This window comes from Brachycentrus maculatus, unplaced genomic scaffold (genome assembly GCF_059751285.1).
Source record: "Brachycentrus maculatus isolate JH-2025_06_01 unplaced genomic scaffold, ASM5975128v1 h1tg000038l, whole genome shotgun sequence".
In the NCBI taxonomy this organism is placed as follows: Eukaryota; Metazoa; Arthropoda; class Insecta; order Trichoptera; family Brachycentridae; genus Brachycentrus; species Brachycentrus maculatus.
Window position 1 is genome coordinate 887,501 of NW_028280792.1, and position 245,000 is coordinate 1,132,500.

Sequence of the window (245,000 nt, forward strand, 5' to 3'; positions counted from 1 at the left end):
TATTTCAACATTATGAATCTAAATATTTAAAAGAAATACTACTAAATGAGGGTAATCACTTTAAAAAGTTAAAAATCTTTGCAACCCATAGCATTCGTAAACCAGGATTCTACTTATTTATATTTCAACATTGTCAATTTAAAACCTTGGTAAGAATGAATGTCTCTTTTGACTATTTTATTAACTGGACAAGAAAAAAGAAGACGGGCAGTACAAAGAAATACATTAAAAATATAAAACAATTTTAACAATATAAAAGAGGTATTTTATTTACTACGGATGTTATTTAAAATTTATGCACAAGTAATAAATACACTGTTCATTTCGGAACCTCTCAATGAATAATTAAATTCATTCCAGCATCTTACTCAATAAGCGAAACATTTTTTTCCTATAGAATTCAATATAAAATACGATTAAATTAATTGAAGTTTAATTGTTAAAAAATAATAAAATGCGTTTCAGGCCGAAAGAAAACTCAATGTTTTATATATTTTTTTTAACATTTATTCAATAAAATTACTTATAAATTGTTAAGGAGTGTAAAAACATAATCAAGATTTGATAAAAACGTAAATAATAATATGAATTTATGACAAATAATAAATCCCTTTTAACTAGAAAATGGTTTTAAGACATTTGTTTTAGCCGAAGCTTCAAAATTTGACAAAAATGTGTCGCAGCATTATTATTTAATAAATTTGTAGCACGAATAGACACCTCCTTACTAGGGTGATGCTTCTTAATGTACGATGCAACAGTTTCCCATGCTTTCAGCATTTCTCTTATTGTGCTAGAAGATTGTTGCTCTGCTACTTCCTCCTCCTCCATTACATAACTGGTTCGCTGCAAGAGCGCTCCAATTCCGTGCTAGCCAGGCCGGCCATACAAAATGAGCTTGTCGCACGTTTGAGCAACTCGTTTGAGCTTATCGCACGCCAAATATCAAATCCAATCGCAATGTTTTTATAATTAAAAAAAATTGTTTTATTTAACATTTTATACATAAATTAAAATGGAGTTCTACAAATTAAACGCCAAATCTATAAATACAATAATTCAACCAATCATTTATATGTTTTATGAACATATTACGGATGTATGTATGTAAATATATATTTAAATAACTTTGTGCCTTCTTATATTAACTGGTCTTGGATGTACATTTTTATATATTTTATTTATAATTATTTTTTTAACAATAAATTTTGCAACATGAGAGAATAATTAGTTATTGACTAATTATACCCAGTTAATGAAAGAGTTGCTTATATATTAGTAATAAATGGAATGTTAGTGAATGTTTGTTCGATGAAAACATAACATTTATCGGTGAAGGGATGTCAGCATCACTGGAATTGATGGAATATACTAACTGTTCTCTTATATAGCACTGAATCTCAGTTATTTTCCTATCTCCGTCTGAACAATAGGCCAAGCATTTTATCGCCTGTATCACTTGATGGACGATCAGTAGAACTTCTTGACTCATCCCATTCTTCATTAAATTTAGCTTCGGTTGATGAAGAAAGATCGGCATCTCTTGTCAGGTTTGCTACTTTATCAGTTGCAGAAGTTGTCATCCTTTTCCCATCTATACTTGACATAAAATTTAAATCATTTAATGGATTATTAGTGGTACTTATAGAGTCATTCCATTTTTGATTAAATTCACTTTTCTCTGGCCAATTTGCTTTAGTTGAAAAAGAAATTATTCCATTATTTGTGTTACTTGATGGCTTATTAGTGGTACTTATTGACTCGTTCCATTTTTTAATTATTGTACTTTTTGCTGGCCAATTCACTTCAGTCGATGAAGAAAACATTGTATTTATTGAGGGATTATTGGTGGTACTTATCGATTCATTCCATTTTTCAATTATTGTACTCTTTATTGGCCAATTAACTTCAGTCGATGAAGAAAAAATTGTATTGATTGAGGGATTATTGGTAGTACTTATTGATTCATTCCATTTTTCAATTAATATGCTTTTCGTTGGCCAATTCATTTCAGTCGATGAAGAAAAATTAGCATTGTTTGTATTACTTAATGAATTATTAGTCAAACTTATTGATTCATTCCATTTTCCAATTGATGTACTTCTTGTTGACCAATGCGCTTCAGTCGATGAAAAGAAACGTGTGTCATTTAATCTAGTTGGTGGATCATCGGTGGAAATTCTTGATTCACCTATAATACTTAAAAGATCATCCACAGAAATAGTTGACTCATTTTTCACATCTTTGATGTCATTTGTTATTGACTGATTCCCTTTAATTAATGTAGCAATGTCACCACCACCTAATATGTTTAATAGATCATCTGTTGAAATAGTAGACTCATTATTTTTTTCATTGAATAGAGGTGTTATTCGCCAGTTTCCTTCAGTCGATGAAGAAGTGACAGGACCAACTATAATATTTAACAATTCATTCATGGAAATCGTTGAATTGTTTACACGACTCGTTGTAGTTTTTATTGTCGACTTTGGTTCGGGTGTCGAAGGAGGAATTGTTGACGCAGCTATATCGTTCACTGTATTTGTTGCTTGAATCAATTCAGTTGTTGAAGAAGAATCAGTTTTATTTGAAGAATTTGTTCTCAGTGGGGCATTGGTGGTTGTATATTTTATTGACTCAGTTACATCTTTTAATGTACTTGTTGCTTCATTTGATTCGATCGTTGATAAGATGTCAGTATCATCGGTAGTACTTGATGGAACATTTATGTTTGTTAAAATTGTTAATTCAATTACATCTTCTGATCTACCTGTTGGCTCATTTGATTTGGTTGTTGATGAGATGTCGGTATCATTAGTAGAACTCAATCGAACATTGGTAGAGGTAGAAATCGTTGACTTAGTTACATCTTCTAATGTACTTGTCGGTTCATTTGGTTCGGTTGTTGAAGAAGTATCAGTATCGTCGTGAGTACTAAATAGAAAATTAAAATTTGTTAAAATTGATGACTCAGTTTTTTCTTCATCGGAACTTTTTGGCTGATTCGATTCAGTTGTTAACGAGGTATCAGTACCATTTTTAGTACTCGATGACTCAGTTACATCATCTAATGTACTTGTTGGTTCATTCGATTCGGTTGTTGACAAGATGTCGGTATCATTAGGAGTACTTAATAAAACATTGATGTTTGTTAAAAATGATGAATTAGTAATATCTTCCAGTGTACTTGTTGGTTCATTTGATTCGGTTGTTGACGAGATGTCGGTATCATTAGGAGTACTTAATAGAAAATTGAAGTTTGTTAAAATTGATGAATCAGTTACATCTTCTAATGTACTTGTTGGTAAACTTGATTCGGTTGTTGACGAGACGTCGGTATCATAGGGAGTATTAAATAGAACATTGATATTTGTTAAAATTGATGAATCAGTTACATCATCTATTGTACTTGTCGGTTCATTCGATTCGGTTGTTGACAAGATGTCGGTATCATTGGTATTACTCAGTAGAACATTTTTGTTTGTTGAAATTGATGAATCAGTTACATCTTCTGATGTACTTGTTGGTAAATTTGATTCGGTTGTTGACGAGATGTCGGTATCATTAAGAGAACTTAATAGAAAATTGATGTTTGTTAAAATTGATGAATCAGTTACATCTTCTAATGTACTTGTTGTTAAATTTGATTCGGTTGTTGACGAGATGTCGGTATCATTAGGAGTACTTAATAGAAAATTGATGTTTGTTAAAATTGATAAATCAGTTACATCTTCTAATGTACTTGTTGGTAAATTTGATTCGGTTGTTGACGAGATGTCGGTATCTTTAGGAGTACTCAATGGTACATTATTGTTTGTTAAAAATGATGAATTAGTAATATCTTCCAATATACTTGTTGGTTCATTTGATTCGGTTGTTGATGAGATGTCGGTATCATTAGAATTACTCAATAGAACATTGGTGTTTGTTAAAATTGATGACTCAGTTACATCTTCTAATGTAATTGTCGGTTCACTTGATTCGGTTGTTGAGGAGATGTCGGTATCATTTGGAGTACTTAATAGAACATTGATGTTTGTTAAAATTGATGAATCAGTTACATCATCTAATGTACTTTGCGGTTCATTTGATTCGGTTGTTAACAAGATGTCGGTATCATTGGTATTACTCAGTAGAACATTATTGTTCATTAAAATTGATGAATCAGTTACATCTTCGAATGTACTTGTTGGTATATTTGATTTGGTTGTTGACGAGACGTCGGTATCATAGGGAGTATTAAATAGAACATTGATATTTGTTAAAATTAGTGAATCAGTTACATCATCTATTGTACTTGTCGACTCATTCGATTCGGTTGTTGACGAGATGTCGGTATCATTAGGAGTACTTAATAGAATATTGATGTTTGTTAAAATTGATGAATCAGTTAAATCTTCTGATGTACTTGTTGGTAAATTTGATTCGGTTGTTGATGAGATGTCGGTATCTTTAGGAGTACTCAATGGTACATTATTGTTTGTTAAAAATGATGAATTAGTAATATCTTCCAATGTACTTGGTTCATTTGATTCGGTTGTTGATGAGATGTCGGTATCTTTAGGAGTACTCAATGGTACATTATTGTTTGTTAAAAATGATGAATTAGTAATATCTTCCAATGTACTTGTTGGTTCATTTGATTCGGTTGTTGATGAGATGTCGGTATCTTTAGGAGTACTCAATGGTACATTATTATTTGTTAAAAATGATGAATTAGTAATATCTTCCAATGTACTTGTTGGTTCATTTGATTCGGTTGTTGATGAGATGTCGGTATCATTAGGATTACTCAATAGAACATTGATGTTTGTTAAAATTGATGACTCAGTGACATCTTCTAATGTAATTGTCGGTTCACTTGATTGGGTTGTTGAGGAGATGTCGGTATCTTTAGGAGTACTCAATGGTACATTATTATTTGTTAAAAATGATGAATTAGTAATATCTTCCAATGTACTTGTTGGTTCATTTGATTCGGTTGTTGATGAGATGTCGGTATCATTAGGATTACTCAATAGAACATTGATGTTTGTTAAAATTGATGACTCAGTTACATCTTCTAATGTAATTGTCGCTTCACTTGATTCGGTTGTTGAGGAGATGTCGGTATCTTTAGGAGTACTCAATGGTACATTATTATTTGTTAAAAATGATGAATTAGTAATATCTTCCAATGTACTTGTTGGTTCATTTGATTCGGTTGTTGATGAGATGTCGGTATCATTAGAATTACTCAATAGAACATTGATGTTTGTTAAAATTGATGACTCAGTTACATCTTCTAATGTAATCGTCGGTTCACTTGATTCGGTTGTTGATGAGATGTCGGTATCTTTAGGAGTACTCAATGGTACATTATTATTTGTTAAAAATGATGAATTAGTAATATCTTCCAATGTACTTGTTGGTTCATTTGATTCGGTTGTTGATGAGATGTCGGTATCATTAGGATTACTCAATAGAACATTGATGTTTGTTAAAATTGATGACTCAGTTACATCTTCTAATGTAATTGTCGGTTCACTTGATTCGGTTGTTGAGGAGATGTCGGTATCATTGGGAGTAAAAAGTAGAACATTATTGTTTGTTAAAATTGATGACTCTGTTACATCTTTTAATGTACTTGTTGGTTCATTTGATTCGGTTGTTGACGAGATGTCGGTATTATTGGTAGTACTTAATGGAACATCGGCAGGTGTAGAAATCGTTGATTGAGTTACATATTCTAATGTACTTGTTGGTTCAGTCGATTTGGTAATTGAAGAAAAATCGGTATCATTGGTAGCTCTTAAAGCAAAATTGATATTTGTTAAAATTAATGACTCTGTTACGTCTTCTAAAGTGCTTGATGGTAGATTCAATTCAGTTGTTGAAAAAGTTCCGGTATCATTTGTTATATTTAATGGAACATTGGTAGTTGTAGATATTGTTGACTCGGTTACATCTTTCAATGTACATGCTGGTAGATTGGATTCGGTTGTTAAAGGAAAATCACTCTTATATGTGTTACCTAATGGAACGTTGGTGTTTGTTAAATCATTGGCTGGATTAGTTTCAACGTTTAATGTACTTGATGGCATCCATGCAGGTGTTGAAAAGTTTGTATCATTTAGAGTACTCTCTGTATCAATAGTCCAATCAGAAATTTCTGACTCTGTTACGTCGGTGAATTTACTTGCTTGTTGAATTGGTTCAGTTGTTGAAGAAGAATCGAAGTTAGTAATTAATGGATCTTTGGTGGATGTAGAAATCTTTGACTCAACATCATTGACTATACTTGTTATTGGCTCATTAGAAGAAAAGTTTGCATCTCTCACAACATTCACTGGAAAATCGGTAGAACCTTTGAATTGATTCCTTATTTCTTTAAAAGTGTGTGCATACTTTCCTACAGTTTCCGAAAAAGATTCATCGGTACCATTAAAATTGTTATAATTAGACGCATATTCTTTATATTCTGCTGTTGATATTAAACCGTCATCTGTACTATTTTCATATATACCGTTTTCATTACCTGTAATGGTATTTTCTATTGTCACTGATTCATCAATCATTTTAATGAATGTCGAAATTTCATATTTGTCTGTTGTTTTAGATATACAATTTTCTGTGGTATTTTCATTACATGTGATTTTGTTTGGCATTGTTTCTAATTCTGTCATTCCTGTTGTTTTTATATTTTCATATTCTGTTGTTGAAATGATACCATCATCTCTTGACTTTCCGATGATATTGCTTTCATTACTTGCAATGGTATTTTCCGTTGTCACTAATTCCTCAGTTATCTCTGTAGTTGTGTTACCATATTCTTCTGTTGTTGAAATGATACCATCATCTCTTGACTTTCCGATGATATTGCTTTCATTACTTGTGATGGTATTTTCCGTTGTCACTAATTCCTCAGTTATCTCTGTAGTTGTGCTACCATATTCTTCTGTTGTTGAAATGATACCATCATCTCTTGACTTTCCGATGATATTGCTTTCATTACTTGTGATGGTATTTTCCGTTGTCACTAATTCCTCAGTTATCTCTGCAGTTGTGTTACCGTATTCTTCTGTTGTTGAAATGATACCATCATCTCTTGACTTTCCGATGATATCGCTTTCATTACTTGTGATGGTATTGTCCGTTGTCACTAAATCCTCAGTTATTTCTGTAGTTGCGTTACCATATTCTTCTGTTGTTGAAATGATACCATCATCTCTTGACTTTCCGATGATATTACTTTCATTACTTGCAATGGTATTTTCCGTTGTCACTAATTCTTCAGATATCTCTGTAGTTGTGTTACCATATTCTTCTGTTGTTGAAATGATACCATTATCTCTTGACTTTCCGATGATATTGCTTTCATTACTTGCGATGGTATTGTCCGTTGTCACTAAATCCTCAGTTATTTCTGTAGTTGTGTTACCATATTCTTCTGTTGTTGAAATGATACCATCATCTCTTGACTTTCCGATGATATCGCTTTCATTACTTGTGATGGTATTGTCCGTTGTCACTAAATCCTCAGTTATTTCTGTAGTTGCGTTACCATATTCTTCTGTTGTTGAAATGATACCATCATCTCTTGACTTTCCGATGATATTACTTTCATTACTTGCAATGGTATTTTCCGTTGTCACTAATTCTTCAGTTATCTCTGTAGTTGTGTTACCATATTCTTCTGTTGTTGAAATGATACCATTATCTCTTGACTTTCCGATGATATTGCTTTCATTACTTGCAATGGTATTTTCCGTTGTCACTAATTCCTCAGTTATCTCTGTAGTTGTGTTACCATATTCTTCTGTTGTTGAAATGATACCATCATCTCTTGACTTCCCGATGATATTGCTTTCATTACTTGTGATGGTATTTTCCGATGTCACTAATTCCTCACTTATTTCTGTAGTTGTGTTACCATATTCTTCTGTTGTTGAAATGATACCATCATCTCTTGACTTTCCGATGATATCGCTTTCATTACTTGTGATGGTATTGTCCGTTGTCACTAAATCCTCAGTTATTTCTGTAGTTGCGTTACCATATTCTTCTGTTGTTGAAATGATACCATCATCTCTTGACTTTCCGATGATATTACTTTCATTACTTGCAATGGTATTTTCCGTTGTCACTAATTCTTCAGTTATCTCTGTAGTTGTGTTACCATATTCTTCTGTTGTTGAAATGATACCATTATCTCTTGACTTTCCGATGATATTGCTTTCATTACTTGCAATGGTATTTTCCGTTGTCACTAATTCCTCAGTTATCTCTGTAGTTGTGTTACCATATTCTTCTGTTGTTGAAATGATACCATCATCTCTTGACTTCCCGATGATATTGCTTTCATTACTTGTGATGGTATTTTCCGATGTCACTAATTCCTCACTTATTTCTGTAGTTGTGTTACCATATTCCTCTGTTGTTGAAATGATACCATCTTCTCTTGACTTTCCGATGATATTGCTATCATTACTTGTGATGGTATTTTCCGTTGTCAGTAATTCCTCACTTATTTCTGTAGTTGTGTTATCATATTCTTCTGTTGTCGAAATAATCACGTCATCTGTTTTATTTTTGGTTTGAATACTTTTAATATTTCCCATGATACTCTCCGTTGCTACCAATTCTTCCGTCATTCCTGTTGTCAATGTGTATTTATATTCTGTAGTGCTTCCAGTTATATCATTTTGATAAGTTGTGATGTTATTTTCCACTGTTATAATTTTTTCAGTTATTCCGGTTGAAAGTATGTTTTCGTTTTCTGTTGTTGAAATAATACCATCCGTTTTATTTTTTAGTAAATTATTTTTAATAATTGTAGTGATATTTTTAGGGGTTACGAATTTTTCTGTTTTTCCTGTTGTTGTTCTGATTCCGTACTCTTCTGTTGTTTGAATAATACCATCATCTGCATTATATTTGACCGTATCGTTTTTATTTAATGTGGCGTTATTTTTTACTGTCACTGATTTTTCTGTTGTTAAATTTTCATATTTGTTAGTTGTTGAAATAGTATCACTTTCTGTATTGTATTCAGTTGTAGAAATCGATGTGGAATTCACCATGATGTTATTTCTTTCTCGTATTACTGTGAATTTATCAATTTGGCAGTCGACTGTAGAGGCCGGCTGGCATTGAAGAGTTTCTTCACAAAAATGGTAACCAGAAGGACAACAGAATCTATGCTGATAGAAACTGCCTTTAGGTCCTTTAGTGCACACATAGTATAAGGAACAGTTCCAATCAGTTCTGAACTTTCCTTCTACTTCGCAACCTGGATACGGATCACTATCTAAGAACCATCCAACGACCACACTTTTAGGAGTTGTAGTATCAGATGACACTGTAGTGTATGTAGTATTTTCTGATGAATTCATAACTATTTTGTTTGTTGTCTTCAAAATATCTAAGTCCTCAGTTGCTCCTTTTGGTGTTGAATTTTCATTTTCCATCGTTGTTGAATCGTCGCAGCACTCATCTTCAGTAATTTCTGTCTTATTTGTTTCTTCAGCTATTGTTGTTTGTTTACATTCAGCAGTTGTTGTCGTGAAATCGTCTATGGTATCAAGCAATGTAGCATTGTTTTCTGTGATCCCATTTTTAGTTCTTCCGAAAGCATCTAATACTGTAGTTATTTCAGTTGTTGTTCTTTTATATCCCTGAATTGTTGACAAATCAAAACTCTCGGTTGTTTCGAATGGCGTAGTACTACAATTATCCATGTGGCTGTGTTCTTCTGTTGTTTTAGGAGCATTTGAAATCATCGGATTGAGTTCAATACTGCAGTTAACTTCAGAGGCCGGCAGACACTGGAGAGTTTTGGTACAAAAGTGGTATCCCGACGGACAACAGAATCTGTGCTGGTAGAAACTGTTGTTAGGTGCTTTAGTACATATATAGTACAAGGAACAGTTCCAATCAGTTCTGAATCTTCCCTCTTCTTCGCAACAAGGATATTGATCGCTATCCAAGAACCATCCGCCAGAAGTTATTTTAGGGGTCTTAGGTTTAGATACGGAGCAACTTTGGATAAGCGGATCGTAACTTGTTCCCCTTGGGCACTTAAATATCGATCTGAAAAACTTATCTCCATCTTTGTTGCACGTGTAGAAATAGTCGTCATGATTTGGTATCGCGTATCTTCCTGGTCCTCTACAGTCGGGAGGTTCTACCTTGCCTTCGGACTCATCATGAACGGTGATAGTGTTAGTTGCTTTCGTATGGACACAACACTTGACTTTCGGATTGTAGATTTTCATACAAGGACATTTGACAACATAGACTGCGTGGTCTTTACAAACGTAATAAAATTGTTTTTCGGTTGGATGGACTAAGATCCCCTTGTAGTTGTCCTTGCATTGTCCTTCGTAGTCCACGTGGATGACCTGTCCTCCTCCAGGTACCGGGACACATTCCCGAAGTTGAGAGTCAAAGAATTGTCCACATGGACACAGGGGTCCCCTTGGGTTTAGTGTCCCGTTGACTTTGAGACTACTTTCGTAAGTTTTGAAGTCCTTACACAATCTCTTATTACTAGTGAAGGGAGTGGATGATAAGACATGATCATCTCTGGTACTTTGCTTGTTTCCTGAAATAAGATCCTGCAACGAAAATTATGTAATAAGTTATTTTTCAACATGAATTTTATTTGACCAGCAACCGGGCTTCGTCGTAACCAACATCATCAGACTGGTTAACATCTAGACAGCAGAAAAAAATAATGTGGAAAAAATTGCAAAGTTGTTATTTTATTCTATAAAATGCAGTTACACCAAGAAATGTCAGTACAAAACTTAAATTCTTATTAATACAACACTCTCCTTATCATCCATTGTTTACTTTGTGTAATACCACTTTTATAAACACATATTTGTGACTACCGGTTTCAGAAAATTATTCCATCATCAGGTAGTCACAAATATGTATGTGTTTATAAAAGTGGTATTACACAAAGTAAACAATGGATGATAAGGAGAATGTTTTACTACCATACCACCAAGTTACCAATTCTTTTAATATACAAAATATCTTATTAATATTTTGATGGGCGGGCATACAGACGTAATTGCAGTTTTGGTATTTTTTTTTTAATCAAAGAAAATACTTCTTTGAAGTGGTTCCATCAATATACAGTATGTCAAAATAATTTTATGTATGTGTGTAAAAAAAATATGTTCTTTGAAAATAGTATAAAAAAACACGTAAAAAGGACGTTCAGTATATTAAGAAATAAAATCAATTATTGCTTTTTGTATTTAAATTTTATTTTTAAAAATATCTTAGCCACCTTAGCCACCCTTCCGCATACCTTTTTGTGCATATTTTTTTTATTTATATCATAGATACATACATTTTTATTTTTATTGTAATATATGTATTACGGCTCTTTAGGCATGGCCTGTGTTGAGCCGAAATACTTACATGTTAATACTTTTTTTGTATTATTATTTTGTTTATTATTAGATTATATGCATTACATACGATAGATACAATAACAATTTACAGTATGAAGGTTTTAAAATAAAATAATTACATTTGGACTTTAATTAATTCACTTTCCACCTTGTCCCATCCAATGAGAAGCAACTATCGACAGACACTGTTCTTAAAGACATGATCACTACTGGAATTCTTAATGGTTACGGGCAGAAAATTAAATATCTTTGGGGCAAGGAATGAAAAGTTTTTTTGCGCAAAACTTGTTTTAACGGATGATTACTGAGTACATGTTTATAAGAACATGGTGGTGGATTATACACACTAGTTAGTATTAACAAACATGCCCCGCTGACAGTAATAGGGACTTTGAAAGCATTAGTAATATTTTTTATCATTGACCGCGAAAAACTTTACACTACTACTACTACTACCATCACGCCGTTTCCCCGCAGGGGTAGGCAGAGAGGATGGAACGCCACACTCTTCTGTCCTGACATACACTCCTCGCCTTCTTCACATCCATAAATCTAGTCATACATGCCCTCCGATTACGCAGACTTTTGACACCGTCAGATTTTAGGTTCTGATTGATCTGATCGTGCCAAGTCTTTTTCGGTCGTCCACGTTCTGTTTTTCCTCTCACATTTGCCACATATATTTTCGGAAAAACTTTAAACGATTGATTTAATACACATATTGCTCACTCCTTTCAACAACGTCATATATCAAAACACTTGATTCTTCAGGAGATCCTTTTTAAAATTAATAAATATAATGAGATGTATTAAAAATAAATACTAAGCCACTTATTGAACTTTTTAATGTGCAACAGATCTTTTTATGTAAAACCTGAATGTTTTTTCTCCATTAGAAAAATATTAAGTATATTTGAAAAAAATTTAAATATACCTTTTATTCAAAATGCAAGAACATCACTTTCTGCCCTGTAGCGGGTAAATGTTAAGTTTAAAAATATGCCGCTTTTGCTGGGATATAGTACATATAGGGCATTCCGAAAACATGCACAACTGAAAATTGACAATTTTTGATATATTTATGACGTTGTTGAAAGGAGTGAGCGATATAAGATTCAATTTTTTTTTTAATGTATGGCTGCGAATGGAAACCAAGGGTTTCTATACCGGACCTAAGAATGTGGCTGGAGCTTTTACAGTAGGTACATGCGAGGGATGTAGAAAATTCCAAATTACTGTATGCTTTGTTTGACAAATGTTTTTTCCTCTTTTTGCATGTCAAAAGAGATTCCAGAGTATATTTGATAATTGACATAAAAATTAAGCTGGAAAGAAATATAATCCGAGAACTAATAACGAATACCATGCCAATGCCCATTAATTATTGGCGACTCTATTTCGGCTGTCCAAACTTAAAACACAGTAAGGGACATTTTTTAGTAGTACGTTTTTTTTGCATTTTTGGACTAAGTAGAATCTACTTAGTCCAAAAATGCAAAAAAAAAACGTACTACAAAAAAAATGTCCCTTACTGTGTTTTGAGTTTGGACAGCCGATTTGTTGATGTCTATGGTCCACCCTCCCCTCATATTTGTACAACACAAAAAGTAGTGTGGTAAACAAACAATCCATACTACTACTAATACAGCTCTATAAACCATAGACAATATGACGTCATAAAACATTTGATGACGTATGCGAACGCACGTTTTTCGTTTTATTCCAAAATCTAAAGTTTTAACTTTAATATCTCCCTTGGTTCCCTACAGATTTCAATAGGAATGCCACCGAAAGTCTTGTGATTTTCTATATTAATTTATTAGCCAATAATCACACATCGTGATATTTATCCATTGGGAAAAAACGAAAAAGTAATTTATCACAACTCTAAATTTTACCTTTATAATAGTCACTCTCATTATCTACATATACTGTACAGGTTTTTCAGTCCAAATTGTTAAGAAGCTTTTTATTAAGCAGAAACTCTTATATTAGTATGTGAGATCCGAATCATGAATTACAGGATTCGTAACATCTCACCAATAGATGTCTCTAGTGAAGTTCTAGTGATTCAAGAACAAGTTTTCTAAATTGGTTCATATATACAGAACTTCCAAGAATTTTGATTAGTGTGGTTGTCAATAATGGGTAGAATTGGTGAATGTTACACATGTGTAAAGTGATCACTTAAACCAGCCTATGACGGTCGTCAGCCCCGTAAATGCCCAGACTTCCATATTCTTCTTCATCTTTGATGAGATGTCAAAAATAATACTCTAATGAGATTATTATTTTTTGACATTTCATCAAAGATGAAGAAGAATATGGAAGTCTGGGCATTTACGGGGCTGACGACCGTCATAGGCTGGTAAGTAAATACGTAAATGCCCAGACTTCCATATTCTTCTTCATCTTTGAGATGTCAAAAAATAATATGAAAATAACTCCTGTAATTGGAGATAATCCAGATTTTGTGAACAAGTATTTGGACACACTCAAAATCTTGTAAAAAGATTGTTTAAGTAAACAAAAATAACAAGTACTTACACTTTCCTGAGCTCCAATTTTTTCTATAGCAGCAAAAAATAAAAGCGCCATACACAAAATAGACCTCATGTTGACTGATCGACCACCATTTTCGAAATGCTGGACAAATCAAATATTCATTATCTTAGAATTTTTTATCTAATTGAACGATAATTTTTACTTTGAAAATTCACGTTTATTTGTATTTTTTTCGCATTTTATCTCCCTACGTGTTTGAAATATCTGTGCGTTTGTGATATATGCATGTCTCATAACTTTCTGCAGGTTTTTTTTTTTATCAGGCGTGTGCGTCTAGCTTTGTGGATATGCGTATTGTAAAAATGATGAATCTGCGTTATTTTTTCTTACAAATGCATTTTCTATTGTCACACAGAGAATGTTAAAAATAACTTAACTAACTTACTAACTGTCACGCCGCTTCCCCGTAAGAGTAGGTAGAGGGAATAAAACGCCACACCAATCAGTCTTTGCAGACAATCCTCGCGTCTTCCACGTTCCTGCTTCTCCTCATACATAGCCGCCGATTATTCCGACACTTGACTACTAACCTGACCACTTTTAAATAGTTGCAATACTTGATCATGCGAAGTTCCCCTCGGTCTTCCTTTACTTCTATTACCAACCATATTAGCCTCATAATTTGTGTTATTATTCTTTCTTTACGTTATTATTATTTCCGGGGTTCTACTGTATTTCTTTCAGTGGATATTTTTAGGTAATCATTCGTATTTTTAAAGACAGAATCCTATATTGACTATTTTCACCTATTTCTTAAAATTTCAAAAGGTTTCAAATAATTTTGCAGGGAAAATAAGGGACGTAGAACGTTTTTTTTAAATTATTATTTATTATTATCATATAATTATTTCATTATTGTAAAAATACACTTAAAACACCATTATGACAAGGCAGTATATAATATCATTAAAAAATTATTTTTTTCTTGTGATTATTTATCAAAGACATATTTTTTTATTATGATATAAGCCAATCAAATAAGTACTGTATTTAAGGACGTTAGTTTTTCTTAAAACAAAATAGTTCAAAATACAGGTTAAACACTGAAATATTATTTTATCGATGGAACAAAGTTTATTGCAAGAATGTCCCTTCAAAAATAGGGGGAGGAATACAAATATATTGCCCACTTCCCAGCCCTCCATTCTGTCTCCTAGGTACTCTGGTACTCCCTAGATGACCTCTCTTGCCTTTTGACAAATCCAACGTATATCATTCTGTTTACAGTATATGAGAATTATATTTTATTTATTGTTTCGCCATTAACTTTGTGGTAAGACATGTTACAATGATTAAAGAAAACACTTGTTTTTTACCGCTTGAGTTTTATTATTGACTACATGTTTCAGAAGTTAAACTTCCATCATTCAGGTCTGTATAATAACTATTATACAGACCTGAATGATGGAAGTTTAACTTCTGAAACATGTAGTCAATAATAAAACTCAAGTGGTAAAAAACAAGTGTTTTCTTTAATCATTATGAGAATTATTTTACAAACAAAAAAATTTCAATTAAAATTAATTTCGGAATAGCCAATTTTTAATATTCTGTTTAATTGTGTATTTGAAAATTATTATGGAGAAAAATCATGGAAAAAATATTTCGACAAAGCCAATTTGTGAGTATTTGGGAAGAATTATACAAAAAAATCCTGTAGTGTAAAATTAATTGTTAAGTAACATTATGTTTAAAGTTTTTAAGAATAATTATTAATATTATAAAAATATCGTTTACCTTAATATCTATAAAATTATATATCTTATCATTACCCGCTACCATAACCCCAAATAAAAATATATCATCCTTTAAGAAACTTATCTCATTAAATATCGGGAAAATACACAATTTTTATGAGATGTGAAATTAAAAGTTTTTTTTAATAGTGGATACTATCTTTTTAGATAAAGCTGTTAAATAAAATAATTTTATAACCGGGTATTTTCATAAATTAATGGGTATACGTTTCAAATGTTTTGAGAGTTAAAAGCGAATTTTTACGATTCTATAGATTTTATGACAAATCGCTTACTCCTTTCAAGAAGGTCATAAATCAAAAAACTTGATTTTTCAGGAGAACGTTTTTAAAGTTAAAAATATATAATACAATGTATTAAAAATAAATATCAAGCCACTTATTGAACTTTTTACTGTATATCTGATCTTTTTAGGTAAAACCTGAAGGTTATTTCTCCATTTGAAAAACATTTAGTTTATGTAAATAAAAAATTAAACAATGCATTTTATTCAAAATGCAAAAACAACACATTCTGCCCTGTAGCAGGTAAATATTAAGTTTAAAATATGCTGGTTTTGCTGTGATATAGTACATTTTCTGGGTATTCCGAAAACATGCACAACAAAAAATTGACGATTTTTGATTTATGACGTTGTTGAAAGGAGTGAGCGAAATGTTTAAATATTGTTTTCATTTAAAATTGAGGATTTTTGAAACCGTTTTGTTATTGGATAATGAGGTGAGGAGCAACGACTGTGTCTGTTTGACGAGTTTAGAATATTCATTTAACATCGCACATTTTTTTCAAAGACATTTTTTTTGTAAATATTCCAAACTCAAAGGCCAAAAGCCAAAAGGCATTTTTTCTTATTCTGGGCGAAAATACAACATTTTACGTTTTAATTACGAATTTCAGCAGTTTACAAAAATAACATCCTAATATATAATATTATAACATTATGTTGATATATGGTGCTTTTAATTCGACCATCGCATACACTTATCGTTTTGTTTGGTTAAGAATTTAATAACAAAATTGTTTATATATATATATATATATATATATATATATATATATATATATATATATATATATATATATATATATATATATATATATATATATATATATATATATATATATATACATATATATATATATATATATATATATATATATATATATATATATATATATATATATATATATATATATATATATATATATATATTTATATATATATATTTATATATATATATATATATATATATATATATATATATATATATATAAATATATATATATATATATATATATATATATATATATATATATATATATATATATATATATATATAATGTTCATTTTTCCCATTCCTAATGATCATTTTTTCTAAAAGGATGATAAATTTTATGTAAAAAAAGCATTGTTTAAATTATATAAAAACATAAAAGATAAGTGGATGCGAGGCGCGGAGATCATAGTGCTAAAATATAAGAATAAAAATATTATATTTATTTATTTATATTTTATAAACCTAATATACTTCTTAAAAATAAAAATTTATAATCAAATATTTAGAAGACATTTTATTTTCAAATAATTAATAACTAAGAAAAACTCATCATTCATATTTAAAAATAGATATTGTTCAAAAAAGTATAAAACATGACTTATTTTAATGTTTTTTTTATATCTAAAAACAGAACTAGGACGTTTTACTAACACAATGTTTATTTCATATGTTTTATTGAATTCATCAAGTATTCGTGTAAAATGATTAGAATTACCATTTAATATGGAGTAATATGTAATATCATTATTTATACTAACCGATTAATGTTGACACTTTACCATGATATGACATAGGATCAAAATTCATTGATTTTTAACAATGTTTTGTCGAAAGTTTCGACCTAGTTCTGTTCTTTTCTTATAAACGTAACTTTTACAGCCTAAGTAAATATCCATTACAGTGAAACCCTTTTTTACGTTTTTTAAGAGACAAAAAATAAATGGAGGGAAAATATAAATGCAGGGTATTGAAAAGATATTTTTTTGAGAAAATCATGTAGACAACTTTTTTTTACACAAAAACCTAAATGGAGGGAACGTATAAAATGAGGGTAATAAAAAAATTACATTTTAAAAAAATTTTAACCAATTAAACGAATGCAAATAACGTCAAAAAATAGAAGCGTTGCAGATCGATTCATTAATCGAATGACAGGATGGATATTTTCTGCGGGGAAAAAAACGTAAATGCCGGTAATAATTTAACGAACATATATCGGGACTGAAATAACTACACGCAATTGGCGGGAAAATGTTAAATCCGGGGACGTAAAATACGGGTTTCACGGTATTAAAAAATCAATTATCCAATAACTGCCTTTATACGTACGCGGTTTACCGCACTTTCAGACGAAAGACAGCGGACATGTTCGTACAACTTGTTAAAAAAATAACCACGTGTTTTTTCGCATGACACAGTGTGCAAGCCGCAATTCCCGTGTCACACGAACAACACTATTCGCACGGTAAAGAGCGTACGTGTAAAGGCATCTCCGACAGCTGGGCTCGACGAAGAGCAGGACCCTTCGAGTTTGGACCGGGCGTGGTTTAAGCATCTTCCTGCCTGTGATGGCGATGTCCCTGCTGCTTGAGGTCCAGCGATCTCAGTGACCTGGATCGCTCGAACAGCGAGGGATCCGTGTAGATGGGCTCGCTGGGATCTTCGAACGGACTCCTTGTCGGGATCCCGAAATCACATGCGCGTGCCAAATTTCTATAACAATAACGGTTGCGAACAATTTTAATGAAAAATAATGAAAGTAGATTCTCTTTCACCTCATTCCGCCGTACTCTTTGATATATATACTGTTATACATTATTCAAATTTTGTCTTTGGTCGACAATTATCCATTTACACGGGATATTCGATATCCCGCAACTTAATTTTCTTTCTTTTTCTTCTTCTTCTTCTTTTTGTAGATCCTAGGGATCCGTTTGTGCCTCCGCATGTCACTCGTGGGATTTTCTTTAAATCCATTTAATATTTAGCATAATTGAATTTTATTCTTAAAACACCGTTTTTAAATAAGTTTTCTTCGAAATATATATATAAATGGTTTTGAAAAGAAGAGTTAATTAAATGTAAGGAATGAAAAAAAAATTAAAAAATTTATCCAGATTCTAAAAAATAATCAAATTCCAATAAATGTTCTAAAAAAATGTGAGGAAACAACACACGCCTGGCTTCTCGCGCAGCCGTTTGCGTTCTGAATTTGTACGATTGAGATCTCAGCCTTTTGTCAAAATCGTAATTTTAGTTCTTCAAATATTTATCACCGGTCGTTTTATTATTCCCAATTTCTCAAGATTGCGCAACATTTTTTTATGACGCATATATTTCGCTGAAAATTTCTTTTAATCCAGGTTACATTTGACGTAATTGAATTTTTTCTTAACCTTACCGGGAGTATGGACGTAAATGAACGTCGGTGCGAATTTTCCTTAAAGGAGTATCGACGTTAATGAACTTCGAAATCCGTCTGTCAGTTGGTATGATGTAACTTGTATAGCAACGACATCGGTGGATGTTCGTGTGTAATTTTGTCAAAATTCAAAAATATTTCGAAAAGGTGCTTTTTTTAAAAGAATTTTAAATAATTTCTACCTTCATAATTAATACATAGAATTAATGGAAAAAAAATCATGTAAAAAGAACTCACTCCCCAGAGAAAGTCGGCCATCAATTTTTGTACTACCGCAAAGGTTAAAAAGTCGTTATTGTATTGAAAAATAAATAAGTTTTTTTTAGTTAGTGAGTTATTGACAGATTATTCAATAGGTTCGTGTGTGTGAATCTTACCCTGTAGCAAAAGGTTTGTGCAGTCCGGCTCCAAATAGTGATGCTCGTGATTGGGCGGGTCTAGATGACGGAGGGCGGTTTACTGAAGATGGAGGACGCTCTCTATCTGCAGACTGGTTCTTACGCATCACACCCCAGTAACGTCTGCCATAAAAATACACAAATATTATACTTAAAACGGACACGAATTCTACAAATAAAACAACGATAAGTATTTTACTTCACAAATCCTCTAGTATCAATTATTATTGAAAATAACATACAGTTTTGAGAATCTTTATCGAATTGAGACCGGAGAACAGAAAACCTTAATAACATCTACCAGAAAATCGGATGGACGATATTTGGAAGTTTGTCGGAGAAAAAATAATATCAAAAGTAATGGACGAGACAGGAGATATTAGTATTTCCTAAAGTAAACCAACGTGCATTGGTATGATGAAGATAAAACAGGGTGCTTTTCCCACAGAAGATCTCGAAGGTTTTTAAAATCCAGTTCAAAATATTGACTTACCTGTATGCAAACATGACTATGAGGATGACTGTGAACAGAAGACAGACCAACAGCACCACGGCTGTCAGAAGAGAGTGGTATTCTCCAGGAGTGAGGCAAACGGATGGAGTTACTGGACCAACATGACGCAGTCCTTGAATCATCTCATCGCGTGACTCGAAGACCTAAAGATTGAAAAAAACACCCATTTTAAAGTTAGTATACAAAATGTTGTTCATTCCAAACTTGCTTCAACTCAATGACAGATTACTTTACCTCAATCATCTCTCTAACATGTTCCGGGTATTCTGGCGGTCCTTCCGTTCCGGTTTCCGAATCATCATCTCCGTACGATCCTATTGCTCCCGGTGAATCGGTTCCGTTTACGGCCAACGCAGTGCCATTAACCGAGTCATCGTCTAAAGTCAATGTTCCGTTTACGTCTCTTCTTCTTCTCCTTCCAAACGACGGCTCTGACCTTCCCGTTCCACTTGAACAGAATGCCTGAAATAAAATTAAAATATTAGTCATACTGTCATTGCCATTGAATTATTATAGATATTACATGCGCATCAATTGCTAGGCATCAGCAGTTTTTTTTTAAATATTGCATCGTGATCGAAACTAGGGCAAATTTGTAATAAATACCGGTTGACAACCATCTCGACAAGTCCTGACAGTTGCTTCAAACACCAAGAAGTTGGATTCTGGAATCTTGAAAGCATTGAATCTTGCTTCTAAGCTGTCTCCGCTTCTGCCCTTGTCCAGCTCAGGGAACACGTAGCTGTCGACTGGGCATCTAAAAATAATAATAATAAGGTAAATCTAAATGAAAAATTACAGTAAATCCCCCTATAACGTTGATAAAGGTTATCAAGGGGAGAGTCATAGAGTTAATATTTTTAAACTGTATTTTTACATTTCAACTAACGGGAACGACTTGACCGAATATACGGACATACTGCGTTATACGGGGGACCACTATTATAGGGAAAAAAGACTTTTGCAAACGTTATAGGGGAAAAGTTTATACCAGTTTTCTTTATAGGGGGGTTTACTGTACTCTGTACTCGAATAATGGTCAAAGTCCAAGGCTTCAAATAAACCAGAACAATTCAAATGACTCTTATTGAAATTCTTGCAAGATAAAGTTTTTAAATTGTTGATATTAACAGCTCTTTACTGAGTCATTTCATTACTGGTATTTGCTTTACTGCAGCTGGTTGAATGGTCTTAGTTGCATTACTTTACTGGTCTTTCATAAGAGCATTCTATATATTTAGAACAAAAACTATTACGGATATTAAACTTTTTAATTAGGTGGATTTTTTTAAAGGTTTCTATTTTAGAACAGACAAGTCTGCAGGTAGGATAGTAAGGATAGGAAGGTACATGTGAAAAATACATCACAAACGCCCAGACCAATAATAAATAAATATTTCTTGAATTGATTTTGCAATCGGCGGGAATCGAACCCGCGACGCCAGTTTCGTAATTGAGCGTCTACCCAACTACACCAAAGCGCCTATCATAATTCTGAGCCATATTTTTGTATCTTTGTTTTACTGATTCGAATACAATTTTTACAAACTTGTATTTATTTAGATTGGCAGTGACAGGTATATTGAAAGCTTTAAAATAGAAATTCACAGTAAAATCGGGATACAATTTTGTTTTCTTTCACATTTAAAATGAATTTCACAACTTAGTTTTAAAAAATGCTTTGCAAGAAAAGGTTTGTCAGGAAGCCTAGATGCTTCTGGGCATGCGGTGGGACAGCTTTCCATGATACGAATACTAAAAAAAACTAACTAACCATCACGTCGCTTCCCCGCAGGGGTAGGCAGAGAGAATAGAACGCCACGCCACACTGTTCTTGCAAACATTCTTCGCCTCTTCCACGTTCATACATACCCGCCGATTGTTTCGACTCCTAACTTGACCACTTTTAAGTATTTGACATACTTGATCGTGCCAAGTTTTTCTCGGTTTTCCTCTGCTCCTTTTTCCAATTACATTCGCCTCATAAATTTGTTTTATCGTTCTTTCCTCACTCATTCGTTCGAATACAAGTCTTCTTTAACTTTGAATTCAATATTTTAGAGTTCTTACCCATATCTGTCGATGAGCTGCACGGACCGTCCGGAGTATGGATCTCTGGCTATGACGTTGGTCGCGAATATGTCCGTAACGTAGTTGTAGCCGTCCTGCGACTCCAGGCGGAAGGTGAGGGGGTCGCCCACGGCGATGGTGGTGGTCGGCCGGCCCTGGTACAGGATCATGAGCCGGACTCGGGAGCTGAGCGAGTTCTCGGCGGGCAGGTACTCGATGGGTATCGGACTGCCGGACCTGTCCATGGAATCGCCCCATTCCCAACTGGGATTTGAATCGCTAGGGAAGGACTCTCGCGCGGAACGATGGTACTTCAAATATCACCGTGACGGTTTTGGAAGCAAAATGAAATATCGCAGTCGTACAAGAGAAAGTGACCAACTAACAAAACGTACAATGTTCAGGAGGGCCATTTAAGTCACTTTTGCATGGCAAGAAAATAAACATCAATGCTGTTAGTCATTTTTAACTAGTCAATATATTATACTTACAAGTTTAAAATCCTTTGGGAATTTTTTCAGGGCAAGATTAAGCTAGTAAGATATCAAACAGTCAATGATCACGTTTTTGTAAAAAATACTCTTGGTCACTTTCTCCTGTATGACTACGATATAGTGACTAGAAAACGTCATCAAAAGAGAAATAAATATAAATACAATGCCAGGATATCAAAATCGAACAAGATAATCCAAATATACCTTGTACAATCTTGACCAAGTATCTAACTGAGGATATATCAACTGCAGAAAGCAAAAAAGGCCAAGACGTTTTGAGAATTTCACACCAAAATAATACAAAATTTATACTTGTTGAAGAAAAAAACTTTTCTTCTTTTAATCAAATAATGTTTCTGAATAACTCATCTTTATGTATTAAATGTTAAATCAAATACTGATTTTACGAGTGTACTAAGTTGTATTTTCTTGTCATTGTTATTGTTTCCCCTAGTTATTGCTTTTGTTTTTTTTTCAAACGAATGCGTTTGAAAATGCCATAACTAGGCGAAACAATTGTCATATCGATTTTTATGTGTTTTTTAACAATAAAATATAACTTAGTAGACTCAAAAAATCAGTGTTCGATTTCCTACATAATTTAAAATGGAGTTCTACAAATTAAACGCAAAATCTATAAATTAATAACTCATCTTTAATTATATTTCTTCCTCTAACCTTTGTTCGCTACAAATGGTACATAAGACACTACATAACATTGAGCCAGTGTTATCTTGTTCATTAATTTCGCGAATACAAGGCGAATACAGTCCTGTGCTTCATGTAATAGACGTTAAATAAATATTAAAGTGAAAAATAACTTCTTTTTATTTTGACTCTATTGGTAGTCAAACCTGGGACCTCCAGTACGTATGTCAAACGTTCTAACCAGTACACTACGAAAATAGATAATATTTATTTATTTCATAAATGATAAAGATGTAAGGGCCACTTCTCGCCAGATCAAATGAAACTGCGTAAAAAAATGTGACCAAAATTGTTTTGATGACTTCTTGCTTTCAGCGTGAAAATCCAGATGAAAATCACGATTTGTTTCTACGATTTTTTACAAAATATTCACGGTGATATTTGAAGTTGATCGTTAGTATACTCAATTAGTTCAACTCATGAAAAGAAGACCAGCAATTTTACTTTATATATACTTTTCACGAAAATAATAGTCGAAAATACTCAAATTCAAGCAAAATGCAACTTACAAATAATATATCAATACTAAATTACGTAATTTAAAGGCATTTACATTCGGAGCATGCTAAAACTAGCTCAATATCAAAACTATGCCAAAGAAAAGAAGACCAGCAATTTTACTTTATATATACTTTTCACGAAAATAATAGTCGAAAATACTCAAATTCAAGCAAAATGCAACTTACAAATAATATATCAATACTAAATTACGTAATTTAAAGGCATTTACATTCGGAGCATGCTAAAACTAGCTCAATATCAAAACGTCAAGTAATTTATACAGAAAATTCTATGACATGCACTAATAATAAAATCAAATTATATAACAAGTCACTTCATAATATAACATGTCACTAAAATAAACGTGCTTTATCTCAAATAATACAAGTTACGAAATACAAATAAGACAAGTACATGATTCATATTTTAGTGTTCTAGCTAACTAACTAACCATCACGCCGCTTCCCCGGAGGCATAGGCAGAGAGAATTGAACACCACACCAATCTGTCTTTGATAACAATCGTCGCCTCTTTCACATTCATACATATCCGCGAATTATTCTGACCTGCTAATCCCAAGATATTATATTTGAAATACTCGATCATGTCAAGTAGGTACTTGAAATTTTAGTATACTATTTTAAAATAATGTTAAAAATTAATGGAACTACCTCTACACTATGAGAGTAGAAAAAAACAAATCTGATACTATACAATCACTACTAGTACTATCACTGCGTTTCGCTGCAGGGGTAAGCAGGGGTAAGGATGGACCGCCATCCGTCTGTCCTTATTTACGCTCCTAACTTCCTTTACGTCCATTCATCTAGTCATACGTGTCCTTAGATTGCTCAAATTCTGGAAATGACATTTGCCAAATATCTCTCTCGTTATCGTTCTCTCGTCATCCATTCGCTCCACATGTCTAAACCACCACGACAAACCTATCTTAATTTTTTAATCGTCCCTAACTCAGTCTTGTATTCCTATCTTCACTAACCTTTGTAAAATACTAAATAAATTGATGATTTGTTCGCCTTTATTTTGATTGGACGATTTTCTTTATTCGAGACTTATCTAAATCGTTTTATAGCATCAATTTGTATAAATCCATTATTCATTGCTAGATATATTTCTTCTCCGTCTTATTCCTCATTACAGAGGGTTGTAACCCTTGTGGAAGCAATGACTCTTCTCCGGTTATCCCTTGCCTGCGCTGCACGTAGCGCTCCAACCACCGAGGTGCCTGCTTCTGCCTTAACTTAGATATACTAGTACAGTCGAAAATGAGATGCTATCTTACAACCGCCAGCATGCTTCTAACATGTATATATATATATATATATATATATATATATATATATATATATATATATATATATATATATATATATATATATATATATATATATATATATATATACACATATATACTTGGTCTGTTCAATTAATACGTAGACTGATGGCATAAAACAAAAAATATTTTATTTAGATGTTACATATTCGGATTCAAAGCATACACCTCCCCGACGCACACATTTATGCCAACGGGGTTTTCACTTTAAGAAACAGTCCTTGAACGTAATTTATATTTGAATCAGTAACTTTGTGATTCCCCATTTGCTAATAATAATTTTACTTTGTTTTAAAATCATTATAAATATTTTATTATAACTTAATTATCATGTCTACCGGTTTCGAAGCTAACCGGTAGACATTATAATGAAGTTATAATAAAATATTTCTAGTTATTTTAAAACAAAGTTACATTTTAATTATATATAGTCCTTGAACGCTTGTGTGAACCGTTGTCGTGAGCGTTGTTATTCCATCAGCTTTAATCCATTGAGGTTTTAGAACTCGTGAGTTTTTGCCAAACACTCGATCACTGTTCTACTGATCTCGCTCTTCCCGACTTATTCTTGCTCCCGAAACTCAAAAGACCGTTGAAAGGAAGAAGATTTGAGACGATTCCCAAGATTAAGGACATTGCGACAAACGAGCTGAAGGACATCACTAAAGAAGCGTTCCAGGACTGTTTCTAAAAGTGGTAACACCGTAAGGATCAGTGTTCGTGTCAGTTGGTGACTACTTTGATAGGGACCCAGACATCTACATAACTTCTAAACAAAGTACATTTTGTTTTACCACGTCAGTCCACGTATTCATTGAACAGCCCATGTATATACATATATTTCATATTGAATATAGTCGACCGCATGCTTCAAACGGTTAATATGTTATGATCTCTGCATTATCACCCATGAGAAATGGTTTGCCCTTCTTACCCTGCGCCAATGTAGTTGGATGTGACCACCGCCTCCCCGGGCCCACGGAACAGACAGGTCAGATTGAACCTTTTGTCTTTTCCGGTCTGAACATTGTCGCTGAACTGAACCACGACGATGTTGGTCATAGTGTCACCGTACTGCAAAAACAGAATCATGTCAACAAAAATATTTATTGATCTACGCTCGAAGCCAATTTTACAAAAAAGAATATATCGCTCACATTTTTTCAACAACGTCATTTCATTAAAAAAACTTGATTTTTCAGGAGATTGTTTTAAAAGTTTAAAAATATAATACAATGTATTAAAAGTAAATATCAAGCCTCTTATTGAACTTTTTACTGTGAAACAAATCTTTTTAGGTAAAACCTGAATGTTTTTTCTCCATTTGAAAAATATTAAGTTTATTTAAAAAAAATATTAAACAATACCTTTTCGTAAAAATGTAAAAACAACACTTTCTGCCCTGTAGCGGGTAAATATTGAGTTAAAAATATGCCGCTTTTGCTGGGATAAAGTACATTTTCTGGGCATTCTGAAAACATGTACAACTGAAAAATTATGAATTTTGATATATGTCGTTCTTGAAAGGAGTGAGCGATATACCATAGTTATTATATTTGTCGTAAAAAAATATAACATATGGGAAAGGAAGCCACAAGACAAATTGTACGAAACGAGGGACACACCACGATATCAATATCGACTTACAATGTTGAATGATCTCAGCGCTGACAATGTCGAGTTGAACATATCAAAATCTTCATATTCATCGTTAACCAATTTTGATGAACGATAAATATAGGAGATCGAAGATGAAGATGATGATCGAAGACCACCAAAGAGATGGATTGAAAGCTGGGAGACTAGTCCCTCTTAAAACAGGCCACAAAGCCTACGGCCATAGGGCACTGTATCAAATTGATACAATGTCAAGTTGAACGTAAATTATACAATATAAAGGCAAGGTGATCTGTCCAGGGCTTCAGTTCCCAGTCCAGGGTTATATTAAATGAGCATTATAATGATAAAACACTCGTGCGTATTTATTCTGACCACCCTGGGAATCGAACCCGGGACCTTCAGTTTATTAGCCAAATACATTCACTGCTACGGTATAGAGGCAAACACCCAGACTAAAAATAAATATTTCTTGAACTCGTTTTGTACTATTTGTATGGTAAACACACACATATGTATATATGTGATTGATTGCAGTGTGTGTCTGTGTCTACCAGCCGTTAAATGCTATTGGCAAACACATTTGAAGTGCACTTCCTGTCTTTTATTTGAAGTGACATGACAACTGTTATGTGGAGGTCCCCACCAAAACGTTACATTTCCATTATAAATGATTTTAAGTAATCAGGAATTCTAGCTTGTAAAATCGTTACGTTTTGGTACGATTTGATGATTTCATATTGGTTTAACAGAGGATTGATCACGTTTTGTCGCAACTTTAATAAAGATCTCGATATAATATAGTAAACAGAACAGATTTGCATTTAAGAGATTTTTAGCGTAATATTGGAAATGTAACTTTTTGGTGAGGACCTCTACGTATAATGGTAATCCCAATAGGATTATTGGGTAATATATCCAAAATAAAACAAGGTTTGTTGGATTGAATTCTACATTTATTTATGTTTATGTTAATACGTGACGCGTTTCGTCTTCTTAGGGCATGTAAAACATGTAAATATGTCTCATGTAAAACAGTGATTGATAATGTCCTAAGAAGACGAAACGTGCCACGTATTAACATATACATAAATAAATGTAGAATTCAATCCAACAAACCTTGTTTTATTTTGGATATATTACCCAACAATTCAATATGTTTAACAATAAATATCCCAATAGGATTTTTCAATAGACAAGGATATATTGTTGCCATGTTACCATAAACCGATGTAATGTCACCAATATTATTGATTGAACTCACTCTCTGTGTTCCGCACTCTGGGTACCCATGAGCTCCGCTAATCCTCAGCACGTTGACAGTCCCGCCGCTGCCTCGGAAGAAGCACCGGTCGTAGAATCCATAAGTATAGATTCTTCCTATGAACCCTTCCGGTGTCCTGAGAGTAAACTCCATCCCGTCCTCATTGCACACTTGGCTCACTAAAAATATATTTTATAGGTTTATAATACATTATTAAACACATTCTATTGATTTTTGAGGCTGTTCAAATCGTGATTTTTTTCGTGAGCAATTTTCTTGATTATTGTACAGGTAACCCACCTATAATGGTGAGATAGCAACCGCGTTATAGGTGGAAACCTTATAGGGGGGTTAATGTTTTTAAATTGTATTTTAATTTTAAATGACCCATTTCAGACTATTCCGCTGGTTAAAATGTAAAATATTTATTTAAAACATTAACCCTATATAAAGTTCACTCTGATAACGCGGTACCTATCTCAACGTTATGGGGGGGGGGGGTTACTGTATTACGATTTGGGTCATCATTTAATATCTAGTCTAATTTATCTGTCGCCTACTTTCAAAATCCGCCAGATCCATGTTAGTCGATTTTACAAAAAATGCAAAATCTCCGGGTAACATTTATGTTTCAAAGATTTGTCTATCATTAGATAAAATATTATGAAATCGAGAATTTTTCATTTTTTCGGATTTTTTTCAGTATTAAAAAAAACACTAGACACAAACCAATAATAACGTTTTGAAATTTTTGACCTATCCCCGCTCTCTGATTGGCCGATATGGGTCAGAAGGCAAGTTTCATGAATATAGCGGAATTTGAAATACAACGCTGTTTTTTAGTATTTTTTAGCAGGGTATTCAAGTATATAAATATTTTAAACAATAAAACCCACAATTGGCATTCCGATAGAGCATTTATTTTAAAATCGTATAAAATTGGATCTGGCGAATTTTGAAATTAGGCACATATCGCTCACTCCTTTCAAGAACGTCATAAATCAAAAATCGAAAATTTTCAGTTATGCATGTTTTCGGAATGCCAAGAAAATATACTATATCCCAGAAAAAGCGGCATATTTTTAACTTAATATTTACCCGCTACAGGGCAGAAAGTGTTGTTTTTGCATTTTGAAGAAGAGGTACCTATTGTTTAATTATTTTTTTAAATATACTTAATTTTTTTCATATGGAGAAATAACCTTCAGTTTTTACCTAAAAAGATCTGTTGCACAGTAAAAAGTCCAGTAAGTGGCTTGATATTTATTTTTAATACATTGTATTATATTTTTAAACATTAAAAACGCTCTCCTGAAAAATCAAGTTTTTTTTTATTTATGACGTTCTTGAAAGGAATGAGCGATATGTCCTTTATTCTTCTTTTTACTTCGCGTACCGTAACCACTTTTCAATTTTATTTTCAATTCCTATCTTTCTTTTACTATCGGATACCAAGATATTGGCTTTATGAAACGTCTCCCAACATTCATAAATGTATAATGTTCACCCGATAAAATGTGTCCTCAGAAAATACATTTCGTTTTTGCGTAGTGCTCAGTAAATGCCAATTTTTTCAGGCAACCGATTCTGCATGCATTTTTGTACTTCTCCCAAAACTGAAGATTGCGGTACGGTACAAATTAAACTTTGGATGATTTATGTACCCATGATCCAGAAAAACCCTATTAAAATCTTTTAAATATATTTGACTATTTATACAGTATGACATAAGTTACCATCGAGACAATCTTCTCCATTTCTTGCCGTAGACCTCTCATAGAAATCATAGTTCCCAGTTGTATCAAAATAGGCCGGGTCGGCTGAATCCATGTCCCTCGTGTCTCTATCGCTCAACTCGCAGTTGTCCCTGTCGCCATCTCCATATGGAACAGCATTATCCCTAAAAAATACACACATTTTCCCATAGATAAGCTAAATAGATTCATACGTAAACATTAATTGGATAACATTACTATTGAAATAATTACAATTTAAATTTTGAATTTCATTAATTGATTCGTCAGTCACTTAGTGGTGAAATCTAACTAACTAACTAACTAACTAACTAACCATCACGCCGCTTCCCCGCAGGGGTAGGCAGAGAGAATAGAGCGCCACACCACTCTGTCCTTGCAAACATTCTTCGCCTCTTCCACGTTCATGCATCTCCTCATACATACCCGCCGATTGTTACGACTCCTAACATGACCACTTTCAAGTATTTAGCATACCTGATCGTGCCATGTTTTTCTCGGTCTTCCTCTGCTTCTTTTCCCGCTAACATTCGCCTCATAAATTTGTTTTACCGTTCTTTCCTCACTCATTCGTTCTACATGTCCAAACCATCTCAACACACCTTTCTTAATTTTATCGATAATGCTTATCTCAGCTTTGCATTCCTTCCTTATTTCACTATTCGTACATCTATCATACATCGTTTTGTCGCACATTCTTCTGAGAGATCGCATTTCGACTGCATTCAGTCTACTCTCATCCTTGTGACATAACTGTGAAATCTATAAATTTTTAATTAATGTTTTACTTAGTATATACCGCTATTTCTTAAAATCTACTGTGTCATGTGTTTCGATGCATTCCGCGTCATTTTCAAACACCGTACTTCTTAAGTAAAACATTAATTAAAAATAAATTTTGAATGTAACAGTGTTTATAGAAAAAAATAACAGTGTTTTTCATTTTGAAAGTGTTAATATGAGAAGATATTAATTCTTAACACATTCTAGAATCTGCGTTCCAAAACACAAAATTGTTCAAAAGAGTAGTGAGAGCTTGTGAAGTCAAGTTCTCACTACTCTTGTGAATGCTCCCTTAAGATGTGGCTATTTTAAAAATTGATTAAATTGTCTTCGTGTATCGGCTTATGACGATTGAAAGCGCTCACAGTTTTTACAATACTCTCACGATAAATAACTGGCGTTATGTTAAACAAAAAACGAAATAATTCGCGGGTCTCGAAGAAACTTGGCTCAATTTTACAATAGTTACCGATAGTTAAAAGATCTGCAGATAAAGTCTCTGGCTTCTGCACACTCCCTTTGACACTGCACCAAGGACTGCGCTGTCGTAAAGCGTCGGATGTACTGCCTCCGCATACGTTGGCGAGATCCCACTTGTCTGTACGAGTCGGCGTTATCGCAGCGCGATATCCCGGGCCTCAGCGCGATACCTGGTCCTGAAGGGGGCCCCAAGGGCGCTCCTGGGCCCCCTGGGCCGATGGGAGCAATGGCACCATAGCCAGGGGATCCGATACCTCCGAAACTGGGGCCGGTTGGGTCATAACCTCCCGGGACACTTCCTAAAATGACAAAATTATAATATAGTCAATAATTTAAACTCATTAATGACTCATAACACAATGAAATTGGTTAAAGATATCAGATATCCTTGTTTAAGTGGAACTCGCAATCCTCAAATTCCGAACGCGGATGGCTGCGCTAGAGGAAAGACTTGTTTTCATGCGAATTTTGTTTTTCAGAATGTATATTGGAATTTGACTTTTTTTGTAATATATGTTGAAAAAAAATATTTTTATAATTTTTTTTAACAACTTTTTACTACCTACCTTTCAATAACTTTTCTTTTCAAAACCATATACCGTAGAACGGAGCTACTTGAACTTTGATGTGTTACTCGAGCCCGGTACAAAAAAAAATATTTAGATCGTGGTATCGATCGAAGTATCGTGACAATAAGTGTCACCTGTCAGGGAAACAATGAATCATGTCGATATGTTCATTATTGTAGACCAAATACAGATTTTTTTTGTTCTGGGTTCAAGTAATACATCAAAGTTCAAGTAGCCCCGTTCTATGGTATGTATTTTGAAGAAAAAAAGTTTTTTTCAATACAAAAACAGGATTTTCAGCAAAAAATTAATTACGTCAAATGTTGACGTTTAAAGAAAATTAAGTTATATCGGGCCATAAGACGTAAAACACGATTTTTCTCATACTATAGTAATTAACTATAGTTTATTTCAAGTCTATGTTTTTTTTTACCTGTTGGCCTATATCCTGGCCCAGCTCCTCCTCCATAAGTGCCTCTGTATCCCCCTGGTCTCCTGACGCTGTACCCTGGCCTGCCACCATATCCGTCATATCTGTCTCCTTCTGGTCTCTCTCCCCCGTAGCGATCTCCACCCGGTCTTCCACCAAACCGGTCTCCGCCAGGCCTATCTCCACCGTAACGGTCTCCTCCTGGCCTGTCTCCACCGTAGCGATCTCCTCCTGGCCTGTCACCGAACCGATCTCCACCGGGTGGACCATATCTGTCTCCTCCATATCTGCAATAATTTAGAGTGTGGTTGATGTATCATAAATATTTATTTTATGTATTAAATGTTAAATCAACACTGATTTTTTGAGTCTACTATGTTGTACTTTATTGTTTGAAAAAAAAACACAAAAAATCCATTTTGTGACACTTGTTTCGCCTAGTTATGGCATTTTCAAACGAATGTGAAGATTAAATGGACTGACGGTCCTTATATAGCCATATAAGGACTGTCAGTCTATTTAATCTTGACATTCGTTTGAAAATGCCATAACTAGGCAAAACCATTGCCAAATTGATTTTTATGTGTTTTTAACAATAAAATATAGCTTAGTAGAGTGGAAAAATCAGTATTTCACATTTAATACATAAATTTAAATGGAGTTCTACAAATTACAAATTAATCGCCAAATTTATAAATAAATAAATATTTCTACCCGTTTTCAAATTGAAGCCAGCACGAAGAAAGTAAATACTGTATAGTGAAACAGGGAACATTTCTTGTTTATATTATAACATCTTTAAGTAATTCAAATATACGGGTATCATGTAGACTCACCCTCCAATCCCAAAGCTATCTCTATCTCCAAAACGATCTCTGTCTCGATCATATTGACTGCCTCCACCGAATCTGTCTCCCCCGTAGCGATCTGTGCCCCAATAACTTCCTCCAGCTGATCCTGAAATACACACCATTGATGAAACATTTTTTTTCATTCTATTGTATTAAAATATATCAACAACACCAGGTACAATGAAAATCACACTTTTTTCCCAAAATACTTACCGATCCTATTCACCTTAAGTCGTATTTTTTTTAAACTATACAAATCAACATACCTGGTGGTCTATCGTATGGATATCTTCCGATCCCTCCGCTACCGATTTGACTTCTGTCGCCGTTTGGATATCTATCCCAACCAGGGTACCTGTCGATCGGGTATCTTTCCCTGTTCATTGGGTATCTATCTCTGTCAACGGGATACCGATCTCTATCGACAGGATATCTGTCAATCGGATATCTTTCTCTGTCGATAGGTAACCGGTCTCTGTTCGATGGATATCTGTCTCTGTCGATCGGTGGTCTGTCTCTATAAATTGGAATCCTGTCTCTATCGCCCGGAGGATATCTCCCATACGCCGGATATTTACCTCTGTCCGGTCCAATAGGATATCTGTCGATTTCGTTTCCGTATGGGTCGGGGTATGGATCCGGTCTGTCTACAGGGAACCGATCACCTCCTGGAGGGTATCTGTCAAAAGGTTTTAAAGGTCCTATTGGATAGCGATCATCAGGATATCTGTCACCTCCTGGATACCTGTCACCCCCAGGATACCTATCGCCTCCGGGATACCTGTCACCTCCGGGATATCTATCACCTCCTGGATATCTATCACCTCCTGGAAATCTGTCACCTCCAGGATACCTGTCACCTCCAGGGTATCTGTCACCTCCGGGGTATCTATCACTTGCAGGATATCTATCCCCTCCTGGATACCTATCGCCTGCGGGATATCGGTCACCTCCTGGGTATCTATCGCCAGCAGGGAGCCTATCGCTCGGGGGGTATCTATCGCCTCCTGGATATCTATCGCCTGAAGGGTATCGGTTACCTCCTGGATATCTATCTTCTGATGGATATCTGTCGTCTCCCCCTGGATACCGATCGCTTCCAGCGGGATATCTATCGCCATCGGGATATTTATCACCCCCGGGATACCTGTCCCCTCCAGGGTACCTATCTCCACTCGGAGGGTTCCTGTCGTCTGGGTATCTGTCATCTCCAGGATATCGATCTCCTCCCGAACTCGCAGGGTACCGGTCACCATTTCCTCCAGGATATCTATCGTCGTATCCTCCGCCGTTTCCTTTTGGGATATTGAAACAGTGCAATTAGATTTATTGGATTGTCAATTATCCAGTTAAGACATTGATAGTTTTATCAATATCAAAGTGCCAAATTAGAAAGTTTTTTTATAAAGATTTGTGCAAAATATAAATGTCATACTTAACCCTTTTCAAATGGCTTCGTTAAATTTGAATTCATTAATTTGAAGTTATTAATAAGCTAATGATTTTTAGGGTGATTGAGTTTTGTTATGATTAGTTTATTAGAACGATTCCTGACCAGATATCGTGTTAAGGTATGTAATGAATGGTTAGATGGATTTTCTGTACGATGAAGTGGCTTTACCTGGTCTGCCCCAGTCTCCGCTGCCTCCCATGTCCGGCCTCCCCCCTCCACTAGCCCCTCCCCCTCCTCCTGCCGCCTGCTCGCCATCCCCCCCCATCAGCATGTGATCTAGTAAAGGGGCATATTTGGCTATATGTGCTGGTACAAGTGATAAGCACCAGGTGCCACATTGTGGGCATAACGCCTCCAAATTGTCCATCATCAAAGTCCTGTCAATTATCTAAAGTCTTATAATTGATGCTCACATCTGGATTATGATTCTCTTTTGTTTCATTTCTGAAAATACTTTTTTCCTGTTTTGTCTTGATGATATCGACGTGCCCTACATAAAGTGCCCTAACTACATTTTTGTCGATTTTGAGATATTTGGTGTACGTTATCAATAGACCGTTATCTACAAATATAAATAAACAAAAAAAATACGCTTAGTTTTCAGGCGTATAAGACGCTATCTACATCGAATTTTCGAAATGAACTGAACTCCTAAAACGCTAACTACAATATTTAATTTTGACAAAGCAAAAAGTTTTAAAACGATTTAGTTTTTATCGTGTTTTTCAATGTATAATACTAGTTTAGAATTTCAGATAAAACCGTTAATTAATAAAAAAAATACTTTGAAAAAATCTTCTAAACTCTGTCCTGTAAAGTAACAGATTTGCAGAGGGGCACTTTACGTAGGGGCCGTCGATATTATACGAGTATTTTATCACATTTACATCAGTAGTCTGACGATTGATGGCAGCGATGAAACTCTGGTAATATTTACTTTGTTTATAGCTAACGCACAAACCGTCAAAGAAAGAATTAGTTTTTTAGCTCTCAATCTTCCGCCATCGTCTTCATCAGAGTTTGAATAAGCTTCGTTACTAAAACGTTGCTGTAATTGTTATCAAAACATTTTTGATGCTCAGAACTATCTGCAATTTGGACCCGCTATGGCACACAATCCTAAAGAAAGAATGAATTAGTATTAGGCACAGTAAGTTAATGAAAAAGCCGAGTTAGCACATCAGCGCAGAAAATGATAGCGAATTATTTAATAATGTTAGTATTTAGTTATCCTTGATGACAAATGCGATGATTTGTATTAGTCGAAATGTTTTTAGCCTTGGGTTATTATCATGCAAGTAATGATCCCGCCAACTTAGAACATCGTTCATAATGTTGATTACCTGAAGTTGTTTTCAAAAGTCTTTGCCAATCTTAGGAACTGACCAGAAAATGTGTTTTATTTAAAGTATTCATACCTTCATGGTCTCCAAGGCCTTCTCACATCGATGAAGTTTGTTTAGATTAATTATTTAGCAATACAGTGGAACCCCGAAAATCCAAACTAAGTGGAGTTGTCGCCTGTTTGGTTTGAAAAGTTCGGATTAGCCGAGAAATTTGTAATCCATATATACATAATACTTTACTCTACAGTTATTGTAGTGTAAAGTATTAAGTATATATGGATTACAAATTTCTGTAGTTACTGTAGTTACGTTCTTTTTTTGTTTTTTCTTGCTTATTCAGCTGTAATGTCAATGAAGTTGACGTTATGTTTTTTAAAGCATACATACATTATTTGAAACATTTTACATTTCAAACTAATATTACAGTACTTGAGTAGAAATTTAACTTCAATACTGTATACTTTATTGACTTTTCAATAATTTTATACAAAATTAGGATATTTACAATAATTTTATATAATAATATATCGTAGTCATACAGAAGAAAGTGACCAAGTGTATTTTTTTACAAAAACGTGATCATTGACTATTTGATATCTTACTAGCTTAATATTGCCCTGAAAAAATCCCAAAGGATTTTAAACTTGGAAGTTTAATATATTGACTTGTTGAAAATGACTAACTGCATTGATGTTTATTTTCCTGCCAAGCAAAAGTTACTTAAATGGCCCTCCTGAACATTTTACGTTTTGTTAGTTGGTCAGTTTCTCCTGTACGACTACGATATATTTTCTTCAGTCTTTGCGTGTTGTTAAATGTTTTTCTTCAAAATCTTGTTCGGAATTTCCAGAATTTCGAATTTCCGGGGTTCCACTATAATTTCAACATAAAATATGGGTCAAATAACATTTTTATGTTTTTTCATTACTTTTTGTGAATTCTGTTTTTGGCTTATCTATTTGATTGTTATAAAGCTGGGTATTCACTGCGTTAGCGAGCGTGCAGAGCTTCATTCATCTGTAATTTATGCTTTGCAACAACTCCAACAATAATCTTTATAAAATTAATAAAGTTTGTTTTCCGCACTTTTTTTTATTAATACAATTCAACCTACCGGTTTCAACAATACATTGTTATCATCAGGGTTTATTTTAAATGAAAAACATTACAAAACATTAAAATAATTTCACCAAAAACTTCCACACACTCCATAAAAATCCTTAAATTTTAGGATTATTATGGGGTGTGTGGAAGTTTTTGGTTAAATTATTTTAATGTTTTTAATGTTTTTGATTTAAAATAAACCCTGATGATGACAATGTATTGTTGAAACCGGTAGGTTGAATTGTATTAATAAAAAAGTGGTGAAAACAAAGTGTATTAATTTTATAAAGATTTTATAAAATATACCACAAAGTATCTGCGGAAAACATTCAAGAAACTTCAACAATCGCTGTTGTTGTACGATCGAATTTTATTTTGCGCAACGTTGATTTTTTTTAATGACATTAGGAATTATTTACCAGAGCACTAGACTTACGCATAAGATTCTCGTAGTAATCATAGTCCGCGTCGTATATGATTCTCATCCCGTCCCGCTGGTTGTATCTGCTGAGCCGACACGTCCTGAAGCGGTCGCTGTACACCGCCGACCTGCACTGGAAGCTGGTCTGCCGCAGGCACTCGTCCAGGCACTCGCTGAGCGAGCGGCCCGTGATCTCGGAGTGGAACTCCCCGCCGAGGCGGCTGTTGCGGTAGCGCTGGAAGGCCGTGTCGGGACGACGGCCGTTGGAGAACAGGTGCGACGTCACGGAGTTGTCAGGATATTCCGAACCCCGCGCTAGTAAATACAGGGAACGTTTGAGAAAGATGATGAGGATAAGGGAAAATATTAAGGTAACAGAGGAGCAGAATATACCGGAGTGGAGAATGAGGTGTCGTTTATTGCTGCAGACCAATCCACAGGATTGAGACTAAAGAAGAAGAATAGATTTGACTTAAAGAATCGCGGAACAAAAGTCGAACTGGGCAGGTCATGTGGCACATATCGCTCACTCCTTTCAAGAACGTCATAAATAAAAAAAATGATTTTTCAGGAGAACGTTTTTAAAGTTTAAAAATATAATACAATGTATCAAAAATAAATATCAAGCCACTTATTGAACTTTTTACTGTGCAACATATCTTTTTAGTAGATTTATATTATCCACTGACACTTCGTGATGGAATTGCATTTTTAATATATTATTAGATTAAAACCAATATTTTTAGCTTTTCCACTTTATTTTTATTTGACCAGCGACCGGGTTTCGTCGTTACCGACATCATCAGACTGGTCTGATGATGTCGGTAACGGTCTGACAGACTAGTCTGATGATGTCGGTAACGACGAAACCCGGTCGCTGGTCAAATAAAAATAAAGTGGAAAAGCTATAAATATTGGTTTTAATCTAATAATATATTAGATCTTTTTAGGTAAAACCTGAAGGTTTTTTTTCCATTTGGAAAATATTTAGTATATTTAAAAAAATAATTAAACAATACTTTTTCTTCAAAATGCAAAAACAACACTTTCTGTCCTGTAGCGGGTTAATATTAAGTTAAAATTATGCCTCTTTTGCTGGGATATAGTACATTTCCTGGGCATTCCGAAAACATGCACAACTGAAAATTGTCGATTTTTGATTTATGACGTTCTTGAAAGGAGTGAGCGATATGTCTGAGGATAGATGGATGAAAAACGTGCTTGACTGGAGAAGGCTTAGAACAGGAAGCAGGAGCGTGGGTAGGATCCAGACAAGATGATCCGATGACATTAATAAGTGGTGGGTTGGCACTGGAAGAGAGTCGTGTCCAACAGACAACTGTAGAAGTCCAAGAAGGAGGGCTTTGTTCAATACTGGGCTCAAGAAGAAGGCTGCAGTAGATGAAGAGATGAAGAGATGATGAGATGAAGAGATCATCATGTATATTGAGATGTCAAAATGTAAAAAAAATAATTTGTGAGAGAAGAAACCTAGATTTCTACCCAACATGTTACGAACAAAAATAATTTACTAATAATAGAGAAGTCGAACCCCCAAAGCTAGTCTTTTTTATCTTCTTCTGTGCGTGTCATGGCGGTCTCCCTAAAGTCGACTATCACTTATTTTGCGTGTTAAATGTTAAATCAAACACTGATTTTTTGATTCTACTAAGTTGTATGTATTTTATTTCATCTTCACATTTGTTTGAAAATGCCATAACTTGGCGAAATAACTGTCACAAAATTGATTTTTATGTGTTTTCTTTTAACAATAAAATACAACTTAGTAGACTCCGTAGTGTAATGGTCAGCACGCTCGGCTACCGTTCTGAAGGACCCGGGCTCGATTCCTAGGGGGGGTAAGAATAAATATGAGTGATTTTTTCACTGTAATATTTATTCAATATTACCCTGGACTGGTACTTGAAGCGGAGGGCTGATCACCTTTCCTTCATGTGTAAACGATCAAGATAACACTGCGTTTATATGACGCAGTGCCCTATGCACCATTGGGGCGCGGATAAGGGTTTATTAGTAGACTCAAGAAATCAGTGTTTGATTTAACATTTCATAAATTATTTTTTGACATATCAATAAAGATGAAGAAGAATATGGAAGTCTGGGCATTTACGGGGCTTACGACCGTCATAGGCTGATTTGTGAACGAGTATTTGGACACACTCAAAATGTTGTAACATTTAATACATAAATTAAAATGGAGCTCTACAAATTAAACGCCAAATCTATAAATAATTTGATGTTTTTCTTAAATTCGTTTCCTTACGGTTATCCAAGCAGACGAGATCGTAGAAGTGGTGAGTAGGGCTGTTGCTGACCGTGATGTCGTCCTTCTGGGAAACTGAATCCTCTTCAGAGAGAATGCACATTCGGCTCGTCTCGTCAAACTCCACAGACCGGCAGAAGTATCTGGCGAATCAAATGAAAACACGTGCTCAGATTTACATGTAACATGTAACCAGTGGCGTGCCTAGGGTTTACCAGCAAGGCAAGCCCATTATTTTTCACATTCGTGAATACATGATGTACCTATAATTTCTTCACCTCATATCATTCCCAGTATAGTAAGCACCCAGAAAGTATTATAAATATAAACAATGTATTGTAATCATTGTAAAAATATGCTAACATGTAACTTTTGTAAAGTATAGCCATCACCTTGAAATAAAGAAAATGTTCACCATAATAAAATATCTTCCTCAGATATTAACCATAACCAATAAATACCATCACCATGGCATGCATAGTGTTAAATAATCATGTAAGCGCGCGATAACACTTCCCAAGAGAGAACACTCTCCCAAGAGAGAAATTCCCAAGAGAGAACACTCTCCATTCCTTGCCACAACACAGCATTCCTCAGTAATTCCTTTATTGTCCAAGCGGCTGAACTCTGGAATGAACTACCTCTACATGTAAAAAATGCACCTTCTATCTTAACCTTCAAAAAACGCCTGAAACATCATTATCTTACCTTAGAACCCTAACTGTCCATCTCCTCCTCCCCTGACCCCTCCTCTCTTTCTTAAACTTGCTACCGAATTCTACCTATTTATCATTAGAATCCTAGAATACTTTTTTGTCTAATTGTTAATTAATTGTTTTTAGTTTTTTGATAAAATCTATTACATCAGACAATAATATGTATTAACTTTTAAAAACGTCCGAGACATTACTATCTGTCATTAGAATCCTAACTGTCGATCAAACCTCCTCCCTCTACCTCCTTCCCTAAACTCCCTTCTTCCTTTGCCCTCCTTATTATCGTCTTTTGTTAATTTATGTTTCTTTTTAAATGTCAATTTGTAATTTATGTTTTTTTAAATGTTCGAGTACTATCTGTCCACTGATTGCAAACGGCTATATATGGTATCAAACGTTTTGATCATTATCACTAGTCCGTCTTTGGTCGGTTGGAAGATATTGCTTTTTAGCAATAAGCCCGCCAATGTACTTTTTATTTTCTGTACATGAAGTTTAAATAAATAAATAAATAAATAAACATTTAACATGTAACAGTAAAATTAAGATCAGCTTTAACGTTAAGACTGAAAAAAACATAACTCATAACAATTGTTAGACGTGTCTCTACGTAGGTAGTACTGCGTATATATTAGAATTTGTTTTTTTTTTTAGAATATACTATAAATTTAAAAATATTTACAATTTTTCTTAACTCCTTACCTTTCTGTAACTCGTCTCTTTTCTTTTCTCTTTTTTTCAAAACCGTGTATTTATTTCAAAGAAAAACTTGTTTTTTCAGTACTAAAACTGTACTTTAAACAAAAAATATAATTTCGTTAAATGTTACCAGAGTTGAAAGAAAATTAAGCCTTAAGAAAATTAATTTAATATTTAATTAATTATCAATTTTTAAGTATTAAGAAAATTAAAATTATATTTAAAATTATCGATAATTCCGCCTTGACTCTAACGTCACCATCAATATCGCTATCAATATCAACATCAACGTCAACATTAACACAACTACTAAGTCCGTCCGCCTCCGTAGTGTAATGGTCAGCATGCTCGGCTACCGTTCTGGAGGTCCCGGGTTCGATTCCCAAGGGGGGTAAAATAAATATAAGTGATTTTTTCACTGTTATATTTATTCAATATAACCATGGACTGGTACCTGAAGCGGAGGGCTAATCACCCTTTCTTGATGTGTAAACGATCAAGATAACACTGCGTTTGACACAGTGCCCTATGCACCATTGGGGTGCGGATAAGGGTTTTATTATTACTATACTAAGTTAATGTCACTTGCTGTGTTTTGTAGATATTGAATATGAATTTATTTGTTGTATTTTGTGAAAACATAATTAGAGAGAAATTCATCTCAACAATATGAGCCCGTCGTGTTTTTTCCTCGGTCTTCCTTGTTCTCTATTTCCAAATACATTCACCACATAAATTTGTTTTACTGTTCTTCCTTCGCTCATCCGTTCCACATTACTAAATAATCATCCTTATACATATTTCTTAATTTTACCGAAATTTTACCGAAAAAAGTATTTTTATTTTTCGAAATAATATACTATATTGACAGTTTAGCTTTCACTGATAGGTTTTTATTTGTAATAACAGATTTCAGTGCACCATTCAAATTATCTTGATAATATTTCCATCCCTAGAAAACATACTTCCCAAATATGCGAAATCATTCATCTGTTCTAAAATCCCCATTTACTATTATTTTACACCCAGATCTACATTCATCTCTCAAAAACTATGATTTGAGATTTGCCGCACGTTTATCATCAAATCGCTTTCCTTGCACACATTACTCACCTTTGACACCAGCGCCTGCAAGTCTTCAAAATCATTATTTTTCTTCTAACCCTTATCCACACTCAATGGTGCATAGGGCACTGTATTGTATTGACACAGTGTTATCTTGATCCTCACTTACATGAAAGCCAGGTGAGATCACTCCTGCGCTTCAGGGACCAGTCCAGGGTAATATTAAATAAATATTAGGATGTAAAATCACCAAAATTTATTTTCACCCCCCCCCCCCCCCTGGGAATCGATCCCGGGACCACCATCCAGCATGTTTGCTAAACACACTTACCATTGCACCACGGAGACGGATAATAATAACAATTAATAAAATAATTAAAGAGTTAGAATTGGAATTATATTGGAAACTTACTTTTCTGCTCTCAAACACATATCTTGACATTCCTCAAGAGTCAGATTGGAGAAGATGTCGACTTCGAACGGTCCTCCGAGCCTCTTGTTCTCTTCCTTCACAAACACCGCCAGTCCGTCGCATCGCCTCTCCGCTAAAATGATAAAACGGACAGTCACCAACTTCATTGCACTAATCGGCCATGGTCTACAAAACGCGACAAATTATTTATTAGCAAATGTGATTCATGCACCGACAGCTCATCAGGTCGGATAACCTTCCAGCCAACAATGGCCGACCGAATCTGTATTGGATCAGCATACCCGAGCCGGATGTTGGTCGTCCTGGGTGAAAACTTGCCCGCGCAATATTACGTATGCACATCGTGGGAAAAATGTTTATTTTTAATTAATGTTTTGCTTGGTAAATACCAATATTTCTTAAAATCTACTGTGAAACGTGATTCGGTGCATTCCGCATCATTTTCAAACACCATAAATAATGCGGAATGCATCGAAACACGTGTCACAGTAGATTTTAAGAAAAAGTGGTATTTACTTAGTAAAACATTAATTAAAAATGGATAGATTTTACCACAAAGTGACTGGCGATCGATTGGGTTTCATTGTGACTGATATCATTAAAAAAATCCTTATCCGCACCCCAATGGTGCAAAGGGCACTGCGTCACATAAACTCAGTGTTATCTTGATCGTTTACACATGAAGGAAAGGGGTGATCAAACCTTCGCTTCAGGTACCAGTCCAGGGTAATATTAAATAAATATTAGAGTGAAAAAATCACTTTTGTTTATTTGACGCCCCCCCCCCCTGGGAATCGAACCCGGGACCTCCAGAACGGTATCCGAGCGTGCTGACCATTACTCTACGGAGGCGGACAATATATATGATATCAAAGTAGTCTGTTACAATAAAACCCGATATTTTTACAAACTAGATCATCAAGCATTTAAAAACTCACCAGTCAGACAAGTGTTTTCCAAGTAGTCTGAATTCGGATCGTCCATCAGCAGTTCAGGGTGAGTCCGTCTGGTGAACCTGCTCAGCGAACAGGATCGCAGGGAGGCGTCGTACGACGCAGATCTGCAGACGAAGCTGAACTCGTCCAGACACTTGTCCTGGCAGTCGCTGCGGTTGGCGGCCACCATCTCCTTCAGGTCTGCCGATGGTAGCTTCAGCTTCTTGCGAGGATGGCGCTCGAACACGTAACGTCTGCTGGGGCACTGCCTCTCTGGGCGATCGGCTACGTAAAATGAAATCAATCATAATGATTTGGCTATGAATTTTCGTAGTGCACTTTTTTGTTATTGCTTATTGGGTTTTGGGTTTGAAAAATACTTTGAAAAATTTAGGTTAAATAATTGATTCTCTGTCAGTCGTAACAAAATTTTCGTAATCCACTTTTGTTTATTTCCTTTGGAATTTTGGTTCGAAAAATACTTTAAAGATTGACGTTAAATTTATTAATTCGTTGTTAGGGATCGAAATATAAAAAATAATTTTTAAAAGCTAAAATTCAATTTTACAACATGTTTCAGCATTTTTATCCATCCTCACACATGATATTTTGAATCGGAACATAAACGTATAAGATTTATTTTTCAGTATCCTATGTACCTACATTTAAAATACTCTTAGCTTTTTCAAAGTGATTAAAGCATATTTTTTTCAAATCATTTATATCTATCAACATTTCATTAAATGATTTAACAATATTTGAGGTAATATCTTACCAATTTAAATATAACTATTATTTGTTATATACATTTTTTTATTAAAATCCATTGTGACGAGCGTTTCGAGGCATTCAGCATCATTAGCAATCACCTTGGCAAACTTGATGCTGATATCAAAACACGTGTCACAATAGATTTTAATAAATCATGGTATTTACCAACTAAAAGTTAGTAAAATATCAATATTTCACGAGGAAAAGTAATGAATTGTATGTAAAATAATAAATAAAAGAAAAACTTACATTGCAAGCAAATTTCCGAAAAGTGTACGCTGTTTGGTACAAGCATCAGGCTTCCGATTCCTTCAGGAGCCGCTTGTTCCCTCGTCAGGTAACACGTTGACTCTTCGTACTCTGGTGCTCCTGAGAAGGATGCTATCCTGGATCCTGGTTGGAAATCGAATGAGGAGCACGCCCTCACCAAGTTGTTAGTTGCAGTGCGATCTCTCAAACATAAATCCTGGCACTTTTCCAAAACCCGGAAAGGGGGTGCAGTATCTCTTACCTGCAAAATATCATTTGACTTAGAGAAACATATGGAGATAATTCGTTAAAATTATGTTTATATATGTTATTTTTGTGATTTCAAGTAAAATAATCAAACAATGTTGCCATATATACAGGTTTATCTGTATTGATACAGATTTTAGGCTGCCGTTACAGAAGAAATATTTTACTCTTAGGTAGTACTTTTAGTTTTATACAGATTTTTGGAATTGGACATGATAAAACAGAAGAATGAAAATATGTTTAGATTCGAGGATGATTAACATTTGATAATAAGTACTGAAACTTTGGAAGGATTATTACCATCAAAACAACTACAGTGATCCATGCTACAAACTAAAAATAGAAAAGGTTTTGATTTCTAAAATTAATAAAAATGTGTATGAAAATAAATTTTGGGTTATTGATTCTAAACAGATTTCTAGACTGTTTGATTCAGATTTTTAGGTTAGGCATATGGCACCACTGTAATCAAATGTGCTATTTCAAATGATAAAATAATATTTTAGGGAATTTGATTCGCGACTTTTTGGGACTCCTTTAGCATTCGATTTTAGATAAAATCAACCTTTTAATTCAGACAAAGATAAACAAATGGTATTTTCACCAAAAAAAACTTACCACATCATCATCGAATCCTTGTAATTGTTGATTAGGTAGTCTTTCATACATTACTCTCCCAGCTCCTTGATTGCATGTCGTTTGACCTGATTTAGGAAAAAAACGTTTAATGTCGAATTTAGATTTTCACAGAAGTTCATTTAATTTTATTTTTTGTATCAGACACTGAATTATTCACCCTACGGATGGGATATCATTATTTTAAGTGTCTTAACTTGATATGAAACATATGTCGTTCCTCTTTACATGAAAGAAGATGGAAAATATCAGTCGAGAAATTGGTAAAGTATTTAATTAATTTGTTTTGTTTGAACATATACTCATATGGGATGCTCAGACTCCTATCTTCTTTCATATACAGAGGAACGATATATTTTTGATGTTATGTTGAGACACCTATAATATAAATGAATTCTTGTGGATTACACTTTTTCTTATATCTTAAACATTGTATGCAATAATTTTTGTTGGTTATGCAGTTTTCTGGTGATCAAATACATTTTGAAAATAGAGGTAGATAAATGATATCTTTCACCTATATACGTATACCTGTCTTTTGTATTATCATTAATGGCGTCTGATAATAACTCGGTGAAAATACTATTTTGTAGGCACTGAATTGATATATGTATGTCAAACATTGAACTCAATTGATGACGAAGAAATTGAGAGATGCAAAGTTGTTGAACTTACCATTTACTATATTGAGGACTGTGAGGACACTGAAGGCCTGCATGGCAGTACACAGGCTCTGTCGTCTTCTTTTCATCTTCACTTGCTATATGGACAGCCTTCGTAATACTGGGTCAAGTGTTATGATGGCTGCACCATTTCCTAACTGGAAAATTAAAAAAAAAAACATAATTTGGTTTCCCAATTTCTCAGTTTATTGTGCTGTAATGGTGATTAAATATATTTATTAATTTGTAAGAATATATTGACTTTATTTTTAAATGAGTAATATCCACGCTAGTAATGTTCTCTGTACAGACAGCTCAAAAGATCGTCTTTAATTCTCTAATATTTTACTCTAAAATTTTATAATATATTCAACAGATTTAGGGGATATATTTCACTCCACACCATAAAAGCGCCATCATAACAATTAAACCCTTTTTTTCAAATTTTCGTTGAATCGTTGGAGAAATCTATCAACTTTATTACTGTTATATTGTCTTCGTTTATCATTTACGCATATTCCCATGAATATATTATTTATTTATTTGGCATTAGCTTACTGGAATAATACGATGAATTAACTATTTAAAAAAATGAAATGTATATGACAAGTTTTGAGTAAACTCAATTAAAGTAAATCATTGATAAATAAATGCAAACACAAGTAGTTTCGAAAACTACAGATCTTCTCATTAAGTGAAAATACAAACTGTTCGTATTTTCACCTGGCGATGAGAACATCTGTAATTCTCGAAACTAGTAATGTTTACATTCATACAGTCAAAAGCGGTCTTATAAAAGTGCTATTTCAATTTATTTCAATTTTCATACAGAATTGCAGAGATGCAGGAGACAGACAAAAATAGTTGTACAGTTGAACCTGGATATAAAACCTTTTTAAACGAGAGCCCAGTTTTAAAGTCCTAAATTTAAGGTCCCATCGTTTTACCAATCTATAAAATATAGCATGGATATAAGAAATACCTCTTTGTTAGAGGAAAATATCTCGCTCCCTTGGACTCTCTTATATCCAAGTTCGCCTGTAAATATAGCCTATATTATTTAGTCATCACATAAATTCTGCGCTTCATGATTTTTCGTTAGGGAAACGACGTTATTTTACGTTTCGTAGTAATCAATTTTTTTGTTAACCAATAAAAGCATTTACATGATTGATAACATCGAAAAAAAAGATTAATTAAAATTTTGAATTAGGGAAAAAAGCGAATTTAATTAGTGGTTTTGCATCGAGAATGATTTTAATTAGTTAGTTAATTTAGAGCAACAATAACATCGATCTGGTCCACTTCGTGCGAGTCCAAGCAGTCCGTATTTGCATTCGTATCTCGTTCCGAAGGTTACCATCTCAGTTCATCACGAATTCATATTGTTCACCATTTTGTCAAATATTATATAAGTACCAACGAAAAATGATCTAATACGCTTTTTCGTCGCGTGTTTCGACAAACACAGTAAACATGATTGTTATGGGTAGTGTTTAAGTCCTGAATATACAACTTTATTTTTTTTTTAAAGGATTCAGCATTGGCCCCAAAATACTTAATGAATTGTAGTCCATGCAAATGAAGCATATTTTATGTCGAACCTCAGAATATTGAAAGCTGTCACACCGCATGCCCAGATCTGACACAGAAGCATCTAGGCTTCCTGACAGATCTGCTCTTGCTAAGCAATTTTTTTAACTAAGTAGTGAGATTTATTGAAAATGTGAAACAATATAAAATTGTATCCCGATTTTACTGTGAATTTACATTTAAAAGCTTTCAATAAACCTGTCACTACCAATCTAAATAAATACAAGATTGTAAGTCCATCACCAAATTTTCTAGAAGTACCCCGGTGTAGGCAGTGAAAGGAATTAGTATTTAGTTCAATTAGTCAGCTAGATCCGATTCCGACTCGACGTTGGCTGGTACACAGACGCCCACAACCCCGACCAGCACAGCAGACAGACACGGAACAGTTCAAAGACATTTACAGAGAATGGCCAGTCATCGCATTTCCAGAACCTCAGAATAAAATGAAAACTTTGATTTTTGCCATAAGTATTCTCTCAAAAGTCCTCAACCCTTAAGTGCATAGGTCGGAAAAGTGTGGCTCGTAAGCCAGTCTTTGTGCCACTGTTTAAAGTGCCACACTTTGTGCACCTTTTAAGTGCGGCTTCAGCACAAATATCAGCGGTAAGGCTCTTCAACTCTGCTTATTCACGCGAACAATATTTTTCAAACATGAATCTTGTTTAAGACAAGCTGAGAAGTCGTCTGATTGATGAGAGCCCGAAAACAGGCTTAAAATAACGACTTGCAAACCTGATTTGATTAAACTTTCAAAGTAGATGCAATAAACCCTGTAAATATTCAGACTTCCATATTCTTCTTCATCTTTGATGAGATGTCATAAAATAATATGAAAAATAACTCATATAATTGGAGATAATCCAGATTTGTGAACGAATATTTCTTTTTTTTTCGCAAGTGGCGGGAATCGAAACCGCGGCGCCAGTTTCGCAGTCGAGCGTCTACCCAATAACGCCACGGCGCCTATCAATATGTAATTATTATATTGTCAAATGCACAATAGTTTTCCCTGTGCATCCGGCAATTAACGTGAAACTTCAACTCAGAAGAGTGGTTCAGCGATGACATTGAACCATTTGACGTTCTGAGGTCACTGTTGACGAGTCCTGCAGGTGACCAGACGTGAAACAATGGTCCGTGGAGCCACCAAACACGCATCAGCCTAATTAGAAACGGAATTTTCGGCTCCGCCAAAGGTCGTTAGTATTTTCATTTGGTTCAATACTAAAATGCGCTTTAGTGTACCGTTTGAATGGGAAGTTTCGTCATATGCACTTGAAAAATAAAACAATCCACGATGAATAATAAACTGCCTACAACAGCATTATTTTATATTTAAATATTCAGCGAAACTAAACGCATTTTAAATATTACTATGTTGCAGATAATTGATAGAAATATAATAATTTAATTTACTTTCAACAGAACGCTAAACGCCATCTTGTGTTTAAGGCCCAGTATTCGTTTAGTCGCTTTAGACTACATTTTCTCTACATCCAGGTAACATTTTACTTAATTGATTTTTTCTTAAAACACCGTTTTTACATTGAAAAAATAAGTTTTTCATCGAAATAATTGTATGGTTTTGAAAAGAAAAGAATTATTAAGTAAGGAGTAAAAAAAATCCATACAAATTCTAAAAATCAGAGAAATATCCAATATACATTTTTTTTAATCGGGCGTGAACAGACATAACCTTTTCGGCGGTCTCCGGTGAAATGAATTCTGTGTTTGCGAATATCCCCTTAAGTACTCACAACATTTTTGAACCCTTTTTCTGATCACAATAATATGGTAGGAAATTCATAACCGTAGATTGACAACACTAACTAACTAATTATCACGCCGCTACCCCGCAGGGGTAGGCAGAGAGAATCGAACGCCACACCACTCTGTCTTTGATATACAATATTGTGACGTATTTGACATGAATAAGTCAGAAACATTAATTTTTCAACAATAAAAATCCCACATCTTCACACCCCTACCTCATCCATTATCGTAATTATCAAGTCTATTTCCACCATTTATATGAAAAGTGAAACCAACGCCCTTAGATCAAGAAAATCAGACCATAGATTATAATACCCTATTATGCTATGTTTACTGTTTTTACCCTTCTACGTATATATTTTATACTGTAGAACGGGCCTTGAACTTTGACGTGTTACTTGAGACCAGAACAAAAAAAAATAGATCTGTATTTGGTCTACAATAATGAACGTATCGACATGATTCATTATTTCCCTAGCAGGTGACACTTATTTCACGATACGTTCATTATTGTGGACCAAATACGGATTTTATTTTTGTACTGGGCTCAAGTAACACATCAAAATTCAAGTAGCCCCGTTCTACGGTACCTATTCTGTCATGTACTTTAATATGTATACTTACGTTGCATTATATTGCTATAATAGTATTAAATTATTTCCTTATAAAAAAAGCATTTCAGGCGTATGTACCAATAAAGAAAATAAAATAAAATATCACAGTAGGTACTTAATTCTTCTTCATTTTTCTTCAAAGCCTTATCAGCATCCCAATAGTGCATAGAGCACTGCATCATATAAACGCAGTATTATCTTAATCGTCAACACTTGAAGGAAAGGTGATCAGCCCTCCGCATTAGGTATCAGTCCAGGGTAATATTGAATAAAAATTAGATTGAAAAAAAACCACTTATATTTATTTAACCCCCCCCCTGGGAATTGAACCCGGGACCTCTGGAACGGTAGCCGAGCGTGCTGACTATTACGATATAGATATCAAAATAGAGGAACAACCGAGAAATCATTTAAATCATAAATTGAACCCATTTATAAGCTTTTTGGTGATTGCTTTTTTCCGTAATAAATTCATCGTAATACAAAGTAATCCTTCGGCATTTTTTCTCAATTACAGTACAATTCCATTGTACGTCCCTACCTAACGGTCGGCCATTTAAAATTAATTTCATAAAATGTTGCAAGTTCAATAACCCGATCGATGAAATGAGCCCCGCGCATGCGCGAATCGCGCCGCTCCATAGACAATGAAATAGCGAAATACATAAATCGATTTCGTGTTCTAAAAATGATCTCCCGCGCGGTATTCCATTTATTTTGAAAAGCGACCTGAGCCATGAATAATTTGCGCGGGACAATGTGGCGGAAGTCGGACTTCCGGCGGCGGCCGACACTAGCGCCAAGCTGGGAACCGACCGAGAGAGATGGTTTTTTTCTGACTATTTAATCTATGAAATTATTGTTCACCATTTTGTCAAATATTATGTGAAAAAAACTAACTAAACTAGACATGTGTCTGAAGGAGTTTTCCGAAGCATAATTTCAATTTTTGTATGTATTTAATGTAACTAACCATCACGCCGCTTCCCCGCAGGGGTAGGCAGAGAGAATAGAACGCCACACCACTCTGTCTTTGCAAACATTCTTCGCCTCTTCCACGTTCATGCATCTCCTCATACATACCCGCCGATTGTTACGACTCCTAACCCGACCGCTTTCAAGTATTTGGCATACCTGATCGTGACATGTTTTTCTCGGTCTTCCTCTGCTTCAAGGAATGCAAAGCTGAGATAAGCATTATTGACAAAATTAAGAAAGGTGTGTTGAGATGGTTTGGACATGTAGAACGAATGAGTGAGGAAAGAGCGGTAAAACAAATTTATGAGGCGAATGTAATTGGAAATATTATATAAGTACCAACTAAAAATGATCTTATACGCTTATTCATCGCGTGTTTCGACAAGCACAGTAAACATGATTATTTCGGTAGTGTTTTAGTCCTTAATTAAGAACTTTGTTTTTTTAAAGCATTCAGCATTGGCCTCAAAATACAATGAGTTTTAGTCCAGGCAAATGAAGCATATTTTATGTCGAGCCTCAGAATAAAATTAAAAGTTTGATTTTTGCCATAAGTATTCTCTAGCGAATGTTTTGCCTAGAGTTTTCACTCATGAATTACATGAAATTATAGTTACTATAAACATAAAGAGTGAATCCACTCACGAGTAGACAGACATAGGCTATGAAACTTAAAAAGTTGAAGCCTGAGTAGGTTCATGAAATGCGATGTTGCATAAGCCGTAGCTAGATTTCAAAGTCACTTGGACGTTAGGTATTTAAAAAAATAACAATAATAAATAGGGAGGTACCTACAAAATAATTATATTATTTTATAATTAGTCAGCAAGGCACTCGAAAACATTTGCAGAGTCCAAGCTACAAAAGCTAAGATCTACTACTACTACCGTCACACCGTTTCTCCGCAGGGTTAGGCAGAGAGGATGGAACGCCACACGCTTCTGTCCTGTCATATACTCCTCGCTTCCTTCCCCTCCATACATCTAGTCACACGTGCCTTCCGATTACGCAGACTTTTGACACCACCAGATTTCAGGTTCTGATTGATCTGATTTTTTTCGGCCATCCTCGTTCCCTTATTCCGCTCACATTCGCCACATATACTTTTGTAGTCACTCTTTCGCTATCTATTCGCTAAGATAAGATAATTATAAATATGCAACTCCAAGTTAAATAACCGATGATACTTTTTTCCTATTTATCCATTTTCTTTTCCAAATATCACCTATTTCCTTCACCTTAGACTCCCTCACTTACATTGTCTGCTTCCATCAAACATATTCCACTGCTAAATACTGATGTCTCCACCTTTGTGCAATCGACGATCAAGTTTTGTTTTTGTTTTTGTGGGTCAATCTATGTAAAGTGGCAAGTCACTGATAGCTCTACTATTTTTATTTTTATTTTAAAGTATGTATTCAAATTTTCGTTTTGTACCTTTTATGTTGTTGCTTCTTAATCATCTTTGTTTTCAGTTTTTTTTTTCACTTTGTTTCTGACGTTTTTTTATAGAAATACGGTATTTTACTTACTATTCCTTACATATAAATCTCAATTTAAAAATATATATATATATATAAAATAGGTATCAATTGTTGGAAAAGATTGAAAAATAAACCTTGTAATATAATAAATTTTGTTGTTCTTATACATATTTCAACGTCATTTTCTCATAAACAACGTTTTTAAAAAGGAAAAAAAGTTTGACACGATAGGCATCTTTCGATCGCCCGATTCTAGTATGTAGAATGGGTAAATATTATACAGGTTATAAAGTATCACTTAAACCAGTCCATGACAGCTCCTTAGCTCTGTAAACTTTTTCATGTTTAGTGACAATCAAGAAACATCTTAATATGAACTCTTTTAAGTCGATTAAATCCAGCGTTTGTGAACTTCGTGAAGAATGTGTGGCAGAATAAAAATATTGCGAATAAATTATATAAATGATTAGATTAAAATTTAAAATGATATTTTCAGGTACTTATTGATGTATGAAATAATCCAGAAATAGAATATCACACGAACAATGAAGGATTCCTGCAACTTATGAACTTATTACAACCATAGACGTGACTGACAATGTTTATTTTTTTTAAAATACGAATGAAGTTTTCAATTGAAGCGAATATGTACAACATTCCGAAATTTTTATAATATAGTTGTCAATCAGGGATAGAATGGTGAATTTTACACATCGTAAAAAATTAATCACTTGAACGAGCCAATGACAGCACGTAAACCCTATCAATACTCAAACTTCGTTATTCCTATCTCATTAGATATTTTTATCTTTGTTAAAATATTACCCTGAAACGCAAGAGTGATCACCTTGCCTTCGTGTGAGTAAACGATTAAGATAACACTGTGTCAATACGATTCAATGCCCTATGCACCGCATATATCACATATTTATAGGAACGTTCATTTTATTCTTCTCTATATTTTGAAGACGCCACAATACGAGTATTCAACGCAAGACGTCACAAAATCATACCACATGTATCTACTAAATTAATTATTTATAGGAAATACTCGTAGATATCATAATCCAAGGCCGGCTTAAACGAACAATTAGCCATGTGTGTACTCATGTGTGTAACATTTAACATTAAAATATATTTTGGATTACACACGCTTCAAAATCAATTTACAACGGCTGTAGCTTTAATTTTTTAAGGCTTTTCGGTATATAGTATTTTCCAAACCAAAACTAATTACGAGTATGTCAAGTAAAATTACTTCGCATGTCAACTAAAAATATTCCATATCTAAGTATATATTTTTATTTTATTTCTTAAATCATATTACAACTAATATAAACTATTATTCACAGTTAATTTAATTTTCGTCTCTTTTCAGTAAACAAAACATTTATTTTTAAAATTCTTTCAGACTCTTTCCACTCTTCATACATTCAGGCATATCATCATATATTTTCAAACACTTATACATTGAACAATTTTGCGACTCGGTTTTTTCAATAATGGCAGTCTTATTTTATCCTTATTTCTAGTAATACGTTCATGACAATTGTTGTTCAAAACTATTTTATCCTTAAAATATTTTGGTAATTTATCGTTATAAAAATTATGTACAACATTTTGAGTGTGTCCAAATACTTGTTGACAAAATCTGGATTATCTCCAATTACAGGAGTTATTTTATATTATTTTTTGACATCTCATCAAAGATGAAGAAGAATATGGAAGTCTGGGCATTTACGGGGCTGACGACCGTCATCGGCTGGTTTAAGTGATCACTTTACACACGTGTAACATTCACCAATTCTACCCATTATTGACAACCACACTACTCAAATTCTTGGAAGTTCTTTATATATGAACCAATTTAGAAACCTTGTTCTTGAATCACTAGAACTTCACTAGAGACATCTATTGGTGAGATGTCAAGAAGCTTTTTATTAAACAGAAACTCTTATATTAGTATGTGAGGTCCAAATCCTGGATTATAATCACACACATGAGAAACGCCAGAAAATACCATTTTCATTTTAAATGCCCGGACTTCCATATTCTTCTTCATCTTTGATGAGATGTCAAAAAATAAAAAAAAAATATGTATGAAGATTAACATGTTAAATTTAAGTCTGTTTTTTATAGATAACCAGTTTAGTTCATCTCTATTTTTTCCATATTATTATAGCCATTTTTCTTAAGAATTATTCTCATCGCTTTATTTAGTATAATTTCTAATTTATTCAAATTTCCTTCATTTGCTGAAAATAATATTGTTGAGCAGTAATCTATATGTAGAATATTGATTGTTTTATAAATGAGTTCTGCAGTATTTTTATTCAATTTATTCCTAAGGAAAATATTTTTTATATTTTTTTTATAAACATGTATCATATATCGCTCACTCCTTTCAAGAACGTCATAAATAAAAAAAACTTGATTTTTCAGGTGATCGTTTTTAAAGTTTAAAAATACAATACAATGTATTAAAAATAAATATCAAGCCACTTATTGAACTTTTTACTGTGCAACAGATCTTTTTAGGTAAAACCTGAAGGTTTTTTTTCCATTAGAAAAATATTTAGTATTTTTTAAAAAATTATTAAACACTACCTTTTCTTCAAAATGCAAAAACAACCTTTCTGCCCTGTAGCGGGTAAATATTAAGTTAAAAATATGCCTCTTTTGCTGGGATATAGTACATTTTCTGGGAATTCCGAAAACATGCACAACTAAAAATTGACGATTTTTGATTTATGACGTTCTTGAAAGGAGTGAGCGATATCATGTCCATTTATCAATTTCAGTTGTATACTTCTTCTTTTTTAGACAATTTATTCAATTCATAATATCATAAGGGTTTACAAATCTTCGTTTGAAAGAAGATGAATAACTTCTTCATTTATGTTGAGATATTAATGAAAAATATTTATTTACATTTGTAAATACATATACTCTTAATTGGGTACAATTTGCGCACAAAAAATATTATAAATAAATAAAATAATGTCTTAATGCCTTACTCGCAATAATATAATTCATTAAGTGTCCGGCTGCGCTGAGAGCCGGTTGTCACATTCACGCCCTATTTTTTAGAGTATATATTTGATTTTTTTAAGAATATATAATGAAAAAAAATAAACTCCCTTTCCTTTCAGTAATTCTTTTCTTTTTGAAACTATATATTTATTTCGAAGAAAAACTTATTTTTTCACTACAAAAACGGTGCTCTTAGAGAAAAAAATCAATTCTGTCAACAAGTTGAAATTTAACTTATGTTAAGCCTTAATTCACACATACAAAGTAGAGCTGTAACATTTGTATGTGTGAATTAAGGCTTAACATAAGTTAAATTTCATATGGATACGAAAGAGATAGTTATAATTTCGCATGGAAAAAAACGCCTTTGTCTACGATTATTGCGTCAAAATAAGTACCTACGTATTAAATGTGCATTAATCAATTAACAATGGAAAACTATTGTAAAAGCGCAGGAGCAATGCCATCTGAACTATAATATTGTTGGGATAATATAAATACAAAAAACCCCAATGAATGCGCAGCGTGCATAATAATAATTATTAGTTACCGATAATAAACTGGACGTCAGGTGGCGTTACACGCAATTGGCCGCCATTTTGAATTTGTGACGGAAAAATTCTTTTCATGCGTGTGGGAAAATGCGCAGCCATGGCGGACAATCGGAAATAGCTGTAAAGCGAACCATCCCTAATAATTATTGTCGATTGATTCATCCTACTAATCGATTGTGTGAGTTCTCCGTTATGAGCTGAGGTCGTCGTCATTTTGGAAACCTATGACAGATAACAACTAGGAAAACAATGCCTGTGGCGAGAGTAGTCAAATATCACACGTTTTTTATAAACATATATTTTTTATATTCAGTTGCAAGAAAATTATCATTGCCTTTTATGTACAAGGATTTATGGCATATTCATTTTATATATCTTGGAAATGATAGTGAATGTGTATTGTAAATAATAAATCAATACGATTGATCCCTAGAAACAATACAATAGATACAATGGATTCGATATCTTATATCAATCAAGATTTATCACAAAGTTCATTTATTTGTCTTATTCGTCTTGTCATATTTTCCAAATAAGGCATCACTAAATCTTATAGATCTTTATGCCTAATTGCCTCATAATTTTTTGTTAAATACATACCTTCTTTCGCACATTCTGTTTCCAATTTAAAATATCACAAATTAAATTCTCTTCACAACATGTTAAGTCATTGGTTGAAAGAATAAGTTAAGAATAATAGTAAAGATGCTGGGAATAACAGAATAAATGAAAGTAACGTCGTTCGTACAAAAAAAATATCTAAATTATTTTACCGACGAAAATGATATTCAACGATTTTATTTTATTTTAAGACGAATATTATATTCATGGTAAATTATCAACTGATCTATTTTTTAATAAATGAAGATCTATTTGTATACGTCTTTTCTATAAAACTTGTGAATTGTCATTATTAACGTAATATTTTTTTTTTAAATGCTACCATGCCACAATCTATCATTGTACCTTCAATTTTTGCCATTGTTGCTAAAGGTATCGCGTGTGTTTTTCATTTTCTGGGTGTAAATTGATGTAAAATATTTATCAAATATTAGTCAAGTTTATAAAAATTAAATAAATATCAATTATTTGCACTAATAAGAAAATCGTGGCGAATGTGAGAGGAAAAACAGAACGTGGACGACCGAAAAAGACTTGGCACGATCAGATCAATCAGAACCTAAAATCTGGCGGTGTCAAAAGTCTGCGTAATCGGAGGGCATGTATGACTAGATGTATGGATGTGAAGGAGGCGAGGAGTGTATGTCAGGACAGAAGAGTGTGGCGTTCCATCCTCTCTGCCTACCCTTGCGGGGAAACGGCGTGATGGTAGTAGTAGTAGTAGTAGTAGTATAAGAAAATCGACGGTAAAACTAACATTTTTTGAAAGAACGAAAATATACAGAAAACTTAATCCGAAAAAAATTATCTTATTTCTTTATTGATTCAGCAGTCACTTTTTGTTAATATTTATTCTTTTTTAATTCAAGTTATAATTGGTTAACACCGCTTTATCTTAAAATCGAATATTATGTATAAAATCTATTTCTTATACGCTATGTGAAAATGATGCGGAATGCATCAAAATACGAGTCATAATAAATTTTAAGAAATAGGGGTATTTACCCCTATTTCTTAAAATCTATTATGACTTAATATTTAAGTCTAATAGATTTTAAGAAATATGACATCTAAAATGACTTGATTTTAAGAAATAGGGGTATTTTAAATTTAAAAAAATATATCTATGTTACGCAGATATCACGTTTGTAATTGAGGTCTAAATCATGTTTTTTTTATCACTTTTCTTTGACAGGTGACGTTTGCGTACGATTGAAAACAGTAAAAGATATTCTTTTTGTATAATTTTTTTTTGGAGACACATCGCTCACTCCTTTCAACAACGTCATATATCAAAAATCGTCAATTTTCAATTGGGCAGGATTCGGAATGCCCAGAAAATATACTATATCCCAGCAAAAGCGGAATATTTTTTACTTAATATTTAACCGCTACAGGGCAGAAAGTGTTGTTTTTGCATTTTGAAGAAAAGGTAGATATTGTTTTATTATTATTTTTTTTAATGTACTAAATATTTTTCTAATGGAGAAAAAACATTCAGGTTTTCCCTAAAAAGATCTGTTGCACGGTAAAAAGTTTGAAAAATGGCTTGATGTTTATTTTTAATACATTTCATCATATTTTTAAACTTTAAAAACGATCTCTTGAAAAATCAAGTTTTTTTTTATTTATGACGTTGTTGAAAGGAGTGAGCGACATGTGTCTAGATTAATACCTATTTTATTCAGTCCAAAATCATGATTTCAATTTGTCTCATCTCAAGGCACGCTGGAGTTTGGATGTAACACAAATAAGCGTTCGAAATGTTGAATTTGTAGCTATCCTGAATTAAATTGTAAAAGGAAATATACCCGTTTAAATTTTCCCACGAGAAAATATAGGAAAATATCCTATTTCTAGTTATCTTCGGATTTAACGACGCACGTGTTTACGTCGCATTGTCGTATGACAATGTGGTATAATTGAGTGTTTTGTTCCTGTAAATGCTATCAATTTACTAAATATTTCGGTGGTTTTAGTAAAGAAACAGAGATTTTTGTATCACACATGAATGCTCTCTCCGCTTGAGTGACTTCCTATACCTACCCACATACAGAACATTACGTAAAGTCGGAATGTCCCATGGTATTGTCAACCGACAGGAGCGGATTTGTGAATATGTATATACTTGTGTCACTATTTATTTATTTATACAGTCACACATATATTATTCTCGATGAGTAATTTCCATTACTCATATTTGGACATGGGATTAAGGTTAACAAGACTGTAAACTGATAAATAAGAAAGTAACAAATCGCTCACTCCTTTCAAGAACGTCATAAATCAAAAATCGTCAATTTTCAGTTGTGCATGTTTTCGGTATGCCCAGAAAATGTACTATATCCCAGCAAAAGAGGCATATTTTAACTTAATATTTACCCGCTACAGGGCAGAAAGTGTTGTATTTCATTTTGAAGAAAAGGTATTGTTTAATTATTTTTTTAAATACTTATATTAAATCTTTTTCAAATTGAGAAAAAACCTTAAGGTTTACCTAAAGAGATCTGTTGCACAGTAAAATGTTCAATAAGTGACTTGTTATTTTTTTTTTAATACATTTCATTTTATTCTTAAACATTAAAAACGATCTCCTGAAAAATCAAGTTTTTTGATTTATGACGTTGTTGAAAGGAGTGAGCAAAATATATAACACACGTCAAAAATTAAAATATAAAGCAATAAAAGTAGATAACATTTATATTTAATATAAACTAACTGTACCCGGTTAAGTATCGCTAAGGCTCAGTCTGATTAAACGGAAAAGAAAGTGAAAAACATATAACAACGCGTGCATTTCGAATGCATTTCGTGACAAAATTTTAATGTTTTAAATCAGTGGATAACTTAAGGAGATTTAGGATTTTAAACAAACGAACCTTGCATGTTTTATTTGAATGGATTTTAATTTTAAATTTTAAATTAAATTTTAAATTTTAAAATACCGCAAAAGACTCGGTCGTTAATTTCAGATATCAAACCTGGGTAGTATAAATTTGCTTTATAAATATTATACTGCTGGACCCTAATACATTTACTTTATTTATATATATATATATATATATATATATATATATATATATATATATATATATAGATATATATATATATATATATATATATATATATATATATATATATATATATATATATATATATATATATATATATATATATATATATATATATATATATATATATATATATATATATATATATATATATATATATATATATATATATATATATATATATATATATATATATATATATATATTTATATATATATATATATATATATATATATATATATATATATATATATATATATATATATATATACATAAATATATATAAATATATATATATATATATATATATATATATATATATATATATATATATATATATATATATATATATATATATATATATATATATATATATATATATATATATATATATATATATATATATATATATATATATATATATATATATATTGTTATTATTATTATTGTATTATGTGTATATTGATGTGTTCAAAAAAGTAAAACTCAATAAGTGGTATTATACTCGAGTTTAAATTTTAAAATAATGAAATAACTGTTGATTTTTGTGTGTTATAGTCAGTTTTTATTTTCTATGCCTAATCCGCCTCCGAGCTATAGTGTAGGTTCATGATGGCGATCTGTCATTAAACCACATTACTATATTGCATTTTAATTTGTGAGTATTGCGACAATCCATAATACATAATTCCGTTCCCATTTCGCATCCTCTAACTAATGCCATTAAATTGACAATACGTGGTCATGTCACTTTTCCTAAATCACACATCCAGCGGGAAAATTATGTACCTACATAATTAAAATACAATAATATTTCGGTCGCGTTGACAGTTGTATGAAAATATCTTCAAAATGAGTATATATTTTAGTATAAATATTTCATATTGAAATCGAAGCATCCTTAGTTTTTAAATGAAAGAAGATGGATGTCTGAGCATCCCAGGGCTTAAGACCTGACATTTTAGTGATCGTTTTAGTGATCACTTTATGCATTTATGTAACGTTTACCATTTTGCCCATTAAAGAACATCCATATTGCATTATTTTTTATATATATTATATGTAGGTACATTTATATTCACTGTGATTGGATTTCTCTGTTGGATCGTTTCGTATGTTAGTTATAATTTTGATAGATTTGAAATTTTTGGTTAACGATGGCGCCCTCAGTTTGAGAATTCGTAAAATATAAAGCTTACTCCAACTGATTTATATTTTATCCTTAGGGTTAACTAACAATTTAATGTATGATAATGAAAAATTATTCAGAACGTGTTGGCGAGAATTCATAGCTCATCAAATATGACGTAGCTTTACCTTTATTACATTACATATCTTACATAAATCTTTTTTTTCAAGCCAATAAATATTAAATATATGTATCTCTTAAAATGTTTTCTACGCAATAATTTACGTTCTTACATGAAAATGAAGATTTTAAAAAATATCCACTTTAAAAGCAAATGTAATCATCAAATTGTATTCTTGATCAACCTGAAAATGCTCAATATTTGATGAAAAAGCTTTGTAATTTTCCTTTTTTTGAGAAATATCTTTTCTATATCAAGATAAATTAGAAATCTCAAGTATTGCTGAGAAATCTAAATCAAACATGCGTTGAGTGGTGAATGTTTCACGTGTATAAAAGTGATCACTTAAACCAATCTATGTTTTTATTCCTACTCCTAATTCCTTATCCCAGACTTTCATATTCTCTTTTATATTTGTTGAGATGTCAAAATGTCTTTCTTTCAAATCCAACCCCTTGGAATCAGTGATCAAATGATTTTTTACGAAATACATAAAAACAATTCTCACCTACTTTGGGCAAATTGCTAAAATAAGTGAATATCGTGAAAGTCTCAGTAGTTACAGAGAAAGTGGTTAGGTTAGGCCATCAACATCCCAGGATCGGGAAGAATGGTCCCGAATCGGGCACCAAAAATCTGACATGCCAGGAGATCATGACATGAGACATTTGAGACTAGACTAGAAGGAATGTGTATTTGATTACGCATTTTTATCGATTGTTGCGCGGTATGATCGGAAATCCTGAAATTATCCAGAGCATTGGTCTGTATATTCCCGATAGTTACCTAAGACAGCGTTGGCATAAATTGTTTCGCATTCCTATATATAATATATAGGGCCAACCTGCCGATGGTTATGCCTGTAAGAAGAGCTACTACTATGCTGAACAATATGACGCCGGCTATAGATCTGTTGCATGTGTCTGAGGGGGTATTCCGAAGCGGGATTCTTCTACATCTTTAACAAGAGTCTTCTTGCTTACTTTTAATTTAATTTATGTATAAATCAATTTTTTTAAATAAATTGTATTGAATTTGAGTAAGGTGGTCAGAAAAAGCATAAAATACGCAACGTATTTCTATAAATAAAGTCAATAAATGTAATAATAAATAATCCAATGAAAAGTGGACGCCGCGACGCCACCTGTAGCCGTCTGCAGTCGCGCAGACGCGACCCCTTCACTATACAATGATGAGACGTTTCGTGATAAGTTTGTATTATTGCGATAATACAGTGATATAAGACATTATTGAATATTTTATTAACTTAACGTTTTTAACAACCACACCGCAGATATGAGTGCTTAAAAATATTAATAATGTAGGTACATATAATGATATGTACATATTGTATTAAAAAACTACACTTAAGGTTTATAAAACTTTTATCTCAAATTAACTAAACAATTATATTTATAATCAATTTACAATTTTTATTATTTTTAAATATATTTCATTATTTCATGTGTGACATTTTGTAGGACACGTGTTTCTATGTTTCATTACCATACTTACAATAAACATATTACTAAAAATTGTGGTATTTTACCACATTTATTCAAAAACACCAAAAACAATTTTCCATCTAAATTTTGTTTTCGTCAAATTGTCAATCATAATAATCGATAACTTACAATTTAAATGTAGTCAAAATATTATTAATTATTTCATTAACATACATAGTCAATCCTAACCTGTGTTTTTTAATAATAATAATAATAATAAAACCCTTATCCGCACCCCAATGGTGCATAGGGCACTGCGTCATATAAACGCAGTGTTATCTTGATCGTTTACACATGAAGGAAAGGTGATCAGCCCTCCGCTTCAGGTACCAGTCCAGGGTAATATTGAATAAATATGACAGTGAAAAAATCACTAGTATTTATTTTACCCCCCTTGGGAATCGAACCCGGGGCCTCCAGAACGGTAGCCGAGCGTGCTGACCATTACACTACGGAGGCGGACGTGTGTTTTTTTAGTATATTACAACTGATTTTTCTAGCCTTAATGTATTTTCGAGTGGATGAAAAAGAAGGAATATATTCATAAAAAAATATCATTTCAATAAAATCTGTGTTGGAATACAATATAATGTATCAATAAAAATATTTAATACCAAATTTTAAAAATTAAATAATTTTTTTAATAATGACAAAGTAGGAACTTACTCTAAGGCCTAATCCAATGCGATGGCAACACCGTTAGGAAAAGCGAACGGCCAACCGTTCCAATTTGAAACTCACAGAGGCGGGAAAACTAACAACTGTCACACGAGTGTATGGAAATATGGCAGCCAAAGCGACTCTCACATTCGAGCGGATACAGCAAACTGAATGCGTTTTGGTCATCTATTTCCCAACTCAGATTCGTCTATTGTCATGTAAACAATTAAAATATACCACGACAGAGTGACCACATATGACCCACGGTCAATAATTCACATTCCCATAAAAACTGTCGCCATAACCAATAATTAAATTGGCTGACAATAGTACCGTATTTTGAGCATTTTCATCCTGCCAATTTATTACATCATACAAGTTGGATTAAAAGATCAATTATTATTTGATAATTATCGTTGAATACTACGTAATTTAATGATTTTTAAAATCATAGGTTTTTTCCAAACCATTTAAATGTTCATAGCCATATATTGTTTTAATATGATACATCGAATGCTCAGCAAATGCCCAGACTTCCTTATTCTTCTTCACCTATGTAGAGATATATATATAAAAAAAAAAAAAAAAAGTCCGCCACATTAAAAAAAAAACGGGACGAAATTTTGAAAATCTTTCAGCGCTACTTGACAGAATAGACAATTTCATATAAAAAGCTTCCTATATTCTTCTAACCCTCATCCGCACCCAATGGTACATGTATTGACGCAGTGTTATCTTGATCGTAACATGAAGGCAAGGTGATCACTTTTGTGCTTCAGGGACCAGTGTAGGATAATATTAAATAAATATTAGAGTGTAAAATCACTAACATTCATTTTCACCCCCCCTGGGAATCGAACCCGGGACAAACAGCACATAGATAACTAAACACGCTAACCATTACACCACAGAGGATGACAAATGTATAATCAAAAATATATTACTTGTCAGTTAGGGGTAAAAAAATCCACACTTCAGTTAAAAATCGATCTTAAGACGATGTTCATAAAACAAGAATGCAATATATGACATAGAGCCCGTATGTTTTTTTTTATTTAGCAAGTGACAATTTTTTTATTGAGTCAATGACCGGTTTCGCCCTAGCGCATAAGCAGTCCCGCGGAAGTCCGGAAGCGTGGTCCCCGCCGGCCGGAAGTGGCGTGTCCCCCCTCGCGTCCTCTGCTGCGCGGACAGGAGCGCAGCAGGTACGTGGAGGTAGATACTCCAGAAGTACTATGCACTGCAGGTACAATGTGCCGCTGTGGACCCGTCAAGGGTCACTGGATAGCGTGTGCGGTGCGGAGCGAGCAAAACCCTGAAGAGTGTAATCAGAACCTAAATCATAAATAGTAAATTTATTCATTTTTTATATAAAAGGTTCATTGTGTGTCGATAAATTATATCAAAGTCAGCATTTGAGGATTATCCAGAATCCCAACCAGTTTCAATCACATCTAAAGACTCTTTTTCCAAATTTCATATCCTTCAAATTAAAATTTCAAAATCTTTTAAGTAACAAATACGATGGAACCTCTCAAAACGAGCATAATTCGTTCCAGAATCTTTCTCGTAAAGCGAAACACTCGTTGAGCGAATCATTTTTTGTTTTGAATGGCGCGGATATCCCGGCTCACAAGTGAATGTCGTGAAAAATGGACTTACCCTTTCTGTGTAACTCGTTATGCGAATTGTCGCTCGTTAAGGGAGCAACTTATTCACATTTTTTTCCCCGCTAAAAGAATGACTCGTTATGAGAGGCTCCACTGTATTTATTTTTAAGTCTATTGTGACACGTGTTTCGGTGTATTCCTTAAATGCGGTGTTTGAAAATAACGCTGAATGCATCAAAACACGTGTCACAGTGCATTTTAAGAAATAGTCGTATTTTCCAAGTAAAACTTGAATTAAATATGGACAGATTTTACCACAGAGTGACTGCCGAATCAGTTAATTTTCCTTCAAAGCATTTTTTTACCGTGGAGTGGAATAAATTTACCACACACTATAGATCCGCGAATGTATGTACTAAGTACGTGTTTCAATAAAGTAAAGTCAGTATGTACTGATTAAGAGTATATTACGCAGTACATATGTACAATATAAGATATTGAAAATAAGAAAAATAATTTTCAATCTTTAGACATTTTGAGATATTTATGAATAGACAATTATGAATATGTATATTCCAAATTTCATTTATTTTCTTTTGGAAAATTCTTTAAAAGCTACAGAGCGTGCGAGTTTTATTTTATGCATATGAGAAATCATGATTTTAACCGGATGAGGGTAGACCGCACAGTGGTAATGCAATATTTCTCTCTATTTTCTGTTCAAAAAATCTGATTCCTGTGCCAATAGAATGAACAGGACATCAATCTATCCACCTGAGTCTAGTTCCAGTGGGTGGGCAGACCGTGCTACTAGCTACAGCGGGGGTACAGCGCTGCTACATGCAGGCAGGTGTCGTATCGTGTCATGTGCCTTATCCTCTCACCATCTGCGATGGGCCTATCAAAGGGAGGGCAGGGGCGGCGCACACAATCATGGAATCATCGAAAAAATATCGCTCAATCCTTTCAACAACGTCATATATCAAAAATCGTCAATTTTCAGTTGTGCGTGTTTTCGGAATGCCCAGAAAATGTACTATATGCCAGCAAAAGCGGCATATTTTTAACTTAATATTTATAGGGCAGAAAATGTTGTTTTTTTGTGCATTTTGAAGAAAAGGTATTTTTTAATTTTTTTTTTTAATACACTAAATATTTTTCAAATGGAAAAAAACATTCAGGTTTAACCTAAAAAGATCTGTTGCACAGTTAAAAGTTCGATAAGTGGCTTGATATTTATTTTTAATACATTTTATTACATTTTTAAACTTTTAAAACGATCTCCTGAAAAATCAAGTTTTTGATAAATGACGTTGTTGAAAGGAGTGAGCGGTATGTAAAAACACTTTATAGGAGAGCTTTTTGAGACTTAGGCTGGCTGATAAAAGCCAATGAAAAATCAAACTTGATCATCGAACAGCTGGCGAGTTCGAATGGGAGCACATGTCACAATTAGTAGACAGTATTTAACAATTTCGTCCGCCTCCAAAGTGTAGAGGTTAGCGCGAAGGCTACCCATGCTAAAGGTCCCAGGTTCCGCTATTATTTTCTATGATTTTCGATGGCGGCAAAGTCCTATCATTACAATGAAGGAAAATGTAGTTATTATTTAAGCTTATAGGTCAGCGGATGTGTCCTAATAAATGCGTTTTTTTCTGGGCTGTAAATAAAAAACGAATTTATGAAATGTGAATATAAATTATCTATAAGAAATGCAAAAAACTTACACGCATATATACATATGTATAAATTGAAAATAAATAATTATTATTTAAACACTTACTCAAAATAAATAGTTATTACTTGACGTAACTCTATTATTGAAGATGTTGCATCATTATTATTATCCATTTTACTTTGCATTTTTTACGACAAAACGCATTACAATTGACGAGTACTTCTTATCGTTATTATGTATAACTGTAACAATTTATTAAGAACTCTGTTGACATTGTTTTTTAAATATAAACATATTTTATTATGTACGCCAATGTTCAGTGCCAACTATCCCCGAAAAGCCCCAAAAATTTCCATAACCTTCTCACGCCACTGGTTGATCACAAAACGAATAGATTTTTTTTATAATTAAAAGGGGGATTTTAGTTAAACTTATATTATACAACAACATAATTATAAAATTACCATAAAATTAACAATTATATGCTTTAACCAAATTTTATTTATTTAAAGAGAAAAAAACGTTGGATAGTATCGAGATTTAAAAAATTGAAATAAATATAATTGCTTTTATTTTTAGCGATTTAGCGATTTCAAACCAATGCCAACGGTCAGAAATTAAATCAAATAGTTGATAATACTGAAAATAAAGAATATTTATACTGAATTCAAGTAAACTTAAAGTTATCTACTTTACGTAGTCGCACGTTAATTACTACATGGAATCGATTCTCAGAGAAGTAGAAACCGAGGAAAGACATGACATAGTCAAGTACTCCAAATCTTTGGAATAGTGTAGAATAGAAGTCGGGTCAGTCTGTGCGCATGTCTGCAGAGACAACACGTTTTGCAATCTATCCTCATAGTCGATTTTTCTTGCGGGAATCTAACCAGCAATCGCTTGCATGGTACTCAGACGTTTTAATTAAAATGAGGGAGACAAAATGAACTTCAAATCGTGTACATGTAAAAATACATATTCAAGCAGACAATATGGGAGGATAATGACAGGAAAATATATGCATTTTATATAAATTTTCACACGAAAACCTGAGAAAGCTTTTATTCAATTTAGAATAAAATGCAAATGAGCTCTATTTAATTTGGTGTCATTCCCGAACTGATTGTGATGGAGTTCGTTCCACTTGCGCGTGGAGCCAGTCGGCGGTCAGCGGGAGTCAGGATGCTGCGGGCAGGAAGGAGGTCCATGGTCCGCTGGGTGAGATACTGCCTCTGCGGCGCCGCACACTGAGACAAAAGCGGCTTCAAACGGTCACTACTACTCTTCATTTTTTTAAACCGAAAAGCTTGTAGTACCTAATACTTAATTTTTGGATGCCAAAAGACTTGAAGTACCTAATACATAATTTTTGGATACCAAAAGACTTGTATATAGTACCTAAAACTTGGTTTTTGAATGCCAAAAGGCAAACAATTTTACTTTGCTCAATTTTTTCACAAATTGGTAGTCTACGGGGAAATAAAATTAACAAACGAAATATTTAGTTTTTGTGCAAAATGTTATTTTGAGTTCATAATTTATTCTGAATTTCTCGTAACAATATGTATTAATATATTTTTATATTGGTACTGTAGGGAAAATATGTATGCATGTCTAATTCACTGCACCCTGTGACTTTTGGTTTGTGCCTTTTTCTTCTTCTGTGCATGTCAAGTCCCAAAAAACCAGGCGATTCAGAAATACGCGATTTCCGTCAGAACTTAAATACAATATTTTTTAATGGATGGGTCCAAATGGAAGCCAGGAGTTTCTAACCGGACCTGTGAATGTAGTGGGAGCTTTCAGAGAACTTAAATAATTTTTATTTATTGATTTGGCGTTTAATTTGTAGAACTCCATTTTAATTTATGTATTGATTGTTAGTGTTTGAAAATACCATAACTAGGCGAAACAATTGTCATCATTTTAATTTTGATATGTTATTTAACAATAAAATACAACTTAGTAGACTCAAAAAATCTGCGTTTGATTTGACAATTAATACATAAAGAATGTCGTACAACTTAAAGATTTTTGGGTAGTAAAATCATTTCTGTATAATAAAAAAACTCCGTAAGTATGTGTATTGTACATTTTTGGCCACGGCGACAAACTGTCGGGCCACCGTGCGTGGAGGGTACACTGATGGCAGATCCGATATTAACGAAGCCCAAGGGCGTTCCCGCGAGGTTACATTCGAGGTCAAACTAGGCTCATCACTATTAATCACATATTACCATGTCATTTTCCTCAATCCTAATTTTCCCTATGCAGTCGACCAAAAAACCACATCAGTTTCATTTAACTCAGCGTAATTATTGAAATATTTTGAGTGTGTCCAAATACTTGTATCAAAAATCTGGAGTTATTTTTTATATATATTTTTGAGCATCTCAACATAGATGAAGAAGAATATGAAGGTCTGGGCATTTGCGAAGCTTACGACCGTCATAAGCTGGTTTAAGTGATCACTTTACGCACATGTAACATATTATGTTATACGTGAGTAAAGTGATCACTTAAACCTAGCTATGACGGTCATAAGCCCCGTAAATGCCCAGACTTCCATATTCTTCTTCATCTATGTTGAGATGTCAAAAAATAATGTAATTTTTAAAGTTTATCTTGTATTTTATTATCCAACCAACTAGACCAGTAGTTGACAAACTTATTAGTAAAAAAAGCCAAATATCCACAACAAAAAGATTGGTTTGGGGTGGGTATAAAGTATAGAGCGCGGGAAGTTGGTTTGTCGATGAGGGTGGTTTCCTAACGTGGCTGGGGTCCCCTAGTAAGGATACTAACCTTCCTGCCGCTGTTACCCTGGCTATTAGAACATAGTGGTGGATTATACACACTAGTTAATATTAACTTACATGCCCCGCTGACAGTTCTAGGGACTTTGACAGCATTAGATATATTTTATTTTGTCTTTGACCGCGAAAACTTTCCATGGTTGATTTAATACTCGTTAAGGATTTTTTTTAATCTTTTGATATCAAATCTCTTCTAAGAACTTCAGAAATGAGGATATTGAGATGCATAACCGGAAAACACGTTGAGACAGAATATGGAAGAGGAAATTTTGGAAAACCTGTAGTACGGAGGATATAGTCAGATAGGGAAGACAGCGAAGGCATTATAACCGATTCTGGTGCACCTATTTCAATAGAATGCAAGAAAATAGACTGGTTGAATTGCTCTTCATGAGAACCCACACGGAAGAAGACCACCTGGAAGATCTACACAGCGATGGCATGACAGCTGACAGTCCATATCACAAGAGACGGATAACGGAACAAAGAGATCCGAGGCTTTATAATAAGGAAGAAGAAAAATATGTAGTCAATTTGAAATTAACAACTGAAAGTATGTAATGTAATGAAAATAAACCGAAACATTTTTACTATATTAATCAGGTGAACGAAAAAGTAACAGTTACATATTAATTATATGTACATCTCTATTTTATATTTATAGTAAATTCCAACGAATTTCTCTTTCAAATGATCGACTAAAAAGATAGCAACGCTTCCGGTTTTATTCATTTTCAGAGTAACGAGTAAAACTACTAGTGACATCTATTTATTTGATTTTATAATTGTATTGTTTTTTTTAAGAGTAGTATATACTACACAATATTTTGTTAATGTGTATACATATTAATATAGTATTCCGAACTTCAGCTCTTGTAATCTACGATTACAATATTAAAACGTAGTTTCATAATTGGCCAACAGATGGACTACACTTCAATAGTTTGACTTAAATTTGGTGCATAAGTAAATATGTAGATAAGTATGTAGGTGCAAAGTTGTACGTAGAACTTTCTGACCAATGCGTAAAAAACTTATTCTTGACAAAAATTCTTGATGAAGCATAATTTATTTTTTCTTCATTTGTCTGTTAGAATTTCCCTACATTTATACTTAAGGCCCAGTATTAGATAAATCGCAACTTAATTTTCTTTTAACCCATGTAACATTTGACGTACTTAATTATTTTTTTTCATAAAACACCATTTTTGTATAGAAAAAATAAGTTTTTCCTCCAAATGGATATTATTCTTAAATAAAGAACTATGTATTTTTTTTTAATTAATGTTTTATTTGGTAAATACCACTATTTCTTAAAATCTATTGTGACACTTGTTTCGATGCATTCCGCATCATTTTCAAACACCGTATGAAAATGATGCGGAATGCATCGAAACACGTGTCACAGTAGATTTAAAGAAATAGTGGTATTTACTAAGTAAAACATCAATTAAAAATGGATAGATTTTACCACAAAGTGACTGCCGAATCAATTAATGAAACTATGTATTTCACTATAAATTCTTATGAGATTATATAATAGTAAAATATACCAATATGCTTCATTTCGTTCCCTAAATAAAGTAACTATAAGTGGTAAAACCCGGCAAATCTTGTTAGCATATGACACTATTTGTATTTCTATGTGCCACTTACACACAGGTTCTTAAACTTTTTTAGTCTGGCGCCCCCCTATCAAAATCTCTCGTCAAAGAGGAAAATAAAATCTCCAGATAGTCCCGTCATAAAAAGAGGGAAGGAATAAAAAAAATAAAAAATAAAAAAATAAATATATATATATATATATATATATATATATATATATATATATATATATATATATATATATATATATATATATATATATATATATATATATATATATATATATATATATATATATATATATATATATATATATATATATATATATATATATATATATATATATATATATATATATATATATTACTTCTTAGCACTTCTATCAGTCTCATTGGGCTTTTTATGCCCTGTAAAAGTCTTCTAGAATGCCCACAAGACTGCGTTATCGTCCACTTTGAGAAATACTGTTCTAACACCATTCTTGCGTTTATTTATACTATGGTATACGATATAACAATCGTTGGAAATTAAAATAAGTGAATATTTCTCAATTAAAGAAAAATGACGAAAAAACAACACTTGCATTCAAGTAGTTTTATAGATCGGAGCGAGTCAAAATAACTCATTATGGTTCTTAGTTTTAGGTCTCCATATTTATGTAAGTTCTTTAAGTATGTATGTACAGTACACACATTTAAAAATATCTCACTAAATCAACACATACTTTTCTGCACACTGAAAACGATACACACAGTAAGTAAATATTATTCGAAAATATGATTTGCGCTGTAAAATTGTTTAAACAGTGTCCAGCCCTCTTCTGGACATCACACAAAACAGTATTATTAACCCTTTGTAACCAGCTAACAATATTTGAAATTAAGAATATTTTTGTAGTGTTTAATGGTATTTAAAAAATCCTTACATTCTCCTTCGTTGACTTCGGGTCGACCAGCATGCGATTGATATTTTGTGTAGCTATACATACATGTGTAAAAAGTGCTATGGTAGTGACGTGTAGTATTGTTTACGTGATGAAGAGACGAGTACGTCTTGAAACCGGTTAAAATATTGATAAATGGTAATATACTAACAGTACTAACATTTTGTATATATTAATAATATATACAAAATGTTAGTAGTTATATTATACAATACAAAAATTAAATATTTACTGGATAGCATTAACATATTTTGTCGATCTGGCGTGAAGGGGTTATGTACGTCAGCGTGATAACTTACTTATCAACTCGTTTAACAAACTCTGTAAATATTTTGCAGAAATTTAGATATGTTTTGTAAATAAAACGGAAGATATACCCTCCTTGGATTTGCTTTCGTCATTAACGGGTCAAAATAGTTGCTGATGAAATTATGAGCTACTTATACGAGCATACAAATAATGTGATATTTATTTTTTGTATTATTTTTTTATTAATAAAACAGTTTATATAGTGAATATAACATATATCGCTCACTCCCTTCAACAACGTCAGAAGTATATCAAAAAACTTGATTTTTCAGGAGATCGTTTTTAAAGTTTAAAAAAAAAACAATGTATTAAAAATAAATATCAAGCCACTTTTTGAACTTTTTACTATGCAACAGATCTTTTTAGGTAAAACTTGAATGTTTTTTCTCCATTTGAAAAATATTTTGTTTTTTAATTTAACGGAACCGTATATATATATATATATACTGGTAGTAAAGTAAGGATTTTCTTCAAGCCCTTATCCGCACCCTAATGGTGCAAAGGGCACTGCATCATATCGCTAGTTTCGCAGTTGAACGTCTACCCAAATCCGCAACGGTGCTGATGAAGAAAAATATGGAAGCATGAAGGTTTCTGCTAATATGAACCTACTAATTTCAACCATATATGTCGCAAACGAAGTAGCATACATTAGATATTTTCAATTGAAGCATAAATGTAACTAAATTTGAGTAGTGTTATCAATAATGGGTAAAATGGTGAATGTTACGTAGTGTATAAAGTGATTGATCAATGCACCCAATGACAAATCGTAAGCCGTGCAAACATGAAAATTCCATATTCTTCATCTTTGTCATTCTGTAGTTTTAGATAAAATTATGCCTTTAATAGAATGTAATAAAAATAAAGAATAAAAAAATGCGAGGAATGAGAAAGTAATGAAAATTTGAACTCAAATAAATATGCTGATTTCCGTATTGCCGGTTCGATAATTAAGAGAATATACTCGTATGTATGGTAAAATTGGAGAAATCGTGTGATTACGAAATGATTTTCTTATATTTTTACAATTTCATCTGCTAACGATGATGATTAGTAATGATGTACCTATCATATATCGCTCACTCCTTTCAAGAACGTCATAAATCAAAAAACTTGATTTTTCAGGAGAACGTTTTTAAAGTTTAAAAATAAAATACAATGTATTAAAAATAAATATCAAGCCACTTATTGAACTTTTTACTGTGCAACAGATCTTTTTAGGTAAAACCTGAAGGTTCTTTCTCCATTTGAAAAATATTTCATATGGTTAAAAAAATAATTAAACAATACCTTTTCTTCAAAATGCAAAGACAACACTTTCTGCCCTGTAGCGGGTAAATATTAAGTTTAAAATATGCCGCTTTTGCTGGGATAAAGTACATTTTCTAGGCATTCCGAAAACATGCACAACTGAAAATTGACGATTTTTGATTTATGACGTTATTGAAAGGAGTGAGCGATATGTATTATATTTAGCTCTATTCTATCAAAGTTGTCAATGGTTGTTTGTGGCATAACGAAAAATAATAAGAAAAAACCACAACCCTTGTTTAACAAAAAAAATTAAAACAATTGTGACAAGATTGACAGCTGGTTTTGTAATAAGTGTAAATAATTGTAAATAATAATGAATTAGTGTTTATTAGCGGTATTACACAAAGTGAACGATGAATGATAAGAAGAGCGTAAATAGTTGTTTTTTAATTTATTTTCATTATTCCTGATTGATATTTTAACCATCACGCTGCTTCCCCACTGAGTTAGGCAGAGATATTAGAAAGCTACGCCATACTGTCTTTGCAAATATTCCACATTCGTACATCTACTCATACATATTCGCCGATTATTCCAGTATCGAACATAATAAGTTAACTTTATTTTAACCTTGTGGTAGCAGCAATCATTTTTTTTACTGAAGTTCGGGGTGCCTCTACTTTATACCAAAGGAAGCATTTGAATAACGATTCTCATTCGGGTTAATAATAAAGCTACCGCCTCTTTAGCGTAATGGTTTCCCTGTTTGGCTACTGTGCTGGATGTCCCGGGTTCACTTCCCGTTGAAAAAAAACAGTTATTTCTTACCTTAATATTTATTTAATTTCACCGAGGACTAGTACCTACCTACCTGGAGCGAATGACTGGTCATCTAGCGTCTACGTAATTAACGATTAAGATAACATTGCATCTATGCGATGCAATCCTTTGTGCACCATCGGGTAAGAAGAATAATAAATTCATTTGTTTAACACACGTTCTTTTGTAGTTATCGTTTGATTTCTTTGAAACGTGTCAATCCTAGAGGATAATAATTGATTGCAATTATCTATATACATGTATGTTGTTATCCACATGTGACGTAATTCATATTGTATTTCTATAAAACAATAGCTCCAATTATAATACAACCATCATCAATTGGTATAAAGCTTAGTGGAAGGAGCCGTCAACCAGCATTTCCTGATACCTCGTTACATAATTTAAATTCATTTACAAAAAATACAAATCTATTTTAACTTTATATAAAATCGTGCTTTCAATACAAAAAACCTTTATAAAAAAATATTTAAAATATCATACAATACTTAAATTCACTAAAATTAAATTAATTTCTCATAAAATTATATCAAATCATGGTTATCAACTCCTGCCTTCTTTTATATATAACATACAAATTTGTAAAGCCTCTCACCAGTCTGATGATGTCGGTAACGACGAAACCCGGTCGCTGGTCAAATAAAAAAGTGGAAAAGCTAAAAATATTGGTTTTAATCTAATAATAAATTAAAAATGCAATTCCATCACGAAGTGTCAGTGGATAATATAAATCTATTTAATTGGTATAAAAGTTTGCTGAGTAATTATTTAACGCTTCTTTATAAAAATGCACGTTGTGTTATATTTTAATACATATAATATTGCGGGTCCATTTTACGGACCACGAGTAACTAACTTTAAACACTAATAGGTCACTAAGACCTCACTTTGCGTCGTTGATATGTCCCAAAATATCGCGACGCAAATTGAAACAACGCAAAGTAAATTTCTACTTTCCATTGAAAATCATTTTAACGTCAAAGATAGCGAAAATAAGTCTTAATTCAGTAACGACGCAACTTCGAAAAAACGCAAAGTAAAACGACGCAAAGCTAGGTGTGAGTGTCTACCTACTTATGATTTTAAAATATACCTAATTTTTATATAACGAATTTCGCTAGTAGGTACCTACTAACACTTTAAAAATATACCCAATTTTAAATTACGATTTTCACTAGTCGGTACTTACTTACAATTTCAAAATTTATATCGCTCACTCCTTTCAACAACGTCATATATCAAAAACCTTAAATTTTCAATCGTGCATGTTTTCGGAATGCCCAGAAAATGTACTATATCCCAGCAAAAGCGGCATATTTTTAACTTAATGTTTACCCGCTACAGGGCAGAAAGTGTTGTTTTTACATTTTGAAGAGAAGGTATTGTTTAATTATTTTTTTTAAATATGCTAAATATTTTTCAAATGGAGAAAAAACATTCAGGTTTTACCTAAAAAGATCTGTTGCACGGTAAAAAGTTCAATAACTGGCTTGATATTTATTTTAAATACATTTTATTATATTTTTATACTTTAAAAACGATCTCCTGAAAAATCAAGTTTTTTGAAATATGACTTGTTGAAAGTAGTGAGCGATATATTTTCTGATATATTTTTTAGCTTTATATAGGTCAATGTAAAGTATTTTGTTATGTTATAACATTGATATGACTTCAATGTCATAATTCTTATCATATAGCATCGTCACCCGTGTGATATTATTTTTGCTGCCAATATTATTCAACATATTAACAATCTCAAAATAACGATAATGTGCCGTCACTCGATTTTTCCGTGCATAAGTACAATACTTATACATATTTTTTAAATTATTATTATCTAATTAAATAGCTCTTTAAAACTGTTTCGTTTTTTAATAATTTTTTCTGACGCGAAGGATCAAATTATAGCGCATCAAAATGTACATCGTTCAAAGTCAAACAAAGTTAACTAAAATCATATAATTTAGGCAGCGGTGGGCTGCAAGGGTCTCGGAGGGGCGCGCGCGAGCCCCTAGTTAAATTTGACTTGGGCCGGCGAGCCCCTTGTTAAATTAAGAGACATTAATATTCTCTGATAAAATCAGTACATAAATGCAATTTCAGTAGTTGATTTAAATGTATTATGAAACATAAAACTTTGTTGCCTACATAAAAGTATTTTTTATTATTTTTAATTATGATATATTTTGGATAGTTAAAACAAAATTATACACCTCCCCCTTCCCCACCACTTCCCCCTCCACCCTCGAGCCCCTTGTTAAAAAATTGGCGGTCCACCCCTAAATTTAAGTGATTTAGTTGGTTAGGCCATGTACTCCGCATGCCTCCCGAGAGCCGCCATCAAGCTTGCCTCTTTTACAAAGAATCAGGTTCGCGCCGCCCAGGACGACCACTGCTGACAGCAACTCTCGTCTGAACTTCGGGACACGGACCTGACTTGGGAGAACGCAAGGGAGTTGGCACCCGACAGAAAAGCCTCGAGACAGTTTGTGGACTCCATGTGCTCCAAGGTTTAAGAAAATTATCTAAAGTAATCAATCTAAAATCAAATAATGTAAACTAAATAAACTCGTTTGCATTTAGAAGCAATGTTTGTTATATGTGTGTATAATTTTTTTTACTTAGTTTGATCTTCGAGCAGGAAAATAATACTTTTTTATCATGTCCTGCTAAACTCTTGCGTATTTATTTATCAGTTCGTGATCAGCAAATCAAAAACAATACAACTATTCATTTTTTATTATCATTTTTATGTTTTTTCCGTCTCTTTCGCCAAACAGCAATACTACGACACAATATGAAAATTACTCATCAATAACAAGATTTTTTCTGTTACTGCATTTTTACATCTTTTTAAATTAATTTTATAATAAAGTTTACTTTACAAATTGATAACATTATTCATTTAATAAAGTAATAACATAACTTTACACATGGTTGTTTGACTCGTGTATGTATGTGAGCATATATCGTGGTATACCTGGAAAAAAACTTAAGCTCCTTTTTCTTGTAGTACATGCTTGCTAACTTTACTTTGTACTTTTTCATCTGTTTTCAAGTTTTAATTTTATTAAAAAAATGTTTTTTTTTATTATTTTATATTTACACTATTATTCTACCATTCTCTTTTTTTATTTTTTGTTTGTGTTTCAATAGTAAAAAATTCGCGAAACTAAATAAATAATTGATACGTACTTATAATAATAACAAAAAAATAAATACTGTCATTAACTTATTTACAACATAGACAATAATATGTTTTCACTACTAACATTACATTTACATAATTAAACCAAAAGTTTGTTTGATTCATTTGTTTCTCAAACTTTGTTTGATTCAGCACTCCATGGAGTGATGGTTTGTTTATCAGTATACCCTTAACCATTTCAAAATAGTATATAGAAATACAATACAGTATATAGAATATAGTATATAGAAATATAGAATATAGTATATAGAATATAGTATATAGTAATAGTATATAGAAATACAATAAAAACACTTGAATACAGATTAAAGATTTTTCACATTAAATTGGACCTTTTACAAATCAAATTGTACGTAATATTGTATTTTATATAAAAAAAATACAAATTATAAAAATATATAATATATATTTATGATTCAAAGTAGTTTTGAAAATTTTGTCTGAATACTTCATTGCACATCGCGCGCACAGACTATGACAGCGCGCCGCGCAGGCTTGCCAACTTGATGACTTAGAATTAAATATGTGGGCAGTTATTCACACTGACGGTATATGTAGCACTAATATAAATGTAGTACTAAGCCGTGTACTAAGCTTTGAGAATAGGTGTTTGCGGAGAATTTTAGGCGTGCGGTGGTTTGACTTTGTGAGGAATGAAGAGATAAGGCGTAGGACGCAGCAAATCTTGGTCACCACTGTCGTCAAGAAAAGGCGATTCAGTTGGCTTGGCCATGTACTCCGCATGCCTCCTGAGAGCCACCATCAAGCTTGCCTCTTTTACAAGGCATCAGGTTCGCGCCGCCCAGGACGACCACTGCTGACAATTCGTCGGCAGCTCTCGTCAGAACTTTGGGACGCGGATCTGACTTGGGAGGATGCAAGGGAGCTGGCAGCCGACAGAAAAGCCTAGAGACAGTTTGTGGACTCCATATGCTCCACCTAGGGAGCGGATATGGTTTATTATTATTATTAATATAAATGTATTTTTAAATATTGAAATTTTTATACTTTTTATTTATATTTCTTTCTAGTTCAAGTTTTTTTTACGTCAAATTGCCAAATATATTACGAGCTAGAAATAGGCAATACGCATCCGAAATAATGATCGAGTCCTTAAACCGATATTTTAAAGTGGGTAATTGTCATTTAATTCGGTTTTTAATTCGATTTCTATGTCTAGTTTATAGGCGCACAGCTGATTGGGAGGGCCTGCTCCACAATAACTCGATTACCTTGAACATGACTTTTTTCAACCTATTCGTATTCAGCCCCATGCAACTGGTGTCTAGTTAGCTACAACTCCTTACTTTACATCCTGTAATACCCTTCTCTATCATAACAAACAACAAACAACACATCAACCGATCTACCTGTTTACTATTCAATGCGTATATCAGCTATTTGCAAACATGCTCCATGACATCACGACGATGCTTGCATTCTTGAACAACAGATTTCAACGAAATTTTTCAAGTCATTTTATGTGTTGTACAGTGTATTTAAGAGTGTACTCTGAAATGTATAGAATCAGTACGCGAAACACGCGTTGTCTGCGCACAATTTTTTTTAGAATACATATTGGAATTAAATATTTTTTCAATTTTAATATTCTCTTCCCTTTCAATGATTCTTTTCTTTTCAAAACCATACACTTGTTTTGAAGAAAAATATATTCTGACACATGTGTTGTTTTGCGCACATTTTTTTAGAATGTACATAAGTATTTATATTGGAATAAGATTTTTTTATTTTATATTTTTTTAACTTCTTACCTTTCAATTATTCTTTCATTTTTAAAACCATATATTTATTCTGAAGCGGTACTCTTTTTTTCAATGCAAAAATGGTGTTTTAAACAAAAAATTCAATAACGTTTAATGTTAGCTGGATTTAAAGAAAATTTAGATACGAGCTATCGATTATCACGCCATAAATAAATAAATTAGTGGAAAATCTCTTTTATTTCATTTTTTACAATTTGACCTCCAGCGCGGTGGACAAAAATATTCTCATTGTTTACTCATCATCATTTAATTTGTGCTGTATCTATTTTTGTATTTTAGTTTTTTTTTTATAATATGAATAACGATGAGTATTCTGGGTGTGTTAGGTCATTAATGGAAATTTTATTTATTTTACAGCAATGATAAACAAACAAGTACTTAAAACCGGTTGACCAGTTAGTAATACCTTCGTGATAGTATAATTTCTGTGCAGTGGCGGATTATCAAACAGTCCCAATCAGTTCTCAAAATAACATAATATTTAATATAACAAAATGTTTATAATCGATTTAGCTGAATCCTTAAAATTATGAGTTTATAAGATGTACAATGCAGCAGCGTTTAAAAATCTATTTGTCATTTTTAGTGGATAATTACTGTGGAAAATGTGTGTATTTTAAGCAAAGTAAACTAAACTCTCACTTCTCTTTCTATTCAGCCTTCTTCTTGTATCCAGTATTGAACAAAGGCCTCCCTTTTGGACTTCCACAGTTTTCTATTAGACGTGACTCTTTTTCAGATCAACTCAATCAAATTGTATTAAAATACATTTGGCTTTACAACAAAAAATATACAGGTACAGGTATATAAGAAGCTTTTATATGAAATTGTCTATTCTATCATGTAGCGCTAGTATTTTTTTTTTAAATTTTGTCGAAAAATGGAATTGCTTGTTGATTCGTACCATTTATGTTGATGTTGCGGACCCAACTACGCTCGTCTGCGAAACTGGCGTTGCGGGTTCGATTCCAAAATTCAAAATAAATTCAAGAAAGATTTCTTTTCAATTGGTCTGGGTGTTTGTGATGTATTTTTGCACCTTCCCTATCCTTACTATCCTACCTGCAGACAAGCCTCTAATAAAGGCTTTGCTGGTTAATCAATTTTTAAGTTATTTTTTTGAAGGATGGGATATAAATATATTTATTCAAAATAAATTCAAGAAAGATTTCTTTTCAATTGGTCTGGGTGTTTGTGATGTATTTTTGCACCTTCCCTATCCTTACTATCCTACCTGCAGACAAGCCTCTAATAGAGGCTTTGCTGGTTAATCATTTTTTTAGTTATTTTTTTGAAGGATGGGATATGAATATTTTTTGAGGTGCCTTGAAATTGATTTGTGCCGAGGGGCTTATCAAATACTCAATCCGCCACTGCTTCTATGCATAATCAAATCACACAATTTATAGTCTATTATTGTCACATGTAAGCGTGATACCACAAAATGTACCTCTATTTATAGTTGATATTTTAAGGTAATGCACGGCATAAAAGTGTAGGTTTACGCCTTCAAAATGTTTATTCTATTCGTGTATTTATGTAGATAATTTTTACTACTCTTTTAAATCTCCATTTTATGTCCTTTGTTCTAGGGTCAGGACTCCATATTACGGAGTATAGAAATTTTCAAATTTACTTCTAGGCTTTTTTATATCTAATTTATGTATCATTTTAAATCAAACACATATTGTTTCTAATTATTGTTTTACTTACTAAATACCACTGCTAGTGGTATTTACTAGGTAAAACATTAATTAAAAATGGATAGATTTTACCACAAAGTGACTGTCGAATCAATTAATGAAAAGACAGATTGTTTCGCCCAGTTATGGCATTTTCATTTCAAAGTTGTATTTTTATTAACAAAAACACATACAAAATTAATTTTGTGACAATTGTTTTTTATTTTTATTTTTTATTTCTAACGATTTTAACATTTTTTAAACGATCGTCGATCAGTATTGTCAGGAAGTTAAAGATATTGAAAAAAAAATAATGAATTTGGATTTTTACCGAATTCATTTAAGTATGTAGTGTGGTTGTCAATCATGGGCAGAATGGCCAATGTTGCACGTATAAAGTAATCATTTAACCAGCCTATGACTGGTCATAATCCCCGTAAATTACCCAGACTTCCATATTCTTCATCATCTTTGTTGAGATATCAAAATATACCCAAATATTTCAAATACATACTTTTTTCGTAAACCAAAGCGTCTCATAGAATTGTGGTAGAGTGGGTTCGAACCCAGAAACTCTGAATCAGCGACACTAACCACGGGACCACAGCCCGTTAAAACCTTCATTTGTAGCCATATTATGAAATGTGTAACTAACCCCCTCAGATCAATCCCTGTGTCGGGTTGTGGTCCCGTGGTTAGTATCGCGGACTCTTAAGTCAGAGGTTCTCGGTTCGAACCCACTCTACCACAATTTGATACCTATTTCTAATAATGAACCGCTTAGACTCGCAGAAATAGTATGACATTGAAATATTTGTGTAAATAATAAAAACACAAATATTTCTCTTTTCAAAAAAATAAACAAAGAATCAGACTATATTTCAAAGGTGTCTCAACTTGATATGAAACATGTATAATTCTTCCCTTTTTTATAAAAAAATGAATACATACATCCATACTCTTCATTATATTAAGATGTCAAAAATGTTTTTTATTATCTCCAGAATTTTAAACGGACAAAAGTTTACGAAAAAGTGCGTATAATAATAGTGACAAAACGTGTTTGTTTGAACGTAAAACGGGCAAATAGATCGGCGAAAATACTTAAATAGATTCCTCACCGACTGATTTATTATGGCTGTTATCAAAACACGAAAAACTGATAAGAAATGGGAAAACACCAACCAAAGTACTACACGTCTCCATAACTACAACACATTCTGGCTTCGGCTTCTGTGTGCACACTAATCTACCTATCATTGATGTTTATTTATTATTATATATACTACCTGCACCCGGCCACGCGTTGCTGTGGCTCATTCTGGTCAAATGGAAAAGAAAATACACATTTCTTATATGTTTGATTTCACGAAAATGCTAAGTGATAGCAGTTGCCAATAAGCACGCTGTTTAGTATTGAATGAGTTGCTATTGCGTTCAACAGATGGCACTGCCAGTGCGGTAAAGAAATTAAGCAAATTTTTGTACCTGTCACAAGTAAAAACACATGTGACAGGTGTTTTTTTCTAATTATTTTCATTTATTGTAAATAACGTTCAACGTGTTACCAACGTTATACTAAAATTTCAAAATAACCAGTGAATAAGTTTAAAAGATTAATACTTTGAACAAACGAAGATTTCTATATTTTTAAAAACATTAACTCGGTAGTTAAAAAAAAAACAATACGCTGTACAGATAATTATTTTAGTTAATATTCTTGTTTTATAATATCGAACCGCGATTTTAACAAACATTTTACACAAGTCACAAGACTAGTTCAAAAGTGTAAAAGTAATATTTATTCAATATTCCCGGCATAAAATTAACCAATAGGAGATGAGCTATTACGCAACGCATGCGCATCACAAACAGGTTGGTGCTTACGTGACAGCAGAACATAGGTACCCCAAACTTAGTATAAAGTACAAGGGTTTACGGAATCCGTTTTATAAACATATCTATCTTTGTTTCTCAAATGCAAATTGAAGGAAAAAGAAAGAAACAAAGCTAAAAGTTACTGGTCCTCTAAAAAGAGAGAAGGCATATTTTGTAGCGCGCTATCTTGCTCTTCTGGAATAATAATGAAATTTATATAAGTGTTTTGCTCACTCTTCGCTTGCGAGCTAATCGAATCTGGCACAAAATGTACACTGAAATGAATTGATGGAATCAAAAAGAACGAGTTCACCGGCGCGGAGCGGTTGTGTCGAACGCGTCAGCTGGCTGTGATTGTGTTTACATTTTTAGAATATACTTTTCTTGTATGAAATCTTCTAAAAGAAGATTTAGAATAAGTCAAAAACACATGCAAAGCTCCGTATAATAGTTTTTATTAATCGTAGTGCGTCGTGTCAAAATGTTCGCTTCAAGATTTGTTTCGAGGGGCGTTCAAACATCATGGGGCGAGCTGAGAAGGCAAATAAGCAAAACGTGCGCGGTTTCCAATTCGGATTCCATGACCCCCTGGATGGATGGAAACAAAGGAACGACACAAAATCCCGAGGATAATTCAGGAAAGACATCCCCGTACGTGTTCAAGAACGAACACAGGTCAGTGGCGAGTTTCTCGATTTCTTTTCCGCTTGGTAATTTATTCGTAGAAAGTTTTCACTCGCGGTCAGCCGGTGATGAGCATATAGGTATATAATAATTTCACGCGTTGGTCATGACACGCTCGGAATGCGGTTTCTGTGGGCACGAAAACACCTGAGACGCCGGCCAAACAAAAGTATCGAAGTCAAATAACAAACGCCTCGCCTCGCGATACGGCCAGCCGGACGTAAACAAACAAACAAAACAGCCTCAAGGTCATAAGTTTGCAATTCAAAAACAATACGCCTTTTAAATATTTTATCAAACACGCAGTAACTCGTGGAACTCGTGTTGTCACGAACAAAACAACACTCGCTGATTCACATATTTTAAACAAATTAAACGAAACGTCGCTTCCTTTCGCCTTATTGTTTAAAATTTAGATATTGTGCATGAATGTTTTAAATATTGAGATTTTAATTATTTACCATATATGTATATGCCCAATAGGCTTTTTAGCATATCTACGCCCAGTTGTTTTTTTTAGCTCAGTTGTCATTTTAGCTAATGTATGCCCAGTGGGCTTTTTAGCAAAATTTTAAAAGAAAAAATACAAAGTTTTGAATCGAAAGTACACCGTTCGAAGTATGAAAATAAGGAAATCCTTATACCCTAAAAAATTAAAAATTATGTATGAATACTAAGGGAATTTATTAGTAAAAATGTGTCATTATCTTATTTTTGTATGATTTTCTAAAATGCAATACTCTATACTCCATTTTTCTTATCCATGGTGGTTGGACCATATATTCACATAATATCTGATGTATACAGATGCTATTCCAAAATCTATAGAGATAATTTAGTGTGTTCACAGTTATTTTACCTCTAGTTTTTTTTAAATTATTTATTTGGCAGTATAAATAATAAAAAAAAAACTAGAGGTAAAATAACTCTATTTGGCAGTAAAATATACTTGGCAGTATAAATAAAAAAAAATAGAGGTAAAATAACTGTGAACAGACCGTAGTTATGAAAACGTATACTGTAGTTAGTAAAAAGCAATGTTTTTAATAGTTTTTTTTTATATGTTCAGTTAGCTTATATTACATTTGATGCAAAACATTTATTTACACTTAATTTACATCATACATATACATATTTACATCTTACAGTATACAAAACATTTATTTTTAACAATTTCCATCATTGTCTAAAAATACATGCGGAATAATGATTTTTTTATATGACTTCTGCAGTATTTCTATCTAATTAATCCCTCATTTACTGAGAAATAATATTTTTGTAGATATATATATTTTTTAATGTTCAGTGTTTGTATTCAAAATTAATTGCAAATCTAATATTATACCCAAATACTTTTATACCCATATACATTACATCCAACATTTTTTTTATTTAAATTTTTTATAATATTTATTAGTTGCCTAAGAAAACTCTCTTTGCCTAATATGTACAAGGATTTATAGCATGTTCAGTTTATATATCTTAAAAATGAAGTGAATATGTTTAGTAAATAATGAATTTTTAAGGTTGAGACCTAAAAAAAGGTATTGTTATAATTTTTTAAAGAAAAATGTTTGTTTTTATTATTTACAAAAATACTTGAATTTCATACTATTTCTGTGAGCCTAAGCGGTTCATTATTAGAAATAGGTATCAAATTGTGGTAGAGTGGGTTCAAACTGACAAACTCTAACTCAAGAGTCGGCGACACTAACCACGGGACCACAACCCGACATACAATGAATTCAATATCTAATATCAATCAAGATTTGTCACATACTTCATTTATTTGTCTTTTTAGTCTTGTCATATTTTCTAAATAACACACCACTAAATTTAATCCGATATTGGTTTCAAATCATCCTGGACTGGTACTTACGATATGCTTCATATAATCCTATGTCCTTCATATAATCAACTTATCATATATCCTTTATCATCAATGTGTGGCAAAACGATGTATGATAGATGTTTTGAATCGTGAAATAAGGAAAGAATGCACAACTGAGATAAGCATTATCGATAAAATTATGAAAGGTGTGCTGAAATGGTTTGGACATGTTGAAGAAATGAGCGAGGAAAGAACAGTAACACAAATTTATTAGGTGAATTTAGTTGGAATGAGGAGCAGAAGAAGACTGAAGAAAAACTTGGCAGGGTCAGGTATGGTACTTGAAAGCGTTCAGGTTAGAAGTCGGAAATAATCGGCGGGGATGTATGAATGTGGAAAAGGCCAAGAATGTTTGCAAAGACATAATGGTGTGGCCTTCTATTCTCTCTGCCTACCCCTGTGGAGAAGCGGCGTGATGGTTAGTTATTAGTAAGTTTTATACCAATTTAAATTGGTGATAATTTTTCTGTTTTGCCCAAATGGAAATGGGAATGTACACAGTATTGTTAGAACAACATACCACAATTGGATTCAAGTACGTATTCCACCCAACTACCAATTGTGGCTAGTGTAAATTAAACTTGTAAATACCATTATTTCTCAAATTGTGGCTGTGCTATTTTCAACTTTGACATCATCCTTACAACTTTCAAATACGTTTTTGATGCAACGAGTGTAAAAACATTTTGCAATTTAGTCCATTTATGTGTATTTTAGATTGGACATTCTAAGCCTTTTTTGTGAGTAATAATGACAGACTGCATCACGAATACTGTAAGAAAATCTATCTGCTTTTTGCTCGTAAAAGCAAGCATTCTACTATATACAATCTTTTGTGTTATTGACTTTTTTTCCAGAGCATAATTGTGTGTTCCACATCCCACATAAAGATTTATGTTAATAAAAACAAATGTGTCAGAGATATAAAACATTGCTAAGACTAGAATGGTCACCTTTATAGAAAGAAAGGTGTTATTGCATTAATTCCAGGCATTATGCTAATATTGTCAAATCATGTTTAACAATAGATTTATAAGCATAGTGAAATTCTTTCAAATGCGTCCTCAAAATATTACTCTATAGTCAGCTGATAACACCAGCTGTAGAGCTGTCATTTTTCATGTGTTTTGTGGTTCCTGTCAATATTGGATATATTGAAAGTTTTTTATTATTTTTAAATCAAATATTGGTCAAGAATTAATTCTCCATTTTTAACTGACTTGAAATGAAAGAGTATCTTCAGTTTTTTTTTTTAAAGATTAAATTAGTGAAATTCCTTGATGTTTTTTTTTTCACAATTACCCGTTCCTTATTATATTTGTTTATTTATTTTTAATCATACACATATTTACAATAATGTGTCCTCACTGGGTTTTTCCGTGCCGAGAGCACATTTTAAAATATTTATTTATAAAATTATACAATTAGAAAATTGTTTACGATACACAATTTTTGTATAACGAAAAATAGTTTTTCATAATGTTTATCTTATACTGGACACATGAAAAATGAAAGTTAATTAATTATATCATAACAATACATCAATTTTACAGTGTAAATTAATTATTTTATCAACCCAACATTAAAAACAGTTACAATAATTAAAGAAAACACTTCGTTTTTTACCACTTGAGTTTTATTATAGACTACATGTTTCAGAAGTTAAACTTCCATCATTCAGGTCTGTATAATAACTGAATGTATAATGACCTGAATGATGGAAGTTTAACTTCTGAAACATGTAGTCTATAATAAAACTCAAGTGGTAAAAAACGAAGTGTTTTCTTTAATTATTGTAACATGTCTTACCACAAAGTTAATGCCGAAACAATAAATTAAAAACAGTTATTTGAAATATTTTTATTGAGTATAAATCTTAATAGTCACCTCAGTAATGGTTGATTGCAATAATCTATTTTTAAGAGGTTACAAAGGAAATCACTTATTTAAAAAAAAAAACTTTTAAAAAGGTACATTAGCATATTCTTTGAGAATGCTTGTTGTAACCATTCAGTTACATAGGGGGTCAATTGGGTAATGTATGTAAATGTGTTACAGGACAATGTATGGAGATAATACTTATTTTAAGATGAGGGTTAAAGAGCTGATTATTTAGTAGATTATTTATCCCTTTGTCCTACAAATACTAAATGGAATAAATATAAACCTTTACATATCGCTCACTCCTTTCAAGAACGTCATAAATCAAAAATTGTCAATTTTTAGTTGTGCATGTTTTCGGAATGCCCAGAAAATGTACTATATCCCAGCAAAAGAGCCATATTTAAAACTTAATATTTACCCGGTACAGGGCAGAAAGTGTTGTTTTTGCATATTAAAGAAAAGGTATTTTTTATAAAAAAAAAATTATATACTTAATATTTTTCAAATGGAGAAAAAATCTTCAGGTTTTACCTAAAAAGATCTGTTACACAGTAAAAAAGTTCAATAAGTGGCTTGATATTTATTTTTAATAAATGTATTATATTTTTAAACTTTAAAAACGTTCTCCTGAAAAATCATTTTTTTTGATATATGACGTTCTTGAAAGGAGTGAGCGATATATGTTTATTTTCGTGATTTAAAATAAGATAGTGAAATTAAGTCAAGTCATAAGAAATTTTTTTGAGCCGCTTAGGCTCACAGAAATAGTATGAAATTGAAATATTTGTGTAAATAATAAATGTCCACCTCCGTAGTGCAGTGGTCAGCGCGTTTGGCTACCGTGCTGGAGGTCCCGGGCTCGATTCCCAGGAGGGTCAAAATAAATATGGCCGATTTTCACTCTCATATTTATTTAATATCACCCTGGACTGGTACAAGAAGCGCAGGGCTGATCACCTTGCCTTCATGCAATTTACAATCAAGATAACACTGCGTCGCTACGATGCAGTGCCCTATGCACCATTGGGTGCGGATAAGGGTTAGAAGAAGAAGAAATAATAAAAACAAATATATTTCTCTTTAAAATAAAATAAAATTAATAAAAAACATTAAAAGTACAACATTTTGAGTATGTCCAAATACTTCACAAATCTGGATTATCTCCAGTTAGGAGTTATTTTTCTTTTTTTTTTGACCTCTCAACACAGATGAAGAATAAATTGTAGAATTGGCAAATGTTACATGTGTGTAAAGTGATAACTTAAATCAGCCTATGACGGTCGTAAGCCCCGTAAATTCCCAGACTTCCATATTCGTCTTAATCTATGTTGAGATGTCACTGAGAACAGGTTATTTCTCTAGCATGTTTCAAAACAACAGATCAAATGTATATTTTATTTTTGCATAATTAACTACACATTTCCTGTATAACTCTTGTTTTTAACTGATCAAATAACCTTCAGATCATTTGTAAATTCAAGTTACCTAATGTCTTCTCAATTCCATTTAGATTTCTTTGTTATTATTATATATAAGTTATATTTTTTTTAATGTATTAGACGAGAACATTTTGTTTAGGACCTGTTTCTTTATAATCCTGCAGTTTTTTGTTGAAACAAAGTATTATTTTAGTGGATAATTCATTAGCTAATCTGACCGGGTTGGGTTTTACTCGACCAAACATTAGTTTAATTTAAGTGTCGGGATTTTGTTCCGTGGTAAGTGTCGCGGAGTCAGAGTTTCTGAACCCACTCTACCACAATTTGATACCTATTTCTAATAATGAGCAGCTTAGGTTCACAGAAATAGCATGGAAATTGAAGTTAAGATTTTTTGTAAATAATAAAAACACAAATATTTCTCTTTTATTTTCAAAGTACAAAGTAACAGAGTTACAAAGTAAGATATATAATTAAAATTTATTCTCAAAAAGACTGCCCTTTTAATGTTTCTCAGAATATTTAAAACCCTAAATATTTTTATTTATTTTCCTCATACATACCCTATTTCGGCGGGTATGTATGAGGAGATGCATGAACGTGGAAGAGGCGAAGAATGTTTGCAAGGACAGAGTGGTGTGGCGCTCTATTCTCTCTGCCTACCCCTGCGGGGAAGCGGCGTGATGGTTAGTTAGTTTTTTTTTTTCTAAATGTATAAAAAGAGTACTTAAAAAAAATCTCTTGCTGAAACAACTAAATTCACAAATTAATGAACATCGACGAAGATCGCAAGGTACCATAATTCGTGTGCCGTGGCATAGTTTGGTTGATGCTCGACTGCGAAACTGCCGTTGCGGGTTCGATTCCTGTCAATTGCAAAATAAATTTCACAAAGATTTATTTTCAATTGGTCCGGGTGTTTGTGAGGTATTTTTCACATTTACCTTCCCTATCCTTACTATCCTATCTGCAGACAAACCTCTAAAAGTAGAGGATTATGATTTGTTTATAAAAAATAAAAATACAAAAGACAAGAATGAGGACAGTACAGCAATATAAGTTTGCGGGGAAATTTTATTTAATTCCTCACCACAAGATATGAGGAATCACTTATAAATTCATTTTAGAATTCTTTGAAAACAGTTAACACATTTTTTTTATGTAGCTTATAATATGAACACTTATTAACATTTTGAGTGTATCCAAATACTTGTTCACAAATCTGGATTATATCCGCTTAGGAGTTATTAATTCCTAATTAACTAAAATTATTATTTACAACATTTTGATTGTGTCCAAATACTTGTTCACAAAATCTGGATTATCTCCAACTACAGGAGTTATTTTCATTTTATTTTTTGACTTCTCATCGAAGATGAAGAAGAATATGAAATATAATAATATAAAATATAAAAGAATATATTTTCTGCACCAATAGATGTCTCTAGTGAAGTTCTAGTGATTCAAGAATAATATATATAAATATATATATATAGAACTTCCAAGAATTTGAGTAGTGTGGTTGTCAATAATGGGTAGAATTGGTGAATGTTACATGTGTGTAAAGTGATTACTTAAACCAGCCTATGACAGTCGTCAGCCCCGTAAATGCCCAGACTTGCATATTCTTCTTCGTCTTTGATGAGATGTCAAAAAATAATATGAAAATTATTATTTATGATAATCTTAATTTTTGTTTTTTTTTTTACTGTGATATGGCGTAAACTTTATTTCACATACGCTTGTTATTTTACCTAATTAATTACAATCTTATATTCAGTCTGCAAAATAGCTTGTATTACGAACTCCCACCCTGAACACGAATAGCACACTACTAGAGAGGTAACTGGATACTAAAAATATTATAACTAACTAACTAACTAACCATCACGCCGCTTGGAAAGCGAAACATGGAGTTGGCAAAAGAAGGATGAAAGTAGACTGAATGCAGTCGAAATGCGATCTCTCAGAAGAATGTGCGACAAAACGATGTATGATAGATGTGCGAATAGTGAAATAAGGAAGGAATGCAAAGCTGAGATAAGCATTATCGATAAAATTAAGAAAGGTGTGTTGAGATGGTTTGGACATGTGGAACGAATGAGTGACGAAAGAACGGTAAAACAAATTTATGAGGCGAATGTTAGTGAAAATATTATATCATCAAGTATTATTGTATTATGACATGTTACAATTTAAACATCATAAATAAATATATGAATATATTATAAAGTTCAGAAATACACTCAGTTTATAATTATAGTTTTTTTTTTCATCATTGATTGATTCTGTAATTATTTTGTGGTAATATCTAACCATTTTCAATTTAAATTTTGCTCGTTAAATACCACTATTTCTTAAAATATAGCGGACTGCTGGCGACGTGATTTGATAATTGTGTACATATAGTTTAGGCCTTAACAAAGAGATTCATCATATCAGCCCGTTGAGGTCCACTGCTGGACAAAGACCTCCCCCTTCCGCCTCCGCTCCTCCCGATCCTGCGCCATCCCCATCCACTGTCTTCCAGCAAACTTCCTGATGTCGTCCACCCATCTCATCGGTGGACGTCCTTGAGGCCTCTGGTTCCTCGGTCTCCACACCAGAACGCGTTTCCTCCATCTGTCATCGGTCATCTGGCTATGTGACCGGCCCATTTCCACTTCAGCCAAGCAATTCGCTCTACCACGTCACAGACCGGTGTCTAGCGTCGGATCCAATCGTTCCTTTTTTTTTCTCTTAATTTTATTTCAAGCTTAATTCGCTCCATGCTCCTCTGTGCAACTTGCAACTTATGGGAGGATTGCTTGGTTATTAAGGACAAAGAGATTATTACTATGTAATCATAAAAAAATATATCTCATTCCTTCTTTTCTGACTTTGAAATGAGGCCTGCGCAAAAGGTAAAAATACCCTTTCCATCTTTAAGCATCAATCAACTGGTAGAAACACCTTTCCCGTCCATAGTGTGTTCATTAAAATTTAAATAAACTCTATTTTTACGGATTCATAAATCAGGCTCGAACGTGTTAGAATATTTGAATTTTTTGTGCCCATTTCTTTAAAGAATCTAGTGTCAAAGATCACTCGTTGCGTATGTGGTATAATGTTATTCATTCTAGAAATACAATATTTATTACAGCCTGTACACTCTGATTTTACAGTGGCTTGACTTACGTTTTCTCATACTTACAACTCTTTTTTACTAATTTTTTCGTCACTCACCAAGAAGTCACTAAAGACTCCCATTATTCTTAATGACGGATTTATCTCCAAGATTTTTTAAACGCCTTAATTCTTTACCCGCAGTTGGCCATGGTCTGTGACGCCTTTGATAAATGCCAAATGCTCCTGCACACATTTTGTGACAGCAAGGTGCCGAAATTCGAAGCTGAATTTCTCTGACCCAACTGTTGACATCTTTTGACTTTAAACTTTTTTTCACACTTGCGATATTTTGAAGAAAAATAACTTTTTGTATAGTTACATGACTTTGGACATGAAGATTAGGCTTGATGTTGCTCTTGATGTCTGTCATAATTCATTCACTAACAAATGGTTTCATGTAATTACATATTACATTGAATATGTCACTCTTTAAAGCTTCTTCTTCTTCTTCATCTTGTAGGTCTTGTGGCCTGTTTTTTAAGAGGGATTAGCCTCCTGCAATGTCGATTCCCATCTATCGACCCATTTTTTTGGTGGTCTGCCCGAGAGTCGTCGACCATGAGGTTGGCCGTACAGTGCGATGTGGTGGAGTCTGGATGGTTCCATTCTCCCCACACGCGCATACCATTGTCTCCTTCGTTGCCTTCCCCACCTAACGACATCTTCGATCTCGCATATTTCTCTGATCCTGGCGTTTCTTATTATATCTTTAAAGCTTAAATGAACATTTTTTTATTTCAAACTTAATCCTACATAACTGTTATTATAGTTTAATTTTTTTATCCAAAAAAAACTACTTTAAAATTTGAAAATTGATGTCATAATTGCGCCACATGAAAATGTCACAACTGATTTAAAATGCTGTGATCGGGAAATAATAATATTTTTAAACATTTGAGTAAGGTTATGTGAACATTACATACATTTGCTCAGTCACTTTACGCAGTATGCTCACATACATAAAATCCCTCGATTTGTGAGTTTTTTAAAAAAGTAATGGCACCCCACTGTAACTGAAGGTGTCGTAAATAGAGGATGCTGCTGTATTTATTATGCTTAATATATGCTAATCAGAAGTACAAAAACCCATTCAGAGTAATATCTTTGATCAGCTATTCATATTTTTTGTTCACTCTTTTATTATTAGTATTACTGAATAACATAGAATATACTTTAAAAAGTTAAATCTGTAGCCATTGTTACCTATGCGTATAAAAGCTGCTTTCTCAATGAGGATACTTTAGTTATTATTGGCGGGTTGTTCCGGTCACAGTTTCTCACGTGAAATATTTGCTTCTAGTTCATTTTACAAAATGGCTCAGTCGCATTCTTCGATGGACGCAGACGAAGAGTAAATATCCATTTTCTTACATTTATGTATTTTTCATAAAAGTTTTGAAATATTTTGAAGATTTCTAAGATAATTTTATCAATTCATTTTGTAGTCCTTTTGTGGTAATAATATCTATCCGTTTTTAATTTAAGTTTTACTTGGTAAATACCATTATTTAAATAGTGGTATTTATCAAGTAAAATGTAAATTAAAAATTTAGATGCGATAAGCAGTAATGAATTTTATTTTTGATATGCTGTATGATATGAATTGATTTTTATACAAGAATCTATCATAATTTTCCAAATTTTAGTATCGCATGGAACGTATCCATCATGTAAATGGGGAGTTCAGTATATTTAAAAAATCTCGTCTTATGTTTTATGAAGGTAAAACCAAAATCTAACCAATAAATAAATGTTTAACAATGGCAAACGTCGCATGATTGTATCAAGTAATTGTAAATGCCCATATTTTCATATTTCCTCCACATAAAAAGTTGCACTAACCTTAGGGTGGTGACTGACCGGAGCCATTTTGTCGTAACTTAACACGTTACGATGCGAGCATTCCCATAATTAGTACAGCGAGGCGAGCGCTCCATCCATAGTTTCCGATGCTCGGTGATGCTCGCCGCGAGCGATGTTATGACGTTACGTTACGACAAAATGCTCCGGTCAGTCTCCACTATTAGAATTCACTTAGGGTAGGACATAATTAAATTAAAAATAAAATTCTTGTTTTTACCACTTGAGTATTATAGTGTTACAACTATTTTCGGAAGCTACAGATGCTTCCATCTAAGGGGTTGGAATATAAGTTGGTTTATATTCAATATAGTTTATATTCAATCCCATTGATGGAAGCATCTGTAGCTACCGAAACTAGTCGTAGCAATATAATACACAAGTAGTAAAAAAAAGTGTTTTATTTATATTAAACCTTGGAATTACTCTTAATCTAACTTCATTTCACTTTTAATCTATTTTTATTTCTGATATCTATTGTATTCTTGTCAGTGTCCTTTATTTTAACCTAAAATAAAATGACCCGCACACAGGCCATGCCTTTGTGGGATCTTTTGTTGCATTTATATCATATGTCTTTTTTTACTTGTAATTATGATATATTGTGTAATGCAAAAGAATTTAAAATAAAGAAAGTAATGGAATGTAATATTGTATCCTAACATATACATTCGAGTGAATCCCCTCTTGTCTGTGGAGAGTGAGTGTGTAACCGTGGGCTTTGTGTTCCTCCTCAGGTTCCTGTCCACCCTGAACTCCAAGTCGGTGCCGCTGGCCGCGGCCGGGTCGGCCACCAGCAAGGAGCAGGTGCGCGAGTTCTTGGCCGTATTCCCTGACATCGTGCGCGATCTCACCGGGGGCGACAAGCACACTGACGTACCCGAGGCGCCCAAGTGGCTCGCCAAGGTAACTCGACATAGCAACACACATTGTATATCTTTATTTCCAGTCACACTGATGGCTTTATTCTGGGTAATCTAGTAGCCAAAATTAGCTTGGAACGCTTTTATGCCGCTTATTGCACTATACTTCAGACCACATCGCAGAATCCATAATTTATCAATAATCCATAACTGTATAATGAAATAATGTGTCGGGTTGTGGCCCCGTGGTTAGTGTCGCAGACTCTTTAGTCAGAGTTTCTCGGTTCGAACCCACTCTACCACAATTTTATACCTGTTTCTAATACTGACCCGGTCAGGCTCACAGAAATAGTATGGAATTTAAGTATTTTTGTAAAGAATAAAAAACACAAATATTTCTCTTTTAAAAAAAATTTAATAAAAAAACTCATATTTGCATTTGGACTAATTTTACAACAGATATTTTTTTGCATTCAGTTTGAATACTAATAATTTCATCTTATATATAAAGTTATAAGGAAAGTTAAAAATGTAATTTTTTAATTTATCTTTTTTATCAATATGCGTATTTTTATGGAAAAATTCAGATTTGTAGATAAGTATTTGGACACACACAAAATGTTGTGAATAAAATAGTATTAAAATTAATCATGTTTTCATGCGTCTCCCAGTATGTTGAATAGTCCGGGGTTCGGTCCGGTATCTTGCATACATCTAAATAAAGCTAACTTATTTAGAGCAGGCAACCTCTGTTGGCTAGATGCATCTCCAACTCCCTGTTAAATACACCCCGGTGACTGGATTGGAATATCTCTCTCCAGGTACTGCAGTACAATGTCCCGAGCGGCAAGAAGAATCGAGGCCTGGCCCTGGTCATCTCCTACAAGCTGCTGGAGAATGCCTCCCGACAGACTCCCGAGAAGATCCGCCTCGCCAACATCATGGGCTGGTGCGTCGAAATGGTGAGAACATATTCATTTATCAGTATTTATATATCGTATATATCTTGTATCCAGTGTGTAAATGTGCACCAAAACGGTGTATGATAGATGTTTGAATGGTGGTATAAGGAATAGCAAGACTGAGAATTTAAAATACGTCAAATTAAAAATCTATTTTATCATCGTTCCTCTTCTGTTTTTAACTGTTTCTATCAAGGTTTTTTTTGGCTTTCACTCTTGTATTTTTTATTTAACACATTATTGTCCGGACACGCAAAATACTACATCACAACTAATGATTGATCGATAATCCTGAAATTATCCGGAACATCGGTCTGCATGTTTTTGATAGTTACCTAAGACAGCGTCGGCATAGATTGTTTCACATTCCTATACACAGGACCAACCTGCCGATGGTTATGCCTGTAAGAACAGCTACCACTATGTTGAACAATATCTCATTGGATATAGATCTGTTCCATGTGTCTGAAGGAGTTTTCCGAAGCGGGATTCTTCTACAACTTTAGCAATAATTCTTGCATATTTTAGATTTTTGTATTTATTTCATGTATACGCTTTAAATTTTTTAGTTTGTAATCTATATGTTAATTGAAAATAAATAAATAGAATTGAATTAAATTATTTAAGTGATAAATTCCAATGGAGTCACTACACCATGCAGGGTCAGGTATGTCATGTAATCAGACTGTCAACAGTATTATAAATATTGAAGCTCAATGGGGGTAATCCAACTGACAAATTTCATAAAAATATTATGCTTTCTGGGTTATTTTAGTCTGATGTCGGTCGTCTTGTGTGTTAGATTATTACTTTACACTGCTGATGCTATTTATCATACTATTTTAAAATAGTTCTAATTTGATAAACTATGAGTGTTATGAAACTATAAAATATTTTTGTATTTTATGAATAAATTTTCAAAAAATATATGTATTTAAAAATACTTCTTGTATACGCCACTAGGTATGGTAAATACCATACAGAAACTTTCATCACAAAATACTAAATATTTTCGGAGATACAACAATTTTTAACCAAATTTTAATTTTTGTAAAATTTAATTTCTTTTAAAACACCGGCTCCTGGTACTAAATTACCACAGAGATCCATCCGACAACAATGTGTTAAGATAGATTTCCATATAAATAAATGATAAATCTTTACCACTGTGTGACCAATGAATGTTTAATAATTAAGATCAATAGTTTTTATAGATATCTTTTTTTATTTAAAATGTATAATTTAACACCTTTCTCTCTCTCTGTCTCAGTTTAACTTTAAACACATGTTAATAATTTAAATGGAGAAAGTTAGAGAATGCACATCTTGCTATAATTTAACTATTTTTTTTTTTGTACATTTATAACATGTATGGAATGCAATCAACGTTCATCTAATATCAAAAGTCCAAGTTAAGATTACTATTACTTTTTGAAAATCTATTTTAATAATCTATTCTGATAACCACTTTAAATATAATATGCATATTTGGTAAACAATATTGCAATCTATAATTTATTTTAATCATTCTAGGAATGTAGGATTGAAATATTGTTTTCAACTTATGTTTATTTGTGAGTTGATTACGCATTATATACTTATCTTGATCAAGAGTTGTTATACAAGGTATATTATTATTTAATTTATTCCTTCTAATCATTTATGATCAGAAAATAATAAGATTGTAGATTGATATAATAATTGTTGATTAATGACAAATATTTTGTGTAATTTTTCAATTTGCTTTCTTGCATAGGGTGTCTCAAAACCAGCTTTCATTTTATTTTTATAATGAAATGTATATATTTTAATTGAAATACAAAAATGTTTTTTTCAATGGAAGTAAGGGTTATATGTGGATCATAAAATGCCCGCCTAGACTGTGTTGGCAAACGTTCATTCTTTTGACAAAATTCAGCTGCAATTATGCAAAAATTTGATTGAAAAATTCTAAAATGGTCTGAGGATTATTTGTGTATGCTCTTCCGTTGAAAATCCATAGTAAAAAAATGCGAAGTTAAAGTTGACAATGCAGTGCAATGTGGGGGAGTCCGGATGGTTCCATTCTTCCTCACATGCACATACCATTGTCTTCTTCGTTGCCTTCTGCACATAACGAGGTCTTTAATCGCGCATAATTATCTTACCCCGTTGTTCCTTATTCAATCTCATAGACTCTTGCCAGATGCGCTCCTTAGAGTCTGACACTCTTAGCGCGCTTTTTGTTACTGCAGTGTCCGGCCTGCATTCAATCGCATGTCATGTTAGGTCGCACATTAATAAGCCAAAGTCAATTAGTATCTTATAAATTAGTTTTCCCCTTCCCTTAGACTCAGCTGATTGATGACTTTTTTTAAATATATATTTTTTTCTATCATCATTTTCATATCATAATTCACATCTGTATAAGCGCCCTTGAGGTAGTCTTTTACGAAAATGGCGCCATATAAATTATCCAAAATTATTATTTGTGTTATTATTCTCTGATAACTGTATTGTTTGGCACAAGATTGACAAGGTGTGTGTATTGTCCAGTTCCAAGCGTACCTGCTGATGCTGGACGACATAATGGACCAGTCGGAGACGCGGCGCGGGTCGCCGTGCTGGTACCGGCAGGAGGGGGTGGGGCTGTCGGCCATCAACGACGCGGTGCTCGTGCACGCCACCATGTACAGCACCCTCAAGAAGTACTTCTCCAACGAGCCCTACTACAAGAACGTCATCGAAATGTTCAACGAGGTAACCCAGAACTCCCTTAACACATTATTGTCAAGCACATTTTTCGTCAACTCCGACTCTAATTATACTCATCCAGTCAGCTGTCCGACCCTCAGTATACTAATCACAAGTAACAGCAAACCCAATCTCCATCTTTACAATGTTTTTGGCTTCTCTTGCGCTCCACCAAAAGTATATAAAATAAAACCCTTATCCGCACCCCAGTGGTGCATAGGGCACTGCGTCATATAAACACAGTGTTATCTTGATTGTTTACACATGAAGGAAAGGTGATCAGCCCTCCGCTTCAGGTACCAGTCCAGGGTAATATTGAATAAATACAACAGTGAAAAAATCACTTATATTTATTTTACCCCCCTTGGGAATCGAACCCGGGACCTACAGAACGGTAGCAGAGCGTGCTGACCATTACACTACGGAGGCGGACGAAAAGTAAGCAAATAGAATGCTTAGAAGCATCTCCCGCTCTCTACCAACAGTATGTAAAATACTGTTTTGGGCGTTTCCAGCAAACTATGTGTTTATGAAGCCAATTTTACATTATTACTTTTATTTGGGAAAGAAATATGGTCATTTGATAAGCCAATGCAATTATCACACATTTCTTTTGGTGACATCGCAGTTGTAAAATGCCATTGTTTAACTGCATTTCAAATCAGTTGGGACATTTCAAATTAGTCTATCTTTTTTATGTGATTTTAATCACTTATTTTCTCGTGATCCATACAATGTTTTTTGGTTTCACTTGCGCTCTACCAAAAGTGAGCAAAGTTAAAAATTAAAATTTATATTGATGCTTATAAAAGAACATTTAAAAGCATCTCCCGTTTTCTACCAACAGTACGTAAAAGACGCTTTTAAGCGTTTCCCGCAAACAATGTTAAAATTGATTTCTCATCGAACTCTCTAAAAAATACACTTACAAAAGTGTAACCCCCTCTTTTCCAAGATTACATGAATAGGTAACTATCAGTTAGTAACAACTCTGTATTTACTTTTTTTTTTAAATATATATTTGTTTCAAGTTTACTGTCCTCAAAGGTGTCTCAGAAGTTTTAAATAGATTTTATTTTATCTGGCACACTAGGTAGTCTCACATTGCTTTTTATTTAATTTATCTCTGTGATTTTATCTTAATTGTTCCGCAGCACAATGGTAGTTTTGTTGTCAACAAACATTGCACTAATAAAATCGGAGCTAAAACTTATCAAAACGCTCTTCTGATAAGAGAACTCGGTAAACAAATACAATTTAATTTAATCTTCTTGTTTTGGACTTTTGCACTCTGATATTTTTTATTTGTAATATAAAAAATGTTTTTTTAAACTGTGTATCACCAATACTTTTGAAATATGAGTGCAATTCTCTGCACTCATATTTCATTACCCTGGACCTCCAGTACAGTAGCCCAGTGTGCTGACCATTACACTATGGAGGCGAATTATGAGTTGATATTAGTACGACTAAATTGTATCCCACGGGTTGTGGTCCCGTGGTTAGTGTCGCGGACTCTTGAGTCAGAGTTTCTCGGTTCGAACACACTCTACCACAATTTGATACCTATTTCTAATAATGAGCTGGTTAGGCTCACAGACACAGTATGAAATTGAACTATTTTTGTAAATAATAAAAACACAAATACTTTTTTTTTAATTGTAACATTTTATTAAAGTACATAACTAGTTATTATTTTTAATCTCTATTAACCTTGCCAAGTTATTGCCGATAGTTTTTGTCATTCACCCAATACCACGTTCAAAGAGTAAAGTTCTCGTGTTAATTTATTGTATGTTACTATCTTGAACAGGATAAAAAATACGCTTCTTTTTCAATGTAAAAAAAAACTAAATCTTAACCCCTTCATACCCAAAATTTTTAAGTAAAAAAAATTAAAAATGTTTGTTTTCACCCCTACCCACACCACGATGTTAACTCAGTTGTAAAGGTATAGGGTGATCAGTCCTGCGTTCCAGATTCATGGGTATAAGAGTAGAATATGTTTGATTTGCATGAGCAAATAATGCGAAAGTGAAGGTGATTACCGCTACATGGAAAAGGAAATGGGAGTAGAAAAAAATAAGTATTATTCCTCCTTTGTTCATCCACGTAGTGTAGTGGTTGGCGCATTTGTCTATCAAACAAAACTTTCCTCAAAGGTGTTTATTACTATTACTGGTACTAAAGCCCGGTGACATTTATTTATAAAATGGAACTTTTACTGCTATCAATAGTTGTAATTTAAAACTAAAACTACATTTATTGATTTGGCGTTTAATTTGTAGAACTCCATTTTAATTTATGTATTAATTTTTAAATCAAACACAGATTTTTTGAGTCTAAGTTGTATTATATAAACAAAAACAACATTTTGAGTGTGTCCAAATACTTGTTCACAAAATCTGGATTATCTCCAATTACAGGAGTTATTTTCACATTATTTTTGACATCTCATCAAAGATGAAGAAGAATATGGAAGTCTGGGCATTTACGGGGCTGACGACCGTCATAGGCTGGTTTAAGTGATCACTTTACACACGTGTAACATTCACCAATTCTACCCACTATTGAAGTATTTGGACACACTCAAAATGTTGTAAATAAATTGTCTGGTCAAATTATAAGCTTAAATAATAAAAATGAAAATGGTATTTTCTGGCGTTTTTCATGTGTGTGATTATAATCCAGGATTCGGATCTCACATACTAATATAAGAGTTTCTGCTTAATAAAAAGCTTCTTTACATCTCACCAATAGATGTCTCTAGTGAAGTTCTAGTGATTCAAGAACAAGGTTTCTAAATTGGTTCATATATACAGAACTTCCAAGAATTTGAGTAGTGTGGTTGTCAATAGTGGGTAGAATTGGTGAATGTTACACGTGTGTAAAGTGATCACTTAAACCAGCCTATGACGGTCGTCAGCCCCGTAAATGCCCAGACTTCCATATTCTTCTTCATCTTTGATGAGATGTCAAAAATAATGTTAACAAAAACACATAAAAAATTAATATTGTGACAATTGTTTCGCCTAGTTATGGCATTTTCAAACGAAAGTCATTCGCAGGCGAAACAATTGTCACAATATTAATTTTTAATGTGTTTTTGTTAATAAAATACAACTTAGTAGGCTCGAAAAATCTGTGTTTGATTTAAAAATTAATACATAAACTAAAACTACACCTAACGTTTGTGCGACATCATCATAATAACGCTGTCAATGAAAACCCATAAAAAACATTGATAATTTTGTTATAAAACATGGTGTAAATATTTTATTATTCATGAAAATATGTAGCATTAGCTGTACAAAAAAAATAATAAAAAGAAGAAAAAAAAATACAGTCCCTAGATACAGTTTTGTCTGCAGAAACTCACTCCCGGACAGGTTAATTAAGATATTGAAAATCATGTTTTGAGGCGTCTCCCAGTATCTAAAATAATTCAGTAAGGATGTTGCACTTTTAAATGGATGCATGATCCTTATCGAATTATTTTACATACTGGGAGACGCCCGATAGCATGATTTTGACATTTATAATTTGACCAGTTATTTTAATTTAACAGTTAACAACATTTTTAGAAACTCATATTTGTAAACAATTATTTGGACACGATGTTCGGAATTATTAGCTATGTTTGGTGACATAATACCGAGTATCGGATTTTTTTTATTTATTTAATATGGTTTTAAAAAAAATATACATTCCTACTTAATACAATCTTATTATTTTAGTTGCGCTGAGCCTCTCCAAAAAAGAGACTGAGCTCTTGTGCTTGGAGAGGAACTTTTTTCTTATTTTTTTTGTTTTTAGTAACATGTTATACACTTAAAAAATATATTACAGTAGAACATGTATTTTTATGCGGCACGAGGGAGTTATCTTGTTTAGTTTTGTATTGTATAGTCTGTATATGTGATTGTCTGCAGATGCTGCTGAAGACGTCCATCGGGCAGTACCTGGACACGCACTCCATGAAGGACGGCAAGCCGGACCTGTCGCAGTTCAGCATGAAGCGCTACAACTCCATCGTCAAGTACAAGACGTCCTACTACACGTTCCAGCTGCCCGTGGGGCTGGCCATGCTCATGAGCGGCATCGACGACCCGGAGATGCACCGACAGGCCAAGACCATCCTGCTGGAGATGGGCCAGTTCTTCCAGATACAGGTACACTAATCTGCTACTTACATTATTATTACTATTATTTCTATCGAGGATAGCAGCGGACAGCAGCATAAGTGGGATCAGACCCCCAGGAAGACCACCTAAACGATGGAAGGATAGCTGGTCTTCCACATCCCAGGAGCGGGCTGGAGAATGACAGGACTTAGTCCTAGAAAATGAAGAAGACATTATTATTATTTTTATTTTATACTAGAGGTCTTGCATCCGTTATGCCACTTCGACCATATCAAGTATATTGTGACTGTTCAAGACCTACGTGAGTCATGAGTAAAATTTAACTCCTGTCTGGGTGATGGGAGCTTCAGTAGAGACTTACTGGAGTCATTTCGTCGTAACGTAACACGTTACGATGCGAGCATTCGTATAGTCAGTACAGCAAGCCGAGCTCGTTCCGAGAACTTCATCCGATGTTCGGATGCTCGCCGCGAATGTTACGTTACGACGAAATGCTCCGGTTAGTCCCCACCTTTTGGGGGAAATGTTTTTTGCCAGTATAGTGTATCTCAAAAACCGTTTTTTATCGATTTTTAGGATGACTTCCTGGACTGCTTCGGGGACCCGGCGGTGACGGGCAAGGTGGGCACCGACATCCAGACAGGTAAGTGCTCGTGGCTGGCCGTGGTGGCCCTGCAGCGCGCCACGGCCGCGCAGCGCCTCCTCATGACCGAGTGCTACGGCAGCGCGCGGCCCGAGCATGTGGCGCGCGTCCGCCAGCTCTACGAGGAGCTCGGCCTGCCCAACACCTACGCCGTGTACGAGGAGACCAGCTACTCCCTCATCCGCACGCACATCCAGCAGATCTCCCGCGGCCTCCCCCACTCCCTCTTCTTCAACATCATGGAGAAGATCTACCGGCGGACCTACTAACTGCGCTCAGTCAAAATACTGCCTCTACAGCTTAGTGGTTGGGGCATTTGGCTACCAAATCTTTGTGCTCATTTCCCCCACACCATATTAAGAGTCATTCATATTAAGATTTGTAATATCTCATCAAGTTCATTGTGACGGGAATATGGAAGTCATTAAAGTGATCTCTTTATACACTGCAACATTTACTATTCTGTCTGTGATTAACAACCATATTACTGAAATTTTGAATAGTTTTTGTTCTCCATATTGCCGTCCAATTAAACATATTTATATATTATGAGATATCAATAAAAAATCTTGATAAAAATTTATATTCAGTATTTTAAGTAGCCAGTTTTGACTTATATGTAATAAGAATTGTCAATTCTTGATTGGTATTTTTTTGTAACGAATATTTATCTTGGTGAGTTATTTTTCCAAGCGTTAAAAATTTCCATAGATATTCACCATTGATTAAAAAATATATATTTTGTTATCCACTTCTATTTGTTACTTTATTTTGTAATGTGCGTTATTGATGCACATTCTAAAATAATTCCGAGATGCATTTTACGCAGTGTTACCATACAACCTAATTATATCTTGTGAATAGATGAATTTCATTTAAAAATCTTCCTGTTACACTCGCTATAGACGGGAATGTTAAAATGATATTATAATTTTTGAATTATATTTTTAATTAGCGAGAAAAATGGCAACATCAGGGTTCGTTAAAAGTAATGTGTTTTATTGTGAGTGTGTTCTAATCTAATCCTTTCCAAATTCCATTCCCATTCGAGTTCTATCGACTCTTGTCTTTGTGATTCTTCTTCAAATGCTATTATTTAAGTCAACGGATGATTTGGAATGATCATAACTACGCTAAATAATCAGAAAGGTTTGACTCATTTCAATTTTATTGTATTCTACAATATTTTTCTTGAAACCTTATGTGAAATAGATCTGTCCGAGAGTGAGTTTATTTTTAGTTTTTCAAGACTAAATTATTGAAATATGCAATTTAGGAAGAAAATCAAAATCAATCCTGCTGCACCATCATAGTCACACTCGGGACAGGTTATTATTGCGTGTGTGCGTGATTATTCCAGACATTTTATATTATAATTCCTTGTTATTAAGTTGTAAACTTTTGTATGTGTCTTTTCCATTAAATAAAGACGGTAACTTCATAATTTTAATTATGAAATTGATGGAAGATGTCTGTGCTCTTGTCAAAGCAGTATCTATGATAATTGTTAGTTAGAAATACCCAGTTATTATGCAACTGAATGATAAGTGTAATATTAATATGTAAGGATTTTGATATATTTTTGTTGTGTAACTGGTCTAGTTTTTTTTCATGTTCACTATGAACAATGCGTTATCGTACGTTTAATTCATCGAAAGCAATACTATTTGATATTGTGCTTAGTTTTTAATAATGGTAGCGAGTGTGTTAGTCTAACTAAGAAAGTGGGTTGTAGTTCATCATGGCTATTTTCCGATTCAATTCTGATTTTTTTACGAATGCATTTCCATTGACTCTGCCTTTAATTTCTATAATGTATTTCAATGATTTTAGCTGGATTCATTTTCTAACTATATTGACTTTAACTAGCCATAAAAAAGATAGTGTGATTCTTAAATCATGTATTTACTTCTTATATATACTTTATGATGTGAATTTTTTACAAAAATATATATTATGCAGTTAAAAATGTGTTTTTATTTACATATCATGTGAAAAACTTATTTGTGGACGGAACAAAGTGGAACTGAAAGAATGACATACAGTTTGTAAACATTTGTATGAAGTTTTTATTGATGTCATAACATTGAAGAAGTTTTTAGTTGCCCTCAAATATTGATCACATGATCATGCATGATTGACGTGTCAATCGCAACATGTCAATCGCCCAAAAATTATACATAAGTTTCTCATTTCTAGAGAACGAGATGATTTCAAATGGATGAGGGGTGTTCCTAAGGGTGAAGACTGACCGGAGCATTTCCTCGTAACGTAACATGTTCCGATGCGAGTATTCAGGCAGTCAGTACAGCGAGCCGAGCTACTTGCCCGCTGTTCCGAATGCTCCATCCGGAGTCGGATGCAATTTGGGTCAGTACCAGGGTTCATTAAAAACAAGGTCAACTTTAACAGGATCGCTAAAAACTGCCATAATTGTTTTTAAAGTTTATTTATATTTCCGCAAATAGTGACTAATCATTTACAACGTAATTATGTACAAAAAATAATATACATTTCGGGCACTTAAGCATAATATACAATGTACAGGTAATTTACATTTTTAGAAAGGGATATTTCACTACATACATAAAGAGCAATCTTATTTCAATACATACACTTCAAAATTACTCCATTTTAAGGCCATAGTGACTGTATGTATGTCACCTACTTCACATTACACATAAATGCATATATATATATATATATATATATATATATATATATATATATATATATATATATATATATATATATGTGTGTGTGTGTGTGTGTGTGTTCACATGCCAACACAAGGGTATTACAAAAAACAAAAAGAGAGTGCAAATGTTGCACCACTTCATCAGTCATATTCCATCTTTTAATACAAAATATCAAATAAGTCATACTTATTTTCCATATTACATTCCTATAAGTGTAAATAAAAAATAAAACATCAATTTATTTATTCTGATACTGACAAATTAAATTAGAAATTTTTAATATTTTATTCATAAACGCTTCAAACTAGGTTTACTACATATAAAAAATGTATTCACTACATAATTGAAAAAATCCAACTTTGTTCAACTGCTGAACAAATTTCATATTATGTGATTTTTTTTCGTTTGATGGCAAAATGGCTATCACAAAAATATATATAAATTTGAGAAAATTGGAAATCACATTTTGATTTACATTAAAAATAATAGATTATGCAACTACACAGAGCAAATGCTTCGGCATATTTGCAATACATGAATGCAATACATATTTATTTTTAAGCATTTGAAGTTTAAAAATTTTATATTAAAAAAGAAAAACTTTGATAATTAAAATGGTGACATAATAAATATTTTATTCTAATTTTAGATCTATGTAATAATATTAAGAGTAATTGAAAAAATAAATCTAAACAATTGATATATTTTTTGATGCAGTTTTTATGGTGTTGGTATCAATCTGTATCAATGTTTGTCTTATCACTAGACGACCTATGCGTGAATTTGAATAAGAATATGTATATGTACATAACTGTTTTCAAATACCGATATACTAAGTGTTGTATTTACTACTATGACCTTCAAAAATATTGTTTTACAACGTCTAACAGATTTGTATGAAATGCGAAAACAACAAGTGACATATTTTAAGCAAAATTTTTACAATTCAAGTGTATTACGGAATAAACAATTGTTTATGCAAATTCTTTGCTGCGTACTCATGAAATGTATATATTTTTATTATCTTAATACAACACTAATACTCATCAAAACCAAAAAACTTCATATACCTCTGTTTAAAATCACTATACAATACAACTTAGGGCGTTTGTCTACTACCCGGAATTCCGTGTAATTTTACCGTCCGGCACGTCAGTTAGCATTTTAAAACGACGATTGGCTTGTGCTTTTGCCCATCTTTCTTCAGATCCGAGCTCTTGATCGGTGCGTGAACACGTTGCGCGTAAATTCGATCACGCTAAACTGTCGTGGTCGTTTTCATTTTTCAAAACCGGACTGCCGGACGGTGAAATCCCGTGTAGTAGACAAACGCCCTTACTGTAAGTTAATTCCTACTATATAACTTGTACATTTCCATACTTAAGTGTGTGGTGTAGTGTTTGCCACACTTGGATACTGTGCTGAAGGCCTGAGTTTAATTCCTGAGGATTTTTAACTGTAATATTTATTTACTGACTCCCTGAACTGGTACTCAAAGCGCAACACTGACCACATCGCATCTATGAAATTAACAAATTAAGATAACACTACTTCGACACAATTTAGTTCTCTATGCACCATTAATTGTAGATAATGCTTAAAATAAGAAATAAGTTAATTATAACAAAAAAAAACTTAGATATATGTATGCATAGTGATTTTAAACAAAATTGTTTTTAAATTATGAAAAATCACCAAGTTAAGTGTTTCTAATAATGATTTTATGCAAAATACAAAATTTATGCATTAAACTAAAAATGCCAATAAAAAAAAGTATTACCAAAATAAAGAATTTAGTCCACTCCACAAAATATATATTTTCATAATGGCAACAATTTAATTAAAATTAAAATCTTGGCAGAAAATTAATACAGCCAAACACTACAAGTTATAAGAAAAAAAATTAATTCATTCTTATCTCAGCAAACTTTGAAGTATATACTATATAGAACTAGTACTGTTACTATCTAGTAATAAAACGATGTTTTTATATTTAATAAAATATACCTAGCACAACTGATACAACGTCATAAAAATTACATTTCCTCGAAGACTCGGAAATGGCTAAAATGTTTTTGTATACATTTTGTCATCAGTAGTGAATTAACAAGGAGCTGAAATTAAGTCTAAATAAAAAAGAATTACTTAAATACTTACCATAATGATTATATAATTCAGAAATATGTTATTTTAATGCTTTTACACCATAGTGAAAATTGTACAATGTCTACTCCAAACAAAAATAAATAAATTAATGACTAGAAGTTTGCATTTTCATCAAATTGGCTGTCTTACTTTGTGAAACATAAGCGGAAGCCTCTTTCAAATTTTCTAACAAAACTATAAATATGTATATCGTAATGTTAGATTCATATCGCTCACTCCTTTCAACAACGTCATATATCAAAAAACTTGTTTTTTCCAGAGATCGTTTTTAAGTTTAAAAATATAATGTAACTAACTAACTAACTAACCATCATGACCTGAATAATATAATGTTATGTATTAAAAATAAATACTAAGCCACTTATGAACTTTTTACTGTGCAACGGATCTTTTTAGGAAAAACCTGAATGTTTTCTCTCCATTTGAAAAATATTTAGTAGATTTAAAAAAATAATTAAGCAATACCTTTTCTTCAAAATGCAAAAACAAAACTTTGCCCTGTAGCGGGTAAATATTGAGTTAAAAATATGCCGCTTTTGCTGGGATATAGTACATTTTCTGGGCATTCCGAAAACATGCACAACTGAAAATTGTCTTTTTTTATATATGACGTTGTTGAAAGGAGTGAGCGATATGTCAAGTTTAGATTTTTCATATCGACATTAGTTTACAAACATTTTAAGCCTTAAATAAAAATATTAATGATATACAATTCCTTTAAAATACACCATTTTCTTTCAGATATTATATAAAACTCAATCATACACGATAAATCGAGAACTTTTAATACAACTAAAAATAAATAACATGGCAAAACAAATTAAATATATACTTAACAAATATACACATGTTGACAGGTTTATCAATTCTCAATATTTTAGATTGCACTGAAGAGTTAATCACCTCGTAAAAGCTAAAACGTGCTAATAGAGTTAGAAATCATGCCATTCCATTGCGAAAATATAAGAAATTTAAGTGACTTGTTTTATACATATGTATCATATCAATAATCACGAACAATATCAATTTGATTTCACCACCATTTTTGCAGTAGCCTGGAAATTACTGTGAATGCATCAGAAAGAATATAATTCATCTCATTTGTCGCTTTATTTATTATGAAATAATAAATGTTTAAGGTAACAAATAAAAACAAAAATTGTACTGTCACAAAATTGTGGGAAAAATAAAGTAATTTTAAATTAATGTTCTTATTCCTTTTAAAATTTTACAATACATAATATATCACACAATTGTATTATAAAAAAGTGATAAAATACAGTTTTCTTCACTTTATGAAGGTACATAATAGGATGAGGGCTACATTTTTTTACAAGGGATTAAATACTAAAATGCAGATTATTATAGATATTTTAATACAAAGTAAAAAATCATACGAAAATATATTTTAATGATTTTTAAATACATGTGTATGCATTGTATCATGATTCCATTATATATTATTTATTAAAAGCCATGAAGAGTAACATATGTAGTAATAACTCAGCTGACAAAAATTGGCTAAACTTTTTCTTAAAATTTTATATGTTTAATATATGTTTTGCTACTTGCTGTTTTTTTGCTATATGTTTCTTTTTAAATATATGTGTTGCTTTATTTTTTTACACTGTGACTTCCAAGAGACTATATCTTCTTATACTTAGGAAGAGGGACTTACATAAATTTAAACCACATATTCTCAAAGTGGTCTAAATGGATATACGTAATGTATTTGCATTTTTTTAAAGCTATTTTTAACGCCATTTATTAATTTTTGGGTCCTTTATAGTTTTCATTTAATTTATTTTTCTGTTGTTTTACATCTGTACAGATGGTACATTTCATTTATTCTCTTTGAATTTTGCGTGAAATCGTGATTTGGTTAGCCAAAAATTCATACCACGAATCGCTGCATTGACCAAATTAAATTAACTAGCTGAAATATTACTCTGCACATGGAAAAGTTCTTCCTTATGTAGAATTAGTCCTTGAGGGTCCAATTGTGTTTGAACATAATATGTAATAGTACAGAATGATCAATTATCAAATATGTATACATATGTAATCCTCGTATTTCTTAGTCAATGATAATTGATACGCCACGAAGAATACTTTCTTGCCAATATATTGGAAATAACAGTGTCGCATCCAATGGCAGCACATTTCTTAGACAGTGTATTTCGGTATTACAAGCGGGATAAGATAAATACTGAATAATATACAAGCAGTTCTCAATTCACCAACATGTGCTTATTAAATAGAGTAAAATGTCAATTCAACAATCTTGATTTTTATATTTTTCCCATTTTCAAGCCGAAATTTATATCCCCGTTTCATATAAATCAAAGCTGCCCGAGTTCCCGTTCCGTCTTTAAACTATTTTGAAATCTGAATTCTGATCTTGATATAAAGAAAAATAATTGCAAAAATGTTACCCTATTCACTTAAAATTATCACGTAAAAACAAACCCTTCTATACCCACTTAAGTGTGATGCGCGCGAATATAGAATGAATAAATAACATTTTTGAGGCTGCAAGTTTTAATTTCCTATGATCATAGCCAAATTAATTATTAACAGCGGTAGCATTACTAAAAAGGGTTTACAATCGCCTGTATCTAAATGGAAAATGCACCCGGTGGTGTTGACCTTTTCGATTTACACATTATTTTTACCAATCATAAAAGTTTTTTTGAAATTTTAAAAATTTTAATCAGTAATTTGTGCACCATGCATATTTTAGTAAAATGATTGTATGTATCTTACTTAAAAATAAGTATTTTACATTTACAACGTATTATTATTATGAAACGTAGGTACATATTCAATACCAAGATAAATAATAGATGTTTTAGAAGAAAAAAAAATTATATGAATTTGGGGCTTTTTACACTTAGTACACCATGTAATGTTCACCATCTCATAATTAAGTAATCGCTTTTGTATCTCAGATGAAGCTATCTATCATCAGTTGAGAACGTTGCAAAGTAAATAGCTTTCATATATTAAATTTCAAACACTAACTTTTAGAATAAATTCTTCTTCTTCTTCTTCTTTTTGTAGATCCTAGGGATCTGTTTGTGGCTGGGATGTTGACCCTCAGCTGTCTTTCCATCTTTTCGGAGGTCTGCCTGGAGGTCTGCGTCCTTCAGGGTTACCTTGAAGGGCGATACGTGGAAGTCTGTCCTCTGACATTCAGTTTACATACTCATTCCAGTATCGCCTTCGTTGTCGTCCCCACCTCACGATATCCTTACACATGCTACGGATAGAGTACATTGTATTTTGTTATTAAAAACACATAAAAATAAATTTTGTGACAGTCGTTTCGCCTTGTTATGGCATTTTCCAACTACTGACATTGACAGTAGTTTGAAAATGCTATTTTGAAACAAATGTCGTAAATTTTATTTTTTATGTTTTTAAATATGTTTTTAATAATAAAATACAATTTTGAAACCCTTATCCGCACCCAACCGCGCGTAGGGTACTACATCGTATTAATGCAGTGTTATCATGATTGTCACTTACATGAAGGCAAGGTGATCACTCCTGCGCTTCAGGCACCAGTCCAGGGTAATACTAAATATATATTAGTGTAAAATCAATAATATTTTTTTCACCCTCCCTTTGAATCGAACTCAGGACCTGCAGCACTGAATACGCTAACCATTACACCACAAAGGGGGATACAATTTAGTAGACTCTAAAAATCAGTGTTTGATTTTAATATGTTATATATAAATTAAAATGGAATTCTACAAATTAAACGACAAATCTATAAATAAATAGCATTCCCCTTCTCTTACCACAGGTGAGAATTCAATAAATTTTGAATAATTTTATATTCCGTGAAAAATGAGAATTCAGCACTAACATAAGAATTGTATCATACATATGCAAAAGGGACAAAAGTAGGGATAAAACTCGTTTGAAACTCGAGAACTGTCTGCACGTGCGGCCGCTACTTCACACAATTATAACTGCGCGTAATCTGTATTCCTGAGATGAGGTGAGGATGCTACTGATGCAGGAGCGGGAGTTCAGGAGCCTGCAGCAGGCGGCGGTGTGCCTCGGAGCCGAGCACGGCGGCGATGGTGATGCCCGCCTCGTAGCACGCCGGGATGCGCACGTGGCTAGTGCGGGTGGACCCGCTCGGCGTGTGCGACTCCCTTATCACATTGACTACTTGCCCTGAAATATTACCATCATTAAATCATGAACATAACTAACTAACTAACTAACCATCACGCCGCTTCCGCAGGGGTAGGCAGAGAGAATAGAACGCCACACCACTTTGTCATTGCAAACACTCCTCGCCTCTTCCACGTTCATGCATCTCCTCATACACACCCACCGATTGTTTCGACTCCTAACCTGACCGCTTTCAAGTATTTGGCATACCTGATCGTGCCAAATCATAAACATCTTACTCACAACTGATCTATTCTAATATGAATATGTTGCATGGTGTTAGCAAAATTTCCAATGACAAACTCAATACTTTATGCATTTAATTACATTTTCTCTATGGTTCCATTCGTTCACGAAACATCATTTTGACATTGGCTTTTATAAAATTGCTGAATCAATATTAGATGTAAAAATATCATGTCAAACACATGCCAAATACTGAAAAAAAATATGGAACGATGGCTTACATTCTTTAACTGTTCTTCTTTATGCTAAAAATTAGTTGCTAACCCATTAAATCAAAAAATTTCACACAATATTTAGGACTTATGAGCCTCTGATCATTTAGGTATAATATTTTACTTCAAAGCGTGGAAGTGTGGTAGGGTTCATACTCACCGAGAACATTCATAGTTCTCCACCGACTATCACCGGGAACATGGAGCAGGGGAGACAGGTCCGTGTCACAAGTCCATCGGCTCACTATGTCCTTTCTTCTAACTAACAATACCTGCAATTGTGTATTGACAAGGAATTAATCAATGATGTTTCCACCGATAAAAAATCTTCTTCTTCTTCTAACCCTTATCCACACCACAATGGTGCATAGGGCACTGCATCGTATAGAAGCAGTGTTATCTTGATCGTTAAATACACGAAGGAAATGTGATCAGCCTTCCGCTTCAGGTACCAGTCCAGGGTCATATTAAATAAATCACTAATAATCTGAGACTAATAATCTAAGACTGAAAAATCACTAATATTTATTTTGACCCTCTTGGGAATCGAACCCGGGAACTCCAGCAAGGTAGCTTCACATACGGTGTTTGAAAATGATGCGATACAATGTTATTGTGTAAATACTGGAGTCTGTTGGGATACTCACTGAATCGGAGCAGAGCTGATGCCACAGTGCTCCTTCCTCCACGCACTCCAGCGGGTTGGAGAGGTACACCCCCCGCGGGCCCACCCCGAACACCATCTGGTGGTGCCAGGAGTCGGGGGTCCGCGCCGCGTCCTGCACGCCCGCCTGCAGGTTCAAGGTCACTATCGGCACCGCGCCTGGACATGCAACATGAACGCACACGATAATACATGTATGCCCATAGATAAATAGTCACATCGGTTCAGATATTATTTTAAAGATTTTGTCATGTTTTTTGCAATATTTCGAGTTGTGATAGATAATGTCACATCTGTATAGATTCGACTATTTATCTGTGTATACAAATACAGTCTCTGAAGACTGCCGTAGTACATAGTGGCCAATCAGAGAATTAGCCTTGGCCAGGCAATTCTCTGGGTTAATTCTGCAGCATCAATATTTCTCGCTGATTATTCGGATCGAATAAACCCAGATGAAGGACACAGCAATGCATTCTAGATATATTTTTTTTTCATTTACGGGTGATTTAAGGTCTAACAAACAAAATACATTCTAATAACAACAAATAAAGGATATAAGATATAATAAATTATATTTTTTAGTTATCATCGTGTTATTTTCATAATTTTGAGTTGTTAGATACTTCAACAAACGTAAACATATAGCCCTGAGTCGTGAAGCTGGCAGTTATATTGGTCTGAGGTATAATAATTTGTAATGGATATAATCAATTCCTTCATTTAAAAAGTTGTTACATGCAAAAAACATCATGAGTTTCAACTGAAAAATAAGAAAATCTTATAGAAAATAAACTAGTAAAAATAGATAAATACATGTTAAAGGCGAAGATTATTCGCAAAGACAGATTGGTGTGGCATTCTATTTTCTTTATCTACCCCTGCGGAAAGCAGCATGACGGTTAGTTGGTTAGTTAGTTTTTAAATGAACGATTGGCCTTTGGTTAATACTCTCAGGTGGCATTCTAAGGACATGTCGCAACCGTGTCCACCTTCTCCTCTTCAGGACTTCCAGTATGAGGGGCTGTTGGCTCCTTCTCCTCACATCCTCATTCCCGACAAAATCATACAACTTTTCACCCAGTATTCGCCTCAGGAACTTCAAAAAGTGACGGGTTGTGGTCCAGTGGTTAGTGTCGCGGACTCTTGGATCATAGTTTCCGGGTTCGAACACACTACCACAATTTGATACCAATTTTTAATAATGAGCCGCTTAAGCTCACAGAAATAGTATCAAATTGAAGTATTTTTGAAAATAATAAAAACACAAATATTTATCTTTTTATTTAAAAAAAAAAAAAAAAGATAATCAAAGATTTTTTGACCAAAAGAGGTATGTGTTAGGTTTTGTTTGATAAGTTTCTGTGTTTTGGATCTAGTTCTATGTACGTTACCATAAATTGTGTTAAAACATTTTTCAAACAGGTAGGTAAACTACGCCTGTGGACCGCTAGCGACAATATATTCGATACATATAGTTATGTACATATCGCTCACTCCTTTCAACGTCTTATTTCAAAAGTCATCAATTTTCAATGTTTTTGGAATGCCCAGAAAATGTACTATATCTTATAGAAAAAAGAAATATTTCAAAAGTCGTAGCACCTCACTACACTACAGAGGCGGAGAAATAAGAATAGAAGCATACCGAGTCCTATCCAGTAGGCCAGCCAGTGGGACAGGGAGAGGGCGCGCTCGGGCCACGTGCTGAAGTGGCGGCAGTGCACGGGTGCGGTGCGCAGGCCCTGCGCCAGCGCGCGCGCCGCACACCCCGCCAGCGCGCGCGACACTAGGTAGCGCGGCAGCGGCGCGCACCCCGCCCGCACGCGCGTCTCCACCGCGCCCAGCACGCGCTCCACCTCCACCGGCTGGTTGAGCCCCAGCTGACAAGGGAAACCAAATAACACATTGTTAGCGGGAAACATATTATTTATTGATTTGGCGTTTAATTTGTAGAAGTCCATTTTAATTTATGTATTAATTTGAAATCAAACACAGATTTTTTGAGTCTACTAAGTTGTATTTTATTAACAAAAACACATAAAGAATTAATATTGTGACAATTGTTTCGCCTTGTTATCAAACAAATGTCGTCGAACAAGCCACATTCGTTTGAAAATGCCCTAACAAGGCGAAACAATTGTCACAATATTAATTTTTTATGTGTCAGCCCCGTAAATGCCCAGACTTCCATATTCTTCTTCATCTTTGATGAGATGTCAAAAAATTATATGAAAATAACTCCTGTAATTGGAGATAATCCAGATTTTGTGAACAAGTATTTGGACACACTCAAAATGTTGTACAACTTAGTAGACTCAAAAAATCTGTGTTTGATTTCAAATTAATACATAAAAGGGAAACATATTGTCGGTAGAGAGCGGGAGACAGTTCTGAGCATTCTATTTTATTACTTTTGGTAGAGCGTGAGACATTAAAAAACATTGTACAGGAGTTGTGTTTGCGGTTACTTGTGGTTAGTATATAACCCTAATTAGTATACTATAACAATGTGTTTCAATATTGATTAATCTCTTTGAATGGATAGACCAACAGTTTGTTGGAGCTCAACTTAAGAAAAATGTCACATCACCACAGATTCACGAATCTGCATTTTCCAGTTTTTATAAACAATGTTTTAACAAAGACAAAAATATGAAATATATAAATATTTTTTTTAAAGTAGACATCTTATATTAAAGATTTTATAGATACGGACACATTGGCCTGTTAAATGATCAGTTGACAAACAGTGTGACATTCTTAATACATGTAATAAATTTGGAAAAAGAATCTCAATAATAAAATAAAGATCTCTGCTTAACTTGCAAAATACATAAACGGATGTCGCATATGAAGTTTGTACTGAAAATGTGATGTTTTCTGTCACAATTTTAACTATATATAGGGTTATCCAATAAGAGGTTTCATTTTGATATTTGAAAAAAACTAGTATATTTTAAGATAAATCAATGAATATTTATTGCATTGTTAAGAGAAAAGTATGCGATTAACGATGGAAAACGATATCAGCTAAATGGCCGCCACGGCTACGGCTGAGCACCATAACCTTTTCATGAAATTTTCCATGACCAATTCACACATTTGCGGCTGTATGCCCTCGATAACTTCACAAATTCCATCTTTAAGGCATAGACCTTATCTTTCACGTGGCTCCAAAGAAAAAAGTCTCAAGGTGTTAAATCACAAGATCTCGGGGGCCAACTGTGATCACCTCTTCGAGAAATAACACGGCCAGGAAATTTTTGTTGCCAAATTGATTGTTTCGTTGCTTGTGTGGCACGTAGCGCCGTCTTGTTGAAAATAAACGTCATCCACATCAATATCTTCCAATTCCGGCCATAAAAAATCATTGATCATAGCTCGATAGCGCAATCCATTCACCGTAACAGTTGCACCAGCCTCATTTTCGAATAAGTAAGGTCCAATCACACCGCCAGCCCAAAAACCGCACCAAACAGTGACACGTTGAGGATGGAGAGGCTTTTCAACAAGCATTCTTGGATTTTCCGTTACCCAAATGCGGCAATTCTGCTTATTCACGTAGCCTCTGAGGTCAAAATGGGCCTCATCACTGAAGATGATTTTTCGATGAAAATCCGGATCATTTTGATGCATTTCAAGGACCCAATTTGCGAATATGTGACGTTGCTGGTGATCGACCGGCTTGACTTCTTGTGTTAAGTAAACTTTAAGAGCCTTAAAACCTAAGTCTTTATGCAAAATACGGTGAAATGCCTAATTCCAAAGATCGACGAGGAATCAACAAACCTGGGGTTTCGTCAACACTGCGGGCTACAGCAGCAATATTCTCAATTGTTCTTGAGCGATGCACACCGTTTCGATTCTTCACATCACTAAGTTGTCCCAACAGTTCAAATTTTTTAACAAGTTTCACTTTTGCTGGCCGAGAAGGCGTTTCACGACGACCAAAAAGTGCTTTAGTTTCGCGAACTGTGATTGCAAAATTTTCACCATTTCTGTAGTGAATTTTAACAATTTCAATGCGTTGTTGAAGCGTGTATCGTTGCATTTTTATTAATCGCGTAGTTTTTATGTAAGCGTAAATGTCAAAAGATGACAGCTTCAAAAGTTGCAGCTGCCTAGATAGCGGGCTATTCAAAATTAAACCTCTTATTGGAAAACCCTATAGTATATGAAAATCATGAGTACAATCCAGTGCATAAAATGATCACTTAAACTGTCCAATAAAAGGACTTAGCCTTGTAAACACTCCAATTTTAATAATCGGCTTCATATAGATGAACTAGCATAGGCTAACACTATCAATATGAATAGATCGTAAGTGAATAATTATTACTGTGAATTAATTTAAGTTACAAAATCAGCTATAAATCACATTCTTCATATGAAAAGATATGACGTAGTGATATGATGAAATACAAAATTAAAATTATTGCATGAAAACAAGACAAATACAACAACAACAAAAAAGTCATTTATCTTGAATAAACCATGAATTTTTCACATTTTCACACTGTTGCCATAGTCTGCCTTTTTTCAAAATGTCAGTTTCTAAGTAAATACTAAATATGTATAAAATTAGTAAGTAGGTACTTTGTAATTTTTAAATAGGAGAGCACTAAATGAATTTTTATTCCATTTTTTTTTAAATAAAGAATAGAAATCAGAATCATTACACCAGAGACATCTGTTGGTGCAAAAGAAAATATTTCGACTTTTGTAGTGTACTGATTTTGCTGTTTTTTGACATCCAAGAGTAAGGAGACTTTTGAAAATAATCTTACAATTTGGTTTGATTAGTTATAATGTACTTTAGTTGAATCAAGGTTACCAGAGCATTAATGACGGCCGTAGCTCCGCAAGCCGAGGTGCTGACCTGCGTGACCTGGCGCGAGCACGCCTCCTGCTCCGACCACACCATGACCTTGGCCACGCTCAGGGGCGGCTCTATTGAAACACCATCCTGATACCAACACAAAAACATGTATTTATTAAAATCCTATACAAATTTCATAATTATGCTAATTACATGCTGTTATATTAAACCGTCTTTTATATATCTAAGTTATAACTCTTGTGATGGAGATATCTTTACTAAGAGATTATGTATTTTTATATATAACAAAATTGCACAGTAAAAAACATAACATAAATACAAAATAAATATAATTAAAATGTAACTTTGTTTTAAAATCACTATAAATATTTTATTACAACTTAAGTATAATGTCTACCGATTTCGAAGCTAACCGCTTCTTTATCAAGACTGATTAATACTATTATTAAGTAGTATTAATCAGTCTTGATAAAGAAGCGGTTAGCTTCGAAACCGGTAGACATTATAATGAAGTTATAATAAAATATTTTTAGTGATTTTAAAACAAAGTTACATTTTAATTATAAAATGGAAAATCACAAAGTTAGTGCTTCAAATATAAATTATAAACAAAATAAATATTTTAAGGAAGCAGAAGACTTAATTCAATGTGGAGAAAATACTTAGGGATTAAAAAACCTAGCTAAGCAGTTTCCTGGTGCAAATTCGTATATTGGACATTGAAATTGAACTTCAAACATCCAAAGTGCAATATTGTAAAAAGAAAACTTAAGTCGGGACCGAAATTATATCCGTACCACATTGGAAGTATCCTCGTCTTGCAGGAAGTTGTCAGTCCGGTGCACCGTGAGCCTCTTGGCCATGGTGCAGTGGAACAGGGCAGAGGCGAGGTTGTGGCGCCCATTCTCCAGCAGGCCTGTCGGGGGCCGGGCGGGACCCTCCGGGTGCCCCGCGGGACCCTCCGGGGAAGGAGCCCACAACAGAGACTCCGGGAGATCACCTGAGAATGATTTTCAATTTATTTAGATGAATTTCTTTAAAGCAATCAGCTTAGGAGTAAACCTTCTAAGCCATGTTTTCCAACAACGTGATGTAAGAGATAGGTAAGGTTTAGGTAGACTTCAATTGTGTGAATATAGAGGTATAATATTAATAATATTAACAGAAAAAAAGTGATTTACGTAGATCTTTTATACACGTATGTTCTCTCAGATCTATGATAAACTAGGATTGGATTAATCTTTTTCTTCATCTTCAAACCTTTATCCCCATTCAATGATGCATAACGCATGAAGAAAAGGTGATCAGCGTGCTGACCGTTACACTACGGAGGCGAACATTTGGATTAATCAGGAGTGAATTATCCCGGTTCATTTATATGTTGATGATCACCTATTTTTCTTGCCATGTTTCAGTGAGTAAAAAATTGTAGTCTATAAGTATCTTTAGTTTAATCGCGTAATCCTAATGATCGGATAATTCTACAGATTTTATTCACCTTTCCACTCTGATAAATTACTGCGGTGATATACATTGTGATACACTCATGTCTAAGCAATAAATACTTCATGTCATAAAATTTTATAAAAGAGAAGTTTTCATGGTCAAATTAATTCTCTTTGATATTATTGAATGTATTTTATGATGTAACTCACTCGACTTAAAAACGCGGCTAGTACCAGTGTTCATTCAGAATCCCTATCAATTTTATGATGTTAAGAAACAATGTACCATCCAGAATACAAATACTGCAATACTCCGCAATGCTCACCGAACCCGACAAACCTAACTTTTATAATTTTTTAATCAAGTTAAAATGGCAGACTCACATTCCGTCGTGTCCCCTGGAGAGATGAGGTCTCCGCTGGAGCTGTGGTGCTGCGGCCCCTCTCGCGCCGGCCAGCTCCGCAGCGTGCGCCTCACCACCACCACCTGCCCGCTGGCCAGCGTGTGCGGGATCAGCGCGCCCACCGGCTCCTCCTCAGGCGCCGGCGTTTCTTCCCCGGACGCGCACGGCTCCGTCGCCGCGGCGCACGCCCGCTCTGCCTGGCACGCGCCGCTCGTGGAGGGCACGGGCGACCCCGGTGGGCTGGCGGCGCGCACCGTCGGCGCGGGAGCTTCCGCGACCTCCGGGATAACGTGGACGGGGACATTCGCGGGGACGTCTTCGTCGTCGGATGGAACGCGATCCGACTGCGCGGCGTCCAAGTCCAAATCTAAACTAGATTCTCTGTCGGAGTCGGCCTCGCACGACGGCCCCGGGTCGAAGTCCATCTCCAGGTAGTCCATGTCGGGACTGGAGTCTCGCGAGCGCGGCGCGCGCACGGGGAACACGGGCGGCGAGGGTAGCGCCGCGCCTTCCGCCAACCCCATATCTAGGGAGAAGAAGGAGCTCGGGAGATCCGCCAGATGCTCACCGCCGCGATACGTGTAGATGCAGCACTCGTCGGACCCGGCCGAGTAGTCGTCGTTGCCCGTGTCGCTGGACGAGTCGTCCGCGTAGGGCGGCGCGACTCGCGCCTTCCGCCCGCTGCGAGTGCTCCTCTTGCGAGAGACTCGCCCGTTGGAATTGCTCGTAGACGGAACATTTATGTTGAAATCGTTGCCGATCCCATTCTTGGGGTTCTCGGGCGATCGGGACTTCCCCGCGCCTCGGTATTGTAAGTCGAAGTTGTCGGCCTCGGACGAGCCGGCCGCCTCCCCGTCCGTGTTGTTGATCTTCACGTCCGGCTGCAGGATGCCCTCGAGGCTCCAGCCGCGGCAGGCGGGCGCGGGGTAGCCCTCGCAGCACTTGTCCACCGCCGAGTCCACGTTGCTCGCCACGCTGTACGGGTCCGCGGGGGGCGCGCCGTTGCCGACCTTGGGCTCTCCGCTGGAGGGACAGATTCCGTTGGTGTTCAGGTTCCCGGGGGCGCGCTGCTTGGGCCGCGTCACGGCCCCTCGGATGTGGATATCGTCCCCGCCGTTGTGTTTGTATTTTTTCCCTCTGTCCTCGTACGACGCGTGGTTCTCCGAAAGGCGATTATCGCTTCCTTCGCCGGGATCCATCGTGCGATTTCGGCGTTAAACTGGAGCGATTAATAGAGATCTCCAGGGTGAAAAGTATTTTTAAATCGCTCGATCATGACGATAGCGATGTCCCGTCATTTGTGAGAAAATAGGTTTTTCGAAAAAACTCGCGACGTAAATAATACGTACTCGCGACACTGTAGGCTTTATTTTGCAACCAAAAAAATTAATATTTCATAAAGAAACGCAATATTTACAACTCTACGCTGTCATACTGTCAATTCCACAGACTAACTATTTATATAAAGACCGCCAACTACCTCGATTTTTTATGGCTGGAAGTGATATTCGCTAGCGGCCGGAAGTGACGTAAACGGCTACTAGTACTAAACTCCCGGCTGGGCGTGACTTCGCCGCGGCTGGGCGTGACTTCGCCGCGGCTGAATGTCGAATCCACCCGCCGAAATATTTATCATTAATTTTTCAGGTTAAATGGTATTGATATTGAAATTTGTTGTATTACATATTTTCAAAATTATAATATTAATATTACAAAGAAGATATTTCACTATCTAAATTTATTTATTTCAGTGTAAACAAAAATAGAAAGGTCACGGCTAAAACGCGACATTTATAAAAAGAGTTTAGGCGTTTAGTTGAGTTCAAAAGTTCAGTTTAATAATGGTTACTCAACTCAGCCGTACAACGGTAAATGGTAATGGTAATTTTTTTGACTTACTATAATATATATAAAATTCCAGAAAACACAATATTTTAAAAGGACAGAAGGAGTGTCCACCACTTCCTGAAGTTATGTTTCTTATCGGGGGTGCCAGCGCCCCTTTCTGGACGTTTTGGAAGTCTGGCTAGGCGTTTTTAAAATTTTCGCATTTGGGGGGTGCTGCAGAAGGGAGCGGGAGGTTCAAGGGAACGTTGTGTCAATAAAGAAAAACTACACTTTCATACGCAAAATTTAACTTTAACTTTGGCATAATACTCAATATTATCAAGTTCTTCATATAAAACAAGGGCCCATTAAAAAAGACATATAGTATCATAGCCACATTAATGCCCTTATCGAAGATATGATAATACGGTTCAAAGACTAACAGGAACTTTTGATATCAGCTTGGTTAATCAATCCATTTTTATCAGACGTAGAAAGTGTTAGTCCAAATTTAAAAGAGTAATTTATTGATCTGCAAAATGACTGTGAAGCCAAAATAATATGTAATCAATGTGTTTATATTAATTTTTGGATACGTTTTCGTCATCAATACCTAATTCTGTGGGAAGAATTGAAATTACCCATAATAGCCTTTCTATCTTCATATTTAGAAGAGAAGGGTTTTAGTGCAGTAATGCATATATTTAAAAAAAAACGCGAAATTGATTACAAATAACCCGAAGAAGAGATAAACTTTAACCAAATAAAACGAAATTGGCGCAATCTCATGACGCTCAAGGATCTCTTTAATTTTTTTAAATAAGAAAAAAAATATTTTAAGTTACATGTTTTATTTAAAATTAAAAAAGGTGTTTTATTGTGTATTTCGCAATATTTTTTATTTGTAGAAGGAAATCCATCGCATAAATACTTACAGGTAAGTAGGTAGTGGGTACGTAAATACATACATAGAGAAAAGTGTAGTGTAGTGTTAAAAATTTATAAAAGCATATGCAGACACGGATCAATAATTTTATCTTTAAAAAATCCTAATGAATTCCGGCAGACCGAAAAAGATTAATAAAGATGTTTAAGGCATTGAAAATAAAAATAGACGTATAAAACATATAAAAATAGAAAATAAAAATTAATCAAAGCAGATGTATGTAGAGGAATAGAGCAAATCTCAAAGCGAAATCGATTTCCTAACAATATCATGGCAACTGTAAAAATATTGAAAAAATATTGCAAGCAACATAATAAAACCGTAATCGATGCTCCCGGCTGAAGGTACTTAGCTCCCGGCTGGGCGCGGCCGGATCCACCCGGCGAAATTTTTACCATTAATTTTTCAGGCCAAATGATATTTATATTAAAATTTGTTTTATTACATATTAACATAATTATAATATCAATATTAAAAAAAAGGAATTTTACAACCAACATTTATTTATTTCATTGTAAACAAAAATATAGAGGTCACGGCTAAAACGCGACATTTATGAAAAGAGTTCAGGCAATTAGTAGTTTCTAAACTCAGCCGCTGAATGATGAATTACATTCGAACCCTTTTTACTTATTCGTCACTCGCCGAATTGCAAAAATATTTTTCTTTTTTTTTATTCTACGGTCTTTCTTATTGAGGCTTCTGTTCAAATAATAAGACTTATTAACTTTTTTGAAAGTGAAATAATATATATATATATATATATATATATATATATATATATATATATATATATATATATATATATATATATATATATATATATATATATATATATATATATATATATATATATACATATGTATATATATATGTATATATATATATATATATATATATATATATATATATATATATATATATGTTTATATATATATATATATATATATATATATATATATATATATATATATATATATTAATATATATATATATATATATATATATATATATATATATATATATATATATATATATATATATATATATATATATTTGTATATATATGTATATATTAATATATATTTTATATAAACATATATACATTTATACATATTTTTTTATATATTCACTAAATATTACACACTCAAACTTGTGTGGATACATCACAATCGATACAATGCTTTTAAATAAAAACAAAAAAGAGAATTTTCAAATGACTATATTTCAGACAAAAATTCCAGAAAAACACACAATTTATTAAATGTTCCTTCTGCCCTTTTAAACAAAAAATATATAACAATTTACAAACAAGTATATTACAGATACAATTCTCTAAAAAACATTTTATAAAAGGGCAGAAGGAGTACCCACCACTTCCCGAAGCAAGTATACGAGCTGAAGGCTACCGTAACTACTTCACTCCCGCAAATTTGAATTTGAATTTGAATTTATTTAATGTTCCTTCTGCCCTTTTAAACACAAAATATGTAACAATTTACAAACAAGTATATTACAGATACAATTCTCTAAAAAACATTTTATAAAAGGGCAGAAGGAGTACCCACCACTTCCCGAAGCAAGTATACGAGCTGAAGGCTACGGTAACTACTTCACTCCCACAAATTTGAATTTGAATTTATTTAATGTTCCTTCTGCCCTTTTAAACACAAAATATGTAACAATTTACAAACAAGTATATTACAGATACAATTCTCTAAAAAACATTTTATAAAAGGGCAGAAGAAGTACCCACCACTTCCCAAGGCAAGTGTACGAGCTGAAGGCTACGGTAACTACTTGACTCCCACAAATTTGAATTTGAATTTATTTAATGTTCTTTCTGCCCTTTTAAACACAAAATATGTAACAATTTACAAAACAAGTATATTAGGGATACAATTCTAGAAAACACAATATGAATTATAAATAATATGCAACAATTTATAAACAACTACATTAGGGATACAATTCTAAAAAAAACAAATGAATTATAAATAACATGTAACAATTTATAAAAAATAATATTATAAAAAATTATGTAATAATTTTCAAACAAGTATATTATAACATATATAAGTATTATAAATGTCTAATTTTTACTACTAATATTTTTTTTCAAAAGTGTTTCCATTTCCGCTGTATTTACCCTTTTATCAATATTTTTCAATTTATTATTAAATATCCTACACCACTCATTTAATAATATTTTTGTAATATGATGACAAAATAAACTAATAAATGTTTCCTTATGAGTGGCACATGAAAACCAATTAAAATCGATACATAATTTTATCTGTCTAATTATTTTTTTACTAATTTTATCACTATAACATAGGTCAACAATAGCTTGGTAAACTAATTTATGTGTAATAAGAAAACTATTTAAAAAATCACTACTTGGATATAACAATCCCCCTGTTTCTGAATATTGTAGACTTTTTATTAAACTGTGCTCATCTAAATTAATATTTTCGCTTAGTAAATTTTCCTTACATAAATTACATACATTTAATTTTGTCAAGATTTGTCTACATATAAAGCCTGCAAAATAAGAACCTGTATTTTTTTCAAAAAAATCAACACTATTAATAGTAATATTTTGTAAATGCTCTGCGCTTGCAATTTCATTATTTAATTCTAGAGACAGATCCATAGAAGGCTCCATAGTAGACAAATCCTGTGATTTTTTATACATACTTTTTAAAAAACTATACATGTTCATCATATTGTCACTATCACTTTCACAATTCCCTATTGATTTACCTGTTGTCATGCTATTTAATAATAGAGTCTTAAACGCACTTATAAACTGGTAACACGATGGCCGCAAATTCTGTCCTCCATGTGCTCGAATTTGGCCGAAGAAATTTTCTAAGGGGTCTTGATTTAGCCTCCTTAAATTTATAAATCTGAAGAAAAAAAAATTCAGTACCAAAAATAATTTTAACTTTTTTATAAAAGTAAGTCAATATGGTTCACTTACTTAAATCCCATTTTATGCAGATCTTCCCAAATTGCTCTCATTGAATTGATGGTCACTTGAAAATTATGCATTGTTATCGGTCTGCGCTCTTTTACAGTATTGCCATCAAATTCCCATGATTGTAATATTTTTACAGCTTCTGTCCAGAAGGTGAGATGTTCAGAGTTACGAGATATAGCATTTTTTAATCCTTTATGTTTATATCCAAAAGAATTCAAACTATCAAATAAGGAATTCATGAAAAAAATTATTTCCATAGAAAATTGTGCAGTGTCGGGTAGAGGAAAATTATTATGCGAAGAGTTTTGTTCTAATCTTCTAGCATTTAATAAAAGCTGCAATGTAGATCCTACAGAACGGCTGAATACTTGTGCAGCATATTTCACCTGAAATTTTAAATGTTATTCATTAACGTAAACATTACCTGAAATCACTACTACATACATCATAAATAAAACTCACTATCATAAATACGCATCATTAAAAAAGTAGATATAATTTTTATAAAGTTGACTGCGGTATTTGAATAAAAAATTTCTTTCATTATAACATACTCTTTAAGAAAAACTAAACAATAAAAAGATAATTACAATCAGACATGAGAATATAATAAACAATAGCAATTAATGTTGGAAAAAAATCATAGATGTCAATAGATGCTAAAAAATATATTTTAAAAATACATGTGAATGGGCACTATTTTATTTATGAATTGTTCAATTTACATACATAATCTATAGTAATTTCATTCACAACTAAGATCAATTATATTATATTGAGTTTTTCATATTGAACTCTTAACACAATATTATGGATATTGAAGGCCACCATGTTAGCACTCATATCTCATTATTGAAAGAGGCTGGAAATAGCTGAAGAGGGAAAATACCGACATTTATATAAATAGACAAATTTTAGACCAGAGGCAGTAATAAACACATTGGGACATATAAAACTGTATTTTGCAAAATTCATAAAGGAAACTGTCTGCGGTGATCTCCTTTATTACCATTCTCATTATTGCAGCAGGAAATATTTGAATTTTTAGGTCTGTTTTTAAGTTTTATCCATAAGGGTTGAATAAAAATAATAATACTATTTATTATTTACTTTACCTTCATTTTTTCTTTCCCCTTTGGGTTTATATGGCGTTCTGTCAGTTTGGTGTGTCTCACAGTTCCCCCGGCTCCGTCAATCTTATATAGTGCATCAATATGCTTCCATTCAGCTCTCTTTCCATCGCATAGGATATTTTTGGCCAAAAAATTATTCCTGAAACATTTCAACAAGTGGGGTGGATCAAAAATATGATAAATATTTATACCACTTACACAATATTTATAATTTTCTGGATGCGCTCCTGGAGAAACTCGAAGTATATCTGCTCGCGTATCTGAAATTAAAGAATTAATTGCAGACACATTGGAAGATCCCTGATCACTTACAGTGGCTCTTATGATGAAACCAGTTTTATTTATTTCATTAATTATTTCTTTTATAATAGTTTTTAGTAAAATATGTTGAGTAGAATTTTTCACAAAGTAAAAAGCAACAGGTATTTTCCAATTGTGCTTTATAACCCTTAGCATAAATACCAGAACATGATCAGCTACATTATCTGTGCGCCTCCCCATCCCACTGTTCTCGAATCCATCAATGACATCATTTGAAGGGTTATAACTCACATGTGTCTGAATAGCCATCTCATCAAATAATAAAACACATTGTCTAGAATGTTCATCCAGTTTCCTCGAAGTCTTTTTTAAATGATCTATAATTATGGGATTGATACCGGAAGATAAATCAATATTTGATAAAATGGGTTGTAGAGTGGATTTGCAAGGTAGGTTAAACTCTGTTCTCAAAAATTTATATGTTTTGTTACTGAGCTTAGCTATAGAAAGTGCCATTATCTTTTCTTTAAATGTGTATCTTCTACCTTTAGGATGTGAATTGATTAGTCTTAATTGTGCAGCGATAAATGTTTTGGGAAATTGACGCATTTTTGACAAAACTTTTTTAAAATAAAGAGTGGGAGTACTTCTAGTGTCAACTTTTTTTTTTAAAGATTTATTTTCTTTTAGAATTTTTTTAAAATCTTTACTTAGATTTTGAATAATTGACTCTAATATTTTTATTCTTTCGTGATCAGTATCAGTGGATGTATTTGGTAGAAGAACAGAACCTGACGGAGTAGGAAGAACAGAACTTGACGGAGTAGGAAGAACAGAACCTGACGGAGTAGGAAGAACAGAACCTGACGGAGTAGGAAGAACAGAACCTGACGGAGTAGGAAGAACAGAACCTGACGGAGTAGGAAGAACATTCTTTTTAAGAGAGCCCACTGTAGGAACCCTGTTTTCTTTATCACCTGTGGAGAAAGTATGATTATTAACATTATCTAATTGATTATTTATAAATTTAGAATTGCTGCACACATCCAAGGAATAAATGGGTGAAATTGACTCACTTGAACAAGGGATATCAATAATATTGCTGAAAAAACTTAAAGGCAAAGGCAGATTATGATTAGGAAGAGCCCCTTTTTTTAAACGATTACGTGCAACGTCACTGACATTGAAGTGATTAGAGCAAATTCGAGGATCTTTTATATTCAAAAAGTTATTAATATCCGTCAAATATGGGAACATTATCCTATACCATAACTCACCCTTACCTTTAGGAACACTAAAAAATTTTATTGAATAATTTCTCCTTGAAGGGCAGCCAGGAACAATACATTTATAACCCATTATATATGTTTGAAGGCACTGAAAATAATAATGCACTATTAAAAAATTATAAAAAAGCAAATGCAGATTCAATTCCGGCAGGTCAAAATGGATAATCCAAGTTGTTTGAAGGCACTGAAAATAAAAATTATGATACGTATAAAAATTGAAAATAAAGATTAATAAAAGCAGATGTATGTAAGGAAGTAGAGCAAATCTCGAATCGAAATCGGTTCTAATTTTAATTGCCCGCAATAAAACTGCAACCAACAATAAGAAGATAAAAGAATAATTACCAGCAACATAATAAAACAAAAATATCAATATAATCGATGCTGCAATAGGTAGGCACCTACGGATTTCTATTTTTCTATCCATAATTGTCTATAGCCATAGTTAGTCCATATTTATTTCAAATATTTGAACAACTTGTTGGTATCTCGTATTTTTCGTTTGAACAACTTGTTGGTATCTCGTATTTTTCGTTCCCGTTTTGGTGTTTTTGTTAGTGTATTAGCGTGTCTCGTCATTTCTGGTCGTTTTTTGAACAATCTGACGTTTACGAGTCGACCCCCCCTGGTCAATTCCCAGTCACAGACTAACTATTTTATATAAAGACCGCCAACTACCTCGATTTTTTATGGCTGGAAGTGATATTCGCCAGCGGCCGGAAGTGACGTAAACGGCTAGAAGTACTAAGCTCCCGGCTGGGCGTGACTTCGCCGCGGCTGAATGTCAAATCCACCCGCCGAAATATTTATCATTCATTTTTCAGGTTAAATGGTATTTATATTGAAATTTGTTGTAAAACATATTTTCAAAATTATAATATTAATATTACAAAGAAGATATTTCACTATCTAAATTTATTTATTTCAGTGTAAACAAAAATAGAAAGGTCACGGCTAAAACGCGACATTTATAAAAAGAGTTCAGGCGATTAATAATAGTTACTCAACTCAGCCTTACAATGGTAAATGGTAATGGTAATGGTGGTTTTGAAATTATTATCTCAAACTATGTATAAATATAAGGCTTTTCAACAAAAATAAAAACGATAGAATTTTCAAATTACTATATTTTATTTAAAATTCTAGAAAATACAATATTTTAAAAGGGCGGAAGGAGTGCCCACCACTTTCTGAAGTTATGTTTCTTAACGGGGGTGCCAGCGCCCCTTTGTGGGCGTTTTGGAAGTCTGGCTAGGCGTTTTTAAATTTTTTGCATTTGGGGGGTGCTGCAGAAGTTCAAGGGAGCGTTGTGTTAAGTAAAAAAAACTACACTTTCATACGCAAAATTTAACTTTAACTTTGGCATAATACTCAATATTATGAAGTTCTTCATAGACGGATTTCTATTTTTCTATCGATAATTGTCTATAACCATAGTCTGTCCATATTTATTTGAAATATTTGAACAACTTGTTGGTATCTCGTATTTTTCGTTCCCGTTTTGGTGTTTTTGTTAGTGTATTAGTGTGTCTCGTCATTTTCTGGTCGTTTTTTGAACAATCTGACGTTTACGAGTCGACCCCCCCTGTTCCCAGTTTCCATGTTTTATAAACTTGAACAAAAAAAATATATATAAGAGAACAGCGTGAAGCTAGCGCCGGAATAACCAATGGCTGACCTTCGCAGGAGTAAGTACTGAGCGAAGGAGTTCTGCAACGTCTCATAAAAATTTCAGGCTAATGGCCAAAAATAATACTGATTTTGAAACGGGTTATACAAATATAACTAACTACTCATTTATTATCAATATAGAGTGAAAAAAATATGTGGAAAAAATCAGTTGTTTAAATTATTTTTCACGCTATTTTTGTAATCTATTCATACATATTATAAGTACCAGTCACGATTATTTGTATAAATAACATAGTTATGGCTCCAACTACAGTAGGAACAAAATAGTCAATAATAGACTACACACCTATTTAAAAAAAAAAACTCATCTGGCTGACACCATTGACATAATCCTTGTGCAGTATTTCCAAAACATGTGAAGAATTGCTGAAATATTAAGAAAAGAGAAAATGTTATTTTTGCAATAAATCATAAACTGCAATTTCAAAAACGATATCCAAGATTTCATTAACGAATTCGTCAACAGCCGATAAATGTAAACTGCTTCCTTGAATGCTGCTTTGCTGTAAACAATAATTGTTTATTTATTGATTTGGCGTTTAATTTGTAGAAATCTATTCAAATTTAAGTGTTAATTTTTAAATCAAACACAGTTTTTTTGAGTGTATAAATTTGTATTTTATTTTTAAAAAAAAACACATAAAAATTAATATTCTGATAATTGTTTCGCCGAGTTATTTACATAACTAGGCGAAACAATTGCCACAATATTAATTATTACATTTTTTAAAAAATAAAATATAACTTGGTAGACCCAAAATTTATGTCTGATTAAAAAATTAAAACATTAAACAATGATTTATTTCATTGATTGATTCGGCGGTCAGTTTGTGGTAAAATCTGTCTATTTTTAATTGTTAATTTAATAAGATATTAATATCAGTTGTTTTTTATAAGATTTTTTTAAATGATAAGTAAACCACGTAAAACTTAAATCAACCATTTATTGACGTATCGCCCTCCAAGGCAACCCTGAAAGACGCAGACCCCCAGGCAGACGTCCGAAAAGATGGAAAGACATCTGGGAGTCGACATCCCAAGAGCGACATGCGGAGGCACAAACAGATTTCTAGGATCTACATAAAGAAGAAGAAGGTTTATTTAAACTTACAGAATATACCATATGTGCATTGACAGGCGGGTGTATCAAAGCAATAGGCGCTTATATGCAAACCTTATAAAGAACATTAAATACTGCATTGCATAAGCCATATGTAATCATAAATATGCGAATGATAGAGATACCTAAAATAGAAAAATTCTAATACATTTATATGACCACATTTGAAGCACTGTATTTTACAGTAGTTAGGTACTTTTTTCTTCGCATTATGTTACCACACCTGTTACTGAAATGTCATAGTGTTTATCTGCGACATGACGTGCGGACAGCTGTAATAGTTTCAACTGCGATTTGCTTTGTGCTTCTAAAAAAACTTACAATATTTCATAACAAACTCGTCCAAGAGTAACTCAAAACAATTCAATATGTCTTACGCTTACCTTTTCAAATACATTATTATCGGAGACACGGGTGAGTTATTGATTTTATTGCATGAACTTGTCGTTTGATTTTTTCAAGTTTATTGACTTTTGAGTTGATCATCGATTTTCCTTCTCAAAAAAATATTCCGTTTGTGCTTGAATAACTCGGAAAAAGAAAATAGTGGTTATTCAACTCAAAATAACGTTGCCGTTTTCGGACATACTTACCTATATTTCATGACAGATGTTTTTTTGTATCCTGTATTTATTGCAAACCTTAGAATATTTCATTCACAAAAACACGTTACATTACTCATAATATGATGAGACATTACGCGCAATTTAGTAAATATTCAATTGAACGCATTTGTTTTGTGTTATTGTGTCATACTTTGTTCAAGTTGTAAAAACTGGAATGTCTAAATATAAAAACCTATGTTTTATTAACTTATATTAATATTTTCTGTAATGCTACAAATATGGTTAGAAAATCAACAATTCTTGTGAATGTTAATTTTACATGAATAATGCATAGGATTTCAATACAATGTTTGGATCTCAATAGCAAAAATATTGAAATTATGTTTTTTTTAAATTATTTTCTCTTTATTTATTCATATTCTTAAATTTCATAGCCGTTCAGATGATGATAATTAATATTTTGATCTTATGACACCGTATGCCATTCACACAGTTATCTGTCTGCTCCATAGTGTAGCGGTTAATACATTTGATCGCCATAGTGCTGTCTTTGGTTTGCCAATGTCTTTAGACTTACAAATTGCTTGTATAAGAGTAAAATAAGCTATAGAGTCCGCTGAGGTTATCGTATTTCCCTCCTATACTTTACATTTTGCATTCCTGATGCAGTGTCTTATACACTTTTGGGATGAAAAAAATAAGTAGAAGCGTTTTTATGTTTTGTAATAAAATTATATTAAAAAAACAACAATTTTTTTTCTAAAAATTGTATTTTCCAAATGTGTTTTTATGTTACTTTATGAAACATTTTATAAACAATTAATTAAACAAAAACTTAGCTAACTAAATATCACGCCACTCTCTGCAGGGGTAGGCAGAGAGATTAAAACGCCACACCAGCTTAGCCATCTACGTAATCGGCTATTTTGGCATCTTTCTCGAGAAGTCAGTAGTCTGGAAACATTGGTTGTCGACCTCTTCTACTGCACATTAGTATTATAGCACAGATTCGAAGTAGTATAGCACAGATTCAAATATGTATGATTTAAATTTACATACAAAATCCATTTCTAAAATAAAATTATATCAAACCATATCTTTACCATAACTTACATGTAATTATTATTATAATACAATACTTACACTCAATCAATTTCAATTCATTTTGTCAGAAAAATTATATAAAATCATGGTTCTCAACCCCTGTCTTGTGTATATAACATAGAGTCTAATCGGTTACGACGATACCCAGTTGATGGTCAAATAAAATTGACGTGGAATAAAACTACAAAGTTGTTATTTTATTCTAAATAATATAATTTGACTAATGGTGTCAGCATTGACTTTGTAACACTTCATCATTATTTATGATGTAATTTGTAATCCTCCAGTTTTAATTAACCTGTCAAAAGGAGTAATGCTCTCTTTTGAGAGACCAGTATTCATTTCAAACCCGAATATAGTTATACTTTTCACCGAGTTTATCAATCAAATCACAGGTGATAATATTATATCAATAATTGATTGGGCAGTCACAGTTACAAGTGATAATTTTTATTCATTTTATATTTTACTTTTACTTGGTAAATACCATTTTTTATAAAAACTATTGTGACATATCGCTCACTCCTTTCAACAACGTCATATATGAAAAAAAAACTTAATTTTTCAGGAGATTGTTTTTAAAGTTTAAGAATATAATAAAATGTATTAAAAATAAATATCAAGCCATTTATTGAACTTTTTACTGTGCAACAGATCTTTTTAGGTAAAACCTGACGGTTTTTTCTCCATTTAAAAAATATTTAGTACATTTAAAAAAATAATTTAACAATACCTTTTCTTCAAAATGCAAAAACAACACTTTCTGCCCTGTAGCGGGTAAATATTAAGTTAAAAATAGTACATTTTATAGTACATTACAATATAGCACATTTTCTAGACATTCCGAAAACATACACAACTGAAAATTGTCAATTTTTTATATATTCGACGTTGTTGAAAGGAGTGAGCGATATGTTTGGATGCATTCAGCATCAACATATGTATATATGGTGTTTGCTAATGATGATGAATGTAGCAAAACATATCACAATAGACTTAATTGAAAAGTCGTATTATGAATCAAGTAAAAGCTAAATATAAAATGTATAATATTATTTCCAATAATTGATCCGGCAGTCACTTTGTGGTAATATGTATCCATTTTTAATTTAAGATTTACTTGGAAAATAATATAGTATTTCTTAAAATCATTGTTTTAAAATGATGCAGAATGCATCACAACATCTGTCATAATAGATTTTAAGAAATAGTCTTATTTACTAAGTAAAATAAAAAAATTCTAGAATTGCGGCCATAATTACACAAATGATAAAGCTAAACGCATTTAAACTATGAAAATTTTATTAAATGTTATTATTATTTATCATTATTATTTTGTTTGTAAATAAAAATAATACTTAACACTGGCACAAACATCCTCTCACTGCCAAATAAATATATATAAAATAATAAAAAAAATTATATTGTATTTCGCCTTTTAAAAATGTCCCCGATCTGGCTTCCATTCATATGCTTTGTTCATTCTACACACAAAAGAAATCCAAGAACGTGTTGTTAATAATGTATTCTGCAATTGAGATTAATTAAGAAATGAGTCATAGTTATCTAATTCTTTATGTTTATGAATTCCTTTGTGTAACGGAATATTGACCTGCCGTTACAACCTTAACATACTCCCCTCGATATTATTATATTTCTAATCTTATCACAGTCTCTCTTATCCTATACTACATATATACATTACCCCAATATAAGTGTAATACACACATGTACTATTGCCTATTTCCTAATTTTATCCTTTTAATTGGAACCCCAAAGATAAAATGACCACAAACTGTGTAATGAAAAATCATGGTCATATAACGATTTATGCAAGAATGGAATGTTTATCGTATTATCAAAATATGAGTAATTCTACCTCTTCTGACCCTTATCCGCTCCTTATGATGCATAGAGCACTGAATTGTAAGCTTAATTGCGGCTGTTCAAACTTAAAACACAGTAAGGGACATTTTTTTGTAGTACGATTTTTTTGCATTTTTGGACTAAGTAGAATCTACTTAGTCCAAAAATGCAAAAAAAACCTACTACAAAAAAATTTCCCTTACTGTGTTTTGAGTTTGGACAGCCGAGTAGCCCAATGTACTAACCACTAGAGTTCTTCAAACCCTTATCCGCACATTAATGGTGCATAAAGCACTGCATCATATAAACACAGTGTTATCTTGATCGTTAACACATGAAGGAAAGGTAATCAGCCGTCAGCTTCTGGTGCCAGTCCAGGGTAATATTGAATAAATATTGAAGTGATAAAATCACTTATATTTATTTGACCCCCCCCCTGGAAATCAAACCCGGGACTTCTAGAACGGTAGCCGAGTATTCTGACCATTACACTACGGAGGCGGACTACACATCAGAGGTCAAAAAGTCATTAATCTTTGTCTCTTTATCTGCAATTGTGCATAAGGGCACTGCATCAAATGATGAAGCGTTATTTTGACTGGTAATTTCATGAAGAGAAGGTAGTTAATTTAACGCTTTAGGTACTTATCCAGAGTAGCATGTTAAATATCAAAGTGTAAAAACATTTTACTTTTGTTCGTTCAAGAAACATCAAGTTGCTTGTAAAAAATTACAGTGTAAAAAATTATATTTTTTCTATTTCTGATTAATGTTAGATGGAAATATATAATTTTACTTACTGAAAATGGCAAAGACTTGCTATACCTACGCTAAAAATTGCAATAATTGGTACAGTGATAGATCAAAGACGAGTGACATAACAATGTTGCCTTCTTTACAGTTTTTTGTTTTTAAAATAATCACTAAAAATATTTATACAATAAACATATTAATTTATTTTAAAATGTGACACTTTTTTTTTTAGTATGAAGGTAAATCATAATAATAATAATTGCCATTAGTATGCCCAGTTCTTTATTACCTTCGAAGCTCTCTCTTTTTGCCTTGCAGTAATAATCTCAATACAAACAGTGTTCAAAGTTACAGCATTCAAAAGTCTAGTACTTAATTGAGAGAAACTTTTCAACCTAATGAACATCAAAGGAAGTCGTAACTATGAAAGAATATTAAATTTTCAAGTTTGCATTTATTTGTAAGTAAAATTGTTTGCAAAGTATAATCAATTTTGGCTGTAAAAACAGTTGTCTTTGTATTGGTATTTTAACTATTGATCAATTAATAAGTAATACTAACTTTAAGTAATGTGAAACGTTAGTTAAACTGCAGTTTGGCCTCGCGAGGTCATTGTCAAACTGTCTCGAATAACAGATTTATATTAATGAAACTACCTAACATAATATATATATATATATATATATATATATATATATATATATATATATATATATATATATATATATATATATATATATATATATATAAAACCCTTATCCGCACCCCAATGGTGCATAGGGCACTGCGTCATATAAACGCAGTGTTATTTTGATCGTTTACACATGAAGGAAAGGTGATCAGCCCTCCGCTTCAAGTACCAGTCAAGGGTAATATTGAATAAATATAACAGTGAAAAAATCACTAATATTAATTTACCCCCCTTGGGAATCGAACCCGGGACCTCCAGAACGGTAGCCGAGCGTGCTGACCATTACACTGCGGAGGCGGACAAACCTAACATAATAACTGGTCAAATTATAAACCGCATAAAAAAGTAATGTTTTCAGGCGTTTCCCAGTATGTAAAAATTATATGAGGTTTGGATCTTGCTTACATGCAAATAAAAGGGTCTCTGCTAAATAAAAGCTTTCTCAATCCAACACACATGGCTGTTGTGAAGTCATATGTACTGTGTCATGAGATTGATGATATATCTAGGAGTTACAAAAATTCCAGTAGTGCGGTTGTCAATTATGGGTAGAATGGTGAATGTTGCACTTGTGTAAAGTGATCACTTAACCAGCCTATGACACATAGGTCATAAGACTTTTATATTGTATTTAAGTTTTGTACTGACATTTCTTAGTCGAACTGCATTTTATAGGATAAAATAACAACTATTTAATTTTATTCTAGACTTTTATATTATTTTTCATCTATGTTGAGATGTCAACAAAATCTGATTCATGTTATGTATCTATTCCAATATAAACACACTTTGGACGGGTGTATTTTACGCCTGCAGACCGTTGGCGACGGAATTTGATAATTACTTACATATAGTTCAAGACCTTAACAAAGAGATTGGTACTCTGTATGGTATTCTGCCTTTGAAATGAGGCCGGCGCAGAAGGTAAAAATACCCTTCCTGTACTTAAGGATGAATCAAGCGAACGGGTAGATACTTTTCCCGTCCGTAGTGTGTTAAGTAAATCCTAAGGTGATGTGACTGATTGCATCTATTGTAGGTGTGGGCAAGTCCTGTGTGCTGCTGCAGTTCACGGACAAGCGCTTCCAGCCCGTGCACGACCTCACCATCGGGGTGGAGTTCGGGGCGCGCATGATCACCATCGACGGCAAGCAGATCAAGCTGCAGATATGGGACACGGCCGGCCAGGAGGCATTCAGGTACTTCTTCATCCGCTCGAGCTGAACAGGTCATTGTTACCGTCTGGACTTGGGGAAGAATCCGCTCTTGAGATCCTGGACAGAGATAATACAAAGAAGTGGACTCACTTCAGTCACTAAGCTGGAGAGCCGGTCTGTGAGTGCCTGTGGATCTACACCCTCAGAAACGACAATGTATTGACTTATCTTTGTGTGGTCCGAAACATTTTTAATGCACTCCTGTTATTTTAAATTGTGATATCTTGATATAATGATGAGAATGCTTCTATTTATATTTTAAGGTGGATACTGACCGGAGCATTTCGTCGTAACGTAACATGTTACGATGCGAGCATTCAGGCAGTCGGTACAGCAAGCCGAGAGCTCCATCCATAGATTCAGATGCTCGCTGCGAGCAATGTTACGACGCTATGTTACGTCAAAATGCTCCAGTCAGTCTCCACCTTTAAGTCAGTTTTTAGAGTCCTTTTTGTCAGCTTCCATAGTGTAATGGTTAGCGCGTTTAGCTACTGTGCTGGAGTACCCGAGTTTAATTCCCAAAGGGGTAAAATATTCAAATATATGTAATTTTCCAGTCTAATATTTATTTGATATAACTCTGGACTGGTACCTGAAGGGTGGATTGATTACTTTGCCATCAATTAAATAGTGATCAAAATGACACTGCTGCTATGTAACGCGGTGCTCTATGCACCGTCGGGTTGTGGACAGATATGTATAGTCACCAACTTCTAGATGTTAAGTGGAGCCCAAGGTCTTCTTCTTTTTCTTTAGCCTTCTGTCCTCCACTGCTGGATATAAGCCTGTTCCGTATCATTCCATTTTTTTCAGTCTGTTGCTGTTTCCAGCCTTTTTCTACCCCCCACAGTAGCTATGTCCTCGGACTATTATTTTTGAGGTCTTCGGACACCTCTTTTATTCTCCTAAGGTCTCCATCTCAGTACAATTATTTATTTAAAAAGTATATTTAAAAGGTATTTAATTGTAAGTAAATGTGCAATTGCAGGTCTATAACTCGGTCATACTACCGCGGTGCCGCCGGTGCTCTGCTGGTGTACGACATCACCAGGAGGGAGACCTTCAACCACCTGTCCACGTGGCTCGAAGATGCTCGCCAACATTCCAACTCCAACATGGTCATCATGCTCATCGGCAATAAGAGGTGATACATCTTGCATGCTCTTGTCGTGATCAACCAAACGCCATATGAAGCGGTCAACATAAGGGCAAAAACTCCACAGTATGTTTACATGGAGGCCTCATATCAGTTTTGTAGTTGGAGTAGGAGTGGGGAAGGAAGACCGAGGAAACTTGGCATGATCAAGAATGTCTAATACTTGAAAGCTGTCAGGAGTCTGAATAATCGGCGTGTATGTATAAGAAAATGCTTGAATATGGAAAAGGCGAAGATTGTTTGCAAGAGGAGTAGCACTTTATCCTCTGCCTACCCCTGCAGTGAAGCGGAGTGATGATTAGTTAATTAGTTGGTTTCACATAAATTTTAATTAGTGATAATATTTCTGTTTGGCCCAAATGGAAATGGGAGTGTACACAGTATTGTTGGAACTACATACCACACTTGGCTGCAAGTACGTATTCTACCTAACTACCAATTGTGGCTAGTTTAAATTGAACTTGTGAACACCATTGTTGAAATTGCTCAAATTGTGGCTATGCCACTTTTGAAATTTTCAACTTGACAACGTACTAATATCCTTCTTCTTCTTCTTTTCGAGCCCTCTGACCTCCACTGCTGGATATATAGGCCTCTTGTCCTTTTTTCCATTTACTCTACAATCTTACAACTTACAGCTGAATCGCCTTAATCCGGTTGGTTGCAAGCAGCAACCAACCGGATTAAGGAAATTCAGTTGGCTTGACCATGTACTCCGCATGCCTCCTGAGAGCCTTAATCAAGCTTGCCTCTTTTACAAGGCATCAGGTTCGCGCCGCCCAGGACGACCACTGCTGACAATTCGTTGGCAGTTCTCGTCAGAACTTCGGGACGCGGATCTGACTTGGGAGGATGCAAGGAAGCTGGCAGCCGATAGAAAAGCCTCGACAGTTTGTGGACTCCATACGCTCCACCTAGGGAGCGGATATGGTTTAATAATAGTTACTGCTTGCAGCCAGTTTTTACCTCCCACAGCGACAATATCCTTACAATTACGTTTTTAATTTAATGTATGAGGAGATGCGCGTATTTGGAAGAGGCGAAGAATGTTTGCAAAGATAGAGTGGTGTCACCCCTGCGGTGGGTTTGTGAAGGTCGGGGGTGTGTAACGCCGCTCCGGTGTGACTTGCAGCGACCTGGAGTCCCGGCGCGAGGTGAAGAAGGAGGAGGGAGAGGCGTTTGCGCGCGAGCACGGGCTGGTGTTCATGGAGACGTCGGCCAAGACGGCGGCCAACGTGGAGGAGGCCTTCATCAACACGGCCAAGGAGATATACGAGAAGATCCAGGAGGGAGTCTTCGACATCAACAACGAGGTAATCAATCCCTCTTCATCACTTAACACATTTCATTTAGCTTGTTCATTTTACAGGTCAATCACTCATTTCAAGTTTTATTAGAAATAACAAATTAGAGATGTGTCTAAAGGTACTTTCATAATGAATACCATCCCAACAGGGTAATCGAAAAAGTAACACAACATTTTGAGTGTTCACAAATCTAACACTCACTACTGTAATATTCACCATCACCCGTCATATACATATGACTTCCAAAAATTTAAGTAGTGTGGGCAGAATGGCGAATGTTACATGTATGTAAAGCGATCACTTTACCAGCCCATGTCAGGTCGTAAGCCCTGTAAATACCCATACTTCTTATTATTCATCTTCCATGTTGAGATGTAAAATAACTCCAAAGGGCGTTTGTCCACTACACGGAATTACACGGAATTTTAACGTCCGGCACATCAGTTAATGTTTTAAAACGATGATTGGCTTGTGCTTTTGTCCATCTTTCTTCAGATCAGAGCTCTTGATTGGTGCGTAAACACGTTGCACGTAAATTCAATCACGCTAAACTGTCGTAGTTGCTTTCATTTTTCAAAACCGGACTGCTAGACGGTCAAATTCCGGGTAGTGGACAAGCCCCCTAAGTAAGAGAAACCCATATTTGTGAACAAGTATTTAGACACACTCAAAATGTGTTACTTTTTCGTTTAGCCGATTGCGATGGTATTCCTTACTTTTTCCCAGTTTATATTCTTTCCAGCTTAAGTTTTTCATGTCAAATATATTACAAGTTAAAACAAAATAACCTACTAAATTTCTGCACTTATTGGCTTGATTAGCTTTACTGATCACAATTTAATGGCAACCAAATCGAAAAAGTGAATGATGTTAAGACTTTTTTAAAAAGTCTTTATTTAATTTGTTTTGTAATTTTTTTATTTCGTCACCTGTGTCACTATGGAGCTGAATTTCTATGTTGGGCAGTTTTCTATAGACTTTTGAATATTTCTTCCAGGCCAATGGAATCAAGATTGGTGCTCAGCATTCTCCTGTGGGCGGCGCCGGGGCGGGCGGTGTGGGGGGGAAGGGGGCTGCGGGGGGAGGATGCTGCTAAGAGGGCCTCATCCCTCCACCCGGGCAACTCCCTCTCCTCACCCTCCTCCACCTTCCTACCAACTTACTGAACAGTCCTTTGATGCATCACTCTAGGTGTGCCGGTAAACTAACAATACTGATCTATATCTTCTATTGGGATCTCTATCTCCCCTAAATTTATTCATCATCCATTATTGTATTATTGGAGGATGAAGTAAACCAGCGCCTTCTGTATCAAATGCTAGCTACGGCGCAAGATTGGCAATATCACAATAGCTGTCTCATGGATGAACCATTTTTTACGCTACATTACATTGAATTTTTACTTAAAAGCATGTTCAACCTATTCAGGCAGCATTTGAAAAAATCTGATTGTAAAGATTTTTGCGTTATTTTTAACAGAAATCATGTTAAAATAAATGTGGATTAATTTGTAATTTATTCAGAAATATATGAAATCAGACTCGTTATTCCGTGTGAATGGGTTCATTGAAAAATTAATGGAATCAGAAGTGTTATTTTTAAAAATAAATAATACATAAATCTGTTTAATTAATTAAATAATTACTAATTAACAATCCATATTTTGCAATATTTAATAGCGCTCTGGAAAGGTGCCATTAACATTAAAAAAAACACTGCATCATTTTAAACTTTGCAGAACAAATACTCTTTTTTTTTTTTAAAATACTAAATTTTAAATTTTTCTTTTATGAATTAATTTTTTGTGTATTTTGGTTACACATATGGGAATTATTCCTTACAATGGTTCAGTAACATGGTTGATTATCTTATCACATCTGTTAATACATAAAAATATACTGAAAAGTATTTGTTGTTTTAATATGAGAAAGTAGCCAAATCTAGTAGCACGCACCATCTTGCATTTATTATCTGGGAGGCATTGGTTTAATAATAAGCTAAATGTGTTGTTTTTTTGAAACACTGCACTGCAAATAAGAACGTTTTATATTTCACAGCGTCGTATCTGCATTTTGCTGGCACACCTTCAGTAATAATTAAAGAATCGTCTTTCTCGCATGTTGTAATATTTATATACCAACATTGGAGGATTTTTCGGAGTTTGCCAATATTTCACATTTAACGGACCTTCGTTGGTTACCAAAGCGTCTGAGCAGTCCCTTTTAGAAGTCAAACTTTGATTAAATGTACGCAAATTGCCGAATATCTGAGGACCGCTAATGTAAGAATTTTAAGCCAATTATATAATATTCTATAATTTATGAAGAAAGAAAAAAAAACTTAATCGTAATACTAAATATGTATTTTTATGTTTAAGTTTATAATTATTATTATAATTTTGCTGTGACATTTTTATTTTAAAAAAATACACAATGCTTAGCTCGTTTGGAGGTGTCGTATAGATTTATTTTAAAAGGTTACATACTGCTTTTCTGGAAGGTGAATATTTAGATAATTATACTAAACAGAACTGCTTTATATGATATGGAATTAATAAGAGATCTGGAAATGATTGAATGTTCTGTTTTCTGTAGATAACGTTCAGTAAATTTGAGCAAATATTCTAGACACCTTGAATATCTCTAAATACGCTAAGAACTTGAATTTAAACAATTAACATTTCATATTTAGATATAGAAATCACTTCTCAAGTAGACTAACTGTATTTTTATTTAGGTTAATGCCGGTACACAAAATATTCAGTAGAAAAAAGATTTGCTAAATAAATGATATAAAAAATACCGCCAAGGATTCCCCCGGCTTCCAATATTCATTAATTCAAACTTCAGGCAATTAAAAAATTACATCGGATTACATTTATGTGAATATTTCAAAACTATGCTTATGTTCTCGATGAATGTGGTTTTCTATGTGATTTAGTCCGTAGTTTTGATTCGGGTTTTACGTAGTCGAAGGTTATCGTGATATTTTTGTGAACATCTTTTATATTGACTGAAAACTCACATATTTTTTTTACAATGTTTGATTATTATACTCGCTCTGTGTTTATCTGCATCACATAATTGAATAAATTGATGGTCACTACGTATGTTGTTTATAATCAATCTAGGATTATTACGTTTTGGATTGAGTCATAAAAACACACTTTTAGTATTATTAAATACATATACAGAATCCGAACACTCAGATTGCTGATCTGCTTTACGTCTATTCTCCAGTCCCTTATTGCACATCGCATTCTACCAATTATTTTTTAAGTTTCATCATCAAAGCCCAATTAAAGTTGCGTTGTTTTGGGTTTTTCCTTCATTGAAGTATATCCAGGAAGAAATTTCAATACTTGTTTGGCATTTGTCTATCAGTTATGGTTCTTTAACCATTCACTCTGCATTTTACCCTTGTTTAAACTCCAAGGACCTGAGGGACAAAAACACATTTGCAGTATATAAGTTACCCAAACTAGTACAAGTATAGCAAGTAAGTATATAAGTAAGTATATACAAGGATAGCCCTGCTTCTGCAGCCATACCGCTTTTCTCCTTTTCTTACCTGATTATTCTTTCTACACTAATGTCCTTCACTTTGTCATTTCTATCTTATAAAACATACTCCATTCCTTAATCCAAGAACCTGAACTGCAAAACTGATCATCTTTCCTTCATATGATTAATGGTGCTTGACCTATCACGAGTTATTGAAAATGACCTAGTGGTTAAATGAAAAGCTCCGACATGTGATGTGGCAATATTCACTTTCAATCCCTCATTTTCATTGATTGATAATGCTATTTCCAACATGTTACGGGAACAAATTATTAAGATAGTTACAGCTTGTGGATCAGTATAATTTGTTTCTAATTTTTGTTTTTATGACTTAATTCAATAAAGAGTAGTTCAATTTACAATTCTGCATTATGTCCCGATGTGGATAAACACTGTAGTGAGAATTCCCCTCAAATTTATCAAATAACACATTTGAAATGCTTTTTAGATTATTATTAAAACCACTTGTTAAAGCTCTACTTAAAAGTATGTATGTATTTACAATCTTCAAATTCATGATGAACTATCTATTGATAAGTTAGTATTTATTATACAAGGCGCCGGATAATGTTTGAAATATATTAATAATTTTGGTTTTTCTGTAACTAAGTACATAAATCTTAATTTAAAACAAATTTCATTCTCACAAAAACATCTGAGGGACTGACCGGAGCCATTTCGTCATAACGTAACACTTTACGATGCGAGCATTCATATAGTCAATACAGCGAGCCGAGCGCTCCATCCTTAGTTTCGGATGCTCAATGATCGCGAAAAGGATGGTCGCGAGCGATGTTACGACGGAAGAAATGCTCCGGTCAGTCTCCCCACCATAAGAGAAATTTCAGTGAACTGTGAGATATAAAATGGCACTTCTTCAGTTTTATGCCTAATTAGGAATCCATTTTATCACAATGCCTTGTATGAATTCAACCGTATTGTACGTTTTAACAGAGATTTTAAAATACATTTTGAAGTGTGCCCTGTTGAGTTTTTATTATTATTTAATGTGTATTTTTTTGTACAGAAATATATATAATCCATCAATAAAGTTTTTTTTTAATCGGATCAACCCTCTAATAATTTAACGACTTATGGGATATGTGCAAGGTTCCCTCAATACCAATTATCGCGAGAGATGAAGACCAGTTTCATATACAATGAAAACAGTTTTATAGATTTGATTCTGGGCTGTGTCAGAATATTGCACGCTGCTATCCTAGAAAAGATTCACAGTTTGAACATTTGACAGTTCTAAATTGCATTTAATGATTTCACTTTAAGTCAGATTATGGCCTTATAGTCTTGTTACAAATTTCATTTCTAAATGAATAAATGGTTTTAAAAAATGCGCTTTTGTATGCAATTTTATGCAGGCATTTTATCTCCCACATATGAATTGTGATAACAAGGATTGATATCTCCGTAACCAATTTATTAATGTGAACTTTTTGGATTATTTCAAAATGTAGCATAGAACAGTCTGAAGTAACGAACTACATATTATCTGCAAAGTTTCTATAAATTGCTAATTAATTCTAAAAATATAGATCTGCCACATTTTGACTTAAAAAAAAGCAAATTTTTGAACTTAAAACAATCATTTTAATGATATTATTGTAGCGATTTTAAAGTACAAAGCCAGAGAAAACAAGTATTTTTTCTATAAAACCCGTGATTCACGTAGCTCTGCATTAAGTCATCGCTCAAAGTAACAGAACGCAGCCCAGAATTGGTGATTCATTTTTTTGACAATGCGAGAGCAAGCATAGGACATGATTTTATATTTTATTCATTTAAAATGTTTAGTATTGAATTATTTTAGTTTAAAGATATAAACTCAAGTCATACCAAATTATATAGTAATCATGTATAATATTATAATGCAAAGATGTACTGAAATTGTATGCATTAAACACTTCCGCTACGGGAGTTATTATTCTAATTATATTGTCAAGAATTTCATACAGTAAATGTGTAAAAATATACTACTGATGTTTTATTACCACCCTTAGTAATGACTGAATTTTTTTACTTAGTTATTTTAGTAAGCACTACAGATTTTGTTCACCCTAGAGAATTAAATACGTATAGCACATGTTTACCTGCTGTAATAAGTTTATTTTTTTGACATCTCAACAAAGATGACAAAGAATATGGAAGTCTGGGCATTTACAGGGCTTACGACAGTCATATGCTGGTTTAAGTGATCACTTTACACACATGTAACATTCAAGTTTTCATATATGATTACATGAAATTGGCTTTATAGACCGGAATGCTGAAAATTGTCATGGCAGTCAACGTATTAAGGTGAAAAATATATATATATAATGTTCAATTATTTATTTACAAAAATACATTAATTATACAAAATATATTTACATTATAATGTAATGAATTATTATTTGATAAAGCTTACTACGCAGAACAATAGTATGTTTATTTATTTTACATTGTAGAACCTCGATATCACACTGTATGTAACGCATACAATTTTGGTCATTGCTTTATGTGTTCTTCTCGCCTTCATATTCAATTAGTTTAGATAATCGAGGTTTACTGTATGGGAAAGTACAACATATAATATAGAGGAATAACAAATTGTGAAACATAAAATAAAGTATTATAAACAAGATGACATTGTAAACATTAAAAAAAAAATCATTTTACACAAAAATTAACTTTGTCCATCTTCATGCATAGTGGTCAGCGCATTTGGTTGCCATGCTGGAGGTCCTGGGTTTGATTCCCAGGGGCGTCAAATAAATATAAGTGATTTTTCAATCTATTATTTATTTATTTTTAATTAAAGTTTTACTTAGTAAATACTATTTTTTTAAAATCTGTGACACATGTTTCGATTCATTCCGCACCATTTTCAAACACCGTATATTTATTAATTTATTAATATTACCCTGGACTGGTACCTGAAGTGCAGGGCTGATCACCTTTCCTTCATAAATTTAACAATCAAGATAACCAATATATGTATAATAAAAGAAAAACTTGCTCCCGTGTAGTTGTACCTCAGAAAGACAGGCTAGTTCTGCATTAAGTTCATGATAATTTCATTAATTGATTCGGCAGTCACTTTGTGGTAAAATCTATCCATTTTTAATTAATGTTTTACTTAGTAAATACCACTATTTCTTAAAATCCACTGTGACGAGTGTTTCGATGCATTTCGCATCATTTTCGGTGTTTGAAAATGATGCGGAATGCATCGGAACACATGTCACAGTAGATTTTAAGAAAAAGTGGTATTTACTAAGTAAAACATTAATTAAAAATTATGATAATTTAATAAATAAATGGGCAGGGCACTCGGGGTTGGGTTGTACCCTGCCAACGTGTACGAGTCTACTCCGTCCAGAGTGGGGTATGTGAGGCGTGTTCAGTCGCTGTCAGCGCCCAGGTCGGGCACGCTGCCGCGCAGCAGGGTGGCCATCTGCGCCAGCACCAGCAGCGTGGGGCGCGCGGCGGCGAGGTCCTGCAGGCGCAGGCCACCCGTGGCGCGCAGCCCGAGCCCCGGGAAGGAGAGCGCGCGAAGGTGTAGCGCGCTCACGTCCAGCCCGAGGTGCTCCAGTACGTGCGCGCGGAACAGCGCGTACAGCCGCGCCGCCTTCTGCTCGTCCTGCCTGGACGACTCCAACTCGCCACTAAAACACCTTGCGAAAAATTCAATCCTTTATATATCTTTTTTTTAACGATTTACAATGAAACCTCTGTCTATCATTTTAAAAGGGACCTATTGAAATAAACTATGAATGCAGGATTAAGTGGTTAATACACAAGGAGATACGATCGAGTAAAGATACCGTCCTCCTAAACTGCATAACCATTGGTAGGTTAAAATTCTAAGAAGAATACAAGATTTAGATGCAAATAAATGTATTTAATAAAAAAAATACAAAACTGAACAGAACCAAAAAAATATTAAAGTTGCGTTGTAAATAAACCGATCGACATTTACTTTTTTTTACTGTTTTATTTTACTGACACATCCGGAAAAACGATTATTCGAGGAACAATAGATAGAGGTTTCACTGTATATACATTTCGGGCGTCCTTAAATAAGTGAATATAAATTTGATTTATCAAGAAGTGGAAAGCTAAGCTAATTGCTTCACAAAAATTTTGACAGATGGCAGCTCCAAATATCAAACGTCGACCATCAAGCAAAATGACAGACTTCAGCTCACTATGGAACGCCAGGTTGTGGATGCATTGGAAAGAGTTTCGTCAGTCACTGATGATCACGCTTAGTTAGTGGGATCTCGACTCACTGCTTCCAGAAGTGGTGGACATTGTCTATCTCCATGGAGATGTCGAGCGTGGTGGCGAGCCGCGTGTGCGGCACGGAGTAGCTGTAGGTCACCTGCTGGGCCCCCTTGTTGGGCGGGAAGCTGCTCAGCAGGGCACTGAACAACAGGAGGTGACTCTGAAATACGACACGGTGTCAGTACCCACATATCCACTGGAGATTTGCGAGGCGGGAACCAATACACTAATTATATTTATTGTTTCGGCATTAACTTTGTGGTGAGACATGTTACAATGATTAAGGAAACACTTGTTTTTATACCACTTGAGTTTTATTAAAGACTACTAGTTTCGGAAGCTAAACTTCCATCGTCAGGTCAATAATAACTAAAATATAAAATAAAAAATTGTTCTATAAATAAGGAGAGGGGTAAGTTAGGGGGAGGGGGTTAGTCAAGGGGCGGAGTTTGAAAACAAAGGAAAAATGGAAAGCAAAGGGAAAGAATTTTGAAACAATATATTATTTAATAATATATTGTTTAATAATACACTAATTAATAAAAGACATACATTTTAAGGGTAAAGAAGGTCTACTTTATATTTAACAAACTCCAGACTGTATGTTAGAACGGAAGAGTGTGGGGTTCCGTTCCAGAAAAAGGCATGAAAGTTAATTGTAGTAGAAGTAGAGGTAAAAGAAAGCACCATAATAGAAAAAATAGAAGGAACTAACGGCAGGACACCCACGCCACGAATATCTTAGTGACTTGTAAAAGGATATGGCCTGTTCAACATATGAGGGGGTGAGAGGGTGGGGCATGATAGACTGGAATAGCGAAGGAGGTGTCATTTGTTGCTGCAAACCAATCCAGAAGATTGAGACCATAGAAGAAGTACTGGATTTTATATTTGTGTACATATAGTTAAGGCCTTAACAAAGAAATTGGTGCATAGTATTGATATCGACGGCGCCTACTTAAAGTTCTCTATCTGCAAATCTGTTACTTTACAGGAGAGAGCTTAGAATATTTTTATATTATTAATTAACGATTTTATCTGAAATTCTAAACTAGTATTATACATTCAAAAACACGATTCAATAATGTATTAAATCGTTTTAAAACTTAATGCTTAAAATTAGGTAGTTAGTGTTTTAAGAGTTCAGTTCATTTGAAAATTCGATGTAGATAGCGTTTTATACGCCTGAAAACTAGGCGTAATTTATTTTTTATATATATTTTTTTGTTTATTTATATTTGTAGATAATGGTCAGTTGATAACGTACACCAAATATCTCAAAATTGTAGTTAGAGCACTTTACGTAGGGCACGTCGATATAAAAACATTAAATATGTAATTCCTTCTTTTCTGACATAGAAATGAGGCCAGAGCAGAAGGTAAAAATACCCTTCCCGTCCTTAAGCATCAATCGAGCCAACGGGTAGAAATTTCTTTCCTGTTCAAAGTGCCTTAACACTATAGGTTTGGTCATCGAGGCTCATTGTGATATTTAATGAAAGATTATTAGTTAGCGAAGGTTCAGTTACCTGTGTGAAGGCCAGCGGGGTGACGAGACAGTCGAACATCTTGCACAGAGCCCGGCGCACCACGGGCGTGACGCGCCCGCGTCCGCACTCCAGCAGCAGGGGCAGCTGCACGGCGCCGCGCTGCGGGGGCGCCAGGGACCCCCAGGACAGGAGCACCCCGTGGTACAGCAGCTTGTCCGGGCTGGACCCTTCCGGGGAGGAGCCCCACACTACAATCTAAGAATCGATGATATTCAGTACATCATGATTTGTAAGTAAAATACAAATGTGGCTAAAATAAAATATATTAAATGATAAGTTTTTTTTTTTTTTTACAACATTCTGAGTGTGTCCAAATACTTGTTCACAAATCTGGATTATCTCCAATTATAGGAGTTATTTTTCATATTATTTTTTGATATCTCATCAAAGATGAAGAATATGGAAGAGGAAAATACTGGCCATTTACCGGGCTGACGACCTCATGATAAGTTTTTGTTTTTGGCAGCTTTCTAGCCTTCTTTAGTGTTCTAGCTGTCTAGATCAGATGAGGGTTTGAAGAAGATATATTATACAAGGTAGTATGAATACAGGTATGCGACCCTGAGTGCCAAAGCCATTGCACATATTCTCCTTTTCCTACCTACTATTTCTTCTCCAATGTTTTTCACCCTAAGATCCTACACTTCGGTCATCCGTATCCTGGCAAATTCAATTCCCAACTCCGAGAATCTTGAGCGCCTTCGATTTTTTTATCGCACAGATTAAATTAAGTAAGAAACTCACCTTTATGGCGTCATCATTCTTCACTTCCAGTTTAAGGTTTTCAACAATGGTAACTTCTGCAGAATATTTCAGATTTGTGGAAGTTTTTATGTTATTGGCGAGAAATTGCTTAATCTTCAAGGCGTATTGTTTCAACTTCACATTAGTGTACTGCAGACCGTGAAGAGGTGATACTCGGCATATTTGAGAATTAGGTTTTTTCAGCAGAGCTAAAATGAAATGATAAAAAATTCTTTGTAATCGCAAATGACAACTACAGAAAACTACCGACATAAGATATGAAAAATTTATGGAAAAGGCTTACTTTGAAGTGCATCATTCTGGTCTGTTTCGTCTACTTCTTGATCATTGACAGTGTCTCCGTAATTTAAATCAATAGAATATTGTCCAACGATGGAAGCTCGTTTTCGAGGATTGCAAAAACTTTTTCTCAAACTGGAACGTCTCAATGATGTCATGATATATTAGATAAAAATAAGAAAAAAACACAAAAAATAACCCTTAAAAGAAGTACCAGATTACAAATAAATTCAAAACGTGCGATGACGGTGATTCGCCCGAGTAATCTGTGAAAAATCGAAATCAAGTTTGAAACTAAAAACGAAATAAAAAAATGACAGAATGGAAATAAAACGGCGGTTAATTTCAGATTCGTATATTGGTAGCATTTCTTTCTTTTGCCTTCAGGTTGGCAATCGAGACGGCGGTGACAGTTGCGCACTTTATTATTGGATGTGGTCTTTGATATTTTGTTTCTCAGTATGAAAATTGTTGAAATCATGTTGTTTAATTATAAATTGAGTTGTTCGTGGCAATCAAAATTCAAATTAAGTGTTTTTTTGGTTTGACGGCTGTGTAAAGAATGCATTTTTTCAGTCAGTCGCTGTCACCAACCAGCGTGATCAAAATAGGTAGAGTTCCTGTGTTGTGCGTCGATTTCACGCGTTCTTATTGGACGATTCGAAATACGCGGGAAGCGGAGTCTACTTTCGCCCAATAGAAAGGCGTTTTTCAAACGACCGAAGCGCAACTTCCGTCCAAAATGGCCGACAAAACTGTGGTGATATCGGTTCCGCCGGGAAAATCATTAAAAATAGTGAAATGGAAAATTAGGAAAGATGTTTTCGTATCAATCGGGCAGATTATCCTATTGTACAACGATGATAGTGAAAATGTGGGGGAATTACGAAAGTTTAAGGCTACTGAAGCCGGGACAGTCAAGTCCTTGGCGGCTGTGGAGGGGGAAATTGTACAGCCTGGGTGAGTGACGTCATTGAAATCTTTGCATGTATTGAGCGTTTGTATATTTCGTGCGAGACAACAGATGTTTTGTATGTGTATCAAAACATTGCGGCGTGTTGATGTTATGCGCAATATTCCCGCACGTTTACATAAATACATTTATCTATGATCAAATTGCCAAATTTGCTTAATTTGCAGTAAAATGCACATTGCATTTCAAAACCCGATAATAGTAACTAACTTACTAGGAAGACCGAGGAAAACTGGCATGATCAAGTATTTGAGTCGGAATAATCGGCGGGTGTGCATGAGGAGATGTATGAAGTCGAAGAGGCGAAGATTGTTTGCAAAGATTGGTGTGACGCCCTATTCTCCCTGCCTTCCCCAGCGGATAACGTCGATACTATTTGAGGTGATTGGATTTGAAGAAAATTAAACACAGCTTTTATCTTTTTGACATCTCAACATACATGAAGAATATGGAAGTCTGGGTATTTTTAGGGCTTATGACCTGTCAAGCTGTTTAAGTGATCGCCTTAAACACATGCAACATTCACCATTCTATCCATGATTGTAATTTTTTTTAAACTCCTACATATATATCATTAATCTCATGGCACTCTACATGTGTTATGTACTTCGCATACCTCACACTGAGTCCTAATATCTCCTTGGTGAAATGAGAAAAGCTGTCCCAAGGATGTCTCTCTAATCTGGCAGCCCCAGCATCTATGTGTAGAAATACAATGAAAAGGAATATTTTTTTTATTATTTAAGTTTTACTTAGTATTTTTTACACTTTTTCTTAGAATCTATTGTAACACGTGTTTCAATGCATTCCGCATCATTTTCAATGATTTCAAAAATGATGCAGAATGCGTCGAAACACATGTTACAGCAAGAAATAGTGGTATTTACCAAGTAAAACTTAAATTAAAAATGGATAGATTTTACCACAAAGTGACAGCCGAATCAACTAATGAAAAATGTGTTTTCCACTGACCTGAATTGGTGGAATAAATACAATCAAATTGCCATTATGATGACAAAACTTTTTCTAGACCTTGAATTTTTTTTGGTAAAACCACCTGATCAGCATATGCTACAGGGGCTATAAAAGGACTGCTGAAGTAGCGAAAGGCTCTTCTTTAGTGAATTTTTTTGCCTAGAATTTTCACTCATGAATTAGGTACATGAAATTATAGTAACTTTTAACATAAATAGTAAATCCACTCACGAGTAAACATAGGCTATGAAACTTATAAAGTTGAAGCCTGAGTAGGGACATGATAAACGGTGTTGCATAAGCCGTAGCTAGATTTCAGAGTCACTTGGACGTTAGGTAATTCAAAAAAAAAAATCGAGAGGTACTTCTTGATTGTCAACTTCTTCTGTTTGTGACATTCAGGTCCCCCTGATGTCGACTGTCACTTGATAGTAATTGTCCTTATCTCGCAGCTCTAAACAGCGCTTCAATGGTCCTAATCCCCATCCAATCTCGTATATTCCGGAGCCAGGAGATCTGTCTTCTGCCCACACCTCTTTACTTTTAATAAAAAAGAGAAATATTTGTGTTTTTGTTATTTACAAAAATACCTCGAAGTCATACTATATATCGCTCACTCCTTTCAAGAAAGTAATAAATCAAAAATCGTCAATTCTCAGTTGTGCATGTTTTCCGAATGCCCAGAATATATACTATATCCCAGCAAAAGCGGCATATTTTTATCTTAATATTTACCCGCTACAGGGCAGAAAGTGTTGTTTTTGCATTTTGAAGAAAAAGTATTGTTTAATTATTTTTTTAAATATACTAAATATTTTTCAAATAGAGAAAAAACCTTCAGGTTTTACCTAAAAAGATCTGTTGCACAGTAAAAAGGTCAATAAGTGGCTTGATAATTATTTTTAATACATTATATTATATTCTTAGACTTTAAAAATGATCACCTGAAAAATCAAGTTTTTTTTATTTATGACGTTCTTGAAAGGAGTGAGCGATATGTGAGCATAAGCGACTCATTATTAGAAATAGGAATCAAATTGTAATATAGTGGATTCGAACCGAGAAACTCTGACTCAAGAGTTCGCAACACTAACCTTGGATTGACAACCTCGACGACCCTCTATTTTTACCTTTTATGATTATGTAGGTGCAATAGCTAATTCTTATCAACAAGAGATGAAAAGGGACAAGACCTCATACCGCTCACTTCTTTCAACAATGTCATAAATCAAAAAACTTGATTTTTCAGATCGGTTTTTAAGTTTAAAAATATTATGAAATGTATTAAAAATAAATATCAAGCCACTTATTGAACTTTTTACTGTGCAACAGATCTTTTTAGGTAAAACCTGAAGATTTTTTCTCCATTTCAAAAATATTAAGTATATTCAAATAAATAATGTTCATCCACAACTGAAAATTGGCAATTTTTGATGTATGACGTTCTCGAAAGGAGTGAGCGAAGTGTGAAACAGCTAGCAAAGCATAATTGTTTTTGTATTCACGTAATGGTAATTTGGACAATATTATTGGTATTACAGAGAGCGTCTTGTGGAGCTGGAAGAATGCTCCCATCCCACGGTGATGAAGGACATGTGTGCGGAATGCGGAGCAGACCTGCGCTGCGACCTCACCATCCTGCCCAACTCCACGGCCTCTGTTCCCATGGTGCACTCGGTTCCTGAACTCAAGGTGACGATAACCCTTCGATTCCTGCCATGTGTAACTAGTACACCTTGCTCGTAATAACAGTAATATATCTCGATAAATGTAATAATCTCCGCCTCCGTTACAATACAGAGGATGTTCAGTTCATCAAAACACATAAAATCTTTGTCACAATAGATTTGTAACAATTAATATTATTTATTCTAGACACTGGATTGTTCACCCTATGAATGACACATCAATATTTTAGATAAAGAAAGATGGAAGTCTGAGCATCCCAAGACGGCCAAATTCCAGGTCGTAAGCCTTTCTATTCTCAGACTTCCATCTTTCTCCATATAAAAAAACAGTAGATTTATAACAATGATTTGTGACAGGTGAGTGAGGAGGAAGCGCAGCGTCTCGGACGTGAGGATAGCGCTCGGCTGCTACGAGACAGGAAGCTGGTCCTGCTGGTAGACCTGGATCAGACCCTGGTGCACACCACCAATGACAACATTCCCGCTAACATCAAGGTGAGACCCATACAGTGCAAATGGCCACAGCCACCCTCCACACTGAATAAGGCCATATTTTACAAGTTTAAAAAAAATGTACAAAATTCCATACAAAAAACAAATTTAACTAATCATTATGCCCATCTACTGTCTCTTTGTACCTTATATACAGGTTTTTTATTTAAGCAGAAAAGGTCCCGGAACTTATTTCATGTCAAGCTTTTTACTAAAAAAAATATACCATCAAATATCATTTAAATATTCATAAAAATATTTTATCATTTTGACAAATTATATAAATATAGATTGTGATTACGTAAGCGCAAACTTTGTCAATTTGATTTTAATTTTTAAAAAATTATATGTGTAAAAAGATGCCAGAATGCCGATACACCATGTTACGTAAGAAAAATCCATGCTTATATAATAAAAAACCCAAGCAGATAAATCCCTTCAATATGGACTCTATCCCAGCTGATTAGTTATTATTATTATTAAACCATATCCGCTCCCTAGGTGGAGCATATGGAGTCCACAAACTGTCTCCAAGCTTTTCTGTCGGCTGCCAGCTCCCTTGCATCCTCCCAAGTCAGATCCGCGTCCCGAAGTTCTGACGAGAACTGCCGACGAATTGTCAGCAGTGGTCGTCCTGGGCGGCGCGAACCTGATGCCTTGTAAAAGAGGCAAGCTTGATTAAGGCTCTCAGGAGGCATGCGGAGTACATGGCCAAGCCAACTGAATCTCCTTTTCTTGACGACAGTTGTGACCAAGATTTGCTGCGTCCTACGCCTTATCTCTTCATTCCTCACAAAGTCAAACCACTGCACGCCTAAAATTCTCCGCAAACACCTATTCTCAAAGCTTAGTACACGGCTGCTCTGGGCCCTTGTAAAGTGCTTTGTTTCACAGCCGTATAAGAGAACAGGAGCAATGTAGGCATTGTTTAGGCGGCATTTGGTCTTCACCGAGCATAAATCCGATCTCCAGACAGCCTTCATACTGTTAAATGCGGACCCTGCGAGTCCTAATCGCACTCCCAGTTCCTTTTGAAGGCTGCCATTATCAGTGGCGTACACTCCCAAATAGTTATTAAAAATAATAATAATAAATATGGCCAATTTATATAATGCTGTTTTTATGAGAATTCACCTCTGCGGCGCTTTTCCATTTACAGTAATTTTAACACCCGACAACAAAGTTTTTAGTGAAATTCTTAGCGTTAAAAGAAATTGGCAGTTATCTAAGGTCTATGTCACTTTTATATTAGCTGGTTCCAAATATGTCAGATTATACATGACCAAAATATAAAAAATTATTTTATGGTGGATATTAAAAAAAAATCCAAAAATGAATTAGTTTAATTCCTGACCAATATTACATCAAAACAATATTTTACTTTATCGAATCATGCGATACATACAAAAAATTACTGCTGATTAATTATTGGAGAGTATGTGTAGTGAGAGGGTTAGTAATGTGTTAGTAATGATCTGTGATGGGCGGCAGGACGTGTACCACTTCCAGCTGCGCGGGTGGGGGCGCTGGTACCACTCGCGGCTGCGCCCGGGCACGGCCGCCTTCCTGCTGGCCGTGGCGCCCCTCTTCGAGCTGCACATCTGCACCTTCGGGGCGCGCGCTTACGCACACAAGGTGGCGCGTCTGCTCGACCCTGCCGCGCACCTCTTCTCCCACCGCATCCTCTCGCGGGACGAGTGCTTCGACATTCAGTCCAAGACGCCCAACCTCAGGTAACCCACCCTTTCCAGAGAGAATTAGTATAAATATCGGTAATTTCAAACTGTAACTATACTCAGCGGAACTTCGAGATGCCGGACTGACCTGGGAGGAATCCAAGGAGATGGCGAAGAATTTTTAACAGCGATATTTATTTATTGAACGGCTAAAGCCTTTAACATAATACATGTATACAGTATCTAATATAAAAATACACTTATAGAGAAACAAAAAGGTCTTAAACATAAAATAATAATAAAATAACAAATAGTAAGCACTGGTAAATACACGTCTCCTTCACACACTATCAGCGAGCAGCAAGAGAGAGTGAAACACAACGTTTAAATTTATCCATTATAACTTGGAGAAGAAATGCTGAGAAAGTACTGACTTCAAGGTAGATAACAATATATTAAATAAATCTATACTATCAAAAGCATCGGCTAACATGTGAAGCCACGGAATCTGAGAGAACATGGCATAGTTTGCATTATGTACAAATACTGAGAATACAGATTTTGAATACTTTATTTATTTCATATCACCCTGGACTCGTACCCAAAGCCCAGGAATAATCAGCTTCCCTTCATGTAATGCTCAAAAAAACATGTTGTTGATATTCTTCCAAACTATTAACGCCTTGAATGTGCGCTTTTGTAATTTATTCTGTGTAATTTAGTTTCAAAATTACAAGAATCGTACATAATTTTTTGTATCTTTCATTTTCCATTTGCCATTTGAGACAGATGTCTCAATGTTGTATTCCGAATTGTTAGCTAGATATGCTAGTGACATGGCATAATAATCTTAAAACACAACTAACTAACCATCACGCCGCTTCTCCGCAGGGGTAGGCAGAGAGAATAGAACGCCACAACACTCTGTCTTTGCAAACATTCTTCGCCTCTTCCACGTTCATGCATCTACTCATACATACCCGCCGATTGTTACGACTCCTAACCTGACCACTGTAAATAAATGTAATACTGAAGTTATTTGTTCTTATAGGGCACTTTTCCCATGCGGAGACAACCTGGTGTGCATCATAGATGACCGCGAGGATGTGTGGAATCGCGCTCCCAACCTCATCCAAGTGCGACCGTACCACTTCTTCGAGCACACGGGAGACATCCACGCTCCGCCCGGATTGGGCAAGACGGACAGCGATCGGGAGGGGCAGGGAATGCACATAGATCCACAAGGTACACAAGCCTAACCTGACAATATCTTTTCTTCCCGAGCTGCCCATAATGTCTTGTTAATTTGGCACAAAGACAATTCTTATTAATGCATTAAAATACCACTTCCGTACTTAAATTTTTATGCCAATTAATTTTACATTGTTCTTCTATGTATATATTAATGAATCACATGAAATTATTCATGAAACATTAAGATACCTAGAAACTGAGTAATTGAATTATTAATAGGTGTTAGGAAAAGATTCCTAAATCTAATATCGCTCACTCCTTTCAACGACGTCATAAATCAAAAAACTTGATTTTTCAGGAGATCGTTTTTAAAGTTTAAAAATATAATACAATGTATTAAAAATAAATATCAAGCCACTTATTGAACATTTTACTGTGGAACAGATCTTTTCAGGTAAAACCTGAAGGTTTTTTTCTCCATTTGAAAAATATTTAGTATATTTAAAAAAAATAATTAAACCAAACCTTTTCTTCAAAATGCAAAAACAACACTTTCTGCCCTGTAGTGGATAAATATTAAATTAAAAGTATGCCGCTTATGCTGGGATATACATAGTACATTTTCTGGGCATTCTGAAAACATGCACAATTGAAAATTGACGATTTTTTATTTATGACGTTCTTGAAACTCCTTTCAAGAACGTGCGATATGTCAAATGCAAACGCTTATTGAACTTAATATTATTATTATTTCATAAAATCAGACAGCAAAAAAATATTGTTTCTCCTAAACATCTGACATTTTGGATTTACGTTTCTTTACCATGCATATAAATTTGTGAATGTGTAAACAGTATTTGTTTTGTTCTAGATATTAAAGACAAAGACGTTTCCAAATTTCCCGCTGTGAAGAATGGAGCTAAACCTGTAGATGATCTTCCTATGTTAGAATCTGCCAACTCGGAACATGCCTCTACTGATTCCGACCAGGAGAAGAGCAACGACTCTACCGAGACTACCGGTGAACTTACCCCAGAACCCAGCAAACCCCATCCAGAACCCAGTGAACTCCCCGTAGAACCCGATCAACTCCCGACAGAGCTTCCCTCGGAACCCAGTGAACTCCCCTCCGAGCTAGATCTAGAACCCGCTGAACTAGAACTCTCTTCAGACCCCGTGCTTCCGTCAGAGCTAATCGCAGAGCCAGCCGCCGCCAAACCGAGTGACGAAGTTCCTATTAGCAACAATGATATTTTAGATAGCGACATAAACTTCGAAGATATTGATCCCGAGAAAGTTTTGGAAAAAGAAATCGAAGAATTAAGTTCCTTAAATCAGGAAATAGACCCGGATCTGACCAGTGACTTGACTCCGGAACTGGATGCCGAAATTAATGAGGCCGGAGAGCAGGATAAACCCAATGATGTCGAAGTCCTGGTACACACCAAGTGGAAGACGACAGAAGACGGTATGATCGAGGTGGAAGACAAGGATGACTACCTTCTGTATTTAGAAGACATCCTCAAAAGGATCCACAAGTTCTTCTACGAGGTTTACGATGCGATGGAAGCGGGTTCCGTGCCCGATTTGAAGATGATAATTCCCCAAGTTAAGGTCAGTATGTTAAAATATTACTTTTGCCATGTATACAGTAGTCTTATATTTTATGTAGATATATATTATTTACCGAAAAAAATGCTTTAAATCTCAACGGGAACAATTTGTTTTCATAAGTGACATCATTATTATCTATATTCATAAGTCCTATTAATACTTGTAATGAAAATATGTAAATTGAGGCTGGTCCTCCTTGCCTGTATCCAACCCTGATCCAGTTAAAAATCTCCTTTCGCTATTGGTTTTTGACACACGGGTCTAGAGCTACAAATTTACTAGAGAAAATGATAATTTTAATAACATAAGGGTAGAACACGGAGAGTGAGAACTGGCATAATCTATTTTTGTGTTGACTTTTCGTTACAAGGTCAAATTTTAAACGCAAATCAATGTTAACATTTGTTTAAAAGAATGATACTTTTTTTAAACCAGTACATACTTAATTAATTATTTCTGTAAATTAAATACAATCTCATATTATCATTTTGTTTTTGTTTTATTTGTGACGATTTGATTTTAAAATAAATAATTTTTCACTCAATGTATCAATAAATTGTGGGTATACTGGCAATGAACATAACACAAAAATATGAAGTTTTGACTTAACGATGCATATTATAAAGCTTTCATCGTTCTGTAAACTGGCAAAATACACTAAGTAGTTTGAAATGTTATATTTATGTGGTTTAAAAAGTAAATTCAACTTTAAGTTTAATATGTAGCTGGTATTTTATGCAAGCTAAAAGCTTTAAAGAACAGGGATTATTCAAACAGGGATTTTAGAGTAAACGTTTTTTGCCAGTATACCCACGATATATTCTATACAAAAATTGGGTGTGACTAGACATCCGGCTCTATGCAGTGCAGGAAGCAACTGAATTTATTAATTCGAGTTTGGCCTTAATACATGCAACATGATGAACCAATGGGGTATGATACACAGGTCATCTTCAAACCTCGATGACTTGTCCCTTACACCCCGAGAGCAATGTTTCCTTATGATGATCATCGGCTGACAAACCTACACTGATGCACAGATACGGGGATTACAGACTTCATACTTTCGATATACTCGTTTTCTCCATTCTCGACTAGTGCCGCACTTAATTTTCTAATATTGCCATAGAGCCAAGTCCTGGCGGGAACCAGCCTGGTGTTCTCTGGTCTGGTGCCTACATACCAGAAGTTGGAGCACTCGAGGGCCTACCTGGTGGCCCGGAGTCTCGGCGCCGAAGTGACGCAGGACCTGACTCCTAGGACCACGCACCTGGTAGCCGTTCGACCCGGTGATTACTTGTTCATTTTTCATAAAATTTTCCTACTTTACCTTCAGAGTTTTAAGCCTCTGGCATAGCTGAATAAATGTTAAACTTGGAAACTATCGAAACAATTTTTTTTTCAAGAGATGTTTTTTTCATGCATAAAATTTTAAGTATTTAAGCTATGTCAAATTTTATATTCATTAACCTATTGTTGTTGGGAGTTTTTTTTCATCAACCCTGACCCTAATTATACTCGGACAGTCTGCCCGACCCTCAGTATACTAATCACAAGAAACTGTAAACCCAATTCCGAAAAGTACAATATTTTTTGAGGTCTCTCGCATTCTACCAAAAGTAAGCAAATATGACGCTTTTAAGAGTTTCCCGCAAACAATGTGTTAAGAAGGGTTCGGTTGACAGTTTCATGTTTACTTGTGTTCAAATTTTCGCTAGAGGTAAACACGAAAATTATGCATTTAAGAAAGATTCCAACAGAACTTTAAATATTTGGGAACTAAGTACTTCAACAACCTTTCTAAAGACAAAAGATATTAAAACGCTAAAAAATAAATGAAATTAAAATAATTATTTAAAAAAAAAATGTATTACCAACAAACACATAATAAGTGTAGGTCCCTCTCCAAGCACAAGAGCTCAGTCTCTTTATTGGAGAGAACTGCGTTGTTAATTTGAGATTGTAAGTAGAAATATCTAGAAAATTATTTAAAAAACAACCTTTTGTAGCCATAATAAATAAAAAAATTAAAAGATTTTAAATGTTCCGATTGAAACATCATGTTATGTTGTGTGTGACTCTACTCCAGTCTTCATAGTCTGATGGTTGTATGTCCACAGGAACGGCGAAGGTGCACGCTTGCGCGCGCGCGGGCGGGACGGGCGGCGGGGGCCCTATGCTGGTGACGCCGGGCTGGCTGTGGGCGTGCGCCGAGCGCTGGGCGCGCTGCTCCGAGCGCCTGTTCCCTGTGCGGGCGGGGCGCGCGCTGGCCCCGCGCCGCCCGCCCGCGCACTGCGCCTCGCCGCCGCACGCCGCGCCGCCCGCGCCGCACGCGCCGCCCCTGCGCCGCCGCACGCCCAGCGGCCGCTTCATGGACACCATCAACCCGCTGCTCTCCTTCTCCAGCGACGACATCGCCGACATGGACAAGGAGGTAACTGCATTATCCAACTGTCTGATAGCCACGCGGTTAGTCTCCCTCTCTCTTAGCCTCCGAACCTTCCTGTCCTCAGCGGACGACTTCCAGCTTGTTCGGCACCTGGAGAAGCTGCTTCCCATCCTTTCTCACTATCTCCATATAGTTAATAGGATAACATTTTTCCCATCCTTACCTAGATGAAGAAGAATATGGAAGAATGGGTTTTAACGGGGTTTATGACCAGTCATATGCTAGTTGAGTGATCGCTTTACACATGTTTTACACATTCGACAATTCCGCTCATGATTTGAAGAAGATTTAAAAAAAATAAAATTAAAATATTGTGTTATTTGCACAAATATTTCAATTTCATACTTTTTCTGTGAGCCTAAGCAGCTCGTTATTAGAAATAGGTATCAAATTGTGGTAGAGTGGATTCAAACCGAGAAACTCTGACTTAATAGTCCGTGACACTAACCACGGGACCACAACCAGACATGTTTTTAATGTTCCACGTGTGTAAAGTGATCACCTAACCATCATCACAGGCCGTAAGCCCTGTAAATACCCAGACTTCCATATTCTATATTGAGATGTCTAAAATGTAATAAATAACTTCTTATTGGAGATCATCCAGATTTTTTAACAAGTATTTGGATACACTCAAAATGCTGTTACTAGGCTTAATTAAATTTAAAATTGTTTGTTGACAGGTTGAAGACATAATCAACGAGTCGGATGAGAGCGACTCGGAGGGGGAGCGCGGGGAGGGGGAGGGAGGGGAGGGGGGCGCGGGGGAGGAGGACAGCCAGGAGATGGAGCTGAAGAAGGCGCTGCGGGGAGAGGTGCCCAGCGACAGCGACGGGGATGAAAGTCTCTCGGGAGGTCAGTTTGAGCACATTACATCTATAAGAATAGCCCTTTATTTCTATGTACATCAAACTGACATTGAAATTAAAAATTAATATTTTAATATTACAAGTACGAAAATTTTTCTCATTTAGTCTTATATCTATGTATATCTTCAACAGATATCCAATATTTAAACATTTTGCTTCAGTTTAAAAAAAAAACATAGCACACTTTGGCCGGGCAAGGTATTTCTATCCATTCGGTCAATTAATGCTTAACAATGGGAAGGATATTTTTTATTTCAAAGGCAGAAAAGAAAGAATCATCCAATGTTTTTAGATGAAAACAATAGTAAAAAATAACCGCCTGAAATGTCTTAATCGTTTTTATAATGTTAATTCTTGCTTTCCTAATAAAGAATTTGTACCTGAAATGTAAACTATGTAAAAAAATCATGGTTCACATTTCTTTATTTATATGATACCAGGTAATAACGGTGTGTACAAAAACTTTATATAATAATATAAAGTTTTTGTAATAATATAATAATAAAAAAAAATAATAATTAAAAAAACAAAATATAAAAAAAAAAATACATAAATAAAAATAATAATAATAATTGTATTAACATGTTAGTATTTCGTCTCAAAACAGGCCATGCCTAGAGAGCCGTAATATGTACATATAGTAAATGTATCTATGAAATAAATAAATAAAAAATTTACAAAATGGAAAATTACAAAGTTATTGCTTCAAATATAAATTATATCGCTCACCCCTTTCAAGAACGTCATAAATCAAAATTTTATTTTTCAGGAGAACGTTTTTAAAGTTTAAAAATATAATACAATGTATTAAAAATTAATATCAAGCTACTTACTGAACTTTTTGCTGTGCAACAGATCTTTTTAGGTAAAACCTGAAGGTTTTTTCTCCATTTGAAAAATATTTAGTATATTTAATAAAATAATTAAACAATACCTTTTCTTCATAATGCAAAAACAACACTTTCTGCCCTGTAGCGGGTAAATATTATGTTAAAAATATGCCTCTTTTGCTGGGATATAGTACATTTTCTGGGCATTCCGAAAACATGCACAATTCAAAATTGACAAAATTTTGGTTTATGACGTTCTTGAAAGGAGTGAGCGATATGTAAATTCAATGATTTATTGATGGGGTTAGTTATTTGATTGTTGTACTGTCCGCAGAGTCGCCCCCGCACGGGTGGTGTAGCCGCAAGCGGCGCGCGGAGGACGGGGAGGCGGAGGGAGACGGGGACTCCTCCCCCGCGCAGCGCTTCCGGCGCGGGGAGCCCGTGCTCTCGGATGGGCTCTACCAGTCCGACTCCGACACCTGCGGCTCCCGCGAGCCCGACGGGGACGACGGCCAGTGGAACCTCATGGGCGCCGCACTCGAGAGGGAGTTCCTCGGCCTGGACGACTGAGGGACCTCCCCCCGACACATCAACACCTAATACCATATTTATTGTAACTGCAGACAGTTGGTGGAATTCCATTTTTAATTTTTGGGTAATATATCCAAAATTAAACAAGGTTATTAAATTGAATTTTTCTTAAGGAGAAAGTGACCAAGTGCATTTTTTTGCACCGTGATCATTAACTATTTGATATCTTACTTAATATTGCACTGAAAACATCCCAAAGGATTTTAAACTTGGAAGTTTAATATATTGACTTAGTAAAAATGACTAACTGCATTGATGTTTATTTTACAATGATTAAAGAAAACACTTGTTTTTTACCACTTGAGTTTTATTATAAACTACATGTTTCAGAAGTTAAACTTCCATCATTCAGGTCTGTATAGTAACCATTGTCTGTATAATTGTGCATGTTTTGTTACTATACAGACCTGAATGATGGAAGTTTAACTTTTGAAACATGTAGTCTATAATAAAACTCAAGTGGTAAAAAACAAGTGTTTTCTTTAATCATTGTAACATGTCTTACCACCAAGTTAATGCCGAAACAATAAATAAAATAGATGTTTATTTTGTTGCCAAGCAAAAGTGACTTAAATGGCCCTCCTGAACATTTTACGTTTTGGTAGTTGGTCACTTTCTCCTGTACGACTACGATATATGATAATATGTGACGCGTCTTATTAAGATATTACAAACACTCATGTTTGATAATATCTTAATAAGACAAAACGCGTCGCATATTATTGTATATATGTAAATAAAAGTAGAATTCAATCCAATAACCTTGTTTGATTGTGGATATATTACCTAAAAACCTAATAGCAATTCTGTGAGCCAAGATAATGGGTAACGTGCTTGCCTTATCAACAGACAAGGGCAGGGGCGTGCATTCCAAATAGGTACAAAAGTAGTACCTCTCGAGCCTACCTTACTCGCGTACCATATAGGCATACAAGCATAAAGTTTTTTTTTATGAATATTTTCATCTAGATTGTAATCGTCAATGTGATTTGTGAAAAAATATCCCCCCTCAAGATGTGATTTTATCCGACGGAGTGTGAATTTTATCCCGATTAAAAAAACCTTGCCCACGCCACTGGTGACGGTAAGGCATGTACATTGAGCCCCTCCTTCCACCCCCTGACAGATGAACACCTAATAGCATGTGAACACTACAAATAGGCTGTGTAGCTAGATGCGCCTCATATAGCAAAAATGCTCCGGAATAGGAACAAGATTTCTCCCTTTATTATGTTACACACGCAGTCGGTTGGTGTGCAATATTTTTAGCTTGTCACTTAAAATATTGTGCTCCGTCAATGAAACACATGGTTTAAAATTATTATTACGTATTGGAAATGTTGCATGATATTTTTTATAACTTCAGTTATTTTTTCGAACTCGTATACAGAATTTGGTATGTCATTTTTATCTCTTAGAATTGTTATGAAATCGTTGTTCCCTATTTCATCCGTAAAACGGAATACAAAAATCAGTAAGTTTAAAAAAATCTAAGTCTTAGTAAATACCACTATTTCTTAAAATCTATTGTAAGTATCTATGTTTGGATGCATTCCACATCATTTTCAGACACCGTATGAAAAGCTAAGTCTAAATTTTAAGTCTGGATGTTGAAAATCGTGGTATTTACCAAAACTATAACTACAAAATTAAAACCGGTAAACTTAACAAAACTTAAATTAAAAATGGTTAGATTTTACCACAAAGTGACTGCCGAATTTGTTAATAAATTAAAGTTTTTGTTGCCGCCTGAATAAATTCTGCGCTACCGTTGGAAGCTGTCTATCGGGGCTTGAAACCAGTGATCATCTTGTGTTACAAAATAAGACTTAGCGTGTCTTCCGCACCCTACATAGAGGCGTGCATCAATATCGTAATATCGAATGAGTAATAATTTCCAATAATTCCTTTAATCAAATCGCGTTTCAGTACTGAGTCATTTGTTGTTATCTCGGGAAAAGTCACGCAAAATAGAATTTCTAAAGACATTGTGATTCTGGGTGATATTTTCATGCATTTACTAATCATTTTTTGTAAAGTGGTATGTTAATTAGAGTATGTAATTTAACAAATGACTAAATTAATATATCGGTCGGAATTCGCAATATTTTTTCTTGGTTAAATAAATCATCAAAAATAACATATTTTTAGTATCCCGCATTCGTAGTATTGTCATCACCTCATGCATAATGTATTGTTTTTAATTCTCATAAGGATAAATTGTACAAAGAGTCGTGTAATTGTGTACCTACGGTTTTAAATAATACATGTTAAATATGTATATAGAATTTACGAAATATTTTTAGCTTGTCACTGAAAATATTATGCTCCGTCAATGAAACACATGGTTCAAAGTTATTATTACGTTTTGGAAATGTTGCATAATATTTTTTATAACTTAAATTAAAATTACTCAAAGACTTGATTATTCTTAAAGTTAGCTGAATTTGTGGTTTCTGTAAGCTTAATATGTTCTACATCTAAACTTTCTCCCAAACGAGCCATGTAAATCGTTGGCTCAATCAGTAAACGAACAACATCTTTACTATACAGTACACTCCCAATTTTCCGGAATGGACGGTGAAAAAATTCCCGTATTATAGATTTCCTGGTTAATCCAAAAAAATGTAAACAAAAATAAATTTAAAGCTGTACCATATACTCTTATACTTAGTAAGACACTTGTGTTGACAGCGTGACACTATAAAGTATTTTTTGGATTTGAGGTGGGTAAGATTCGATCATTTAAAAGTGAATCCGTACTCTAATATCGAAGCAATTGATCTTTCATTTAATAAATCGCATCGATAAGGCGGGAGAATTTATATTATAAATATTATGAAGACTAAGAAATAAAATAAAGGTTATCAAGGTATCTTACAAATATTTTAAGACATGAACATGACGTAAAAGTGAGAAACTTTTATTCTTTCACTGCGGACAACAAATGATATTTGATTGATAATGATTTTGACATGATACGTACTACATATTGTGAAATATTTTTGTTTTTATAAATATTTTTTCAATGATGCAAGTATCCAGGATAATCAGGAGTGTACTGTACTTAAAAAGAGTGGAAATGTAATAATTTAACCCTCATCCGTACCCAACGGTACATAAGGCACTGCATCAGGTCTGCACTTCAGGCTCCAGTCTAGGGTGATATTGAATAAATTCTAGAAAATTCCTGGGTGAGTGATCACTTAATCACTTCAACCGTTATGCCAACCTATGTGTATTCTTCTAACATTTATCACACAATGGTGCATAGAGCATTGAATCGCTCGGAAGCAGTGTCATCTTGGTCACAATATACGCTCTGTAATATTAACAATTCTATCCATGATTGACAACCATATAACTTAAATTCTGATACTTGTTAAAAGTGTATAAGGTGAATGCAACCCCCGAGAATGCCCAGACTTCCATGTTCCCTTTGCATAAAGAGTCTAATATTTTGAGTGTCCAAATTATGTGCACAAATGATGGATTTTACCATGATGACACCAGTCATCGTGGAATTCTTGTTCTCTGAACAAAATACACGCATCAATAGTATGTAAGTGTAGATATATGCATAAAACGTGTGTGTGGCCGTCCATAGGGGAGTGTGGCCGTATATAAACATTGTAGTTCTCTCTCATCATTGTAAATATGTACTTTATCAAATGCATCATTCTACTTTTTAAACATTTCATTTTATGTACATATTTCTGTGTATCCCTACCTTATTCCGAGCAAACTGAATTGTGGATTTTGGAATACATATATTTTATATCAGTGCTGATGTTGTTAAAAATCACAGCGGAAGTGTTATTTTTGCATAAGCATGTACCTACGTATAAAATATTATGTGAACCATCTGTATAGTAGGTTAACAAATCAAATTGTGTATCTAATTTTATATGTATATTCTGAACAGCCCCCCGGAAACATGAATAAATGTAACTATTTAGTGTGTAATTGGAGGGTTCAATTCAACAAATATTTCTGTGTAATTAATCTAGAAAATTCAACAGCAAAAAAGATCGCTCGTTTTCCATATATAAATAGACGAGCGGCAATGTTCTGACGATAATACTATTTTTCTTTGAGATAACACAAGCAGAAAAAAAATTACACATTTTTTTAAACATTGTAATATTTTGTATGGAATCGCGAGGGACTGGAGTATAGTCATACTTTTCGAATAATGGCAACATTTAAAATTACTATTGTTTATGTACACTAAAACAGTTTTACTGTATTTCTCAACTGAATAGTGCTTATAGATTAGTGGATAATAATTTGGGATTATCGGCCGATATTTCTTGGTGGAACTGCATTTTATTGGAATTAATTAAAGACGCATAATAATATAACATCACCTGGAATCAAGCCCAGCGTGCGATGCTTCCGCGAGCATAATAATAAGTATGTTTCCAAAAGTTCTCTTTTAGATTCTGTTGACTAAAATTGAGTCTTTCTGCGCGAGAAGTGGAAATGATTTGTTGCGTTGCGTCCTCCGGTGAGTAGTGAGGTAGTGAGGTAGTGAGGTAGTGAGGTAGTGAGGTAGTGAGGTAGTGAGGTAGTGTAGTTTGTAAGGCGAAGTCACAGCATCGGTCGTGTATTGAACGTCGTTAGAACAGTTAACAGAGTACAAAATATTTCCACCCTCTACGAGTATGTATGTGTTAGGTTAGGCTAAATGTACAATATTTACTATGAAATAATATTACAAGTTGAAGACTTTGTTTTTACCTGTGTAATGTACATATTGTTATTTATTGTTTTACATTTCTAGTGTATTATTAATCTGTAGGAAAGGATATTTACGTTCATGTTTATATGTTTTCAGATTCTAAAATTACACGCTCGCATTACATTCATTACGATTCCTTCAAAATATCGAATTGATACAAAGTTAAAAGATTAATTTGAAATCAAATACATCAGTTCCTTGGCTGTAATTGTGTAAAATAATTCATTGTATTCTTGAATTTTATGACAGCTAAATTCGATAATTTCAATTATGTTTGGTGTTGATTACTATCGATTCAAATATTTGTACAGTATTCTTATTTTTGATTGGTCACAAACGCTGCATTTAACCTCATTATTGATATCTAAACAGAGAAGAGGTAAACTTTAATTTGATGGGAATATAAAAGCCTGAGCATTTACAGGGCTTACAACCTGTGATTAGCTGACTCGAGTGATTACACACTTTTGTAACCATGTGAATATGTAATATGATGTATTTTAGCAACTGCTTATGTATGTCAGTCGACACGCCAATAGTTGACAAGTCCTGTGATTGCCGTATTCTCTTTGTATGAAAGGACGCTTCTTCTCGGCTGTGACAAATATATCTTGAAATATTTGTATTTAATTTCAATTGGTAATCATTGAAATTTTGGTTTTCGTAGTTGCCTAAAGAAAAACTGCTTTTTCAAGGAATCTTACGTGGAATTATTATCTTCAGCCGAAAGTGTTTGGTATCGCATGGTGGCGAGCCGTTAGATTTCTGATTTTTAGCAAAACATAACATAGTTTTGCCGAAATACCAAACTTGATAAATATGTATGGTAGATGTGATCAAAATCATTGCTTTTTGTTTTCCTCGCCCACCTGATTTGTGTAGTTTCAAAAGTTTTGGAGTATACATATCTCAAATCACCATCACAGCATTTTACTTAAGTCATTCTTAAATTTATAACTTTCTTGCTATGATTATTAATAATAATAATAGATTTGGATAATTTACATAGCTCCATTTTCTTAAAATACTACTTCAAGGGCGCTTGTTGTCACTATTTAAAAAATTCAACTTTACCATGTCGTCCTATAATTGTGGGAGATATTTTCTTTTAATCATATCTTGTATTTGCGTCTGTTGGATGACCTGATGAATAAATAAATTAAATTCATTGTCCGGAACGCCCGTGGTTTCCTTCTCCCCACGTGAAATAGTTCTCCATATAAAAACTGACAGCAAATTCAATTTGAATTACAAACACAAAGCTGTGTTCGTGAGTAGTGGAAGGACAAACTCACCATTTGAAAAGTCAAAGTGAGTAATTAGTTTTGGCCAACATCTTGTAACAGCTCAAATGATGCAATGTATTGCCAATAAACAAAAATATCTATTCAATGATTACAAATTGACTTCAACTTTTAAACTTATAAAAATGTGCTACTTTTTCTCTAGTGATTTGTAAATGTACATAGTACATAACGTTGCAAGCATTTTTCTCTTGTGTACTTGTTGTTTAATTAAGTTTGTAAGTGATGGAAGAATGTATTTATACATTTTGTATTTTTTATGAAAACATTCCTTGCTAGTAAAATAAGGGCCTGCGTGTGCTGTTCTAGTTTACTTACTTTTCAGATTTTTTTTTACAATACCACGAAATATTTGAAAACAATTGATTTTATATATTTTTTTAACATTTAACCATAGGAAATATGGTATTTCATTTAGTTTTCTTTTATGTTTTAATTTTTCCAGTGATTATGTTTAATTAACAAATTGTTTTATGGTTTTGCATTTTTTTTCCACTTTCAAAATTATAAATAATGAATAATAAAAATGTTTTATTTCTTCCTTTAAAAATTAAATCCCATTCTTTATATTTTATGTATAACAGATTCGTTGATGTCAAGAGTGATCATATTATTTTTTGACATCTCATCAAAGATGAAGAAGAATATGTAAGTCTTGGCATTTACAGGGCTGACAACCGTCATAGGCTGGTTTAAGTGATCACTTTACACACGTGTAACATTCACTAATTCTACCCATTATTGACAATTACACTACTCAAATTCTTGGATCATGAAAATAACTCCTGTAATTGGAGATAATCCAGATTTTGTGAACAAGTATTTGGACACACTCAAAATGCTGTCAAGAGTGATCAATCAGTGCACTGTATCAATTTGTGATATCTCTTACGGTTAATATTTATTTCTAAAACTGCTTGTGCAGAATATATGTTCTTTGACAGACCTGCTGTTAAGAAGCAATATCTTCCAACCAACCAAAAATATACTAGTGTCATTGGTCAAGTTTGCATTTCATACAGCTTTTTGTAGTAAGTACTTGTATATAATTGAAGAGAAACAACGAAAAAATACAATTTGCAGTGCAGCATTGTGTATTTACGAAACTCATGTCATTCATATGGATGACTCGCGCCTGCCCAATGCTTGTTTGGTGAGCTTCTCGAAGAAAGACGAAAGTGAGGAGGGCAGGCAGTACACGAGGTACAAGGATCAACTGAATGCCACGTGGTTGGCGGGGGTCGATGGTGACTGAGAGTCGCGGGCTGGAGACAGAGATGGATGGAGAAGCTCCGTGAACAGTGTTCACGAGGTCTCTGCGCGCGGCTACCGGCACAACAGAAGTGACGAGGACACGGAGTGCGCAGTATGTGCTCCAATTATTAAGTCCAAAATTGGCATGTTCAGTCACACACACACTCATAGATAGCTGAAGACTCGGCTATCTATGAGTGTGTGTGTGATAATACTCGGGCGCGAGTTGGTATGTATTATTTACAAAACTGAATTGATAAAAATAAGCACAGCAAAGGGAGAAGTATCAGGTAAGGAGTTGAGGCAGGAAAGGATAAAGTGATAATACTTGGTGTGAGTTACTGGATAAACTGTGTTGGAAAAAATAAGTAAAGGAACTCAGATTAAAACTATACATTTATTTATCTACAATACATAACAATAATTTTTAAGTTATACAGCATAAGGATCTTTCTTGGGAAACACGTGATATTCCGTATATGTCTCTTTATCGGTGAAGTCCTTTACTCCCTCTTGCCAGCCGCGGGGAGGAGCTTTCTCATAGTCGAACGCGGAATCCAGTTTCCCATATAATTCATTATCCCTTTCAATTTCATATCTGTACTTGCTGACCACGACTTTCTCGTTGGTTATCGGATCTGTGATGTCACCGAAAGGATGAACGATTTCCAAGATCTTGTGTGTGATGAGTTTCGTAAGCTGCTCAGGCAGTTCTTGGATCAAAACGATATCTCCGGCTTTGCACTTTTTCTCGGGATCTATAGCGTAATAATAATCATCTTTTTTGAAATACTGAAAGTCAAAGAAATAAATGATAAACCGATTATACAAAGTCCCTCATTTGAAATAGGATAAAGATAATTAAACATTAATTACAAGTTGATACAGTATTCCTCACAGTCTCAACACCCGCACATAGTAAAAAAAGAAAAAAACACTATTTCTAACCATCTTCCGTAGCCAAAGGGCCTTACCCTTGTCATCGCTTTCAACACAGATACCTTGATTGTTTTGGCGTTTAATTTGTATTTTAATTTATGTATTAATTTTTAAATCAAACACAGATTTTTTGAGTCTACTTGTATTTTACTAAAAAACACAAAAATTAATATTGTGACAATTGTTTCGCCTAGTTAGGGCATTTTTAAACGAACATCGTTTGAAAATGCCATAACTAGGCGGAACAATTGTCACAATATTCATTTTTATGTATTTTTTTAAAAATAAAATACAACTTAGTAGACTCAAAAAATCTGTGTTTGATTATAAAATTAATACATACCTTGATTGTTAATTACTTGAGGGCACAGTGATCAGTTATGTGCTTCAGGTGATATTAAATATTAGGATGGGCTGCATTTGGTAAATTATCCTGAATGTCCTAAAATCCCTAAACATTCCTAGCCATCTGAAGAGGAAAACATTCGATGCATGTACTTCCAGTGCTCACATATGGGTTCGAGAAACCAATGTTTGGATAAGGGAAAAGACCGAGGAAACAGATCTGGCTCAAAGAATTGCGGAACTAAAGTGGAACTGGGCAGTTCCTGTGGCACGTATGTCTGAGGATAGATAGACGAAGAATGTTCTTGACTGGAGGCCTAGAACAGGACCCAGAAGCGTGGGTAGGCCCCAGACAAAATGGTCTGATGACATTTAAAAGTGGCGGACCTGCACTGGAAGAGAGTCGCGTCCGACAGACAATTGTGGAAGGCCTTTGTTCAATAGATGGAAGACTCAAAAAGAAGGCTGAAGGATGTAAGTAAGAGTGAAAAATCGCTTTCATATATTTATTTTGAGTGCTTGAAATTGACCACTATGCTACGGATTGATAAACTTCAATAAGATTTTTTCTCAAGGGCATATACAAATTAGCAGCGCACAACTGACATACGCCAGCTAGCTAGTACTAATATTTATTTATGAAATTAAAATCCCAACACCAGTAATAACGGTAATTTTTTAAAATTATATTACTGAAGTTACATTGAGCTGAAATACTTAACAATAAAAAAATGAAAATTTTTGACATTTAAAAAGTGCATCGTTTTGATTTTTGTTACGTATTTAACATATTTCCGTAAATGTAAGTACACCTGTTAGGACCCTGATTTAATTTCAGATTAATGAAATCTAAAAATAGTAAATTTCCACTTTGTTAAATAACAAAGTGGAATATGAAATAATATGAAGCATGAAAGTGACCACCTTTCCACCATGAAATTACGATCAAGATAAGCGAAATATAGGAAATAAGCTAATACAACAGGTGATAAATATAATAAAGGCTCCCTTGAGGCGAATTCTTATGAAAACAATTCTGCATAAATTGTCCAATAAATAAATATAAACATTGTTTTGAGGTTATATAAATTTGAAAATAACAATTGAATTACCATGGTTAAATATGTATCCATTTCTAAAGATTTGACCCTAATTTTAGAGGCATTCTTTTTAACGCTGGGTACACACTGTCCTATTAGCATAAATGCTTTACTTGAAGGTGATCCCCGTTTTTTCTCAGCTAGCCTTTTTAACGCCGCCGTCTCCACCATAATTTGATAGGCCGATCGGTACGCCATTCTTAACCAGTTTTCTGACTATTAACACAACTTTGTATAATAATTCTGAAATAATAACAATGGAGAATCAATTCGTCAATTGGGAATCATAGTCACCGGACCTGCGAAAATCAGACACGAAAAACCAAGAATCGAGAGAAATGGATGTGAATAATATATAAATTAGTTAGTCTGTGGTGAATAACCACAGATTACCGCATTGAATCGAACGAACTGTCAAAAATAAAAATGTTGCAAATATTTGGTTATATTTTCACAAAAAAAGTACCTACTTGCTCAAAATTAAGTTTTTTTTTAATTATTATATATCCTCAAATTATAGTTCTCAAACCCTGAAGAATTGCTAAAAAAACACGTAATAAATTGTGGGTATAAAATAAAACACGATCTGCCTTTGCACTCCTTTATGAATTGATTATAAAGTTTGTTCTATAAGAAAGGTTGAATAATTTTGCTTTATTCCATTATAAATTTGTAAAATTTATACAGCGCTATTATCTTCAAATACTTCTTCAAGTGCGTTTCGCTATGAATAAATTATGGGAAAAAGAAAACGATTCGGTAAACAAATTTTTGTATTTTTCTTTTCTTTGGATCATCGCACTCAGTTTCCACCTGTTAGTGAATTATTTCACTTCTGGCCCACAACAGCAAAGCTTTGCCAAATTTAGTGCGCGGGGGGATACATTTTACTAATGGCAGTTGTTGTAGGTGATCAAAGCGTGAGATGTCAATTCACTAATTCATCTGAAATGAACAGCTTTTTTTAGATACTTTGGAACCATATTATGCATTGATTTAAACATAAGCAGACAGACTTTATACTTTACCTTTTCGGGAAATTCTAACCAGTGCAGTTCGTCAAGTGATTCTGAATTTAGAAATGTCAAAAATTAGTCTCACTGCAGTGTTTAATACTGATCGCAATCTAGTAATTATATTTTTTGGTAGATTCATATATGTACGAGGGGTGGCATCCATTGGTATTTCTTACAAATGCCTAATTTACTTAGCCGATAAAAACATGGTCCCAAGAGGAAAATTGGAATTTAAGAACACACTCAGAAATTTCACAGCCGATGAAGTGGTACTCCTTGTACTGGGTGTTGTCATATTTTCAATTAAATTCCCTCATTTCCTGGTTTACAATACATATAAATTTGCATATCATCTGCATACCGTGAGACCACAATCCGCATGTTTTTTTACATTTAGAGTGTAGAGGACCAAAAACTGAACCTTAAAGAAAACCATTATTATTTTTTATAACGTTTCCAGAGTTTCAAATAGTTTAAGGGAAAAATTATTTTAATCTTTATTAAAAACGAAAAAAATAAACAAATTTAGATTATTGCAATTTATTATAGTCAAGATGTTATCAAATAAGATAAAAATGGTAAGGGTCAAGTCATATATTATTATCTACTATTTACAAAACATATAAAGGATTAAGGCAGATTGAATACAACACTAAAAATAACCTACAGTACCTCAATCATAAAAAATATATTAGTTTCAACAAATGCAATGCAAATAAATTAGAACTCCAAAATTTTATTAAACAGACAAAAACTGCCCAATAAATATGTAAATACTCGTACTATACTATCCTGTCAAATATTACAGGTTAACACAAGATAAACATTTTTGCCCCTATGTGTGCACTTTTGATAATTTCTATAGTTTTTAATTTATTTTATATTAAACTACAATTAGGTACCAATTACAGAAACCTCGTAATGGCAATACATCGCGAGACAGTACTTTCTTACTTACTAAATGTTTATTTTGCTCATGTATATAACAATAAAACAGTTTATTTGTTTATGGCAGTCAATGTCTGCTAGCTAGCTACTAAATACAATTAGATTAGTATATGTACCAATAGGTATTGCACTCAGGACGAATATCGGATTTAACATATTTTACAAAATTTAAAAGGAATATTAAAGATTTTCTTTGTCGTATATCAAAATTAAAACAACCAATAATTTGATTCATCATTTTCTAAAACATCAGTTCAAAGTACTATCATTCTTTGAAGTAATATCATTTTCTAAAACATTAGTTCTAAAGAGTAGTTTATTTCTTGCATAACTTGTAGATACATTTGCACTGATATTAAATGTGTTCCCTTTTGTTCCCGTATTGTGTGCCAGCCAATAATATTATAGAGACTGCAAGGTTCATGATGCACGATTGAAGAAAATATATTTTTAAAAACATGTGCGATATCACACCTGATAATATCACAACCTGTCTGTATTCACACCATTTCAAATGAAGACAGTTTTATCCTACAAATTTCGCTTATTGCATTGAGAATAGTACGGATGCTCGTAACATAGTATGTACAATTTAATAATAAATTGAGTCTTTTCAATATGCACAGCACTAACGGAGAATTACTTAACATAATAAGTGAAATAAAAATTATACATAATATGCAGTAAAATTTACATATTGTAAGACAACTTTTAGCCGCTGAAATAAAATTGAATTCTTCATCAGTTGCCCAAAATACATTTTCAAATTAACAAGTCAGTTAATTTGTTACAATAATACAAGCCATATAATTATTCAAAAAACTATAAAATTACACCATATTTTATAGCGATAATAATCATTCATTCTGATCAATAAACTTTCCCTACTTTTGCAATACATATTGGAGGCCAAAGAATAATTATATATCAGATACAATTATTCACGAGATTATGCAAAATGGACCCAACAATAATAATTATACAGATTGGCAGTGCTAGATTTTCAATACAACTATACTTCTCTCAGCCCGAATCAACCAAATACTATTTTTATTTGGAATAATATAAATATAATTCTGACATGTTCTCATTTTATGTATGTTATTGTAAAATGAACTCGATAAATAGACAGACATGATTTTTTATAAATCACTACCAGGTTTGCAGGATGAGATTAAGAATGCGGAAGATATGTTTCTGTACTGTGTACAACATCAATGACAATAATGTTTAATGTACATTAAGAATAATGTTTCCGATGTGTTAGCTACTCCAAAACCCAATTTCCGGCGATGCATTTTTTTGTAATTGTAACTTTTACAAACAACATACCTCAAATGTTACGATGACAATAATAAAATATAATATTTGGTGAAAGGAAGACATTTTTACATGTTCATATACACGCATTATCCATCTGAAACAACACTTTCGTTCGAGACAGCTTGCTCTACGGTAGCCTTGACTAAGATAGACCTGAGGGACACGGATCCCAATTTCAAGCTAGTCTCCCGGCTCAAAGTCATAACCCTTCTTGTGTTGGCTTACATCATGTGATATTTTGAAGGGTAATAATTGTCATTTGACACTTTATATAAATACTGATGAAATAAACTTGAGTTGCATGTCTATAATTTTATTTACGGAAACAATAAAAATGTACAGATGTGAATGTATACAGTAATAACAATGAGTCTTACATATATTTTCTTAGTAAGTAAACGAGTTTATTTGTAAGGAAACATAAATGATATACTGTTTAATTGGTATGGTCTTAGTGAACAGATCATTTTGTGGAAACAGATCTTCCGGATGAACGGATCATACCCACTCCTAGCCTACTGATAAACAAATAGGACTGATTGAAGTCGGGCTAAGCGAAGTATACCTGTAGTTTATATTAAACTAAATGTTAATATTACCTTAGTTATTTTTATTCTAAGTACTACTGCTAACTTCGTAAAGATAGTGAAATTCTATTTGCGAGTCAAATAATTTAAAAAAATATATATTTTGGGACTGACATTAGCAGGAGTAACAATAGAGAATTACACCATTCAAATTTAGTCTGAGTTAAACCACTGATGTTGTGCTATTAGTTATGTTATGCAGTCTCAATATTAAGGGAGTTTTAAATCAAATGTGAAATGTTGTACCTCTTATAATTCCTTATTACTTTAGCTACAAGGGATCAGGAGGTAAATTACTAAAAGATTATTCATACTTTTATGTACATATAAATATTAACAATTTTATCGCTGTCTCTTACATAACACACTTCACAATGTTATATAATAAAAAACAATTATTTCGTTTATGAAAGTAAATTTAATAAATTTGGAAGGAAACACGGCAATATCAAAACTAATCAAAAGATACAAAACATGAAAAGAATCACGCCATTGGCAGAAACGCATATATACATAACCACCGTGATTCAATGTGTACGTGGTTTTCATTAATTCTGAAATTCACATAGGGTAGTTTGTGTACTATTTGGCCATTTTTGGTGGTAACTTTAAAAATGGCTCGGCTCTTTTTCATTGATGAATGTATTTATTATTGATGTAAATCCCGACAAGGCTAAACAATGTAATATATCGCTCACTCCTTTCAAGAACGTCATAAATCAAAAAATGACCATTTTCAGTTGTGCATGTTTTCGGAATGCCCAGAAAATGTACTATATCCCAGCAAAAGAGGCATATTTTTAACTAAATATTTACCCGCTACAGGGCAGAAAGTGTTGTTTTTGCATTTTGAAGAAAAGGTATTGTTTAATTATTTTTTTAAATACACTAAATATTTTTCAAATGGAGAAAAAACCTTCAGGTTTTACCTAAAAAGATCTGTTGCACAGAAAAAAGTTCAATAAGTGGCTTGATATTTATTTTTAATACATTGTGTTATATTTTTAAACATTAAAAACGTTCTCCTGAAAAATCAAGTTTTTTGATTTATGACGTTCTTGAAAGGAGTGAGCGATATGCCAAGATCAAGATCCAACATCTTCAACGACGAGGTACTATCATTGATCAAAGAAAGGAAGCACCTACTCGCGACTATCTCCAAAAGACGCGCCAAATGGATCGGCCACGTGCTGAGACAAGATGGTTTCCTGCAGAAAATAATATAGAGGGGACGATGGAGGGAATAAACGCCAGAGGACGCCCACGCCGTGAATACCTAAGCGACTTATACCAAGACATAGGCTGCTCGACGTATGAGGAGCTGAAGAGGACTTCCGAGAATAGGCGAGAATGGCGAAAGAGATGTCATCTGTTGCTACAGACCAATCCGCAGGATTGAGACCAGAGAGAAAGACTGTTTTCGTGACCAAGTGTTAAGCTCTACAATTGACCCAGTGACTGCCAGTTACACAACTCAAAAATTAATACTTTTCAAGTTGCTATGCTTGCTTCCAAATAATATTCAATGTTAGCACATACCTACTTAACCCATTAACTGAGCGTGAAACACAGCTTTATTTTTATACTCTGTATTGATCTTTTTAACAAGGCAGAAAATAAAATATCCTGTTTTTGCTCAGCTGTGATTGGGTTTAATATCGATGTGAAATAAAAGTACAGTGAGTAAAGAATGCACATTAAAATATGTCTGATTTACTTTGCTGGACAAAAAAAGGTAATAAAAATAATTTAACACAAAAATAATGAGTAATCTTCACATCCTTTTCTTCTTTCTTTACCCACGCCCAATTATGCACCAGACACCGTATGAGATGAATGCAACGTTATCTTGATTGTAAATCACATGAAGGTGAGATGATCAGTCTTGCGCTTCAGAGTAATATTAAAAAATACACAATTATTTGTCCACTCGGGGATTTAATCCGGGAGCTCGTATAGTCACCGGAATGCAAAACTACCCTAACTGCGTATAAGGGAATTAAAAGTTTTGAAGTGTGTAGTCTCAATTATTTAATAGTATTTTCTTTAGAATATTTAGATTTGTAATGCTTGAATAGCTATAGAACTTTCTGCAAAATAAAAGTTTGTTGCAAAAGGAACACAGTCTTCTTCTTCTTCATATTCATGAGCCCTCTGTCCTCAACTGCTGGATATAGGCCTCTTCCCCTTCATTCCATTTCCTTCAGTCGGTTGTTGCTTGCAGCCCCACCCGCAGCGACTTTGTCATCGGACCATCTATTTTGGGGTCTTCCGACACCTCTTTTGTCCTCCCAAGGTCTCCATCGTAAAATTCTTGGGTCCATCTTGTGGAGTCCTGTTTTGCAATATATCTGCCCATTGCCACTTTAAGTTTTACCAAGTTTTACCACACGATTTGCAATATCCTCTACTCTGGTTCTTTTCCTGGTATCTGCATTTTTTATTTAATCCATCAGACTTAAACCAAGCATGGATCTTTCCATGGATCGCTGCGTGCACTAGAGCTTCTCTGCATTTCTCTTTTTCAGAGCCATAGTCTCTAGTGCATATGTGTTCGCTGGCAGTATGCAGGATTTGTACACTTTTCTTTTAAGACAGGTCGTAGTACACGGAACACGGTACATAAATAAAAATTAAATTGACTTGTGTGCGATTTGGGATAGTCTTGCATTCAGGTGACAATATGTATATACTAACCGCTATAATACAGAGGCGGGCGAATAATAACTGGATGAAAATAGTTAACAATTTTGATTTATATCTCAACGGAGACAAAGAAGTTACAGAGATTGGAAAAGTGTATGTTGACACAGTGTGTAAGGTGATTAAAAGAGTGAGACTTAAACCAAGTAATGAGAAGTCATACGCTATAAAAAGCCCAGACTAACATATTCCCTGCATGGTAACTTCTTCGTCTCCGTTGAGATATCGACGAATATCTTGATAACAACCCCTTTGTTGGGTTAAATCCACTGCTTGTGAATAAGAATTTCAACACACTTAAAGTATTCTTAACAATTTTTTATATTATTTTTTTATATGTGCAAATAAAATGCAAAGTAACAACACAAATACAGCTTAATGTATTCAAAAATAATTATAATTTAAAGTATTACATTACACACTTATAAATATAAATCTAGTAAACATTAAAATGAAGAATTCATATTATGTTTAGTATTTTATTATAAAATCCATTTTATAGGAAATAAGTAAATATCTATAATCATTTAATGCACTAAATGATAAGCCAAAAATGGCCGTTGAAAAATTAAGGTGATGCTTCTTGTTAATTAAAAAAAAATCACAATACTGATTATGTAATTATATAAAATATTAACGTATATTTTAATTGATTCAAGATACAAAAAATATATTTTATTCCTTGAGTCATTTCTTCACTTTATAAATTAAGAATTACTAAATTAAAAATGTATACACAACTCATATTTTGACTAAAATTTAAATTTTGGCAACAAAAAAATACTATTATACTTTTAATCTAATAAGCTTTGTCTTTTGAAAGAAAAATCAGTTCTCTTTAAAAGTATATAGAAAAACAGTAACATTTACAGCATAAATCTGATGAATACTGTGATTATACTTCATCATACTTATGCAATACTATTTTTAATTCAACGTCTCTTCGAACAGAGATTAACAGCTGACTGCCGATTGGTGCTGAGACATAATCCATTCACTAATAGTCATAATCAACCATTGACTAATACTTTAATTTGAAAATTCAATACACACAATACTGTGGAACCTCTCATAACGAGCAAAAAAAATGTAAAAAAGTTGCTCTCCTAACGAGCGACATTTCACATTATAAGTTACAGAGAACGGGCATTATCTAGCATTATCGATAAAATTAAGAAAGGTGTGTTGAGATGGTTTGGACATGTAGAACGAATGAGTGAGGAAAGAACGGTAAGACAAATTTACGAGGCGAATGTTAGCGGGAAAAGAAGCAGAGGAAGACCGAGAAAAACATGGCACGATCAGGTATGCCAAATACTTGAAAGTGGTCAGGTTAGGAGTCGTAACAATCGGCGGGTATGTATGAGGAGATGCATGAACGTGGAAGAGGCGAAGAATGTTTGCAAGAACAGAGTGGTGTGGCGCTCTATTCTCTCTGCCTACCCCTGCGGGGAAGCGGCGTGATGGTTAGTTAGTTAGTTAGTTAGAACGGGCAAGTCTCTTTTTCATGACATTCACTTGTGAGCCGGGACTTCCGTACCAGTAAAAACAAAAAAAATTTCACTTAAAGAGTTATGAGAACAAATTATGGTCGTTAAGAGAGGTTCCACTGTATATTTCTATATGTTAATGAGAGATAAATGCTTAAAAATGGTTGCGCGTGTTTTGAGTTTTTGTAAATTTGTGGAATCTTGGCAACACACATTAATTCCATGATACCTTCTCTTCTTAGTTTACTATGATTCGGAATACAGGTTTTTATGATCGCGTGAATATGATTTACCATAACTTTGTCTAAATGTATTCCTTGGTAAAAGAAACTCATTAACTTTTCGCGATTAATTGCTGATGTATAACAATAATTTGATACGTTTCACATAGATTGCTCATATTTTCCACATTTCTTTATAGATAGTAATTCTCCCTCTCCTAACTCTTATCCGCACCCAATGGTGCATAGGGCACTGCATCATATTGATGCAGTGTTATCTTAATCATTAATAACATGAAGGCGAGGCGATCACTCCTGCACTTCAGGGGTAATATTAAATAAATATTAGAGTATAAAATCACTTATATTTATTTTCACCCCCGCCTGGGAATGGGACCCAGGACCTCCAGCATGGAAGCTAAACACGCTAACCATTAAACTACGGAGGCCGATGAGATAGTAATAGAAGTACAGTAAAAGCCCATTGATTCGAAATCGAAGAAAAAAAATTTAAGAAATATTTCAAATTAACAAATACGAACTATTTCCTCATACAAACTGATGTGTGGAAATATTTACATGGCAATTACAAAAGTAGTTTTTTGTTTTTGTTAAAAATACAATAAATTTGAACAAAAAAAAAATTTTTTTCCTCACATTTTACATCCCATTTTTTTAAGTTATATTTTTTTTCAAAAACAAACTTGGCCATTTTCTTTGGCAAATGATTTCAAATTACGAATAATTGAATATTTTATATGTAGAGAGGTGAGATGAGAATTAATAAATGTTTTTTGAATGAAATTAATGAGCCTTTACTGTTGTAGCGAGGGTGTCGGCTCAGCTGAACTTGGTGAGGACGCGCAGGAAGACGGCGAGGCGCGCGTGCAGGCGCAGCAGCAGCAGGAAGCCCAGCAGCACGGAGGCCAGCGAGACCAGCAGCCCGCCCGCCTCGAACACCAGCTTGGGCGCAAACACCTTCCACACCATCAGGTGGCGGCAGTGCACCGTGCCCGCCAGCATGCACACGAACATCTGGAACATGCCACAAGCCCGTGCGCTCATAGTACTTCTACTTCGACCAGATCACGCCGTCTTATGAGACCTTTGTGAAGTAAATCACTTTCTTCTTCTTCGTGTGCCTTGTCAAGTCCCCCCAACGTTGGCCATCCTGCGCCGTCCGGGATAACTCCTTCGCTCGTCTCATCCCGGTCCAGTCGCGAATGTTGCGAAGCCTTGATGCTCGCTTTCTGCCAGGTCACTTTCCTTCTTATCCTTTGTGAGAAGCTCACTTCCCTTCTTACCAAAGGTGAGAACTTATTCTATCTTCTTCTCTAGCCTTCTGTCCTGCACTGCTGGATAAAGGCCTCTTCCATATCCTTACATTCACTTCGGTCTGTTGCTGTTTGCAGCCAATTTCTATTCCCCACAGCAGCTATGTCGTCAGACCATATTTTTATAGTTATTCCGATGCCTCTTTTATTTTCCCAAGGTCTCCGTCCCTATTTTTTTTGGAAGTTTATAGCTGTCTCAATTTGATATGATACCTCTTATATGAAAACCACTTTATATGAAAGAAGATGAAACTCTGAGTATCCCAGGGCTTATGATCCGGCATTCGCCTGGCTTAAGCGATCACTTTATACACTTGGGTAACGTTCACCATTCTGCCCATTTTTGAACATCTATATTGCATCAACAAATTGTAAGCCCTATAAATGCCCAGAATTCCATATTTCCTTGTATAAAAAGATACTTTGTCTGTGTTGAAACATTAAAAATATGTCTTGATATATGGTTAAAATCACTGTTAGAGTACAAACAAAAAATTCCAGGTTATTTCAAAAATTTTTTGGCAAAAAAGAGTAAAATGATACATGGTTCATATCATATGAGACACCTTTAAAATTGACATCCGTAGGGAGAATTATTCAATGTCCGATATAATTAATATAATATGTAATGTGGAAAAAAATCCTCATTTAATTATGGTATCATACCATATCAATTGGTTTATGTGAAACTTTGTAGACTAGAGAGTGAGTGCCTTACCCTGACGGCCAGGAAGAGGATGAACTTTGCGGAGGCGTTGAAGACGGCGGCCATGAGCAGCTGGTCGCGCTCGAAGAGCAGCAGCTCCCCGCGCCGCACGTCCAGCCCTCCCGCCGTCGGGGGCCACATCACGTGCAGCGGCAGTGGGGACAGCACCAGCAGCGGCACGCACAGACCCATCACGATGTTGGAACCTGGGCATTGTCACACTTCATTACCCACTGCGATATGAGCAAATCATTCCCCCTCACTCCCAGTCACTCAACGTGACTGCTTAGTGATAAAAAGATTGCCACAGATCACTGTCACAATCATGTTAGACTCGGTGCCAGTTCAGGGTGTCTTTCTAAATGAGAACAGCCATAATATTATTCAATTTAAGTTTTACTTGGTAAATACCACAATTTCTTAAAATCCATTGTGACATGTGTTTTGATGCATTCCGCATCATTTTCAAACACCGTGTGTGAAGATAAGTCTAAATTTTAGAGTTTTGTCCTTGAGACGTAACAAGTAAAACTTAAATTGAAAATTGATAGATTTTACCACATAGGGAAATATTTGTTTTGTTGAAATAATCTATGTACGTAGAAATTTCTCACGGTGCTTATTCATGTAGTTCATTGTGTTTATATAAATTTATAATTCCTAGATCTATATTTTTCATAATTTAAATTGTAACGAGTACAGTTATTAACTTAATATGTAGTAAGAAGCTACACAATGTCATAAATATGTTGCAAATTACCAAAGGTGTTGATGATGACCAGCATGGCGGGGATGGCGTTGTGCAGGAAGTGGCCCGAGGTGCCCACGAAGGCGGCGCTCCAGCGGATGGAGGACAGCGTGGCCTGGTGGCCCGTCCCGTAGAAGTAGTACAGCGACAGCAGCACCCAGCACTGCATGGCGCACGCGTCCACCGTCATCAGCTGGCCTGCAAGCGGAACACGCGGCTTACAACTCAATCATTTATCATCTAAACTATTCTTTGTCCCCTGTCCGCAGACTGTAACTTGATAATTAATCATGTATGAAGGCAAGATGATTGATTTCACCCTTCAGATGCTTGGACCTAAGGGAGAAGACTGACCGGAGCATTTCGTCGTAACGTAACGTCGTAACATCGCTCGCAGCGAGCATGTTACGTTATGACGTTACGGTATTGCTGACTGACCACGATCAGTACTTGTGTGTGGCCTTGTGCTCAGTGTTGCCATATCGCTCACTCCTTTCAAGAACGTCATAAATAAAAAATCATCCATTTTCAGTTGTGCATGTTTTCGGAATGCCCAGAAAATGTACTATATACCAGAAAAAGAGGCATATTTTTAACATAATGTTTACCCGCTACAGGGCAGAAAGTGTTGTTTTTGCATTTTGAAGAAAAGTTATTGTTTAATTATTTTTTTAAAATAAACTTAATATTTTTCAAATAGAGAAAAAACCTTCAGGTTTTACCTAAAAAGATCTGTTGCACAGTAAAAAGTTCAATCAGTGGCTTGATATTTATTTTTAATACATACATTGTTATATTTTTAAACTTTAAAAACGTTCTCCTGAAAAATCAAGTTTTTTGATTTATGACGTTCTCGAAAGGAGTGAGCGATATGTCACAACAAAAAATCTGAAAAACAGTCTAGAAATCTGTATTAAATTTGTAGAGAATCAATAACCCAAAATATGTATGAATGTTTGCAACTTTGCATTCGTAATAGATTTATATTATCCACTGACACTTCGTGATGGAATTGCATTTTTAATTTATTATTAGATTAAAACCAATATTTTTAGCTTTTCCACTTTTTTATTTGACCAGCGACCGGGTTTCGTCGTTACCGACATCGTCGTTACCAGTCTGATGATGTCGGTAACGACGAAACCCGGTCGCTGGTCAAATAAAAAAGTGGAAAAGCTAAAAATATTGGTTTTAATCTAATAATAAATTTGCATTCGTAGTTAAAATGTCGGACGACGAAGACGTGATTCTTGGTTCTGTGATTTTAATAAATTTCAGCTTACTCCAGATGAAGTAGAAAAAAGATTCCCGCAGTTTGGGGAATCTCCCACAGATTGGCAACCCTGGTAATGACCTAAAATTGCGTCCGACTTCGGAAGGAGCATTCGGAACGAGCGGCGAGCAGTTCGGCTCGCTGTACTGATTGCCTGAACGCTCGCATCGTAACATGTTACATACTGACAAAATGCTCTGGTCAGTCTTCATCCTAAGACTTGAACATATTTGATCAAATACAGATGACGATATCGAAACAATAATTAGGGTTTAAAGTTAAAGCGTGCCATGACACAAACAAATAAAATAATGACATAATCTTGATTTGACCAACAGAAAAACAAATATACTACAGATAATTCATTAAATATTGTTTAGGTAGGTAGGTAAGTACACTGAACTCTTAATTTATATGGTAGATACGTTTCACATGATACCGTGTAACAAGTACAGTAATATGGTGGATAGGCTTATTGTATTAAAATCAATTCAGGATATCAAAAATAAAATTCATTTTTGCTTATGCTTTTGTATATTTAAAAAAAAGCCCCTTTCGGATAGCTCTCTGCACTACTGAGTAGTAAATGTATGTGAGGGATGAAAGAAATTGCCAATCACTGTATTGATAAGCGAATATTTGTTTTTTTCTCTCTTTTTTTCACAAATCATTATTGGAAATCTCGTTGCACATAATATATTGTTATAATTTGCTATATTTAAAATACATATTCAATTTAGTCAAATAATGTTACTTTAATTTATTTGTTAATAAAAAAATTGTTGGTACAGTATGCCCTTCATTACTACAGTGTGCTGTCCGTTCATTTACCATACAAATACGCTACAGTAAATAAAAACTACATTAAAACATTACTAAAAAAAAATTACCCCCCCTTGAAAATTTTACTGCAAGGTGAATGAGCGAAAAGATGATTGTATATGGCCAAGTAGAAATGGTAACGAGTGACTCACCCAGGGTGGCTGCGGCCTGGTAGCGCACGATGGCCAGGATGGCCAGCAGCAGCGCGCCCGCGGCGTACATGAGCGCGGCGGAGGGCGCCAGCGCGGCCCCGAGCAGCAGCGCCAGCAGCAGCGTCACGCACAGGCTCAGCACCACGTAGGCCGCACTGTACACCGTGCCCAGCCCGCACACCACCGGCACCTCGTCCCCCGAGTCCGCGCGCCGGCCCCGCTTGCCGAACATGCCCTTCATCTGGGGGGCGTCACACTGTACTTTACCATTCAACCCTTACATCTCTACTACTAGAAGCATACACTCCTAGCTTCCTCTACATCGGTAAGTAGCAAGCAGTCTTTCTTGGCCATCTTTGTTCTGTTCTCTTAGTTATTCTCTCGACATCCGTTTGCCACTCATATCCGAGCCGCCTCAAATAATTTTTCAAATATCTTCAGTGTGGCATTTACACCACACTGCACAATTGCAATGCCTTTTTTAAAAATATTTTGTATTTACTTTTATAAAAAAAAAGATATTTGATTAAACGACAATTGAGTTTATATTTGAGAATGCAAACAATACCTGGTTAAATAGCTGGGGTACAATATCCTCCCGCGTAAATGCAGCGGAGCCGTCCGGCCCCCGAGGAATCAGCATCACTCCCAGAGGCTTGAGAACGAGCACCACGATGGTGACCGACAGGATCCCGTACACCACCTTGGCCAGGCTGTCGGCTCTCCACTGGGCCTTGTGTCCCCCCCAGGAGGCCACCCAGTGGGCGCAGGTGCACACGGCGGCCACGGTGGGCGCGTACCGCCACAGCAGCGTGTCCGGGGCCACCAGGTTCCCGCAGGAGCGCAGCCAGAGCCGCGTGAGGCTCACCAGCAGCGCCAGCGCCACCAGCGCCACCACCAGGATGCGCGGTGTCGTGCGCTCCACCTGGCTCACCTCCTCGAAGTAGCACTCTCCCTGCTCCTCGCGGCAGGTCTGGTAGGAGCGGGAGACGGCCAACACCGTGGCGAAGGACGCGAAGAGCGGCAGGAGGACGGAAGGGAGGCAGGCGCTGTAGCAAGTGGCCAGCAGCAGGGACAGGAGCAGGAAGTAGGAGACGGCCCCCTCGCGCACGATGTAGCTGTTGGAGAAGAGCGCGCAGCCCGAGAGCGCGAGCACGGCGCGCGCGGCGCCCTCGGCCCAGCTCCGCCGCTTGGAGGTCTCGTACCAGTTCTGGGCGATCATCTCCCAGTTCTGCACGACCAGCACGGCCAGCATGAAGATGGAGACCATGCCGGTGGAGAAGAGCACGGTGAGCTCCAGGTCGTTGACGTCGAGGAAGGCGTAGCCGAGCGAGCTCACGACGGCGGAGAGGGCCATGGCCCCGTAGGCGCACCACAGGAAGGAGCTCTGGAAGATCTCGGGCAGGCGCTCGGGCGGGATGCCGTCCACTATCATGTAAGCGAAGAAGATGGTCAGGAACAGGAGGAGCAGGCCGCGGCTCATGGAGAAGGAATCGAACTGCACCCACACTTCCTGGCACATGGAGCGAACGTCTATTAAAAATTCTCTGAAAATAAAGAAAGAAATCCAAATATAAAAACTTAACAGTATTTTTAACGTTTAGATTTTCATCCTGATTCGGGTCCTCTGATAACTGATCAGACTCTCCCCTAAGCTTTAACAATGTTTTGTTAAGGGGATAAATGAACCGGACCTATTATTTAAATCATTGTTTTACTCTCAGAATTTGTAAAAAAAAACTTAATACTATAACGCATTAATACCGGCAATCATATAACAATAATAAAAGTAATAATTACCTGGCGTCTGTAGCGAAAGAATGAAATGCTCTTTCGTTATAAACACTCTGGACTCGATGGCTCAGGATAGTGAATTTCTTTTCGATATTTTCCATCTTTTCCGAAGTGAATTGCTCCGAAGTTTGGGAGTACTTCTGCATGTATATAGTAACCTGAGGGCAAAAAATATCCATGAGGCTGTGTACATTTCCGCGGAGTGAATGGTGATCGTGGAATTGCGACGGTTTTCATTTTACCTGCTTGACATTGGCCCACAAGTTGAGGAGGGCAAACTGCCAGTCGCTGAAGGGGACCTTGAGCTTGTCGGAGAAGGGCAGGGCGTCCAGCATGATGGCGCCGAGGTTGGAGTGCGGCGGCGGCAGCCCCAGGATGGAGGACAGCGTGGGCACCAGGTCTACCTATACCGGGGACACGAGGCATTATTAATAAATAATAGCAGAAATAAAAAGCAAACATCGTGGCTTCGCAACAGTACGATAGGTTGACTCACCTGGCGAACTGACTTGGGGCTCAGGAGATCGGGCAGCTGCATCAGCTTATACGGAGAGTACATGAACATGGCCGCAGTCACCTCGGCCTCAGTTTCCCCACCGTGGTCTCCTGCCAGAACGGAATGGAATAGTATGTACAGATAACAATAAACTTATTCTTATAGAGAACATAAAGTAATTGCCATATAAGGTTAATTGGACCATTCTCCAATTAACATTTTATGTTGACACAATCCAACCCACAAATTGGTAAGCTGAGATAATTGCGTTTGAATGTTTTCAGAAAAAAAAAAAAAGAACAAAACATCATTATGTTAAATGGTGTTACCATAAAAAGCATTCTTTACTGTGTGTCATTTCAAAATTTTGATGATTTTATCAATAAGGTTACAGTTCGGTATTTCATTGGTTTTTTTTATTCTTCTAGTAAAGCCGAACACCTCCAAACCACGTGGATTTTTTCTGCAATATTTTCATGTATATAAATAATTTTAACGTGAAAAATACTGAAAGGTATTCCACATGTTTCTAGCATATTTTTTTCATGCATTTATTGGTAATGGGTAAGAAAAAAGTTTATGTATTAGATGTTTAATCAAACTAAGTTGTATTTTATTGTTTAAAAAAAACACTACTTTGACAATAATAAAATAATATTTTTTTTAGTGTTTGATTTAACATTTCATGCATTAATTAAAATGGAGTTCTACAAATTAAACGCCAAATCTATAAGTAAGAAAAAAGTTCTACAAAAATTATTGTGCTGATCTTTAGGGTTGGGGTCTTCAGCAAATTAAACATTTACTATTGATAAAGTACTATATAGTCAAATTTCGAAAATTGTGGGTTGGATGGTATAGTCCAATTACCGGTGGCAGTCATCCCGTGGTCGCCGATGACGAGCAGCGTGGCGGCGGGGTCCATGGTGGCCACGACCTGGCGCAGCACGGCGTCCATCTCAGTGAGCTTGGCGCCCATCTCCTCATGCAATGGCCCGTGGCGGTGGCCGCAGTGGTCCACACCCAGGAAGTGCGCCACCAGCAGGCTCCAGTCCGTGCGTGCCAGCTCCGCCGGTAGGCGCGCCTTGATGGCTGCAACCAAACATTAATTGCAATTTTAACACACTAAGGGCGCTTATGCACTACACAGAATTTTACCGTCCGGCAGTCCGGTTTCTTAAAATAAAGCGACTACGACAGTTTAGAGTGATCGAGTTCACGCGCACCATGATCGCACTCCATGATCGCACACCGATCTAAAGAAAGACGGACAAAAGCACAAGCCAATCATCCATTTTTTCATGCTAACCAGACTGCCAGACAGTAAAATTCCATGTAGTGCACAAGTGCTCTAAAGATGAGTATTTTTTATGGCTGCGGACCACTGGCGACGGGATTTGATAATTATATACATATAGTTTATACCTTAACAGAGAGATTGGTATGTAATATTCATATAAAAACATAAAAGTATAATTCGTTCTTTTCTGCCTTCGAAATAAAGCCAGTTGTGTAGAAGGTAAAATTACCCTTCCCGTCCTTAAGCATCAATCGACTGAACAGATAGAAATACTTTTCCCGTTTTTAGTTTTTTATTTGTAAATTTTAAGTAAAATTGACAATTTAAAAATACACGTATCTTCTTATCTGTTTCAAGTTGACAGTGTTTACCTTTTTTATACGCAGTGCGTAAACACATAAAGCTTCCATTTCATTGATAAAACAAATCTGTAGCTAAATTCTTTATGCTGTTAAAATTAATTTTGACATTTTTTTAAATGCCTAGTTAACTCTCTACTTATATCGGTAGATTAGTTTCCAGTGCAAATGAAAATTGTACTAAAAAAAATAGTATGAAGAATAATAAAAGTAAATTAAAATAGGTAGGTACTAAATAAGTCGGACAAATTTCAATCTTGAATAATGATGTTTTTATTTTAATAACGAGTAATATAAGGTAAATATAAATTTAAATGATATATGCAAACACACATATCAACAAAACTTCTAAGAACGATTTTTACCTTTAGAGACACAAACTAACAAACCCGTATGTTGAGACAAAGTCTCTTAGAAAGGGTTATATAGGGTTACTTAACGCGACTAACATATAAATTAATAATATAAATAAATGAGGAAAACGCTGACCATTGTCGACGGTGTGAAGGTCCCAAGTGTTGAAGGAAGGAAGAGCCACGGAGCGGAGGAAGCGCTTGGGGTACAGGCTGGCCCACGTGTCGTCTCCCAGCAGCACCGCCTGTCCACCGCGGGACACCAACTGGGGACAGTTAAAGGCTTATTATTGCACGGCAGAGTGGTGGCGGTTCCAGGCGTTGGAGGAGTCACTTGGGATATGAGCTCCCAGATCCCGGCAGCAGTGTCTGACCTTAACTTATAATTACATTTTGAACGGAAATACCTAGGTTAATAGCACTTAATAGCACTTTGGTTACGCGCAACGTGTTCACGCACCGATCCAAAGAAAGATGGTAAAAGCACAAGCCAATCCAAGCCAATCATCATTTTAAAACGCTTACTGAAGTGCCGGACGGTAAAATTACACGGAATTCCAGGTAGTGAACAAGCACCCATAGGGCGTTTATGCACTACACGGAATTTAACCGTCCAGCACTTCATTTAGCATATAAAACCGATGATTAGCTTGTGCTTTTGTCTTTCTTTCTTCAAATCGGTGCACGGTGCGCGTAAATTCGATCACGCTAATCAGTCGTGGTCGCTTTTATTATTCAAAACCGGACTGCCGGACGGTAAAATTCCGCACATTAGTGCACAATCTGCCATAGAGTTGACCAAATAGATTGACTGAAATTGACTCAATTGAATATTTATTGATTATCAGAGATCTTCATAAATTATAAACAAGAGAAGGTATAACCCTATTTTTCGATTAAAAATTATTAGAATTGACTTTATTCCGCAGAGGTTATGCCTATGCGAGATCCTTTGTAATAACACAAATAACTAAATATTATTAACAACATATATTTTTTTTAAACCCAGCAATGTTTAATGCGTCAAAAAGGTGTAAAATGCATACATTTGAACTAAAAACAATAATTCTTGGGTAAATTAATGACAAATAAAATAAATACAAATTGCACAAGCATTTATGTAAGTAAAAAATTAAAGGTAACAACGCAATTATCATTTGATGGGATGTATTTTGAATTGGACCTGACGTATGGCTGCATATACAATTATTTTACTAAAAGTAATATAGAATTATTGACTCACTTGGTCTATGACATTATCTTCATTGATTTCAGGCGTGGCGAAGTTGGACCCTGCGTCGATGAAGGTCGGCAGGGATCCGGTGGTCAGCCCCTTCAGTCTCTGCAAGGTTGTGGTGGGAGGGTCGGCCAGAAACTTGTACAGCCTCGTACGGTCAGGAGCAGACTTCAGCAGCTCGCTGAAGATAGGCATCTTGTTTTGGTACGGCAACGGATCCGACAAATTATTATCGTACTCCGCAAACTCATACTTCAAGGCATCGATGACTATCAGAATAACTTTCGACCGCCTCGGGAGACAGGTCCGCGTTGACGAATTCACATCTTGTAACAGAGAAACTAGCCTATCATTTTGTGTACAGTAAAACTCGTGGCCGTTCGTAATTTTTACTTGACTGGCTTCGAGAGGACCGCAAGGAATATCTGTATAAGGTTGACACTGAGTGAAGTCATCTTGGGTCGTTCTCGTCAATAAAAAACCTCTGGTGAACATAACGATTGATGCTACAATTAAATATGACAGCCAGAACAGAAACATAAAATAACTCCATTTGCTATCCATTTTAATCTGATCATTGGGGTAATTATTAAAATTAATTAGACTTCGGGAAAATTTTGCCGGATTTCCCGACGGCGCCGAGGACTTCGATATCCATGGATTTTGTAAATTTTCTTATACATTGCCAGTATATAAAATAATATTTATCTAAAAAAAACTTACTTACCCAGAGTTTATACAGATTTTTTATAAAAGTGTTACCAGTAGGTAGTGTATTCGTAATCCAATTTTTCTGAGGTGTATTATCAAAAGTGACAGCTGGCTAGTGTTTACACGATTATTAATAAATTACCTATTGTTTATGTCAAAACGCGATATTCTTTGAAACGTGTAATTCAAAATCAATACTTACACTCATGTGCGGTGCTAATCGAAAATTTCATTGCAAATCAACAAATGAAATGCCACTTTTGAAACCTTGACATAACCTGAATTTTTAAATGTTTTGAGTATGACTTGTCCCCTATTCTTATTTATACCATGTCGCTTAGTTCAAACAATAATAAGGAAACATTCAAGTTACTGGATGTCTCCAGCGAAACAGATTCTGATGTTTTACAACTGGAAATAGCCCCCAGAAAGAGAAGATTGAACAGGTAAGAACCTGTATATTATTTTGTTAAATTAATTTGTCCCCGTTCATTGATATATATATTTATAACATTAGCTTATATTCATTTGTTTGAACTACCAAATAAAAGCTAGATATGTAAATGTGTTTTTTTTTCCTTAAAAAAACTCATGATGCAGAAGTCACTAAAAGATCATAGACCTGTTTCTGTTGCGAAAGATTTAATATTATGTAATAATAAAAATATGCAATAAAAATCTAATTTCATCCTAATTTGTGCAGCAGGCAAGACATAAAAAAAACATAATATTATTTTATGTCGCAGAAATGTGCCTATAGGGCGAAGGGTTTGGGTGTTTTCACACTCTCTATGTTACGCGCTATTGATTCAATTCAATTCAATTCAATTCAATTTATTCAATAATTAATACATACATTACAAACAAACATTCAAGGCGTATACATTAAAAAAAAAAACAAATTAAAAATTACGCAAGAAGACTCTTGTTAAATGTGTAGAAGAATCTCGCTTCGGAAAACTCCTTCGGACACATGGAACAGATCAATATCCAATGTGATATTGTTCAACATAGCGGTAGCTCTTCCTACAGGCATAACCATTGGCAGGTTGGTCCTGTGTATAGGAATGTGAAACAATCTATGCCGACGCTGTCTTAGGTAACTATCGGGAACATACAGACCAATGCTCTGGATAATTTCAGGATTATCGATCATACCGCGCAACAATCGATAAAAATGCGTAATCATTTGATGTGATAAACTAATAATTTCTATTACAAAATTCAAAATGCTAGCAGTCAGATGTGGTGCGATGTGGAAAGGAACAATATCTTAGTTATACATTTAAGTTCATAATTGATGTGATTGAAAATTAAGTATAATTTCCTTTCGATAACCTATTACCGGATATATTGATCTCTAGCACATCATCCTTATGCACGTCATTGTGCCGTCTGCACATGTGGATACAAGAAGGGGAATTTAAAATTAATAATAATTATAAAATTGTGAACTCTTGTAGATTTTTATGCAGTAGCTTGTTGTAATGTTAGTGCAAGTATACAATCTTTTGTGTTTGTGTGCTTTGTCCGCCTCCTTGGTGTAATGGTTGGCATGTTTAGCTACCGTGCTGGGGGTCCCGGGTTCGATTACCAGAGAGGGGTGAACATAAATTTTAGTGATATTACACTCTAATATTTACTTAATATTACCCTGGACTGGTCCCTGAACCGCAGGAGTGATCACCTTGCCTTCATGTAAGTAACGATCAAGATAACACTGTGTCAATATGATGCAGTGCCCTATGCACCATTGGGTTCGTATAAGGGTTAGAGTTTCTGTTAAAAATATACACAGGTTATAATATATGTAATTATTCGACATGATGTTTATAGTTCTCTTATACTAATTAGGATGTTTCCCATATAAAGTGACAACTATATAATTTTTGCCACATTTATTTTATTTGACCAGTGACCGGGTGTCGTTGTTACCGGCATCATCAGACTAGTCTTATCAGATGTCGGTAACGACCAAACCCGTTCAATGGTCAAATAAAATAAATGTAGAAATAACTTTGTAGTTGCAATTTTATTATTTAAATTGCAGTTCCACCAAGAAATTTTAGTACAAAACTTAAATCTAGGATTTTTCCACAATTTGTTTAGCCTAAAGATGTTAATCAATGAAATGCGATCTTACCTGACATTAATCATTCTAGCAGGAACGATTCCCAAACTATGCAGATATTTGAAATGACTAATACATTACCTTCTTCTTCCTTCAAACCCTTATCCGCACCTTAATAATGCATAGGGCACTGCATCATATAAACACAGTGTTATCTTGATCGTTAACATATGAAGGAAAGGTGATCAGCCCTTCGCTCCAGGTACCAGTCCAGGGTAATATTGAATAAATATTGAAGTGAAAAAAATCACTTATGTTTACTTGACCCCCCCTGGGAATCGAACCCGGGACCTCCAGAACGGTAGCCGAGCATGCTGACCATTACACTACGGAGGCAGACATATAATTAACAATGACGGAGTATATTATGTCAATTTAAATTAATCTATGGGTCTAGAACAGTTAAGAGTTGAGATCCGTTGGGTTTAGGTCAAAAGTTTTGTCATGATCCCGCATTCTGTATTTATTTTCTATGAAATTTGCGTAGTGGTCTATTTAATCAGATGGATCTGATATGTACCAAATGACAAGCTGATGAGTCGTAATTTCATAAATTCTATTGTGTAAAATAGGAATTCGTTTTTTATGTAGGAAATTGCCATTATCTTGCCATACAATTTCATGTAATAGTAGAACTAATTTCATTAATTGATTTTACAGTCATTTTGTGGTAATATATATCCATTTTTAATTTAACTTTTACTTGCTGAATAACACCATTTCGGAATAGTGGTATTTACCAACTAAAATTTAAATTAAAAATAGATCTAATTTTATATCTGTGTTATCTCTTTAAGGTAAAGGAATATGAGTCAGATTGCAAACAAATTATAAATGATTATTCTCTGTATTTTGAAATCATTATCTTTATTTACTTGTTTATTTAATGCTATCTTGAATGAAGTACTAGACTACGGAGATGATGTACAGATAAGGGTTCGAAGAAGAAGAAGAAAAATGTGATTAAATGATATATTTAACTAACCAGGTTTTAAGTATCTACCCAACTATTAAATGGCACTTTAGGAGTATGTAGTATATCTTTTGATGATGCATTGGGCATTATATCAGATTGATACTGTGTTAACTTGATTGTCAATTATATGGAAGGAAGGAATGAACATTACGCTTCAGATTCTTTGATATAGAAGTGATATGTACATATTAAAATAGATATACATAGATGATACGATTGAAGAAGTTCAGAGTGAAATGACCCACTACGTATGAGAAAGGAAATTTAAGAGAAGAGTAATATAGGAAAGGATAACAGCAATGGCTAGGGTACTCCAAGTTGCATACATGTACTAGTACGAGCTTCTGCAATCTGGACACAGTAATGTCCCTTGGGGACAACCTGTAGTATGGTACCTGCGTTTTATTTCTTTACCTCAGTTTTAATAAATTGATTGATTTTACTTTTGTATTTTTTCACAAAAATGTTAGTAACATTAGTATATAATCATGGTGTATAGTTATATATTGAAATTTATGTAAAAAATAAAAAAGTAAAATTGACTAACCATAAAGTAAATGCTTTCTTTCGGCCTTCTTCTTGTGTCCATTATTGAACAAAGGCCTCCCTGTTGGACTTCCACAGTTCTCTGTTGGACGCGACTCTCTTCCAGTGCAGACACGCCACTTTTCTTAATTTCGGTTATCGGACCATTTTGTCTGGGGCTTACCTACGCTTCTGCGTCCTGTTCTAGGCCCCAGTCAATCACCTTTTTTCTCAGACATACGTGCCGCATGACCTAAATGCTTTAAATATGATTGATTTCAGATCGCGTCGTTCTCGCAGTAAGGCCCCGGTAGTGCACACGTGGTCGGAGCGATGGGGTCCTCGAGCCGCAGCGCTGGCCGCCAGTGCAGCCCTGCTGGCCTGGCTCGCTGCTCTATCCTGGGCTGCTGCGGCCCTCGCAGCCGACACGCACCGACTGGACGCCGCCCTGAGAGAAGGTGAGTCCACCCTATTGTATTGATGGAATGACATTGCAAAAATATTTACATAATTTTTTTTTTATTTGTTCGGGAATTGTACAGCTTTACATTTACATTAATTTACATTTAAAAAAGTATATAATAAAAAAATAGTTACACTGATAAAAATTGAGCCAATCAAACAATTCCACAATTTTTGTAGCAGAAGACTTTTACTGATCTTCTTCTTCGTCTATGTTGAGATATGAGTCAAAATCTATAATGTTGAAGGTTTCGGGTTTGATTCCCCGGGGGGGTCAAAATCAGCATGTGCCACTTTTCACTCTTATAATGTCATTGGTACCTAGGACGTAGGAAAGATCATCGTTCCTTCATTAATTAAAGATCAAGATAATAATGCTTGGATACAATGCAGTTCCCAAAGCAACATTGGGTGAGGATGATAAGGGTGAAGAATAATCTTAAGATTTGAAGTATAAACCTAAAAAAATGTTTTTTTAACCCTTATGGTAAAATTGTTCATTGAATGATATTTACATTTTTTTTATTTTTTTATTTTATTGAAAATCATCTTATTATCTACTTTACCAATAAAACGATAAATTAGATATTTGAGTTACTAATTCATTGGCTGTAATTTTTCTTCTTTTTTTTATATCACACTTTTGCAAATCAGTGTACATACATTTAAATATTTACTATAAATTTATTCTCTGTTCCTAAGCTAAAATAATAAGTACTTAGCCCACAAAATTATGTAATTAAAAAAATCAAGAAGAAACACCCAGGGTGTAAAATTATACTGAAATACCCATTCGTGAACTGTTCTAAATTATAATTGTTATCATGGTCACCCTTTGTTGATAGGTACTTGTAACATCCCTTTTTTCTATTTTTTCCATGCGGATTAAAAATATAAACCGTCTGGCAGCAGTTGTAGGGTTTCTTTTAAAAGAAAATCGTCAATTTACGTGTTAAAGATAATCAGCAAGCTAGTGGGTATAAATTTACGTCCATCTAATTCGAAAGGGGCGCGACCGCACCCCGCGTTAGACCGTGGTACGTTGACATAGTCTCTCTAATATTTTCCCTAGCCATTACTGCCATTCTCATATTCCTTCCTTCTTACCCTTATCCGCACCCAATGGTGCATAGGACACTGTATTCTATTGACGCAGTGTTATATTGATCGTTACCTACATGAAGGCAAGGTGATCACTTCTGCGCTTCAGGGACCAGTCCAGGGTTAGCGATCAAGTTAACGCCGCGTCGATTTGAGTCGGTGCCATATATACCATCTGAGTGCGGATAGAGTTGAAAGACGATAATAAAAATGAATATTTGAAAACGTGTCATTGGTACGAGAAATCCCAGCGAGGTAACAGTATTATTAATTTGAACTTTTTCTGCCTCCGCCTTGATGTAATGGTTATCATGTTTAGCTACCGTGCTGGAGGTCCCAAGTTCGATTCGCAGGGGGATGTGAAAATAAAAATTAGTTATTTTCACTCTAATATTTACTATAAAATTAATTTATTTTTATTTGTTATAAATAAAGAGAAATATTTGTGTTTTTATTGTTTACGCAAATATTTCAATTTTTCTGCGAGTCTAAGCGGCTCATTATTAGAAATAAGTATCAAATTGTGGTAGAGGTGTTCGAACCGAGAAACTCCGACCACCACTACAAACCACGGGACCACGGGACTACAAACTGACACATTACCCTGGACTGGTCCCTGAAGCGCAGGAGTCTTGCCTACATGTAAGTAACGATCAAGATAACACTGAGTATATACGATGGAGTGCCCTATGCACCATTGGGTACGGATAAGGGTTAGAAAAAAAAATATAAATAAACTTTTTTTTATTTTTTTTATTGATTTTTTTTTACAAAGTACATATTTTAATAATACAAAATAGTTGGTTAATATACAATATATAACGTTTCTACCTCTCTAATAAAGTAGATACTTTTGTTTAGAGAGGGAGTTCGTTTTACAATTATTATCGTTATCCGTACCCATTGGGTACGGAATACGGAAATAATAAGAAGAAAAATAAATAAACCATTGGGTACGGATAAAGGTTAGAAGAAAAATAAATAAAATATGTTATCGGAAAAGTCGTGCGGCTATATCGACGATCGGACGCGCGCGCACGTTTATCCTTGTGTATTATTTTTCAATCAGCCGCGCCGATTTCCGCGCAGCGAGCCTCCGGTCGGCAGTCGGCAGTACGGTCGGCGCTCTTCAGTCAGTCGCTCTTCAACCGCGGTTGTCCGGACATCCTGTCGCTACGCGTCTCGTCACATCTGACGACATTTTAACATTATTGTTATTTATTTTCTCCGGCCCAAACGGGCGAACTTGAACCCGTCGTGTCGGCGTGTTTTCAAACAAATTACTCGCTATCTGATTGGCCCAAGTGTTATTTTCATCGTGTAAGGTTAAAAAATATTCGATTGATTCATTTTCGCGTTTGGTCGTTTTCGACGGCGTGTTGTGATAAAACTACAATAAATCATTGTCATCTCGGGAAAATATTTTGAAAAATCTGAAAGAATTGTAGAAATCACATCGATTTCCCATCGGATCAAGAGTAAGATTGTTCTTTGATCGTATATAAGTTTGTATATTTGTTACAATTTTCAGTGGGTTGTTTTTATTAATAATAATATCGAAATATTCGAATTGTTCACTACCTTCGATCGTATGAATGTTTGTATACACCTAGAGATATTTAATATTTTAGTATACATATTTAGCGAGGTTAGAAAAAAAATGTGATAAAAATATCAGTCACCCTTCTAATGATGCATATATAAAAATATAATCATTAACAAAAATTATATTAAATATCGGGTTTGTGGTCCCCTGGTTTGTGTCGCGGACTCTTGAGTTAGAGTTTCTCGGTTCGAACCCACTCTACCACAGTTTGATACCTATTTCTAATAATGAGCCGCTTAGGCTCACAGAAATGGTATGAAATTGATGTATTTTTGTAAATAATTAAAACACAAATATTTCACTTAAAAAAAATAAATAATTAAATAGTCTTCTTCTTCAAACCCTTATTCGCACACCGATGTGCATAGGGTACTGCATCATATAAACGCAGTGTTATCTTGATCGTTAACACATGAAGGAAGGGTGATCAGCCCTCCGCCTTAGGACCAGTCAAGGGTAATATTGAATAAATATTAAATTGAAAAAATCACTATATTTGTTTGACCCCCCGAGAATCGAACCCGGGACCTCCAATACGGTACCCGAGCGTGCTGACTATCACACTACGAAGTCGGTTATATTTAATATTTTAGTATGTATGCATATCCAGCGAGGTTAGAAAAATATCAGTCGCCCTGCTGATCACGCAAAATATAATGTTTTAAAGAAATTAAAATTGAATAGTACATCATTTAAATTACGATAGGCTTCCTTATTCCGAAATATTGATGTGTAGGACATTGTGTTAAGTTAACCACACTACTCAATTTTTGGAACTGCTACATATTTTGATCAAATTCATAACCTAGTATATGTGAGTTCACAACATCCATCTATGTTGGAATAGAGAAAACTTTCATCAAGCAAAGACTCTCTCTATTTGTATGCAAGGTTCGAATCTTGGATTAAATTAACATACTTGAGCCCCGCTAGAAAACATGATTTAATTTTTTTATGTAGCTTGTAATTTGACTAGTTAAAAAAATGATAAAAAACAACAATTGTATTTATTTATTTAATATTTCATAAGCTTGTAGAAAATACACACTTTAATGGTGTTCACGACCGCGGAGTAAAATATTTATTAAAAATATGTAGTTCGATGGAAAATCTATTCTTATTTTTATAATCGTAACATGAGAGATAACGTTATCTTGAAGTCAATATATAGAAAAAATGTTTCCCGTTATTATTATAGATTAGAAAAAAAAACTATTTATAGTTAAGTAAATGCAGATTCATACTTCATAGTAAGAAAAATAAAACATTGGTGATAAAAGCTAGCGCCATAAAAGAAGATATCACGAATATATATTCGGATGTTTCTATTTTATATCCATATAGATCTAAGAAGCGGTAATATCGAAAAATAACTAACTAACTAACCATCACGCCGCTTCACCGCAGGGGTAGGCAGAGAGAATAGAACGCCACACCACTCTATCTTTGCAAACATTCTTCGCCTCTTCCACGTTCACGCATTTCCTCATACATACCCGACGATTATTACGATTCCTAACCTGACCACTCTTAAGTATTTGGCATACCTGATCGTGCCAAGTTTTTCTTGGTCTTCCTCTGCTCCTTTTTCCAATTACCATTCGCTTCATAAATTTGTTTTACCGTTCTTTCCTCGCTTATTCATTCTACATGTCTACATCTCAACACACCTTTCTTAATTTATGTATTAATTTTAAATCAAATACAGATTTTTTGAGTCTACTAAGTTGTATTTTATTAACAAAAAACACATAAAAAATTATATTGTGACAATTGTTTCGCCTTGTTAGGGCATTATCAAACGAATGATAATGTTTGATAATGCCCTAACAAGGCTAAACAATTGTCACAATATAATTTTTTATGTGTTTTTTGTTAATAAAATACAACTTAGTAGACTCAAAAAATCTGTGTTTGATTTAAAATTAATACATAAATTAAAATGGAGTTCTACAAATTAAACGCCAAGTCAATAAATACACCTTTCTTAATTTTATCGATAATGCTTATCTCAGCTTTGCATTCCTTCCTTATTTCACTATTCGAACATCCATCGTCGTTTTGTCGCACATTCTTCTGAGAGAATAATATTGAAATAAGTTTTTAATGTCTGTATATAAGTGATGTGTTGAGATCAAGTATGTTAGTGTTGAAATTATGCGTATGGAAGATTAGTTAGTATGTCTCAAGCCTATATGATTAAAAAATAATAATCTTAAATTATTTCTACAAATAGATTCTTCAGTTCGATTTTAATGACAAAAAAGCGGCATCGAACACGACAATTTTATTTATTTATATACGTTTTTACTATTGAACTTGTATTTTTGTTCTGTTTTTTATACAAAATTCAATATTATCTACAATTAATACAATGTACTGAATCACAATCGGGTAACTGAAAATGCAACGAATCCCAATTTGGTAGCTGAAAAATAATAAAATATGTAATTTTAATAATAATAATAAAACCCTTACCGCACCCCGATGGTGCATAGGGCACTACTTCATATAAACGCAGTGTTATCTCGATCGATTACACATGAAGGAAAGGTGATCAGCCCTCCACATTAGGTACCAGTCAGTCCAGTGTAATATTGTATTGTAAAAATAATAAAATTTAAATTCACATTAATTTACGAGATTCTTTTTGCTTTATGTTACAACTTTTGTCTTTATTTCACATACTTGACATGTCGCTCACTCCTTTCAACAACGTCATATATCAAAAATCGACAATTTTCAGTTGTGCATTTTATCAATGCCCAGAAAATAACTATATCCCAACAAAAGTGGCATATTTTTAACTTAATATTTACCCGCTACAGGGCAAAAAGTGTTGTTTTTGCATTTTGAAGAAAAGGTATTGTTTAATTATTTTTTTAAAAATACTAAATATTTTTCAAATGGAGAAAAAACATTCAGGTTTACCTAAAAAGATCTGTTGCACAGTAAAAAGTTCAATAAGTGGCTTGATATTTATTTTTTAATACATTGCATTATATTTTTAAACTTTAAAAACGATCTCCTGAAAAATCAAGTTTTTTTTATATATAACGTTGTTGAAAGGAGTGAGCGATATAAATACGCAACCAGTACCTACCCTACCTTACTGATTAGTACCAGCTTACCTTAATACCCACCTCTACTGCCTAATTAATTCTCTGTGCATGCTACTGCTTGCATGGTGTGGACGTTTATAAAGAAAAACTAGCCCAGATACATTGTAATGTAATATCAAAGTATGGTTTCGCTTGTTTTCGTGAATGTTCCTAAATAAAATAAATAATAATAAGGTACATATTACAAATGATTGTCTTTTTTGTTATTTTTTCTGCTTGCTATGCAGTCAAGCGAAATATCCTTGAATCGAATCGGACGTAATATTGTAATTTTTAAGGAGTTCTGTTCAAGAGAACTGTATCCATTTTAGTAAGCCTACAATTTATGCAGGCTAATACAAACCCTTTGCAGAGTTAAGTTAAATTTATGAATCGGTCTTCGTATTACCAGCAGTTCGCTATTTTGGAGATAAATGTTGATCGTTTGTTGGTCGATTGAATGCTTCATAAAATACATTTTTAATGCAGATTTTTAATGGCGCGATGGGTATTGGCGGTTTTTTCAGTGTTAAATTGAAACGACCAAGGTCAAAAATATATGTTTTACACAACATTTTGTTGTTATTGAGAAAATGTATTTTTAATGGACACCGCGTTTTTCTAAACGTTGTTGAAGAGGTGATTGAAAACTTTGTGACTCGTAGCAGCATCTCCTGGTTTTTTGCTCTGATTTATTGAGTAATGTTGGCTTTTAAAGCGTCTGAGGCCTATTACGAAAACCCTAGCCTTTAAATGTTTTTAAAGGGTTGGTTACATCTGATGATGACTTCATTCAAATCTATTTAATACATTAAAAACATTGTTAACTTTGTGGTATGGTAATATAACACTTCCTTATCATTCACCGTTCACTTTGTGTAATACTACATATAAAAACACTACTTTATGACTACATGTAGTACATCTGACCTAATGATGGAACGATTAATCCGAAACCGATAGTCATGAAGTAGTGTTTATTTTATTAAAAAAGTGGTATTATACAAAGTGAACGATGAATGATAAGGAAAACGTCATTAAAATCACCTTGTCGGGATACAAGTCGTCCAGGAAGTATGTTTCTTAGAGCAGTCATGCAAATTCGTTCGGTATGGCTTGTTACTCCATCTTGTTGGAACCATAAACCGTTGTTTCCAAAAAATATTTTTGTTGTAAAATTTCATATGTCATGTCGTTTCAATAATTTATGTTTTTGACCTTGGCCGTTTCATTAAAACACCCAAAAAATCACTCTGAAAACCATCAATACCAATTGTGCCACCCTATATATACTCGTATATCCATTCGATTTGTGTGGACAAGACACAAACATACGGCATTGATCCAGTGATACATGAAAGTCGATATCACCGGCGTACGTGTGTCGAAAACTTAATGAATTTCAAAACGAAATTTACATATGTATATCTTTTCATAAATGCGGTAGCAAAAAGCGAAAAAGTTTGTCTGTACGTCATTCCAAATTTGTTTTAAAGAATGTATGTACCAATTTGAATAAACCCAATGTCATGTTTTTGCGTATTTTTAAAAACAATCGTAACGTCTAGATTACAGCGCAATAGTTTTTCAGTCGCTGAAAATACTCGGTATGAAAAAGGTTTTCCCTATCTGTCTCTGAATAAGAGGTTCAGTACTCCTTACGGCGTGTGCTTGAATGTATGCTAGGGGTGGGTGGTGGATAGTGGCGGGTAGAGATAGAGAGAGGGGACCATCCCCCTAGTTCGTCCCGCGGTGTCTGTATGCTACTGCGACTGGATGACGCCATCCTGCTAATGGGGAATCTGCCTTAAGTCGATTATCTTCTCGGAATAATGAAATCTCGAATATATCTTTATACATTTTGACAATATTTCTATCTTACATTACGACAAAAGCATACGTTCAAGTTGTCATTGTTATGTTAGTACAGTGAACTCCCCTATAACGTTGCGATAGGAACCGGGTTATCACGGGAAACATTATTAGGGGTAAATGTTTTAAATTGCATTTTTACATTTTAACCAGCAGAATTAACTGAAATGAGTAATTTAAAATACAATTTAAAAATATTAACGCCCTACAATGATCCCTTCGACAAAGTGGTACTTATCTCAACGTTATAGGGGGGTTTATTGTATACATTTACTCAGCGAGATTTAAGTTTACCGGTTCTGAGACGTACCCGTCTCTTCATCAGAAAAATCCTTCTTGCATCAATATTTTTAAAGGTATTAAATTTAGTATTTAATACCTTAACAAAATATATTCCGTCATACGTATAACCTTTGTGGTTTTAAATTGGCCGTTTTGTTTTTGTTGAGTTCTTATTTTTACGGTGTCCAAATCTGCTAACGCGACACGTACTATCACAAAAAATGTCGATTGGTATACGTTTTGTGATGCAAGTCTATCTCAGTACTATTTGACATCTTCCAGCAGTTGATTATACTCATTGAATTACAAAACAAATATGAAACAAGCTGTTTGCAAAAGGCAAAAATATCAACAATAACAAAAACAAAAAAAACATAAAAATGACCCCTACGCAAAATTGAAAATACATGTACAACTGATTTTTGTGCAGGATATAATTGTATTTTTCTCACCAGATTTGAATGTATTTTAAATTAAAATATAGTTCCTTCTTCAACGTCCCAAGGATACAACTCTAAAATTTAGACTTAGCTTCACATACGGTGTTTGAAAATGATGAAAATGCGGAATGCACCGAAACACATGTCACAATAGATTTTAAGAATTAGTGGTATTAAATAAGTTAAACTTAAATTAAAAATGGATAGATTTATTTTCAATTGGTCTGGGTGTTTGAGATGTGTTTTTTACATTTACCTTCCCTATCCTACCTACAGACAAGCCTCTAAAAGAAAAGGCTTTGCGGGAAAATTTCATGATTGTAAATTTACCGAATTCTGTGTCTGAAGTGTAACGGTACTTAAATTATCGTATTTTGTAGATAGTAAAAATGTTTTTTTTTGTATGAAAAGTGGAGATGATTTTGAATGACCTTCCCCTAAGTGCATCGTGTAATTTCGCCGCTGTGCACGAGAGAGCGCCTTTTGACGCCACTCGACAAACGCGTGCAGTCAACTATAACCGACGGGGAATCCGTCCACGATAGCGTGCATTTTCCGACGTTTTCCGTTAAACTTGACGTTTTCAAACCCTAAACGGACGGCTCTAGGGACGCTTATTCAACGCTGAGAGGGACCTTTCAGCGTTGAATGAAAGCAGCCGGAATATCGCTGAATTGCGTTCCCAGTTGGCGTGACGTCACTATTCTCCTCCAAGATTATAAATATAGTATAAACAAAAATTATATACAGCATTTTGAACGTGTCCAAATACTTGTTCACAAATCTGCATTATCCACATTTTTTTTATTTTTTTTTTATTTCTTATATATAGATTTACATATATTTTATCTGCATTTTGGCTCTTCGGGCATAGCCTTAATTAGGAGTATTATTTTACATTATTTTTAACATCTCAACATAGATGAAGAAGAATATGGAAGTCTTGGCATTTACAGGGCTTCCGACCGTCATAGGCTGGCTTTTTGGTGATCACTTTACACGCGTGTAACATTCACCAATTCTAGCCATGATTGACGATCACACTAATGAAATTTTTTAATCATCGGAATTTGATCAATACATCTAGAAGTTTCGAGAATTTCAGTAGTGTGGTTGTCAATCATGACTAGAATTGGTGAATGTTACACGTGTGTATAGTTGATCACTATACTGATACTTAAACCGGCCTATGACGGCGTAAGCCCTTTAAAATGCCAATACTTCCATATTCTTCTTCATCTATGTTGAGATGTCAAAAATAATGTTAGAAATTATATTTTTCATTTCATTACCCTGTTACATTTCACCGCATCAATTTCCCATGGGGTTTCATAATAATTTGACGGATATATGTCACCCTTAATCCCATAACGATGGTTCTCCAAAATGCTTATTTATATCTGCGTCGCCGATGACAAAATCGAGTCTAAATTTACAATATTGGATATAAATACAAATAATTTATATTTATTTTACTTTTTTGATTTCTGAAAAATATTACACGTATTACAAAATATCGGTTTCCTTTTTGAAAATGTCAAACACCCGATACCTGTGCTAAAAATAGCGGAAATTGATACCGCGAAAATAAATCGACGACGAGTGACATAACAGGGTTCCGTTTTTTTAGTTTTACTTATTTCGTTATGTAATAATCGCTAACAACATTCGTTAAGTTGCAACTTAATTTTCTCTGAATCCAGGTAATATTTTACGTATTGATTATTAAGTATACATCACAAACACCCAGACCAATTGAAAATAAACCTTTCTTGAATTCATTTTGCAATTGGCGGGGATCGAACCCACGACGGCAGTTTCGCAGTCGAGCGTCTACCCAACTACGCCACAGCGCCTGCCTTTTATAACCAAACGCATATTTTCTTTACAACCACTTTTATATTTTTATAATATTATTCCGACTGATTTCGACAAGCACTTTGTTTCTTCAGGGATGGATACGTACTAAGATATGAATAAGTACGTAGGGGAGAACCACCATGAAGAGAACATTTTTTATCAAATTGCTGTAAATACAAAATCAATACACTGTTTTAAAAACAAAGTATGAAGTTTTGTAGAGTATTATTCATTCCTTCTAAAATTACTAAAGTGAATTTTGAATTCTCCTGTTAGATTCTAAGTTATGGACAATTTTACAAAAAATGGAAAACGTTCACTTCAAGGGATAGTGTACTATGAAGAGAACACTGGTTCCCATGAAGAGAACAAGTACAAACGTTAATCGTAATGTGGAATTATATTTGTTTATTTTTACTTAATTTGACAAGTTTTGGAAATAAAATACAATTAAATGAAAATACGACTATATATCAGGAAAAATTATATATTAAAATGAATAAAAACATGTTACATTGATAAACAAGAATAAAAAAATATACATATTGTTTTAGAAACATGGTTAACACAAAAAAATTACGATAACCTATATTGCGTTTATGTGTTAGATATATTATTTAATAAACAAAACATACATAAAACCCCAAGAAGAGAACATAAAGACTATGAAGAGAACGTTCTCTTCATGGGACTGCAGCGTGTTCTCTTCATGGAATTAGGACTTATTTTAGAAAAACATTGAAATTATCGAGATGGAATTAATAGTATTCAATATAACCTTACCACATAAAAACATAATCAAGTTAAACTACAGGTAAACCCTTTTTACTCCACGCTTACTATTAAAAAGTCAGTAGATGAAGCAGTTAGCACAGTTTATTTTTTTACAACGTCCGAAAACCTCTTTCTTACACTGTGCGAAGCACAATGAATGAAATTCCCGCCAATTTAAGGCGTGATGTCATCACACCACTGTGATCACGTGATGGGGTGCGGGGTGTCGCTAGGTTTATTACTTTCCTTGCAAATGCAACTGTTCTCTTCATAGGCCGTTCTCTTCATGGTGGTTCTCCCCTATACATCTCTAAAGAAGACAAGGTGCTTATCGAAACCGGTTGAAATAATAATATCAAAAATAAAAGTAAAATTTATATTTGAAGCACTAACTCCGTTATTTTCATTTTATAATTAAAATGTAACTTTGTTTTAAAATCACTAGAAATATTTTAAAACAAAGTTACATTTTAATTATAAAATGAAAATAACATTTTTTTTTAAATCACTAGAAATATTTTGTTATAACTTAACCATAATGTCTACCGGTTTCGAAGCCTACCGCTTCTTTATCAAGACTGATAAGTAGTGATTTTAAAATAAAGTTACATTTTAATTATAAAAATAAAAGTATTATAGTTAAAAACAAAGTTTGTAAGTTTTCATTTTACCAAGTATTTTCATTTGATTCAACAGAAATATATTTCTGCTTTTGTTTGCTTTTGCTCTTTTGTAGAAATAATGTTTTCAGAAAGTTCGGCTTCTTTTCAGTCGCTTTTTCAGCCTTTCAGTATAATTGGATTACTTTTGAGAAAGAGCGAAGCAAATGTATGTAAAGGTATTAATAAGAGCTGATTCAGTAACTTCATAGCGGAGTTATCTGATAAAACATTTATCCAATTTTCTTTTGCTGCGACAAAAAAAATGGATGGTTATTTTTTTGTTTTCACATGTATTTTCAGTAGCGCAAAAACCGCAGTGATTCGAGAAATTTATTTACTTAATGTATGCAGATGTATGCATTTTCTTACAAAAAAAGGTGTGAGATGGTTTGGACGTGTGGAACGAATGAGTGAGGAAATAACGGTAAAATAAATTTATAAGGTGCGTGTAGTTCGGTAAAGGAACAGAGGAAGACCGAGAAAAACTTGGCACGATCAGTTATGCCAAATACTTGAAGGCGGTCAGGTCAGGAGAATCGGCGGGTATGTATGAGAAGATGCATGAATGTGGAAAGGGCGAAGAATGTTTGCAAAAAAAACTAAGTTGTGTGGCGTTCTATTCTCTCTACTTACCCTAGCGGGAAAGCGTGATAGTTAGTTACAGTAAACCCCCCTATACCGTTGACATAGGAACCGCGTTATTGGAGGGATCGTAATAGGGGATTAATGTTTTAAATTGTATTTTTACATTTTGACCAGCGGAAATAACTGAAATGAGTCAAATACAATTTCATAACATTTACTCCCTATAACGTTCTCTCCAAAAAGGTGGTAGTTATCTTAACGTTATAGGAGGGGTTACTGTAGTTTATAATTAATACCATATTAAGCGAGATGTGGCATTTTAAATACCACATAAATTGAGTTGCTTCACTCGTTCCAATTCTAATCAAGGATCTAATGGAATTCTTCAGTGATATACTCACCAGTCTCTAGCATAGCACAGCACAGCAAAGCACAGCACACGGTTCCAATATGGGACGTGAGCTGTAAATATTAACGGCAAGATGCCTATATCCGACCTATTACACCCTCATATGTACACCTTAATGGTTCCATTTAATTCACCTTAGCATCGGCCTACTAGTGTAGTGTTTTTTTTAATATTATTTTTAATGAATAACTCCTAGCGTAGCGTGGTTTTTTTTTAAATAAGTATATTCAATAAATATTTATCGTTCATTAAAATTGATCAACGATGAATATGGGAATTTTGATATTTTCCACTCGACATTTAAGTCGATATTCATATCGTGGTGTGTCCCCATTTTCACATAATTTGTCTTTGGCTTGAGCTTTGATCTTTCCCTTTTCCCCTTTTCCTCGCTCCCGCCCGCTTCCAGGTATTAATATTAAATTACAAATGTGTAATTTTGTAACTGGAATGGTACAAATACCCTTTTTGTGTTACTCGTTAATGCAAATGTATTTATGTAACTGTTCTGTAAAATAATAGTGTTTCCAAATGAATAAATAAATAATAACCCGCAAAGCCTCTACTTTTAAAAACTTGTCTGCTGGTAGCATAGTAAGGATAGGGAAAGTAAATGTGAAAAATGCATCACAAACAATTGAAAATAAATATTTCTTCAATTTATTTTGCACTTGGCGGTATTCGAACCTTCGACGCCAATTTCGAGTAAATGTGAAAAATGCATCACAAACAATTGAAAATAAATATTTCTTTAATTTGTTTTGCACTTGGCGGTAATCGAACCGTCGAACGAACGACGACGACACAGTCGAGCGTCTCCCCAACTAAGCCACGGCGCCTGCCACGCACGCAAATTCGTTAACACGCATAATCTTCTGAGTAATAGCATTTTTACTGCATTCAGTCTGCCTATATTCCTTGTTTTGACCACTCCACGCTTCACTTTGGTACGTTAGAGGTGATACCAGGACTCCGTTGTGCACTGTTAGTACAGCTTCCGCAGTTAAGTTGTTTTCTTAGAAGAGTAAAAATAATATTATAAAAATAGAAATATATCATATAATAAATAGATATTTTTTTATAATTATATTTGAAGCGCTAACTTTGTGATTTTCCATTTTATAATTAAATGTAACTTATTTTTAAAATCACTAGAAATATTTTATTATAACTTTAAGACATAATTAAGTTATAATAAATTATTTATAGTGATTTTAAAACAAAGTTACCTTTTAATTATAGATATTTTTTTCTTAACATAAAAATAAAATGAATATTCTTATTTGAAGGCATTCCCGCGATTTAATTTGGAAGGTACGAAGTTGAAGTTAAAAATAAATATTTTCATTACCTTTATAGCGTGGGTGTGTGTGGGACGACCTTATGAATTTTTGGCTAGTTTTTAAACTTTCGTTTGAGCAGATTTTATTCTGAACGCGCGCTAATTTAATAAGTAGTGAACACTTTCACCTGTATCTGAAATTGTAAACGTTTTGTAATAAAAATTATTTATTTATCGTCCGACTAATCTAAACAGAGCAATACAGTGGAACTCCGGAAATCCGAACTCCGGAAATCATGAATCCCAACAATTAAAAGATTTTGAAGAGCATATTAATTATTACTCTCTTTTGCTTGGTGTAGGCCTCGTCGCCTGTGTTTAAGAAAGATTAGCCTCCTGCGATATCAATTCCCAGCTGTCAATCCATCTCTTTGGTGATCTGCCCGTTTTTTTAATATGTTTTATTTATCTATTATTATAACATAAATTATTACTTGGTGTGTTTTTAATATTTGTTCACAAATTCTGGGTTTGTGTCCACTCAGGAGTAACTTCTATTGATATCTCTACAATGCAAAGTCTACATAGATAAAGAAGAATATGGAAGTCTGGGTATTTACAGGGCTTACGACCTGTCAAAGGCTTGCTTAAGTGACTACTTTACACACGTGTAACATTCACCATTCTGATAAAAAAATACTCCTTAATGGAGAAACCCAGATTTGTAAACAAGTATTTGAACACACTCAAAATGTTGTGAAATTCATATTATTATTTTTTTTTTTTTGTTATTTTTTAAAAATAATATGAAAAATAACTCCTATAATTGGAGATAATCCTGATTTGTGAACAAGAATTTGGACATATTCTCAATATTATTAATATTTAAAGCATTTACTTTGTGGTTAGTCATTACAATGACTAACCACAAAGTAAATGCTTTAAATATTAATAATATTGAGAAAATGACTAACCACAAAGTAAATGCTTTAAATATTAATAATATTGAGAATATTATAATGGCGAGTACGGCCTTAAAAGCGGTGAGTGGTTATATACTAATTTTATTAAAATTTTTGTAAAAAAATAAATAAGTAAGAATTTGGACACTCAAAATGTTGTGAAATTCATATATATTTTTTTCGAATTAAACGAGTATTGAAAATCTGGCTTTTTAAATGGGGGTGGATTTTATCTTTGATTTTATTAATTTCGAGTTGCTGCTCTTATTGGCCGTTGGCGCTCCACCCACGCGATCCAACTCTAAGGTTAAACGTTCAATGTCCATAAATAGCTTAGTTTCTTTTAATGCCACAGTTAACCCCTGGACTTTGGATCAGGAATGTAAAGTTCACGGAGTAATTTTCCGTTTGATCTTACGTTTTGTTAAACGACTGGAATAGATTAATCCTCGATTTATGAAAGTGTTTAATTCCTACTCACACTATTGCAAAAGGTGTTTTTTGTGGTGTTGGCCCATTTTCTGCGCACCTGAAATATAAATCTATACAAATAAGTTTATATTTAGACCCTAAGATAGAAGCATCTGTATTTTCCGAAACTATATATATTATTAAATCCCTTACCGCACCCCAATGGTGCATAGGGCACTGCTTCATATAAACGCAGTGTTATCTCGATCGATTACACATGAAGGAAAAGTGATCAGCCCTCCACTTCAGGTACCAGTGCAGTGTAATATTGAATAAATATTAGAGTGAAAAAATCACTTATATTTATTTGACCCCCCCTGGGATAATATCAAACACTGATTTTAGGGGGCTACTTTAGTATATATTTTATTATTTAATATATAAAAAAAATTGTGACAATTTCGCCTTGTTAGAGGCAATATCAAACTACTGGCAGTAGTTTGGTAATGCCCTAACAAGGCGAAACAATTGTCACAAAATTTAATTTTAATTTTTCTGTTTTTCAAATAAAGTATACAACCCTAAAAAAATTATTATGTGATTTCAATATCAAAAATAAAACTTACGTAATTCTACAAATTAAACGCCAAATCAATAAATAAATCAAATAAAAATGTAAATGTTCGTTTGTTCAAAATCTTAAATCTCTCAAAGTAATTCACGTAATGCCTTGAAATTTTGATACGCTATATTTGAATACGCGGGTGTTATTTATATACGTTGAGAGTGTTTTACCCGTGACGGGAAAATATTTTTATCGCAATGGCAGCGGCAACTGTTGGAAGTAACAGCAACATACATAGCGTTGCATTACTTCTATACAGTACCATCTGCACATTTTGGTATGAATAAGTGACAAGAGAGAAGAAACAATAGAAAAATAATCTATGCTTACCATAGATATACATGCAGAAAGGTCCTCGACGACAGAGATGATGAAATTCCAATAGCGATCAACCAATACGGAAATGAAACATAAATGTTGAGTTTATGTATTAAGTACTTACGCAATGATTTATGATTTATTCCGACCCTCACAGTATTCCTGACACAATGTCCATATACAGTCATACTTGATAGTGAAGCCCATACTCGATAGGGGAGCTGGACCAACAGTGGTACAAATTTACGACTATCAATCATACTTACTTACTTCAGCCTTCTTCTTGTGTCCAGTATTGAACAGACCCCTCCCTCTTGGACTTCTACAGTCTGTCGGACGCGACTCTCTTCCATTGCAGGCTTGCCACTTTTTCAATGCCATCGGACCATCTTGTCAGCGGCCTACTCACGCTTCTGCGCCCTATTGTATGCCTCCAGCCAAGCACCCTTTACGTCCATCTGTCCTCAGACATAGATGCCACATGACCTGCCCAGTTCCACTTTTTCTCTATTTATTTTCTTCTATCATCTTTATTTTCTTTATGAAAAATATAACGTTAACTAAATTGTCTTTGGTCGGACGATGTCGGTAATGACGACACGCGTCGCTAGTCAAATTAATTAAAGTGGAAAAAGGTACAAAAGTATTAAGATAATCTTTTTTTCTTCTTATATAACTTGTAATTTTTATACTGACTTTTCTTTGTGGAACTGCATTTTATGTAATAAAATAACAAGTACTTACTTATATAGTTTTTTCAACATTTATTTTGTTTTACCAGTGATCGGATTTTGTCATTACCGACATCATCAAATTGGTGTTCAAGTGACAGTTCTCGGTGACAAGAATATTTCTAAACCAAAGTATTTTCAGGAGTTTCATTAATTGATTCGGCAGTCACTTTTTAGTGAAATCTATCCATTTTTAAATTAGGTTTAACTTATAATTTATATTTGAAGCACTAACTTCGTGATTTTCCATTCTATAATTAAAATGTAACTTTGTTTTAAAATCACTATTAATATTTTATTATAACTTAATTATAATGTCAACCGGTTTCGTAGCTAACCGCTTCTTTATCAAGACTGATTAATACTTATTAATATTATTAATCAGTCTTGATAAAGAAGCGGTTAGCTTCGAAACCGGTAGACATTATAATAAGTTATTATAAAATATTTATACTGATTTCAAAAGAAAGTTACATTTTAATTATAAATTATATTATATATAGGTTTAACTTAGTGAATACCACTATTTCTTTTCAAGAGATCAACACTGTTTGCAATGTAACAGTGTCGCCCGACTTCCCCGACTTGACAATCAACTCATTACGAATGCAATTGCAGAATGTATTGATATCATTGGCGCTGCATTGACCTTTATATGATGTTCCCACTATTTATTTCTTTGTACTCAACCATTCTAGGTCACAGTCATAAACTCCTACGCACTTAACATTGCAATTTACTTTACGATGCATCGATAATACGTGATCCTCGTTTGTCCTAAGTAATTTCAAGTGGTTTAAATAGATAACTAATTAACTAATCGTCACACGAATAATAATAAATAATATTAATTGAATGTGGTCAGGTTAGGAGTCGAAACAATCGGCGGGTATGGATGAGGAGATGCATGAACGTGGAAGAGGCGAACAATGTTTGCAAGGACAGAGTGGTGTGGCGTTCTATTCTCTCTGCCTACCCCTGCGTGGAAGCTGCGTGATGGTTAGTTAGTTAATTAGCTTGAATCGTCACGCCGATTTTTCATATTAATTTTTGACATCCCATCAAAGATGAAGAAGAGTATAGAAGTCTGGGCATTTACGGGGCTGACGACCGTCATAGGCTGGTTTAAGTGATCACTTTACACACGTGTAACATTCACCAATTCTACCCATTATTGACAACCACACTATTCAAATTCTTGGAAGCTCTATATATATATATATATATATATATATATATATATATATATATAAACCAATTTCGAAACGCTGTTCTTGAATCATTACAACTTCACTAGAGACATCTATTGGTGTGATGAAAAGAACCTTTTTTTATTGAGCAGAATTCTTTTATTAGTATGTGAGATCCGAATCCGGTATTATAATCACATACATGAGAAACGCCAGAAAATATCATTTTCATTTTAATTATTTAAGCTTATAATTTGACCAGTTAATTTAAATACAACACTTTGAGTGTGTCCAAATATTTGTTCACAAAATCTGGATTATCTCCAATTATAGGAGTTAATTCAGATTTTGTAAACAAGTATTTGGACACACTCAAAATGTTGTAAAAAGATTTTTCAAAGTCCCTGTCGTGTTTCTTCACATCTGACTTTAACTTTTGACAGAATTATTGAAAATAATTTTGGGCATAGAATGAGGAAAAATTGATTATTTCAAATCAATAGTGATTCATAATAGTTGTGATGTACTATTTTTTTCAAAATATATTTTTCTAATAAACAGTAGCGGAAGAAACACGATCCTTGTGAATTTTATATTTTTAAATATCAGATTTCTTTTTTTAGCATTTTTGGACAAAAGTTGTATTATATGAAACATATTTAATTAACGTTATTTATTTTTTTGCTACACATCTTTTTTGTATTGAAAAAATAAGTTTTTCTTAGGAATAAATAATGGTTTTTAAAAGAAAATAACTGATATGGTTATATAAAGTAACTAATATGGTTAATAGATTTATATTATCCACTGACACTTCGTGATGGAATTGCATTTTAATATATTATTACATTAAAACCATTATATTTTTAGTGGTTGAATGTAACTTTATAATTATCATAAATATATATTTTCCGAAGCGTAATTGTTTCCCTTTAACAAGGGCGCCTAGTATCCTATTCACTTTACATAATTGGTAAATATTTACTTACTAATTATACCTAGTACACTTGTCACCTTGCTCACAAGTTATAATGGTTATATTATACTATACGGCGAGCATTATTAAGTATAATAACATACCCATTACCTCGTCCATATCGATCGCAGATAAGCGTTTTCACGAGGAAAATGTAATCACTTATTCCGCTCACATTTTCACAGTACGTACAAAAAGGTAAACAAATTCAATTATTAAAACCAGCGCTGGGAGCGCGTTGACTAAGTAGTTCCTATATAGATAATTAAACTTTACTTTTTTAACGACTTTGGCATTTTGAAACCGGTTATCGGAAACTTTTATCTGGCTTCAAACATTTTTTATATTGAAAATATTTTTTTTGTAAATTTTTACCGAATACGAGGTAAGTTTTTTTTAAACATTGATATCTCAACATAGATGAAGAAGAATATCACAGTATGGGTATTAAAAGGGCTTACGACTCGTCATAGGCTGCCCAGACTTCCATATTCTTCTTCATCTATGTTGAGATGTCAAAAAATAATATGAAAAATAACTCCTATAATTGGAGATAATCCAGATTTGTGAACAAGTATTTGGACACACTTGAAATGTTACAAATTTAATATTATTATTATTTTTTTTTTAAATTTTATTATTTGTATACATTTATTTAAATCACATTTTTATTATTTATTAGTTGTATTATTTTATTATTTGGATACATTTATACATAATTAGAACTTTTTTTTGCAGAGACCCACCAAGCCACCTTGTGTGTCTTGTCAGTGGAGTTCTTTTTTAATACATTTTTTATTGTTTTTAACGATTTTAACCTAATATAGACACAAAAAAGAGAAAAAAATTAAGAATATAAACATTTTACAAGTTCCATATAATTAACTCTTGATCATTTACCCATTCCTTTATTTTGCCTTTGTTTCATATTTTATTTTGACCTCTAACATCCGTCGGCAACAAATTAAAAATGTTCGGAACGAAATATTCCAGTGTTCGACTCCCATATTTATTCTTAATTCTTGAATATTTTATTGTATTATTATTTTTTTAATATAGTATGCGGGTATATTTTGTAAAGTCAACCACCCTTCGAGTGCTCTTGGCAGGTACTATTAGAGGGTTGTAAAAAGAGCAAACAAACACGTTTGCTCTAGGCGTGGGACCGCCTGAAAGCGAATTCCGAAAGTGGGAGTCTCATTTTCTCGCTGGCAATTGAGCAAAACATCTCAAAATACACCTTCGATCCGCTTTTTCTAGGCGATAACATTGTTAGTTCGATATGACGCCGCATATTTTAACATATCTGAGCTGAAATGTATATAAATGGAGTATTTATTTGAAGGGATGGAGGGATGGATCCGTAGGCGTCGGGGTCGTCCCGATCCTGCGTAATATGTAACATGTCGTATATATTATATTTCACGTTGCTGTATAATATATCTATGCTTTAGTGTAAAATTATGATACGTCTAGAGTCTGGTTTTTGAGGTTAATAATTTTGTCGAAATAAGTTCTTCATGATACAAAATTTTGGGACTCTGATCAAACTTCACTTGAATTTGTTAGATTTTTTTGCTGTTGAAACCTTTATGGTTTGGCATTTTTTAAATTCAAATTAATGTACAACATTTTGAGTGTGTCCAAATACTTGTTCACAAATCTGGATTATCTCCAACTATAGGAGGATTTTTCATATTATTGTTTGACATCTCATCAAAAATGAAGAAGAATATGGAAGTCTGGGCATTTACGGTGCTGAAGACCGTCATGGGCTGGTTTATGTGATCACTTTACACACGTGTAACATTCGCCCATTATTGACAACCACACTACTCAAATTCTTGGAAGTTCTATAAATATGAACCAATTTAGAAACATTGTTCTTGAATCACTAGAACTTCACTAGAGACATCTATTGGTGAGATTAAAAGAAGTTTTTTTTTTTTTTTTTTTTTAAAAAAAATTTAAAATTTGACATGTTTTGACTCCAGTCTGTAAAAACTGTTAGGAGTTTACACCGTTACCGGTGTCAGTATTTTTAAAACAGTAAAATATATTTTTACAATTGAGTGATAAAAACATAATGTAAAATTTTTAGCTACGCGTTTTTTAAATGTTCATTTAAATTTTAAATTTCTATACGTGTATGTATGCATTAATTTATATGTATGTATGTGTATGTTCATGCAGTGTCCACAAATATTCATTAAGAAAAATAATATTTTTAAAAAACCTAAATAATGTTTTCTTTTTTTACTGTTTGCGTACCATATTTATTTTTTTGTATCCAAAATGTGATCTACTATTGACTTTATCCTTTGCAACACGTGTTTCATCTTTTGAGCTCAATTTCTTTTCACGATTGTTAATTTTCGACTAGAAGCGAGATACGTTCATGAGGATTTTCATTCGTTTAATCTTGCCGTTACGTAGTGTTTTTGCCCTCCCCCTGCTAGTTTCCGTTGCCGATTGCGTCAGCACACAGCCTTCCTCGGCGAGAAGGTCTCGGGGGTGAATACGCAAATAGAAATATGTGTCCCATGGATGAATAATGGAGCAGGGAGAAGCGGCTGCATTTTTCATGCACTGGGAAACGGAATTACACAGGCGCTCTTCGGGAGCTCTCTTTCATTAATAAGAAAACACGCGTGTACAGTGAACCCCCTTATAACGTAGAGATAGATACCGCGTTATCGGAGAGAAAGTTATGAAGGGTTAATGTTTTATTTTTTTTTACATTTTAACCAGCGGAAATAACCGAAAAAGTAATTAAAAATATAAATGCAATTTATAAACTTAACTCCATATAAAGATCTCTCCGATAACGTGGTGACTATCTCAACGTTATAAGGGGTTTACTGTATTTTTTTTATCATTATTCAAATATTAATATCTAATGGAAAAAAATGGAGATGTTTATCATATCGCTCACTCCTTTCAACAACGTCATATATAAAAAAACTTGATTTTTCAGGAGATCGTTTTTAAAGTTAAAAAAAATAATAAAATGTATTAAAAAATAAATATCAAGTAACTTTTTGAACTTTTTACTGTGCGACAGATCTTTTTAGGTAAAACCTGAATGTTTTTTCTACATTTGTAAAATATGTAGCCTATTTAAAAAAAAGAATTGAACAATACTTTTTCTTCAAAATGCAAAAACAACACTTTCTGCCCTGTAGCGGGTAAATATTAAGTTAAAAATATGACACTTTTGCTGGGATATAGTACATTTTCTTGGTATTCCGAAAACATGCACAACTGAAAATGGACGATTTTTGATATATGACGTTCTTGAAAGGAGTGAGCGACTTGTCGTTTATTATAAATACGTAGGTACTTGATTACCTACTTCCTCTCATTATATCAGTCCAGTCGGCCAGCTTAGTTCTGCGGAAATGTGATGTGATCGCGACTAATATAGTATGGTCACGACACGTCCATTATTATCATTTCATTATTGAAGCAGTAATATAGGTTTATTCTATAAAAATGGTCGAGGACTATTTAAAATAACGGAAACATTTAGAAAAATGTGCACGAGACCCTCGCGCGTTAAAACTTTTTAGATTCTAGAAATCGTTGATTTTATGTTCTCGTTTTGCATTTGTTGGTCATTTTATTACTCCAGAATAAGGATAATAATTATAATTATGTGGAATTTGACCACAAAATCTCTCTTAATAAATAGAATTAAGGGTGTACTTTCAAATGTACAATTCAGTACACGACCGGCTGCGCGAGATGCCATGCGTGTATTCTTCGCACATTTTTTTTTGAATATGTTTTTTTTATCATTTTTAACTCCGTACCTTTCAATAAATCTTTTTTTTTTCAAAACCATATATTTATTTTGAAGAAAAACTTATTAAGCTTAATACAAGAACGGTGTTTTGCATAAAATTAAATTATGTTAAATGATACCTGCATTTTATATGATTACAACTCATTACAAAATTACAACTATAAGTTTTTTCCACTTTTATTTTATTTGATTTATGACCGGGTTTCACCGTTGCCGACATCACCAGTCTGATGTCGGTAGCGACGAAACCCGGTCACTGGTCAAATAAAATAAATGCGGATGAAATGATATAGTTGTTATATATATTAAATTTGAGATTATTTTTTTGTACAGTTGATATCCGAAACGGTAAATAAAATAAAATAATTATTATAATTGAAAGTTGAAAAGTGAATCAAAGTTCCGCAGCGTTATTTCGAACATTTAACGCTCTTGTAACAGTTTATGTAACAGTTTACGTTAGAACAGTGAAGTGGCATCGTTGCGCGCGCACCGGGTAGTGTGATGCGCGGATAGGCGCCATGACCGCGCAGGCGGGCGGCGGCGCGGGCGGCGGGGGCGCGCCGCCGCGCCACGGCAAGAAGATGCGCAAGCGGCGCGAGCTGGACGCGCTGGTGGGCTACGCGGGCGCGGGCCGCCGCGCCGCGCCGCTGCTGGGCGCCGGCTCGAGCGACGAGCGCGACGAGCCGGCGCCCGCCTGGCCGCGCCGCCGCCGCTCGCGCGCCGCCTGCGCGCCCGCGGCCCGCGCCTGCGCCGCGCTGCTGCTCTGCGCCTGCGCCACGGCCACCGCCACCGTCGTCTGGCTCTTCATCGACGTGCGCGAGCAGATCACCTCCCTGCGCTCCGAGATGGAACTAGGTGCCCATCCCATACTTCCCATATTCTCCTCTGTCCTCCGCTGCTGGATATAGGCCTCTCCCTTATCTTTCCATTTCCCTTGGTCGGTTGCTGTTTGCAGCCAGTTTCTACCCCCCACGGCAACTATGTTGTCAGACCATCTCTCGTCTTCATGCACTCATAACCATATTCTCCTCTGTCCTCCACTGCTGGATGTTGGCCTCTCCCTTATCTTTCCATTTCCAGACAGTTTCTACCCCCACAGTGACTATGTCATTGGACCATCTCTTTTGAGGTCTTCTGATGCCTCGTTTGTTCTCCCAAGGTCTCCATTTTGAAATTTTAATATTACTGACTCTAAACTCCCTCTGTGGTCTCAATCCTGTGGTATGCCAGGTAATCCCGATATCAACTATCACTTGAGAGTTTGTGTCGTTGTTTAAGAAGCTCCAAATAATGCATCAATTGTTCCGATCCCCCATATCCGATAGATTGTGCAAATCTAAAAAACAATACTGAACAGCACACCTTTTATGGTCTCAATCTTGTGGATTGATCTGCAGCAACAAATGACTTCTCCTTCGCCATTCTGGTCTATTATGCAAAACCCTCTTCAGCTCCTCGTATGTTGAACAGCCCATATCCACATATCAGTCAAATGATATTCGCGCCGTGAGCGTCCTCCGTCATTTGTTCCTTCGATCATTCCCTCTATTGCCAGGTGCAGGAAACCCTTCGGTCTCAACATGTGACCAATCCATTTGGCACGTCTCTTCGAGGTGGTCGTGAAAACTTTGAACAAAGTTCCTTCATTTATCATTCATCTAAATCGCTTAACGATGAACATGGGGATTTTGATATGTTCTACTTCTAAGTAGATTCTACTTAGTCCAAAAATGCAATAAAAATGTACTACAAAAAAAATGTCCCTTACTGTGTTTTAAATTTGGACAGCCGTATAGTTCTGAAGTGTTTCACGTCGTAACCCTGCCTCTGTTTCTGCCCCCAGTGTCCATGGGCAGCCAGAGCGTGGGGGACGCGCTGCAGAGGTGCCACTCGGCTGCCAAGGAGCTGCTACACAATCACACGGAGATGGCGGCGCGCCTGGATCAGCTGGTTCTGCGTACAGATAATCTTACCGCACAGGTTGGCTTTCATCTTTTCAAATTCTTTGTCTTTATTACTTCTTTATATTAGAAAAATATATAAAAATCCACGTGTCTGTCTCACCATAAAATTTGAATAAAAAAATTTATGTCACTTATGTGCAAACACAGTAAGCTAAATAAATACCTCACAAAATTTTCAATTGATGGCGCTACAATCGGCTATACTTAACCTATCGAAAATTGTACCCACATGTTCACCCATGTGTTCTGAGACCATTGCATATATACAGGTTTCAAGAATTAATGCAATATGGATTTTCAATATTGGGCAGAATGGTAAATGTTGCAAAAGTGCATAAAGTTAGCACGCTTAAGCCAGCCAAATACCAGGTCGTAAGCCCTGGGATGCTCCGACTTCCATCTTCTTTCATATAAAGAGAAAACCATAGATGTTTCATATCTTAGTCATACAGGAGAAAGTGACCAAGTGCATTTTTTTACAAAAATGAGATCATTGATTATTTGATATCTTACTAACTTAATGTAAAAAAGTATAATATATTGACTTGTCAAAAATAACTAATTGCACTGATGTTTATTTTCTTGCCAAGCAAAAGTCACTTAAATGGCCCTCCTGAACATTTTACGTTTTGCTAGTTTGTCACTTTCTCCTGTAAGACTACTATATTAAGTTGAGACAACCTCACTTGGGTAGATGCAAGGGAGCTGGCGGCCGACAGAAAAGCCTCCAACCGTGTCCGCTCCACATAGGGAGCGAATGCGGTTAAATAAACACAAACTTAGTAAATCTAGAGTTATAATTTATATTTGAAGCACTAACTTTGTGATTTTCCATTTTATAATTTTAATGTAACTTTGTTTTAAAATCACTATAAATATTTTATCATAACTAACCAAGCTAACCGCTTCTTTATCAAGACTGATGAATACTAAAACTCTATCTACTAAACAATATACAAAATATTTGACGGTTAGGGAAAGAAGCTTAGGTAGATCTCAAGTGGCTTTATTTTTTTGTTGATTGGCAGTCACAGTCAAAAGGGATCAGGGATGATGAGTGATTGGAAACATATTTAATAACGGACTTTTAGCAAAATCATTCACTTGTGTATTTATTAGTTGTAAATTATTATTAATTGCCTTTTTAATTTCTAATATTTCTAAGTAATCTAATTTAAGTCCTCCATTGCATGTGTGTAATACAAATAAACCTTTATTTTTATCAAATGAGTGATTATTTTCTTTTAAGTGATTGGCAAATTCAGAATAATTATTATTAGTAAGGCATCTTGTATGTTCTTTACATCGGATGTTAAAATTCCTAGATGTTTTTCCTATATGGTTAGCTTGGAAACCGGTAGACATTATAATTAAGTTATAATAAAATATTTAAAGTGATTTTAATTTTTTTTTCTTTCACCGTTTCTTTTCATTATTTTTATTATTTTTAATTTCATAGTATAAAAAAATGTTGTAAAACATATATGGCTGACTAAGTATTGCACCCACTACTTAGTCAACCTGGAATAAAGAGATATTATTATTATTATTATTATTAAAACAAAGTTACCTTTTAATTATAAAATCTAGAGTTAATTGTTTACTCAAAAAGATAGGTTTTGAAATTATTGAGTTGTTGCGGTTCGGTGAGTGATTTGTGTGTGTGCGATGTGTCAGGTGAAGGTGCTGAGTGCGGGGCTGGCGGGCGTGCAGCAGCAGGTGGCGGGCGCGCCGGAGCTGGTGGCCGTGCCGCAGCAGCTGGCGGAGCTGCAGGCCAGCGTGGCGCGCTTCGGCTCGCAGCTGCGGGACTCGGACGCAGGTGTGGCCGCGCTGCGCGAGCAGGCCGCCGACCGCGAGCGCCTGCGCGCCAACCTCACGCACCTGGAGGTCAGTAGCGAGATACCAAACCCATCGGCACACCGGCCGCCATATCTTGGTGGATAAAAATATTTCATATTCGCATATCAGCCACGATTTAAGCCACACCTCCGCCCGTGGGTTTTCATATAACAGATCGTAAGGCCTGTAAATACCCAGATATCCATATCCTTCTTCTTCTATGTTGAGTTCGCGCTGTATAAAGTCATAAGTTTTATGTTATGATACCATATACATAATCCTTAAATCAATTCAGAAGAGCTAATAATGCTTTAACTCATTGTCAAATCTTGACGGCTAAGAATGTATTTCATTCGCATATCAACCGCGGTTTAAGCCACACCTTCACCCGTGGGTAGCTCATATTATAAAGATACTTTCGCGTGATATCTACAAACCAGTAAAGAGGATTTTCGGTAATATATTTTTTCTTATTATTTTATACAAATTTACTATTGGCACTTGACCAAAGATCTCCCTGTAAGGATAGAATTAACCTATCGATTAAAATATCAACTGAAATCAGTTCAAATTCAAAACTTTACATCTGAGGTCATTTTTAAAGAGTTATTTTTTCAATTCAATTTATAACATTTATTTATCAGGTGCAAAATATAAGCATGTCATTGTTTGACAAACCATGTCATCTCCCCTCCGGGCAGGGCAATTCTTTTACTATCGGGGATAAATTCAGTATATTTGTATACATATTTTTAAAAAAACTGCTATGCAATGGGTAAATATTCAACTTGCGATTCCCAAAGTAGGGGTACTGCAAAGCCCGGGCATTGAGAACAATGTAGATAATTTGTTGGGCATGGAGACAAAAAATGTTAGCTTGCAGCCGATAACTTTGTCGCCGTGACCCTTTGCTTAGACTATTACCCAAAGTCTGATACAAATCACTTTTCATTACCATATGGTACTAAACATTTGACGAAATGAACAGGATCACTTTAAGAAACCTCCATCAAGAAGCTATACATATCGCTCACTCCTTTCAAGAATGTCATAAATCAAAAATCGACAATTTTAAGTTATGCATGTTTTCGGAATGTCCATAAAATGTACTATATCCCAGCAAAAGCGGCATATTTTTAACTTAATATTTACCTGCTACAGGGCAGAAAATATTGTTTTAACATTTTGAAGAAAAGGTATTGTTTAATCCTTTTTTTTTAAATAAACTAATATTTTTCAAATGGAGAAAAAACATTCAGATTTTACCTAAAAAGATCTGTTGCCACAGTAAAAAGTTCAATAAGTGGCTTGGTATTTATTTTTAATACATTGTATTATATTTTTCAACTTTAAAAACGTTCTCCTGAAAAATCAAGTTTTTTGATTTATGACGTTCTTGAAAAGAGTGAGCGATATGCCTCGCAATACCTACTTCCTTCTCTTGGCTTCCCACCTCCGTTGCAATAAGTATTTAAACATTTCTGTCATTAAATTTTAATTTAGTCACTATACTTTGTGACTATTTGTGATTAAATATAAATAATAATAATAATAATGTAAGTACTTAGGTTTTTATTAAGTACAATAATCGCACTCATTTTGTATATGACATTAAATTGACCGCATATCTTTCAACGTGTTAACAGAAAGCATTGCCTGGGATAAGAGATAAAAATATAATAAAGGAGAGAAGAATAATTTTTCTACCAGCCTAATAATAGTCGGTTAATAACAATAGTAAAAGTTTTTTATAATATATGGTGCCATTTTCATTACGTAAAACCTATATGCTATCACTCGAAGCACCGTTAAGGATTTTTTATGTCAAATATATGATACTACGGTATGTTCCAAACATAGGAAATAATACTGACGTTGGGTGATAAAGTCCACATAGAGCTCATAGAAAATAATACGGTAAAATCAGTTTGAGCTATTTCTTCACTGAGGTTCCCGTACCAGGTACGGGCAAATCCTCTTTTTGCCCATATCGCTCACTCCTTTCAACAATGTCATATATCGAAAAACTTGATTTTTCAGGAGATCGTTTTTAAAGTTTAAAAATATTATGAAATGTATTTAAAATAAATATCAAGCCACCTATTGAAATTTTTACTGTGCAACAGATCTTTTTAGGTAAAACCTGAATGTTTTTTCTTCATTTGAAAAATATTTAGTATATTTAAAAAAATAATAAAACAATACCTTTTCTTCAAAATGCAAAAACAACACTTTCTGCCCTGTAGCGGGTAAATATTAAGTTAAAAATATGCCGCTTTTGCTGGGATATAAGTACATTTTCTGGGCATTCCGAAAACATGCATAACGGAAATTGAAGATTTTTGATATATGACGTTGTTGAAAGGAGTGAGCGATATGTGGTATGGGCAAATCGGACAAAAGTAAAAACAGTAAAGTAATTGTATTTGATTGTGCAGTGGCAAGTGACGGAGCTGTGGAATCGCAGCACAGAGGTGCGGGAGGAGAAGAGCGTGCAGACGGAGCTGGCCCCGGTGCTGACGCAGCAGGCGGAGCTGCGCGGCGCCCTCGCGCAGCTGGCCGCCAACCTCACGCAGGCCAACTCCACGCTCGCCTCCATGATCAGCTGGGCCACGCAGGACTACAAGGCGGACCATGTAAACATCCCTCTCAAATCCACTCATCATCCCTCATAAATAACAAAATTGCAAATATTATGTAAAAGTATAATTATGATCTTACATTTTTTGTACACTTATAATCTTCTTCTTTAAGATTTATGTCGGGTTGTGGTCCCGTGGTTAGTGTTGCGGACTCTTGAGTCAGAGTTTCTCGATTCGAACCCACTCTACCACCATTTTATACCTATTTCTAATAATGAGCCGCCTAGGCTCACAGAAATAGTATGAAATTGAAGTATTTTTGTAAATAATAAAAATACAAATATTTCTCATAAACAAAAAAATAAATAAAATAAAATTTACATACATTCAAGAGAAAATGATAACATTTTAAATTTTAGTCAATTTTTTGGCCATATAATTTATTCACAATATTTTGAGTGTTCAAAGTTTTTTTTTTACTAATGCTGAAATTTGTAATTTGTCAGTTGGCGTCTTATAATAATTGTTAAAATTATGATACAAAAGTTTTGAATGAGTGGGAATATCATGAGAAAGAGTTAAAATGTTGCGTCATCTTTGTCAATATTAATCAAAAATTATCTGTTACTAATATTTATTTAAAGCATTAACTTGGTGGTTAGTGTGTAAACCATTTTCTGACTTTTTTTATCCCAATCTCTCTCTTCATCAGGATAATCACAATGCAAACCGATCTAATGGCTTATTGAATAGTTAAACAATCTTGTGTGTTGTGTAGTTGATAATGATACTGTTTTGATGTAGCGCAAGGTGGAGGGTCTACTGGAGGCGGTGCAGAACAACTCGGCAGCCCTCAGCAGCTTGCAGACGGCCTGGAGACAGGGGAATGATGTGCTCAACAGGAACATCACGGATCTTTCTCAGCAGGTCTTCATCATTCTTTTACCTTCTGTAATCCTGATACATAAAATGACAAATACATTATTTGATCCAAACTATGTTGTGTTTGGTGTCTCACTAAAGAAATTGGAATAGATAAAGACTGAATTGAATTCATTCTTCCTCTAACCTTTATCTGTACCCGATGGAGCATAAGGCACTGCATCGTATAGAAGCAGTGTTATCTATATCGTTAAATACATGAAGGAAAAGTGATCGACCCTGCGCTTCAGTTACCAATCTCGGATAGTATTAAATAAAAATTAGAGGGAAAAAATCACTTACATTGGAACCTCTCAAAACGAGTAATTTGCATAGCGGGAAAAAAAGCATGTGAAAAAGTTGCTGCCTTAACCAGCGATATTTCACAATACGAGTTACAGAGAAAAGTCAAGTCCCTTTTTCACGACATTAACTTGTGAGCTGGGAATTCTGCGCCAGTCAAAACAAAAAATGTTTTGCATAACAAGAGATTCCTCTGTGTATTTATTTTACCCCAGGATCTGCAGCACGTTAGCCAAATGCATTGACGACTATACTAGGAAGGTAAACTTTGATTTGATGCATGTTAATTATTTGTGTCAACAGATAGCAGACAAGTCAGTGGAGTTCCAGCGCCAGTTTCTGGAGCTGAAGCAGCTGCAGGAACAGCTGGCGGCGGCGCAGTCGCTGCAGGCGCAGCCCCAGAGGCCAGGCGCCCCCGCGGCCGCGTCCTCGTCTGCCGACCCGCCTGCCGAGCCCACCGCGCCGGCTGATGTACCAAAGGTAAATTACTTAATGTATTAAATGTTAAATCAAACACTGATTTTTTGAGTTTACAAAATTGTATATTATTGTTAATTTTTTTTGTACATAAATTAAAATGGAGCTCTATAAATTGAACGCTAAATTTATAAATAAGGTAAATTACTTCACCACTAAATAGATGACAATTTTATCTATATATAATGATCTTTTTATACTAGAATCAGTTAATAAGTTAATTCTGTCAGAACAAAATAAAAGTTGGTTGATATGTTTTTTTTTGTTATTTATTTAATAAAGTTACATTTTTAAGTACAACATAATACATTTTCTATAACATATACATGTGGCAAACTTTTAGTTTTAGATTCGCTGTTTCGCATATTTTGTTATGTTTTTTATTGTTTCGGCATTTGCTTTGTGGTAAGACACGATTTAAATTATAAATGAAACACTTGTTTTTACCACTCGCGTAATGTACTGTAACGACTAGTATCGGAAGCTACACATGCTTCCATCTAGGGGTTTGAATATAAACTTAGTGCTTATAAGTAACAAACCGTTTCGATATGAAATTATCCTTTAAAGCTTTTATTTATTACTAGTTGTACTCAGTGTGGTGATCAGATACTAGATTATTCACCTTACGGATGATATGTCAATATTATAGGTGTCTCAACTTGAGATTAAACATCTATTGTTTTTTAAATTATTTATATGAAATTAGATGGAAGTCTGAGCATCCCAAGGCTTACAACCTGGCAAATGCCCAAATGGGTGACTTAAGTGATCACTTTATACACGTAACGTTCGCCAGTCTGCCCATTATTGAACATCCAAATTGCATTAATACCAGCCAAATGCTAGGTCGTTAACCCTGGGATGCTCAGACTTCTATATTCTTTCATATAAAAAAAAATAATTAAAAAAGAGATGTTTAAACACCTTTAATTTCCTAAATCTTAAATAGGAAAATAGGTTGAGTAAGGCGTAACTAAAAAGAGGTATAAAAGAAAGATAAAATTGTCATTATATCTCTTTGATACTTGATGTTATGTTACTTAGAATAAAACTATTTCTTGAATGTTTTCCGCAGATACTTTGTGGTACATTTTATAAAATCTTTATAAAATTAATAAACTTTGAAACAATAAATTATAAATTAAAAACATTTACAATTTTCATGGAGTGTGTGGAAGTTTTTGGTGAAATTATTTTAATGTGTTTAATGTTTTTGATTAAAAATGAACCCTGATGATGACAATGTATTGTTGAAACCGGTAGGTTGAATTGTATTAATGAAAAAAGTGGTGAAAACAAAGTTTATTAATTTTATAAAGATAGAATAAAACTAAATCATACTGTTCCATTATGAATATTACACAACTGTAATATTTTGTTTGATTGTTGCAGATAATTGGAAATGCACCTACACAAGTTCCCGGGATGCCTAAAGGTAAATACTAACTTAATGATAAGACACGATACACGCTTATTTCTATGTTTATGTCCATTTATTATTTTTATTCAAAATATTAGTCATTCGAAATATTTATAGCTCCCCCCGTTGCGCTTCTCAATACTTTAAACCCGCAATTATATAATTTTTTTTTCATAATTTGATTCGGTAGCCACTTTGTGGCAAATACATATCTTTCCATTTTCAATTTAAATTTCACATGATATATACCACTTGTTCTTAAAATCTATGCTGACACGTGTTTTGATGCATTCCGCTTCATGACGCTAAGTCAAAATTTTAGAGTTTTGTCTTCTGGGACGTTGAAGGATGAAGGCCTCACGCCTATATCTATATTGCCACCGAGATCTTACAATGATGCGGAATGCTTCGCGACACGTTTCACAATACATTTTAAGAAATAATGGTATTCACCACGTGAAATATATTTTTTTTATTTAACTATAATTTTTTCAGTGCCCATTCCTCTGGCGAGGATTCAGGAAACGCAGACCGGGAAACCGAACATCCTGAGTGCCGGCAGCGCTTAAGTGACGCCATACAGCCGTATCCACTAGTTGTTAAAAATTAATCATTTCTGGACTGTTCAAGTGTGATGTTTTGTTGCTTTATTTTATTTTTATTTTTGTAAATATGCGATACATAATATGATTTCATAACCAGTATACACTTCAGCTAAGGTCTATTGTTATTTCTTCTGAAGCAGTGCCAGAAAAGAGTTTCCTTTAATAAATCGCCAAATTATTTATGGCTGGTACACACACACACAAATGAATGCCAGACCATCCAATTCATTTTTAATTTCCGATGAAGTTTTTTCTCTGTAAGTATGAACAGTTGTTATTTTTTGTGTTTCTATGTGATGGTGTGATGTCACAGTTTAAATAAAAAAAAACATAATAACTTAACTTAATATACTGACAGAGACAGGATTACGTCAAGAGTCGTAGATAAACCGGATGGCCCACCGTGAGCATTTGCCTGTGAATAGTAGCTATTACACTTTTATTGTGAATAGTAGCTATTAAACATAATAACTTAACTTAATATACTGACAGAGACAGGATTACGTCAAGAGTCGTAGATAAACCGGATGGCCCACCGTGAGCATTTGCCTGTGAATAGTAGCTATTACACTTTTATTGTGAATAGTAGCTATTAAACATAATAACTTAACTTAATATACTGACAGAGACAGGATTACGTCAAGAGTCGTAGATAAACCGGATGGCCCACCGTGAGCATTTGCCTGTGAATAGTAGCTATTACACTTTTATTGTGAATAGTAGCTATTAAACATAATAACTTAACTTAATATACTGACAGAGACAGGATTACGTCAAGAGTCGTAGATAAACCGGATGGCCCACCGTGAGCATTTGCCTGTGAATAGTAGCTATTACACTTTTATTGTGAATAGTAGCTATTAAACATAATAACTTAACTTAATATACTGACAGAGACAGGATTACGTCAAGAGTCGTAGATAAACCGGATGGCCCACCGTGAGCATTTGCCTGTGAATAGTAGCTATTACACTTTTATTGTGAATAGTAGCTATTAAACATAATAACTTAACTTAATATACTGACAGAGACAGGATTACGTCAAGAGTCGTAGATAAACCGGATGGCCCACCGTGAGCATTTGCCTGTGAATAGTAGCTATTACACTTTTATTGTGAATAGTAGCTATTAAACATAATAACTTAACTTAATATACTGACAGAGACAGGATTACGTCAAGAGTCGTAGATAAACCGGATGGCCCACCGTGAGCATTTGCCTGTGAATAGTAGCTATTACACTTTTATTGTGAATAGTAGCTATTAAACATAATAACTTAACTTAATATACTGACAGAGACAGGATTACGTCAAGAGTCGTAGATAAACCGGATGGCCCACCGTGAGCATTTGCCTGTGAATAGTAGCTATTACACTTTTATTGTGAATAGTAGCTATTAAACATAATAACTTAACTTAATATACTGACAGAGACAGGATTACGTCAAGAGTCGTAGATAAACCGGATGGCCCACCGTGAGCATTTGCCTGTGAATAGTAGCTATTACACTTTTATTGTGAATAGTAGCTATTAAACATAATAACTTAACTTAATATACTGACAGAGACAGGATTACGTCAAGAGTCGTAGATAAACCGGATGGCCCACCGTGAGCATTTGCCTGTGAATAGTAGCTATTACACTTTTATTGTGAATAGTAGCTATTAAACATAATAACTTAACTTAATATACTGACAGAGACAGGATTACGTCAAGAGTCGTAGATAAACCGGATGGCCCACCGTGAGCATTTGCCTGTGAATAGTAGCTATTACACTTTTATTGTGAATAGTAGCTATTAAACATAATAACTTAACTTAATATACTGACAGAGACAGGATTACGTCAAGAGTCGTAGATAAACCGGATGGCCCACCGTGAGCATTTGCCTGTGAATAGTAGCTATTACACTTTTATTGTGAATAGTAGCTATTAAACATAATAACTTAACTTAATATACTGACAGAGACAGGATTACGTCAAGAGTCGTAGATAAACCGGATGGCCCACCGTGAGCATTTGCCTGTGAATAGTAGCTATTACACTTTTATTGTGAATAGTAGCTATTAAACATAATAACTTAACTTAATATACTGACAGAGACAGGATTACGTCAAGAGTCGTAGATAAACCGGATGGCCCACCGTGAGCATTTGCCTGTGAATAGTAGCTATTACACTTTTATTGTGAATAGTAGCTATTAAACATAATAACTTAACTTAATATACTGACAGAGACAGGATTACGTCAAGAGTCGTAGATAAACCGGATGGCCCACCGTGAGCATTTGCCTGTGAATAGTAGCTATTACACTTTTATTGTGAATAGTAGCTATTAAACATAATAACTTAACTTAATATACTGACAGAGACAGGATTACGTCAAGAGTCGTAGATAAACCGGATGGCCCACCGTGAGCATTTGCCTGTGAATAGTAGCTATTACACTTTTATTGTGAATAGTAGCTATTAAACATAATAACTTAACTTAATATACTGACAGAGACAGGATTACGTCAAGAGTCGTAGATAAACCGGATGGCCCACCGTGAGCATTTGCCTGTGAATAGTAGCTATTACACTTTTATTGTGAATAGTAGCTATTAAACATAATAACTTAACTTAATATACTGACAGAGACAGGATTACGTCAAGAGTCGTAGATAAACCGGATGGCCCACCGTGAGCATTTGCCTGTGAATAGTAGCTATTACACTTTTATTGTGAATAGTAGCTATTAAACATAATAACTTAACTTAATATACTGACAGAGACAGGATTACGTCAAGAGTCGTAGATAAACCGGATGGCCCACCGTGAGCATTTGCCTGTGAATAGTAGCTATTACACTTTTGCAATTTCGTGTTTTTGTTGGGGTTTTCACAGATAGTCACTATTTTTGTGTGGTTTGTCATCCATCTTGTTTGTTCCGTCACAGTTTACGACTAAAATATTCTTTAAAGACTCGGTTGTGCTTGTCACTGTTTCAGAATTATGCCCGTAAAACTACCTATGTAAGTTTTTAACAGATTTACAATACTAATGTTATTTTAGAAGTACTTATAATTAAACGCAACGGCAAAAAACGTTTTGTTCATCTAGCATTAAATAAATACAATTTAGTAATAATTATTCTCACTCATATTTGATTTCATAAGTCATAAAAGTGAATCACGTTCCAAAGAATTTTTGCAATCAAAACATAATGTATCAGGGTTCTACGACACTAATCTCTCGTGACATTTACAATAAATAATATGCATAATATCTCACAGAAGTATTTATCGGATTATGTAAATATTTTAACTTGTATATATTTGATTGAATTAATATTAACACATTTGCGGTAACTAAATGTATTTTGAATATTTGAGTTTAATTGCATGATGAGACGTTATGGCCAACCGTATCAGATTGTTATTTAATGTATACTCATTAACAAAGCATCGGGCTATGTCATATATACCATGATATTGTGTAATTATCGTACTTGGTGAATTATGCCTTTAAAATCCTTGTGACTTTTTGAAAATATTAACACAATTTGTATGGGTGTTTTTTACGCCTGCGGACTGTTGGCGATGGGATTTGATAATTGTGTACATAGGCCGGCGCAGAAGGTAGAAATACCTTTCCTGTCCTCAGTGTGTTAATAATATGGGTTGATGATACTGCAGATTCTGCAGTCGTTTGCAAGAAAAACAACAAAATATTAATTTATTCGATTGGGATATACAATTATAGTAAAATCTGATTCCAAAGTTCACCATTATTGGTTTATAATATAAACAAAGTGTGTAATAGTATAGAATTCCCTTTTTTCATGCAGATGGAGTCTTCTGTGCTTAGTGCAGCAGTGGCCGTGCGTCATTAGTTGCTTTGTGTCCGCATTTGTGTTAATTAAACTTCCTTTATTTTTGCAAAGAGATTTTTCTATTCACATAGTAAATATCAATTTACAAACGACATGTGCCAGGTCCATTCTGCCATTTGTGCGCATTGCCAAGTAGTCAACCTTAGTGTAGTTGGCAAATGTCTTATGGAATAATAGATTCCTTATAAATAATATTAATACCGCCTTATGAGATCTTACACTTTTGGGTAAACGGACGCAGGTCGACCAACCTCGGAAAACCCAAAATAACGGTGTATTTTTATATCGCTTTCTTTAGAGATGATCTTCAATCATATTGGAGATGCAACGGATATTCAGTATCATGCGTACCTGGCTTTATTCACTGTTTGGACAACCTGGTCACTTTTACTTATCTGTATAAAACAAAATAAACAAACACATAAGTATATGTATGGATTTTGCTTTTTGTCTCAAAAATTATATAAAGTCATGGTTTTACAACTCCTGCCTTGTTGTGTATTTAACATGAAATTTTGTCTAACCTCTCGCCAATATGATGATGTCGTAAATGTCGAAACCTGGTCATTGGTCAAATAAAACAAACGTGGAAAAAACTATATCGTTGCTATTATATTATAATATATAAAATGCAGTTCCACCAAGAAATGTCAGTAATAAACTTATCTGTACAAGTTAAATCTATTGTTTATAATCGATTTCAGAAAGTTTCTCTTTTCGATTGTGCATAGAGCATTACATCAGGTTAACACATTATAAACTTCATTGTTAATTACACAAAGTCAAGGCGATCACGCCTGCACTTGAAATACTAACCAATCCCGGGTATGGTCTCTCCCGGAACCTCAAACACTACACTTGGGTAATCCGGTGAGGCAAAATATTGTCTCAATCCCTCTGCTAGATTGTCCTCTTTGAATTCAATCCAAAAATATGCTAGCCATGTGAAATCTTGCTAGTTTAATAATATCCATTACATCTCTGATTACTTTACTATGTATTATAAATTAATATTTATCTAGCACCTTTGTATTACCTATTCTTGTATTATTTTATGGAAAAAGTATGTATGTATTAGTTAAATTTATCCAATTTTAATTGGGTATTATGTGTGATATTTAATATCAAAAACTGACATATCCATTTTTAGACAAAAAAATTACTAATGCAGTTTTGTAAAATGTGAAATTTGTGATAAGCCTGTAAAATCAGAATGTTAAATATTGTCATAGATTTGGAGCATTTTGAATTTTTAAAACATATGTTACACAAGTATAGGCTAAAGTTGGTTTCAAACTGTGATATACATTTTCACATTCAGCCATTGAACCATGTGACTGGTTGGTTTAATTTTTATTTTAAACATATAAATTTTTTGAAGAAAAAAAACACTTGTACGCCATTGTCTTCAAATCAAATGGTAATGAACATCTCTTGGGTACTAATTGAAATATATCCAGTGTATATAAGTATACAATGGCAAAAATTTACTTTCAAAACATGACTGTGTACTAAATTTAAAATTGTTTTTTACATTTATTTTTTAACAAACTTCATATAGTGGTACAGAATTTTTTATGTTTTTTTAAAAATAAAGTTATAACATTTTTTGTGATTATTTAAAAAATAAAAAATGGATATGATGTATTTTGATTTTAAATATGACATTTATTATTATTTATTAATGATCATGTATTTTTTTATAAATATATTTTGTCAAATTATCTTTTATTATAATCATTATTATTATTTTTTTTTAACTATCATTTTTTATTTTTGTTACTTCATATATCTTGTTTAATGAATAGCTCATTATTTTAAGATTTGTTCTTTGTCTATTGAAAATAAAATGTAAAAGAATTTGTGATTTTGCTGTCGATATTATATTTGTGTTATCCAAATTCCTAAGTTGGTTTTTAACCAGAATTTTATGATAGTCCCTTTTAAAAATTATTATATTTAATATATAAAACAGGTGAAGCTCTGGATGCATAAGTTTGTCATGGAAAATATATATTTTAGGTTCACAAAGAAAAAACTAATTGATATGCAAATATTACCCTCTCATCCATGCAATTTTTTATTTATTGTGTTATTTTCGACCCATTGAATTTTTCATCACTGGTTGCTGATTTTTGTTCTATAGAGATTAGGAAAATTGCCGGTGATGAAAATGAATGGTAGATAACCTTGTTTGCCAATCTTAAATGTCGAGAGCTTTATGTGTTGCCTAAGACCAAATTTGTAATAAGACAAATTATTCTTAGGTTAGGTCTAAATACAACAAAACAAATATTGATAATTTATTTTAATAGTTTAGAATTCATTCTCATCAAAAATTACCGATAATTTTTATAAATATTTCACGAAACAAAATTCTGTAACATAATAATTGTAAATAGATACGTTGTTAAACTTTCATGTTATATATTCGCCAAATATAGAATGATGGATGCTAGAATTCGGAATGGCCTCGGAGACTTACAATTTAAGCTTTTAATCTGTTCTAGTTTGTGTGTAGTCCGTAACTGCCAATATTTCAGATGACTCTACAACGACCAACTATTTCTCCAACCATCTGTAAAATAATTAATTATTCCTGATCGTATTTAATCGTTTATTTTAAACCAGTCTAATTTCAAAATTATTCTATAACTACAGGTGTACCTCATTTACTTAGGATAATGCATTTTGCTGAAATCCTAGATTATTGTTATTCCGACCTTTAAATCATTTATATCTGGGACTGAGTAAAACCTAAATTGGAGTCATTGAAACTGGACTAAATGAGGTATAGCTGTAAACCCGCGTTGATATTTACGTTGGTTAATGGGTTTATCTGATGTTGCAAACATTTTTGTGAAGAGTTCATTGTGGAGCACGGTTATTACATTTTTAAATTTTCGTCTTTTCATGATACTCATAATAAGAAATTTTCTCTTTAGCTGTGTTGTCTAGATTTTTTTAAAAATAATATCTATGTCTATAATGAAAATATGGTGAAATTTTCTGTATCTTGCTCAACGGGTTTATATTTTAAACTTGTATTACAATTTTACGGAAATTACCCGCAGTATTTTTTGGAAGAAATTTTCATTTTTATTTAAATAACAATTATTTGTTATGGGGTGTTATATAATAGTTTGTTTTGGAATTTTTCAAAATGTAATAAATTATTTGACAAAATTTGTTATTTTATTTTTCCATTTTACCACAAAGATAGTAGAAAAAGAAGAAGAATGATTACAACGATGCAACGCTTAAATAAGCTTTATCAGAAAATCGAAATAAATATAAGGTGTGATCAGTTTGATAACCCAGTTTTTGTATTTTTATAGATAAAAAAAATCATACAAAATTATTTATGATGTTAATGTTTTGTGATATGTATATATTTGACACATATGCAGACCAGAAATAAGATTATATTTTTAATAGCTCACTCGAAATTAATGAAGCTGTTTTTTAATTGGTTAATCCACTTATAAAAATATACATTACATCTGTTGTCTTCATATATAAATATAAAAATGCATAACATATTATAATAATAAAAATATCTTATTCCTTTTCATATACTGTTTATATATTAAAGTTGGTTAAAGAGTCCTTTATATTCAATATGGTCATTTGATGATCTGGAGCTTCCGACCGACTTTGGTGAAGGCCTCTATAGCTCGGTCGATGTGCTCCGGGTCGTGTGCGGCACTCAGCTGGACGCGAACCCGGGCCTTTCCTTCCGGCACCACCGGAAAACTGAATCCTATCACGTAGATACCCTCCTCTGGAAACAAGTAATCCTCTATTTAACCACTTGACAGTTTTGGCGAGAAAATTCGGGTTGGCCAATAAAAACAAATTTATTTGACTCAGGCAAATCAATACCACCAAGTTGGAATACGATTTGCCCGAGCAGCAGTCGGACTCATCAATGCAACACAAACTCTTTGTCCGCCTCACGCTCGGGTATAACTGGCAATCGGTTAATTAATCATTCTTGGCATTGCTATTCCGAGCCAAGGCTTCTTCTTCTTCTTCTTCATCTTGTTGTGGCCTTGTGGCCTATTTTTAAGAGGGATTAGCCTCCTGCGATGCCGATTCCCAGCTATCGATCCATCTCTTTGGTGGTCTGCCCGGGAGTTGTCTCCCATGGGGTTGGCCGTACAGTGCGATGTGGGGGAGTCTGGATGGTTCCATTCTCCTCACATGCGCCATACCATTGTCTCGTTCATTGCCTTCCCCACCTAACGACATCTTCGATCTCGCATATTTCCCCGATCCTGGCGTTTCTAATAAGAAATGCCAGGATCAGGGAAATATTCGAGATCGAAGATGTCGTTAGGTGGGGAAGGCAACGAAGGAGATAATAGTATGGGCATATGAGGAGAATGGAACCATCCAGACTCCCCCACATCCCACAGTACGACCAACCCCATGGTGGACGACTCCCGGGCAGAATTCGAGATAGAATACTATCTCGAAGACTCTCGCCTGATATGCTTCTTAAAATCTTCATTTCTGACACTCTAAGCGCGTTTTTTGTGGCAACGGTGTCCGCTCTACATTCGATTCCATACGTCATGATGGGTCGGCTGCCATATCAAATCCAACAAAAATTTGAAAGAACCATTCCCCCTGAGGAAAGTGAATGAGTTGAGTTGATTGAGTTGAAGCCCTGCTGAACTATAGTTCTCTATAAAGAACAATAGCTTTGTGTGAAATTCAAACTCGGACTGTGAGGTAAAATAGAGCAAAGGGAATAATCTTAGATATTGTAATGCTACCTATTATGTACAACTACTACCATCACGCCGTTTTTCCGCAGGGCTAGGTAGAGAGGATGGATCGCCACACTCTTCTGTCCTGACATACATTCCTAGCTTCCTTCAGATCCATACATCTAGTCATACATGCCCTCCGATTACGCAGACTTTTGACACCATTAGAGTTTAGGTTCTGACTGATCTGTTTGTGCCAAGTCTTTTTCGGCCATGCTCGTTCAGTTCTCCCGCTCGCATTCGCCAAATAAACTTTCTTAGTTATTCTCTCGATATCCAAATGGAGCGAATGCTCTACATGTCCATACCTTAAAGAACTCTTCTTAATCTTTTCAACTATCCCTAGTTCAGCCTTACATTCCTTTTTTCATTTTTAATTCTGTCATACAATGATTTTCGTTCGATTACAATTCGTCTGAGAGAACACATTTTTACGGCATTCAATCTACTTTCACCCTTCTTTTGTCAGTTCCATGTTTTGCTTCCATATAAAGTGTCGGTACCAGCCTCCATTCTGGACCGCCAGTTTGGCTTCCATGTATTTATTATATTCCCTGCATTCACCCTTCTCTCAATATCTTTATCCACTTTTTCATCCCATGAGATATTGTTATGAATTTTGCAAATTTCCATGTAACATTTTCTATATTATTGATATATATTATATATATAGGATATGATATTCTCATGACATGTAGGATCGAAAGTAAAGCAGATACCGTAGCCACAAAAAACCAGTGTCAGAAATGAAAACTCTAAGAAGCATCTGGCAAGAGTCTACGGGACAGAATAAGGAATGCCAGGATAAGGGAAATATGCGAGATGGAAGATATTGTTAGGTGGGGAAGGCATCGAAGGACACAATGGTAGCGCATGTGAGGAGAATGGAACCATCCAGCCTCCCCCACATTGCACTGTACGGCCAACCCCGAGATAGAAGACCGGGCAGACCACCAAAGAGATGGATCGACAGCTGGGAATCGACATCGCAGTAGACTAATCCCTCTTAAAAACAGGCCACAAGTCCTACAACAAACAGAAGATATATAATTGTTGGGTATCCAAAATTAAACAAGGTTTATTTGGTTGAATTCTACATTTATTTATGTATATTTTAATATGTGACGCGTTTCGTCTTAGGACATTATCAAACACAAAACTGATATTGTTTGATAATGTCCTAAGACGAAACGCGTCACGTATTGACATATACATAAATAAATGTAGAATTCAACCAAATAAACCTTGTTTAATTTTGGATATAGTACCCAACAATTCAATATGGAATTCTACCAACTGTCTGCAGTTACAATAAAGAAGATATATAGCCCGATATAATACTTACTTAAAATCTCATTTGCCAAGCTGTTGGCAAGTTTGGCATCCCCGATCATCACCGGGCAGATGGGATGATTATCTCCGCTGATAGTGAAGCCCACACTGGTCATGCCTTCCCTGAACTGCTTGGTGTTCTGCTTCAGCTTCTCGCACAGTGCTGTGGATGCATCCAGCATGTCAAACACCTGACAAATTGCAAACAAACAATCATTGTACGTTTAACATTTTCAAAAAGGAAAACAATATAAGTTATTGGTCAGGAATTGAAAAAAGGTTAATACACAACAATTTTTTGTACTAATAACAATAGCAAAAGAACAACTTATGTTTCGTTAACAAACAAAAGTTTAGTTATTCTGAATTTCTAATTATTGTTATTGTAAATTTTGTCGAGTGAAATGATACAAAATAAATGTTTATTTGGATTTAAAGCGCATGAGGTACAATATGACAGCAATTTACTGGAAGAATTAGCGAGTGTTTTTGCCTAGAATTTTCACTCATGAATTACATGAAATTATAGTAACTTTAAACATAAAGATTAAATCCACTCACGAGTAGGCATAGGCTATGAAACTTATAAAGTTGAAGCCTGAGAAGGGACATGATAAACGGTGTTGCATAAGCCGTAGCTAGATTTCAGAGTCACTTGGACGTTAGGTAATTAAAAAAAAAAAATACTGGAAGAATTATCAGCTCAATCTTTTTTGCATGGATTATTAATTACAAATTAAACTTTTAACTTGGAATTTTAATTACTGAAAAATCAAAAATAACTTAGAAATTCTGAAGAAAATTTTTATAAACAATTATACCATTTATGTAAATGTATATGTTAAACATTTATAAAAATATGCATTTTTTTACCGGGACCCGCTTATGTAACTTGTTGGTGATTTTTTAAAATTATTTATCAATACATATTAACAGAATAAACACACAAAAAAGACTTATTAAGGAGTAATTTGCCTGGATAGGAATGATATAACTATCAGGCACCATGGCGTAGTCGGGTAGACGCTCAACTGCGAAACTGGTATTGCGGGTTCGATTCCCTCCAATTGCAAAATTAATTCAAGAAATATTCATTCTCAATTGGTCTGGGTGTTTGTAATGTATTTTTTACATAAACCTTCCCTTTACTAACTATCCTACCTGCAGACAAGCCTCTAAAAAGCTTTACGGGTTATTCTTTTGAAAAAAGACATCTAGAATATGAGTGCAAATATATTGCTGTTTGCTACATAATAATCTTCATAATAAAAGCAAATTTATTTATACCTTGGATGCGCTCCCGACCACAGAGGGCGGGAGAGAGTTTGAGAACAGATAGGGTCGGGACACCTGCCTCAGGAGCTCCACCAAGAGCCGGGGCCCCGTGGTGTACCCGCCCATGGCGCCCCCGAGGGCCTTTCCCAGCGTCGAGTTGATAATATCAATTTCACCCATCACCTTGGCGTACTCTTCTGTGCCTCTGTACATAGAAAAATAGTTATAATAAGTCAAAATTATTCAATTTGTTTAAATTAACTTCTACACATATTAACCGTTTTAATATTGTTTCATATTTTCAATAAATTGCGCAACTTAGTTGAAAAAAAGAATTGCTTTGCAAGAGCAGATCTATCAGGAAGCCTAGGTGCTTCTGTATCAGATCTGGGTATGCGGTGGGACAGCTTTCAATAGTATAACCTTTTTAAACTTTTTTACTCCATAGCATGCAAACCAGGTATATTGTGGATATTTTTTTCTAAACGGACATTAAAATAAAAATTCACTCACTGCATAGCAGAAGAATCTATCTTTATTGGCTGCTTTAAACAAATTTCAAACTTAAATACATATGTGTTTCTACTTTTTTTGACAATTTGATAAATAAGTAATGAGCCCTTGTTGCTTTCAGATCGCTGTTAGTCAACAAAAGAATTCAGAGTTCATATGAAACGAGTTAAATGAGATGGTTTAAGCTGTAATAATTCATGTTTTGAATATTGAAAGCACTAACTTTGTGGATCATATTGATATATTATTTTGAGAAATGAAAAATTCTAAAAGACTTACATAGTGACATAAAACCTGCTTTTTACACAAACAACAATTTAGGAAATTTTATTAAAAATACCAAAAACATAACAAATAAATTAAACAAATCAGGAGTGTACAAATTAACTTGCCACAATTGCAGAGCCTTTTATATAGGCAAAACATCGCGTTCATTTCACATTAGAATAAAGGAACATATGAGATGTTTTAATAATAACAATTTTTCGGAGTTCGCTGACCACATCTTGGCAAATAATCATTCATTCAATTTTGAAGATGGAATAGAAATTTTACGTTTTAATAATAGAACTAGTCAAATTAATAATTTGGAAATTTTAGAAATAAAAAAATCTGTTTAACAGAAATTAAATATAATTAACAATAAAATAATCTCATGTCAAAGTCCCATTTTTAATATTTTTCCCATAAAATCAAACCCAACCTAAACACAGTTATCCCATTCCTTGCTCTTACCCCTCCTTAAAACACCATTACCCCCACCCCTATCCTTATCAAACCCAAACCTTTAGTCATAAATTAAACCTTGAAGAGGGCAACAGGTTGTTGCCGAAACTAGTTGGTTGTTAATAAAAATGTGAGTGGATCAAAAAACAAAGTCTTTTTATTTCTCAAAATAATATGCAATAATTCATGTTAATTGAAACATTGAGAATTCTTTATGGTGCAAAAAAACTCTTTGAAAAAAAATATGAATAAAATGTGACAAGTAATTCAATGCATTCTGCATAATTTTAAAACATCATGTCACATTACATTTTAAGAAATAGTGGTATTTACCAAGTAAAATACAAAATAAAAATGGAATGATATTGACAAAAAGTGACTGCCGAATCAATTAATTCAATTTGATAAATAATACTAACCGCCCCGTATCACCGAAGAATCCAGTGGCGTGACATTCATCCATAAACGTGAGGGCTTTATATTGCTTTGCCAACTGCACTATACTGGCTAGCGGCGCAACCGTTCCATCCATGGAGAACACTCCATCTGTCACTATCAACTTTATTCTGGCGTCGGAACTCTTCAGCATGTTCTCCAGCTCTGAGGAAACATCACACAATCTTAGCAATTATCCATATCCAAGAAATCCGTTACTTAAACTAGGTTAACACGTTGACTGCCACAGATTTTTTCACGCTTCCAGTGTAAAGAGACTACTATTACTACTACCATCACGCCGTTTCTCCGCAGAGGTAGGCAGAGAGGATGGAACGCCACACTTTTCTGGCATACACTCCTTGCTTCCTTCACATCCATACATCTAGTCGTACATGCCCTCCGATAACGCAGACTTGACTCCACCAGATTTTAGGTACAGATTGATCTGATCAAGCTGAGTCTTTTTTGGCCGTCCTCGTTCTATTCTATCGCTCACGTTGTAAAAGAGACAATTTGATTTGATCATGTTATATTACAAAATTTTTTAAGTGTAGTACATAATAATAATTTAAGAATAAAACTAGGTACAGTTACAACTGTATTTCTTATTTTCTGTTAATTTGACCCAAACCTGATTTGTTATTTTCTTTCCTGAGGTACTCTATTTATATTTACACTGTTATGCCACGATTTTCCTCTTAGCTATACGAATATGGGAAATATTGAAGGGACGAGATAACTCGTAGTAGCCCTACTGGGCAAGTAAACAACCTACGAGATATCTCGTAGTTGGCAATATATGAAATGTTAATATATATGTAGTGTTAATATATGAAATTTGGACTACCTGCCATGTCTCTATGCGGATATCTAAACTTTTTAGCTTTACACAGTCGGATCCCGTCTATAATGGAAGCGTGGTTCAAGGAGTCGGAGAAAACCGCATCCTCCGGAGTGAGGAATCCTTCAAATATTCCGGCGTTGGCATCGAAACATGACGCATACAGAATGGCATCTTCTCGATTGTGAAATTTGCTTATCTTTTTCTCGAGTTCCTGAAACAACACGAGAATAAATTTATTTTAGCAAAATGTTGGTTTTGTTAGAACAACACTGATTACTGAGATTTAAGTCTACTGGTTTCTAGATCAGTTCATGCAATTTTATCAGTTAAACGTATAAATATCAGGAAAATCTCTGCATCAGCATGCAATCTACTTTACACACCACTGCCATAGCATTATTCACGTATTTCCACCTACATATAGCACAAATCACATGCATTATTAATTGGACACAAGAACAAAGCGGACTTAAAGTATTTGCTTTGGCAGATCAAGGATCTGTGGATTAAAGTCGTAGGTAGTGACAGGTATCATTTTTTAACACATGTTAAATTTAACAGAGTACTATATGAATTATTCCAAATTTCTACTCCTTATACTGTCCTAAACAAGACACGGGTGTGTGTCGAAACAGGTAGACTAAATAGAATTCCACTAGTTAGTAGAAAATTCTAGATAAGTGGTTATATCGCTCACTCCTTTCAACAAAGTCATATTTCATAAAACTTGATTTTTCAGGAGATCATTTTTAAAGTTTTTAAGAATATAATAAAATGTATTAAATATAAGTATCAAGACACATATTAAACTTTTTATTGTGCAACAGATCTTTTTTAGGTAAAACCTGAAGGTTTTTTCTCCATTTGAAAAGTATTTAGTTTATTTAAAAAAAATTATAAACAAAACCTTTTCTTCAAAATGCCAAAACAACACTTTCTGCCCTGCAGCGGGTAAATATTATGTTAAAAATATACCGCTTTTGCTGGGATATAGTACATTTTCTGGGTATTCTGAAAACTTGCAGAACTGAAAATTGGTGATTTTTGATTTATGA

General features: G+C 34.2%; 10 protein-coding genes and 2 long non-coding RNA genes across 13 annotated transcripts in view; 5 read left to right on the forward strand and 7 right to left on the reverse strand.

Annotated features, from left to right (window-relative positions):
• Positions 1-17,090: 17,090 nt before the first annotated feature.
• Positions 17,091-67,801, reverse strand: LOC148312582 (uncharacterized). 2 transcript variants are annotated; one of them, XM_088276333.1, is made up of 22 exons: positions 65,625-67,801; positions 63,247-64,555; positions 46,055-46,199; positions 45,362-45,447; positions 44,477-44,738; positions 43,460-43,741; positions 42,501-42,633; positions 39,609-39,751; positions 37,340-37,639; positions 33,267-34,295; positions 32,986-33,106; positions 32,153-32,436; positions 31,140-31,449; positions 29,870-30,033; positions 28,134-28,312; positions 26,187-26,326; positions 22,196-22,432; positions 20,732-20,882; positions 20,360-20,587; positions 20,105-20,268; positions 19,591-19,734; positions 17,091-18,504 (listed from the first exon to the last, which is right to left on the reverse strand). In XM_088276333.1, the coding sequence occupies exons 3-22, from the start codon at positions 46,128-46,130 to the stop codon at positions 18,339-18,341; spliced, it is 4,599 nt and encodes a 1,532-aa protein (XP_088132459.1). In that variant the 5' UTR covers positions 46,131-46,199; positions 63,247-64,555; positions 65,625-67,801; the 3' UTR covers positions 17,091-18,338. The 2 variants fall into 2 exon arrangements, with proteins under 2 accessions (XP_088132459.1, XP_088132456.1); XM_088276330.1 differs by lacking the exon at positions 65,625-67,801 and having other exon boundaries at positions 63,247-65,090.
• Positions 67,802-83,146: 15,345 nt separating this feature from the next.
• On the forward strand, positions 83,147-105,091 carry LOC148312583 (farnesyl pyrophosphate synthase-like). Its single transcript, XM_088276343.1, has 6 exons — positions 83,147-83,525; positions 94,514-94,682; positions 95,461-95,601; positions 98,137-98,340; positions 102,267-102,506; positions 103,056-105,091. The coding sequence occupies exons 1-6, from the start codon at positions 83,332-83,334 to the stop codon at positions 103,389-103,391; spliced, it is 1,284 nt and encodes a 427-aa protein (XP_088132469.1). The 5' UTR covers positions 83,147-83,331; the 3' UTR covers positions 103,392-105,091.
• A 6,323-nt stretch (positions 105,092-111,414) lies between these two features.
• On the reverse strand, positions 111,415-121,440 carry LOC148312584 (uncharacterized). Its single transcript, XM_088276352.1, has 7 exons — positions 119,976-121,440; positions 118,944-119,146; positions 118,141-118,272; positions 114,952-115,186; positions 113,287-113,462; positions 112,800-112,911; positions 111,415-112,181 (listed from the first exon to the last, which is right to left on the reverse strand). The coding sequence occupies exons 1-7, from the start codon at positions 121,192-121,194 to the stop codon at positions 112,009-112,011; spliced, it is 2,250 nt and encodes a 749-aa protein (XP_088132478.1). The 5' UTR covers positions 121,195-121,440; the 3' UTR covers positions 111,415-112,008.
• A 2,521-nt stretch (positions 121,441-123,961) lies between these two features.
• LOC148312585 (uncharacterized) lies at positions 123,962-128,740 on the reverse strand. The gene is made up of 3 exons (XR_015839114.1): positions 126,870-128,740; positions 125,755-126,140; positions 123,962-125,680 (listed from the first exon to the last, which is right to left on the reverse strand). It is a non-coding gene; the product is annotated as an uncharacterized LOC148312585 (long non-coding RNA).
• Positions 128,741-131,499: 2,759 nt separating this feature from the next.
• On the forward strand, positions 131,500-144,523 carry LOC148312586 (ras-related protein Rab-2). Its single transcript, XM_088276374.1, has 5 exons — positions 131,500-131,663; positions 137,269-137,428; positions 138,435-138,590; positions 139,735-139,915; positions 140,907-144,523. The coding sequence occupies exons 1-5, from the start codon at positions 131,618-131,620 to the stop codon at positions 141,003-141,005; spliced, it is 642 nt and encodes a 213-aa protein (XP_088132500.1). The 5' UTR covers positions 131,500-131,617; the 3' UTR covers positions 141,006-144,523.
• A 1,341-nt stretch (positions 144,524-145,864) lies between these two features.
• On the reverse strand, positions 145,865-150,672 carry LOC148312587 (uncharacterized). Its single transcript, XM_088276367.1, has 5 exons — positions 150,355-150,672; positions 150,051-150,259; positions 149,286-149,501; positions 147,762-147,916; positions 145,865-147,143 (listed from the first exon to the last, which is right to left on the reverse strand). The coding sequence occupies exons 1-5, from the start codon at positions 150,506-150,508 to the stop codon at positions 146,870-146,872; spliced, it is 1,008 nt and encodes a 335-aa protein (XP_088132493.1). The 5' UTR covers positions 150,509-150,672; the 3' UTR covers positions 145,865-146,869.
• A 62-nt stretch (positions 150,673-150,734) lies between these two features.
• Positions 150,735-170,276, forward strand: LOC148312588 (RNA polymerase II subunit A C-terminal domain phosphatase-like). Its single transcript, XM_088276359.1, has 10 exons — positions 150,735-151,310; positions 153,840-153,990; positions 154,344-154,481; positions 155,970-156,211; positions 157,206-157,399; positions 158,220-158,962; positions 160,092-160,251; positions 161,083-161,396; positions 162,095-162,266; positions 163,445-170,276. Exons 1-10 carry the CDS (start codon positions 151,093-151,095, stop codon positions 163,678-163,680), a joined length of 2,568 nt encoding a protein of 855 aa, XP_088132485.1. The 5' UTR covers positions 150,735-151,092; the 3' UTR covers positions 163,681-170,276.
• Positions 170,277-171,381: 1,105 nt separating this feature from the next.
• Positions 171,382-173,763, reverse strand: LOC148312589 (small ribosomal subunit protein uS17m-like). Its single transcript, XM_088276630.1, has 2 exons — positions 173,400-173,763; positions 171,382-171,795 (listed from the first exon to the last, which is right to left on the reverse strand). The coding sequence occupies exons 1-2, from the start codon at positions 173,583-173,585 to the stop codon at positions 171,436-171,438; spliced, it is 546 nt and encodes a 181-aa protein (XP_088132756.1). The 5' UTR covers positions 173,586-173,763; the 3' UTR covers positions 171,382-171,435.
• Positions 173,764-182,273: 8,510 nt separating this feature from the next.
• On the reverse strand, positions 182,274-192,908 carry LOC148312590 (GPI ethanolamine phosphate transferase 3, catalytic subunit-like). Its single transcript, XM_088276384.1, has 11 exons — positions 192,256-192,908; positions 191,149-191,278; positions 189,871-190,092; positions 189,001-189,110; positions 188,747-188,908; positions 188,511-188,662; positions 187,279-188,257; positions 186,711-186,951; positions 184,476-184,661; positions 183,728-183,921; positions 182,274-182,710 (listed from the first exon to the last, which is right to left on the reverse strand). Exons 1-11 carry the CDS (start codon positions 192,811-192,813, stop codon positions 182,516-182,518), a joined length of 3,129 nt encoding a protein of 1,042 aa, XP_088132510.1. The 5' UTR covers positions 192,814-192,908; the 3' UTR covers positions 182,274-182,515.
• A 116-nt stretch (positions 192,909-193,024) lies between these two features.
• LOC148312591 (uncharacterized) lies at positions 193,025-230,279 on the forward strand. The gene is made up of 9 exons (XM_088276390.1): positions 193,025-193,406; positions 196,875-197,050; positions 221,896-222,032; positions 223,694-223,903; positions 226,294-226,491; positions 227,242-227,364; positions 227,965-228,141; positions 229,534-229,576; positions 230,057-230,279. Exons 1-9 carry the CDS (start codon positions 193,291-193,293, stop codon positions 230,128-230,130), a joined length of 1,254 nt encoding a protein of 417 aa, XP_088132516.1. The 5' UTR covers positions 193,025-193,290; the 3' UTR covers positions 230,131-230,279.
• On the forward strand, positions 199,272-220,412 carry LOC148312592 (uncharacterized). The gene is made up of 2 exons (XR_015839153.1): positions 199,272-199,633; positions 220,383-220,412. It is a non-coding gene; the product is annotated as an uncharacterized LOC148312592 (long non-coding RNA).
• Positions 230,280-236,642: 6,363 nt separating the features above from the next.
• The window catches only part of LOC148312593 (2-amino-3-ketobutyrate coenzyme A ligase, mitochondrial-like), a 13,939-nt gene continuing 5,581 nt past the window's right edge, over positions 236,643-245,000 (reverse strand). The window contains exons 4-8 of the mRNA XM_088276397.1: positions 243,949-244,156; positions 243,083-243,263; positions 241,437-241,629; positions 240,163-240,340; positions 236,643-237,823 (exon numbers count right to left, since the gene is read on the reverse strand). Coding sequence (XP_088132523.1) covers positions 237,666-237,823; positions 240,163-240,340; positions 241,437-241,629; positions 243,083-243,263; positions 243,949-244,156 — 918 coding nt within the window. The 3' untranslated portion in view covers positions 236,643-237,665. The remainder of the gene's footprint in view (positions 237,824-240,162; positions 240,341-241,436; positions 241,630-243,082; positions 243,264-243,948; positions 244,157-245,000) is intronic.

Bases quoted from the DNA above. Each gene is read 5' to 3' on its own strand.
- LOC148312582 (XM_088276333.1), bottom strand. From the start codon at position 46,130: ATGAAAAGAAGACGACAGAGCCTGTGTACTGCCATGCAGGCCTTCAGT. The intron at 37,640-39,608 runs GTAAGGAAACGA...TGTATTTACTAG, and splicing joins TCTCGTCTGCTTGGATAACC to CGCGGGGTTCGGAATATCCT. The intron at 34,296-37,339 runs GTAAGTCTAGTG...ATATCCCAAAAG, and splicing joins TTACTACGAGAATCTTATGC to GAAACGGCGGAGGATACGAC.
- LOC148312588 (XM_088276359.1), top strand. From the start codon at position 151,093: ATGGCCGACAAAACTGTGGTGATATCGGTTCCGCCGGGAAAATCATTA. The intron at 156,212-157,205 runs GTAACCCACCCT...TTGTTCTTATAG, and splicing joins TCCAAGACGCCCAACCTCAG to GGCACTTTTCCCATGCGGAG. The intron at 161,397-162,094 runs GTAACTGCATTA...GTTTGTTGACAG, and splicing joins TCGCCGACATGGACAAGGAG to GTTGAAGACATAATCAACGA.
- LOC148312589 (XM_088276630.1), bottom strand. From the start codon at position 173,585: ATGGCGTACCGATCGGCCTATCAAATTATGGTGGAGACGGCGGCGTTA. The intron at 171,796-173,399 runs GTAATTCAATTG...TTTGACTTTCAG, and splicing joins TGGATACATATTTAACCATG to TATTTCAAAAAAGATGATTA.
- LOC148312586 (XM_088276374.1), top strand. From the start codon at position 131,618: ATGTCTTACGCTTACCTTTTCAAATACATTATTATCGGAGACACGG. The intron at 137,429-138,434 runs GTACTTCTTCAT...GTGCAATTGCAG, and splicing joins GCCGGCCAGGAGGCATTCAG to GTCTATAACTCGGTCATACT. The intron at 139,916-140,906 runs GTAATCAATCCC...TATTTCTTCCAG, and splicing joins TCTTCGACATCAACAACGAG to GCCAATGGAATCAAGATTGG.
- LOC148312590 (XM_088276384.1), bottom strand. From the start codon at position 192,813: ATGGATAGCAAATGGAGTTATTTTATGTTTCTGTTCTGGCTGTCATAT. The intron at 189,111-189,870 runs GTAATTGGACTA...CCGTTCTGGCAG, and splicing joins CCACGGGATGACTGCCACCG to GAGACCACGGTGGGGAAACT. The intron at 188,909-189,000 runs GTGAGTCAACCT...TCCCCGGTATAG, and splicing joins GCCCCAAGTCAGTTCGCCAG to GTAGACCTGGTGCCCACGCT.
- LOC148312583 (XM_088276343.1), top strand. From the start codon at position 83,332: ATGTTCGCTTCAAGATTTGTTTCGAGGGGCGTTCAAACATCATGGGGC. The intron at 83,526-94,513 runs GTCAGTGGCGAG...GTTCCTCCTCAG, and splicing joins GTGTTCAAGAACGAACACAG to GTTCCTGTCCACCCTGAACT. The intron at 102,507-103,055 runs GTACACTAATCT...ATCGATTTTTAG, and splicing joins GCCAGTTCTTCCAGATACAG to GATGACTTCCTGGACTGCTT.
- LOC148312591 (XM_088276390.1), top strand. From the start codon at position 193,291: ATGTCGCTTAGTTCAAACAATAATAAGGAAACATTCAAGTTACTGGAT. The intron at 193,407-196,874 runs GTAAGAACCTGT...GATTGATTTCAG, and splicing joins AGAAAGAGAAGATTGAACAG to ATCGCGTCGTTCTCGCAGTA. The intron at 223,904-226,293 runs GTCAGTAGCGAG...TTGATTGTGCAG, and splicing joins CCAACCTCACGCACCTGGAG to TGGCAAGTGACGGAGCTGTG.
- LOC148312587 (XM_088276367.1), bottom strand. From the start codon at position 150,508: ATGACATCATTGAGACGTTCCAGTTTGAGAAAAAGTTTTTGCAATCCT. The intron at 147,917-149,285 runs GTAACTGAACCT...GTCGTATTTCAG, and splicing joins CCCCGCTGGCCTTCACACAG to AGTCACCTCCTGTTGTTCAG. The intron at 147,144-147,761 runs GTGAGTCGAGAT...ATTTTTCGCAAG, and splicing joins GTCCACCACTTCTGGAAGCA to GTGTTTTAGTGGCGAGTTGG.
- LOC148312584 (XM_088276352.1), bottom strand. From the start codon at position 121,194: ATGGATCCCGGCGAAGGAAGCGATAATCGCCTTTCGGAGAACCACGCG. The intron at 119,147-119,975 runs GTGAGTCTGCCA...AATCATTCTCAG, and splicing joins TCCAGGGGACACGACGGAAT to GTGATCTCCCGGAGTCTCTG. The intron at 113,463-114,951 runs GTATGCTTCTAT...TTGCATGTCCAG, and splicing joins GGCCTACTGGATAGGACTCG to GCGCGGTGCCGATAGTGACC.